The following is a 288,358-nucleotide window of genomic DNA, read 5'->3' as shown; positions in this document are numbered from 1 at the left end:
AAAATTGATTTAAAAGTAGTTTGAGGATAAATGTGATTGAATTATTTCAACAAGTTAATTAAAATTTTCGTTTAGGATTAGGAAGATTGGATGCCTGAAAGAAGTTTTTTTAGATTAGTTTTAGGTTTCTGGAGAGTGGATTCCTGAAAAAAAATATATGTTAGTTTTATGAAAAAGGTGAGAGTGTTACTTCAAAAAATTGATTTAAATGTAGTTTGAGGATTAGATTTTTTTAGTATTTCAAGAAGTTAATTAAAATTTTCTTTTAGGATTAGGGAGAATGGATGCCTTAAACAAGTTTTTTCAAGATTTGTTTTAGGTTTCTGGAGAGTGGATTCGTGAAAACAAAATATGTTCATTTTATGAGAAAGGTGAGTGTGTTACTTCAAAAAATTGATTTAAATGTAGTTTGAGAATAAGGTTGATTGCATTATTTCAACAAGTTAATTAAAATTTTCTTTTAGGATTAGGAAGATTGGATGCCTGAAAGAAGTTTTTTCAAGATTTGTTTTAGGTTTCTGGAGAGTGGATTCCTGAAAAAAAATATATGTTAGTTTTATGAAAAAGGTGAGAGTGTTACTTCAAAAAATTAATTTAAATGTAGTTTGAGGATAAGATTTATTTTAGTATTTCAAGAAGTTAATTAAAATTTTCTTTTAGGATTAGGGAGAATGGATGCCTTAAACACGTTTTTTCAAGATTTGTTTCAAGTTTATGGAGAGTGGATTCCTGAAAAAAAATATGTTTGTTCTATGAAAAAGGTGAGAGTGTTACTTCAAAAAATTGATTTAAAAGTAGTTTGAGGATAAATGTGATTGAATTATTTCAACAAGTTAATTAAAATTTTTGTTTAGGATTAGGAAGATTGGATGCCTGAAAGAAGTTTTTTTAGATTAGTTTTAGGTTTCTGGAGAGTGGATTCCTGAAAAAAATATATGTTAGTTTAATGAAAAAGGTGCGAGTGTTACTTCAAAAAATTGATTTAAATGTAGTTTGAGGATAAGATTTATTTTAGTATTTCAAGAAGTTAATTAAAATGTTCTTTTAGGATTAGGGAGAATGGATGCCTTAAACAAGTTTTTTCAAGATTTGTTTCCGGTTTCTGGAGAGCGGATTCCTGAAAAAAAATATATGTTAGTTTTATGAAAAAGGTGAGAGTGTTACTTCAAAAAATTGATTTAAATGTAGTTTGAGGATAAGATTTATTTTAGTATTTCAAGAAGTTAATTAAAATTTTCTTTTAGGATTAGGGAGAATGGATGCCTTAAACAAGTTTTTTCAAGATTTGTTTCAGGTTTCTGGAGAGTGGATTCCTGAAAAAAAAATATGTTTGTTCTATGAAAAAGGTGAGAGTGTTACTTGAAAAAATTGATTTAAAAGTAGTTTGAGGATAAATGTGATTGAATTATTTCAACAAGTTAATTAAAATTTTCGTTTAGGATTAGGAAGATTGGATGCCTGAAAGAAGTTTTTTAAGATTAGTTTTAGGTTTCTGGAGAGTGGATTCCTGAAAAAAAATATATCTTAGTTTTATGAAAAAGGTGAGAGTGTTACTTCAAAAAATTGATTTAAATGTAGTTTGAGGATAAGATTTATTTTAGTATTTCAAGAAGTTAATTAAAATTTTCTTTTAGGATTAGGGAGAATGGATGCCTTAAACAAGTTTTTTCAAGATTTGTTTCAGGTTTCTGGAGAGCGGATTCCTGAAAAAAAATATATGTTAGTTTTATGAAAAAGGTGAGAGTGTTACTTCAAAAAATTGATTTAAATGTAGTTTGAGGATAAGATTTATTTTAGTATTTCAAGAAGTTAATTAAAATTTTCTTTTAGGATTAGGGAGAATGGATGCCTTAAACAAGTTTTTTCAAGATTTGTTTTAGGTTTCTGGAGAGTGGATTCGTGAAAACAAAATATGTTCATTTTATGAAAAAGGTGAGTGTGTTACTTCAAAAATTGATTTAAATGTAGTTTGAGGATTAGATTTTTTTAGTATTTCAAGAAGTTAATTAAAATTTTCTTTTAGGATTAGGGAGAATGGATGCCTTAAACAAGTTTTTTCAAGATTTGTTTTAGGTTTCTGGAGAGTGGATTCGTGAAAACAAAATATGTTCATTTTATGAGAAAGGTGAGTGTGTTACTTCAAAAATTTGATTTAAATGTAGTTTGAGAATAAGGTTGATTGCATTAGTTCAACAAGTTAATTAAAATTTTCTTTTAGGATTAGGAAGATTGGATGCCTGAAAGAAGTTTTTTCAAGATTTGTTTTAGGTTTCTGGAGAGTGGATTCCTGAAAAAAAATATATGTTAGTTTTATGAAAAAGGTGAGAGTGTTACTTCAAAAAATTGATTTAAATGTAGTTTGAGGATAAGATTTATTTTAGTATTTCAAGAAGTTAATTAAAATTTTCTTTTAGGATTAGGGAGAATGGATGCCTTAAACACGTTTTTTCAAGATTTGTTTCAAGTTTATGGAGAGTGGATTCCTGAAAAAAAAATATGTTTGTTCTATGAAAAAGGTGAGAGTGTTACTTCAAAAAATTGATTTAAAAGTAGTTTGAGGATAAATGTGATTGAATTATTTCAACAAGTTAATTAAAATTTTCGTTTAGGATTAGGAAGATTGGATGCCTGAAAGAAGTTTTTTTAGATTAGTTTTAGGTTTCTGGAGAGTGGATTCCTGAAAAAAAATATATGTTAGTTTAATGAAAAAGGTGCGAGTGTTACTTCAAAAAATTGATTTAAATGTAGTTTGAGGATAAGATTTATTTTAGTATTTCAAGAAGTTAATTAAAATGTTCTTTTAGGATTAGGGAGAATGGATGCCTTAAACAAGTTTTTTCAAGATTTGTTTCAGGTTTCTGGATAGCGGATTCCTGAAAAAAAATATATGTTAGTTTTATGAAAAAGGTGAGAGTGTTACTTCAAAAAATTGATTTAAATGTAGTTTGAGGATAAGATTTATTTTAGTATTTCAAGAAGTTAATTAAAATTTTCTTTTAGGATTAGGGAGAATGGATGCCTTAAACAAGTTTTTTCAAGATTTGTTACAGGTTTCTGGAGAGTGGATTCCTGAAAAAAAAATATGTTTGTTCTATGAAAAAGGTGAGAGTGTTACTTGAAAAAATTGATTTAAAAGTAGTTTGAGGATAAATGTGATTGAATTATTTCATCAAGTTAATTAAAATTTTCGTTTAGGATTAGGAAGATTGGATGCCTGAAAGAAGTTTTTTAAGATTAGTTTTAGGTTTCTGGAGAGTGGATTCCTGAAAAAAAATATATCTTAGTTTTATGAAAAAGGTGAGAGTGTTACTTCAAAAAATTGATTTAAATGTAGTTTGAGGATAAGATTTATTTTAGTATTTCAAGAAGTTAATTAAAATTTTCTTTTAGGATTAGGGAGAATGGATGCCTTAAACACGTTTTTTCAAGATTTGTTTCAAGTTTATGGAGAGTGGATTCCTGAAAAAAAAATATGTTTGTTCTATGAAAAAGGTGAGAGTGTTACTTCAAAAAATTGATTTAAACGTAGTTTGAGGATAAATGTGATTGAATTATTTCAACAAGTTAATTAAAATTTGCGTTTAGGATTAGGAAGATTGGAATGCTTGAAATAAGTTTTTTAAGATTAGTTTTAGGTTTCTGGAGAGTGGATTCCTGAAAAAAAATATATGTTAGTTTTATGAAAAAGGTGAGAGTGTTACTTCAAAAAATTGATTTAAATGTAGTTTGAGGATAAGATTTATTTTAGTATTTCAAGAAGTTAATTAAAATTTTCTTTTAGGATTAGGGAGAATGGATGCCTCAAACAAGTTTTTTCAAGATTTGTTTCAGGTTTCTGGAGAGTGGATTCCTGAAAAAAAAATATGTTTGTTCTATGAAAAAGGTGAGAGTGTTACTTGAAAAAATTGATTTAAAAGTAGTTTGAGGATAAATGTGATTGAATTATTTCAACAAGTTAATTAAAATTTTCGTTTAGGATTAGGAAGATTGGATGCCTGAAAGAAGTTTTTTAAGATTAGTTTTAGGTTTCTGGAGAGTGGATTCCTGAAAAAAAATATATCTTAGTTTTATGAAAAAGGTGAGAGTGTTACTTCAAAAAATTGATTTAAATGTAGTTTGAGGATAAGATTTATTTTAGTATTTCAAGAAGTTAATTAAAATTTTCTTTTAGGATTAGGGAGAATGGATGCCTTAAACACGTTTTTTCAAGATTTGTTTCAAGTTTATGGAGAGTGGATTCCTGAAAAAAAAATATGTTTGTTCTATGAAAAAGGTGAGAGTGTTACTTCAAAAAATTGATTTAAACGTAGTTTGAGGATAAATGTGATTGAATTATTTCAACAAGTTAATTAAAATTTTCGTTTAGGATTAGGAAGATTGGAATGCTTGAAATAAGTTTTTTAAGATTAGTTTTAGGTTTCTGGAGAGTGGATTCCTGAAAAAAAATATATGTTAGTTTTATGAAAAAGGTGAGAGTGTTACTTCAAAAAATTGATTTAAATGTAGTTTGAGGATAAGATTTATTTTAGTATTTCAAGAAGTTAATTAAAATTTTCTTTTAGGATTAGGGAGAATGGATGCCTTAAAAAAGTTCTTTCAAGATTTGTTTCAGGTTTCTGGAGAGTGGATTCCTGAAAAAAAAATATGTTTGTTCTATGAAAAAGGTAAGAGTGTTACTTCAAAAAATTGATTTAAACGTAGTTTGAGGATAAATGTGATTGAATTATTTCAACAAGTTAATTAAAATTTTCGTTTAGGATTAGGAAGATTGGAATGCTTGAAATAAGTTTTTTAAGATTAGTTTTAGGTTTCTGGAGAGTGGATTCCTGAAAAAAAAAATATGTTAGTTTTATGAAAAAGGTGAGAGTGTTAGTTCAAAAAATTGATTTAAATGTAGTTTGAGGATAAGATTTTTTTTAGTATTTCAAGCAGTTAATTAACATTTTATTTTAGGATTAGGGAGAATGGATGCCTTAAACAAGTTTTTTCAAGATTTGTTTCAGGTTTCTGGAGAGTGGATTCCTGAAAAAAAAATATGTTTGTTCTATGAAAAAGGTGAGAGTGTTACTTGAAAAAATTGATCTAAAAGTAGTTTGAGGATAAATGTGATTGAATAATTTCAACAAGTTAATTAAAATTTTCGTTTAGGATTAGGAAGATTGGATGCCTGAAAGAAGTTTTTTAAGATTAGTTTTAGGTTTCTGGAGAGTGGATTCCTGAAAAAAAATATATGTTAGTTTTATGAAAAAGGTGAGAGTGTTACTTCAAAAAATTGATTTAAATGTAGTTTGAGGATAAGATTTATTTTAGTATTTCAAGAAGTTAATTAAAATGTTCTTTTAGGATTAGGGAGAATGGATGCCTTAAACAAGTTTTTTCAAGATTTGTTTCAGGTTTCTGGAGAGCGGATTCCTGAAAAAATATGTTAGTTTTATGAAAAAGGTGAGAGTGTTACTTCAAAAAATTGATTTAAATGTAGTTTGAGGATAAGATTTATTTTAGTATTTCAAGAAGTTAATTAAAATTTTCTTTTAGGATTAGGGAGAATGGATGCCTTAAACAAGTTTTTTCAAGATTTGTTTCAGGTTTCTGGAGAGTGGATTCCTGAAAAAAAAATATGTTTGTTCTATGAAAAAGGTGAGAGTGTTACTTCAAAAAATTGATTTAAACGTAGTTTGAGGATAAATGTGATTGAATTATTTCAACAAGTTAATTAAAATTTTCGTTTAGGATTAGGAAGATTGGAATGCTTGAAATAAGTTTTTTAAGATTAGTTTTAGGTTTCTGGAGAGTGGATTCCTGAAAAAAAATATATGTTAGTTTTATGAAAAAGGTGAGAGTGTTACTTCAAAAAATTGATTTAAATGTAGTTTGAGGATAAGATTTATTTTAGTATTTCAAGAAGTTAATTAAAATGTTCTTTTAGGATTAGGGAGAATGGATGCCTTAAACAAGTTTTTTCAAGATTTGTTTCAGGTTTCTGGAGAGCAAATTCCTGAAAAAAAATATATGTTAGTTTTATGAAAAAGGTGAGAGTGTTACTTCAAAAAATTGATTTAAATGTAGTTTGAGGATAAGATTTATTTTAGTATTTCAAGAAGTTAATTAAAATTTTCTTTTAGGATTAGGGAGAATGGATGCCTTAAACAAGTTTTTTCAAGATTTGTTTCAGGTTTCTGGAGAGTGGATTCCTGAACAAAAAATATGTTTGTTCTATGAAAAAGGTGAGAGTGTTACTTCAAAAAATTGATTTAAACGTAGTTTGAGGATAAATGTGATTGAAATATTTCAACAAGTTAATTAAAATTTTCGTTTAGTATTAGGAAGATTGGAATGCTTGAAATAAGTTTTTTAAGATTAGTTTTAGGTTTGTGGAGAGTGGATTCCTGAAAAAAATATATATGTTAGTTTTATGAAAAAGGTGAGAGTGTTACTTCAAAAAATTGATTTAAATGTAGTTTGAGGATAAGATGTTTGTTTAGTATTTCAAGCAGTTAATTAACATTTTCTTTTAGGATTAGGGAGAATGGATGCCTTAAAAAAGTTTTTTCAAGATTTGTTACAGGTTTCTGGAGAGCGGATTCCTGAAAAAAAATATATGTTAGTTTTATGAAAAAGGTGAGAGTGTTACTTCAAAAAATTGATTTAAATGTAGTTTGAGGATAAGATTTATTTTAGTATTTCAAGAAGTTAATTAAAATTTTCTTTTAGGATTAGGGAGAATGGATGCCTTAAACAAGTTTTTTCAAGATTTGTTTCAGGTTTCTGGAGAGTGGATTCCTGAAAAAAAAATATGTTTGTTCTATGAAAAAGGTGAGAGTGTTACTTGAAAAAATTGATTTAAAAGTAGTTTGAGGATAAATGTGATTGCATTATTTCAACAAGTTAATTAAAATTTTCTTTTAGGATTAGGGAGAATGGATGCCTTACACAAGTTTTTTCAAGATTAGTTTCAGGTTTATGGAGAGTGGATTCCTGAAAAAAAAATAAGTTTGTTCTATGAAAAAGGTGAGAGTGTTACTTCAAAAAATTGATTTAAAAGTAGTTTGAGGATAAATGTGATTGAATTATTTCAACAAGTTAATTAAAATTTTCGTTTAGGATTAGGAAGATTGGATGCCTGAAAGAAGTTTTTTTAGATTAGTTTTAGGTTTCTGGAGAGTGGATTCCTGAAAAAAAATATATGTTAGTTTTATGAAAAAGGTGAGAGTGTTACTTCAAAAAATTGATTTAAATGTAGTTTGAGGATTAGATTTTTTTAGTATTTCAAGAAGTTAATTAAAATTTTCTTTTAGGATTAGGGAGAATGGATGCCTTAAACAAGTTTTTTCAAGATTTGTTTTAGGTTTCTGGAGAGTGGATTCGTGAAAACAAAATATGTTCATTTTATGAGAACGGTGATTGTGTTACTTCCAAAAATTGTTTTAAATGTAGTTTGAGAATAAGGTTGATTGCATTATTTCAACAAGTTAATTAAAATTTTCGTTTAGGATTAGGAAGATTGGAATGCTTGAAATAAGTTTTTTTAGATTAGTTTTAGGTTTCTGGAGAGTGGATTCCTGAAAAAAAATATATGTTAGTTTTATGAAAAAGGTGAGAGTGTTACTTCAAAAAATTGATTTAAATGTAGTTTGAGGATAAGAATTATTTTAGTATTTCAAGAAGTTAATTAAAATGTTCTTTTAGGATTAGGGAGAATGGATGCCTTAAAAAAGTTTTTTCAAGATTTGTTTCAGGTTTCTGGAGAGTGGATTCCTGAAAAAAAAATATGTTTGTTCTATGAAAAAGGTAAGAGTGTTACTTCAAAAAATTGATTTAAACGTAGTTTGAGGATAAATGTGATTGAATTATTTCAACAAGTTAATTAAAATTTTCGTTTAGGATTAGGAAGATTGGATGCCTGAAAGAAGTTTTTAAAGATTAGTTTTAGGTTTCTGGAGAGTGGATTCCTGAAAAAAAATATATGTTAGTTTTATGAAAAAGGTGAGAGTGTTACTTAAAAAAATTGATTTAAATGTAGTTTGAGGATAAGATTTATTTTAGTATTTCAAGAAGTTAATTAAAATTTTCTTTTAGGATTAGGGAGAATGGATGCCTTAAACAAGTTTTTTCAAGATTTGTTTCAGGTTTCTGGAGAGTGGATTCCTGAAAAAAAAATATGTTTGTTCTATGAAAAAGGTGAGAGTGTTACTTGAAAAAATTGATTTAAAAGTAGTTTGAGGATAAATGTGATTGAATTATTTCAACAAGTTAATTAAAATTTTCGTTTAGGATTAGGAAGATTGGATGCCTGAAAGAAGTTTTTTAAGATTAGTTTTAGGTTTCTGGAGAGTGGATTCCTGAAAAAAAATATATGTAATTTTATGAAAAAGGTGAGAGTGTTACTTCAAAAAATTGATTTAAATGTAGTTTGAGGATAAGATTTATTTTAGTATTTCAAGAAGTTAATTAAAATGTTCTTTTAGGATTAGGGAGAATGGATGCCTTAAACAAGTTTTTTCAAGATTTGTTTCAGGTTTCTGGAGAGCGGATTCCTGAAAAAATATGTTAGTTTTATGAAAAAGGTGAGAGTGTTACTTCAAAAAATTGATTTAAATGTAGTTTGAGGATAAGATTTATTTTAGTATTTCAAGAAGTTAATTAAAATTTTCTTTTAGGATTAGGGAGAATGGATGCCTTAAACAAGTTTTTTCAAGATTTGTTTCAGGTTTCTGGAGAGTGGATTCCTGAAAAAAAAATATGTTTGTTCTATGAAAAAGGTGAGAGTGTTACTTCAAAAAATTGATTTAAACGTAGTTTGAGGATAAATGTGATTGAATTATTTCAACAAGTTAATTAAAATTTTCGTTTAGGATTAGGAAGATTGGAATGCTTGAAATAAGTTTTTTAAGATTAGTTTTAGGTTTCTGGAGAGTGGATTCCTGAAAAAAAATATATGTTAGTTTTATGAAAAAGGTGAGAGTGTTACTTCAAAAAATTGATTTAAATGTAGTTTGAGGATAAGATTTATTTTAGTATTTCAAGAAGTTAATTAAAATGTTCTTTTAAGATTAGGGAGAATGGATGCCTTAAACAAGTTTTTTCAAGATTTGTTTCAGGTTTCTGGATAGCGGATTCCTGAAAAAAAATATATGTTAGTTTTATGAAAAAGGTGAGAGTGTTACTTCAAAAAATTGTTTTAAATGTAGTTTGAGGATAAGATTTATTTTAGTATTTCAAGAAGTTAATTAAAATTTTCTTTTAGGATTAGGGAGAATGGATGCCTTAAACAAGTTTTTTCAAGATTTGTTTCAGGTTTCTGGAGAGTGGATTCCTGAAAAAAAAATATGTTTGTTCTATGAAAAAGGTGAGAGTGTTACTTGAAAAAATTGATTTAAAAGTAGTTTGAGGATAAATGTGATTGAATTATTTCAACAAGTTAATTAAAATTTTCGTTTAGGATTAGGAAGATTGGATGCCTGAAAGAAGTTTTTTAAGATTAGTTTTAGGTTTCTGGAGAGTGGATTCCTGAAAAAAAATATATCTTAGTTTTATGAAAAAGGTGAGAGTGTTACTTCAAAAAATTGATTTAAATGTAGTTTGAGGATAAGATTTATTTTAGTATTTCAAGAAGTTAATTAAAATTTTCTTTTAGGATTAGGGAGAATGGATGCCTTAAACAAGTTTTTTCAAGATTTGTTTCAGGTTTCTGGAGAGTGGATTCCTGAACAAAAAATATGTTTGTTCTATGAAAAAGGTGAGAGTGTTACTTCAAAAAATTGATTTAAACGTAGTTTGAGGATAAATGTGATTGAAATATTTCAACAAGTTAATTAAAATTTTCGTTTAGTATTAGGAAGATTGGAATGCTTGAAATAAGTTTTTTAAGATTAGTTTTAGGTTTGTGGAGAGTGGATTCCTGAAAAAAATATATATGTTAGTTTTATGAAAAAGGTGAGAGTGTTACTTCAAAAAATTGATTTAAATGTAGTTTGAGGATAAGATGTTTGTTTAGTATTTCAAGCAGTTAATTAACATTTTCTTTTAGGATTAGGGAGAATGGATGCCTTAAAAAAGTTTTTTCAAGATTTGTTACAGGTTTCTGGAGAGCGGATTCCTGAAAAAAAATATATGTTAGTTTTATGAAAAAGGTGAGAGTGTTACTTCAAAAAATTGATTTAAATGTAGTTTGAGGATAAGATTTATTTTAGTATTTCAAGAAGTTAATTAAAATTTTCTTTTAGGATTAGGGAGAATGGATGCCTTAAACAAGTTTTTTCAAGATTTGTTTCAGGTTTCTGGAGAGTGGATTCCTGAAAAAAAAATATGTTTGTTCTATGAAAAAGGTGAGAGTGTTACTTGAAAAAATTGATTTAAAAGTAGTTTGAGGATAAATGTGATTGCATTATTTCAACAAGTTAATTAAAATTTTCTTTTAGGATTAGGGAGAATGGATGCCTTACACAAGTTTTTTCAAGATTAGTTTCAGGTTTATGGAGAGTGGATTCCTGAAAAAAAAATAAGTTTGTTCTATGAAAAAGGTGAGAGTGTTACTTCAAAAAATTGATTTAAAAGTAGTTTGAGGATAAATGTGATTGAATTATTTCAACAAGTTAATTAAAATTTTCGTTTAGGATTAGGAAGATTGGATGCCTGAAAGAAGTTTTTTTAGATTAGTTTTAGGTTTCTGGAGAGTGGATTCCTGAAAAAAAATATATGTTAGTTTTATGAAAAAGGTGAGAGTGTTACTTCAAAAAATTGATTTAAATGTAGTTTGAGGATTAGATTTTTTTAGTATTTCAAGAAGTTAATTAAAATTTTCTTTTAGGATTAGGGAGAATGGATGCCTTAAACAAGTTTTTTCAAGATTTGTTTTAGGTTTCTGGAGAGTGGATTCGTGAAAACAAAATATGTTCATTTTATGAGAAAGGTGAGTGTGTTACTTCAAAAAATTGATTTAAATGTAGTTTGAGAATAAGGTTGATTGCATTATTTCAACAAGTTAATTAAAATTTTCGTTTAGGATTAGGAAGATTGGAATGCTTGAAATAAGTTTTTTTAGATTAGTTTTAGGTTTCTGGAGAGTGGATTCCTGAAAAAAAATATATGTTAGTTTTATGAAAAAGGTGAGAGTGTTACTTCAAAAAATTGATTTAAATGTAGTTTGAGGATAAGAATTATTTTAGTATTTCAAGAAGTTAATTAAAATGTTCTTTTAGGATTAGGGAGAATGGATGCCTTAAAAAAGTTTTTTCAAGATTTGTTTCAGGTTTCTGGAGAGTGGATTCCTGAAAAAAAAATATGTTTGTTCTATGAAAAAGGTAAGAGTGTTACTTCAAAAAATTGATTTAAACGTAGTTTGAGGATAAATGTGATTGAATTATTTCAACAAGTTAATTAAAATTTTCGTTTAGGATTAGGAAGATTGGATGCCTGAAAGAAGTTTTTAAAGATTAGTTTTAGGTTTCTGGAGAGTGGATTCCTGAAAAAAAATATATGTTAGTTTTATGAAAAAGGTGAGAGTGTTACTTAAAAAAATTGATTTAAATGTAGTTTGAGGATAAGATTTATTTTAGTATTTCAAGAAGTTAATTAAAATTTTCTTTTAGGATTAGGGAGAATGGATGCCTTAAACAAGTTTTTTCAAGATTTGTTTCAGGTTTCTGGAGAGTGGATTCCTGAAAAAAAAATATGTTTGTTCTATGAAAAAGGTGAGAGTGTTACTTGAAAAAATTGATTTAAAAGTAGTTTGAGGATAAATGTGATTGAATTATTTCAACAAGTTAATTAAAATTTTCGTTTAGGATTAGGAAGATTGGATGCCTGAAAGAAGTTTTTTAAGATTAGTTTTAGGTTTCTGGAGAGTGTATTCCTGAAAAAAAATATATGTAATTTTATGAAAAAGGTGAGAGTGTTACTTCAAAAAATTGATTTAAATGTAGTTTGAGGATAAGATTTATTTTAGTATTTCAAGAAGTTAATTAAAATGTTCTTTTAGGATTAGGGAGAATGGATGCCTTAAACAAGTTTTTTCAAGATTTGTTTCAGGTTTCTGGAGAGCGGATTCCTGAAAAAATATGTTAGTTTTATGAAAAAGGTGAGAGTGTTACTTCAAAAAATTGATTTAAATGTAGTTTGAGGATAAGATTTATTTTAGTATTTCAAGAAGTTAATTAAAATTTTCTTTTAGGATTAGGGAGAATGGATGCCTTAAACAAGTTTTTTCAAGATTTGTTTCAGGTTTCTGGAGAGTGGATTCCTGAAAAAAAAATATGTTTGTTCTATGAAAAAGGTGAGAGTGTTACTTCAAAAAATTGATTTAAACGTAGTTTGAGGATAAATGTGATTGAATTATTTCAACAAGTTAATTAAAATTTTCGTTTAGGATTAGGAAGATTGGAATGCTTGAAATAAGTTTTTTAAGATTAGTTTTAGGTTTCTGGAGAGTGGATTCCTGAAAAAAAATATATGTTAGTTTTATGAAAAAGGTGAGAGTGTTACTTCAAAAAATTGATTTAAATGTAGTTTGAGGATAAGATTTATTTTAGTATTTCAAGAAGTTAATTAAAATGTTCTTTTAAGATTAGGGAGAATGGATGCCTTAAACAAGTTTTTTCAAGATTTGTTTCAGGTTTCTGGATAGCGGATTCCTGAAAAAAAATATATGTTAGTTTTATGAAAAAGGTGAGAGTGTTACTTCAAAAAATTGATTTAAATGTAGTTTGAGGATAAGATTTATTTTAGTATTTCAAGAAGTTAATTAAAATTTTCTTTTAGGATTAGGGAGAATGGATGCCTTAAACAAGTTTTTTCAAGATTTGTTTCAGGTTTCTGGAGAGTGGATTCCTGAAAAAAAAATATGTTTGTTCTATGAAAAAGGTGAGAGTGTTACTTGAAAAAATTGATTTAAAAGTAGTTTGAGGATAAATGTGATTGAATTATTTCAACAAGTTAATTAAAATTTTCGTTTAGGATTAGGAAGATTGGATGCCTGAAAGAAGTTTTTTAAGATTAGTTTTAGGTTTCTGGAGAGTGGATTCCTGAAAAAAAATATATCTTAGTTTTATGAAAAAGGTGAGAGTGTTACTTCAAAAAATTGATTTAAATGTAGTTTGAGGATAAGATTTATTTTAGTATTTCAAGAAGTTAATTAAAATTTTCTTTTAGGATTAGGGAGAATGGATGCCTTAAACACGTTTTTTCAAGATTTGTTTCAAGTTTATGGAGAGTGGATTCCTGAAAAAAAAATATGTTTGTTCTATGAAAAAGGTGAGAGTGTTACTTCAAAAAATTGATTTAAAAGTAGTTTGAGGATAAATGTGATTGAATTATTTCAACAAGTTAATTAAAATTTTCGTTTTGGATTAGGAAGATTGGATGCCTGAAAGAAGTTTTTTAAGATTAGTTTTAGGTTTCTGGAGAGTGGATTCCTGAAAAAAAATATATCTTAGTTTTATGAAAAAGGTGAGAGTGTTACTTCAAAAAATTGATTTAAATGTAGTTTGAGGATAAGATTTATTTTAGTATTTCAAGAAGTTAATTAAAATTTTCTTTTAGGATTAGGGAGAATGGATGCCTTAAACAAGTTTTTTCAAGATTTGTTTCAAGTTTATGGAGAGTGGATTCCTGAAAAAAAAATATGTTTGTTCTATGAAAAAGGTGAGAGTGTTACTTCAAAAAAATGATTTAAATGTAGTTTGAGGATAAGACTTTTTTTAGTATTTCAAAAAGTTAATTAAAATGTTCTTTTAGGATTAGGGAGAATGGATGCCTTAAACAAGTTTTTTCAAGATTTGTTTCAGGTTTCTGGAGAGTGGATTCCTGAAAAAAAATATGTTTGTTCTATGAAAAAGGTGAGAGTGTTACTTGAAAAAATTGATTTAAAAGTAGTTTGAGGATAAATGTGATTGCATTATTTCAACAAGTTAATTAAAATTTTCTTTTAGGATTAGGGAGAATGGATGCCTTACACAAGTTTTTTCAAGATTAGTTTCAGGTTTATGGAGAGTGGATTCCTGAAAAAAAAATAAGTTTGTTCTATGAAAAAGGTGAGAGTGTTACTTCAAAAAATTGATTAAAAAGTAGTTTGAGGATAAATGTGATTGAATTATTTCAACAAGTTAATTAAAATTTTCGTTTAGGATTAGGAAGATTGGATGCCTGAAAGAAGTTTTTTTAGATTAGTTTTAGGTTTCTGGAGAGTGGATTCCTGAAAAAAAATATATGTTAGTTTTATGAAAAAGGTGAGAGTGTTACTTCAAAAAATTGATTTAAATGTAGTTTGAGGATTAGATTTTTTTAGTATTTCAAGAAGTTAATTAAAATTTTCTTTTAGGATTAGGGAGAATGGATGCCTTAAACAAGTTTTTTCAAGATTTGTTTTAGGTTTCTGGAGAGTGGATTCGTGAAAACAAAATATGTTCATTTTATGAGAAAGGTGAGTGTGTTACTTCAAAAAATTGATTTAAATGTAGTTTGAGAATAAGGTTGATTGCATTATTTCAACAAGTTAATTAAAATTTTCTTTTAGGATTAGGAAGATTGGATGCCTGAAAGAAGTTTTTTCAAGATTTGTTTTAGGTTTCTGGAGAGTGGATTCCTGAAAAAAAATATATGTTAGTTTTATGAAAAAGGTGAGAGTGTTACTTCAAAAAATTAATTTAAATGTAGTTTGAGGATAAGATTTATTTTAGTATTTCAAGAAGTTAATTAAAATTTTCTTTTAGGATTAGGGAGAATGGATGCCTTAAACACGTTTTTTCAAGATTTGTTTCAAGTTTATGGAGAGTGGATTCCTGAAAAAAAAATATGTTTGTTCTATGAAAAAGGTGAGAGTGTTACTTCAAAAAATTGATTTAAAAGTAGTTTGAGGATAAATGTGATTGAATTATTTCAACAAGTTAATTAAAATTTTTGTTTAGGATTAGGAAGATTGGATGCCTGAAAGAAGTTTTTTTAGATTAGTTTTAGGTTTCTGGAGAGTGGATTCCTGAAAAAAATATATGTTAGTTTAATGAAAAAGGTGCGAGTGTTACTTCAAAAAATTGATTTAAATGTAGTTTGAGGATAAGATTTATTTTAGTATTTCAAGAAGTTAATTAAAATGTTCTTTTAGGATTAGGGAGAATGGATGCCTTAAACAAGTTTTTTCAAGATTTGTTTCAGGTTTCTGGAGAGCGGATTCCTGAAAAAAAATATATGTTAGTTTTATGAAAAAGGTGAGAGTGTTACTTCAAAAAATTGATTTAAATGTAGTTTGAGGATAAGATTTATTTTAGTATTTCAAGAAGTTAATTAAAATTTTCTTTTAGGATTAGGGAGAATGGATGCCTTAAACAAGTTTTTTCAAGATTTGTTTCAGGTTTCTGGAGAGTGGATTCCTGAAAAAAAAATATGTTTGTTCTATGAAAAAGGTGAGAGTGTTACTTGAAAAAATTGATTTAAAAGTAGTTTGAGGATAAATGTGATTGAATTATTTCAACAAGTTAATTAAAATTTTCGTTTAGGATTAGGAAGATTGGATGCCTGAAAGAAGTTTTTTAAGATTAGTTTTAGGTTTCTGGAGAGTGGATTCCTGAAAAAAAATATATCTTAGTTTTATGAAAAAGGTGAGAGTGTTACTTCAAAAAATTGATTTAAATGTAGTTTGAGGATAAGATTTATTTTAGTATTTCAAGAAGTTAATTAAAATTTTCTTTTAGGATTAGGGAGAATGGATGCCTTAAACACGTTTTTTCAAGATTTGTTTCAAGTTTATGGAGAGTGGATTCCTGAAAAAAAAATATGTTTGTTCTCTGAAAAAAATGAGAGTGTTACTTCAAAAAATTGATTTAAACGTAGTTTGAGGATAAATGTGATTGAATTATTTCAACAAGTTAATTAAAATTTTCGTTTAGGATTAGGAAGATTGGAATGCTTGAAATGAGTTTTTTAAGATTAGTTTTAGGTTTCTGGAGAGTGGATTCCTGAAAAAAAATATATGTTAGTTTTATGAAAAAGGTGAGAGTGTTACTTCAAAAAATTGATTTAAATGTAGTTTGAGGATAAGATTTATTTTAGTATTTCAAGAAGTTAATTAAAATTTTCTTTTAGGATTAGGGAGAATGGATGCCTTAAAAAAGTTCTTTCAAGATTTGTTTCAGGTTTCTGGAGAGTGGATTCCTGAAAAAAAAATATGTTTGTTCTATGAAAAAGGTAAGAGTGTTACTTCAAAAAATTGATTTAAACGTAGTTTGAGGATAAATGTGATTGAATTATTTCAACAAGTTAATTAAAATTTTCGTTTAGGATTAGGAAGATTGGAATGCTTTAAATAAGTTTTTTAAGATTAGTTTTAGGTTTCTGGAGAGTGGATTCCTGAAAAAAAATATATGTTAGTTTTATGAAAAAGGTGAGAGTGTTACTTCAAAAAATTGATTTAAATGTAGTTTGAGGATAAGATTTTTTTTAGTATTTCAAGCAGTTAATTAACATTTTATTTTAGGATTAGGGAGAATGGATGCCTTAAACAAGTTTTTTCAAGATTTGTTTCAGGTTTCTGGAGAGTGGATTCCTGAAAAAAAAAATATGTTTGTTCTATGAAAAAGGTGAGAGTGTTACTTGAAAAAATTGATCTAAAAGTAGTTTGAGGATAAATGTGATTGAATAATTTCAACAAGTTAATTAAAATTTTCGTTTAGGATTAGGAAGATTGGATGCCTGAAAGAAGTTTTTTAAGATTAGTTTTAGGTTTCTGGAGAGTGGATTCCTGACAAAAATATATGTTAGTTTTATGAAAAAGGTGAGAGTGTTACTTCAAAAAATTGATTTAAATGTAGTTTGAGGATAAGATTTATTTTAGTATTTCAAGAAGTTAATTAAAATGTTCTTTTAGGATTAGGGAGAATGGATGCCTTAAACAAGTTTTTTCAAGATTTATTTCAGGTTTCTGGAGAGCGGATTCCTGAAAAAAAATATATGTTAGTTTTATGAAAAAGGTGAGAGTGTTACTTCAAAAAATTGATTTAAATGTAGTTTGAGGATAAGATTTATTTTAGTATTTCAAGAAGTTAATTAAAATTTTCTTTTAGGATTAGGGAGAATGGATGCCTTAAACAAGTTTTTTCAAGATTTGTTTCAGGTTTCTGGAGAGTGGATTCCTGAAAAAAAAATATGTTTGTTCTATGAAAAAGGTGAGAGTGTTACTTCAAAAAATTGATTTAAACGTAGTTTGAGGATAAATGTGATTGAATTATTTCAACAAGTTAATTAAAATTTTCGTTTAGGATTAGGAAGATTGGAATGCTTGAAATAGGTTTTTTAAGATTAGTTTTAGGTTTCTGGAGAGTGGATTCCTGAAAAAAAATATATGTTAGTTTTATGAAAAAGGTGAGAGTGTTACTTCAAAAAATTGATTTAAATGTAGTTTGAGGATAAGATTTATTTTAGTATTTCAAGAAGTTAATTAAAATGTTCTTTTAGGATTAGGGAGAATGGATGCCTTAAACAAGTTTTTTCAAGATTTGTTTCAGGTTTCTGGATAGCGGATTCCTGAAAAAAAATATATGTTAGTTTTATGAAAAAGGTGAGAGTGTTACTTCAAAAAATTGATTTAAATGTAGTTTGAGGATAAGATTTATTTTAGTATTTCAAGAAGTTAATTAAAATTTTCTTTTAGGATTAGGGAGAATGGATGCCTTAAACAAGTTTTTTCATGATTTGTTTCAGGTTTCTGGAGAGTGGATTCCTGAAAAAAAAATATGTTTGTTCTATGAAAAAGGTGAGAGTGTTACTTCAAAAAATTGATTTAAACGTAGTTTGAGGATAAATGTGATTGAATTATTTCAACAACTTAATTAAAATTTTCGTTTAGGATTAGGAAGATTGGAATGCTTGAAATAAGTTTTTTAAGATTAGTTTTAGGTTTCTGGAGGGTGGATTCCTGAAAAAAAATATATGTTAGTTTTATGAAAAAGGTGAGAGTGTTACTTCAAAAAATTGATTTAAATGTAGTTTGAGGATAAGATTTTTTTTAGTATTTCAAGCAGTTAATTAACATTTTATTTTAGGATTAGGGAGAATGGATGCCTTAAACAAGTTTTTTCAAGATTTGTTTCAGGTTTCTGGAGAGTGGATTCCTGAAAAAAAAATATGTTTGTTCTATGAAAAAGGTGAGAGTGTTACTTGAAAAAATTGATCTAAAAGTAGTTTGAGGATAAATGTGATTGAATAATTTCAACAAGTTAATTAAAATTTTCGTTTAGGATTAGGAAGATTGGATGCCTGAAAGAAGTTTTTTAAGATTAGTTTTAGGTTTCTGGAGAGTGGATTCCTGAAAAAAAATATATGTTAGTTTTATGAAAAAGGTGAGAGTGTTACTTCAAAAAATTGATTTAAATGTAGTTTGAGGATAAGATTTATTTTAGTATTTCAAGAAGTTAATTAAAATGTTCTTTTAGGATTAGGGAGAATGGATGCCTTAAACAAGTTTTTTCAAGTTTTGTTTCAGGTTTCTGGAGAGCGGATTCCTGAAAAAAAATATATGTTAGTTTTATGAAAAAGGTGAGAGTGTTACTTCAAAAAATTGATTTAAATGTAGTTTGAGGATAAGATTTATTTTAGTATTTCAAGAAGTTAATTAAAATTTTCTTTTAGGATTAGGGAGAATGGATGCCTTAAACAAGTTTTTTCAAGATTTGTTTCAGGTTTCTGGAGAGTGGATTCCTGAAAAAAAAATATGTTTGTTCTATGAAAAAGGTGAGAGTGTTACTTCAAAAAATTGATTTAAATGTAGTTTGAGGATAAATGTGATTGAATTATTTCAACAAGTTAATTAAAATTTTCGTTTAGGATTAGGAAGATTGGAATGCTTGAAATAAGTTTTTTAAGATTAGTTTTAGGTTTCTGGAGAGTGGATTCCTGAAAAAAAATATATGTTAGTTTTATGAAAAAGGTGAGAGTGTTACTTCAAAAAATTGATTTAAATGTAGTTTGAGGATTAGATTTTTTTAGTATTTCAAGAAGTTAATTAAAATTTTTTTTTAGGATTAGGGAGAATGGATGCCTTAAACAAGTTTTTTCAAGATTTGTTTTAGGTTTCTGGAGAGTGGATTCGTGAAAACAAAATATGTTCATTTTATGAAAAAGGTGAGTGTGTTACTTCAAAAAATTGATTTAAATGTAGTTTGAGAATAAGGTTGATTGCATTATTTCAACAAGTTAATTAAAATTTTCTTTTAGGATTAGGAAGATTGGATGCCTGAAAGAAGTTTTTTAAGATTAGTTTTAGGTTTCTGGAGAGTTGATTCCTGAAAAAAAATATATCTTAGTTTTATGAAAAAGGTGAGAGTGTTACTTCAAAAAATTGATTTAAATGTAGTTTGAGGATAAGATTTATTTTAGTATTTCAAGAAGTTAATTAAAATTTTCTTTTAGGATTAGGGAGAATGGATGCCTTAAACACATTTTTTCAAGATTTGTTTCAAGTTTATGGAGAGTGGATTCCTGAAAAAAAATATGTTTGTTCTATGAAAAAGGTGAGAGTGTTACTTCAAAAAATTGATTTAAACGTAGTTTGAGGATAAATGTGATTGAATTATTTCAACAAGTTAATTAAAATTTTTGTTTAGGATTAGGAAGATTGGAATGCTTGAAATAAGTTTTTTAAGATTAGTTTTAGGTTTGTGGAGAGTGGATTCCTGAAAAAAAATATATGTTAGTTTTATGAAAAAGGTGAGAGTGTTACTTCAAAAAATTGATTTAAATGTAGTTTGAGGATAAGATTTTTTTTAGTATTTCAAGCAGTTAATTAACATTTTCTTTTAGGATTAGGGAGAATGGATGCCTTAAACAAGTTTTTTGAAGATTTGTTTCAGGTTTCTGGAGAGTGGATTCCTGAAAAAAAAATATGTTTGTTCTATGAAAAAGGTGAGAGTGTTACTTGAAAAAATTGATTTAAAAGTAGTTTGAGGATAAATGTGATTGAATTATTTCAACAAGTTAATTAAAATTTTCGTTTAGGATTAGGAAGATTGGATGCCTGAAAGAAGTTTTTTAAGATTAGTTTTAGGTTTCTGGAGAGTGGATTCCTGAAAAAAAATATATGTTAGTTTTATGAAAAAGGTGAGAGTGTTACTTCAAAAAATTGATTTAAATGTAGTTTGAGGATAAGATTTTTTTTAGTATTTCAAGCAGTTAATTAACATTTTCTTTTAGGATTAGGGAGAATGGATGCCTTAAACAAGTTTTTTCAAGATTTGTTTCAGGTTTCTGGAGAGTGGATTCCTGAAAAAAAAATATGTTTGTTCTATGAAAAAGGTGAGAGTGTTACTTGAAAAAATTGATTTAAAAGTAGTTTGAGGATAAATGTGATTGAATTATTTCAACAAGTTAATTAAAATTTTCGTTTAGGATTAGGAAGATTGGATGCCTGAAAGAAGTTTTTTAAGATTAGTTTTAGGTTTCTGGAGAGTGGATTCCTGAAAAAAAATATATCTTAGTTTTATGAAAAAGGTGAGAGTGTTACTTCAAAAAATTGATTTAAATGTAGTTTGAGGATAAGATTTATTTTAGTATTTCAAGAAGTTAATTAAAATTTTCTTTTAGTATTAGGGAGAATGGATGCCTTAAACAAGTTTTTTCAAGATTTGTTTCAAGTTTCTGGAGAGTGGATTCCTGAAAAAAAAATATGTTTGTTCTATGAAAAAGGTAAGAGTGTTACTTCAAAAAATTGATTTAAACGTAGTTTGAGGATAAATGTGATTGAATTATTTCAACAAGTTAATTAAAATTTTCGTTTAGGATTAGGAAGATTGGAATGCTTGAAATAAGTTTTTTAAGATTAGTTTTAGGTTTCTGGAGAGTTGATTCCTGAAAAAAAATATATGTTAGTTTTATGAAAAAGGTGAGAGTGTTACTTCAAAAAATTGATTTAAATGTAGTTTGAGGATAAGATTTTTTTTAGTATTTCAAAAAGTTAATTAAAATGTTCTTTTAGGATTAGGGAGAATGGATGCCTTAAACAAGTTTTTTCAAGATTTGTTTCAGGTTTCTGGAGAGAGGATTCCTGAAAAAAAAATATGTTTGTTCTATGAAAAAGGTGAGAGTGTTACTTCAAAAAATTGATTTAAAAGTAGTTTGAGGATAAATGTGATTGAATTATTTCAACAAGTTAATTAAAATTTTCGTTTTGGATTAGGAAGATTGGATGCCTGAAAGAAGTTTTTTAAGATTAGTTTTAGGTTTCTGGAGAGTGGATTCCTGAAAAAAAATATATCTTAGTTTTATGAAAAAGGTGAGAGTGTTACTTCAAAAAATTGATTTAAATGTAGTTTGAGGATAAGATTTATTTTAGTATTTCAAGAAGTTAATTAAAATTTTCTTTTAGGATTAGGGAGAATGGATGCCTTAAACACGTTTTTTCAAGATTTGTTTCAAGTTTATGGAGAGTGGATTCCTGAAAAAAAAATATGTTTGTTCTATGAAAAAGGTGAGAGTGTTACTTCAAAAAATTGATTTAAATGTAGTTTGAGGATAAGACTTTTTTTAGTATTTCAAAAAGTTAATTAAAATGTTCTTTTAGGATTAGGGAGAATGGATGCCTTAAACAAGTTTTTTCAAGATTTGTTTCAGGTTTCTGGAGAGTGGATTCCTGAAAAAAAATATGTTTGTTCTATGAAAAAGGTGAGAGTGTTACTTGAAAAAATTGATTTAAAAGTAGTTTGAGGATAAATGTGATTGCATTATTTCAACAAGTTAATTAAAATTTTCTTTTAGGATTAGGGAGAATGGATGCCTTACACAAGTTTTTTCAAGATTAGTTTCAGGTTTCTGGAGAGTGGATTCCTGAAAAAAAAATATGTTTGTTCTATGAAAAAGGTGAGAGTGTTACTTGAAAAAATTGATCTAAAAGTAGTTTGAGGATAAATGTGATTGAATAATTTCAACAAGTTAATTAAAATTTTCGTTTAGGATTAGGAAGATTGGATGCCTGAAAGAAGTTTTTTAAGATTAGTTTTAGGTTTCTGGAGAGTGGATTCCTGACAAAAATATATGTTAGTTTTATGAAAAAGGTGAGAGTGTTACTTCAAAAAATTGATTTAAATGTAGTTTGAGGATAAGATTTATTTTAGTATTTCAAGAAGTTAATTAAAATGTTCTTTTAGGATTAGGGAGAATGGATGCCTTAAACAAGTTTTTTCAAGATTTGTTTCAGGTTTCTGGAGAGCGGATTCCTGAAAAAAAATATATGTTAGTTTTATGAAAAAGGTGAGAGTGTTACTTCAAAAAATTGATTTAAATGTAGTTTGAGGATAAGATTTATTTTAGTATTTCAAGAAGTTAATTAAAATTTTCTTTTAGGATTAGGGAGAATGGATGCCTTAAACAAGTTTTTTCAAGATTTGTTTCAGGTTTCTGGAGAGTGGATTCCTGAAAAAAAAATATGTTTGTTCTATGAAAAAGGTGAGAGTGTTACTTCAAAAAATTGATTTAAACGTAGTTTGAGGATAAATGTGATTGAATTATTTCAACAAGTTAATTAAAATTTTCGTTTAGGATTAGGAAGATTGGAATGCTTGAAATAAGTTTTTTAAGATTAGTTTTAGGTTTCTGGAGAGTGGATTCCTGAAAAAAAATATATGTTAGTTTTATGAAAAAGGTGAGAGTGTTACTTCAAAAAATTGATTTAAATGTAGTTTGAGGATAAGATTTATTTTAGTATTTCAAGAAGTTAATTAAAATGTTCTTTTAGGATTAGGGAGAATGGATGCCTTAAACAAGTTTTTTCAAGATTTGTTTCAGGTTTCTGGATAGCGGATTCCTGAAAAAAAATATATGTTAGTTTTATGAAAAAGGTGAGAGTGTTACTTCAAAAAATTGATTTAAATGTAGTTTGAGGATAAGATTTATTTTAGTATTTCAAGAAGTTAATTAAAATTTTCTTTTAGGATTAGGGAGAATGGATGCCTTAAACAAGTTTTTTCAAGATTTGTTTCAGGTTTCTGGAGAGTGGATTCCTGAAAAAAAAATATGTTTGTTCTATGAAAAAGGTGAGAGTGTTACTTGAAAAATTGATTTAAAAGTAGTTTGAGGATAAATGTGATTGACTTATTTCAACAAGTTAATTAAAATTTTCGTTTAGGATTAGGAAGATTGGATGCCTGAAAAAAGTTTTTTAAGATTAGTTTTAGGTTTCTGGAGAGTGGATTCCTGAAAAAAAATATATCTTAGTTTTATGAAAAAGGTGAGAGTGTTACTTCAAAAAATTGATTTAAATGTAGTTTGAGGATAAGATTTATTTTAGTATTTCAAGAAGTTAATTAAAATTTTCTTTTAGTATTAGGGAGAATGGATGCCTTAAACAAGTTTTTTCAAGATTTGTTTCAAGTTTCTGGAGAGTGGATTCCTGAAAAAAAAATATGTTTGTTCTATGAAAAAGGTAAGAGTGTTACTTCAAAAAATTGATTTAAACGTAGTTTGAGGATAAATGTGATTGAATTATTTCAACAAGTTAATTAAAATTTTCGTTTAGGATTAGGAAGATTGGAATGCTTGAAATAAGTTTTTTAAGATTAGTTTTAGGTTTCTGGAGAGTTGATTCCTGAAAAAAAATATATGTTAGTTTTATGAAAAAGGTGAGAGTGTTACTTCAAAAAATTGATTTAAATGTAGTTTGAGGATAAGATTTTTTTTAGTATTTCAAAAAGTTAATTAAAATGTTCTTTTAGGATTAGGGAGAATGGATGCCTTAAACAAGTTTTTTCAAGATTTGTTTCAGGTTTCTGGAGAGAGGATTCCTGAAAAAAAAATATGTTTGTTCTATGAAAAAGGTGAGAGTGTTACTTCAAAAAATTGATTTAAAAGTAGTTTGAGGATAAATGTGATTGAATTATTTCAACAAGTTAATTAAAATTTTCGTTTTGGATTAGGAAGATTGGATGCCTGAAAGAAGTTTTTTAAGATTAGTTTTAGGTTTCTGGAGAGTGGATTCCTGAAAAAAAATATATCTTAGTTTTATGAAAAAGGTGAGAGTGTTACTTCAAAAAATTGATTTAAATGTAGTTTGAGGATAAGATTTATTTTAGTATTTCAAGAAGTTAATTAAAATTTTCTTTTAGGATTAGGGAGAATGGATGCCTTAAACACGTTTTTTCAAGATTTGTTTCAAGTTTATGGAGAGTGGATTCCTGAAAAAAAAATATGTTTGTTCTATGAAAAAGGTGAGAGTGTTACTTCAAAAAATTGATTTAAATGTAGTTTGAGGATAAGACTTTTTTTAGTATTTCAAAAAGTTAATTAAAATGTTCTTTTAGGATTAGGGAGAATGGATGCCTTAAACAAGTTTTTTCAAGATTTGTTTCAGGTTTCTGGAGAGTGGATTCCTGAAAAAAAATATGTTTGTTCTATGAAAAAGGTGAGAGTGTTACTTGAAAAAATTGATTTAAAAGTAGTTTGAGGATAAATGTGATTGCATTATTTCAACAAGTTAATTAAAATTTTCTTTTAGGATTAGGGAGAATGGATGCCTTACACAAGTTTTTTCAAGATTAGTTTCAGGTTTCTGGAGAGTGGATTCCTGAAAAAAAAATATGTTTGTTCTATGAAAAAGGTGAGAGTGTTACTTGAAAAAATTGATCTAAAAGTAGTTTGAGGATAAATGTGATTGAATAATTTCAACAAGTTAATTAAAATTTTCGTTTAGGATTAGGAAGATTGGATGCCTGAAAGAAGTTTTTTAAGATTAGTTTTAGGTTTCTGGAGAGTGGATTCCTGACAAAAATATATGTTAGTTTTATGAAAAAGGTGAGAGTGTTACTTCAAAAAATTGATTTAAATGTAGTTTGAGGATAAGATTTATTTTAGTATTTCAAGAAGTTAATTAAAATGTTCTTTTAGGATTAGGGAGAATGGATGCCTTAAACAAGTTTTTTCAAGATTTGTTTCAGGTTTCTGGAGAGCGGATTCCTGAAAAAAAATATATGTTAGTTTTATGAAAAAGGTGAGAGTGTTACTTCAAAAAATTGATTTAAATGTAGTTTGAGGATAAGATTTATTTTAGTATTTCAAGAAGTTAATTAAAATTTTCTTTTAGGATTAGGGAGAATGGATGCCTTAAACAAGTTTTTTCAAGATTTGTTTCAGGTTTCTGGAGAGTGGATTCCTGAAAAAAAAATATGTTTGTTCTATGAAAAAGGTGAGAGTGTTACTTCAAAAAATTGATTTAAACGTAGTTTGAGGATAAATGTGATTGAATTATTTCAACAAGTTAATTAAAATTTTCGTTTAGGATTAGGAAGATTGGAATGCTTGAAATAAGTTTTTTAAGATTAGTTTTAGGTTTCTGGAGAGTGGATTCCTGAAAAAAAATATATGTTAGTTTTATGAAAAAGGTGAGAGTGTTACTTCAAAAAATTGATTTAAATGTAGTTTGAGGATAAGATTTATTTTAGTATTTCAAGAAGTTAATTAAAATGTTCTTTTAGGATTAGGGAGAATGGATGCCTTAAACAAGTTTTTTCAAGATTTGTTTCAGGTTTCTGGATAGCGGATTCCTGAAAAAAAATATATGTTAGTTTTATGAAAAAGGTGAGAGTGTTACTTCAAAAAATTGATTTAAATGTAGTTTGAGGATAAGATTTATTTTAGTATTTCAAGAAGTTAATTAAAATTTTCTTTTAGGATTAGGGAGAATGGATGCCTTAAACAAGTTTTTTCAAGATTTGTTTCAGGTTTCTGGAGAGTGGATTCCTGAAAAAAAAATATGTTTGTTCTATGAAAAAGGTGAGAGTGTTACTTCAAAAAATTGATTTAAACGTAGTTTGAGGATAAATGTGATTGAATTATTTCAACAAGTTAATTAAAATTTTCGTTTAGGATTAGGAAGATTGGAATGCTTGAAATAAGTTTTTTAAGATTAGTTTTAGGTTTCTGGAGAGTGGATTCCTGAAAAAAAATATATGTTAGTTTTATGAAAAAGGTGAGAGTGTTACTTCAAAAAATTGATTTAAATGTAGTTTGAGGATAAGATTTTTTTTAGTATTTCAAGCAGTTAATTAACATTTTATTTTAGGATTAGGGAGAATGGATGCCTTAAACAAGTTTTTTCAAGATTTGTTTCAGGTTTCTGGAGAGTGGATTCCTGAAAAAAAAATATGTTTGTTCTATGAAAAAGGTGAGAGTGTTACTTGAAAAAATTGATCTAAAAGTAGTTTGAGGATAAATGTGATTGAATAATTTCAACAAGTTAATTAAAATTTTCGTTTAGGATTAGGAAGATTGGATGCCTGAAAGAAGTTTTTTAAGATTAGTTTTAGGTTTCTGGAGAGTGGATTCCTGAAAAAAAATATATGTTAGTTTTATGAAAAAGGTGAGAGTGTTACTTCAAAAAATTGATTTAAATGTAGTTTGAGGATAAGATTTATTTTAGTATTTCAAGAAGTTAATTAAAATGTTCTTTTAGGATTAGGGAGAATGGATGCCTTAAACAAGTTTTTTCAAGTTTTGTTTCAGGTTTCTGGAGAGCGGATTCCTGAAAAAAAATATATGTTAGTTTTATGAAAAAGGTGAGAGTGTTACTTCAAAAAATTGATTTAAATGTAGTTTGAGGATAAGATTTATTTTAGTATTTCAAGAAGTTAATTAAAATTTTCTTTTAGGATTAGGGAGAATGGATGCCTTAAACAAGTTTTTTCAAGATTTGTTTCAGGTTTCTGGAGAGTGGATTCCTGAAAAAAAAATATGTTTGTTCTATGAAAAAGGTGAGAGTGTTACTTCAAAAAATTGATTTAAATGTAGTTTGAGGATAAATGTGATTGAATTATTTCAACAAGTTAATTAAAATTTTCGTTTAGGATTAGGAAGATTGGAATGCTTGAAATAAGTTTTTTAAGATTAGTTTTAGGTTTCTGGAGAGTGGATTCCTGAAAAAAAATATATGTTAGTTTTATGAAAAAGGTGAGAGTGTTACTTCAAAAAATTGATTTAAATGTAGTTTGAGGATTAGATTTTTTTAGTATTTCAAGAAGTTAATTAAAATTTTCTTTTAGGATTAGGGAGAATGGATGCCTTAAACAAGTTTTTTCAAGATTTGTTTTAGGTTTCTGGAGAGTGGATTCGTGAAAACAAAATATGTTCATTTTATGAAAAAGGTGAGTGTGTTACTTCAAAAAATTGATTTAAATGTAGTTTGAGAATAAGGTTGATTGCATTATTTCAACAAGTTAATTAAAATTTTCTTTTAGGATTAGGAAGATTGGATGCCTGAAAGAAGTTTTTTAAGATTAGTTTTAGGTTTCTGGAGAGTTGATTCCTGAAAAAAAAAATATTTTAGTTTTATGAAAAAGGTGAGAGTGTTACTTCAAAAAATTGATTTAAATGTAGTTTGAGGATAAGATTTATTTTAGTATTTCAAGAAGTTAATTAAAATTTTCTTTTAGGATTAGGGAGAATGGATGCCTTAAACACATTTTTTCAAGATTTGTTTCAAGTTTATGGAGAGTGGATTCCTGAAAAAAAATATGTTTGTTCTATGAAAAAGGTGAGAGTGTTACTTCAAAAAATTGATTTAAACGTAGTTTGAGGATAAATGTGATTGAATTATTTCAACAAGTTAATTAAAATTTTCGTTTAGGATTAGGAAGATTGGAATGCTTGAAATAAGTTTTTTAAGATTAGTTTTAGGTTTCTGGAGAGTGGATTCCTGAAAAAAAATATATGTTAGTTTTATGAAAAAGGTGAGAGTGTTACTTCAAAAAATTGATTTAAATGTAGTTTGAGGATAAGATTTTTTTTAGTATTTCAAAAAGTTAATTAAAATGTTCTTTTAGGATTAGGGAGAATGGATGCCTTAAACAAGTTTTTTCAAGATTTGTTTCAGGTTTCTGGAGAGAGGATTCCTGAAAAAAAATATATGTTTGTTCTATGAAAAAGGTTAGAGTGTTACTTCAAAAAATTGATTTAAACGTAGTTTGAGGATAAATGTGATTGAAATATTTCAACAAGTTAATTAAAATTTTCGTTTAGTATTAGGAAGATTGGAATGCTTGAAATAAGTTTTTTAAGATTAGTTTTAGGTTTGTGGAGAGTGGATTCCTGAAAAAAAATATATGTTAGTTTTATGAAAAAGGTGAGAGTGTTACTTCAAAAAATTGATTTAAATGTAGTTTGAGGATAAGATTTTTTTTAGTATTTCAAGCAGTTAATTAACATTTTCTTTTAGGATTAGGGAGAATGGATGCCTTAAACAAGTTTTTTGAAGATTTGTTTCAGGTTTCTGGAGAGTGGATTCCTGAAAAAAAAATATGTTTGTTCTATGAAAAAGGTGAGAGTGTTACTTGAAAAAATTGATTTAAAAGTAGTTTGAGGATAAATGTGATTGAATTATTTCAACAAGTTAATTAAAATTTTCGTTTAGGATTAGGAAGATTGGATGCCTGAAAGAAGTTTTTTAAGATTAGTTTTAGGTTTCTGGAGAGTGGATTCCTGAAAAAAAATATATGTTAGTTTTATGAAAAAGGTGAGAGTGTTACTTCAAAAAATTGATTTAAATGTAGTTTGAGGATAAGATTTTTTTTAGTATTTCAAGCAGTTAATTAACATTTTCTTTTAGGATTAGGGAGAATGGATGCCTTAAACAAGTTTTTTCAAGATTTGTTTCAGGTTTCTGGAGAGTGGATTCCTGAAAAAAAAATATGTTTGTTCTATGAAAAAGGTGAGAGTGTTACTTGAAAAAATTGATTTAAAAGTAGTTTGAGGATAAATGTGATTGAATTATTTCAACAAGTTAATTAAAATTTTCGTTTAGGATTAGGAAGATTGGATGCCTGAAAGAAGTTTTTTAAGATTAGTTTTAGGTTTCTGGAGAGTGGATTCCTGAAAAAAAATATATCTTAGTTTTATGAAAAAGGTGAGAGTGTTACTTCAAAAAATTGATTTAAATGTAGTTTGAGGATAAGATTTATTTTAGTATTTCAAGAAGTTAATTAAAATTTTCTTTTAGTATTAGGGAGAATGGATGCCTTAAACAAGTTTTTTCAAGATTTGTTTCAAGTTTCTGGAGAGTGGATTCCTGAAAAAAAAATATGTTTGTTCTATGAAAAAGGTAAGAGTGTTACTTCAAAAAATTGATTTAAACGTAGTTTGAGGATAAATGTGATTGAATTATTTCAACAAGTTAATTAAAATTTTCGTTTAGGATTAGGAAGATTGGAATGCTTGAAATAAGTTTTTTAAGATTAGTTTTAGGTTTCTGGAGAGTTGATTCCTGAAAAAAAATATATGTTAGTTTTATGAAAAAGGTGAGAGTGTTACTTCAAAAAATTGATTTAAATGTAGTTTGAGGATAAGACTTTTTTTAGTATTTCAAAAAGTTAATTAAAATGTTCTTTTAGGATTAGGGAGAATGGATGCCTTAAACAAGTTTTTTCAAGATTTGTTTCAGGTTTCTGGAGAGAGGATTCCTGAAAAAAAAATATGTTTGTTCTATGAAAAAGGTGAGAGTGTTACTTCAAAAAATTGATTTAAACGTAGTTTGAGGATAAATGTGATTGAAATATTTCAACAAGTTAATTAAAATTTTCGTTTAGTATTAGGAAGATTGGAATGCTTGAAATAAGTTTTTTAAGATTAGTTTTAGGTTTCTGGAGAGTGGATTCCTGAAAAAAAAAATATGTTAGTTTTATGAAAAAGGTGAGAGTGTTACTTCAAAAAATTGATTTAAATGTAGTTTGAGGATAAGATTTTTTTTAGTATTTCAAGCAGTTAATTAACATTTTATTTTAGGATTAGGGAGAATGGATGCCTTAAACACGTTTTTTCAAGATTTGTTTCAAGTTTATGGAGAGTGGATTCCTGAAAAAAAAATATGTTTGTTCTATGAAAAAGGTGAGAGTGTTACTTCAAAAAATTGATTTAAAAGTAGTTTGAGGATAAATGTGATTGAATTATTTCAACAAGTTAATTAAAATTTTCGTTTTGGATTAGGAAGATTGGATGCCTGAAAGAAGTTTTTTAAGATTAGTTTTAGGTTTCTGGAGAGTGGATTCCTGAAAAAAAATATATCTTAGTTTTATGAAAAAGGTGAGAGTGTTACTTCAAAAAATTGATTTAAATGTAGTTTGAGGATAAGATTTATTTTAGTATTTCAAGAAGTTAATTAAAATTTTCTTTTAGGATTAGGGAGAATGGATGCCTTAAACACGTTTTTTCAAGATTTGTTTCAAGTTTATGGAGAGTGGATTCCTGAAAAAAAAATATGTTTGTTCTATGAAAAAGGTGAGAGTGTTACTTCAAAAAATTGATTTAAATGTAGTTTGAGGATAAGACTTTTTTTAGTATTTCAAAAAGTTAATTAAAATGTTCTTTTAGGATTAGGGAGAATGGATGCCTTAAACAAGTTTTTTCAAGATTTGTTTCAGGTTTCTGGAGAGTGGATTCCTGAAAAAAAATATGTTTGTTCTATGAAAAAGGTGAGAGTGTTACTTGAAAAAATTGATTTAAAAGTAGTTTGAGGATAAATGTGATTGCATTATTTCAACAAGTTAATTAAAATTTTCTTTTAGGATTAGGGAGAATGGATGCCTTACACAAGTTTTTTCAAGATTAGTTTCAGGTTTATGGAGAGTGGATTCCTGAAAAAAAAATAAGTTTGTTCTATGAAAAAGGTGAGAGTGTTACTTCAAAAAATTGATTTAAAAGTAGTTTGAGGATAAATGTGATTGAATTATTTCAACAAGTTAATTAAAATTTTCGTTTAGGATTAGGAAGATTGGATGCCTGAAAGAAGTGTTTTTAGATTAGTTTTAGGTTTCTGGAGAGTGGATTCCTGAAAAAAAATATATGTTAGTTTAATGAAAAAGGTGCGAGTGTTACTTCAAAAAATTGATTTAAATGTAGTTTGAGGATAAGATTTATTTTAGTATTTCAAGAAGTTAATTAAAATGTTCTTTTAGGATTAGGGAGAATGGATGCCTTAAACAAGTTTTTTCAAGATTTGTTTCAGGTTTCTGGAGAGCGGATTCCTGAAAAAAAATATATGTTAGTTTTATGAAAAAGGTGAGAGTGTTACTTCAAAAAATTGATTTAAATGTAGTTTGAGGATAAGATTTATTTTAGTATTTCAAGAAGTTAATTAAAATTTTCTTTTAGGATTAGGGAGAATGGATGCCTTAAACAAGTTTTTTCAAGATTTGTTTCAGGTTTCTGGAGAGTGGATTCCTGAAAAAAAAATATGTTTGTTCTATGAAAAAGGTGAGAGTGTTACTTGAAAAAATTGATTTAAAAGTAGTTTGAGGATAAATGTGATTGAATTATTTCAACAAGTTAATTAAAATTTTCGTTTAGGATTAGGAAGATTGGATGCCTGAAAGAAGTTTTTTAAGATTAGTTTTAGGTTTCTGGAGAGTGGATTCCTGAAAAAAAATATATCTTAGTTTTATGAAAAAGGTGAGAGTGTTACTTCAAAAAATTGATTTAAATGTAGTTTGAGGATAAGATTTATTTTAGTATTTCAAGAAGTTAATTAAAATTTTCTTTTAGGATTAGGGAGAATGGATGCCTTAAACACGTTTTTTCAAGATTTGTTTCAAGTTTATGGAGTGTGGATTCCTGAAAAAAAAATATGTTTGTTCTCTGAAAAAAATGAGAGTGTTACTTCAAAAAATTGATTTAAACGTAGTTTGAGGATAAATGTGATTGAATTATTTCAACAAGTTAATTAAAATTTTCGTTTAGGATTAGGAAGATTGGAATGCTTGAAATAAGTTTTTTAAGATTAGTTTTAGGTTTCTGGAGAGTGGATTCCTGAAAAAAAATATATGTTAGTTTTATGAAAAAGGTGAGAGTGTTACTTCAAAAAATTGATTTAAATGTAGTTTGAGGATAAGATTTATTTTAGTATTTCAAGAAGTTAATTAAAATTTTCTTTTAGGATTAGGGAGAATGGATGCCTTAAAAAAGTTCTTTCAAGATTTGTTTCAGGTTTCTGGAGAGTGGATTCCTGAAAAAAAAATATGTTTGTTCTATGAAAAAGGTAAGAGTGTTACTTGAAAAAATTGATTTAAAAGTAGTTTGAGGATAAATGTGATTGAATTATTTCAACAAGTTAATTCAAATTTTCGTTTAGGATTAGGAAGATTGGATGCCTGAAAGAAGTTTTTTAAGATTAGTTTTAGGTTTCTGGAGAGTGGATTCCTGAAAAAAAATATATGTAATTTTATGAAAAAGGTGAGAGTGTTACTTCAAAAAATTGATTTAAATGTAGTTTGAGGATAAGATTTATTTTAGTATTTCAAGAAGTTAATTAAAATGTTCTTTTAGGATTAGGGAGAATGGATGCCTTAAACAAGTTTTTTCAAGATTTGTTTCAGGTTTCTGGAGAGCGGATTCCTGAAAAAATATGTTAGTTTTATGAAAAAGGTGAGAGTGTTACTTCAAAAAATTGATTTAAATGTAGTTTGAGGATAAGATTTATTTTAGTATTTCAAGAAGTTAATTAAAATTTTCTTTTAGGATTAGGGAGAATGGATGCCTTAAACAAGTTTTTTCAAGATTTGTTTCAGGTTTCTGGAGAGTGGATTCCTGAAAAAAAAATATGTTTGTTCTATGAAAAAGGTGAGAGTGTTACTTCAAAAAATTGATTTAAACGTAGTTTGAGGATAAATGTGATTGAATTATTTCAACAAGTTAATTAAAATTTTCGTTTAGGATTAGGAAGATTGGAATGCTTGAAATAAGTTTTTTAAGATTAGTTTTAGGTTTCTGGAGAGTGGATTCCTGAAAAAAAATATATGTTAGTTTTATGAAAAAGGTGAGAGTGTTACTTCAAAAAATTGATTTAAATGTAGTTTGAGGATAAGATTTATTTTAGTATTTCAAGAAGTTAATTAAAATGTTCTTTTAAGATTAGGGAGAATGGATGCCTTAAACAAGTTTTTTCAAGATTTGTTTCAGGTTTCTGGATAGCGGATTCCTGAAAAAAAATATATGTTAGTTTTATGAAAAAGGTGAGAGTGTTACTTCAAAAAATTGATTTAAATGTAGTTTGAGGATAAGATTTATTTTAGTATTTCAAGAAGTTAATTAAAATTTTCTTTTAGGATTAGGGAGAATGGATGCCTTAAACAAGTTTTTTCAAGATTTGTTTCAGGTTTCTGGAGAGTGGATTCCTGAAAAAAAAATATGTTTGTTCTATGAAAAAGGTGAGAGTGTTACTTGAAAAAATTGATTTAAAAGTAGTTTGAGGATAAATGTGATTGAATTATTTCAACAAGTTAATTAAAATTTTCGTTTAGGATTAGGAAGATTGGATGCCTGAAAGAAGTTTTTTAAGATTAGTTTTAGGTTTCTGGAGAGTGGATTCCTGAAAAAAAATATATCTTAGTTTTATGAAAAAGGTGAGAGTGTTACTTCAAAAAATTGATTTAAATGTAGTTTGAGGATAAGATTTATTTTAGTATTTCAAGAAGTTAATTAAAATTTTCTTTTAGGATTAGGGAGAATGGATGCCTTAAACAAGTTTTTTCAAGATTTGTTTCAGGTTTCTGGAGAGTGGATTCCTGAACAAAAAATATGTTTGTTCTATGAAAAAGGTGAGAGTGTTACTTCAAAAAATTGATTTAAACGTAGTTTGAGGATAAATGTGATTGAAATATTTCAACAAGTTAATTAAAATTTTCGTTTAGTATTAGGAAGATTGGAATGCTTGAAATAAGTTTTTTAAGATTAGTTTTAGGTTTGTGGAGAGTGGATTCCTGAAAAAAATATATATGTTAGTTTTATGAAAAAGGTGAGAGTGTTACTTCAAAAAATTGATTTAAATGTAGTTTGAGGATAAGATGTTTGTTTAGTATTTCAAGCAGTTAATTAACATTTTCTTTTAGGATTAGGGAGAATGGATGCCTTAAAAAAGTTTTTTCAAGATTTGTTACAGGTTTCTGGAGAGCGGATTCCTGAAAAAAAATATATGTTAGTTTTATGAAAAAGGTGAGAGTGTTACTTCAAAAAATTGATTTAAATGTAGTTTGAGGATAAGATTTATTTTAGTATTTCAAGAAGTTAATTAAAATTTTCTTTTAGGATTAGGGAGAATGGATGCCTTAAACAAGTTTTTTCAAGATTTGTTTCAGGTTTCTGGAGAGTGGATTCCTGAAAAAAAAATATGTTTGTTCTATGAAAAAGGTGAGAGTGTTACTTGAAAAAATTGATTTAAAAGTAGTTTGAGGATAAATGTGATTGCATTATTTCAACAAGTTAATTAAAATTTTCTTTTAGGATTAGGGAGAATGGATGCCTTACACAAGTTTTTTCAAGATTAGTTTCAGGTTTATGGAGAGTGGATTCCTGAAAAAAAAATAAGTTTGTTCTATGAAAAAGGTGAGAGTGTTACTTCAAAAAATTGATTTAAAAGTAGTTTGAGGATAAATGTGATTGAATTATTTCAACAAGTTAATTAAAATTTTCGTTTAGGATTAGGAAGATTGGATGCCTGAAAGAAGTTTTTTTAGATTAGTTTTAGGTTTCTGGAGAGTGGATTCCTGAAAAAAAATATATGTTAGTTTTATGAAAAAGGTGAGAGTGTTACTTCAAAAAATTGATTTAAATGTAGTTTGAGGATTAGATTTTTTTAGTATTTCAAGAAGTTAATTAAAATTTTCTTTTAGGATTAGGGAGAATGGATGCCTTAAACAAGTTTTTTCAAGATTTGTTTTAGGTTTCTGGAGAGTGGATTCGTGAAAACAAAATATGTTCATTTTATGAGAAAGGTGAGTGTGTTACTTCAAAAAATTGATTTAAATGTAGTTTGAGAATAAGGTTGATTGCATTATTTCAACAAGTTAATTAAAATTTTCGTTTAGGATTAGGAAGATTGGAATGCTTGAAATAAGTTTTTTTAGATTAGTTTTAGGTTTCTGGAGAGTGGATTCCTGAAAAAAAATATATGTTAGTTTTATGAAAAAGGTGAGAGTGTTACTTCAAAAAATTGATTTAAATGTAGTTTGAGGATAAGAATTATTTTAGTATTTCAAGAAGTTAATTAAAATGTTCTTTTAGGATTAGGGAGAATGGATGCCTTAAAAAAGTTTTTTCAAGATTTGTTTCAGGTTTCTGGAGAGTGGATTCCTGAAAAAAAAATATGTTTGTTCTATGAAAAAGGTAAGAGTGTTACTTCAAAAAATTGATTTAAACGTAGTTTGAGGATAAATGTGATTGAATTATTTCAACAAGTTAATTAAAATTTTCGTTTAGGATTAGGAAGATTGGATGCCTGAAAGAAGTTTTTAAAGATTAGTTTTAGGTTTCTGGAGAGTGGATTCCTGAAAAAAAATATATGTTAGTTTTATGAAAAAGGTGAGAGTGTTACTTAAAAAAATTGATTTAAATGTAGTTTGAGGATAAGATTTATTTTAGTATTTCAAGAAGTTAATTAAAATTTTCTTTTAGGATTAGGGAGAATGGATGCCTTAAACAAGTTTTTTCAAGATTTGTTTCAGGTTTCTGGAGAGTGGATTCCTGAAAAAAAAATATGTTTGTTCTATGAAAAAGGTGAGAGTGTTACTTGAAAAAATTGATTTAAAAGTAGTTTGAGGATAAATGTGATTGAATTATTTCAACAAGTTAATTAAAATTTTCGTTTAGGATTAGGAAGATTGGATGCCTGAAAGAAGTTTTTTAAGATTAGTTTTAGGTTTCTGGAGAGTGTATTCCTGAAAAAAAATATATGTAATTTTATGAAAAAGGTGAGAGTGTTACTTCAAAAAATTGATTTAAATGTAGTTTGAGGATAAGATTTATTTTAGTATTTCAAGAAGTTAATTAAAATGTTCTTTTAGGATTAGGGAGAATGGATGCCTTAAACAAGTTTTTTCAAGATTTGTTTCAGGTTTCTGGAGAGCGGATTCCTGAAAAAATATGTTAGTTTTATGAAAAAGGTGAGAGTGTTACTTCAAAAAATTGATTTAAATGTAGTTTGAGGATAAGATTTATTTTAGTATTTCAAGAAGTTAATTAAAATTTTCTTTTAGGATTAGGGAGAATGGATGCCTTAAACAAGTTTTTTCAAGATTTGTTTCAGGTTTCTGGAGAGTGGATTCCTGAAAAAAAAATATGTTTGTTCTATGAAAAAGGTGAGAGTGTTACTTCAAAAAATTGATTTAAACGTAGTTTGAGGATAAATGTGATTGAATTATTTCAACAAGTTAATTAAAATTTTCGTTTAGGATTAGGAAGATTGGAATGCTTGAAATAAGTTTTTTAAGATTAGTTTTAGGTTTCTGGAGAGTGGATTCCTGAAAAAAAATATATGTTAGTTTTATGAAAAAGGTGAGAGTGTTACTTCAAAAAATTGATTTAAATGTAGTTTGAGGATAAGATTTATTTTAGTATTTCAAGAAGTTAATTAAAATGTTCTTTTAAGATTAGGGAGAATGGATGCCTTGCACAAGTTTTTTCAAGATTTGTTTCAGGTTTCTGGATAGCGGATTCCTGAAAAAAAATATATGTTAGTTTTATGAAAAAGGTGAGAGTGTTACTTCAAAAAATTGATTTAAATGTAGTTTGAGGATAAGATTTATTTTAGTATTTCAAGAAGTTAATTAAAATTTTCTTTTAGGATTAGGGAGAATGGATGCCTTAAACAAGTTTTTTCAAGATTTGTTTCAGGTTTCTGGAGAGTGGATTCCTGAAAAAAAAATATGTTTGTTCTATGAAAAAGGTGAGAGTGTTACTTGAAAAAATTGATTTAAAAGTAGTTTGAGGATAAATGTGATTGAATTATTTCAACAAGTTAATTAAAATTTTCGTTTAGGATTAGGAAGATTGGATGCCTGAAAGAAGTTTTTTAAGATTAGTTTTAGGTTTCTGGAGAGTGGATTCCTGAAAAAAAATATATCTTAGTTTTATGAAAAAGGTGAGAGTGTTACTTCAAAAAATTGATTTAAATGTAGTTTGAGGATAAGATTTATTTTAGTATTTCAAGAAGTTAATTAAAATTTTCTTTTAGGATTAGGGAGAATGGATGCCTTAAACACGTTTTTTCAAGATTTGTTTCAAGTTTATGGAGAGTGGATTCCTGAAAAAAAAATATGTTTGTTCTATGAAAAAGGTGAGAGTGTTACTTCAAAAAATTGATTTAAAAGTAGTTTGAGGATAAATGTGATTGAATTATTTCAACAAGTTAATTAAAATTTTCGTTTTGGATTAGGAAGATTGGATGCCTGAAAGAAGTTTTTTAAGATTAGTTTTAGGTTTCTGGAGAGTGGATTCCTGAAAAAAAATATATCTTAGTTTTATGAAAAAGGTGAGAGTGTTACTTCAAAAAATTGATTTAAATGTAGTTTGAGGATAAGATTTATTTTAGTATTTCAAGAAGTTAATTTAAATTTTCTTTTAGGATTAGGGAGAATGGATGCCTTAAACAAGTTTTTTCAAGATTTGTTTCAAGTTTATGGAGAGTGGATTCCTGAAAAAAAAATATGTTTGTTCTATGAAAAAGGTGAGAGTGTTACTTCAAAAAAATGATTTAAATGTAGTTTGAGGATAAGACTTTTTTTAGTATTTCAAAAAGTTAATTAAAATGTTCTTTTAGGATTAGGGAGAATGGATGCCTTAAACAAGTTTTTTCAAGATTTGTTTCAGGTTTCTGGAGAGTGGATTCCTGAAAAAAAATATGTTTGTTCTATGAAAAAGGTGAGAGTGTTACTTGAAAAAATTGATTTAAAAGTAGTTTGAGGATAAATGTGATTGCATTATTTCAACAAGTTAATTAAAATTTTCTTTTAGGATTAGGGAGAATGGATGCCTTACACAAGTTTTTTCAAGATTAGTTTCAGGTTTATGGAGAGTGGATTCCTGAAAAAAAAATAAGTTTGTTCTATGAAAAAGGTGAGAGTGTTACTTCAAAAAATTGATTAAAAAGTAGTTTGAGGATAAATGTGATTGAATTATTTCAACAAGTTAATTAAAATTTTCGTTTAGGATTAGGAAGATTGGATGCCTGAAAGAAGTTTTTTTAGATTAGTTTTAGGTTTCTGGAGAGTGGATTCCTGAAAAAAAATATATGTTAGTTTTATGAAAAAGGTGAGAGTGTTACTTCAAAAAATTGATTTAAATGTAGTTTGAGGATTAGATTTTTTTAGTATTTCAAGAAGTTAATTAAAATTTTCTTTTAGGATTAGGGAGAATGGATGCCTTAAACAAGTTTTTTCAAGATTTGTTTTAGGTTTCTGGAGAGTGGATTCGTGAAAACAAAATATGTTCATTTTATGAGAAAGGTGAGTGTGTTACTTCAAAAAATTGATTTAAATGTAGTTTGAGAATAAGGTTGATTGCATTATTTCAACAAGTTAATTAAAATTTTCTTTTAGGATTAGGAAGATTGGATGCCTGAAAGAAGTTTTTTCAAGATTTGTTTTAGGTTTCTGGAGAGTGGATTCCTGAAAAAAAATATATGTTAGTTTTATGAAAAAGGTGAGAGTGTTACTTCAAAAAATTAATTTAAATGTAGTTTGAGGATAAGATTTATTTTAGTATTTCAAGAAGTTAATTAAAATTTTCTTTTAGGATTAGGGAGAATGGATGCCTTAAACACGTTTTTTCAAGATTTGTTTCAAGTTTATGGAGAGTGGATTCCTGAAAAAAAAATATGTTTGTTCTATGAAAAAGGTGAGAGTGTTACTTCAAAAAATTGATTTAAAAGTAGTTTGAGGATAAATGTGATTGAATTATTTCAACAAGTTAATTAAAATTTTTGTTTAGGATTAGGAAGATTGGATGCCTGAAAGAAGTTTTTTTAGATTAGTTTTAGGTTTCTGGAGAGTGGATTCCTGAAAAAAATATATGTTAGTTTAATGAAAAAGGTGCGAGTGTTACTTCAAAAAATTGATTTAAATGTAGTTTGAGGATAAGATTTATTTTAGTATTTCAAGAAGTTAATTAAAATGTTCTTTTAGGATTAGGGAGAATGGATGCCTTAAACAAGTTTTTTCAAGATTTGTTTCAGGTTTCTGGAGAGCGGATTCCTGAAAAAAAATATATGTTAGTTTTATGAAAAAGGTGAGAGTGTTACTTCAAAAAATTGATTTAAATGTAGTTTGAGGATAAGATTTATTTTAGTATTTCAAGAAGTTAATTAAAATTTTCTTTTAGGATTAGGGAGAATGGATGCCTTAAACAAGTTTTTTCAAGATTTGTTTCAGGTTTCTGGAGAGTGGATTCCTGAAAAAAAAATATGTTTGTTCTATGAAAAAGGTGAGAGTGTTACTTGAAAAAATTGATTTAAAAGTAGTTTGAGGATAAATGTGATTGAATTATTTCAACAAGTTAATTAAAATTTTCGTTTAGGATTAGGAAGATTGGATGCCTGAAAGAAGTTTTTTAAGATTAGTTTTAGGTTTCTGGAGAGTGGATTCCTGAAAAAAAATATATCTTAGTTTTATGAAAAAGGTGAGAGTGTTACTTCAAAAAATTGATTTAAATGTAGTTTGAGGATAAGATTTATTTTAGTATTTCAAGAAGTTAATTAAAATTTTCTTTTAGGATTAGGGAGAATGGATGCCTTAAACACGTTTTTTCAAGATTTGTTTCAAGTTTATGGAGAGTGGATTCCTGAAAAAAAAATATGTTTGTTCTCTGAAAAAAATGAGAGTGTTACTTCAAAAAATTGATTTAAACGTAGTTTGAGGATAAATGTGATTGAATTATTTCAACAAGTTAATTAAAATTTTCGTTTAGGATTAGGAAGATTGGAATGCTTGAAATGAGTTTTTTAAGATTAGTTTTAGGTTTCTGGAGAGTGGATTCCTGAAAAAAAATATATGTTAGTTTTATGAAAAAGGTGAGAGTGTTACTTCAAAAAATTGATTTAAATGTAGTTTGAGGATAAGATTTATTTTAGTATTTCAAGAAGTTAATTAAAATTTTCTTTTAGGATTAGGGAGAATGGATGCCTTAAAAAAGTTCTTTCAAGATTTGTTTCAGGTTTCTGGAGAGTGGATTCCTGAAAAAAAAATATGTTTGTTCTATGAAAAAGGTAAGAGTGTTACTTCAAAAAATTGATTTAAACGTAGTTTGAGGATAAATGTGATTGAATTATTTCAACAAGTTAATTAAAATTTTCGTTTAGGATTAGGAAGATTGGAATGCTTTAAATAAGTTTTTTAAGATTAGTTTTAGGTTTCTGGAGAGTGGATTCCTGAAAAAAAATATATGTTAGTTTTATGAAAAAGGTGAGAGTGTTACTTCAAAAAATTGATTTAAATGTAGTTTGAGGATAAGATTTTTTTTAGTATTTCAAGCAGTTAATTAACATTTTATTTTAGGATTAGGGAGAATGGATGCCTTAAACAAGTTTTTTCAAGATTTGTTTCAGGTTTCTGGAGAGTGGATTCCTGAAAAAAAAAATATGTTTGTTCTATGAAAAAGGTGAGAGTGTTACTTGAAAAAATTGATCTAAAAGTAGTTTGAGGATAAATGTGATTGAATAATTTCAACAAGTTAATTAAAATTTTCGTTTAGGATTAGGAAGATTGGATGCCTGAAAGAAGTTTTTTAAGATTAGTTTTAGGTTTCTGGAGAGTGGATTCCTGACAAAAATATATGTTAGTTTTATGAAAAAGGTGAGAGTGTTACTTCAAAAAATTGATTTAAATGTAGTTTGAGGATAAGATTTATTTTAGTATTTCAAGAAGTTAATTAAAATGTTCTTTTAGGATTAGGGAGAATGGATGCCTTAAACAAGTTTTTTCAAGATTTATTTCAGGTTTCTGGAGAGCGGATTCCTGAAAAAAAATATATGTTAGTTTTATGAAAAAGGTGAGAGTGTTACTTCAAAAAATTGATTTAAATGTAGTTTGAGGATAAGATTTATTTTAGTATTTCAAGAAGTTAATTAAAATTTTCTTTTAGGATTAGGGAGAATGGATGCCTTAAACAAGTTTTTTCAAGATTTGTTTCAGGTTTCTGGAGAGTGGATTCCTGAAAAAAAAATATGTTTGTTCTATGAAAAAGGTGAGAGTGTTACTTCAAAAAATTGATTTAAACGTAGTTTGAGGATAAATGTGATTGAATTATTTCAACAAGTTAATTAAAATTTTCGTTTAGGATTAGGAAGATTGGAATGCTTGAAATAGGTTTTTTAAGATTAGTTTTAGGTTTCTGGAGAGTGGATTCCTGAAAAAAAATATATGTTAGTTTTATGAAAAAGGTGAGAGTGTTACTTCAAAAAATTGATTTAAATGTAGTTTGAGGATAAGATTTATTTTAGTATTTCAAGAAGTTAATTAAAATGTTCTTTTAGGATTAGGGAGAATGGATGCCTTAAACAAGTTTTTTCAAGATTTGTTTCAGGTTTCTGGATAGCGGATTCCTGAAAAAAAATATATGTTAGTTTTATGAAAAAGGTGAGAGTGTTACTTCAAAAAATTGATTTAAATGTAGTTTGAGGATAAGATTTATTTTAGTATTTCAAGAAGTTAATTAAAATTTTCTTTTAGGATTAGGGAGAATGGATGCCTTAAACAAGTTTTTTCATGATTTGTTTCAGGTTTCTGGAGAGTGGATTCCTGAAAAAAAAATATGTTTGTTCTATGAAAAAGGTGAGAGTGTTACTTCAAAAAATTGATTTAAACGTAGTTTGAGGATAAATGTGATTGAATTATTTCAACAACTTAATTAAAATTTTCGTTTAGGATTAGGAAGATTGGAATGCTTGAAATAAGTTTTTTAAGATTAGTTTTAGGTTTCTGGAGGGTGGATTCCTGAAAAAAAATATATGTTAGTTTTATGAAAAAGGTGAGAGTGTTACTTCAAAAAATTGATTTAAATGTAGTTTGAGGATAAGATTTTTTTTAGTATTTCAAGCAGTTAATTAACATTTTATTTTAGGATTAGGGAGAATGGATGCCTTAAACAAGTTTTTTCAAGATTTGTTTCAGGTTTCTGGAGAGTGGATTCCTGAAAAAAAAATATGTTTGTTCTATGAAAAAGGTGAGAGTGTTACTTGAAAAAATTGATCTAAAAGTAGTTTGAGGATAAATGTGATTGAATAATTTCAACAAGTTAATTAAAATTTTCGTTTAGGATTAGGAAGATTGGATGCCTGAAAGAAGTTTTTTAAGATTAGTTTTAGGTTTCTGGAGAGTGGATTCCTGAAAAAAAATATATGTTAGTTTTATGAAAAAGGTGAGAGTGTTACTTCAAAAAATTGATTTAAATGTAGTTTGAGGATAAGATTTATTTTAGTATTTCAAGAAGTTAATTAAAATGTTCTTTTAGAATTAGGGAGAATGGATGCCTTAAACAAGTTTTTTCAAGTTTTGTTTCAGGTTTCTGGAGAGCGGATTCCTGAAAAAAAATATATGTTAGTTTTATGAAAAAGGTGAGAGTGTTACTTCAAAAAATTGATTTAAATGTAGTTTGAGGATAAGATTTATTTTAGTATTTCAAGAAGTTAATTAAAATTTTCTTTTAGGATTAGGGAGAATGGATGCCTTAAACAAGTTTTTTCAAGATTTGTTTCAGGTTTCTGGAGAGTGGATTCCTGAAAAAAAAATATGTTTGTTCTATGAAAAAGGTGAGAGTGTTACTTCAAAAAATTGATTTAAATGTAGTTTGAGGATAAATGTGATTGAATTATTTCAACAAGTTAATTAAAATTTTCGTTTAGGATTAGGAAGATTGGAATGCTTGAAATAAGTTTTTTAAGATTAGTTTTAGGTTTCTGGAGAGTGGATTCCTGAAAAAAAATATATGTTAGTTTTATGAAAAAGGTGAGAGTGTTACTTCAAAAAATTGATTTAAATGTAGTTTGAGGATTAGATTTTTTTAGTATTTCAAGAAGTTAATTAAAATTTTTTTTTAGGATTAGGGAGAATGGATGCCTTAAACAAGTTTTTTCAAGATTTGTTTTAGGTTTCTGGAGAGTGGATTCGTGAAAACAAAATATGTTCATTTTATGAAAAAGGTGAGTGTGTTACTTCAAAAAATTGATTTAAATGTAGTTTGAGAATAAGGTTGATTGCATTATTTCAACAAGTTAATTAAAATTTTCTTTTAGGATTAGGAAGATTGGATGCCTGAAAGAAGTTTTTTAAGATTAGTTTTAGGTTTCTGGAGAGTTGATTCCTGAAAAAAAATATATCTTAGTTTTATGAAAAAGGTGAGAGTGTTACTTCAAAAAATTGATTTAAATGTAGTTTGAGGATAAGATTTATTTTAGTATTTCAAGAAGTTAATTAAAATTTTCTTTTAGGATTAGGGAGAATGGATGCCTTAAACACATTTTTTCAAGATTTGTTTCAAGTTTATGGAGAGTGGATTCCTGAAAAAAAATATGTTTGTTCTATGAAAAAGGTGAGAGTGTTACTTCAAAAAATTGATTTAAACGTAGTTTGAGGATAAATGTGATTGAATTATTTCAACAAGTTAATTAAAATTTTTGTTTAGGATTAGGAAGATTGGAATGCTTGAAATAAGTTTTTTAAGATTAGTTTTAGGTTTGTGGAGAGTGGATTCCTGAAAAAAAATATATGTTAGTTTTATGAAAAAGGTGAGAGTGTTACTTCAAAAAATTGATTTAAATGTAGTTTGAGGATAAGATTTTTTTTAGTATTTCAAGCAGTTAATTAACATTTTCTTTTAGGATTAGGGAGAATGGATGCCTTAAACAAGTTTTTTGAAGATTTGTTTCAGGTTTCTGGAGAGTGGATTCCTGAAAAAAAAATATGTTTGTTCTATGAAAAAGGTGAGAGTGTTACTTGAAAAAATTGATTTAAAAGTAGTTTGAGGATAAATGTGATTGAATTATTTCAACAAGTTAATTAAAATTTTCGTTTAGGATTAGGAAGATTGGATGCCTGAAAGAAGTTTTTTAAGATTAGTTTTAGGTTTCTGGAGAGTGGATTCCTGAAAAAAAATATATGTTAGTTTTATGAAAAAGGTGAGAGTGTTACTTCAAAAAATTGATTTAAATGTAGTTTGAGGATAAGATTTTTTTTAGTATTTCAAGCAGTTAATTAACATTTTCTTTTAGGATTAGGGAGAATGGATGCCTTAAACAAGTTTTTTCAAGATTTGTTTCAGGTTTCTGGAGAGTGGATTCCTGAAAAAAAAATATGTTTGTTCTATGAAAAAGGTGAGAGTGTTACTTGAAAAAATTGATTTAAAAGTAGTTTGAGGATAAATGTGATTGAATTATTTCAACAAGTTAATTAAAATTTTCGTTTAGGATTAGGAAGATTGGATGCCTGAAAGAAGTTTTTTAAGATTAGTTTTAGGTTTCTGGAGAGTGGATTCCTGAAAAAAAATATATCTTAGTTTTATGAAAAAGGTGAGAGTGTTACTTCAAAAAATTGATTTAAATGTAGTTTGAGGATAAGATTTATTTTAGTATTTCAAGAAGTTAATTAAAATTTTCTTTTAGTATTAGGGAGAATGGATGCCTTAAACAAGTTTTTTCAAGATTTGTTTCAAGTTTCTGGAGAGTGGATTCCTGAAAAAAAAATATGTTTGTTCTATGAAAAAGGTAAGAGTGTTACTTCAAAAAATTGATTTAAACGTAGTTTGAGGATAAATGTGATTGAATTATTTCAACAAGTTAATTAAAATTTTCGTTTAGGATTAGGAAGATTGGAATGCTTGAAATAAGTTTTTTAAGATTAGTTTTAGGTTTCTGGAGAGTTGATTCCTGAAAAAAAATATATGTTAGTTTTATGAAAAAGGTGAGAGTGTTACTTCAAAAAATTGATTTAAATGTAGTTTGAGGATAAGATTTTTTTTAGTATTTCAAAAAGTTAATTAAAATGTTCTTTTAGGATTAGGGAGAATGGATGCCTTAAACAAGTTTTTTCAAGATTTGTTTCAGGTTTCTGGAGAGAGGATTCCTGAAAAAAAAATATGTTTGTTCTATGAAAAAGGTGAGAGTGTTACTTCAAAAAATTGATTTAAAAGTAGTTTGAGGATAAATGTGATTGAATTATTTCAACAAGTTAATTAAAATTTTCGTTTTGGATTAGGAAGATTGGATGCCTGAAAGAAGTTTTTTAAGATTAGTTTTAGGTTTCTGGAGAGTGGATTCCTGAAAAAAAATATATCTTAGTTTTATGAAAAAGGTGAGAGTGTTACTTCAAAAAATTGATTTAAATGTAGTTTGAGGATAAGATTTATTTTAGTATTTCAAGAAGTTAATTAAAATTTTCTTTTAGGATTAGGGAGAATGGATGCCTTAAACACGTTTTTTCAAGATTTGTTTCAAGTTTATGGAGAGTGGATTCCTGAAAAAAAAATATGTTTGTTCTATGAAAAAGGTGAGAGTGTTACTTCAAAAAATTGATTTAAATGTAGTTTGAGGATAAGACTTTTTTTAGTATTTCAAAAAGTTAATTAAAATGTTCTTTTAGGATTAGGGAGAATGGATGCCTTAAACAAGTTTTTTCAAGATTTGTTTCAGGTTTCTGGAGAGTGGATTCCTGAAAAAAAATATGTTTGTTCTATGAAAAAGGTGAGAGTGTTACTTGAAAAAATTGATTTAAAAGTAGTTTGAGGATAAATGTGATTGCATTATTTCAACAAGTTAATTAAAATTTTCTTTTAGGATTAGGGAGAATGGATGCCTTACACAAGTTTTTTCAAGATTAGTTTCAGGTTTCTGGAGAGTGGATTCCTGAAAAAAAAATATGTTTGTTCTATGAAAAAGGTGAGAGTGTTACTTGAAAAAATTGATCTAAAAGTAGTTTGAGGATAAATGTGATTGAATAATTTCAACAAGTTAATTAAAATTTTCGTTTAGGATTAGGAAGATTGGATGCCTGAAAGAAGTTTTTTAAGATTAGTTTTAGGTTTCTGGAGAGTGGATTCCTGACAAAAATATATGTTAGTTTTATGAAAAAGGTGAGAGTGTTACTTCAAAAAATTGATTTAAATGTAGTTTGAGGATAAGATTTATTTTAGTATTTCAAGAAGTTAATTAAAATGTTCTTTTAGGATTAGGGAGAATGGATGCCTTAAACAAGTTTTTTCAAGATTTGTTTCAGGTTTCTGGAGAGCGGATTCCTGAAAAAAAATATATGTTAGTTTTATGAAAAAGGTGAGAGTGTTACTTCAAAAAATTGATTTAAATGTAGTTTGAGGATAAGATTTATTTTAGTATTTCAAGAAGTTAATTAAAATTTTCTTTTAGGATTAGGGAGAATGGATGCCTTAAACAAGTTTTTTCAAGATTTGTTTCAGGTTTCTGGAGAGTGGATTCCTGAAAAAAAAATATGTTTGTTCTATGAAAAAGGTGAGAGTGTTACTTCAAAAAATTGATTTAAACGTAGTTTGAGGATAAATGTGATTGAATTATTTCAACAAGTTAATTAAAATTTTCGTTTAGGATTAGGAAGATTGGAATGCTTGAAATAAGTTTTTTAAGATTAGTTTTAGGTTTCTGGAGAGTGGATTCCTGAAAAAAAATATATGTTAGTTTTATGAAAAAGGTGAGAGTGTTACTTCAAAAAATTGATTTAAATGTAGTTTGAGGATAAGATTTATTTTAGTATTTCAAGAAGTTAATTAAAATGTTCTTTTAGGATTAGGGAGAATGGATGCCTTAAACAAGTTTTTTCAAGATTTGTTTCAGGTTTCTGGATAGCGGATTCCTGAAAAAAAATATATGTTAGTTTTATGAAAAAGGTGAGAGTGTTACTTCAAAAAATTGATTTAAATGTAGTTTGAGGATAAGATTTATTTTAGTATTTCAAGAAGTTAATTAAAATTTTCTTTTAGGATTAGGGAGAATGGATGCCTTAAACAAGTTTTTTCAAGATTTGTTTCAGGTTTCTGGAGAGTGGATTCCTGAAAAAAAAATATGTTTGTTCTATGAAAAAGGTGAGAGTGTTACTTGAAAAATTGATTTAAAAGTAGTTTGAGGATAAATGTGATTGACTTATTTCAACAAGTTAATTAAAATTTTCGTTTAGGATTAGGAAGATTGGATGCCTGAAAAAAGTTTTTTAAGATTAGTTTTAGGTTTCTGGAGAGTGGATTCCTGAAAAAAAATATATCTTAGTTTTATGAAAAAGGTGAGAGTGTTACTTCAAAAAATTGATTTAAATGTAGTTTGAGGATAAGATTTATTTTAGTATTTCAAGAAGTTAATTAAAATTTTCTTTTAGTATTAGGGAGAATGGATGCCTTAAACAAGTTTTTTCAAGATTTGTTTCAAGTTTCTGGAGAGTGGATTCCTGAAAAAAAAATATGTTTGTTCTATGAAAAAGGTAAGAGTGTTACTTCAAAAAATTGATTTAAACGTAGTTTGAGGATAAATGTGATTGAATTATTTCAACAAGTTAATTAAAATTTTCGTTTAGGATTAGGAAGATTGGAATGCTTGAAATAAGTTTTTTAAGATTAGTTTTAGGTTTCTGGAGAGTTGATTCCTGAAAAAAAATATATGTTAGTTTTATGAAAAAGGTGAGAGTGTTACTTCAAAAAATTGATTTAAATGTAGTTTGAGGATAAGATTTTTTTTAGTATTTCAAAAAGTTAATTAAAATGTTCTTTTAGGATTAGGGAGAATGGATGCCTTAAACAAGTTTTTTCAAGATTTGTTTCAGGTTTCTGGAGAGAGGATTCCTGAAAAAAAAATATGTTTGTTCTATGAAAAAGGTGAGAGTGTTACTTCAAAAAATTGATTTAAAAGTAGTTTGAGGATAAATGTGATTGAATTATTTCAACAAGTTAATTAAAATTTTCGTTTTGGATTAGGAAGATTGGATGCCTGAAAGAAGTTTTTTAAGATTAGTTTTAGGTTTCTGGAGAGTGGATTCCTGAAAAAAAATATATCTTAGTTTTATGAAAAAGGTGAGAGTGTTACTTCAAAAAATTGATTTAAATGTAGTTTGAGGATAAGATTTATTTTAGTATTTCAAGAAGTTAATTAAAATTTTCTTTTAGGATTAGGGAGAATGGATGCCTTAAACACGTTTTTTCAAGATTTGTTTCAAGTTTATGGAGAGTGGATTCCTGAAAAAAAAATATGTTTGTTCTATGAAAAAGGTGAGAGTGTTACTTCAAAAAATTGATTTAAATGTAGTTTGAGGATAAGACTTTTTTTAGTATTTCAAAAAGTTAATTAAAATGTTCTTTTAGGATTAGGGAGAATGGATGCCTTAAACAAGTTTTTTCAAGATTTGTTTCAGGTTTCTGGAGAGTGGATTCCTGAAAAAAAATATGTTTGTTCTATGAAAAAGGTGAGAGTGTTACTTGAAAAAATTGATTTAAAAGTAGTTTGAGGATAAATGTGATTGCATTATTTCAACAAGTTAATTAAAATTTTCTTTTAGGATTAGGGAGAATGGATGCCTTACACAAGTTTTTTCAAGATTAGTTTCAGGTTTCTGGAGAGTGGATTCCTGAAAAAAAAATATGTTTGTTCTATGAAAAAGGTGAGAGTGTTACTTGAAAAAATTGATCTAAAAGTAGTTTGAGGATAAATGTGATTGAATAATTTCAACAAGTTAATTAAAATTTTCGTTTAGGATTAGGAAGATTGGATGCCTGAAAGAAGTTTTTTAAGATTAGTTTTAGGTTTCTGGAGAGTGGATTCCTGACAAAAATATATGTTAGTTTTATGAAAAAGGTGAGAGTGTTACTTCAAAAAATTGATTTAAATGTAGTTTGAGGATAAGATTTATTTTAGTATTTCAAGAAGTTAATTAAAATGTTCTTTTAGGATTAGGGAGAATGGATGCCTTAAACAAGTTTTTTCAAGATTTGTTTCAGGTTTCTGGAGAGCGGATTCCTGAAAAAAAATATATGTTAGTTTTATGAAAAAGGTGAGAGTGTTACTTCAAAAAATTGATTTAAATGTAGTTTGAGGATAAGATTTATTTTAGTATTTCAAGAAGTTAATTAAAATTTTCTTTTAGGATTAGGGAGAATGGATGCCTTAAACAAGTTTTTTCAAGATTTGTTTCAGGTTTCTGGAGAGTGGATTCCTGAAAAAAAAATATGTTTGTTCTATGAAAAAGGTGAGAGTGTTACTTCAAAAAATTGATTTAAACGTAGTTTGAGGATAAATGTGATTGAATTATTTCAACAAGTTAATTAAAATTTTCGTTTAGGATTAGGAAGATTGGAATGCTTGAAATAAGTTTTTTAAGATTAGTTTTAGGTTTCTGGAGAGTGGATTCCTGAAAAAAAATATATGTTAGTTTTATGAAAAAGGTGAGAGTGTTACTTCAAAAAATTGATTTAAATGTAGTTTGAGGATAAGATTTATTTTAGTATTTCAAGAAGTTAATTAAAATGTTCTTTTAGGATTAGGGAGAATGGATGCCTTAAACAAGTTTTTTCAAGATTTGTTTCAGGTTTCTGGATAGCGGATTCCTGAAAAAAAATATATGTTAGTTTTATGAAAAAGGTGAGAGTGTTACTTCAAAAAATTGATTTAAATGTAGTTTGAGGATAAGATTTATTTTAGTATTTCAAGAAGTTAATTAAAATTTTCTTTTAGGATTAGGGAGAATGGATGCCTTAAACAAGTTTTTTCAAGATTTGTTTCAGGTTTCTGGAGAGTGGATTCCTGAAAAAAAAATATGTTTGTTCTATGAAAAAGGTGAGAGTGTTACTTCAAAAAATTGATTTAAACGTAGTTTGAGGATAAATGTGATTGAATTATTTCAACAAGTTAATTAAAATTTTCGTTTAGGATTAGGAAGATTGGAATGCTTGAAATAAGTTTTTTAAGATTAGTTTTAGGTTTCTGGAGAGTGGATTCCTGAAAAAAAATATATGTTAGTTTTATGAAAAAGGTGAGAGTGTTACTTCAAAAAATTGATTTAAATGTAGTTTGAGGATAAGATTTTTTTTAGTATTTCAAGCAGTTAATTAACATTTTATTTTAGGATTAGGGAGAATGGATGCCTTAAACAAGTTTTTTCAAGATTTGTTTCAGGTTTCTGGAGAGTGGATTCCTGAAAAAAAAATATGTTTGTTCTATGAAAAAGGTGAGAGTGTTACTTGAAAAAATTGATCTAAAAGTAGTTTGAGGATAAATGTGATTGAATAATTTCAACAAGTTAATTAAAATTTTCGTTTAGGATTAGGAAGATTGGATGCCTGAAAGAAGTTTTTTAAGATTAGTTTTAGGTTTCTGGAGAGTGGATTCCTGAAAAAAAATATATGTTAGTTTTATGAAAAAGGTGAGAGTGTTACTTCAAAAAATTGATTTAAATGTAGTTTGAGGATAAGATTTATTTTAGTATTTCAAGAAGTTAATTAAAATGTTCTTTTAGGATTAGGGAGAATGGATGCCTTAAACAAGTTTTTTCAAGTTTTGTTTCAGGTTTCTGGAGAGCGGATTCCTGAAAAAAAATATATGTTAGTTTTATGAAAAAGGTGAGAGTGTTACTTCAAAAAATTGATTTAAATGTAGTTTGAGGATAAGATTTATTTTAGTATTTCAAGAAGTTAATTAAAATTTTCTTTTAGGATTAGGGAGAATGGATGCCTTAAACAAGTTTTTTCAAGATTTGTTTCAGGTTTCTGGAGAGTGGATTCCTGAAAAAAAAATATGTTTGTTCTATGAAAAAGGTGAGAGTGTTACTTCAAAAAATTGATTTAAATGTAGTTTGAGGATAAATGTGATTGAATTATTTCAACAAGTTAATTAAAATTTTCGTTTAGGATTAGGAAGATTGGAATGCTTGAAATAAGTTTTTTAAGATTAGTTTTAGGTTTCTGGAGAGTGGATTCCTGAAAAAAAATATATGTTAGTTTTATGAAAAAGGTGAGAGTGTTACTTCAAAAAATTGATTTAAATGTAGTTTGAGGATTAGATTTTTTTAGTATTTCAAGAAGTTAATTAAAATTTTCTTTTAGGATTAGGGAGAATGGATGCCTTAAACAAGTTTTTTCAAGATTTGTTTTAGGTTTCTGGAGAGTGGATTCGTGAAAACAAAATATGTTCATTTTATGAAAAAGGTGAGTGTGTTACTTCAAAAAATTGATTTAAATGTAGTTTGAGAATAAGGTTGATTGCATTATTTCAACAAGTTAATTAAAATTTTCTTTTAGGATTAGGAAGATTGGATGCCTGAAAGAAGTTTTTTAAGATTAGTTTTAGGTTTCTGGAGAGTTGATTCCTGAAAAAAAAAATATTTTAGTTTTATGAAAAAGGTGAGAGTGTTACTTCAAAAAATTGATTTAAATGTAGTTTGAGGATAAGATTTATTTTAGTATTTCAAGAAGTTAATTAAAATTTTCTTTTAGGATTAGGGAGAATGGATGCCTTAAACACATTTTTTCAAGATTTGTTTCAAGTTTATGGAGAGTGGATTCCTGAAAAAAAATATGTTTGTTCTATGAAAAAGGTGAGAGTGTTACTTCAAAAAATTGATTTAAACGTAGTTTGAGGATAAATGTGATTGAATTATTTCAACAAGTTAATTAAAATTTTCGTTTAGGATTAGGAAGATTGGAATGCTTGAAATAAGTTTTTTAAGATTAGTTTTAGGTTTCTGGAGAGTGGATTCCTGAAAAAAAATATATGTTAGTTTTATGAAAAAGGTGAGAGTGTTACTTCAAAAAATTGATTTAAATGTAGTTTGAGGATAAGATTTTTTTTAGTATTTCAAAAAGTTAATTAAAATGTTCTTTTAGGATTAGGGAGAATGGATGCCTTAAACAAGTTTTTTCAAGATTTGTTTCAGGTTTCTGGAGAGAGGATTCCTGAAAAAAAATATATGTTTGTTCTATGAAAAAGGTTAGAGTGTTACTTCAAAAAATTGATTTAAACGTAGTTTGAGGATAAATGTGATTGAAATATTTCAACAAGTTAATTAAAATTTTCGTTTAGTATTAGGAAGATTGGAATGCTTGAAATAAGTTTTTTAAGATTAGTTTTAGGTTTGTGGAGAGTGGATTCCTGAAAAAAAATATATGTTAGTTTTATGAAAAAGGTGAGAGTGTTACTTCAAAAAATTGATTTAAATGTAGTTTGAGGATAAGATTTTTTTTAGTATTTCAAGCAGTTAATTAACATTTTCTTTTAGGATTAGGGAGAATGGATGCCTTAAACAAGTTTTTTGAAGATTTGTTTCAGGTTTCTGGAGAGTGGATTCCTGAAAAAAAAATATGTTTGTTCTATGAAAAAGGTGAGAGTGTTACTTGAAAAAATTGATTTAAAAGTAGTTTGAGGATAAATGTGATTGAATTATTTCAACAAGTTAATTAAAATTTTCGTTTAGGATTAGGAAGATTGGATGCCTGAAAGAAGTTTTTTAAGATTAGTTTTAGGTTTCTGGAGAGTGGATTCCTGAAAAAAAATATATGTTAGTTTTATGAAAAAGGTGAGAGTGTTACTTCAAAAAATTGATTTAAATGTAGTTTGAGGATAAGATTTTTTTTAGTATTTCAAGCAGTTAATTAACATTTTCTTTTAGGATTAGGGAGAATGGATGCCTTAAACAAGTTTTTTCAAGATTTGTTTCAGGTTTCTGGAGAGTGGATTCCTGAAAAAAAAATATGTTTGTTCTATGAAAAAGGTGAGAGTGTTACTTGAAAAAATTGATTTAAAAGTAGTTTGAGGATAAATGTGATTGAATTATTTCAACAAGTTAATTAAAATTTTCGTTTAGGATTAGGAAGATTGGATGCCTGAAAGAAGTTTTTTAAGATTAGTTTTAGGTTTCTGGAGAGTGGATTCCTGAAAAAAAATATATCTTAGTTTTATGAAAAAGGTGAGAGTGTTACTTCAAAAAATTGATTTAAATGTAGTTTGAGGATAAGATTTATTTTAGTATTTCAAGAAGTTAATTAAAATTTTCTTTTAGTATTAGGGAGAATGGATGCCTTAAACAAGTTTTTTCAAGATTTGTTTCAAGTTTCTGGAGAGTGGATTCCTGAAAAAAAAATATGTTTGTTCTATGAAAAAGGTAAGAGTGTTACTTCAAAAAATTGATTTAAACGTAGTTTGAGGATAAATGTGATTGAATTATTTCAACAAGTTAATTAAAATTTTCGTTTAGGATTAGGAAGATTGGAATGCTTGAAATAAGTTTTTTAAGATTAGTTTTAGGTTTCTGGAGAGTTGATTCCTGAAAAAAAATATATGTTAGTTTTATGAAAAAGGTGAGAGTGTTACTTCAAAAAATTGATTTAAATGTAGTTTGAGGATAAGACTTTTTTTAGTATTTCAAAAAGTTAATTAAAATGTTCTTTTAGGATTAGGGAGAATGGATGCCTTAAACAAGTTTTTTCAAGATTTGTTTCAGGTTTCTGGAGAGAGGATTCCTGAAAAAAAAATATGTTTGTTCTATGAAAAAGGTGAGAGTGTTACTTCAAAAAATTGATTTAAAAGTAGTTTGAGGATAAATGTGATTGAATTATTTCAACAAGTTAATTAAAATTTTCGTTTTGGATTAGGAAGATTGGATGCCTGAAAGAAGTTTTTTAAGATTAGTTTTAGGTTTCTGGAGAGTGGATTCCTGAAAAAAAATATATCTTAGTTTTATGAAAAAGGTGAGAGTGTTACTTCAAAAAATTGATTTAAATGTAGTTTGAGGATAAGATTTATTTTAGTATTTCAAGAAGTTAATTAAAATTTTCTTTTAGGATTAGGGAGAATGGATGCCTTAAACACGTTTTTTCAAGATTTGTTTCAAGTTTATGGAGAGTGGATTCCTGAAAAAAAAATATGTTTGTTCTATGAAAAAGGTGAGAGTGTTACTTCAAAAAATTGATTTAAATGTAGTTTGAGGATAAGACTTTTTTTAGTATTTCAAAAAGTTAATTAAAATGTTCTTTTAGGATTAGGGAGAATGGATGCCTTAAACAAGTTTTTTCAAGATTTGTTTCAGGTTTCTGGAGAGTGGATTCCTGAAAAAAAATATGTTTGTTCTATGAAAAAGGTGAGAGTGTTACTTGAAAAAATTGATTTAAAAGTAGTTTGAGGATAAATGTGATTGCATTATTTCAACAAGTTAATTAAAATTTTCTTTTAGGATTAGGGAGAATGGATGCCTTACACAAGTTTTTTCAAGATTAGTTTCAGGTTTCTGGAGAGTGGATTCCTGAAAAAAAAATATGTTTGTTCTATGAAAAAGGTGAGAGTGTTACTTGAAAAAATTGATCTAAAAGTAGTTTGAGGATAAATGTGATTGAATAATTTCAACAAGTTAATTAAAATTTTCGTTTAGGATTAGGAAGATTGGATGCCTGAAAGAAGTTTTTTAAGATTAGTTTTAGGTTTCTGGAGAGTGGATTCCTGACAAAAATATATGTTAGTTTTATGAAAAAGGTGAGAGTGTTACTTCAAAAAATTGATTTAAATGTAGTTTGAGGATAAGATTTATTTTAGTATTTCAAGAAGTTAATTAAAATGTTCTTTTAGGATTAGGGAGAATGGATGCCTTAAACAAGTTTTTTCAAGATTTGTTTCAGGTTTCTGGAGAGCGGATTCCTGAAAAAAAATATATGTTAGTTTTATGAAAAAGGTGAGAGTGTTACTTCAAAAAATTGATTTAAATGTAGTTTGAGGATAAGATTTATTTTAGTATTTCAAGAAGTTAATTAAAATTTTCTTTTAGGATTAGGGAGAATGGATGCCTTAAACAAGTTTTTTCAAGATTTGTTTCAGGTTTCTGGAGAGTGGATTCCTGAAAAAAAAATATGTTTGTTCTATGAAAAAGGTGAGAGTGTTACTTCAAAAAATTGATTTAAACGTAGTTTGAGGATAAATGTGATTGAATTATTTCAACAAGTTAATTAAAATTTTCGTTTAGGATTAGGAAGATTGGAATGCTTGAAATAAGTTTTTTAAGATTAGTTTTAGGTTTCTGGAGAGTGGATTCCTGAAAAAAAATATATGTTAGTTTTATGAAAAAGGTGAGAGTGTTACTTCAAAAAATTGATTTAAATGTAGTTTGAGGATAAGATTTATTTTAGTATTTCAAGAAGTTAATTAAAATGTTCTTTTAGGATTAGGGAGAATGGATGCCTTAAACAAGTTTTTTCAAGATTTGTTTCAGGTTTCTGGATAGCGGATTCCTGAAAAAAAATATATGTTAGTTTTATGAAAAAGGTGAGAGTGTTACTTCAAAAAATTGATTTAAATGTAGTTTGAGGATAAGATTTATTTTAGTATTTCAAGAAGTTAATTAAAATTTTCTTTTAGGATTAGGGAGAATGGATGCCTTAAACAAGTTTTTTCAAGATTTGTTTCAGGTTTCTGGAGAGTGGATTCCTGAAAAAAAAATATGTTTGTTCTATGAAAAAGGTGAGAGTGTTACTTCAAAAAATTGATTTAAACGTAGTTTGAGGATAAATGTGATTGAATTATTTCAACAAGTTAATTAAAATTTTCGTTTAGGATTAGGAAGATTGGAATGCTTGAAATAAGTTTTTTAAGATTAGTTTTAGGTTTCTGGAGAGTGGATTCCTGAAAAAAAATATATGTTAGTTTTATGAAAAAGGTGAGAGTGTTACTTCAAAAAATTGATTTAAATGTAGTTTGAGGATAAGATTTTTTTTAGTATTTCAAGCAGTTAATTAACATTTTATTTTAGGATTAGGGAGAATGGATGCCTTAAACAAGTTTTTTCAAGATTTGTTTCAGGTTTCTGGAGAGTGGATTCCTGAAAAAAAAATATGTTTGTTCTATGAAAAAGGTGAGAGTGTTACTTGAAAAAATTGATCTAAAAGTAGTTTGAGGATAAATGTGATTGAATAATTTCAACAAGTTAATTAAAATTTTCGTTTAGGATTAGGAAGATTGGATGCCTGAAAGAAGTTTTTTAAGATTAGTTTTAGGTTTCTGGAGAGTGGATTCCTGAAAAAAAATATATGTTAGTTTTATGAAAAAGGTGAGAGTGTTACTTCAAAAAATTGATTTAAATGTAGTTTGAGGATAAGATTTATTTTAGTATTTCAAGAAGTTAATTAAAATGTTCTTTTAGGATTAGGGAGAATGGATGCCTTAAACAAGTTTTTTCAAGTTTTGTTTCAGGTTTCTGGAGAGCGGATTCCTGAAAAAAAATATATGTTAGTTTTATGAAAAAGGTGAGAGTGTTACTTCAAAAAATTGATTTAAATGTAGTTTGAGGATAAGATTTATTTTAGTATTTCAAGAAGTTAATTAAAATTTTCTTTTAGGATTAGGGAGAATGGATGCCTTAAACAAGTTTTTTCAAGATTTGTTTCAGGTTTCTGGAGAGTGGATTCCTGAAAAAAAAATATGTTTGTTCTATGAAAAAGGTGAGAGTGTTACTTCAAAAAATTGATTTAAATGTAGTTTGAGGATAAATGTGATTGAATTATTTCAACAAGTTAATTAAAATTTTCGTTTAGGATTAGGAAGATTGGAATGCTTGAAATAAGTTTTTTAAGATTAGTTTTAGGTTTCTGGAGAGTGGATTCCTGAAAAAAAATATATGTTAGTTTTATGAAAAAGGTGAGAGTGTTACTTCAAAAAATTGATTTAAATGTAGTTTGAGGATTAGATTTTTTTAGTATTTCAAGAAGTTAATTAAAATTTTCTTTTAGGATTAGGGAGAATGGATGCCTTAAACAAGTTTTTTCAAGATTTGTTTTAGGTTTCTGGAGAGTGGATTCGTGAAAACAAAATATGTTCATTTTATGAAAAAGGTGAGTGTGTTACTTCAAAAAATTGATTTAAATGTAGTTTGAGAATAAGGTTGATTGCATTATTTCAACAAGTTAATTAAAATTTTCTTTTAGGATTAGGAAGATTGGATGCCTGAAAGAAGTTTTTTAAGATTAGTTTTAGGTTTCTGGAGAGTTGATTCCTGAAAAAAAAAATATTTTAGTTTTATGAAAAAGGTGAGAGTGTTACTTCAAAAAATTGATTTAAATGTAGTTTGAGGATAAGATTTATTTTAGTATTTCAAGAAGTTAATTAAAATTTTCTTTTAGGATTAGGGAGAATGGATGCCTTAAACACATTTTTTCAAGATTTGTTTCAAGTTTATGGAGAGTGGATTCCTGAAAAAAAATATGTTTGTTCTATGAAAAAGGTGAGAGTGTTACTTCAAAAAATTGATTTAAACGTAGTTTGAGGATAAATGTGATTGAATTATTTCAACAAGTTAATTAAAATTTTCGTTTAGGATTAGGAAGATTGGAATGCTTGAAATAAGTTTTTTAAGATTAGTTTTAGGTTTCTGGAGAGTGGATTCCTGAAAAAAAATATATGTTAGTTTTATGAAAAAGGTGAGAGTGTTACTTCAAAAAATTGATTTAAATGTAGTTTGAGGATAAGATTTTTTTTAGTATTTCAAAAAGTTAATTAAAATGTTCTTTTAGGATTAGGGAGAATGGATGCCTTAAACAAGTTTTTTCAAGATTTGTTTCAGGTTTCTGGAGAGAGGATTCCTGAAAAAAAATATATGTTTGTTCTATGAAAAAGGTTAGAGTGTTACTTCAAAAAATTGATTTAAACGTAGTTTGAGGATAAATGTGATTGAAATATTTCAACAAGTTAATTAAAATTTTCGTTTAGTATTAGGAAGATTGGAATGCTTGAAATAAGTTTTTTAAGATTAGTTTTAGGTTTGTGGAGAGTGGATTCCTGAAAAAAAATATATGTTAGTTTTATGAAAAAGGTGAGAGTGTTACTTCAAAAAATTGATTTAAATGTAGTTTGAGGATAAGATTTTTTTTAGTATTTCAAGCAGTTAATTAACATTTTCTTTTAGGATTAGGGAGAATGGATGCCTTAAACAAGTTTTTTGAAGATTTGTTTCAGGTTTCTGGAGAGTGGATTCCTGAAAAAAAAATATGTTTGTTCTATGAAAAAGGTGAGAGTGTTACTTGAAAAAATTGATTTAAAAGTAGTTTGAGGATAAATGTGATTGAATTATTTCAACAAGTTAATTAAAATTTTCGTTTAGGATTAGGAAGATTGGATGCCTGAAAGAAGTTTTTTAAGATTAGTTTTAGGTTTCTGGAGAGTGGATTCCTGAAAAAAAATATATGTTAGTTTTATGAAAAAGGTGAGAGTGTTACTTCAAAAAATTGATTTAAATGTAGTTTGAGGATAAGATTTTTTTTAGTATTTCAAGCAGTTAATTAACATTTTCTTTTAGGATTAGGGAGAATGGATGCCTTAAACAAGTTTTTTCAAGATTTGTTTCAGGTTTCTGGAGAGTGGATTCCTGAAAAAAAAATATGTTTGTTCTATGAAAAAGGTGAGAGTGTTACTTGAAAAAATTGATTTAAAAGTAGTTTGAGGATAAATGTGATTGAATTATTTCAACAAGTTAATTAAAATTTTCGTTTAGGATTAGGAAGATTGGATGCCTGAAAGAAGTTTTTTAAGATTAGTTTTAGGTTTCTGGAGAGTGGATTCCTGAAAAAAAATATATCTTAGTTTTATGAAAAAGGTGAGAGTGTTACTTCAAAAAATTGATTTAAATGTAGTTTGAGGATAAGATTTATTTTAGTATTTCAAGAAGTTAATTAAAATTTTCTTTTAGTATTAGGGAGAATGGATGCCTTAAACAAGTTTTTTCAAGATTTGTTTCAAGTTTCTGGAGAGTGGATTCCTGAAAAAAAAATATGTTTGTTCTATGAAAAAGGTAAGAGTGTTACTTCAAAAAATTGATTTAAACGTAGTTTGAGGATAAATGTGATTGAATTATTTCAACAAGTTAATTAAAATTTTCGTTTAGGATTAGGAAGATTGGAATGCTTGAAATAAGTTTTTTAAGATTAGTTTTAGGTTTCTGGAGAGTTGATTCCTGAAAAAAAATATATGTTAGTTTTATGAAAAAGGTGAGAGTGTTACTTCAAAAAATTGATTTAAATGTAGTTTGAGGATAAGACTTTTTTTAGTATTTCAAAAAGTTAATTAAAATGTTCTTTTAGGATTAGGGAGAATGGATGCCTTAAACAAGTTTTTTCAAGATTTGTTTCAGGTTTCTGGAGAGAGGATTCCTGAAAAAAAAATATGTTTGTTCTATGAAAAAGGTGAGAGTGTTACTTCAAAAAATTGATTTAAACGTAGTTTGAGGATAAATGTGATTGAAATATTTCAACAAGTTAATTAAAATTTTCGTTTAGTATTAGGAAGATTGGAATGCTTGAAATAAGTTTTTTAAGATTAGTTTTAGGTTTCTGGAGAGTGGATTCCTGAAAAAAAAAATATGTTAGTTTTATGAAAAAGGTGAGAGTGTTACTTCAAAAAATTGATTTAAATGTAGTTTGAGGATAAGATTTTTTTTAGTATTTCAAGCAGTTAATTAACATTTTATTTTAGGATTAGGGAGAATGGATGCCTTAAACACGTTTTTTCAAGATTTGTTTCAAGTTTATGGAGAGTGGATTCCTGAAAAAAAAATATGTTTGTTCTATGAAAAAGGTGAGAGTGTTACTTCAAAAAATTGATTTAAAAGTAGTTTGAGGATAAATGTGATTGAATTATTTCAACAAGTTAATTAAAATTTTCGTTTTGGATTAGGAAGATTGGATGCCTGAAAGAAGTTTTTTAAGATTAGTTTTAGGTTTCTGGAGAGTGGATTCCTGAAAAAAAATATATCTTAGTTTTATGAAAAAGGTGAGAGTGTTACTTCAAAAAATTGATTTAAATGTAGTTTGAGGATAAGATTTATTTTAGTATTTCAAGAAGTTAATTAAAATTTTCTTTTAGGATTAGGGAGAATGGATGCCTTAAACACGTTTTTTCAAGATTTGTTTCAAGTTTATGGAGAGTGGATTCCTGAAAAAAAAATATGTTTGTTCTATGAAAAAGGTGAGAGTGTTACTTCAAAAAATTGATTTAAATGTAGTTTGAGGATAAGACTTTTTTTAGTATTTCAAAAAGTTAATTAAAATGTTCTTTTAGGATTAGGGAGAATGGATGCCTTAAACAAGTTTTTTCAAGATTTGTTTCAGGTTTCTGGAGAGTGGATTCCTGAAAAAAAATATGTTTGTTCTATGAAAAAGGTGAGAGTGTTACTTGAAAAAATTGATTTAAAAGTAGTTTGAGGATAAATGTGATTGCATTATTTCAACAAGTTAATTAAAATTTTCTTTTAGGATTAGGGAGAATGGATGCCTTACACAAGTTTTTTCAAGATTAGTTTCAGGTTTATGGAGAGTGGATTCCTGAAAAAAAAATAAGTTTGTTCTATGAAAAAGGTGAGAGTGTTACTTCAAAAAATTGATTTAAAAGTAGTTTGAGGATAAATGTGATTGAATTATTTCAACAAGTTAATTAAAATTTTCGTTTAGGATTAGGAAGATTGGATGCCTGAAAGAAGTGTTTTTAGATTAGTTTTAGGTTTCTGGAGAGTGGATTCCTGAAAAAAAGTATATGTTAGTTTAATGAAAAAGGTGCGAGTGTTACTTCAAAAAATTGATTTAAATGTAGTTTGAGGATAAGATTTATTTTAGTATTTCAAGAAGTTAATTAAAATGTTCTTTTAGGATTAGGGAGAATGGATGCCTTAAACAAGTTTTTTCAAGATTTGTTTCAGGTTTCTGGAGAGCGGATTCCTGAAAAAAAATATATGTTAGTTTTATGAAAAAGGTGAGAGTGTTACTTCAAAAAATTGATTTAAATGTAGTTTGAGGATAAGATTTATTTTAGTATTTCAAGAAGTTAATTAAAATTTTCTTTTAGGATTAGGGAGAATGGATGCCTTAAACAAGTTTTTTCAAGATTTGTTTCAGGTTTCTGGAGAGTGGATTCCTGAAAAAAAAATATGTTTGTTCTATGAAAAAGGTGAGAGTGTTACTTGAAAAAATTGATTTAAAAGTAGTTTGAGGATAAATGTGATTGAATTATTTCAACAAGTTAATTAAAATTTTCGTTTAGGATTAGGAAGATTGGATGCCTGAAAGAAGTTTTTTAAGATTAGTTTTAGGTTTCTGGAGAGTGGATTCCTGAAAAAAAATATATCTTAGTTTTATGAAAAAGGTGAGAGTGTTACTTCAAAAAATTGATTTAAATGTAGTTTGAGGATAAGATTTATTTTAGTATTTCAAGAAGTTAATTAAAATTTTCTTTTAGGATTAGGGAGAATGGATGCCTTAAACACGTTTTTTCAAGATTTGTTTCAAGTTTATGGAGTGTGGATTCCTGAAAAAAAAATATGTTTGTTCTCTGAAAAAAATGAGAGTGTTACTTCAAAAAATTGATTTAAACGTAGTTTGAGGATAAATGTGATTGAATTATTTCAACAAGTTAATTAAAATTTTCGTTTAGGATTAGGAAGATTGGAATGCTTGAAATAAGTTTTTTAAGATTAGTTTTAGGTTTCTGGAGAGTGGATTCCTGAAAAAAAATATATGTTAGTTTTATGAAAAAGGTGAGAGTGTTACTTCAAAAAATTGATTTAAATGTAGTTTGAGGATAAGATTTATTTTAGTATTTCAAGAAGTTAATTAAAATTTTCTTTTAGGATTAGGGAGAATGGATGCCTTAAAAAAGTTCTTTCAAGATTTGTTTCAGGTTTCTGGAGAGTGGATTCCTGAAAAAAAAATATGTTTGTTCTATGAAAAAGGTAAGAGTGTTACTTGAAAAAATTGATTTAAAAGTAGTTTGAGGATAAATGTGATTGAATTATTTCAACAAGTTAATTCAAATTTTCGTTTAGGATTAGGAAGATTGGATGCCTGAAAGAAGTTTTTTAAGATTAGTTTTAGGTTTCTGGAGAGTGGATTCCTGAAAAAAAATATATGTAATTTTATGAAAAAGGTGAGAGTGTTACTTCAAAAAATTGATTTAAATGTAGTTTGAGGATAAGATTTATTTTAGTATTTCAAGAAGTTAATTAAAATGTTCTTTTAGGATTAGGGAGAATGGATGCCTTAAACAAGTTTTTTCAAGATTTGTTTCAGGTTTCTGGAGAGCGGATTCCTGAAAAAATATGTTAGTTTTATGAAAAAGGTGAGAGTGTTACTTCAAAAAATTGATTTAAATGTAGTTTGAGGATAAGATTTATTTTAGTATTTCAAGAAGTTAATTAAAATTTTCTTTTAGGATTAGGGAGAATGGATGCCTTAAACAAGTTTTTTCAAGATTTGTTTCAGGTTTCTGGAGAGTGGATTCCTGAAAAAAAAATATGTTTGTTCTATGAAAAAGGTGAGAGTGTTACTTCAAAAAATTGATTTAAACGTAGTTTGAGGATAAATGTGATTGAATTATTTCAACAAGTTAATTAAAATTTTCGTTTAGGATTAGGAAGATTGGAATGCTTGAAATAAGTTTTTTAAGATTAGTTTTAGGTTTCTGGAGAGTGGATTCCTGAAAAAAAATATATGTTAGTTTTATGAAAAAGGTGAGAGTGTTACTTCAAAAAATTGATTTAAATGTAGTTTGAGGATAAGATTTATTTTAGTATTTCAAGAAGTTAATTAAAATGTTCTTTTAAGATTAGGGAGAATGGATGCCTTAAACAAGTTTTTTCAAGATTTGTTTCAGGTTTCTGGATAGCGGATTCCTGAAAAAAAATATATGTTAGTTTTATGAAAAAGGTGAGAGTGTTACTTCAAAAAATTGATTTAAATGTAGTTTGAGGATAAGATTTATTTTAGTATTTCAAGAAGTTAATTAAAATTTTCTTTTAGGATTAGGGAGAATGGATGCCTTAAACAAGTTTTTTCAAGATTTGTTTCAGGTTTCTGGAGAGTGGATTCCTGAAAAAAAAATATGTTTGTTCTATGAAAAAGGTGAGAGTGTTACTTGAAAAAATTGATTTAAAAGTAGTTTGAGGATAAATGTGATTGAATTATTTCAACAAGTTAATTAAAATTTTCGTTTAGGATTAGGAAGATTGGATGCCTGAAAGAAGTTTTTTAAGATTAGTTTTAGGTTTCTGGAGAGTGGATTCCTGAAAAAAAATATATCTTAGTTTTATGAAAAAGGTGAGAGTGTTACTTCAAAAAATTGATTTAAATGTAGTTTGAGGATAAGATTTATTTTAGTATTTCAAGAAGTTAATTAAAATTTTCTTTTAGGATTAGGGAGAATGGATGCCTTAAACAAGTTTTTTCAAGATTTGTTTCAGGTTTCTGGAGAGTGGATTCCTGAACAAAAAATATGTTTGTTCTATGAAAAAGGTGAGAGTGTTACTTCAAAAAATTGATTTAAACGTAGTTTGAGGATAAATGTGATTGAAATATTTCAACAAGTTAATTAAAATTTTCGTTTAGTATTAGGAAGATTGGAATGCTTGAAATAAGTTTTTTAAGATTAGTTTTAGGTTTGTGGAGAGTGGATTCCTGAAAAAAATATATATGTTAGTTTTATGAAAAAGGTGAGAGTGTTACTTCAAAAAATTGATTTAAATGTAGTTTGAGGATAAGATGTTTGTTTAGTATTTCAAGCAGTTAATTAACATTTTCTTTTAGGATTAGGGAGAATGGATGCCTTAAAAAAGTTTTTTCAAGATTTGTTACAGGTTTCTGGAGAGCGGATTCCTGAAAAAAAATATATGTTAGTTTTATGAAAAAGGTGAGAGTGTTACTTCAAAAAATTGATTTAAATGTAGTTTGAGGATAAGATTTATTTTAGTATTTCAAGAAGTTAATTAAAATTTTCTTTTAGGATTAGGGAGAATGGATGCCTTAAACAAGTTTTTTCAAGATTTGTTTCAGGTTTCTGGAGAGTGGATTCCTGAAAAAAAAATATGTTTGTTCTATGAAAAAGGTGAGAGTGTTACTTGAAAAAATTGATTTAAAAGTAGTTTGAGGATAAATGTGATTGCATTATTTCAACAAGTTAATTAAAATTTTCTTTTAGGATTAGGGAGAATGGATGCCTTACACAAGTTTTTTCAAGATTAGTTTCAGGTTTATGGAGAGTGGATTCCTGAAAAAAAAATAAGTTTGTTCTATGAAAAAGGTGAGAGTGTTACTTCAAAAAATTGATTTAAAAGTAGTTTGAGGATAAATGTGATTGAATTATTTCAACAAGTTAATTAAAATTTTCGTTTAGGATTAGGAAGATTGGATGCCTGAAAGAAGTTTTTTTAGATTAGTTTTAGGTTTCTGGAGAGTGGATTCCTGAAAAAAAATATATGTTAGTTTTATGAAAAAGGTGAGAGTGTTACTTCAAAAAATTGATTTAAATGTAGTTTGAGGATTAGATTTTTTTAGTATTTCAAGAAGTTAATTAAAATTTTCTTTTAGGATTAGGGAGAATGGATGCCTTAAACAAGTTTTTTCAAGATTTGTTTTAGGTTTCTGGAGAGTGGATTCGTGAAAACAAAATATGTTCATTTTATGAGAAAGGTGAGTGTGTTACTTCAAAAAATTGATTTAAATGTAGTTTGAGAATAAGGTTGATTGCATTATTTCAACAAGTTAATTAAAATTTTCGTTTAGGATTAGGAAGATTGGAATGCTTGAAATAAGTTTTTTTAGATTAGTTTTAGGTTTCTGGAGAGTGGATTCCTGAAAAAAAATATATGTTAGTTTTATGAAAAAGGTGAGAGTGTTACTTCAAAAAATTGATTTAAATGTAGTTTGAGGATAAGAATTATTTTAGTATTTCAAGAAGTTAATTAAAATGTTCTTTTAGGATTAGGGAGAATGGATGCCTTAAAAAAGTTTTTTCAAGATTTGTTTCAGGTTTCTGGAGAGTGGATTCCTGAAAAAAAAATATGTTTGTTCTATGAAAAAGGTAAGAGTGTTACTTCAAAAAATTGATTTAAACGTAGTTTGAGGATAAATGTGATTGAATTATTTCAACAAGTTAATTAAAATTTTCGTTTAGGATTAGGAAGATTGGATGCCTGAAAGAAGTTTTTAAAGATTAGTTTTAGGTTTCTGGAGAGTGGATTCCTGAAAAAAAATATATGTTAGTTTTATGAAAAAGGTGAGAGTGTTACTTAAAAAAATTGATTTAAATGTAGTTTGAGGATAAGATTTATTTTAGTATTTCAAGAAGTTAATTAAAATTTTCTTTTAGGATTAGGGAGAATGGATGCCTTAAACAAGTTTTTTCAAGATTTGTTTCAGGTTTCTGGAGAGTGGATTCCTGAAAAAAAAATATGTTTGTTCTATGAAAAAGGTGAGAGTGTTACTTGAAAAAATTGATTTAAAAGTAGTTTGAGGATAAATGTGATTGAATTATTTCAACAAGTTAATTAAAATTTTCGTTTAGGATTAGGAAGATTGGATGCCTGAAAGAAGTTTTTTAAGATTAGTTTTAGGTTTCTGGAGAGTGTATTCCTGAAAAAAAATATATGTAATTTTATGAAAAAGGTGAGAGTGTTACTTCAAAAAATTGATTTAAATGTAGTTTGAGGATAAGATTTATTTTAGTATTTCAAGAAGTTAATTAAAATGTTCTTTTAGGATTAGGGAGAATGGATGCCTTAAACAAGTTTTTTCAAGATTTGTTTCAGGTTTCTGGAGAGCGGATTCCTGAAAAAATATGTTAGTTTTATGAAAAAGGTGAGAGTGTTACTTCAAAAAATTGATTTAAATGTAGTTTGAGGATAAGATTTATTTTAGTATTTCAAGAAGTTAATTAAAATTTTCTTTTAGGATTAGGGAGAATGGATGCCTTAAACAAGTTTTTTCAAGATTTGTTTCAGGTTTCTGGAGAGTGGATTCCTGAAAAAAAAATATGTTTGTTCTATGAAAAAGGTGAGAGTGTTACTTCAAAAAATTGATTTAAACGTAGTTTGAGGATAAATGTGATTGAATTATTTCAACAAGTTAATTAAAATTTTCGTTTAGGATTAGGAAGATTGGAATGCTTGAAATAAGTTTTTTAAGATTAGTTTTAGGTTTCTGGAGAGTGGATTCCTGAAAAAAAATATATGTTAGTTTTATGAAAAAGGTGAGAGTGTTACTTCAAAAAATTGATTTAAATGTAGTTTGAGGATAAGATTTATTTTAGTATTTCAAGAAGTTAATTAAAATGTTCTTTTAAGATTAGGGAGAATGGATGCCTTGCACAAGTTTTTTCAAGATTTGTTTCAGGTTTCTGGATAGCGGATTCCTGAAAAAAAATATATGTTAGTTTTATGAAAAAGGTGAGAGTGTTACTTCAAAAAATTGATTTAAATGTAGTTTGAGGATAAGATTTATTTTAGTATTTCAAGAAGTTAATTAAAATTTTCTTTTAGGATTAGGGAGAATGGATGCCTTAAACAAGTTTTTTCAAGATTTGTTTCAGGTTTCTGGAGAGTGGATTCCTGAAAAAAAAATATGTTTGTTCTATGAAAAAGGTGAGAGTGTTACTTGAAAAAATTGATTTAAAAGTAGTTTGAGGATAAATGTGATTGAATTATTTCAACAAGTTAATTAAAATTTTCGTTTAGGATTAGGAAGATTGGATGCCTGAAAGAAGTTTTTTAAGATTAGTTTTAGGTTTCTGGAGAGTGGATTCCTGAAAAAAAATATATCTTAGTTTTATGAAAAAGGTGAGAGTGTTACTTCAAAAAATTGATTTAAATGTAGTTTGAGGATAAGATTTATTTTAGTATTTCAAGAAGTTAATTAAAATTTTCTTTTAGGATTAGGGAGAATGGATGCCTTAAACACGTTTTTTCAAGATTTGTTTCAAGTTTATGGAGAGTGGATTCCTGAAAAAAAAATATGTTTGTTCTATGAAAAAGGTGAGAGTGTTACTTCAAAAAATTGATTTAAAAGTAGTTTGAGGATAAATGTGATTGAATTATTTCAACAAGTTAATTAAAATTTTCGTTTTGGATTAGGAAGATTGGATGCCTGAAAGAAGTTTTTTAAGATTAGTTTTAGGTTTCTGGAGAGTGGATTCCTGAAAAAAAATATATCTTAGTTTTATGAAAAAGGTGAGAGTGTTACTTCAAAAAATTGATTTAAATGTAGTTTGAGGATAAGATTTATTTTAGTATTTCAAGAAGTTAATTTAAATTTTCTTTTAGGATTAGGGAGAATGGATGCCTTAAACAAGTTTTTTCAAGATTTGTTTCAAGTTTATGGAGAGTGGATTCCTGAAAAAAAAATATGTTTGTTCTATGAAAAAGGTGAGAGTGTTACTTCAAAAAAATGATTTAAATGTAGTTTGAGGATAAGACTTTTTTTAGTATTTCAAAAAGTTAATTAAAATGTTCTTTTAGGATTAGGGAGAATGGATGCCTTAAACAAGTTTTTTCAAGATTTGTTTCAGGTTTCTGGAGAGTGGATTCCTGAAAAAAAATATGTTTGTTCTATGAAAAAGGTGAGAGTGTTACTTGAAAAAATTGATTTAAAAGTAGTTTGAGGATAAATGTGATTGCATTATTTCAACAAGTTAATTAAAATTTTCTTTTAGGATTAGGGAGAATGGATGCCTTACACAAGTTTTTTCAAGATTAGTTTCAGGTTTATGGAGAGTGGATTCCTGAAAAAAAAATAAGTTTGTTCTATGAAAAAGGTGAGAGTGTTACTTCAAAAAATTGATTAAAAAGTAGTTTGAGGATAAATGTGATTGAATTATTTCAACAAGTTAATTAAAATTTTCGTTTAGGATTAGGAAGATTGGATGCCTGAAAGAAGTTTTTTTAGATTAGTTTTAGGTTTCTGGAGAGTGGATTCCTGAAAAAAAATATATGTTAGTTTTATGAAAAAGGTGAGAGTGTTACTTCAAAAAATTGATTTAAATGTAGTTTGAGGATTAGATTTTTTTAGTATTTCAAGAAGTTAATTAAAATTTTCTTTTAGGATTAGGGAGAATGGATGCCTTAAACAAGTTTTTTCAAGATTTGTTTTAGGTTTCTGGAGAGTGGATTCGTGAAAACAAAATATGTTCATTTTATGAGAAAGGTGAGTGTGTTACTTCAAAAAATTGATTTAAATGTAGTTTGAGAATAAGGTTGATTGCATTATTTCAACAAGTTAATTAAAATTTTCTTTTAGGATTAGGAAGATTGGATGCCTGAAAGAAGTTTTTTCAAGATTTGTTTTAGGTTTCTGGAGAGTGGATTCCTGAAAAAAAATATATGTTAGTTTTATGAAAAAGGTGAGAGTGTTACTTCAAAAAATTAATTTAAATGTAGTTTGAGGATAAGATTTATTTTAGTATTTCAAGAAGTTAATTAAAATTTTCTTTTAGGATTAGGGAGAATGGATGCCTTAAACACGTTTTTTCAAGATTTGTTTCAAGTTTATGGAGAGTGGATTCCTGAAAAAAAAATATGTTTGTTCTATGAAAAAGGTGAGAGTGTTACTTCAAAAAATTGATTTAAAAGTAGTTTGAGGATAAATGTGATTGAATTATTTCAACAAGTTAATTAAAATTTTTGTTTAGGATTAGGAAGATTGGATGCCTGAAAGAAGTTTTTTTAGATTAGTTTTAGGTTTCTGGAGAGTGGATTCCTGAAAAAAATATATGTTAGTTTAATGAAAAAGGTGCGAGTGTTACTTCAAAAAATTGATTTAAATGTAGTTTGAGGATAAGATTTATTTTAGTATTTCAAGAAGTTAATTAAAATGTTCTTTTAGGATTAGGGAGAATGGATGCCTTAAACAAGTTTTTTCAAGATTTGTTTCAGGTTTCTGGAGAGCGGATTCCTGAAAAAAAATATATGTTAGTTTTATGAAAAAGGTGAGAGTGTTACTTCAAAAAATTGATTTAAATGTAGTTTGAGGATAAGATTTATTTTAGTATTTCAAGAAGTTAATTAAAATTTTCTTTTAGGATTAGGGAGAATGGATGCCTTAAACAAGTTTTTTCAAGATTTGTTTCAGGTTTCTGGAGAGTGGATTCCTGAAAAAAAAATATGTTTGTTCTATGAAAAAGGTGAGAGTGTTACTTGAAAAAATTGATTTAAAAGTAGTTTGAGGATAAATGTGATTGAATTATTTCAACAAGTTAATTAAAATTTTCGTTTAGGATTAGGAAGATTGGATGCCTGAAAGAAGTTTTTTAAGATTAGTTTTAGGTTTCTGGAGAGTGGATTCCTGAAAAAAAATATATCTTAGTTTTATGAAAAAGGTGAGAGTGTTACTTCAAAAAATTGATTTAAATGTAGTTTGAGGATAAGATTTATTTTAGTATTTCAAGAAGTTAATTAAAATTTTCTTTTAGGATTAGGGAGAATGGATGCCTTAAACACGTTTTTTCAAGATTTGTTTCAAGTTTATGGAGAGTGGATTCCTGAAAAAAAAATATGTTTGTTCTCTGAAAAAAATGAGAGTGTTACTTCAAAAAATTGATTTAAACGTAGTTTGAGGATAAATGTGATTGAATTATTTCAACAAGTTAATTAAAATTTTCGTTTAGGATTAGGAAGATTGGAATGCTTGAAATGAGTTTTTTAAGATTAGTTTTAGGTTTCTGGAGAGTGGATTCCTGAAAAAAAATATATGTTAGTTTTATGAAAAAGGTGAGAGTGTTACTTCAAAAAATTGATTTAAATGTAGTTTGAGGATAAGATTTATTTTAGTATTTCAAGAAGTTAATTAAAATTTTCTTTTAGGATTAGGGAGAATGGATGCCTTAAAAAAGTTCTTTCAAGATTTGTTTCAGGTTTCTGGAGAGTGGATTCCTGAAAAAAAAATATGTTTGTTCTATGAAAAAGGTAAGAGTGTTACTTCAAAAAATTGATTTAAACGTAGTTTGAGGATAAATGTGATTGAATTATTTCAACAAGTTAATTAAAATTTTCGTTTAGGATTAGGAAGATTGGAATGCTTTAAATAAGTTTTTTAAGATTAGTTTTAGGTTTCTGGAGAGTGGATTCCTGAAAAAAAATATATGTTAGTTTTATGAAAAAGGTGAGAGTGTTACTTCAAAAAATTGATTTAAATGTAGTTTGAGGATAAGATTTTTTTTAGTATTTCAAGCAGTTAATTAACATTTTATTTTAGGATTAGGGAGAATGGATGCCTTAAACAAGTTTTTTCAAGATTTGTTTCAGGTTTCTGGAGAGTGGATTCCTGAAAAAAAAAATATGTTTGTTCTATGAAAAAGGTGAGAGTGTTACTTGAAAAAATTGATCTAAAAGTAGTTTGAGGATAAATGTGATTGAATAATTTCAACAAGTTAATTAAAATTTTCGTTTAGGATTAGGAAGATTGGATGCCTGAAAGAAGTTTTTTAAGATTAGTTTTAGGTTTCTGGAGAGTGGATTCCTGACAAAAATATATGTTAGTTTTATGAAAAAGGTGAGAGTGTTACTTCAAAAAATTGATTTAAATGTAGTTTGAGGATAAGATTTATTTTAGTATTTCAAGAAGTTAATTAAAATGTTCTTTTAGGATTAGGGAGAATGGATGCCTTAAACAAGTTTTTTCAAGATTTATTTCAGGTTTCTGGAGAGCGGATTCCTGAAAAAAAATATATGTTAGTTTTATGAAAAAGGTGAGAGTGTTACTTCAAAAAATTGATTTAAATGTAGTTTGAGGATAAGATTTATTTTAGTATTTCAAGAAGTTAATTAAAATTTTCTTTTAGGATTAGGGAGAATGGATGCCTTAAACAAGTTTTTTCAAGATTTGTTTCAGGTTTCTGGAGAGTGGATTCCTGAAAAAAAAATATGTTTGTTCTATGAAAAAGGTGAGAGTGTTACTTCAAAAAATTGATTTAAACGTAGTTTGAGGATAAATGTGATTGAATTATTTCAACAAGTTAATTAAAATTTTCGTTTAGGATTAGGAAGATTGGAATGCTTGAAATAGGTTTTTTAAGATTAGTTTTAGGTTTCTGGAGAGTGGATTCCTGAAAAAAAATATATGTTAGTTTTATGAAAAAGGTGAGAGTGTTACTTCAAAAAATTGATTTAAATGTAGTTTGAGGATAAGATTTATTTTAGTATTTCAAGAAGTTAATTAAAATGTTCTTTTAGGATTAGGGAGAATGGATGCCTTAAACAAGTTTTTTCAAGATTTGTTTCAGGTTTCTGGATAGCGGATTCCTGAAAAAAAATATATGTTAGTTTTATGAAAAAGGTGAGAGTGTTACTTCAAAAAATTGATTTAAATGTAGTTTGAGGATAAGATTTATTTTAGTATTTCAAGAAGTTAATTAAAATTTTCTTTTAGGATTAGGGAGAATGGATGCCTTAAACAAGTTTTTTCATGATTTGTTTCAGGTTTCTGGAGAGTGGATTCCTGAAAAAAAAATATGTTTGTTCTATGAAAAAGGTGAGAGTGTTACTTCAAAAAATTGATTTAAACGTAGTTTGAGGATAAATGTGATTGAATTATTTCAACAACTTAATTAAAATTTTCGTTTAGGATTAGGAAGATTGGAATGCTTGAAATAAGTTTTTTAAGATTAGTTTTAGGTTTCTGGAGGGTGGATTCCTGAAAAAAAATATATGTTAGTTTTATGAAAAAGGTGAGAGTGTTACTTCAAAAAATTGATTTAAATGTAGTTTGAGGATAAGATTTTTTTTAGTATTTCAAGCAGTTAATTAACATTTTATTTTAGGATTAGGGAGAATGGATGCCTTAAACAAGTTTTTTCAAGATTTGTTTCAGGTTTCTGGAGAGTGGATTCCTGAAAAAAAAATATGTTTGTTCTATGAAAAAGGTGAGAGTGTTACTTGAAAAAATTGATCTAAAAGTAGTTTGAGGATAAATGTGATTGAATAATTTCAACAAGTTAATTAAAATTTTCGTTTAGGATTAGGAAGATTGGATGCCTGAAAGAAGTTTTTTAAGATTAGTTTTAGGTTTCTGGAGAGTGGATTCCTGAAAAAAAATATATGTTAGTTTTATGAAAAAGGTGAGAGTGTTACTTCAAAAAATTGATTTAAATGTAGTTTGAGGATAAGATTTATTTTAGTATTTCAAGAAGTTAATTAAAATGTTCTTTTAGAATTAGGGAGAATGGATGCCTTAAACAAGTTTTTTCAAGTTTTGTTTCAGGTTTCTGGAGAGCGGATTCCTGAAAAAAAATATATGTTAGTTTTATGAAAAAGGTGAGAGTGTTACTTCAAAAAATTGATTTAAATGTAGTTTGAGGATAAGATTTATTTTAGTATTTCAAGAAGTTAATTAAAATTTTCTTTTAGGATTAGGGAGAATGGATGCCTTAAACAAGTTTTTTCAAGATTTGTTTCAGGTTTCTGGAGAGTGGATTCCTGAAAAAAAAATATGTTTGTTCTATGAAAAAGGTGAGAGTGTTACTTCAAAAAATTGATTTAAATGTAGTTTGAGGATAAATGTGATTGAATTATTTCAACAAGTTAATTAAAATTTTCGTTTAGGATTAGGAAGATTGGAATGCTTGAAATAAGTTTTTTAAGATTAGTTTTAGGTTTCTGGAGAGTGGATTCCTGAAAAAAAATATATGTTAGTTTTATGAAAAAGGTGAGAGTGTTACTTCAAAAAATTGATTTAAATGTAGTTTGAGGATTAGATTTTTTTAGTATTTCAAGAAGTTAATTAAAATTTTTTTTTAGGATTAGGGAGAATGGATGCCTTAAACAAGTTTTTTCAAGATTTGTTTTAGGTTTCTGGAGAGTGGATTCGTGAAAACAAAATATGTTCATTTTATGAAAAAGGTGAGTGTGTTACTTCAAAAAATTGATTTAAATGTAGTTTGAGAATAAGGTTGATTGCATTATTTCAACAAGTTAATTAAAATTTTCTTTTAGGATTAGGAAGATTGGATGCCTGAAAGAAGTTTTTTAAGATTAGTTTTAGGTTTCTGGAGAGTTGATTCCTGAAAAAAAATATATCTTAGTTTTATGAAAAAGGTGAGAGTGTTACTTCAAAAAATTGATTTAAATGTAGTTTGAGGATAAGATTTATTTTAGTATTTCAAGAAGTTAATTAAAATTTTCTTTTAGGATTAGGGAGAATGGATGCCTTAAACACATTTTTTCAAGATTTGTTTCAAGTTTATGGAGAGTGGATTCCTGAAAAAAAATATGTTTGTTCTATGAAAAAGGTGAGAGTGTTACTTCAAAAAATTGATTTAAACGTAGTTTGAGGATAAATGTGATTGAATTATTTCAACAAGTTAATTAAAATTTTTGTTTAGGATTAGGAAGATTGGAATGCTTGAAATAAGTTTTTTAAGATTAGTTTTAGGTTTGTGGAGAGTGGATTCCTGAAAAAAAATATATGTTAGTTTTATGAAAAAGGTGAGAGTGTTACTTCAAAAAATTGATTTAAATGTAGTTTGAGGATAAGATTTTTTTTAGTATTTCAAGCAGTTAATTAACATTTTCTTTTAGGATTAGGGAGAATGGATGCCTTAAACAAGTTTTTTGAAGATTTGTTTCAGGTTTCTGGAGAGTGGATTCCTGAAAAAAAAATATGTTTGTTCTATGAAAAAGGTGAGAGTGTTACTTGAAAAAATTGATTTAAAAGTAGTTTGAGGATAAATGTGATTGAATTATTTCAACAAGTTAATTAAAATTTTCGTTTAGGATTAGGAAGATTGGATGCCTGAAAGAAGTTTTTTAAGATTAGTTTTAGGTTTCTGGAGAGTGGATTCCTGAAAAAAAATATATGTTAGTTTTATGAAAAAGGTGAGAGTGTTACTTCAAAAAATTGATTTAAATGTAGTTTGAGGATAAGATTTTTTTTAGTATTTCAAGCAGTTAATTAACATTTTCTTTTAGGATTAGGGAGAATGGATGCCTTAAACAAGTTTTTTCAAGATTTGTTTCAGGTTTCTGGAGAGTGGATTCCTGAAAAAAAAATATGTTTGTTCTATGAAAAAGGTGAGAGTGTTACTTGAAAAAATTGATTTAAAAGTAGTTTGAGGATAAATGTGATTGAATTATTTCAACAAGTTAATTAAAATTTTCGTTTAGGATTAGGAAGATTGGATGCCTGAAAGAAGTTTTTTAAGATTAGTTTTAGGTTTCTGGAGAGTGGATTCCTGAAAAAAAATATATCTTAGTTTTATGAAAAAGGTGAGAGTGTTACTTCAAAAAATTGATTTAAATGTAGTTTGAGGATAAGATTTATTTTAGTATTTCAAGAAGTTAATTAAAATTTTCTTTTAGTATTAGGGAGAATGGATGCCTTAAACAAGTTTTTTCAAGATTTGTTTCAAGTTTCTGGAGAGTGGATTCCTGAAAAAAAAATATGTTTGTTCTATGAAAAAGGTAAGAGTGTTACTTCAAAAAATTGATTTAAACGTAGTTTGAGGATAAATGTGATTGAATTATTTCAACAAGTTAATTAAAATTTTCGTTTAGGATTAGGAAGATTGGAATGCTTGAAATAAGTTTTTTAAGATTAGTTTTAGGTTTCTGGAGAGTTGATTCCTGAAAAAAAATATATGTTAGTTTTATGAAAAAGGTGAGAGTGTTACTTCAAAAAATTGATTTAAATGTAGTTTGAGGATAAGATTTTTTTTAGTATTTCAAAAAGTTAATTAAAATGTTCTTTTAGGATTAGGGAGAATGGATGCCTTAAACAAGTTTTTTCAAGATTTGTTTCAGGTTTCTGGAGAGAGGATTCCTGAAAAAAAAATATGTTTGTTCTATGAAAAAGGTGAGAGTGTTACTTCAAAAAATTGATTTAAAAGTAGTTTGAGGATAAATGTGATTGAATTATTTCAACAAGTTAATTAAAATTTTCGTTTTGGATTAGGAAGATTGGATGCCTGAAAGAAGTTTTTTAAGATTAGTTTTAGGTTTCTGGAGAGTGGATTCCTGAAAAAAAATATATCTTAGTTTTATGAAAAAGGTGAGAGTGTTACTTCAAAAAATTGATTTAAATGTAGTTTGAGGATAAGATTTATTTTAGTATTTCAAGAAGTTAATTAAAATTTTCTTTTAGGATTAGGGAGAATGGATGCCTTAAACACGTTTTTTCAAGATTTGTTTCAAGTTTATGGAGAGTGGATTCCTGAAAAAAAAATATGTTTGTTCTATGAAAAAGGTGAGAGTGTTACTTCAAAAAATTGATTTAAATGTAGTTTGAGGATAAGACTTTTTTTAGTATTTCAAAAAGTTAATTAAAATGTTCTTTTAGGATTAGGGAGAATGGATGCCTTAAACAAGTTTTTTCAAGATTTGTTTCAGGTTTCTGGAGAGTGGATTCCTGAAAAAAAATATGTTTGTTCTATGAAAAAGGTGAGAGTGTTACTTGAAAAAATTGATTTAAAAGTAGTTTGAGGATAAATGTGATTGCATTATTTCAACAAGTTAATTAAAATTTTCTTTTAGGATTAGGGAGAATGGATGCCTTACACAAGTTTTTTCAAGATTAGTTTCAGGTTTCTGGAGAGTGGATTCCTGAAAAAAAAATATGTTTGTTCTATGAAAAAGGTGAGAGTGTTACTTGAAAAAATTGATCTAAAAGTAGTTTGAGGATAAATGTGATTGAATAATTTCAACAAGTTAATTAAAATTTTCGTTTAGGATTAGGAAGATTGGATGCCTGAAAGAAGTTTTTTAAGATTAGTTTTAGGTTTCTGGAGAGTGGATTCCTGACAAAAATATATGTTAGTTTTATGAAAAAGGTGAGAGTGTTACTTCAAAAAATTGATTTAAATGTAGTTTGAGGATAAGATTTATTTTAGTATTTCAAGAAGTTAATTAAAATGTTCTTTTAGGATTAGGGAGAATGGATGCCTTAAACAAGTTTTTTCAAGATTTGTTTCAGGTTTCTGGAGAGCGGATTCCTGAAAAAAAATATATGTTAGTTTTATGAAAAAGGTGAGAGTGTTACTTCAAAAAATTGATTTAAATGTAGTTTGAGGATAAGATTTATTTTAGTATTTCAAGAAGTTAATTAAAATTTTCTTTTAGGATTAGGGAGAATGGATGCCTTAAACAAGTTTTTTCAAGATTTGTTTCAGGTTTCTGGAGAGTGGATTCCTGAAAAAAAAATATGTTTGTTCTATGAAAAAGGTGAGAGTGTTACTTCAAAAAATTGATTTAAACGTAGTTTGAGGATAAATGTGATTGAATTATTTCAACAAGTTAATTAAAATTTTCGTTTAGGATTAGGAAGATTGGAATGCTTGAAATAAGTTTTTTAAGATTAGTTTTAGGTTTCTGGAGAGTGGATTCCTGAAAAAAAATATATGTTAGTTTTATGAAAAAGGTGAGAGTGTTACTTCAAAAAATTGATTTAAATGTAGTTTGAGGATAAGATTTATTTTAGTATTTCAAGAAGTTAATTAAAATGTTCTTTTAGGATTAGGGAGAATGGATGCCTTAAACAAGTTTTTTCAAGATTTGTTTCAGGTTTCTGGATAGCGGATTCCTGAAAAAAAATATATGTTAGTTTTATGAAAAAGGTGAGAGTGTTACTTCAAAAAATTGATTTAAATGTAGTTTGAGGATAAGATTTATTTTAGTATTTCAAGAAGTTAATTAAAATTTTCTTTTAGGATTAGGGAGAATGGATGCCTTAAACAAGTTTTTTCAAGATTTGTTTCAGGTTTCTGGAGAGTGGATTCCTGAAAAAAAAATATGTTTGTTCTATGAAAAAGGTGAGAGTGTTACTTGAAAAATTGATTTAAAAGTAGTTTGAGGATAAATGTGATTGACTTATTTCAACAAGTTAATTAAAATTTTCGTTTAGGATTAGGAAGATTGGATGCCTGAAAAAAGTTTTTTAAGATTAGTTTTAGGTTTCTGGAGAGTGGATTCCTGAAAAAAAATATATCTTAGTTTTATGAAAAAGGTGAGAGTGTTACTTCAAAAAATTGATTTAAATGTAGTTTGAGGATAAGATTTATTTTAGTATTTCAAGAAGTTAATTAAAATTTTCTTTTAGTATTAGGGAGAATGGATGCCTTAAACAAGTTTTTTCAAGATTTGTTTCAAGTTTCTGGAGAGTGGATTCCTGAAAAAAAAATATGTTTGTTCTATGAAAAAGGTAAGAGTGTTACTTCAAAAAATTGATTTAAACGTAGTTTGAGGATAAATGTGATTGAATTATTTCAACAAGTTAATTAAAATTTTCGTTTAGGATTAGGAAGATTGGAATGCTTGAAATAAGTTTTTTAAGATTAGTTTTAGGTTTCTGGAGAGTTGATTCCTGAAAAAAAATATATGTTAGTTTTATGAAAAAGGTGAGAGTGTTACTTCAAAAAATTGATTTAAATGTAGTTTGAGGATAAGATTTTTTTTAGTATTTCAAAAAGTTAATTAAAATGTTCTTTTAGGATTAGGGAGAATGGATGCCTTAAACAAGTTTTTTCAAGATTTGTTTCAGGTTTCTGGAGAGAGGATTCCTGAAAAAAAAATATGTTTGTTCTATGAAAAAGGTGAGAGTGTTACTTCAAAAAATTGATTTAAAAGTAGTTTGAGGATAAATGTGATTGAATTATTTCAACAAGTTAATTAAAATTTTCGTTTTGGATTAGGAAGATTGGATGCCTGAAAGAAGTTTTTTAAGATTAGTTTTAGGTTTCTGGAGAGTGGATTCCTGAAAAAAAATATATCTTAGTTTTATGAAAAAGGTGAGAGTGTTACTTCAAAAAATTGATTTAAATGTAGTTTGAGGATAAGATTTATTTTAGTATTTCAAGAAGTTAATTAAAATTTTCTTTTAGGATTAGGGAGAATGGATGCCTTAAACACGTTTTTTCAAGATTTGTTTCAAGTTTATGGAGAGTGGATTCCTGAAAAAAAAATATGTTTGTTCTATGAAAAAGGTGAGAGTGTTACTTCAAAAAATTGATTTAAATGTAGTTTGAGGATAAGACTTTTTTTAGTATTTCAAAAAGTTAATTAAAATGTTCTTTTAGGATTAGGGAGAATGGATGCCTTAAACAAGTTTTTTCAAGATTTGTTTCAGGTTTCTGGAGAGTGGATTCCTGAAAAAAAATATGTTTGTTCTATGAAAAAGGTGAGAGTGTTACTTGAAAAAATTGATTTAAAAGTAGTTTGAGGATAAATGTGATTGCATTATTTCAACAAGTTAATTAAAATTTTCTTTTAGGATTAGGGAGAATGGATGCCTTACACAAGTTTTTTCAAGATTAGTTTCAGGTTTCTGGAGAGTGGATTCCTGAAAAAAAAATATGTTTGTTCTATGAAAAAGGTGAGAGTGTTACTTGAAAAAATTGATCTAAAAGTAGTTTGAGGATAAATGTGATTGAATAATTTCAACAAGTTAATTAAAATTTTCGTTTAGGATTAGGAAGATTGGATGCCTGAAAGAAGTTTTTTAAGATTAGTTTTAGGTTTCTGGAGAGTGGATTCCTGACAAAAATATATGTTAGTTTTATGAAAAAGGTGAGAGTGTTACTTCAAAAAATTGATTTAAATGTAGTTTGAGGATAAGATTTATTTTAGTATTTCAAGAAGTTAATTAAAATGTTCTTTTAGGATTAGGGAGAATGGATGCCTTAAACAAGTTTTTTCAAGATTTGTTTCAGGTTTCTGGAGAGCGGATTCCTGAAAAAAAATATATGTTAGTTTTATGAAAAAGGTGAGAGTGTTACTTCAAAAAATTGATTTAAATGTAGTTTGAGGATAAGATTTATTTTAGTATTTCAAGAAGTTAATTAAAATTTTCTTTTAGGATTAGGGAGAATGGATGCCTTAAACAAGTTTTTTCAAGATTTGTTTCAGGTTTCTGGAGAGTGGATTCCTGAAAAAAAAATATGTTTGTTCTATGAAAAAGGTGAGAGTGTTACTTCAAAAAATTGATTTAAACGTAGTTTGAGGATAAATGTGATTGAATTATTTCAACAAGTTAATTAAAATTTTCGTTTAGGATTAGGAAGATTGGAATGCTTGAAATAAGTTTTTTAAGATTAGTTTTAGGTTTCTGGAGAGTGGATTCCTGAAAAAAAATATATGTTAGTTTTATGAAAAAGGTGAGAGTGTTACTTCAAAAAATTGATTTAAATGTAGTTTGAGGATAAGATTTATTTTAGTATTTCAAGAAGTTAATTAAAATGTTCTTTTAGGATTAGGGAGAATGGATGCCTTAAACAAGTTTTTTCAAGATTTGTTTCAGGTTTCTGGATAGCGGATTCCTGAAAAAAAATATATGTTAGTTTTATGAAAAAGGTGAGAGTGTTACTTCAAAAAATTGATTTAAATGTAGTTTGAGGATAAGATTTATTTTAGTATTTCAAGAAGTTAATTAAAATTTTCTTTTAGGATTAGGGAGAATGGATGCCTTAAACAAGTTTTTTCAAGATTTGTTTCAGGTTTCTGGAGAGTGGATTCCTGAAAAAAAAATATGTTTGTTCTATGAAAAAGGTGAGAGTGTTACTTCAAAAAATTGATTTAAACGTAGTTTGAGGATAAATGTGATTGAATTATTTCAACAAGTTAATTAAAATTTTCGTTTAGGATTAGGAAGATTGGAATGCTTGAAATAAGTTTTTTAAGATTAGTTTTAGGTTTCTGGAGAGTGGATTCCTGAAAAAAAATATATGTTAGTTTTATGAAAAAGGTGAGAGTGTTACTTCAAAAAATTGATTTAAATGTAGTTTGAGGATAAGATTTTTTTTAGTATTTCAAGCAGTTAATTAACATTTTATTTTAGGATTAGGGAGAATGGATGCCTTAAACAAGTTTTTTCAAGATTTGTTTCAGGTTTCTGGAGAGTGGATTCCTGAAAAAAAAATATGTTTGTTCTATGAAAAAGGTGAGAGTGTTACTTGAAAAAATTGATCTAAAAGTAGTTTGAGGATAAATGTGATTGAATAATTTCAACAAGTTAATTAAAATTTTCGTTTAGGATTAGGAAGATTGGATGCCTGAAAGAAGTTTTTTAAGATTAGTTTTAGGTTTCTGGAGAGTGGATTCCTGAAAAAAAATATATGTTAGTTTTATGAAAAAGGTGAGAGTGTTACTTCAAAAAATTGATTTAAATGTAGTTTGAGGATAAGATTTATTTTAGTATTTCAAGAAGTTAATTAAAATGTTCTTTTAGGATTAGGGAGAATGGATGCCTTAAACAAGTTTTTTCAAGTTTTGTTTCAGGTTTCTGGAGAGCGGATTCCTGAAAAAAAATATATGTTAGTTTTATGAAAAAGGTGAGAGTGTTACTTCAAAAAATTGATTTAAATGTAGTTTGAGGATAAGATTTATTTTAGTATTTCAAGAAGTTAATTAAAATTTTCTTTTAGGATTAGGGAGAATGGATGCCTTAAACAAGTTTTTTCAAGATTTGTTTCAGGTTTCTGGAGAGTGGATTCCTGAAAAAAAAATATGTTTGTTCTATGAAAAAGGTGAGAGTGTTACTTCAAAAAATTGATTTAAATGTAGTTTGAGGATAAATGTGATTGAATTATTTCAACAAGTTAATTAAAATTTTCGTTTAGGATTAGGAAGATTGGAATGCTTGAAATAAGTTTTTTAAGATTAGTTTTAGGTTTCTGGAGAGTGGATTCCTGAAAAAAAATATATGTTAGTTTTATGAAAAAGGTGAGAGTGTTACTTCAAAAAATTGATTTAAATGTAGTTTGAGGATTAGATTTTTTTAGTATTTCAAGAAGTTAATTAAAATTTTCTTTTAGGATTAGGGAGAATGGATGCCTTAAACAAGTTTTTTCAAGATTTGTTTTAGGTTTCTGGAGAGTGGATTCGTGAAAACAAAATATGTTCATTTTATGAAAAAGGTGAGTGTGTTACTTCAAAAAATTGATTTAAATGTAGTTTGAGAATAAGGTTGATTGCATTATTTCAACAAGTTAATTAAAATTTTCTTTTAGGATTAGGAAGATTGGATGCCTGAAAGAAGTTTTTTAAGATTAGTTTTAGGTTTCTGGAGAGTTGATTCCTGAAAAAAAAAATATTTTAGTTTTATGAAAAAGGTGAGAGTGTTACTTCAAAAAATTGATTTAAATGTAGTTTGAGGATAAGATTTATTTTAGTATTTCAAGAAGTTAATTAAAATTTTCTTTTAGGATTAGGGAGAATGGATGCCTTAAACACATTTTTTCAAGATTTGTTTCAAGTTTATGGAGAGTGGATTCCTGAAAAAAAATATGTTTGTTCTATGAAAAAGGTGAGAGTGTTACTTCAAAAAATTGATTTAAACGTAGTTTGAGGATAAATGTGATTGAATTATTTCAACAAGTTAATTAAAATTTTCGTTTAGGATTAGGAAGATTGGAATGCTTGAAATAAGTTTTTTAAGATTAGTTTTAGGTTTCTGGAGAGTGGATTCCTGAAAAAAAATATATGTTAGTTTTATGAAAAAGGTGAGAGTGTTACTTCAAAAAATTGATTTAAATGTAGTTTGAGGATAAGATTTTTTTTAGTATTTCAAAAAGTTAATTAAAATGTTCTTTTAGGATTAGGGAGAATGGATGCCTTAAACAAGTTTTTTCAAGATTTGTTTCAGGTTTCTGGAGAGAGGATTCCTGAAAAAAAATATATGTTTGTTCTATGAAAAAGGTTAGAGTGTTACTTCAAAAAATTGATTTAAACGTAGTTTGAGGATAAATGTGATTGAAATATTTCAACAAGTTAATTAAAATTTTCGTTTAGTATTAGGAAGATTGGAATGCTTGAAATAAGTTTTTTAAGATTAGTTTTAGGTTTGTGGAGAGTGGATTCCTGAAAAAAAATATATGTTAGTTTTATGAAAAAGGTGAGAGTGTTACTTCAAAAAATTGATTTAAATGTAGTTTGAGGATAAGATTTTTTTTAGTATTTCAAGCAGTTAATTAACATTTTCTTTTAGGATTAGGGAGAATGGATGCCTTAAACAAGTTTTTTGAAGATTTGTTTCAGGTTTCTGGAGAGTGGATTCCTGAAAAAAAAATATGTTTGTTCTATGAAAAAGGTGAGAGTGTTACTTGAAAAAATTGATTTAAAAGTAGTTTGAGGATAAATGTGATTGAATTATTTCAACAAGTTAATTAAAATTTTCGTTTAGGATTAGGAAGATTGGATGCCTGAAAGAAGTTTTTTAAGATTAGTTTTAGGTTTCTGGAGAGTGGATTCCTGAAAAAAAATATATGTTAGTTTTATGAAAAAGGTGAGAGTGTTACTTCAAAAAATTGATTTAAATGTAGTTTGAGGATAAGATTTTTTTTAGTATTTCAAGCAGTTAATTAACATTTTCTTTTAGGATTAGGGAGAATGGATGCCTTAAACAAGTTTTTTCAAGATTTGTTTCAGGTTTCTGGAGAGTGGATTCCTGAAAAAAAAATATGTTTGTTCTATGAAAAAGGTGAGAGTGTTACTTGAAAAAATTGATTTAAAAGTAGTTTGAGGATAAATGTGATTGAATTATTTCAACAAGTTAATTAAAATTTTCGTTTAGGATTAGGAAGATTGGATGCCTGAAAGAAGTTTTTTAAGATTAGTTTTAGGTTTCTGGAGAGTGGATTCCTGAAAAAAAATATATCTTAGTTTTATGAAAAAGGTGAGAGTGTTACTTCAAAAAATTGATTTAAATGTAGTTTGAGGATAAGATTTATTTTAGTATTTCAAGAAGTTAATTAAAATTTTCTTTTAGTATTAGGGAGAATGGATGCCTTAAACAAGTTTTTTCAAGATTTGTTTCAAGTTTCTGGAGAGTGGATTCCTGAAAAAAAAATATGTTTGTTCTATGAAAAAGGTAAGAGTGTTACTTCAAAAAATTGATTTAAACGTAGTTTGAGGATAAATGTGATTGAATTATTTCAACAAGTTAATTAAAATTTTCGTTTAGGATTAGGAAGATTGGAATGCTTGAAATAAGTTTTTTAAGATTAGTTTTAGGTTTCTGGAGAGTTGATTCCTGAAAAAAAATATATGTTAGTTTTATGAAAAAGGTGAGAGTGTTACTTCAAAAAATTGATTTAAATGTAGTTTGAGGATAAGACTTTTTTTAGTATTTCAAAAAGTTAATTAAAATGTTCTTTTAGGATTAGGGAGAATGGATGCCTTAAACAAGTTTTTTCAAGATTTGTTTCAGGTTTCTGGAGAGAGGATTCCTGAAAAAAAAATATGTTTGTTCTATGAAAAAGGTGAGAGTGTTACTTCAAAAAATTGATTTAAACGTAGTTTGAGGATAAATGTGATTGAAATATTTCAACAAGTTAATTAAAATTTTCGTTTAGTATTAGGAAGATTGGAATGCTTGAAATAAGTTTTTTAAGATTAGTTTTAGGTTTCTGGAGAGTGGATTCCTGAAAAAAAAAATATGTTAGTTTTATGAAAAAGGTGAGAGTGTTACTTCAAAAAATTGATTTAAATGTAGTTTGAGGATAAGATTTTTTTTAGTATTTCAAGCAGTTAATTAACATTTTATTTTAGGATTAGGGAGAATGGATGCCTTAAACACGTTTTTTCAAGATTTGTTTCAAGTTTATGGAGAGTGGATTCCTGAAAAAAAAATATGTTTGTTCTATGAAAAAGGTGAGAGTGTTACTTCAAAAAATTGATTTAAAAGTAGTTTGAGGATAAATGTGATTGAATTATTTCAACAAGTTAATTAAAATTTTCGTTTTGGATTAGGAAGATTGGATGCCTGAAAGAAGTTTTTTAAGATTAGTTTTAGGTTTCTGGAGAGTGGATTCCTGAAAAAAAATATATCTTAGTTTTATGAAAAAGGTGAGAGTGTTACTTCAAAAAATTGATTTAAATGTAGTTTGAGGATAAGATTTATTTTAGTATTTCAAGAAGTTAATTAAAATTTTCTTTTAGGATTAGGGAGAATGGATGCCTTAAACACGTTTTTTCAAGATTTGTTTCAAGTTTATGGAGAGTGGATTCCTGAAAAAAAAATATGTTTGTTCTATGAAAAAGGTGAGAGTGTTACTTCAAAAAATTGATTTAAATGTAGTTTGAGGATAAGACTTTTTTTAGTATTTCAAAAAGTTAATTAAAATGTTCTTTTAGGATTAGGGAGAATGGATGCCTTAAACAAGTTTTTTCAAGATTTGTTTCAGGTTTCTGGAGAGTGGATTCCTGAAAAAAAATATGTTTGTTCTATGAAAAAGGTGAGAGTGTTACTTGAAAAAATTGATTTAAAAGTAGTTTGAGGATAAATGTGATTGCATTATTTCAACAAGTTAATTAAAATTTTCTTTTAGGATTAGGGAGAATGGATGCCTTACACAAGTTTTTTCAAGATTAGTTTCAGGTTTATGGAGAGTGGATTCCTGAAAAAAAAATAAGTTTGTTCTATGAAAAAGGTGAGAGTGTTACTTCAAAAAATTGATTTAAAAGTAGTTTGAGGATAAATGTGATTGAATTATTTCAACAAGTTAATTAAAATTTTCGTTTAGGATTAGGAAGATTGGATGCCTGAAAGAAGTGTTTTTAGATTAGTTTTAGGTTTCTGGAGAGTGGATTCCTGAAAAAAAATATATGTTAGTTTAATGAAAAAGGTGCGAGTGTTACTTCAAAAAATTGATTTAAATGTAGTTTGAGGATAAGATTTATTTTAGTATTTCAAGAAGTTAATTAAAATGTTCTTTTAGGATTAGGGAGAATGGATGCCTTAAACAAGTTTTTTCAAGATTTGTTTCAGGTTTCTGGAGAGCGGATTCCTGAAAAAAAATATATGTTAGTTTTATGAAAAAGGTGAGAGTGTTACTTCAAAAAATTGATTTAAATGTAGTTTGAGGATAAGATTTATTTTAGTATTTCAAGAAGTTAATTAAAATTTTCTTTTAGGATTAGGGAGAATGGATGCCTTAAACAAGTTTTTTCAAGATTTGTTTCAGGTTTCTGGAGAGTGGATTCCTGAAAAAAAAATATGTTTGTTCTATGAAAAAGGTGAGAGTGTTACTTGAAAAAATTGATTTAAAAGTAGTTTGAGGATAAATGTGATTGAATTATTTCAACAAGTTAATTAAAATTTTCGTTTAGGATTAGGAAGATTGGATGCCTGAAAGAAGTTTTTTAAGATTAGTTTTAGGTTTCTGGAGAGTGGATTCCTGAAAAAAAATATATCTTAGTTTTATGAAAAAGGTGAGAGTGTTACTTCAAAAAATTGATTTAAATGTAGTTTGAGGATAAGATTTATTTTAGTATTTCAAGAAGTTAATTAAAATTTTCTTTTAGGATTAGGGAGAATGGATGCCTTAAACACGTTTTTTCAAGATTTGTTTCAAGTTTATGGAGTGTGGATTCCTGAAAAAAAAATATGTTTGTTCTCTGAAAAAAATGAGAGTGTTACTTCAAAAAATTGATTTAAACGTAGTTTGAGGATAAATGTGATTGAATTATTTCAACAAGTTAATTAAAATTTTCGTTTAGGATTAGGAAGATTGGAATGCTTGAAATAAGTTTTTTAAGATTAGTTTTAGGTTTCTGGAGAGTGGATTCCTGAAAAAAAATATATGTTAGTTTTATGAAAAAGGTGAGAGTGTTACTTCAAAAAATTGATTTAAATGTAGTTTGAGGATAAGATTTATTTTAGTATTTCAAGAAGTTAATTAAAATTTTCTTTTAGGATTAGGGAGAATGGATGCCTTAAAAAAGTTCTTTCAAGATTTGTTTCAGGTTTCTGGAGAGTGGATTCCTGAAAAAAAAATATGTTTGTTCTATGAAAAAGGTAAGAGTGTTACTTCAAAAAATTGATTTAAACGTAGTTTGAGGATAAATGTGATTGAATTATTTCAACAAGTTAATTCAAATTTTCGTTTAGGATTAGGAAGATTGGAATGCTTTAAATAAGTTTTTTAAGATTAGTTTTAGGTTTCTGGAGAGTGGATTCCTGAAAAAAAATATATGTTAGTTTTATGAAAAAGGTGAGAGTGTTACTTCAAAAAATTGATTTAAATGTAGTTTGAGGATAAGACTTTTTTTAGTATTTCAAAAAGTTAATTAAAATGTTCTTTTAGGATTAGGGAGAATGGATGCCTTAAACAAGTTTTTTCAAGATTTGTTTCAGGTTTCTGGATAGAGGATTCCTGAAAAAAAAATATGTTTGTTCTATGAAAAAGGTGAGAGTGTTACTTGAAAAAATTGATCTAAAAGTAGTTTGAGGATAAATGTGATTGAATAATTTCAACAAGTTAATTAAAATTTTCGTTTAGGATTAGGAAGATTGGATGCCTGAAAGAAGTTTTTTAAGATTAGTTTTAGGTTTCTGGAGAGTGGATTCCTGACAAAAATATATGTTAGTTTTATGAAAAAGGTGAGAGTGTTACTTCAAAAAATTGATTTAAATGTAGTTTGAGGATAAGATTTATTTTAGTATTTCAAGAAGTTAATTAAAATGTTCTTTTAGGATTAGGGAGAATGGATGCCTTAAACAAGTTTTTTCAAGATTTGTTTCAGGTTTCTGGAGAGCGGATTCCTGAAAAAAAATATATGTTAGTTTTATGAAAAAGGTGAGAGTGTTAGTTCAAAAAATTGATTTAAATGTAGTTTGAGGATAAGATTTATTTTAGTATTTCAAGAAGTTAATTAAAATTTTCTTTTAGGATTAGGGAGAATGGATGCCTTAAACAAGTTTTTTCAAGATTTGTTTCAGGTTTCTGGAGAGTGGATTCCTGAAAAAAAAATATGTTTGTTCTATGAAAAAGGTGAGAGTGTTACTTCAAAAAATTGATTTAAACGTAGTTTGAGGATAAATGTGATTGAATTATTTCAACAAGTTAATTAAAATATTCGTTTAGGATTAGGAAGATTGGAATGCTTGAAATAAGTTTTTTAAGATTAGTTTTAGGTTTCTGGAGAGTGGATTCCTGAAAAAAAATATATGTTAGTTTTATGAAAAAGGTGAGAGTGTTACTTCAAAAAATTGATTTAAATGTAGTTTGAGGATAAGATTTATTTTAGTATTTCAAGAAGTTAATTAAAATGTTCTTTTAGGATTAGGGAGAATGGATGCCTTAAACAAGTTTTTTTCAAAATTTGTTTCAGGTTTCTGGATAGCGGATTCCTGAAAAAAAATATATGTTAGTTTTATGAAAAAGGTGAGAGTGTTACTTCAAAAAATTGATTTAAATGTAGTTTGAGGATAAGATTTATTTTAGTATTTCAAGAAGTTAATTAAAATTTTCTTTTAGGATTAGGGAGAATGGATGCCTTAAACAAGTTTTTTCAAGATTTGTTTCAGGTTTCTGGAGAGTGGATTCCTGAAAAAAAAATATGTTTGTTCTATGAAAAAGGTGAGAGTGTTACTTGAAAAAATTGATTTAAAAGTAGTTTGAGGATAAATGTGATTGAATTATTTCAACAAGTTAATTAAAATTTTCGTTTAGGATTAGGAAGATTGGATGCCTGAAAGAAGTTTTTTAAGATTAGTTTTAGGTTTCTGGAGAGTGGATTCCTGAAAAAAAATATATCTTAGTTTTATGAAAAAGTTGAGAGTGTTACTTCAAAAAATTGATTTAAATGTAGTTTGAGGATAAGATTTATTTTAGTATTTCAAGAAGTTAATTAAAATTTTCTTTTAGGATTAGGGAGAATGGATGCCTTAAACACGTTTTTTCAAGATTTGTTTCAAGTTTATGGAGAGTGGATTCCTGAAAAAAAAATATGTTTGTTCTATGAAAAAGGTGAGAGTGTTACTTCAAAAAATTGATTTAAATGTAGTTTGAGGATAAGACTTTTTTTAGTATTTCAAAAAGTTAATTAAAATGTTCTTTTAGGATTAGGGAGAATGGATGCCTTAAACAAGTTTTTTCAAGATTTGTTTCAGGTTTCTGGAGAGTGGATTCCTGAAAAAAAATATGTTTGTTCTATGAAAAAGGTGAGAGTGTTACTTGAAAAAATTGATTTAAAAGTAGTTTGAGGATAAATGTGATTGCATTATTTCAACAAGTTAATTAAAATTTTCTTTTAGGATTAGGGAGAATGGATGCCTTACACAAGTTTTTTCAAGATTAGTTTCAGGTTTATGGAGAGTGGATTCCTGAAAAAAAAATAAGTTTGTTCTATGAAAAAGGTGAGAGTGTTACTTCAAAAAATTGATTTAAAAGTAGTTTGAGGATAAATGTGATTGAATTATTTCAACAAGTTAATTAAAATTTTCGTTTAGGATTAGGAAGATTGGATGCCTGAAAGAAGTGTTTTTAGATTAGTTTTAGGTTTCTGGAGAGTGGATTCCTGAAAAAAAATATATGTTAGTTTAATGAAAAAGGTGCGAGTGTTACTTCAAAAAATTGATTTAAATGTAGTTTGAGGATAAGATTTATTTTAGTATTTCAAGAAGTTAATTAAAATGTTCTTTTAGGATTAGGGAGAATGGATGCCTTAAACAAGTTTTTTCAAGATTTGTTTCAGGTTTCTGGAGAGCGGATTCCTGAAAAAAAATATATGTTAGTTTTATGAAAAAGGTGAGAGTGTTACTTCAAAAAATTGATTTAAATGTAGTTTGAGGATAAGATTTATTTTAGTATTTCAAGAAGTTAATTAAAATTTTCTTTTAGGATTAGGGAGAATGGATGCCTTAAACAAGTTTTTTCAAGATTTGTTTCAGGTTTCTGGAGAGTGGATTCCTGAAAAAAAAATATGTTTGTTCTATGAAAAAGGTGAGAGTGTTACTTGAAAAAATTGATTTAAAAGTAGTTTGAGGATAAATGTGATTGAATTATTTCAACAAGTTAATTAAAATTTTCGTTTAGGATTAGGAAGATTGGATGCCTGAAAGAAGTTTTTTAAGATTAGTTTTAGGTTTCTGGAGAGTGGATTCCTGAAAAAAAATATATCTTAGTTTTATGAAAAAGGTGAGAGTGTTACTTCAAAAAATTGATTTAAATGTAGTTTGAGGATAAGATTTATTTTAGTATTTCAAGAAGTTAATTAAAATTTTCTTTTAGGATTAGGGAGAATGGATGCCTTAAACACGTTTTTTCAAGATTTGTTTCAAGTTTATGGAGTGTGGATTCCTGAAAAAAAAATATGTTTGTTCTCTGAAAAAAATGAGAGTGTTACTTCAAAAAATTGATTTAAACGTAGTTTGAGGATAAATGTGATTGAATTATTTCAACAAGTTAATTAAAATTTTCGTTTAGGATTAGGAAGATTGGAATGCTTTAAATAAGTTTTTTAAGATTAGTTTTAGGTTTCTGGAGAGTGGATTCCTGAAAAAAAATATATGTTAGTTTTATGAAAAAGGTGAGAGTGTTACTTCAAAAAATTGATTTAAATGTAGTTTGAGGATAAGACTTTTTTTAGTATTTCAAAAAGTTAATTAAAATGTTCTTTTAGGATTAGGGAGAATGGATGCCTTAAACAAGTTTTTTCAAGATTTGTTTCAGGTTTCTGGATAGAGGATTCCTGAAAAAAAAATATGTTTGTTCTATGAAAAAGGTGAGAGTGTTACTTCAAAAAATTGATTTAAACGTAGTTTGAGGATAAATGTAATTGAAATATTTCAACAAGTTAATTAAAATTTTCGTTTAGGATTAGGAAGATTGGATGCCTGAAAGAAGTTTTTTAAGATTAGTTTTAGGTTTCTGGAGAGTGGATTCCTGACAAAAATATATGTTAGTTTTATGAAAAAGGTGAGAGTGTTACTTCAAAAAATTGATTTAAATGTAGTTTGAGGATAAGATTTATTTTAGTATTTCAAGAAGTTAATTAAAATGTTCTTTTAGGATTAGGGAGAATGGATGCCTTAAACAAGTTTTTTCAAGATTTGTTTCAGGTTTCTGGAGAGCGGATTCCTGAAAAAAAATATATGTTAGTTTTATGAAAAAGGTGAGAGTGTTACTTCAAAAAATTGATTTAAATGTAGTTTGAGGATAAGATTTATTTTAGTATTTCAAGAAGTTAATTAAAATTTTCTTTTAGGATTAGGGAGAATGGATGCCTTAAACAAGTTTTTTCAAGATTTGTTTCAGGTTTCTGGAGAGTGGATTCCTGAAAAAAAAATATGTTTGTTCTATGAAAAAGGTGAGAGTGTTACTTCAAAAAATTGATTTAAACGTAGTTTGAGGATAAATGTGATTGAATTATTTCAACAAGTTAATTAAAATTTTCGTTTAGGATTAGGAAGATTGGAATGCTTGAAATAAGTTTTTTAAGATTAGTTTTAGGTTTCTGGAGAGTGGATTCCTGAAAAAAAATATATGTTAGTTTTATGAAAAAGGTGAGAGTGTTACTTCAAAAAATTGATTTAAATGTAGTTTGAGGATAAGATTTATTTTAGTATTTCAAGAAGTTAATTAAAATGTTCTTTTAGGATTAGGGAGAATGGATGCCTTAAACAAGTTTTTTTCAAGATTTGTTTCAGGTTTCTGGATAGCGGATTCCTGAAAAAAAATATATGTTAGTTTTATGAAAAAGGTGAGAGTGTTACTTCAAAAAATTGATTTAAATGTAGTTTGAGGATAAGATTTATTTTAGTATTTCAAGAAGTTAATTAAAATTTTCTTTTAGGATTAGGGAGAATGGATGCCTTAAACAAGTTTTTTCAAGATTTGTTTCAGGTTTCTGGAGAGTGGATTCCTGAAAAAAAAATATGTTTGTTCTATGAAAAAGGTGAGAGTGTTACTTGAAAAAATTGATTTAAAAGTAGTTTGAGGATAAATGTGATTGAATTATTTCAACAAGTTAATTAAAATTTTCGTTTAGGATTAGGAAGATTGGATGCCTGAAAGAAGTTTTTTAAGATTAGTTTTAGGTTTCTGGAGAGTGGATTCCTGAAAAAAAATATATCTTAGTTTTATGAAAAAGTTGAGAGTGTTACTTCAAAAAATTGATTTAAATGTAGTTTGAGGATAAGATTTATTTTAGTATTTCAAGAAGTTAATTAAAATTTTCTTTTAGGATTAGGGAGAATGGATGCCTTAAACACGTTTTTTCAAGATTTGTTTCAAGTTTATGGAGAGTGGATTCCTGAAAAAAAAATATGTTTGTTCTATGAAAAAGGTGAGAGTGTTACTTCAAAAAATTGATTTAAACGTAGTTTGAGGATAAATGTGATTGAATTATTTCAACAAGTTAATTAAAATTTTCATTTAGGATTAGGAAGATTGGAATGCTTGAAATAAGTTTTTTAAGATTAGTTTTAGGTTTCTGGAGAGTGGATTCCTGAAAAAAAATATATGTTAGTTTTATGAAAAAGGTGAGAGTGTTACTTCAAAAAATTGATTTAAATGTAGTTTGAGGATAAGATTTATTTTAGTATTTCAAGAAGTTAATTAAAATTTTCTTTTAGGATTAGGGAGAATGGATGCCTTAAAAAAGTTTTTTCAAGATTTGTTTCAGGTTTCTGGAGAGTGGATTCCTGAAAAAAAAATATGTTTGTTCTATGAAAAAGGTAAGAGTGTTACTTCAAAAAATTGATTTAAACGTAGTTTGAGGATAAATGTGATTGAATTATTTCAACAAGTTAATTAAAATTTTCGTTTAGGATTAGGAAGATTGGAATGCTTGAAATACGTTTTTTAAGATTAGTTTTAGGTTTCTGGAGAGTTGATTCCTGAAAAAAAATATATGTTAGTTTTATGAAAAAGGTGAGAGTGTTACTTCAAAAAATTGATTTAAATGTAGTTTGAGGATAAGACTTTTTTTAGTATTTCAAAAAGTTAATTAAAATGTTCTTTTAGGATTAGGGAGAATGGATGCCTTAAACAAGTTTTTTCAAGATTTGTTTCAGGTTTCTGGAGAGAGGATTCCTGAAAATAAATATGTTTGTTCTATGAAAAAGGTGAGAGTGTTACTTCAAAAAATTGATTTAAACGTAGTTTGAGGATAAATGTGATTGAAATATTTCAACAAGTTAATTAAAATTTTCGTTTAGTATTAGGAAGATTGGAATGCTTGAAATAAGTTTTTTAAGATTAGTTTTAGGTTTCTGGAGAGTGGATTCCTGAAAAAAAATATATGTTAGTTTTATGAAAAAGGTGAGAGTGTTACTTCAAAAAATTGATTTAAATGTAGTTTGAGGATAAGATTTTTTTTAGTATTTCAAGCAGTTAATTAACATTTTATTTTAGGATTAGGGAGAATGGATGCCTTAAACAAGTTTTTTCAAGATTTGTTTCAGGTTTCTGGAGAGTGGATTCCTGAAAAAAAAATATGTTTGTTCTATGAAAAAGGTGAGAGTGTTACTTGAAAAAATTGATCTAAAAGTAGTTTGAGGATAAATGTGATTGAATAATTTCAACAAGTTAATTAAAATTTTCGTTCAGGATTAGGAAGATTGGATGCCTGAAAGAAGTTTTTTAAGATTAGTTTTAGGTTTCTGGAGAGTGGATTCCTGAAAAAAAATATATGTTAGTTTTATGAAAAAGGTGAGAGTGTTACTTCAAAAAATTGATTTAAATGTAGTTTGAGGATAAGATTTATTTTAGTATTTCAAGAAGTTAATTAAAATGTTCTTTTAGGATTAGGGAGAATGGATGCCTTAAACAAGTTTTTTCAAGTTTTGTTTCAGGTTTCTGGAGAGCGGATTCCTGAAAAAAAATATATGTTAGTTTTATGAAAAAGGTGAGAGTGTTACTTCAAAAAATTGATTTAAATGTAGTTTGAGGATAAGATTTATTTTAGTATTTCAAGAAGTTAATTAAAATTTTCTTTTAGGATTAGGGAGAATGGATGCCTTAAACAAGTTTTTTCAAGATTTGTTTCAGGTTTCTGGAGAGTGGATTCCTGAAAAAAAAATATGTTTGTTCTATGAAAAAGGTGAGAGTGTTACTTCAAAAAATTGATTTAAATGTAGTTTGAGGATAAATGTGATTGAATTATTTCAACAAGTTAATTAAAATTTTCGTTTAGGATTAGGAAGATTGGAATGCTTGAAATAAGTTTTTTAAGATTAGTTTTAGGTTTCTGGAGAGTGGATTCCTGAAAAAAAATATATGTTAGTTTTATGAAAAAGGTGAGAGTGTTACTTCAAAAAATTGATTTAAATGTAGTTTGAGGATTAGATTTTTTTAGTATTTCAAGAAGTTAATTAAAATTTTCTTTTAGGATTAGGGAGAATGGATGCCTTAAACAAGTTTTTTCAAGATTTGTTTTAGGTTTCTGGAGAGTGGATTCGTGAAAACAAAATATGTTCATTTTATGAAAAAGGTGAGTGTGTTACTTCAAAAAATTGATTTAAATGTAGTTTGAGAATAAGGTTGATTGCATTATTTCAACAAGTTAATTAAAATTTTCTTTTAGGATTAGGAAGATTGGATGCCTGAAAGAAGTTTTTTAAGATTAGTTTTAGGTTTCTGGAGAGTTGATTCCTGAAAAAAAATATATCTTAGTTTTATGAAAAAGGTGAGAGTGTTACTTCAAAAAATTGATTTAAATGTAGTTTGAGGATAAGATTTATTTTAGTATTTCAAGAAGTTAATTAAAATTTTCTTTTAGGATTAGGGAGAATGGATGCCTTAAACACATTTTTTCAAGATTTGTTTCAAGTTTATGGAGAGTGGATTCCTGAAAAAAAATATGTTTGTTCTATGAAAAAGGTGAGAGTGTTACTTCAAAAAATTGATTTAAACGTAGTTTGAGGATAAATGTGATTGAATTATTTCAACAAGTTAATTAAAATTTTCGTTTAGGATTAGGAAGATTGGAATGCTTGAAATAAGTTTTTTAAGATTAGTTTTAGGTTTCTGGAGAGTGGATTCCTGAAAAAAAATATATGTTAGTTTTATGAAAAAGGTGAGAGTGTTACTTCAAAAAATTGATTTAAATGTAGTTTGAGGATAAGATTTTTTTTAGTATTTCAAAAAGTTAATTAAAATGTTCTTTTAGGATTAGGGAGAATGGATGCCTTAAACAAGTTTTTTCAAGATTTGTTTCAGGTTTCTGGAGAGAGGATTCCTGAAAAAAAATATATGTTTGTTCTATGAAAAAGGTTAGAGTGTTACTTCAAAAAATTGATTTAAACGTAGTTTGAGGATAAATGTGATTGAAATATTTCAACAAGTTAATTAAAATTTTCGTTTAGTATTAGGAAGATTGGAATGCTTGAAATAAGTTTTTTAAGATTAGTTTTAGGTTTGTGGAGAGTGGATTCCTGAAAAAAAATATATGTTAGTTTTATGAAAAAGGTGAGAGTGTTACTTCAAAAAATTGATTTAAATGTAGTTGGAGGATAAGATTTTTTTTAGTATTTCAAGCAGTTAATTAACATTTTTTTTAGGATTAGGGAGAATGGATGCCTTAAACAAGTTTTTTCAAGATTTGTTTCAGGTTTCTGGAGAGTGGATTCCTGAAAAAAAAATATGTTTGTTCTATGAAAAAGGTGAGAGTGTTACTTGAAAAAATTGATTTAAAAGTAGTTTGAGGATAAATGTGATTGAATAATTTCAACAAGTTAATTTACATTTTCGTTTAGGATTAGGAAGATTGGATGCCTGAAAGAAGTTTTTTAAGATTAGTTTTAGGTTTCTGGAGAGTGGATTCCTGAAAAAAACATATGTTAGTTTTATGAAAAAGGTGAGAGTGTTACTTCAAAAAATTGATTTAAATGTAGTTTGAGGATAAGATTTATTTTAGTATTTCAAGAAGTTAATTAAAATGTTCTTTTAGGATTAGGGAGAATGGATGCCTTAAACAAGTTTTTTCAAGATTTGTTTCAGGTTTCTGGAGAGCGGATTCCTGAAAAAAAATATATGTTAGTTTTATGAAAAAGGTGAGAGTGTTACTTCAAAAAATTTATTTAAATGTAGTTTGAGGATAAGATATATTTTAGTATTTCAAGAAGTTAATTAAAATTTTCTTTTAGGATTAGGGAGAATGGATGCCTTAAACAAGTTTTTTCAAGATTTGTTTCAGGTTTCTGGAGAGTGGATTCCTGAAAAAAAATATGTTTATTCTATGAAAAGGTGAGAGTGTTACTTGAAAAAATTGATTTAAAAGTAGTTTGAGGATAAATGTGATTGAATAATTTCAACAAGTTAATTAAAATTTTCGTTTAGGATTAGGAAGATTGGATGCCTGAAAGAAGTTTTTTAAGATTAGTTTTAGGTTTCTGGAGAGTGGATTCCTGAAAAAAAATATATCTTAGTTTTATGAAAAAGGTGAGAGTGTTACTTCAAAAAATTGATTTAAATGTAGTTTGAGGATAAGATTTATTTTAGTATTTCAAGAAGTTAATTAAAATTTTCTTTTAGGATTAGGGAGAATGGATGCCTTAAACAAGTTTTTTCAAGATTTGTTTCAAGTTTATGGAGAGTGGATTCCTGAAAAAAAAATATGTTTGTTCTATGAAAAAGGTGAGAGTGTTACTTCAAAAAATTGATTTAAATGTAGTTTGAGGATAAGATTTTTTTTAGTATTTCAAGCAGTTAATTAACATTTCCTTTTAGGATTAGGGAGAATGGATGCCTTAAACAAGTTTTTTCAAGATTTGTTTCAGGTTTCTAGAGAGTGGATTCCTGAAAAAAAAATACGTTTGTTCTATGAAAAAGGTGAGAGTGTTACTTGAAAAAATTGATTTAAAAGTAGTTTGAGGATAAATGTGATTGAATAATTTCAACAAGTTAATTAAAATTTTCGTTTAGGATTAGGAAGATTGGATGCCTGAAAGAAGTTTTTTAAGATTAGTTTTAGGTTTCTGGAGAGTGGATTCCTGAAAAAAAATATATGTTAGTTTTATGAAAAAGGTGAGAGTGTTACTTCAAAAAATTGATTTAAATGTAGTTTGAGGATAAGATTTATTTTAGTATTTCAAGAAGTTAATTAAAATGTTCTTTTAGGATTAGGGAGAATGGATGCCTTAAACAAGTTTTTTCAAGATTTGTTTCAGGTTTCTGGAGACCGGATTCCTGAAAAAAAAATATGTTTGTTCTATGAAAAAGGTGAGAGTGTTACTTCAAAAAATTGATTTAAACGTAGTTTGAGGATAAATGTGATTGAAATATTTCAACAAGTTAATTAAAATTTTCGTTTAGTATTAGGAAGATTGGAATGCTTGAAATAAGTTTTTTAAGATTAGTTTTAGGTTTGTGGAGAGTGGATTCCTGAAAAAAAATAAATGTTAGTTTTATGAAAAAGGTGAGAGTGTTACTTCAAAAAATTGATTTAAATGTAGTTTGAGGATAAGATTGTTTTTAGTATTTCAAGCAGTTAATTAACATTTTCTTTTAGGATTAGGGAGAATGGATGCCTTAAACAAGTTTTTTCAAGATTTGTTTCAGGTTTCTGGAGAGTGGATTCCTGAAAAAAAAATATGTTTGTTCTATGAAAAAGGTGAGAGTGTTACTTGAAAAAATTGATTTAAAAGTAGTTTGAGGATAAATATGATTGAATAATTTCAACAAGTTAATTAAAATTTTCGTTTAGGATTAGGAAGATTGGATGCCTGAAAGAAGTTTTTTAAGATTAGTTTTAGGTTTCTGGAGAGTGGATTCCTGAAAAAAAATATATGTTAGTTTTATGAAAAAGGTGAGAGTGTTACTTCAAAAAATTGATTTAAATGTAGTTTGAGGATAAGATTTATTTTAGTATTTCAAGAAGTTAATTAAAATGTTCTTTTAGGATTAGGGAGAATGGATGCCTTAAACAAGTTTTTTCAAGATTTGTTTCAGGTTTCTGGAGAGCGGATTCCTGAAAAAAAATATATGTTAGTTTTATGAAAAAGGTGAGAGTGTTACTTCAAAAAATTGATTTAAATGTAGTTTGAGGATAAGATTTATTTTAGTATTTCAAGAAGTTAATTACAATTTTCTTTTAGGATTAGGGAGAATGGATGCCTTAAACAAGTTTTTTCAAGATTTGTTTCAGGTTTCTGGAGAGTGGATTCCTGAAAAAAAAATATGTTTGTTCTATGAAAAAGGTGAGAGTGTTACTTCAAAAAATTGATTTAAACGTAGTTTGAGGATAAATGTGATTGAAATATTTCAACAAGTTAATTAAAATTTTCGTTTAGTATTAGGAAGATTGGAATGCTTGAAATAAGTTTTTTAAGATTAGTTTTAGGTTTGTGGAGAGTGGATTCCTGAAAAAAAAATATATGTTAGTTTTATGAAAAAGGTGAGAGTGTTACTTCAAAAAATTGATTTAAATGTAGTTTGAGGATAAGATGTTTGTTTAGTATTTCAAGCAGTTAATTAACATTTTCTTTTAGGATTAGGGAGAATGGATGCCTTAACCAAGTTTTTTCAAGATTTGTTTCAGGTTTCTGGAGAGCGGATTCCTGAAAAAAAATATATGTTAGTTTTATGAAAAAGGTGAGAGTGTTACTTCAAAAAATTGATTTAAATGTAGTTTGAGGATAAGATTTATTTTAGTATTTCAAGAAGTTAATTAAAATTTTCTTTTAGGATTAGGGAGAATGGATGCCTTAAACAAGTTTTTTCAAGATTTGTTTCAGGTTTCTGGAGAGTGGATTCCTGAAAAAAAAATATGTTTGTTCTATGAAAAAGGTGAGAGTGTTACTTGAAAAAATTGATTTAAAAGTAGTTTGAGGATAAATGTGATTGCATTATTTCAACAAGTTAATTAAAATTTTCTTTTAGGATTAGGGAGAATGGATGCCTTACACAAGTTTTTTCAAGATTAGTTTCAGGTTTCTGGAGAGTGGATTCCTGAAAAAAAAATATGTTTGTTCTATGAAAAAGGTGAGAGTGTTACTTGAAAAAATTGATTTAAAAGTAGTTTGAGGATAAATGTGATTGAATAATTTCAACAAGTTAATTAAAATTTTCGTTTAGGATTAGGAAGATTGGATGCCTGAAAGAAGTTTTTTAAGATTAGTTTTAGGTTTCTGGAGAGTGGATTCCTGAAAAAAAATATATGTTAGTTTTATGAAAAAGGTGAGAGTGTTACTTCAAAAAATTGATTTAAATGTAGTTTGAGGATAAGATTTATTTTAGTATTTCAAGAAGTTAATTAAAATGTTCTTTTAGGATTAGGGAGAATGGATGCCTTAAACAAGTTTTTTCAAGATTTGTTTCAGGTTTCTGGAGAGCGGATTCCTGAAAAAAAAATATGTTTGTTCTATGAAAAAGGTGAGAGTGTTACTTGAAAAAATTGATTTAAAAGTAGTTTGAGGATAAATGTGATTGAATTATTTCAACAAGTTAATTAAAATTTTCGTTTAGGATTAGGAAGATTGGATGCCTGAAAGAAGTTTTTTAAGATTAGTTTTAGGTTTCTGGAGAGTGGATTCCTGAAAAAAAATATATGTTAGTTTCATGAAAAAGGGGAGAGTGTTACTTCAAAAAATTGATTTAAATGTAGTTTGAGGATAAGATTATTTTTAGTATTTCAAGCAGTTAATTAACATTTTCTTTTAGGATTAGGGAGAATGGATGCCTTAAACAAGTTTTTTCAAGATTTGTTTCAGGTTTCTGGAGAGTGGATTCCTGAAAAAAAAATATGTTTGTTCTATGAAAAAGGTGAGAGTGTTACTTGAAAAAATTGATTTAAAAGTAGTTTGAGGATAAATGTGATTGAATTATTTCAACAAGTTAATTAAAATTTTCGTTTAGGATTAGGAAGATTGGATGCCTGAAAGAAGTTTTTTAAGATTAGTTTTAGGTTTCTGGAGAGTGGATTCCTGAAAAAAAATATATCTTAGTTTTATGAAAAAGGTGAGAGTGTTACTTCAAAAAATTGATTTAAATGTAGTTTGAGGATAAGATTTATTTTAGTATTTCAAGAAGTTAATTAAAATTTTCTTTTAGTATTAGGGAGAATGGATGCCTTAAACAAGTTTTTTCAAGATTTGTTTCAAGTTTCTGGAGAGTGGATTCCTGAAAAAAAAATATGTTTGTTCTATGAAAAAGGTAAGAGTGTTACTTCAAAAAATTGATTTAAACGTAGTTTGAGAATAAATGTGATTGAATTATTTCAACAAGTTAATTAAAATTTTCGTTTAGGATTAGGAAGATTGGAATGCTTGAAATAAGTTTTTTAAGATTAGTTTTAGGTTTCTGGAGAGTTGATTCCTGAAAAAAAATATATGTTAGTTTTATGAAAAAGGTGAGAGTGTTACTTCAAAAAATTGATTTAAATGTAGTTTGAGGATAAGATTTTTTTTAGTATTTCAAAAAGTTAATTAAAATGTTCTTTTAGGATTAGGGAGAATGGATGCCTTAAACAAGTTTTTTCAAGATTTGTTTCAGGTTTCTGGAGAGAGGATTCCTGAAAAAAAAATATGTTTGTTCTATGAAAAAGGTGAGAGTGTTACTTCAAAAAATTGATTTAAAAGTAGTTTGAGGATAAATGTGATTGAATTATTTCAACAAGTTAATTAAAATTTTCGTTTTGGATTAGGAAGATTGGATGCCTGAAAGAAGTTTTTTAAGATTAGTTTTAGGTTTCTGGAGAGTGGATTCCTGAAAAAAAATATATCTTAGTTTTATGAAAAAGGTGAGAGTGTTACTTCAAAAAATTGATTTAAATGTAGTTTGAGGATAAGATTTATTTTAGTATTTCAAGAAGTTAATTAAAATTTTCTTTTAGGATTAGGGAGAATGGATGCCTTAAACACGTTTTTTCAAGATTTGTTTCAAGTTTATGGAGAGTGGATTCCTGAAAAAAAAATATGTTTGTTCTATGAAAAAGGTGAGAGTGTTACTTCAAAAAATTGATTTAAATGTAGTTTGAGGATAAGACTTTTTTTAGTATTTCAAAAAGTTAATTAAAATGTTCTTTTAGGATTAGGGAGAATGGATGCCTTAAACAAGTTTTTTCAAGATTTGTTTCAGGTTTCTGGAGAGTGGATTCCTGAAAAAAAATATGTTTGTTCTATGAAAAAGGTGAGAGTGTTACTTGAAAAAATTGATTTAAAAGTAGTTTGAGGATAAATGTGATTGCATTATTTCAACAAGTTAATTAAAATTTTCTTTTAGGATTAGGGAGAATGGATGCCTTACACAAGTTTTTTCAAGATTAGTTTCAGGTTTCTGGAGAGTGGATTCCTGAAAAAAAAATATGTTTGTTCTATGAAAAAGGTGAGAGTGTTACTTGAAAAAATTGATCTAAAAGTAGTTTGAGGATAAATGTGATTGAATAATTTCAACAAGTTAATTAAAATTTTCGTTTAGGATTAGGAAGATTGGATGCCTGAAAGAAGTTTTTTAAGATTAGTTTTAGGTTTCTGGAGAGTGGATTCCTGACAAAAATATATGTTAGTTTTATGAAAAAGGTGAGAGTGTTACTTCAAAAAATTGATTTAAATGTAGTTTGAGGATAAGATTTATTTTAGTATTTCAAGAAGTTAATTAAAATGTTCTTTTAGGATTAGGGAGAATGGATGCCTTAAACAAGTTTTTTCAAGATTTGTTTCAGGTTTCTGGAGAGCGGATTCCTGAAAAAAAATATATGTTAGTTTTATGAAAAAGGTGAGAGTGTTACTTCAAAAAATTGATTTAAATGTAGTTTGAGGATAAGATTTATTTTAGTATTTCAAGAAGTTAATTAAAATTTTCTTTTAGGATTAGGGAGAATGGATGCCTTAAACAAGTTTTTTCAAGATTTGTTTCAGGTTTCTGGAGAGTGGATTCCTGAAAAAAAAATATGTTTGTTCTATGAAAAAGGTGAGAGTGTTACTTCAAAAAATTGATTTAAACGTAGTTTGAGGATAAATGTGATTGAATTATTTCAACAAGTTAATTAAAATTTTCGTTTAGGATTAGGAAGATTGGAATGCTTGAAATAAGTTTTTTAAGATTAGTTTTAGGTTTCTGGAGAGTGGATTCCTGAAAAAAAATATATGTTAGTTTTATGAAAAAGGTGAGAGTGTTACTTCAAAAAATTGATTTAAATGTAGTTTGAGGATAAGATTTATTTTAGTATTTCAAGAAGTTAATTAAAATGTTCTTTTAGGATTAGGGAGAATGGATGCCTTAAACAAGTTTTTTCAAGATTTGTTTCAGGTTTCTGGATAGCGGATTCCTGAAAAAAAATATATGTTAGTTTTATGAAAAAGGTGAGAGTGTTACTTCAAAAAATTGATTTAAATGTAGTTTGAGGATAAGATTTATTTTAGTATTTCAAGAAGTTAATTAAAATTTTCTTTTAGGATTAGGGAGAATGGATGCCTTAAACAAGTTTTTTCAAGATTTGTTTCAGGTTTCTGGAGAGTGGATTCCTGAAAAAAAAATATGTTTGTTCTATGAAAAAGGTGAGAGTGTTACTTCAAAAAATTGATTTAAATGTAGTTTGAGGATAAGATTTTTTTTAGTATTTCAAGCAGTTAATTAACATTTTATTTTAGGATTAGGGAGAATGGATGCCTTAAACAAGTTTTTTCAAGATTTGTTTCAGGTTTCTGGAGAGTGGATTCCTGAAAAAAAAATATGTTTGTTCTATGAAAAAGGTGAGAGTGTTACTTGAAAAAATTGATCTAAAAGTAGTTTGAGGATAAATGTGATTGAATAATTTCAACAAGTTAATTAAAATTTTCGTTTAGGATTAGGAAGATTGGATGCCTGAAAGAAGTTTTTTAAGATTAGTTTTAGGTTTCTGGAGAGTGGATTCCTGAAAAAAAATATATGTTAGTTTTATGAAAAAGGTGAGAGTGTTACTTCAAAAAATTGATTTAAATGTAGTTTGAGGATAAGATTTATTTTAGTATTTCAAGAAGTTAATTAAAATGTTCTTTTAGGATTAGGGAGAATGGATGCCTTAAACAAGTTTTTTCAAGTTTTGTTTCAGGTTTCTGGAGAGCGGATTCCTGAAAAAAAATATATGTTAGTTTTATGAAAAAGGTGAGAGTGTTACTTCAAAAAATTGATTTAAATGTAGTTTGAGGATAAGATTTATTTTAGTATTTCAAGAAGTTAATTAAAATTTTCTTTTAGGATTAGGGAGAATGGATGCCTTAAACAAGTTTTTTCAAGATTTGTTTCAGGTTTCTGGAGAGTGGATTCCTGAAAAAAAAATATGTTTGTTCTATGAAAAAGGTGAGAGTGTTACTTCAAAAAATTGATTTAAATGTAGTTTGAGGATAAATGTGATTGAATTATTTCAACAAGTTAATTAAAATTTTCGTTTAGGATTAGGAAGATTGGAATGCTTGAAATAAGTTTTTTAAGATTAGTTTTAGGTTTCTGGAGAGTGGATTCCTGAAAAAAAATATATGTTAGTTTTATGAAAAAGGTGAGAGTGTTACTTCAAAAAATTGATTTAAATGTAGTTTGAGGATTAGATTTTTTTAGTATTTCAAGAAGTTAATTAAAATTTTCTTTTAGGATTAGGGAGAATGGATGCCTTAAACAAGTTTTTTCAAGATTTGTTTTAGGTTTCTGGAGAGTGGATTCGTGAAAACAAAATATGTTCATTTTATGAAAAAGGTGAGTGTGTTACTTCAAAAAATTGATTTAAATGTAGTTTGAGAATAAGGTTGATTGCATTATTTCAACAAGTTAATTAAAATTTTCTTTTAGGATTAGGAAGATTGGATGCCTGAAAGAAGTTTTTTAAGATTAGTTTTAGGTTTCTGGAGAGTTGATTCCTGAAAAAAAAAATATTTTAGTTTTATGAAAAAGGTGAGAGTGTTACTTCAAAAAATTGATTTAAATGTAGTTTGAGGATAAGATTTATTTTAGTATTTCAAGAAGTTAATTAAAATTTTCTTTTAGGATTAGGGAGAATGGATGCCTTAAACACATTTTTTCAAGATTTGTTTCAAGTTTATGGAGAGTGGATTCCTGAAAAAAAATATGTTTGTTCTATGAAAAAGGTGAGAGTGTTACTTCAAAAAAATGATTTAAACGTAGTTTGAGGATAAATGTGATTGAATTATTTCAACAAGTTAATTAAAATTTTCGTTTAGGATTAGGAAGATTGGAATGCTTGAAATAAGTTTTTTAAGATTAGTTTTAGGTTTCTGGAGAGTGGATTCCTGAAAAAAAATATATGTTAGTTTTATGAAAAAGGTGAGAGTGTTACTTCAAAAAATTGATTTAAATGTAGTTTGAGGATAAGATTTTTTTTAGTATTTCAAAAAGTTAATTAAAATGTTCTTTTAGGATTAGGGAGAATGGATGCCTTAAACAAGTTTTTTCAAGATTTGTTTCAGGTTTCTGGAGAGAGGATTCCTGAAAAAAAATATATGTTTGTTCTATGAAAAAGGTTAGAGTGTTACTTCAAAAAATTGATTTAAACGTAGTTTGAGGATAAATGTGATTGAAATATTTCAACAAGTTAATTAAAATTTTCGTTTAGTATTAGGAAGATTGGAATGCTTGAAATAAGTTTTTTAAGATTAGTTTTAGGTTTGTGGAGAGTGGATTCCTGAAAAAAAATATATGTTAGTTTTATGAAAAAGGTGAGAGTGTTACTTCAAAAAATTGATTTAAATGTAGTTTGAGGATAAGATTTTTTTTAGTATTTCAAGCAGTTAATTAACATTTTCTTTTAGGATTAGGGAGAATGGATGCCTTAAACAAGTTTTTTGAAGATTTGTTTCAGGTTTCTGGAGAGTGGATTCCTGAAAAAAAAATATGTTTGTTCTATGAAAAAGGTGAGAGTGTTACTTGAAAAAATTGATTTAAAAGTAGTTTGAGGATAAATGTGATTGAATTATTTCAACAAGTTAATTAAAATTTTCGTTTAGGATTAGGAAGATTGGATGCCTGAAAGAAGTTTTTTAAGATTAGTTTTAGGTTTCTGGAGAGTGGATTCCTGAAAAAAAATATATGTTAGTTTTATGAAAAAGGTGAGAGTGTTACTTCAAAAAATTGATTTAAATGTAGTTTGAGGATAAGATTTTTTTTAGTATTTCAAGCAGTTAATTAACATTTTCTTTTAGGATTAGGGAGAATGGATGCCTTAAACAAGTTTTTTCAAGATTTGTTTCAGGTTTCTGGAGAGTGGATTCCTGAAAAAAAAATATGTTTGTTCTATGAAAAAGGTGAGAGTGTTACTTGAAAAAATTGATTTAAAAGTAGTTTGAGGATAAATGTGATTGAATTATTTCAACAAGTTAATTAAAATTTTCGTTTAGGATTAGGAAGATTGGATGCCTGAAAGAAGTTTTTTAAGATTAGTTTTAGGTTTCTGGAGAGTGGATTCCTGAAAAAAAATATATCTTAGTTTTATGAAAAAGGTGAGAGTGTTACTTCAAAAAATTGATTTAAATGTAGTTTGAGGATAAGATTTATTTTAGTATTTCAAGAAGTTAATTAAAATTTTCTTTTAGTATTAGGGAGAATGGATGCCTTAAACAAGTTTTTTCAAGATTTGTTTCAAGTTTCTGGAGAGTGGATTCCTGAAAAAAAATATGTTTGTTCTATGAAAAAGGTAAGAGTGTTACTTCAAAAAATTGATTTAAACGTAGTTTGAGGATAAATGTGATTGAATTATTTCAACAAGTTAATTAAAATTTTCGTTTAGGATTAGGAAGATTGGAATGCTTGAAATAAGTTTTTTAAGATTAGTTTTAGGTTTCTGCAGAGTTGATTCCTGAAAAAAAATATATGTTAGTTTTATGAAAAAGGTGAGAGTGTTACTTCAAAAAATTGATTTAAATGTAGTTTGAGGATAAGACTTTTTTTAGTATTTCAAAAAGTTAATTAAAATGTTCTTTTAGGATTAGGGAGAATGGATGCCTTAAACAAGTTTTTTCAAGATTTGTTTCAGGTTTCTGGAGAGAGGATTCCTGAAAAAAAAATATGTTTGTTCTATGAAAAAGGTGAGAGTGTTACTTCAAAAAATTGATTTAAACGTAGTTTGAGGATAAATGTGATTGAAATATTTCAACAAGTTAATTAAAATTTTCGTTTAGTATTAGGAAGATTGGAATGCTTGAAATAAGTTTTTTAAGATTAGTTTTAGGTTTCTGGAGAGTGGATTCCTGAAAAAAAAAATATGTTAGTTTTATGAAAAAGGTGAGAGTGTTACTTCAAAAAATTGATTTAAATGTAGTTTGAGGATAAGATTTTTTTTAGTATTTCAAGCAGTTAATTAACATTTTATTTTAGGATTAGGGAGAATGGATGCCTTAAACACGTTTTTTCAAGATTTGTTTCAAGTTTATGGAGAGTGGATTCCTGAAAAAAAAATATGTTTGTTCTATGAAAAAGGTGAGAGTGTTACTTCAAAAAATTGATTTAAAAGTAGTTTGAGGATAAATGTGATTGAATTATTTCAACAAGTTAATTAAAATTTTCGTTTAGGATTAGGAAGATTGGATGCCTGAAAGAAGTGTTTTTAGATTAGTTTTAGGTTTCTGGAGAGTGGATTCCTGAAAAAAAATATATGTTAGTTTAATGAAAAAGGTGCGAGTGTTACTTCAAAAAATTGATTTAAATGTAGTTTGAGGATAAGATTTATTTTAGTATTTCAAGAAGTTAATTAAAATGTTCTTTTAGGATTAGGGAGAATGGATGCCTTAAACAAGTTTTTTCAAGATTTGTTTCAGGTTTCTGGAGAGCGGATTCCTGAAAAAAAATATATGTTAGTTTTATGAAAAAGGTGAGAGTGTTACTTCAAAAAATTGATTTAAATGTAGTTTGAGGATAAGATTTATTTTAGTATTTCAAGAAGTTAATTAAAATTTTCTTTTAGGATTAGGGAGAATGGATGCCTTAAACAAGTTTTTTCAAGATTTGTTTCAGGTTTCTGGAGAGTGGATTCCTGAAAAAAAAATATGTTTGTTCTATGAAAAAGGTGAGAGTGTTACTTGAAAAAATTGATTTAAAAGTAGTTTGAGGATAAATGTGATTGAATTATTTCAACAAGTTAATTAAAATTTTCGTTTAGGATTAGGAAGATTGGATGCCTGAAAGAAGTTTTTTAAGATTAGTTTTAGGTTTCTGGAGAGTGGATTCCTGAAAAAAAATATATCTTAGTTTTATGAAAAAGGTGAGAGTGTTACTTCAAAAAATTGATTTAAATGTAGTTTGAGGATAAGATTTATTTTAGTATTTCAAGAAGTTAATTAAAATTTTCTTTTAGGATTAGGGAGAATGGATGCCTTAAACACGTTTTTTCAAGATTTGTTTCAAGTTTATGGAGTGTGGATTCCTGAAAAAAAAATATGTTTGTTCTCTGAAAAAAATGAGAGTGTTACTTCAAAAAATTGATTTAAACGTAGTTTGAGGATAAATGTGATTGAATTATTTCAACAAGTTAATTAAAATTTTCGTTTAGGATTAGGAAGATTGGAATGCTTGAAATAAGTTTTTTAAGATTAGTTTTAGGTTTCTGGAGAGTGGATTCCTGAAAAAAAATATATGTTAGTTTTATGAAAAAGGTGAGAGTGTTACTTCAAAAAATTGATTTAAATGTAGTTTGAGGATAAGATTTATTTTAGTATTTCAAGAAGTTAATTAAAATTTTCTTTTAGGATTAGGGAGAATGGATGCCTTAAAAAAGTTCTTTCAAGATTTGTTTCAGGTTTCTGGAGAGTGGATTCCTGAAAAAAAAATATGTTTGTTCTATGAAAAAGGTAAGAGTGTTACTTCAAAAAATTGATTTAAACGTAGTTTGAGGATAAATGTGATTGAATTATTTCAACAAGTTAATTAAAATTTTCGTTTAGGATTAGGAAGATTGGAATGCTTTAAATAAGTTTTTTAAGATTAGTTTTAGGTTTCTGGAGAGTGGATTCCTGAAAAAAAATATATGTTAGTTTTATGAAAAAGGTGAGAGTGTTACTTCAAAAAATTGATTTAAATGTAGTTTGAGGATAAGACTTTTTTTAGTATTTCAAAAAGTTAATTAAAATGTTCTTTTAGGATTAGGGAGAATGGATGCCTTAAACAAGTTTTTTCAAGATTTGTTTCAGGTTTCTGGATAGAGGATTCCTGAAAAAAAAATATGTTTGTTCTATGAAAAAGGTGAGAGTGTTACTTCAAAAAATTGATTTAAACGTAGTTTGAGGATAAATGTAATTGAAATATTTCAACAAGTTAATTAAAATTTTCGTTTAGGATTAGGAAGATTGGATGCCTGAAAGAAGTTTTTTAAGATTAGTTTTAGGTTTCTGGAGAGTGGATTCCTGACAAAAATATATGTTAGTTTTATGAAAAAGGTGAGAGTGTTACTTCAAAAAATTGATTTAAATGTAGTTTGAGGATAAGATTTATTTTAGTATTTCAAGAAGTTAATTAAAATGTTCTTTTAGGATTAGGGAGAATGGATGCCTTAAACAAGTTTTTTCAAGATTTGTTTCAGGTTTCTGGAGAGCGGATTCCTGAAAAAAAATATATGTTAGTTTTATGAAAAAGGTGAGAGTGTTACTTCAAAAAATTGATTTAAATGTAGTTTGAGGATAAGATTTATTTTAGTATTTCAAGAAGTTAATTAAAATTTTCTTTTAGGATTAGGGAGAATGGATGCCTTAAACAAGTTTTTTCAAGATTTGTTTCAGGTTTCTGGAGAGTGGATTCCTGAAAAAAAAATATGTTTGTTCTATGAAAAAGGTGAGAGTGTTACTTCAAAAAATTGATTTAAACGTAGTTTGAGGATAAATGTGATTGAATTATTTCAACAAGTTAATTAAAATTTTCGTTTAGGATTAGGAAGATTGGAATGCTTGAAATAAGTTTTTTAAGATTAGTTTTAGGTTTCTGGAGAGTGGATTCCTGAAAAAAAATATATGTTAGTTTTATGAAAAAGGTGAGAGTGTTACTTCAAAAAATTGATTTAAATGTAGTTTGAGGATAAGATTTATTTTAGTATTTCAAGAAGTTAATTAAAATGTTCTTTTAGGATTAGGGAGAATGGATGCCTTAAACAAGTTTTTTTCAAGATTTGTTTCAGGTTTCTGGATAGCGGATTCCTGAAAAAAAATATATGTTAGTTTTATGAAAAAGGTGAGAGTGTTACTTCAAAAAATTGATTTAAATGTAGTTTGAGGATAAGATTTATTTTAGTATTTCAAGAAGTTAATTAAAATTTTCTTTTAGGATTAGGGAGAATGGATGCCTTAAACAAGTTTTTTCAAGATTTGTTTCAGGTTTCTGGAGAGTGGATTCCTGAAAAAAAAATATGTTTGTTCTATGAAAAAGGTGAGAGTGTTACTTGAAAAAATTGATTTAAAAGTAGTTTGAGGATAAATGTGATTGAATTATTTCAACAAGTTAATTAAAATTTTCGTTTAGGATTAGGAAGATTGGATGCCTGAAAGAAGTTTTTTAAGATTAGTTTTAGGTTTCTGGAGAGTGGATTCCTGAAAAAAAATATATCTTAGTTTTATGAAAAAGTTGAGAGTGTTACTTCAAAAAATTGATTTAAATGTAGTTTGAGGATAAGATTTATTTTAGTATTTCAAGAAGTTAATTAAAATTTTCTTTTAGGATTAGGGAGAATGGATGCCTTAAACACGTTTTTTCAAGATTTGTTTCAAGTTTATGGAGAGTGGATTCCTGAAAAAAAAATATGTTTGTTCTATGAAAAAGGTGAGAGTGTTACTTCAAAAAATTGATTTAAACGTAGTTTGAGGATAAATGTGATTGAATTATTTCAACAAGTTAATTAAAATTTTCATTTAGGATTAGGAAGATTGGAATGCTTGAAATAAGTTTTTTAAGATTAGTTTTAGGTTTCTGGAGAGTGGATTCCTGAAAAAAAATATATGTTAGTTTTATGAAAAAGGTGAGAGTGTTACTTCAAAAAATTGATTTAAATGTAGTTTGAGGATAAGATTTATTTTAGTATTTCAAGAAGTTAATTAAAATTTTCTTTTAGGATTAGGGAGAATGGATGCCTTAAAAAAGTTTTTTCAAGATTTGTTTCAGGTTTCTGGAGAGTGGATTCCTGAAAAAAAAATATGTTTGTTCTATGAAAAAGGTAAGAGTGTTACTTCAAAAAATTGATTTAAACGTAGTTTGAGGATAAATGTGATTGAATTATTTCAACAAGTTAATTAAAATTTTCGTTTAGGATTAGGAAGATTGGAATGCTTGAAATACGTTTTTTAAGATTAGTTTTAGGTTTCTGGAGAGTTGATTCCTGAAAAAAAATATATGTTAGTTTTATGAAAAAGGTGAGAGTGTTACTTCAAAAAATTGATTTAAATGTAGTTTGAGGATAAGACTTTTTTTAGTATTTCAAAAAGTTAATTAAAATGTTCTTTTAGGATTAGGGAGAATGGATGCCTTAAACAAGTTTTTTCAAGATTTGTTTCAGGTTTCTGGAGAGAGGATTCCTGAAAATAAATATGTTTGTTCTATGAAAAAGGTGAGAGTGTTACTTCAAAAAATTGATTTAAACGTAGTTTGAGGATAAATGTGATTGAAATATTTCAACAAGTTAATTAAAATTTTCGTTTAGTATTAGGAAGATTGGAATGCTTGAAATAAGTTTTTTAAGATTAGTTTTAGGTTTCTGGAGAGTGGATTCCTGAAAAAAAATATATGTTAGTTTTATGAAAAAGGTGAGAGTGTTACTTCAAAAAATTGATTTAAATGTAGTTTGAGGATAAGATTTTTTTTAGTATTTCAAGCAGTTAATTAACATTTTATTTTAGGATTAGGGAGAATGGATGCCTTAAACAAGTTTTTTCAAGATTTGTTTCAGGTTTCTGGAGAGTGGATTCCTGAAAAAAAAATATGTTTGTTCTATGAAAAAGGTGAGAGTGTTACTTGAAAAAATTGATCTAAAAGTAGTTTGAGGATAAATGTGATTGAATAATTTCAACAAGTTAATTAAAATTTTCGTTCAGGATTAGGAAGATTGGATGCCTGAAAGAAGTTTTTTAAGATTAGTTTTAGGTTTCTGGAGAGTGGATTCCTGAAAAAAAATATATGTTAGTTTTATGAAAAAGGTGAGAGTGTTACTTCAAAAAATTGATTTAAATGTAGTTTGAGGATAAGATTTATTTTAGTATTTCAAGAAGTTAATTAAAATGTTCTTTTAGGATTAGGGAGAATGGATGCCTTAAACAAGTTTTTTCAAGTTTTGTTTCAGGTTTCTGGAGAGCGGATTCCTGAAAAAAAATATATGTTAGTTTTATGAAAAAGGTGAGAGTGTTACTTCAAAAAATTGATTTAAATGTAGTTTGAGGATAAGATTTATTTTAGTATTTCAAGAAGTTAATTAAAATTTTCTTTTAGGATTAGGGAGAATGGATGCCTTAAACAAGTTTTTTCAAGATTTGTTTCAGGTTTCTGGAGAGTGGATTCCTGAAAAAAAAATATGTTTGTTCTATGAAAAAGGTGAGAGTGTTACTTCAAAAAATTGATTTAAATGTAGTTTGAGGATAAATGTGATTGAATTATTTCAACAAGTTAATTAAAATTTTCGTTTAGGATTAGGAAGATTGGAATGCTTGAAATAAGTTTTTTAAGATTAGTTTTAGGTTTCTGGAGAGTGGATTCCTGAAAAAAAATATATGTTAGTTTTATGAAAAAGGTGAGAGTGTTACTTCAAAAAATTGATTTAAATGTAGTTTGAGGATTAGATTTTTTTAGTATTTCAAGAAGTTAATTAAAATTTTCTTTTAGGATTAGGGAGAATGGATGCCTTAAACAAGTTTTTTCAAGATTTGTTTTAGGTTTCTGGAGAGTGGATTCGTGAAAACAAAATATGTTCATTTTATGAAAAAGGTGAGTGTGTTACTTCAAAAAATTGATTTAAATGTAGTTTGAGAATAAGGTTGATTGCATTATTTCAACAAGTTAATTAAAATTTTCTTTTAGGATTAGGAAGATTGGATGCCTGAAAGAAGTTTTTTAAGATTAGTTTTAGGTTTCTGGAGAGTTGATTCCTGAAAAAAAATATATCTTAGTTTTATGAAAAAGGTGAGAGTGTTACTTCAAAAAATTGATTTAAATGTAGTTTGAGGATAAGATTTATTTTAGTATTTCAAGAAGTTAATTAAAATTTTCTTTTAGGATTAGGGAGAATGGATGCCTTAAACACATTTTTTCAAGATTTGTTTCAAGTTTATGGAGAGTGGATTCCTGAAAAAAAATATGTTTGTTCTATGAAAAAGGTGAGAGTGTTACTTCAAAAAATTGATTTAAACGTAGTTTGAGGATAAATGTGATTGAATTATTTCAACAAGTTAATTAAAATTTTCGTTTAGGATTAGGAAGATTGGAATGCTTGAAATAAGTTTTTTAAGATTAGTTTTAGGTTTCTGGAGAGTGGATTCCTGAAAAAAAATATATGTTAGTTTTATGAAAAAGGTGAGAGTGTTACTTCAAAAAATTGATTTAAATGTAGTTTGAGGATAAGATTTTTTTTAGTATTTCAAAAAGTTAATTAAAATGTTCTTTTAGGATTAAGGAGAATGGATGCCTTAAACAAGTTTTTTCAAGATTTGTTTCAGGTTTCTGGAGAGAGGATTCCTGAAAAAAAATATATGTTTGTTCTATGAAAAAGGTTAGAGTGTTACTTCAAAAAATTGATTTAAACGTAGTTTGAGGATAAATGTGATTGAAATATTTCAACAAGTTAATTAAAATTTTCGTTTAGTATTAGGAAGATTGGAATGCTTGAAATAAGTTTTTTAAGATTAGTTTTAGGTTTGTGGAGAGTGGATTCCTGAAAAAAAATATATGTTAGTTTTATGAAAAAGGTGAGAGTGTTACTTCAAAAAATTGATTTAAATGTAGTTGGAGGATAAGATTTTTTTTAGTATTTCAAGCAGTTAATTAACATTTTTTTTAGGATTAGGGAGAATGGATGCCTTAAACAAGTTTTTTCAAGATTTGTTTCAGGTTTCTGGAGAGTGGATTCCTGAAAAAAAAATATGTTTGTTCTATGAAAAAGGTGAGAGTGTTACTTGAAAAAATTGATTTAAAAGTAGTTTGAGGATAAATGTGATTGAATAATTTCAACAAGTTAATTTACATTTTCGTTTAGGATTAGGAAGATTGGATGCCTGAAAGAAGTTTTTTAAGATTAGTTTTAGGTTTCTGGAGAGTGGATTCCTGAAAAAAACATATGTTAGTTTTATGAAAAAGGTGAGAGTGTTACTTCAAAAAATTGATTTAAATGTAGTTTGAGGATAAGATTTATTTTAGTATTTCAAGAAGTTAATTAAAATGTTCTTTTAGGATTAGGGAGAATGGATGCCTTAAACAAGTTTTTTCAAGATTTGTTTCAGGTTTCTGGAGAGCGGATTCCTGAAAAAAAATATATGTTAGTTTTATGAAAAAGGTGAGAGTGTTACTTCAAAAAATTTATTTAAATGTAGTTTGAGGATAAGATATATTTTAGTATTTCAAGAAGTTAATTAAAATTTTCTTTTAGGATTAGGGAGAATGGATGCCTTAAACAAGTTTTTTCAAGATTTGTTTCAGGTTTCTGGAGAGTGGATTCCTGAAAAAAAATATGTTTATTCTATGAAAAGGTGAGAGTGTTACTTGAAAAAATTGATTTAAAAGTAGTTTGAGGATAAATGTGATTGAATAATTTCAACAAGTTAATTAAAATTTTCGTTTAGGATTAGGAAGATTGGATGCCTGAAAGAAGTTTTTTAAGATTAGTTTTAGGTTTCTGGAGAGTGGATTCCTGAAAAAAAATATATCTTAGTTTTATGAAAAAGGTGAGAGTGTTACTTCAAAAAATTGATTTAAATGTAGTTTGAGGATAAGATTTATTTTAGTATTTCAAGAAGTTAATTAAAATTTTCTTTTAGGATTAGGGAGAATGGATGCCTTAAACAAGTTTTTTCAAGATTTGTTTCAAGTTTATGGAGAGTGGATTCCTGAAAAAAAAATATGTTTGTTCTATGAAAAAGGTGAGAGTGTTACTTCAAAAAATTGATTTAAATGTAGTTTGAGGATAAGATTTTTTTTAGTATTTCAAGCAGTTAATTAACATTTCCTTTTAGGATTAGGGAGAATGGATGCCTTAAACAAGTTTTTTCAAGATTTGTTTCAGGTTTCTAGAGAGTGGATTCCTGAAAAAAAAATACGTTTGTTCTATGAAAAAGGTGAGAGTGTTACTTGAAAAAATTGATTTAAAAGTAGTTTGAGGATAAATGTGATTGAATAATTTCAACAAGTTAATTAAAATTTTCGTTTAGGATTAGGAAGATTGGATGCCTGAAAGAAGTTTTTTAAGATTAGTTTTAGGTTTCTGGAGAGTGGATTCCTGAAAAAAAATATATGTTAGTTTTATGAAAAAGGTGAGAGTGTTACTTCAAAAAATTGATTTAAATGTAGTTTGAGGATAAGATTTATTTTAGTATTTCAAGAAGTTAATTAAAATGTTCTTTTAGGATTAGGGAGAATGGATGCCTTAAACAAGTTTTTTCAAGATTTGTTTCAGGTTTCTGGAGACCGGATTCCTGAAAAAAAAATATGTTTGTTCTATGAAAAAGGTGAGAGTGTTACTTCAAAAAATTGATTTAAACGTAGTTTGAGGATAAATGTGATTGAAATATTTCAACAAGTTAATTAAAATTTTCGTTTAGTATTAGGAAGATTGGAATGCTTGAAATAAGTTTTTTAAGATTAGTTTTAGGTTTGTGGAGAGTGGATTCCTGAAAAAAAATAAATGTTAGTTTTATGAAAAAGGTGAGAGTGTTACTTCAAAAAATTGATTTAAATGTAGTTTGAGGATAAGATTGTTTTTAGTATTTCAAGCAGTTAATTAACATTTTCTTTTAGGATTAGGGAGAATGGATGCCTTAAACAAGTTTTTTCAAGATTTGTTTCAGGTTTCTGGAGAGTGGATTCCTGAAAAAAAAATATGTTTGTTCTATGAAAAAGGTGAGAGTGTTACTTGAAAAAATTGATTTAAAAGTAGTTTGAGGATAAATATGATTGAATAATTTCAACAAGTTAATTAAAATTTTCGTTTAGGATTAGGAAGATTGGATGCCTGAAAGAAGTTTTTTAAGATTAGTTTTAGGTTTCTGGAGAGTGGATTCCTGAAAAAAAATATATGTTAGTTTTATGAAAAAGGTGAGAGTGTTACTTCAAAAAATTGATTTAAATGTAGTTTGAGGATAAGATTTATTTTAGTATTTCAAGAAGTTAATTAAAATGTTCTTTTAGGATTAGGGAGAATGGATGCCTTAAACAAGTTTTTTCAAGATTTGTTTCAGGTTTCTGGAGAGCGGATTCCTGAAAAAAAATATATGTTAGTTTTATGAAAAAGGTGAGAGTGTTACTTCAAAAAATTGATTTAAATGTAGTTTGAGGATAAGATTTATTTTAGTATTTCAAGAAGTTAATTACAATTTTCTTTTAGGATTAGGGAGAATGGATGCCTTAAACAAGTTTTTTCAAGATTTGTTTCAGGTTTCTGGAGAGTGGATTCCTGAAAAAAAAATATGTTTGTTCTATGAAAAAGGTGAGAGTGTTACTTCAAAAAATTGATTTAAACGTAGTTTGAGGATAAATGTGATTGAAATATTTCAACAAGTTAATTAAAATTTTCGTTTAGTATTAGGAAGATTGGAATGCTTGAAATAAGTTTTTTAAGATTAGTTTTAGGTTTGTGGAGAGTGGATTCCTGAAAAAAAAATATATGTTAGTTTTATGAAAAAGGTGAGAGTGTTACTTCAAAAAATTGATTTAAATGTAGTTTGAGGATAAGATGTTTGTTTAGTATTTCAAGCAGTTAATTAACATTTTCTTTTAGGATTAGGGAGAATGGATGCCTTAACCAAGTTTTTTCAAGATTTGTTTCAGGTTTCTGGAGAGCGGATTCCTGAAAAAAAATATATGTTAGTTTTATGAAAAAGGTGAGAGTGTTACTTCAAAAAATTGATTTAAATGTAGTTTGAGGATAAGATTTATTTTAGTATTTCAAGAAGTTAATTAAAATTTTCTTTTAGGATTAGGGAGAATGGATGCCTTAAACAAGTTTTTTCAAGATTTGTTTCAGGTTTCTGGAGAGTGGATTCCTGAAAAAAAAATATGTTTGTTCTATGAAAAAGGTGAGAGTGTTACTTGAAAAAATTGATTTAAAAGTAGTTTGAGGATAAATGTGATTGCATTATTTCAACAAGTTAATTAAAATTTTCTTTTAGGATTAGGGAGAATGGATGCCTTACACAAGTTTTTTCAAGATTAGTTTCAGGTTTCTGGAGAGTGGATTCCTGAAAAAAAAATATGTTTGTTCTATGAAAAAGGTGAGAGTGTTACTTGAAAAAATTGATTTAAAAGTAGTTTGAGGATAAATGTGATTGAATAATTTCAACAAGTTAATTAAAATTTTCGTTTAGGATTAGGAAGATTGGATGCCTGAAAGAAGTTTTTTAAGATTAGTTTTAGGTTTCTGGAGAGTGGATTCCTGAAAAAAAATATATGTTAGTTTTATGAAAAAGGTGAGAGTGTTACTTCAAAAAATTGATTTAAATGTAGTTTGAGGATAAGATTTATTTTAGTATTTCAAGAAGTTAATTAAAATGTTCTTTTAGGATTAGGGAGAATGGATGCCTTAAACAAGTTTTTTCAAGATTTGTTTCAGGTTTCTGGAGAGCGGATTCCTGAAAAAAAAATATGTTTGTTCTATGAAAAAGGTGAGAGTGTTACTTGAAAAAATTGATTTAAAAGTAGTTTGAGGATAAATGTGATTGAATTATTTCAACAAGTTAATTAAAATTTTCGTTTAGGATTAGGAAGATTGGATGCCTGAAAGAAGTTTTTTAAGATTAGTTTTAGGTTTCTGGAGAGTGGATTCCTGAAAAAAAATATATGTTAGTTTCATGAAAAAGGGGAGAGTGTTACTTCAAAAAATTGATTTAAATGTAGTTTGAGGATAAGATTATTTTTAGTATTTCAAGCAGTTAATTAACATTTTCTTTTAGGATTAGGGAGAATGGATGCCTTAAACAAGTTTTTTCAAGATTTGTTTCAGGTTTCTGGAGAGTGGATTCCTGAAAAAAAAATATGTTTGTTCTATGAAAAAGGTGAGAGTGTTACTTGAAAAAATTGATTTAAAAGTAGTTTGAGGATAAATGTGATTGAATTATTTCAACAAGTTAATTAAAATTTTCGTTTAGGATTAGGAAGATTGGATGCCTGAAAGAAGTTTTTTAAGATTAGTTTTAGGTTTCTGGAGAGTGGATTCCTGAAAAAAAATATATCTTAGTTTTATGAAAAAGGTGAGAGTGTTACTTCAAAAAATTGATTTAAATGTAGTTTGAGGATAAGATTTATTTTAGTATTTCAAGAAGTTAATTAAAATTTTCTTTTAGTATTAGGGAGAATGGATGCCTTAAACAAGTTTTTTCAAGATTTGTTTCAAGTTTCTGGAGAGTGGATTCCTGAAAAAAAAATATGTTTGTTCTATGAAAAAGGTAAGAGTGTTACTTCAAAAAATTGATTTAAACGTAGTTTGAGAATAAATGTGATTGAATTATTTCAACAAGTTAATTAAAATTTTCGTTTAGGATTAGGAAGATTGGAATGCTTGAAATAAGTTTTTTAAGATTAGTTTTAGGTTTCTGGAGAGTTGATTCCTGAAAAAAAATATATGTTAGTTTTATGAAAAAGGTGAGAGTGTTACTTCAAAAAATTGATTTAAATGTAGTTTGAGGATAAGATTTTTTTTAGTATTTCAAAAAGTTAATTAAAATGTTCTTTTAGGATTAGGGAGAATGGATGCCTTAAACAAGTTTTTTCAAGATTTGTTTCAGGTTTCTGGAGAGAGGATTCCTGAAAAAAAAATATGTTTGTTCTATGAAAAAGGTGAGAGTGTTACTTCAAAAAATTGATTTAAAAGTAGTTTGAGGATAAATGTGATTGAATTATTTCAACAAGTTAATTAAAATTTTCGTTTAGTATTAGGAAGATTGGAATGCTTGAAATAAGTTTTTTAAGATTAGTTTTAGGTTTGTGGAGAGTGGATTCCTGAAAAAAAATATATGTTAGTTTTATGAAAAAGGTGAGAGTGTTACTTCAAAAAATTGATTTAAATGTAGTTTGAGGATAAGATTTTTTTTAGTATTTCAAGCAGTTAATTAACATTTTCTTTTAGGATTAGGGAGAATGGATGCCTTAAACAAGTTTTTTGAAGATTTGTTTCAGGTTTCTGGAGAGTGGATTCCTGAAAAAAAAATATGTTTGTTCTATGAAAAAGGTGAGAGTGTTACTTGAAAAAATTGATTTAAAAGTAGTTTGAGGATAAATGTGATTGAATTATTTCAACAAGTTAATTAAAATTTTCGTTTAGGATTAGGAAGATTGGATGCCTGAAAGAAGTTTTTTAAGATTAGTTTTAGGTTTCTGGAGAGTGGATTCCTGAAAAAAAATATATGTTAGTTTTATGAAAAAGGTGAGAGTGTTACTTCAAAAAATTGATTTAAATGTAGTTTGAGGATAAGATTTTTTTTAGTATTTCAAGCAGTTAATTAACATTTTCTTTTAGGATTAGGGAGAATGGATGCCTTAAACACGTTTTTTCAAGATTTGTTTCAAGTTTATGGAGAGTGGATTCCTGAAAAAAAAATATGTTTGTTCTATGAAAAAGGTGAGAGTGTTACTTCAAAAAATTGATTTAAATGTAGTTTGAGGATAAGACTTTTTTTAGTATTTCAAAAAGTTAATTAAAATGTTCTTTTAGGATTAGGGAGAATGGATGCCTTAAACAAGTTTTTTCAAGATTTGTTTCAGGTTTCTGGAGAGTGGATTCCTGAAAAAAAATATGTTTGTTCTATGAAAAAGGTGAGAGTGTTACTTGAAAAAATTGATTTAAAAGTAGTTTGAGGATAAATGTGATTGCATTATTTCAACAAGTTAATTAAAATTTTCTTTTAGGATTAGGGAGAATGGATGCCTTACACAAGTTTTTTCAAGATTAGTTTCAGGTTTCTGGAGAGTGGATTCCTGAAAAAAAAATATGTTTGTTCTATGAAAAAGGTGAGAGTGTTACTTGAAAAAATTGATCTAAAAGTAGTTTGAGGATAAATGTGATTGAATAATTTCAACAAGTTAATTAAAATTTTCGTTTAGGATTAGGAAGATTGGATGCCTGAAAGAAGTTTTTTAAGATTAGTTTTAGGTTTCTGGAGAGTGGATTCCTGACAAAAATATATGTTAGTTTTATGAAAAAGGTGAGAGTGTTACTTCAAAAAATTGATTTAAATGTAGTTTGAGGATAAGATTTATTTTAGTATTTCAAGAAGTTAATTAAAATGTTCTTTTAGGATTAGGGAGAATGGATGCCTTAAACAAGTTTTTTCAAGATTTGTTTCAGGTTTCTGGAGAGCGGATTCCTGAAAAAAAATATATGTTAGTTTTATGAAAAAGGTGAGAGTGTTACTTCAAAAAATTGATTTAAATGTAGTTTGAGGATAAGATTTATTTTAGTATTTCAAGAAGTTAATTAAAATTTTCTTTTAGGATTAGGGAGAATGGATGCCTTAAACAAGTTTTTTCAAGATTTGTTTCAGGTTTCTGGAGAGTGGATTCCTGAAAAAAAAATATGTTTGTTCTATGAAAAAGGTGAGAGTGTTACTTCAAAAAATTGATTTAAACGTAGTTTGAGGATAAATGTGATTGAATTATTTCAACAAGTTAATTAAAATTTTCGTTTAGGATTAGGAAGATTGGAATGCTTGAAATAAGTTTTTTAAGATTAGTTTTAGGTTTCTGGAGAGTGGATTCCTGAAAAAAAATATATGTTAGTTTTATGAAAAAGGTGAGAGTGTTACTTCAAAAAATTGATTTAAATGTAGTTTGAGGATAAGATTTATTTTAGTATTTCAAGAAGTTAATTAAAATGTTCTTTTAGGATTAGGGAGAATGGATGCCTTAAACAAGTTTTTTCAAGATTTGTTTCAGGTTTCTGGATAGCGGATTCCTGAAAAAAAATATATGTTAGTTTTATGAAAAAGGTGAGAGTGTTACTTCAAAAAATTGATTTAAATGTAGTTTGAGGATAAGATTTATTTTAGTATTTCAAGAAGTTAATTAAAATTTTCTTTTAGGATTAGGGAGAATGGATGCCTTAAACAAGTTTTTTCAAGATTTGTTTCAGGTTTCTGGAGAGTGGATTCCTGAAAAAAAAATATGTTTGTTCTATGAAAAAGGTGAGAGTGTTACTTCAAAAAATTGATTTAAATGTAGTTTGAGGATAAGATTTTTTTTAGTATTTCAAGCAGTTAATTAACATTTTATTTTAGGATTAGGGAGAATGGATGCCTTAAACAAGTTTTTTCAAGATTTGTTTCAGGTTTCTGGAGAGTGGATTCCTGAAAAAAAAATATGTTTGTTCTATGAAAAAGGTGAGAGTGTTACTTGAAAAAATTGATCTAAAAGTAGTTTGAGGATAAATGTGATTGAATAATTTCAACAAGTTAATTAAAATTTTCGTTTAGGATTAGGAAGATTGGATGCCTGAAAGAAGTTTTTTAAGATTAGTTTTAGGTTTCTGGAGAGTGGATTCCTGAAAAAAAATATATGTTAGTTTTATGAAAAAGGTGAGAGTGTTACTTCAAAAAATTGATTTAAATGTAGTTTGAGGATAAGATTTATTTTAGTATTTCAAGAAGTTAATTAAAATGTTCTTTTAGGATTAGGGAGAATGGATGCCTTAAACAAGTTTTTTCAAGTTTTGTTTCAGGTTTCTGGAGAGCGGATTCCTGAAAAAAAATATATGTTAGTTTTATGAAAAAGGTGAGAGTGTTACTTCAAAAAATTGATTTAAATGTAGTTTGAGGATAAGATTTATTTTAGTATTTCAAGAAGTTAATTAAAATTTTCTTTTAGGATTAGGGAGAATGGATGCCTTAAACAAGTTTTTTCAAGATTTGTTTCAGGTTTCTGGAGAGTGGATTCCTGAAAAAAAAATATGTTTGTTCTATGAAAAAGGTGAGAGTGTTACTTCAAAAAATTGATTTAAATGTAGTTTGAGGATAAATGTGATTGAATTATTTCAACAAGTTAATTAAAATTTTCGTTTAGGATTAGGAAGATTGGAATGCTTGAAATAAGTTTTTTAAGATTAGTTTTAGGTTTCTGGAGAGTGGATTCCTGAAAAAAAATATATGTTAGTTTTATGAAAAAGGTGAGAGTGTTACTTCAAAAAATTGATTTAAATGTAGTTTGAGGATTAGATTTTTTTAGTATTTCAAGAAGTTAATTAAAATTTTCTTTTAGGATTAGGGAGAATGGATGCCTTAAACAAGTTTTTTCAAGATTTGTTTTAGGTTTCTGGAGAGTGGATTCGTGAAAACAAAATATGTTCATTTTATGAAAAAGGTGAGTGTGTTACTTCAAAAAATTGATTTAAATGTAGTTTGAGAATAAGGTTGATTGCATTATTTCAACAAGTTAATTAAAATTTTCTTTTAGGATTAGGAAGATTGGATGCCTGAAAGAAGTTTTTTAAGATTAGTTTTAGGTTTCTGGAGAGTTGATTCCTGAAAAAAAAAATATTTTAGTTTTATGAAAAAGGTGAGAGTGTTACTTCAAAAAATTGATTTAAATGTAGTTTGAGGATAAGATTTATTTTAGTATTTCAAGAAGTTAATTAAAATTTTCTTTTAGGATTAGGGAGAATGGATGCCTTAAACACATTTTTTCAAGATTTGTTTCAAGTTTATGGAGAGTGGATTCCTGAAAAAAAATATGTTTGTTCTATGAAAAAGGTGAGAGTGTTACTTCAAAAAAATGATTTAAACGTAGTTTGAGGATAAATGTGATTGAATTATTTCAACAAGTTAATTAAAATTTTCGTTTAGGATTAGGAAGATTGGAATGCTTGAAATAAGTTTTTTAAGATTAGTTTTAGGTTTCTGGAGAGTGGATTCCTGAAAAAAAATATATGTTAGTTTTATGAAAAAGGTGAGAGTGTTACTTCAAAAAATTGATTTAAATGTAGTTTGAGGATAAGATTTTTTTTAGTATTTCAAAAAGTTAATTAAAATGTTCTTTTAGGATTAGGGAGAATGGATGCCTTAAACAAGTTTTTTCAAGATTTGTTTCAGGTTTCTGGAGAGAGGATTCCTGAAAAAAAATATATGTTTGTTCTATGAAAAAGGTTAGAGTGTTACTTCAAAAAATTGATTTAAACGTAGTTTGAGGATAAATGTGATTGAAATATTTCAACAAGTTAATTAAAATTTTCGTTTAGTATTAGGAAGATTGGAATGCTTGAAATAAGTTTTTTAAGATTAGTTTTAGGTTTGTGGAGAGTGGATTCCTGAAAAAAAATATATGTTAGTTTTATGAAAAAGGTGAGAGTGTTACTTCAAAAAATTGATTTAAATGTAGTTTGAGGATAAGATTTTTTTTAGTATTTCAAGCAGTTAATTAACATTTTCTTTTAGGATTAGGGAGAATGGATGCCTTAAACAAGTTTTTTGAAGATTTGTTTCAGGTTTCTGGAGAGTGGATTCCTGAAAAAAAAATATGTTTGTTCTATGAAAAAGGTGAGAGTGTTACTTGAAAAAATTGATTTAAAAGTAGTTTGAGGATAAATGTGATTGAATTATTTCAACAAGTTAATTAAAATTTTCGTTTAGGATTAGGAAGATTGGATGCCTGAAAGAAGTTTTTTAAGATTAGTTTTAGGTTTCTGGAGAGTGGATTCCTGAAAAAAAATATATGTTAGTTTTATGAAAAAGGTGAGAGTGTTACTTCAAAAAATTGATTTAAATGTAGTTTGAGGATAAGATTTTTTTTAGTATTTCAAGCAGTTAATTAACATTTTCTTTTAGGATTAGGGAGAATGGATGCCTTAAACAAGTTTTTTCAAGATTTGTTTCAGGTTTCTGGAGAGTGGATTCCTGAAAAAAAAATATGTTTGTTCTATGAAAAAGGTGAGAGTGTTACTTGAAAAAATTGATTTAAAAGTAGTTTGAGGATAAATGTGATTGAATTATTTCAACAAGTTAATTAAAATTTTCGTTTAGGATTAGGAAGATTGGATGCCTGAAAGAAGTTTTTTAAGATTAGTTTTAGGTTTCTGGAGAGTGGATTCCTGAAAAAAAATATATCTTAGTTTTATGAAAAAGGTGAGAGTGTTACTTCAAAAAATTGATTTAAATGTAGTTTGAGGATAAGATTTATTTTAGTATTTCAAGAAGTTAATTAAAATTTTCTTTTAGTATTAGGGAGAATGGATGCCTTAAACAAGTTTTTTCAAGATTTGTTTCAAGTTTCTGGAGAGTGGATTCCTGAAAAAAAATATGTTTGTTCTATGAAAAAGGTAAGAGTGTTACTTCAAAAAATTGATTTAAACGTAGTTTGAGGATAAATGTGATTGAATTATTTCAACAAGTTAATTAAAATTTTCGTTTAGGATTAGGAAGATTGGAATGCTTGAAATAAGTTTTTTAAGATTAGTTTTAGGTTTCTGCAGAGTTGATTCCTGAAAAAAAATATATGTTAGTTTTATGAAAAAGGTGAGAGTGTTACTTCAAAAAATTGATTTAAATGTAGTTTGAGGATAAGACTTTTTTTAGTATTTCAAAAAGTTAATTAAAATGTTCTTTTAGGATTAGGGAGAATGGATGCCTTAAACAAGTTTTTTCAAGATTTGTTTCAGGTTTCTGGAGAGAGGATTCCTGAAAAAAAAATATGTTTGTTCTATGAAAAAGGTGAGAGTGTTACTTCAAAAAATTGATTTAAACGTAGTTTGAGGATAAATGTGATTGAAATATTTCAACAAGTTAATTAAAATTTTCGTTTAGTATTAGGAAGATTGGAATGCTTGAAATAAGTTTTTTAAGATTAGTTTTAGGTTTCTGGAGAGTGGATTCCTGAAAAAAAAAATATGTTAGTTTTATGAAAAAGGTGAGAGTGTTACTTCAAAAAATTGATTTAAATGTAGTTTGAGGATAAGATTTTTTTTAGTATTTCAAGCAGTTAATTAACATTTTATTTTAGGATTAGGGAGAATGGATGCCTTAAACACGTTTTTTCAAGATTTGTTTCAAGTTTATGGAGAGTGGATTCCTGAAAAAAAAATATGTTTGTTCTATGAAAAAGGTGAGAGTGTTACTTCAAAAAATTGATTTAAAAGTAGTTTGAGGATAAATGTGATTGAATTATTTCAACAAGTTAATTAAAATTTTCGTTTTGGATTAGGAAGATTGGATGCCTGAAAGAAGTTTTTTAAGATTAGTTTTAGGTTTCTGGAGAGTGGATTCCTGAAAAAAAATATATCTTAGTTTTATGAAAAAGGTGAGAGTGTTACTTCAAAAAATTGATTTAAATGTAGTTTGAGGATAAGATTTATTTTAGTATTTCAAGAAGTTAATTAAAATTTTCTTTTAGGATTAGGGAGAATGGATGCCTTAAACACGTTTTTTCAAGATTTGTTTCAAGTTTATGGAGAGTGGATTCCTGAAAAAAAAATATGTTTGTTCTATGAAAAAGGTGAGAGTGTTACTTCAAAAAATTGATTTAAATGTAGTTTGAGGATAAGACTTTTTTTAGTATTTCAAAAAGTTAATTAAAATGTTCTTTTAGGATTAGGGAGAATGGATGCCTTAAACAAGTTTTTTCAAGATTTGTTTCAGGTTTCTGGAGAGTGGATTCCTGAAAAAAAATATGTTTGTTCTATGAAAAAGGTGAGAGTGTTACTTGAAAAAATTGATTTAAAAGTAGTTTGAGGATAAATGTGATTGCATTATTTCAACAAGTTAATTAAAATTTTCTTTTAGGATTAGGGAGAATGGATGCCTTACACAAGTTTTTTCAAGATTAGTTTCAGGTTTATGGAGAGTGGATTCCTGAAAAAAAAATAAGTTTGTTCTATGAAAAAGGTGAGAGTGTTACTTCAAAAAATTGATTTAAAAGTAGTTTGAGGATAAATGTGATTGAATTATTTCAACAAGTTAATTAAAATTTTCGTTTAGGATTAGGAAGATTGGATGCCTGAAAGAAGTGTTTTTAGATTAGTTTTAGGTTTCTGGAGAGTGGATTCCTGAAAAAAAATATATGTTAGTTTAATGAAAAAGGTGCGAGTGTTACTTCAAAAAATTGATTTAAATGTAGTTTGAGGATAAGATTTATTTTAGTATTTCAAGAAGTTAATTAAAATGTTCTTTTAGGATTAGGGAGAATGGATGCCTTAAACAAGTTTTTTCAAGATTTGTTTCAGGTTTCTGGAGAGCGGATTCCTGAAAAAAAATATATGTTAGTTTTATGAAAAAGGTGAGAGTGTTACTTCAAAAAATTGATTTAAATGTAGTTTGAGGATAAGATTTATTTTAGTATTTCAAGAAGTTAATTAAAATTTTCTTTTAGGATTAGGGAGAATGGATGCCTTAAACAAGTTTTTTCAAGATTTGTTTCAGGTTTCTGGAGAGTGGATTCCTGAAAAAAAAATATGTTTGTTCTATGAAAAAGGTGAGAGTGTTACTTGAAAAAATTGATTTAAAAGTAGTTTGAGGATAAATGTGATTGAATTATTTCAACAAGTTAATTAAAATTTTCGTTTAGGATTAGGAAGATTGGATGCCTGAAAGAAGTTTTTTAAGATTAGTTTTAGGTTTCTGGAGAGTGGATTCCTGAAAAAAAATATATCTTAGTTTTATGAAAAAGGTGAGAGTGTTACTTCAAAAAATTGATTTAAATGTAGTTTGAGGATAAGATTTATTTTAGTATTTCAAGAAGTTAATTAAAATTTTCTTTTAGGATTAGGGAGAATGGATGCCTTAAACACGTTTTTTCAAGATTTGTTTCAAGTTTATGGAGTGTGGATTCCTGAAAAAAAAATATGTTTGTTCTCTGAAAAAAATGAGAGTGTTACTTCAAAAAATTGATTTAAACGTAGTTTGAGGATAAATGTGATTGAATTATTTCAACAAGTTAATTAAAATTTTCGTTTAGGATTAGGAAGATTGGAATGCTTGAAATAAGTTTTTTAAGATTAGTTTTAGGTTTCTGGAGAGTGGATTCCTGAAAAAAAATATATGTTAGTTTTATGAAAAAGGTGAGAGTGTTACTTCAAAAAATTGATTTAAATGTAGTTTGAGGATAAGATTTATTTTAGTATTTCAAGAAGTTAATTAAAATTTTCTTTTAGGATTAGGGAGAATGGATGCCTTAAAAAAGTTCTTTCAAGATTTGTTTCAGGTTTCTGGAGAGTGGATTCCTGAAAAAAAAATATGTGTGTTCTATGAAAAAGGTAAGAGTGTTACTTCAAAAAATTGATTTAAACGTAGTTTGAGGATAAATGTGATTGAATTATTTCAACAAGTTAATTAAAATTTTCGTTTAGGATTAGGAAGATTGGAATGCTTGAAATAAGTTTTTTAAGATTAGTTTTAGGTTTCTGGAGAGTGGATTCCTGAAAAAAAATATATGTTAGTTTTATGAAAAAGGTGAGAGTGTTACTTCAAAAAATTGATTTAAATGTAGTTTGAGGATAAGATTTATTTTAGTATTTCAAGAAGTTAATTAAAATGTTCTTTTAGGATTAGGGAGAATGGATGCCTTAAACAAGTTTTTTTCAAGATTTGTTTCAGGTTTCTGGATAGCGGATTCCTGAAAAAAAATATATGTTAGTTTTATGAAAAAGGTGAGAGTGTTACTTCAAAAAATTGATTTAAATGTAGTTTGAGGATAAGATTTATTTTAGTATTTCAAGAAGTTAATTAAAATTTTCTTTTAGGATTAGGGAGAATGGATGCCTTAAACAAGTTTTTTCAAGATTTGTTTCAGGTTTCTGGAGAGTGGATTCCTGAAAAAAAAATATGTTTGTTCTATGAAAAAGGTGAGAGTGTTACTTGAAAAAATTGATTTAAAAGTAGTTTGAGGATAAATGTGATTGAATTATTTCAACAAGTTAATTAAAATTTTCGTTTAGGATTAGGAAGATTGGATGCCTGAAAGAAGTTTTTTAAGATTAGTTTTAGGTTTCTGGAGAGTGGATTCCTGAAAAAAAATATATCTTAGTTTTATGAAAAAGTTGAGAGTGTTACTTCAAAAAATTGATTTAAATGTAGTTTGAGGATAAGATTTATTTTAGTATTTCAAGAAGTTAATTAAAATTTTCTTTTAGGATTAGGGAGAATGGATGCCTTAAACACGTTTTTTCAAGATTTGTTTCAAGTTTATGGAGAGTGGATTCCTGAAAAAAAAATATGTTTGTTCTATGAAAAAGGTGAGAGTGTTACTTCAAAAAATTGATTTAAACGTAGTTTGAGGATAAATGTGATTGAATTATTTCAACAAGTTAATTAAAATTTTCGTTTAGGATTAGGAAGATTGGAATGCTTGAAATAAGTTTTTTAAGATTAGTTTTAGGTTTCTGGAGAGTGGATTCCTGAAAAAAAATATATGTTAGTTTTATGAAAAAGGTGAGAGTGTTACTTCAAAAAATTGATTTAAATGTAGTTTGAGGATAAGATTTATTTTAGTATTTCAAGAAGTTAATTAAAATTTTCTTTTAGGATTAGGGAGAATGGATGCCTTAAAAAAGTTTTTTCAAGATTTGTTTCAGGTTTCTGGAGAGTGGATTCCTGAAAAAAAAATATGTTTGTTCTATGAAAAAGGTAAGAGTTTTACTTCAAAAAATTGATTTAAACGTAGTTTGAGGATAAATGTGATTGAATTATTTCAACAAGTTAATTAAAATTTTCGTTTAGGATTAGGAAGATTGGAATGCTTGAAATACGTTTTTTAAGATTAGTTTTAGGTTTCTGGAGAGTTGATTCCTGAAAAAAAATATATGTTAGTTTTATGAAAAAGGTGAGAGTGTTACTTCAAAAAATTGATTTAAATGTAGTTTGAGGATAAGACTTTTTTTAGTATTTCAAAAAGTTAATTAAAATGTTCTTTTAGGATTAGGGAGAATGGATGCCTTAAACAAGTTTTTTCAAGATTTGTTTCAGGTTTCTGGAGAGAGGATTCCTGAAAATAAATATGTTTGTTCTATGAAAAAGGTGAGAGTGTTACTTCAAAAAATTGATTTAAACGTAGTTTGAGGATAAATGTGATTGAAATATTTCAACAAGTTAATTAAAATTTTCGTTTAGTATTAATAGATTGGAATGCTTGAAATAAGTTTTTAAAGATTAGTTTTAGGTTTCTGGATAGTGGATTCCTGAAAAAAAAATATATGTTAGTTTTATGAAAAAGGTGAGAGTGTTACTTCAAAAAATTGATTTAAATGTAGTTTGAGGATAAGATTTATTTTAGTATTTCAAGAAGTTAATTAAAATTTTCTTTTAGGATTAGGGAGAATGGATGCCTTAAACAAGTTTTTTCAAGATTTGTTTCAGGTTTCTGGAGAGTGGATTCCTGAAAAAAAAATATGTTTGTTCTATGAAAAAGGTGAGAGTGTTACTTGAAAAAATTGATTTAAAAGTAGTTTGAGGATAAATGTGATTGAATTATTTCAACAAGTTAATTAAAATTTTCGTTTAGGATTAGGAAGATTGGATGCCTGAAAGAAGTTTTTTAAGATTAGTTTTAGGTTTCTGGAGAGTGGATTCCTGAAAAAAAATATATCTTAGTTTTATGAAAAAGTTGAGAGTGTTACTTCAAAAAATTGATTTAAATGTAGTTTGAGGATAAGATTTATTTTAGTATTTCAAGAAGTTAATTAAAATTTTCTTTTAGGATTAGGGAGAATGGATGCCTTAAACACGTTTTTTCAAGATTTGTTTCAAGTTTATGGAGAGTGGATTCCTGAAAAAAAAATATGTTTGTTCTATGAAAAAGGTAAGAGTGTTACTTCAAAAAATTGATTTAAACGTAGTTTGAGGATAAATGTGATTGAATTATTTCAACAAGTTAATTAAAATTTTCGTTTAGGATTAGGAAGATTGGAATGCTTGAAATACGTTTTTTAAGATTAGTTTTAGGTTTCTGGAGAGTTGATTCCTGAAAAAAAATATATGTTAGTTTTATGAAAAAGGTGAGAGTGTTACTTCAAAAAATTGATTTAAATGTAGTTTGAGGATAAGACTTTTTTTAGTATTTCAAAAAGTTAATTAAAATGTTCTTTTAGGATTAGGGAGAATGGATGCCTTAAACACGTTTTTTCAAGATTTGTTTCAAGTTTATGGAGAGTGGATTCCTGAAAAAAAAATATGTTTGTTCTATGAAAAAGGTGAGAGTGTTACTTCAAAAAATTGATTTAAACGTAGTTTGAGGATAAATGTGATTGAATTATTTCAACAAGTTAATTAAAATTTTCGTTTAGGATTAGGAAGATTGGAATGCTTGAAATAAGTTTTTTAAGATTAGTTTTAGGTTTCTGGAGAGTGGATTCCTGAAAAAAAATATATGTTAGTTTTATGAAAAAGGTGAGAGTGTTACTTCAAAAAATTGATTTAAATGTAGTTTGAGGATAAGATTTATTTTAGTATTTCAAGAAGTTAATTAAAATTTTCTTTTAGGATTAGGGAGAATGGATGCCTTAAAAAAGTTTTTTCAAGATTTGTTTCAGGTTTCTGGAGAGTGGATTCCTGAAAAAAAAATATGTTTGTTCTATGAAAAAGGTAAGAGTTTTACTTCAAAAAATTGATTTAAACGTAGTTTGAGGATAAATGTGATTGAATTATTTCAACAAGTTAATTAAAATTTTCGTTTAGGATTAGGAAGATTGGAATGCTTGAAATACGTTTTTTAAGATTAGTTTTAGGTTTCTGGAGAGTTGATTCCTGAAAAAAAATATATGTTAGTTTTATGAAAAAGGTGAGAGTGTTACTTCAAAAAATTGATTTAAATGTAGTTTGAGGATAAGACTTTTTTTAGTATTTCAAAAAGTTAATTAAAATGTTCTTTTAGGATTAGGGAGAATGGATGCCTTAAACAAGTTTTTTCAAGATTTGTTTCAGGTTTCTGGAGAGAGGATTCCTGAAAATAAATATGTTTGTTCTATGAAAAAGGTGAGAGTGTTACTTCAAAAAATTGATTTAAACGTAGTTTGAGGATAAATGTGATTGAAATATTTCAACAAGTTAATTAAAATTTTCGTTTAGTATTAATAGATTGGAATGCTTGAAATAAGTTTTTAAAGATTAGTTTTAGGTTTCTGGATAGTGGATTCCTGAAAAAAAATATATGTTAGTTTTATGAAAAAGGTGAGAGTGTTACTTCAAAAAATTGATTTAAATGTAGTTTGAGGATAAGATTTATTTTAGTATTTCAAGAAGTTAATTAAAATTTTCTTTTAGGATTAGGGAGAATGGATGCCTTAAACAAGTTTTTTCAAGATTTGTTTCAGGTTTCTGGAGAGTGGATTCCTGAAAAAAAAATATGTTTGTTCTATGAAAAAGGTGAGAGTGTTACTTGAAAAAATTGATTTAAAAGTAGTTTGAGGATAAATGTGATTGAATTATTTCAACAAGTTAATTAAAATTTTCGTTTAGGATTAGGAAGATTGGATGCCTGAAAGAAGTTTTTTAAGATTAGTTTTAGGTTTCTGGAGAGTGGATTCCTGAAAAAAAATATATCTTAGTTTTATGAAAAAGTTGAGAGTGTTACTTCAAAAAATTGATTTAAATGTAGTTTGAGGATAAGATTTATTTTAGTATTTCAAGAAGTTAATTAAAATTTTCTTTTAGGATTAGGGAGAATGGATGCCTTAAACACGTTTTTTCAAGATTTGTTTCAAGTTTATGGAGAGTGGATTCCTGAAAAAAAAATATGTTTGTTCTATGAAAAAGGTAAGAGTGTTACTTCAAAAAATTGATTTAAACGTAGTTTGAGGATAAATGTGATTGAATTATTTCAACAAGTTAATTAAAATTTTCGTTTAGGATTAGGAAGATTGGAATGCTTGAAATACGTTTTTTAAGATTTGTTTCAGGTTTCTGGAGAGTGGATTCCTGAAAAAAAAATATGTTTGTTCTATGAAAAAGGTGAGAGTGTTACTTGAAAAAATTGATCTAAAAGTAGTTTGAGGATAAATGTGATTGAATAATTTCAACAAGTTAATTAAAATTTTCGTTTAGGATTAGGAAGATTGGATGCCTGAAAGAAGTTTTTTAAGATTAGTTTTAGGTTTCTGGAGAGTGGATTCCTGAAAAAAAATATATGTTAGTTTTATGAAAAAGGTGAGAGTGTTACTTCAAAAAATTGATTTAAATGTAGTTTGAGGATAAGATTTATTTTAGTATTTCAAGAAGTTAATTAAAATGTTCTTTTAGGATTAGGGAGAATGGATGCCTTAAACAAGTTTTTTCAAGTTTTGTTTCAGGTTTCTGGAGAGCGGATTCCTGAAAAAAAATATATGTTAGTTTTATGAAAAAGGTGAGAGTGTTACTTCAAAAAATTGATTTAAATGTAGTTTGAGGATAAGATTTATTTTAGTATTTCAAGAAGTTAATTAAAATTTTCTTTTAGGATTAGGGAGAATGGATGCCTTAAACACGTTTTTTCAAGATTTGTTTCAAGTTTATGGAGAGTGGATTCCTGAAAAAAAAATATGTTTGTTCTATGAAAAAGGTGAGAGTGTTACTTCAAAAAATTGATTTAAACGTAGTTTGAGGATAAATGTGATTGAATTATTTCAACAAGTTAATTAAAATTTTCGTTTAGGATTAGGAAGATTGGAATGCTTGAAATAAGTTTTTTAAGATTAGTTTTAGGTTTCTGGAGAGTGGATTCCTGAAAAAAAATATATGTTAGTTTTATGAAAAAGGTGAGAGTGTTACTTCAAAAAATTGATTTAAATGTAGTTTGAGGATAAGATTTATTTTAGTATTTCAAGAAGTTAATTAAAATTTTCTTTTAGGATTAGGGAGAATGGATGCCTTAAAAAAGTTTTTTCTAGATTTGTTTCAGGTTTCTGGAGAGTGGATTCCTGAAAAAAAAATATGTTTGTTCTATGAAAAAGGTAAGAGTTTTACTTCAAAAAATTGATTTAAACGTAGTTTGAGGATAAATGTGATTGAAATATTTCAACAAGTTAATTAAAATTTTCGTTTAGTATTAATAGATTGGAATGCTTGAAATAAGTTTTTAAAGATTAGTTTTAGGTTTCTGGATAGTGGATTCCTGAAAAAAAATATATGTTAGTTTTATGAAAAAGGTGAGAGTGTTACTTCAAAAAATTGATTTAAATGTAGTTTGAGGATAAGATTTATTTTAGTATTTCAAGAAGTTAATTAAAATTTTCTTTTAGGATTAGGGAGAATGGATGCCTTAAACAAGTTTTTTCAAGATTTGTTTCAGGTTTCTGGAGAGTGGATTCCTGAAAAAAAAATATGTTTGTTCTATGAAAAAGGTGAGAGTGTTACTTGAAAAAATTGATTTAAAAGTAGTTTGAGGATAAATGTGATTGAATTATTTCAACAAGTTAATTAAAATTTTCGTTTAGGATTAGGAAGATTGGATGCCTGAAAGAAGTTTTTTAAGATTAGTTTTAGGTTTCTGGAGAGTGGATTCCTGAAAAAAAATATATGTTAGTTTTATGAAAAAGGTGAGAGTGTTACTTCAAAAAATTGATTTAAATGTAGTTTGAGGATAAGATTTATTTTAGTATTTCAAGAAGTTAATTAAAATGTTCTTTTAGGATTAGGGAGAATGGATGCCTTAAACAAGTTTTTTCAAGTTTTGTTTCAGGTTTCTGGAGAGCGGATTCCTGAAAAAAAATATATGTTAGTTTTATGAAAAAGGTGAGAGTGTTACTTCAAAAAATTGATTTAAATGTAGTTTGAGGATAAGATTTATTTTAGTATTTCAAGAAGTTAATTAAAATTTTCTTTTAGGATTAGGGAGAATGGATGCCTTAAACACGTTTTTTCAAGATTTGTTTCAAGTTTATGGAGAGTGGATTCCTGAAAAAAAAATATGTTTGTTCTATGAAAAAGGTGAGAGTGTTACTTCAAAAAATTGATTTAAACGTAGTTTGAGGATAAATGTGATTGAATTATTTCAACAAGTTAATTAAAATTTTCGTTTAGGATTAGGAAGATTGGAATGCTTGAAATAAGTTTTTTAAGATTAGTTTTAGGTTTCTGGAGAGTGGATTCCTGAAAAAAAATATATGTTAGTTTTATGAAAAAGGTGAGAGTGTTACTTCAAAAAATTGATTTAAATGTAGTTTGAGGATAAGACTTTTTTTAGTATTTCAAAAAGTTAATTAAAATGTTCTTTTAGGATTAGGGAGAATGGATGCCTTAAACAAGTTTTTTCAAGATTTGTTTCAGGTTTCTGGAGAGAGGATTCCTGAAAATAAATATGTTTGTTCTATGAAAAAGGTGAGAGTGTTACTTCAAAAAATTGATTTAAACGTAGTTTGAGGATAAATGTGATTGAAATATTTCAACAAGTTAATTAAAATTTTCGTTTAGTATTAATAGATTGGAATGCTTGAAATAAGTTTTTAAAGATTAGTTTTAGGTTTCTGGAGAGTGGATTCCTGAAAAAAAATATATGTTAGTTTTATGAAAAAGGTGAGAGTGTTACTTCAAAAAATTGATTTAAATGTAGTTTGAGGATAAGATTTATTTTAGTATTTCAAGAAGTTAATTAAAATTTTCTTTTAGGATTAGGGAGAATGGATGCCTTAAACAAGTTTTTTCAAGATTTGTTTCAGGTTTCTGGAGAGTGGATTCCTGAAAAAAAAATATGTTTGTTCTATGAAAAAGGTGAGAGTGTTACTTGAAAAAATTGATTTAAAAGTAGTTTGAGGATAAATGTGATTGAATTATTTCAACAAGTTAATTAAAATTTTCGTTTAGGATTAGGAAGATTGGATGCCTGAAAGAAGTTTTTTAAGATTAGTTTTAGGTTTCTGGAGAGTGGATTCCTGAAAAAAAATATATCTTAGTTTTATGAAAAAGTTGAGAGTGTTACTTCAAAAAATTGATTTAAATGTAGTTTGAGGATAAGATTTATTTTAGTATTTCAAGAAGTTAATTAAAATTTTCTTTTAGGATTAGGGAGAATGGATGCCTTAAACACGTTTTTTCAAGATTTGTTTCAAGTTTATGGAGAGTGGATTCCTGAAAAAAAAATATGTTTGTTCTATGAAAAAGGTAAGAGTGTTACTTCAAAAAATTGATTTAAACGTAGTTTGAGGATAAATGTGATTGAATTATTTCAACAAGTTAATTAAAATTTTCGTTTAGGATTAGGAAGATTGGAATGCTTGAAATACGTTTTTTAAGATTAGTTTTAGGTTTCTGGAGAGTTGATTCCTGAAAAAAAATATATGTTAGTTTTATGAAAAAGGTGAGAGTGTTACTTCAAAAAATTGATTTAAATGTAGTTTGAGGATAAGACTTTTTTTAGTATTTCAAAAAGTTAATTAAAATGTTCTTTTAGGATTAGGGAGAATGGATGCCTTAAACAAGTTTTTTCAAGATTTGTTTCAGGTTTCTGGAGAGAGGATTCCTGAAAATAAATATGTTTGTTCTATGAAAAAGGTGAGAGTGTTACTTCAAAAAATTGATTTAAACGTAGTTTGAGGATAAATGTGATTGAAATATTTCAACAAGTTAATTAAAATTTTCGTTTAGTATTAGGAAGATTGGAATGCTTGAAATAAGTTTTTTAAGATTAGTTTTAGGTTTCTGGAGAGTGGATTCCTGAAAAAAAATATATGTTAGTTTTATGAAAAAGGTGAGAGTGTTACTTCAAAAAATTGATTTAAATGTAGTTTGAGGATAAGATTTTTTTTAGTATTTCAAGCAGTTAATTAACATTTTATTTTAGGATTAGGGAGAATGGATGCCTTAAACAAGTTTTTTCAAGATTTGTTTCAGGTTTCTGGAGAGTGGATTCCTGAAAAAAAAATATGTTTGTTCTATGAAAAAGGTGAGAGTGTTACTTGAAAAAATTGATCTAAAAGTAGTTTGAGGATAAATGTGATTGAATAATTTCAACAAGTTAATTAAAATTTTCGTTTAGGATTAGGAAGATTGGATGCCTGAAAGAAGTTTTTTAAGATTAGTTTTAGGTTTCTGGAGAGTGGATTCCTGAAAAAAAATATATGTTAGTTTTATGAAAAAGGTGAGAGTGTTACTTCAAAAAATTGATTTAAATGTAGTTTGAGGATAAGATTTATTTTAGTATTTCAAGAAGTTAATTAAAATGTTCTTTTAGGATTAGGGAGAATGGATGCCTTAAACAAGTTTTTTCAAGTTTTGTTTCAGGTTTCTGGAGAGCGGATTCCTGAAAAAAAATATATGTTAGTTTTATGAAAAAGGTGAGAGTGTTACTTCAAAAAATTGATTTAAATGTAGTTTGAGGATAAGATTTATTTTAGTATTTCAAGAAGTTAATTAAAATTTTCTTTTAGGATTAGGGAGAATGGATGCCTTAAACAAGTTTTTTCAAGATTTGTTTCAGGTTTCTGGAGAGTGGATTCCTGAAAAAAAAATATGTTTGTTCTATGAAAAAGGTGAGAGTGTTACTTCAAAAAATTGATTTAAATGTAGTTTGAGGATAAATGTGATTGAATTATTTCAACAAGTTAATTAAAATTTTCGTTTAGGATTAGGAAGATTGGAATGCTTGAAATAAGTTTTTTAAGATTAGTTTTAGGTTTCTGGAGAGTGGATTCCTGAAAAAAAATATATGTTAGTTTTATGAAAAAGGTGAGAGTGTTACTTCAAAAAATTGATTTAAATGTAGTTTGAGGATTAGAATTTTTTAGTATTTCAAGAAGTTAATTAAAATTTTCTTTTAGGATTAGGGAGAATGGATGCCTTAAACAAGTTTTTTCAAGATTTGTTTTAGGTTTCTGGAGAGTGGATTCGTGAAAACAAAATATGTTCATTTTATGAAAAAGGTGAGTGTGTTACTTCAAAAAATTGATTTAAATGTAGTTTGAGACTAAGGTTGATTGCATTATTTCAACAAGTTAATTAAAATTTTCTTTTAGGATTAGGAAGATTGGATGCCTGAAAGAAGTTTTTTAAGATTAGTTTTAGGTTTCTGGAGAGTTGATTCCTGAAAAAAAATATATCTTAGTTTTATGAAAAAGGTGAGAGTGTTACTTCAAAAAATTGATTTAAATGTAGTTTGAGGATAAGATTTATTTTAGTATTTCAAGAAGTTAATTAAAATTTTCTTTTAGGATTAGGGAGAATGGATGCCTTAAACACATTTTTTCAAGATTTGTTTCAAGTTTATGGAGAGTGGATTCCTGAAAAAAAATATGTTTGTTCTATGAAAAAGGTGAGAGTGTTACTTCAAAAAATTGATTTAAACGTAGTTTGAGGATAAATGTGATTGAATTATTTCAACAAGTTAATTAAAATTTTCGTTTAGGATTAGGAAGATTGGAATGCTTGAAATAAGTTTTTTAAGATTAGTTTTAGGTTTCTGGAGAGTGGATTCCTGAAAAAAAATATATGTTAGTTTTATGAAAAAGGTGAGAGTGTTACTTCAAAAAATTGATTTAAATGTAGTTTGAGGATAAGATTTTTTTTAGTATTTCAAAAAGTTAATTAAAATGTTCTTTTAGGATTAGGGAGAATGGATGCCTTAAACAAGTTTTTTCAAGATTTGTTTCAGGTTTCTGGAGAGAGGATTCCTGAAAAAAAATATATGTTTGTTCTATGAAAAAGGTTAGAGTGTTACTTCAAAAAATTGATTTAAACGTAGTTTGAGGATAAATGTGATTGAAATATTTCAACAAGTTAATTAAAATTTTCGTTTAGTATTAGGAAGATTGGAATGCTTGAAATAAGTTTTTTAAGATTAGTTTTAGGTTTGTGGAGAGTGGATTCCTGAAAAAAAATATATGTTAGTTTTATGAAAAAGGTGAGAGTGTTACTTCAAAAAATTGATTTAAATGTAGTTGGAGGATAAGATTTTTTTTAGTATTTCAAGCAGTTAATTAACATTTTCTTTTAGGATTAGGGAGAATGGATGCCTTAAACAAGTTTTTTCAAGATTTGTTTCAGGTTTCTGGAGAGTGGATTCCTGAAAAAAAAATATGTTTGTTCTATGAAAAAGGTGAGAGTGTTACTTGAAAAAATTGATTTAAAAGTAGTTTGAGGATAAATGTGATTGAATAATTTCAACAAGTTAATTTACATTTTCGTTTAGGATTAGGAAGATTGGATGCCTGAAAGAAGTTTTTTAAGATTAGTTTTAGGTTTCTGGAGAGTGGATTCCTGAAAAAAACATATGTTAGTTTTATGAAAAAGGTGAGAGTGTTACTTCAAAAAATTGATTTAAATGTAGTTTGAGGATAAGATTTATTTTAGTATTTCAAGAAGTTAATTAAAATGTTCTTTTAGGATTAGGGAGAATGGATGCCTTAAACAAGTTTTTTCAAGATTTGTTTCAGGTTTCTGGAGAGCGGATTCCTGAAAAAAAATATATGTTAGTTTTATGAAAAAGGTGAGAGTGTTACTTCAAAAAATGTATTTAAATGTAGTTTGAGGATAAGATATATTTTAGTATTTCAAGAAGTTAATTAAAATTTTCTTTTAGGATTAGGGAGAATGGATGCCTTAAACAAGTTTTTTCAAGATTTGTTTCAGGTTTCTGGAGAGTGGATTCCTGAAAAAAAATATGTTTATTCTATGAAAAGGTGAGAGTGTTACTTGAAAAAATTGATTTAAAAGTAGTTTGAGGATAAATGTGATTGAATAATTTCAACAAGTTAATTAAAATTTTCGTTTAGGATTAGGAAGATTGGATGCCTGAAAGAAGTTTTTTAAGATTAGTTTTAGGTTTCTGGAGAGTGGATTCCTGAAAAAAAATATATCTTAGTTTTATGAAAAAGGTGAGAGTGTTACTTCAAAAAATTGATTTAAATGTAGTTTGAGGATAAGATTTATTTTAGTATTTCAAGAAGTTAATTAAAATTTTCTTTTAGGATTAGGGAGAATGGATGCCTTAAACAAGTTTTTTCAAGATTTGTTTCAAGTTTATGGAGAGTGGATTCCTGAAAAAAAAATATGTTTGTTCTATGAAAAAGGTGAGAGTGTTACTTCAAAAAATTGATTTAAATGTAGTTTGAGGATAAGATTTTTTTTAGTATTTCAAGCAGTTAATTAACATTTCCTTTTAGGATTAGGGAGAATGGATGCCTTAAACAAGTTTTTTCAAGATTTGTTTCAGGTTTCTAGAGAGTGGATTCCTGAAAAAAAAATACGTTTGTTCTATGAAAAAGGTGAGAGTGTTACTTGAAAAAATTGATTTAAAAGTAGTTTGAGGATAAATGTGATTGAATAATTTCAACAAGTTAATTAAAATTTTCGTTTAGGATTAGGAAGATTGGATGCCTGAAAGAAGTTTTTTAAGATTAGTTTTAGGTTTCTGGAGAGTGGATTCCTGAAAAAAAATATATGTTAGTTTTATGAAAAAGGTGAGAGTGTTACTTCAAAAAATTGATTTAAATGTAGTTTGAGGATAAGATTTATTTTAGTATTTCAAGAAGTTAATTAAAATGTTCTTTTAGGATTAGGGAGAATGGATGCCTTAAACAAGTTTTTTCAAGATTTGTTTCAGGTTTCTGGAGACCGGATTCCTGAAAAAAAAATATGTTTGTTCTATGAAAAAGGTGAGAGTGTTACTTCAAAAAATTGATTTAAACGTAGTTTGAGGATAAATGTGATTGAAATATTTCAACAAGTTAATTAAAATTTTCGTTTAGTATTAGGAAGATTGGAATGCTTGAAATAAGTTTTTTAAGATTAGTTTTAGGTTTGTGGAGAGTGGATTCCTGAAAAAAAATAAATGTTAGTTTTATGAAAAAGGTGAGAGTGTTACTTCAAAAAATTGATTTAAATGTAGTTTGAGGATAAGATTGTTTTTAGTATTTCAAGCAGTTAATTAACATTTTCTTTTAGGATTAGGGAGAATGGATGCCTTAAACAAGTTTTTTCAAGATTTGTTTCAGGTTTCTGGAGAGTGGATTCCTGAAAAAAAAATATGTTTGTTCTATGAAAAAGGTGAGAGTGTTACTTGAAAAAATTGATTTAAAAGTAGTTTGAGGATAAATATGATTGAATAATTTCAACAAGTTAATTAAAATTTTCGTTTAGGATTAGGAAGATTGGATGCCTGAAAGAAGTTTTTTAAGATTAGTTTTAGGTTTCTGGAGAGTGGATTCCTGAAAAAAAATATATGTTAGTTTTATGAAAAAGGTGAGAGTGTTACTTCAAAAAATTGATTTAAATGTAGTTTGAGGATAAGATTTATTTTAGTATTTCAAGAAGTTAATTAAAATGTTCTTTTAGGATTAGGGAGAATGGATGCCTTAAACAAGTTTTTTCAAGATTTGTTTCAGGTTTCTGGAGAGCGGATTCCTGAAAAAAAATATATGTTAGTTTTATGAAAAAGGTGAGAGTGTTACTTCAAAAAATTGATTTAAATGTAGTTTGAGGATAAGATTTATTTTAGTATTTCAAGAAGTTAATTACAATTTTCTTTTAGGATTAGGGAGAATGGATGCCTTAAACAAGTTTTTTCAAGATTTGTTTCAGGTTTCTGGAGAGTGGATTCCTGAAAAAAAAATATGTTTGTTCTATGAAAAAGGTGAGAGTGTTACTTCAAAAAATTGATTTAAACGTAGTTTGAGGATAAATGTGATTGAAATATTTCAACAAGTTAATTAAAATTTTCGTTTAGTATTAGGAAGATTGGAATGCTTGAAATAAGTTTTTTAAGATTAGTTTTAGGTTTGTGGAGAGTGGATTCCTGAAAAAAAAATATATGTTAGTTTTATGAAAAAGGTGAGAGTGTTACTTCAAAAAATTGATTTAAATGTAGTTTGAGGATAAGATGTTTGTTTAGTATTTCAAGCAGTTAATTAACATTTTCTTTTAGGATTAGGGAGAATGGATGCCTTAACCAAGTTTTTTCAAGATTTGTTTCAGGTTTCTGGAGAGCGGATTCCTGAAAAAAAATATATGTTAGTTTTATGAAAAAGGTGAGAGTGTTACTTCAAAAAATTGATTTAAATGTAGTTTGAGGATAAGATTTATTTTAGTATTTCAAGAAGTTAATTAAAATTTTCTTTTAGGATTAGGGAGAATGGATGCCTTAAACAAGTTTTTTCAAGATTTGTTTCAGGTTTCTGGAGAGTGGATTCCTGAAAAAAAAATATGTTTGTTCTATGAAAAAGGTGAGAGTGTTACTTGAAAAAATTGATTTAAAAGTAGTTTGAGGATAAATGTGATTGCATTATTTCAACAAGTTAATTAAAATTTTCTTTTAGGATTAGGGAGAATGGATGCCTTACACAAGTTTTTTCAAGATTAGTTTCAGGTTTCTGGAGAGTGGATTCCTGAAAAAAAAATATGTTTGTTCTATGAAAAAGGTGAGAGTGTTACTTGAAAAAATTGATTTAAAAGTAGTTTGAGGATAAATGTGATTGAATAATTTCAACAAGTTAATTAAAATTTTCGTTTAGGATTAGGAAGATTGGATGCCTGAAAGAAGTTTTTTAAGATTAGTTTTAGGTTTCTGGAGAGTGGATTCCTGAAAAAAAATATATGTTAGTTTTATGAAAAAGGTGAGAGTGTTACTTCAAAAAATTGATTTAAATGTAGTTTGAGGATAAGATATATTTTAGTATTTCAAGAAGTTAATTAAAATTTTCTTTTAGGATTAGGGAGAATGGATGCCTTAAACAAGTTTTTTCAAGATTTGTTTCAGGTTTCTGGAGAGTGGATTCCTGAAAAAAAAATATGTTTGTTCTATGAAAAAGGTGAGAGTGTTACTTGAAAAAATTGATTTAAAAGTAGTTTGAGGATAAATGTGATTGAATAATTTCAACAAGTTAATTAAAATTTTCGTTTAGGATTAGGAAGATTGGATGCCTGAAAGATGTTTTTTAAGATTAGTTTTAGGTTTCTGGAGAGTGGATTCCTGAAAAAAAATATATCTTAGTTTTATGAAAAAGGTGAGAGTGTTACTTCAAAAAATTGATTTAAATGTAGTTTGAGGATAAGATTTATTTTAGTATTTCAAGAAGTTAATTAAAATTTTCTTTTAGGATTAGGGAGAATGGATGCCTTAAACAAGTTTTTTCAAGATTTGTTTCAAGTTTATGGAGAGTGGATTCCTGAAAAAAAAATATGTTTGTTCTATGAAAAAGGTGAGAGTGTTACTTCAAAAATTTGATTTAAACGTAGTTTGAGGATAAATGTGATTGAAATATTTCAACAAGTTAATTAAAATTTTCGTTTAGTATTAGGAAGATTGGAATGCTTGAAATAAGTTTTTTAAGATTAGTTTTAGGTTTGTGGAGAGTGGATTCCTGAAAAAATATATATGTTAGTTTTATGAAAAAGGTGAGAGTGTTACTTCAAAAAATTGATTTAAATGTAGTTTGAGGATAAGATTTTTTTTAGTATTTCAAGCAGTTAATTAACATTTCCTTTTAGGATTAGGGAGAATGGATGCCTTAAACAAGTTTTTTCAAGATTTGTTTCAGGTTTCTGGAGAGTGGATTCCTGAAAAAAAAATACGTTTGTTCTATGAAAAAGGTGAGAGTGTTACTTGAAAAAATTGATTTAAAAGTAGTTTGAGGATAAATGTGATTGAATAATTTCAACAAGTTAATTAAAATTTTCGTTTAGGATTAGGAAGATTGGATGCCTGAAAGAAGTTTTTTAAGATTAGTTTTAGGTTTCTGGAGAGTGGATTCCTGAAAAAAAATATATGTTAGTTTTATGAAAAAGGTGAGAGTGTTACTTCAAAAAATTGATTTAAATGTAGTTTGAGGATAAGATTTATTTTAGTATTTCAAGAAGTTAATTAAAATGTTCTTTTAGGATTAGGGAGAATGGATGCCTTAAACAAGTTTTTTCAAGATTTGTTTCAGGTTTCTGGAGAGTGGATTCCTGAAAAAAAATATATGTTAGTTTTATGAAAAAGGTGAGAGTGTTACTTCAAAAAATTGATTTAAATGTAGTTTGAGGATAAGACTTATTTTAGTATTTCAAGAAGTTAATTACAATTTTCTTTTAGGATTAGGGAGAATGGATGCCTTAAACAAGTTTTTTCAAGATTTGTTTCAGGTTTCTGGAGAGTGGATTCCTGAAAAAAAAATATGTTTGTTCTATGAAAAAGGTGAGAGTGTTACTTCAAAAAATTGATTTAAACGTAGTTTGAGGATAAATGTGATTGAAATATTTCAACAAGTTAATTAAAATTTTCGTTTAGTATTAGGAAGATTGGAATGCTTGAAATACGTTTTTTAAGATTAGTTTTAGGTTTGTGGAGAGTGGATTCCTGAAAAAAAATAAATGTTAGTTTTATGAAAAAGGTGAGAGTGTTACTTCAAAAAATTGATTTAAATGTAGTTTGAGGATAAGATTGTTTTTAGTATTTCAAGCAGTTAATTAACATTTTCTTTTAGGATTAGGGAGAATGGATGCCTTAAACAAGTTTTTTCAAGATTTGTTTCAGGTTTCTGGAGAGTGGATTCCTGAAAAAAAAATATGTTTGTTCTATGAAAAAGGTGAGAGTGTTACTTGAAAAAATTGATTTAAAAGTAGTTTGAGGATAAATATGATTGAATAATTTCAACAAGTTAATTAAAATTTTCGTTTAGGATTAGGAAGATTGGATGCCTGAAAGAAGTTTTTTAAGATTAGTTTTAGGTTTCTGGAGAGTGGATTCCTGAAAAAAAATATATGTTAGTTTTATGAAAAAGGTGAGAGTGTTACTTCAAAAAATTGATTTAAATGTAGTTTGAGGATAAGATTTATTTTAGTATTTCAAGAAGTTAATTAAAATGTTCTTTTAGGATTAGGGAGAATGGATGCCTTAAACAAGTTTTTTCAAGATTTGTTTCAGGTTTCTGGAGAGCGGATTCCTGAAAAAAAATATATGTTAGTTTTATGAAAAAGGTGAGAGTGTTACTTCAAAAAATTGATTTAAATGTAGTTTGAGGATAAGATTTATTTTAGTATTTCAAGAAGTTAATTACAATTTTCTTTTAGGATTAGGGAGAATGGATGCCTTAAACAAGTTTTTTCAAGATTTGTTTCAGGTTTCTGGAGAGTGGATTCCTGAAAAAAAAATATGTTTGTTCTATGAAAAAGGTGAGAGTGTTACTTCAAAAAATTGATTTAAACGTAGTTTGAGGATAAATGTGATTGAAATATTTCAACAAGTTAATTAAAATTTTCGTTTAGTATTAGGAAGATTGGAATGCTTGAAATAAGTTTTTTAAGATTAGTTTTAGGTTTGTGGAGAGTGGATTCCTGAAAAAAAAATATATGTTAGTTTTATGAAAAAGGTGAGAGTGTTACTTCAAAAAATTGATTTAAATGTAGTTTGAGGATAAGATGTTTGTTTAGTATTTCAAGCAGTTAATTAACATTTTCTTTTAGGATTAGGGAGAATGGATGCCTTAACCAAGTTTTTTCAAGATTTGTTTCAGGTTTCTGGAGAGCGGATTCCTGAAAAAAAATATATGTTAGTTTTATGAAAAAGGTGAGAGTGTTACTTCAAAAAATTGATTTAAATGTAGTTTGAGGATAAGATTTATTTTAGTATTTCAAGAAGTTAATTAAAATTTTCTTTTAGGATTAGGGAGAATGGATGCCTTAAACAAGTTTTTTCAAGATTTGTTTCAGGTTTCTGGAGAGTGGATTCCTGAAAAAAAAATATGTTTGTTCTATGAAAAATGTGAGAGTGTTACTTGAAAAAATTGATTTAAAAGTAGTTTGAGGATAAATGTGATTGCATTATTTCAACAAGTTAATTAAAATTTTCTTTTAGGATTAGGGAGAATGGATGCCTTACACAAGTTTTTTCAAGATTAGTTTCAGGTTTCTGGAGAGTGGATTCCTGAAAAAAAAATATGTTTGTTCTATGAAAAAGGTGAGAGTGTTACTTGAAAAAATTGATTTAAAAGTAGTTTGAGGATAAATGTGATTGAATAATTTCAACAAGTTAATTAAAATTTTCGTTTAGGATTAGGAAGATTGGATGCCTGAAAGAAGTTTTTTAAGATTAGTTTTAGGTTTCTGGAGAGTGGATTCCTGAAAAAAAATATATGTTAGTTTTATGAAAAAGGTGAGAGTGTTACTTCAAAAAATTGATTTAAATGTAGTTTGAGGATAAGATTTATTTTAGTATTTCAAGAAGTTAATTAAAATGTTCTTTTAGGATTAGGGAGAATGGATGCCTTAAACAAGTTTTTTCAAGATTTGTTTCAGGTTTCTGGAGAGCGGATTCCTGAAAAAAAATATATGTTAGTTTTATGAAAAAGGTGAGAGTGTTACTTCAAAAAATTGATTTAAATGTAGTTTGAGGATAAGATATATTTTAGTATTTCAAGAAGTTAATTAAAATTTTCTTTTAGGATTAGGGAGAATGGATGCCTTAAACAAGTTTTTTCAAGATTTGTTTCAGGTTTCTGGAGAGTGGATTCCTGAAAAAAAAATATGTTTGTTCTATGAAAAAGGTGAGAGTGTTACTTGAAAAAATTGATTTAAAAGTAGTTTGAGGATAAATGTGATTGAATAATTTCAACAAGTTAATTAAAATTTTCGTTTAGGATTAGGAAGATTGGATGCCTGAAAGATGTTTTTTAAGATTAGTTTTAGGTTTCTGGAGAGTGGATTCCTGAAAAAAAATATATCTTAGTTTTATGAAAAAGGTGAGAGTGTTACTTCAAAAAATTGATTTAAATGTAGTTTGAGGATAAGATTTATTTTAGTATTTCAAGAAGTTAATTAAAATTTTCTTTTAGGATTAGGGAGAATGGATGCCTTAAACAAGTTTTTTCAAGATTTGTTTCAAGTTTATGGAGAGTGGATTCCTGAAAAAAAAATATGTTTGTTCTATGAAAAAGGTGAGAGTGTTACTTCAAAAATTTGATTTAAACGTAGTTTGAGGATAAATGTGATTGAAATATTTCAACAAGTTAATTAAAATTTTCGTTTAGTATTAGGAAGATTGGAATGCTTGAAATAAGTTTTTTAAGATTAGTTTTAGGTTTGTGGAGAGTGGATTCCTGAAAAAATATATATGTTAGTTTTATGAAAAAGGTGAGAGTGTTACTTCAAAAAATTGATTTAAATGTAGTTTGAGGATAAGATTTTTTTTAGTATTTCAAGCAGTTAATTAACATTTCCTTTTAGGATTAGGGAGAATGGATGCCTTAAACAAGTTTTTTCAAGATTTGTTTCAGGTTTCTGGAGAGTGGATTCCTGAAAAAAAAATACGTTTGTTCTATGAAAAAGGTGAGAGTGTTACTTGAAAAAATTGATTTAAAAGTAGTTTGAGGATAAATGTGATTGAATAATTTCAACAAGTTAATTAAAATTTTCGTTTAGGATTAGGAAGATTGGATGCCTGAAAGAAGTTTTTTAAGATTAGTTTTAGGTTTCTGGAGAGTGGATTCCTGAAAAAAAATATATGTTAGTTTTATGAAAAAGGTGAGAGTGTTACTTCAAAAAATTGATTTAAATGTAGTTTGAGGATAAGATTTATTTTAGTATTTCAAGAAGTTAATTAAAATGTTCTTTTAGGATTAGGGAGAATGGATGCCTTAAACAAGTTTTTTCAAGATTTGTTTCAGGTTTCTGGAGAGCGGATTCCTGAAAAAAAATATATGTTAGTTTTATGAAAAAGGTGAGAGTGTTACTTCAAAAAATTGATTTAAATGTAGTTTGAGGATAAGACTTATTTTAGTATTTCAAGAAGTTAATTACAATTTTCTTTTAGGATTAGGGAGAATGGATGCCTTAAACAAGTTTTTTCAAGATTTGTTTCAGGTTTCTGGAGAGTGGATTCCTGAAAAAAAAATATGTTTGTTCTATGAAAAAGGTGAGAGTGTTACTTAAAAAAATTGATTTAAACGTAGTTTGAGGATAAATGTGATTGAAATATTTCAACAAGTTAATTAAAATTTTCGTTTAGTATTAGGAAGATTGGAATGCTTGAAATACGTTTTTTAAGATTAGTTTTAGGTTTGTGGAGAGTGGATTCCTGAAAAAAAAATATATGTTAGTTTTATGAAAAAGGTGAGAGTGTTACTTCAAAAAATTGATTTAAATGTAGTTTGAGGATAAGATGTTTGTTTAGTATTTCAAGCAGTTAATTAACATTTTCTTTTAGGATTAGGGAGAATGGATGCCTTAACCAAGTTTTTTCAAGATTTGTTTCAGGTTTCTGGAGAGCGGATTCCTGAAAAAAAATATATGTTAGTTTTATGAAAAAGGTGAGAGTGTTACTTCAAAAAATTGATTTAAATGTAGTTTGAGGATAAGATTTATTTTAGTATTTCAAGAAGTTAATTAAAATTTTCTTTTAGGATTAGGGAGAATGGATGCCTTAAACAAGTTTTTTCAAGATTTGTTTCAGGTTTCTGGAGAGTGGATTCCTAAAAAAAAATATGTTTGTTCTATGAAAAAGGTGAGAGTGTTACTTGAAAAAATTGATTTAAAAGTAGTTTGAGGATAAATGTGATTGCATTATTTCAACAAGTTAATTAAAATTTTCTTTTAGGATTAGGGAGAATGGATGCCTTACACAAGTTTTTTCAAGATTAGTTTCAGGTTTATGGAGAGTGGATTCCTGAAAAAAAAATAAGTTTGTTCTATGAAAAAGGTGAGAGTGTTACTTCAAAAAATTGATTTAAAAGTAGTTTGAGGATAAATGTGATTGAACTATTTCAACAAGTTAATTAAAATTTTCGTTTAGGATTAGGAAGATTGGATGCCTGAAAGAAGTTTTTTTAGATTAGTTTTAGGTTTCTGGAGAGTGGATTCCTGAAAAAAAATATATGTTAGTTTTATGAAAAAGGTGAGAGAGTTACTTCAAAAAATTGATTTAAATGTAGTTTGAGGATTAGATTTTTTTAGTATTTCAAGAAGTTAATTAAAATTTTCTTTTAGGATTAGGGAGAATGGATGCCTTAAACAAGTTTTTTCAAGATTTGTTTTAGGTTTCTGGAGAGTGGATTCGTGAAAACAAAATATGTTCATTTTATGAGAAAGGTGAGTGTGTTACTTCAAAAAATTGATTTAAATGTAGTTTGAGAATAAGGTTGATTGCATTATTTCAACAAGTTAATTAAAATTTTCTTTTAGGATTAGGAAGATTGGATGCCTGAAAGAAGTTTTTTCAAGATTTGTTTTAGGTTTCTGGAGAGTGGATTCCTGAAAAAAAATATATGTTAGTTTTATGAAAAAGGTGAGAGTGTTACTTCAAAAAATTGATTTAAATGTAGTTTGAGGATAAGATTTATTTTAGTATTTCAAGAAGTTAATTAAAATTTTCTTTTAGGATTAGGGAGAATGGATGCCTTAAACACGTTTTTTCAAGATTTGTTTCAAGTTTATGGAGAGTGGATTCCTGAAAAAAAAAAATGTTTGTTCTATGAAAAAGGTGAGAGTGTTACTTCAAAAAATTGATTTAAAAGTAGTTTGAGGATAAATGTGATTGAATTATTTCAACAAGTTAATTAAAATTTTTGTTTAGGATTAGGAAGATTGGATGCCTGAAAGAAGTTTTTTTAGATTAGTTTTAGGTTTCTGGAGAGTGGATTCCTGAAAAAAATATATGTTAGTTTAATGAAAAAGGTGCGAGTGTTACTTCAAAAAATTGATTTAAATGTAGTTTGAGGATAAGATTTATTTTAGTATTTCAAGAAGTTAATTAAAATGTTCTTTTAGGATTAGGGAGAATGGATGCCTTAAACAAGTTTTTTCAAGATTTGTTTCAGGTTTCTGGAGAGCGGATTCCTGAAAAAAAATATATGTTAGTTTTATGAAAAAGGTGAGAGTGTTACTTCAAAAAATTGATTTAAATGTAGTTTGAGGATAAGATTTATTTTAGTATTTCAAGAAGTTAATTAAAATTTTCTTTTAGGATTAGGGAGAATGGATGCCTTAAACAAGTTTTTTCAAGATTTGTTTCAGGTTTCTGGAGAGTGGATTCCTGAAAAAAAAATATGTTTGTTCTATGAAAAAGGTGAGAGAGTTACTTGAAAAAATTGATTTAAAAGTAGTTTGAGGATAAATGTGATTGAATTATTTCAACAAGTTAATTAAAATTTTCGTTTAGGATTAGGAAGATTGGATGCCTGAAATAAGTTTTTTAAGATTAGTTTTAGGTTTCTGGAGAGTGGATTCCTGAAAAAAAATATATCTTAGTTTTATGAAAAAGGTGAGAGTGTTACTTCAAAAAATTGATTTAAATGTAGTTTGAGGATAAGATTTATTTTAGTATTTCAAGAAGTTAATTAAAATTTTCTTTTAGGATTAGGGAGAATGGATGCCTTAAAAAAGTTCTTTCAAGATTTGTTTCAGGTTTCTGGAGAGTGGATTCCTGAAAAAAAAATATGTTTGTTCTATGAAAAAGGTAAGAGTGTTACTTCAAAAAATTGATTTAAACGTAGTTTGAGGATAAATGTGATTGAATTAATTCAACAAGTTAATTAAAATTTTCGTTTAGGATTAGGAAGATTGGAATGCTTGAAATAAGTTTTTTAAGATTAGTTTTAGGTTTCTGGAGAGTGGATTCCTGAAAAAAAATATATGTTAGTTTTATGAAAAAGGTGAGAGTGTTACTTCAAAAAATTGATTTAAATGTAGTTTGAGGATAAGACTTATTTTAGTATTTCAAAAAGTTAATTAAAATGTTCTTTTAGGATTAGGGAGAATGGATGCCTTAAACAAGTTTTTTCAAGATTTGTTTCAGGTTTCTGGATAGAGGATTCCTGAAAAAAAAATATGTTTGTTCTATGAAAAAGGTGAGAGTGTTACTTCAAAAAATTGATTTAAACGTAGTTTGAGGATAAATGTGATTGAAATATTTCAACAAGTTATTTAAAATTTTCGTTTAGTATTAGGAAGATTGGAATGCTTGAAATAAGTTTTTTAAGATTAGTTTTAGGTTTCTGGAGAGTGGATTCCTGAAAAAAAATATATGTTAGTTTTATGAAAAAGGTGAGAGTGTTACTTCAAAAAATTGATTTAAATGTAGTTTGAGGATAAGATTTTTTTTAGTATTTCAAGCAGTTAATTAACATTTTATTTTAGGATTAGGGAGAATGGATGCCTTAAACAAGTTTTTTCAAGATTTGTTTCAGGTTTCTGGAGAGTGGATTCCTGAAAAAAAAATATGTTTAATCTATGAAAAAGGTGAGAGTGTTACTTGAAAAAATTGATCTAAAAGTAGTTTGAGGATAAATGTGATTGAATAATTTCAACAAGTTAATTAAAATTTTCGTTTAGGATTAGGAAGATTGGATGCCTGAAAGAAGTTTTTTAAGATTAGTTTTAGGTTTCTGGAGAGTGGATTCCTGAAAAAAAATATATGTTAGTTTTATGAAAAAGGTGAGAGTGTTACTTCAAAAAATTGATTTAAATGTAGTTTGAGGATAAGATTTATTTTAGTATTTCAAGAAGTTAATTAAAATGTTCTTTTAGGATTAGGGAGAATGGATGCCTTAAACAAGTTTTTTCAAGATTTGTTTCAGGTTTCTGGAGAGCGGATTCCTGAAAAAAAATATATGTTAGTTTTATGAAAAAGGTGAGAGTGTTACTTCAAAAAATTGATTTAAATGTAGTTTGAGGATAAGATTTATTTTAGTATTTCAAGAAGTTAATTAAAATTTTCTTTTAGGATTAGGGAGAATGGATGCCTTAAACAAGTTTTTTCAAGATTTGTTTCAGGTTTCTGGAGAGTGGATTCCTGAAAAAAAAATATGTTTGTTCTATGAAAAAGGTGAGAGTGTTACTTCAAAAAATTGATTTAAACGTAGTTTGAGGATAAATGTGATTGAATTATTTCAACAAGTTAATTAAAATTTTCGTTTAGGATTAGGAAGATTGGAATGCTTGAAATAAGTTTTTTAAGATTAGTTTTAGGTTTCTGGAGAGTGGATTCCTGAAAAAAAATATATGTTAGTTTTATGAAAAAGGTGAGAGTGTTACTTCAAAAAATTGATTGTAATGTAGTTTGAGGATTAGATTTTTTTAGTATTTCAAGAAGTTAATTAAAATTTTCTTTTAGGATTAGGGAGAATGGATGCCTTAAACAAGTTTTTTCAAGATTTGTTTTAGGTTTCTGGAGAGTGGATTCGTGAAAACAAAATATGTTCATTTTATGAGAAAGGTGAGTGTGTTACTTCAAAAATTTGATTTAAATGTAGTTTGAGAATAAGGTTGATTGCATTATTTCAACAAGTTAATTAAAATTTTCTTTTAGGATTAGGAAGATTGGATGCCTGAAAGAAGTTTTTTCAAGATTTGTTTTAGGTTTCTGGAGAGTGGATTCCTGAAAAAAAATATATGTTAGTTTTATGAAAAAGGTGAGAGTGTTACTTCAAAAAATTGATTTAAATGTAGTTTGAGGATAAGATTTATTTTAGTATTTCAAGAAGTTAATTAAAATGTTCTTTTAGGATTAGGGAGAATGGATGCCTTAAACAAGTTTTTTCAAGATTTGTTTCAGGTTTCTGGAGAGCGGATTCCTGAAAAAAAATATATGTTAGTTTTATGAAAAAGGTGAGAGTGTTACTTCAAAAAATTGATTTAAATGTAGTTTGAGGATAAGATTTATTTTAGTATTTCAAGAAGTTAATTAAAATTTTCTTTTAGGATTAGGGAGAATGGATGCCTTAAACAAGTTTTTTCAAGATTTGTTTCAGGTTTCTGGAGAGTGGATTCCTGAAAAAAAAATATGTTTGTTCTATGAAAAAGGTGAGAGAGTTACTTGAAAAAATTGATTTAAAAGTAGTTTGAGGATAAATGTGATTGAATTATTTCAACAAGTTAATTAAAATTTTCGTTTAGGATTAGGAAGATTGGATGCCTGAAATAAGTTTTTTAAGATTAGTTTTAGGTTTCTGGAGAGTGGATTCCTGAAAAAAAATATATCTTAGTTTTATGAAAAAGGTGAGAGTGTTACTTCAAAAAATTGATTTAAATGTAGTTTGAGGATAAGATTTATTTTAGTATTTCAAGAAGTTAATTAAAATTTTCTTTTAGGATTAGGGAGAATGGATGCCTTAAAAAAGTTCTTTCAAGATTTGTTTCAGGTTTCTGGAGAGTGGATTCCTGAAAAAAAAATATGTTTGTTCTATGAAAAAGGTAAGAGTGTTACTTCAAAAAATTGATTTAAACGTAGTTTGAGGATAAATGTGATTGAATTAATTCAACAAGTTAATTAAAATTTTCGTTTAGGATTAGGAAGATTGGAATGCTTGAAATAAGTTTTTTAAGATTAGTTTTAGGTTTCTGGAGAGTGGATTCCTGAAAAAAAATATATGTTAGTTTTATGAAAAAGGTGAGAGTGTTACTTCAAAAAATTGATTTAAATGTAGTTTGAGGATAAGACTTTTTTTAGTATTTCAAAAAGTTAATTAAAATGTTCTTTTAGGATTAGGGAGAATGGATGCCTTAAACAAGTTTTTTCAAGATTTGTTTCAGGTTTCTGGATAGAGGATTCCTGAAAAAAAAATATGTTTGTTCTATGAAAAAGGTGAGAGTGTTACTTCAAAAAATTGATTTAAACGTAGTTTGAGGATAAATGTGATTGAAATATTTCAACAAGTTATTTAAAATTTTCGTTTAGTATTAGGAAGATTGGAATGCTTGAAATAAGTTTTTTAAGATTAGTTTTAGGTTTCTGGAGAGTGGATTCCTGAAAAAAAATATATGTTAGTTTTATGAAAAAGGTGAGAGTGTTACTTCAAAAAATTGATTTAAATGTAGTTTGAGGATAAGATTTTTTTTAGTATTTCAAGCAGTTAATTAACATTTTATTTTAGGATTAGGGAGAATGGATGCCTTAAACAAGTTTTTTCAAGATTTGTTTCAGGTTTCTGGAGAGTGGATTCCTGAAAAAAAAATATGTTTAATCTATGAAAAAGGTGAGAGTGTTACTTGAAAAAATTGATCTAAAAGTAGTTTGAGGATAAATGTGATTGAATAATTTCAACAAGTTAATTAAAATTTTCGTTTAGGATTAGGAAGATTGGATGCCTGAAAGAAGTTTTTTAAGATTAGTTTTAGGTTTCTGGAGAGTGGATTCCTGAAAAAAAATATATGTTAGTTTTATGAAAAAGGTGAGAGTGTTACTTCAAAAAATTGATTTAAATGTAGTTTGAGGATAAGATTTATTTTAGTATTTCAAGAAGTTAATTAAAATGTTCTTTTAGGATTAGGGAGAATGGATGCCTTAAACAAGTTTTTTCAAGATTTGTTTCAGGTTTCTGGAGAGCGGATTCCTGAAAAAAAATATATGTTAGTTTTATGAAAAAGGTGAGAGTGTTACTTCAAAAAATTGATTTAAATGTAGTTTGAGGATAAGATTTATTTTAGTATTTCAAGAAGTTAATTAAAATTTTCTTTTAGGATTAGGGAGAATGGATGCCTTAAACAAGTTTTTTCAAGATTTGTTTCAGGTTTCTGGAGAGTGGATTCCTGAAAAAAAAATATGTTTGTTCTATGAAAAAGGTGAGAGTGTTACTTCAAAAAATTGATTTAAACGTAGTTTGAGGATAAATGTGATTGAATTATTTCAACAAGTTAATTAAAATTTTCGTTTAGGATTAGGAAGATTGGAATGCTTGAAATAAGTTTTTTAAGATTAGTTTTAGGTTTCTGGAGAGTGGATTCCTGAAAAAAAATATATGTTAGTTTTATGAAAAAGGTGAGAGTGTTACTTCAAAAAATTGATTGTAATGTAGTTTGAGGATTAGATTTTTTTAGTATTTCAAGAAGTTAATTAAAATTTTCTTTTAGGATTAGGGAGAATGGATGCCTTAAACAAGTTTTTTCAAGATTTGTTTTAGGTTTCTGGAGAGTGGATTCGTGAAAACAAAATATGTTCATTTTATGAGAAAGGTGAGTGTGTTACTTCAAAAATTTGATTTAAATGTAGTTTGAGAATAAGGTTGATTGCATTATTTCAACAAGTTAATTAAAATTTTCTTTTAGGATTAGGAAGATTGGATGCCTGAAAGAAGTTTTTTCAAGATTTGTTTTAGGTTTCTGGAGAGTGGATTCCTGAAAAAAAATATATGTTAGTTTTATGAAAAAGGTGAGAGTGTTACTTCAAAAAATTGATTTAAATGTAGTTTGAGGATAAGATTTATTTTAGTATTTCAAGAAGTTAATTAAAATTTTCTTTTAGGATTAGGGAGAATGGATGCCTTAAACACGTTTTTTCAAGATTTGTTTCAAGTTTATGGAGAGTGGATTCCTGAAAAAAAAATATGTTTGTTCTATGAAAAAGGTGAGAGTGTTACTTCAAAAAATTGATTTAAAAGTAGTTTGAGGATAAATGTGATTGAATTATTTCAACAAGTTAATTAAATTTTCGTTTAGGATTAGGAAGATTGGATGCCTGAAAGAAGTTTTTTTAGATTAGTTTTAGGTTTCTGGAGAGTGGATTCCTGAAAAAAAATATATGTTAGTTTTATGAAAAAGGTGAGAGTGTTACTTCAAAAAATTGATTTAAATGTAGTTTGAGGATAAGATTTTTTTTAGTATTTCAAAAAGTTAATTAAAATGTTCTTTTAGGATTAGGGAGAATGGATGCCTTAAACAAGTTTTTTCAAGATTTGTTTCAGGTTTCTGGAGAGAGGATTCCTGAAAAAAAATATATGTTTGTTCTATGAAAAAGGTTAGAGTGTTACTTCAAAAAATTGATTTAAACGTAGTTTGAGGATAAATGTGATTGAAATATTTCAACAAGTTAATTAAAATTTTCGTTTAGTATTAGGAAGATTGGAATGCTTGAAATAAGTTTTTTAAGATTAGTTTTAGGTTTGTGGAGAGTGGATTCCTGAAAAAAAATATATGTTAGTTTTATGAAAAAGGTGAGAGTGTTACTTCAAAAAATTGATTTAAATGTAGTTTGAGGATAAGATTTTTTTAGTATTTCAAGCAGTTAATTAACATTTTCTTTTAGGATTAGGGAGAATGGATGCCTTAAACAAGTTTTTTCAAGATTTGTTTCAGGTTTCTGGAGAGTGGATTCCTGAAAAAAAAATATGTTTGTTCTATGAAAAAGGTGAGAGTGTTACTTGAAAAAATTGATTTAAAAGTAGTTTGAGGATAAATGTGATTGAATAATTTCAACAAGTTAATTAAAATTCTCGTTTAGGATTAGGAAGATTGGATGCCTGAAAGAAGTTTTTTAAGATTAGTTTTAGGTTTCTGGAGAGTGGATTCCTGAAAAAAAATATATGTTAGTTTTATGAAAAAGGTGAGAGTGTTACTTCAAAAAATTGATTTAAATGTAGTTTGAGGATAAGATTTATTTTAGTATTTCAAGAAGTTAATTAAAATGTTCTTTTAGGATTAGGGAGAATGGATGCCTTAAACAAGTTTTTTCAAGATTTGTTTCAGGTTTCTGGAGAGTGGATTCCTGAAAAAAAAATATGTTTGTTCTATGAAAAAGGTGAGAGTGTTACTTGAAAAAATTGATTTAAAAGTAGTTTGAGGATAAATGTGATTGAATAATTTCAACAAGTTAATTAAAATTTTCGTTTAGGATTAGGAAGATTGGATGCCTTTAAGAAGTTTTTTAAGATTAGTTTTAGGTTTCTGGAGAGTGGATTCCTGAAAAAAAATATATCTTAGTTTTATGAAAAAGGTGAGAGTGTTACTTCAAAAAATTGATTTAAATGTAGTTTGAGGATAAGATTTATTTTAGTATTTCAAGAAGTTAATTAAAATTTTCTTTTAGGATTAGGGAGAATGGATGCCTTAAACAAGTTTTTTCAAGATTTGTTTCAAGTTTATGGAGAGTGGATTCCTGAAAAAAAAATATGTTTGTTCTATGAAAAAGGTGAGAGTGTTACTTCAAAAAATTGATTTAAACGTAGTTTGAGGATAAATGTGATTGAAATATTTCAACAAGTTAATTAAAATTTTCGTTTAGTATTAGGAAGATTGGAATGCTTGAAATAAGTTTTTTAAGATTAGTTTTAGGTTTGTGGAGAGTGGATTCCTGAAAAAATATATATGTTAGTTTTATGAAAAAGGTGAGAGTGTTACTTCAAAAAATTGATTTAAATGTAGTTTGAGGATAAGATTTTTTTTAGTATTTCAAGCAGTTAATTAACATTTCCTTTTAGGATTAGGGAGAATGGATGCCTTAAACAAGTTTTTTCAAGATTTGTTTCAGGTTTCTGGAGAGTGCATTCCTGAAAAAAAAATACGTTTGTTCTATGAAAAAGGTGAGAGTGTTACTTGAAAAAATTGATTTAAAAGTAGTTTGAGGATAAATGTGATTAAATAATTTCAACAAGTTAATTAAAATTTTCGTTTAGGATTAGGAAGATTGGATGCCTGAAAGAAGTTTTTTAAGATTAGTTTTAGGTTTCTGGAGAGTGGATTCCTGAAAAAAAATATATGTTAGTTTTATGAAAAAGGTGAGAGTGTTACTTCAAAAAATTGATTTAAATGTAGTTTGAGGATAAGATTTATTTTAGTATTTCAAGAAGTTAATTAAAATGTTCTTTTAGGATTAGGGAGAATGGATGCCTTAAACAAGTTTTTTCAAGATTTGTTTCAGGTTTCTGGAGACCGGATTCCTGAAAAAAAAATATGTTTGTTCTATGAAAAAGGTGAGAGTGTTACTTCAAAAAATTGATTTAAACGTAGTTTGAGGATAAATGTGATTGAAATATTTCAACAAGTTAATTAAAATTTTCGTTTAGTATTAGGAAGATTGGAATGCTTGAAATACGTTTTTTAAGATTAGTTTTAGGTTTGTGGAGAGTGGATTCCTGAAAAAAAATATATGTTAGTTTTATGAAAAAGGTGAGAGTGTTACTTCAAAAAATTGATTTAAATGTAGTTTGAGGATAAGATTGTTTTTAGTATTTCAAGCAGTTAATTAACATTTTCTTTTAGGATTAGGGAGAATGGATGCCTTAAACAAGTTTTTTCAAGATTTGTTTCAGGTTTCTGGAGAGTGGATTCCTGAAAAAAAAATATGTTTGTTCTATGAAAAAGGTGAGAGTGTTACTTGAAAAAATTGATTTAAAAGTAGTTTGAGGATAAATGTGATTGAATAATTTCAACAAGTTAATTAAAATTTTCGTTTAGGATTAGGAAGATTGGATGCCTGAAAGAAGTTTTTTAAGATTAGTTTTAGGTTTCTGGAGAGTGGATTCCTGAAAAAAAATATATGTTAGTTTTATGAAAAAGGTGAGAGTGTTACTTCAAAAAATTGATTTAAATGTAGTTTGAGGATAAGATTTATTTTAGTATTTCAAGAAGTTAATTAAAATGTTCTTTTAGGATTAGGGAGAATGGATGCCTTAAACAAGTTTTTTCAAGATTTGTTTCAGGTTTCTGGAGAGCGGATTCCTGAAAAAAAATATATGTTAGTTTTATGAAAAAGGTGAGAGTGTTACTTCAAAAAATTGATTTAAATGTAGTTTGAGGATAAGATTTATTTTAGTATTTCAAGAAGTTAATTACAATTTTCTTTTAGGATTAGGGAGAATGGATGCCTTAAACAAGTTTTTTCAAGATTTGTTTCAGGTTTCTGGAGAGTGGATTCCTGAAAAAAAAATAAGTTTGTTCTATGAAAAAGGTGAGAGTGTTACTTCAAAAAATTGATTTAAACGTAGTTTGAGGATAAATGTGATTGAAATATTTCAACAAGTTAATTAAAATTTTCGTTTAGTATTAGGAAGATTGGAATGCTTGAAATAAGTTTTTTAAGATTAGTTTTAGGTTTGTGGAGAGTGGATTCCTGAAAAAAAAATATATGTTAGTTTTATGAAAAAGGTGAGAGTGTTACTTCAAAAAATTGATTTAAATGTAGTTTGAGGATAAGATGTTTGTTTAGTATTTCAAGCAGTTAATTAACATTTTCTTTTAGGATTAGGGAGAATGGATGCCTTAACCAAGTTTTTTCAAGATTTGTTTCAGGTTTCTGGAGAGCGGATTCCTGAAAAAAAATATATGTTAGTTTTATGAAAAAGGTGAGAGTGTTACTTCAAAAAATTGATTTAAATGTAGTTTGAGGATAAGATTTATTTTAGTATTTCAAGAAGTTAATTAAAATTTTCTTTTAGGATTAGGGAGAATGGATGCCTTAAACAAGTTTTTTCAAGATTTGTTTCAGGTTTCTGGAGAGTGGATTCCTGAAAAAAAAATATGTTTGTTCTATGAAAAAGGTGAGAGTGTTACTTGAAAAAATTGATTTAAAAGTAGTTTGAGGATAAATGTGATTGCATTATTTCAACAAGTTAATTAAAATTTTCTTTTAGGATTAGGGAGAATGGATGCCTTACACAAGTTTTTTCAAGATTAGTTTCAGGTTTATGGAGAGTGGATTCCTGAAAAAAAAATAAGTTTGTTCTATGAAAAAGGTGAGAGTGTTACTTCAAAAAATTGATTTAAAAGTAGTTTGAGGATAAATGTGATTGAACTATTTCAACAAGTTAATTAAAATTTTCGTTTAGGATTAGGAAGATTGGATGCCTGAAAGAAGTTTTTTTAGATTAGTTTTAGGTTTCTGGAGAGTGGATTCCTGAAAAAAAATATATGTTAGTTTTATGAAAAAGGTGAGAGTGTTACTTCAAAAAATTGATTTAAATGTAGTTTGAGGATTAGATTTTTTTAGTATTTCAAGAAGTTAATTAAAATTTTCTTTTAGGATTAGGGAGAATGGATGCCTTAAACAAGTTTTTTCAAGATTTGTTTTAGGTTTCTGGAGAGTGGATTCGTGAAAACAAAATATGTTCATTTTATGAGAAAGGTGAGTGTGTTACTTCAAAAAATTGATTTAAATGTAGTTTGAGAATAAGGTTGATTGCATTATTTCAACAAGTTAATTAAAATTTTCTTTTAGGATTAGGAAGATTGGATGCCTGAAAGAAGTTTTTTCAAGATTTGTTTTAGGTTTCTGGAGAGTGGATTCCTGAAAAAAAATATATGTTAGTTTTATGAAAAAGGTGAGAGTGTTACTTCAAAAAATTGATTTAAATGTAGTTTGAGGATAAGATTTATTTTAGTATTTCAAGAAGTTAATTAAAATTTTCTTTTAGGATTAGGGAGAATGGATGCCTTAAACACGTTTTTTCAAGATTTGTTTCAAGTTTATGGAGAGTGGATTCCTGAAAAAAAAATATGTTTGTTCTATGAAAAAGGTGAGAGTGTTACTTCAAAAAATTGATTTAAAAGTAGTTTGAGGATAAATGTGATTGAATTATTTCAACAAGTTAATTAAAATTTTTGTTTAGGATTAGGAAGATTGGATGCCTGAAAGAAGTTTTTTTAGATTAGTTTTAGGTTTCTGGAGAGTGGATTCCTGAAAAAAATATATGTTAGTTTAATGAAAAAGGTGCGAGTGTTACTTCAAAAAATTGATTTAAATGTAGTTTGAGGATAAGATTTATTTTAGTATTTCAAGAAGTTAATTAAAATGTTCTTTTAGGATTAGGGAGAATGGATGCCTTAAACAAGTTTTTTCAAGATTTGTTTCAGGTTTCTGGAGAGCGGATTCCTGAAAAAAAATATATGTTAGTTTTATGAAAAAGGTGAGAGTGTTACTTCAAAAAATTGATTTAAATGTAGTTTGAGGATAAGATTTATTTTAGTATTTCAAGAAGTTAATTAAAATTTTCTTTTAGGATTAGGGAGAATGGATGCCTTAAACAAGTTTTTTCAAGATTTGTTTCAGGTTTCTGGAGAGTGGATTCCTGAAAAAAAAATATGTTTGTTCTATGAAAAAGGTGAGAGTGTTACTTGAAAAAATTGATTTAAAAGTAGTTTGAGGATAAATGTGATTGAATTATTTCAACAAGTTAATTAAAATTTTCGTTTAGGATTAGGAAGATTGGATGCCTGAAATAAGTTTTTTAAGATTAGTTTTAGGTTTCTGGAGAGTGGATTCCTGAAAAAAAATATATCTTAGTTTTATGAAAAAGGTGAGAGTGTTACTTCAAAAAATTGATTTAAATGTAGTTTGAGGATAAGATTTATTTTAGTATTTCAAGAAGTTAATTAAAATTTTCTTTTAGGATTAGGGAGAATGGATGCCTTAAAAAAGTTCTTTCAAGATTTGTTTCAGGTTTCTGGAGAGTGGATTCCTGAAAAAAAAATATGTTTGTTCTATGAAAAAGGTAAGAGTGTTACTTCAAAAAATTGATTTAAACGTAGTTTGAGGATAAATGTGATTGAATTAATTCAACAAGTTAATTAAAATTTTCGTTTAGGATTAGGAAGATTGGAATGCTTGAAATAAGTTTTTTAAGATTAGTTTTAGGTTTCTGGAGAGTGGATTCCTGAAAAAAAATATATGTTAGTTTTATGAAAAAGGTGAGAGTGTTACTTCAAAAAATTGATTTAAATGTAGTTTGAGGATAAGACTTTTTTTAGTATTTCAAAAAGTTAATTAAAATGTTCTTTTAGGATTAGGGAGAATGGATGCCTTAAACAAGTTTTTTCAAGATTTGTTTCAGGTTTCTGGATAGAGGATTCCTGAAAAAAAAATATGTTTGTTCTATGAAAAAGGTGAGAGTGTTACTTCAAAAAATTGATTTAAACGTAGTTTGAGGATAAATGTGATTGAAATATTTCAACAAGTTATTTAAAATTTTCGTTTAGTATTAGGAAGATTGGAATGCTTGAAATAAGTTTTTTAAGATTAGTTTTAGGTTTCTGGAGAGTGGATTCCTGAAAAAAAATATATGTTAGTTTTATGAAAAAGGTGAGAGTGTTACTTCAAAAAATTGATTTAAATGTAGTTTGAGGATAAGATTTTTTTTAGTATTTCAAGCAGTTAATTAACATTTTATTTTAGGATTAGGGAGAATGGATGCCTTAAACAAGTTTTTTCAAGATTTGTTTCAGGTTTCTGGAGAGTGGATTCCTGAAAAAAAAATATGTTTAATCTATGAAAAAGGTGAGAGTGTTACTTGAAAAAATTGATCTAAAAGTAGTTTGAGGATAAATGTGATTGAATAATTTCAACAAGTTAATTAAAATTTTCGTTTAGGATTAGGAAGATTGGATGCCTGAAAGAAGTTTTTTAAGATTAGTTTTAGGTTTCTGGAGAGTGGATTCCTGAAAAAAAATATATGTTAGTTTTATGAAAAAGGTGAGAGTGTTACTTCAAAAAATTGATTTAAATGTAGTTTGAGGATAAGATTTATTTTAGTATTTCAAGAAGTTAATTAAAATGTTCTTTTAGGATTAGGGAGAATGGATGCCTTAAACAAGTTTTTTCAAGATTTGTTTCAGGTTTCTGGAGAGCGGATTCCTGAAAAAAAATATATGTTAGTTTTATGAAAAAGGTGAGAGTGTTACTTCAAAAAATTGATTTAAATGTAGTTTGAGGATAAGATTTATTTTAGTATTTCAAGAAGTTAATTAAAATTTTCTTTTAGGATTAGGGAGAATGGATGCCTTAAACAAGTTTTTTCAAGATTTGTTTCAGGTTTCTGGAGAGTGGATTCCTGAAAAAAAAATATGTTTGTTCTATGAAAAAGGTGAGAGTGTTACTTCAAAAAATTGATTTAAATGTAGTTTGAGGATAAATGTGATTGAATTATTTCAACAAGTTAATTAAAATTTTCGTTTAGGATTAGGAAGATTGGAATGCTTGAAATAAGTTTTTTAAGATTAGTTTTAGGTTTCTGGAGAGTGGATTCCTGAAAAAAAATATATGTTAGTTTTATGAAAAAGGTGAGAGTGTTACTTCAAAAAATTGATTGTAATGTAGTTTGAGGATTAGATTTTTTTAGTATTTCAAGAAGTTAATGAAAATTTTCTTTTAGGATTAGGGAGAATGGATGCCTTAAACAAGTTTTTTCAAGATTTGTTTTAGGTTTCTGGAGAGTGGATTCGTGAAAACAAAATATGTTCATTTTATGAGAAAGGTGAGTGTGTTACTTCAAAAATTTGATTTAAATGTAGTTTGAGAATAAGGTTGATTGCATTATTTCAACAAGTTAATTAAAATTTTCTTTTAGGATTAGGAAGATTGGATGCCTGAAAGAAGTTTTTTCAAGATTTGTTTTAGGTTTCTGGAGAGTGGATTCCTGAAAAAAAATATATGTTAGTTTTATGAAAAAGGTGAGAGTGTTACTTCAAAAAATTGATTTAAATGTAGTTTGAGGATAAGATTTATTTTAGTATTTCAAGAAGTTAATTAAAATTTTCTTTTAGGATTAGGGAGAATGGATGCCTTAAACACGTTTTTTCAAGATTTGTTTCAAGTTTATGGAGAGTGGATTCCTGAAAAAAAAATATGTTTGTTCTATGAAAAAGGTGAGAGTGTTACTTCAAAAAATTGATTTAAAAGTAGTTTGAGGATAAATGTGATTGAATTATTTCAACAAGTTAATTAAATTTTCGTTTAGGATTAGGAAGATTGGATGCCTGAAAGAAGTTTTTTTAGATTAGTTTTAGGTTTCTGGAGAGTGGATTCCTGAAAAAAAATATATGTTAGTTTAATGAAAAAGGTGCGAGTGTTACTTCAAAAAATTGATTTAAATGTAGTTTGAGGATAAGATTTATTTTAGTATTTCAAGAAGTTAATTAAAATGTTATTTTAGGATTAGGGAGAATGGATGCCTTAAACAAGTTTTTTCAAGATTTGTTTCAGGTTTCTGGAGAGCGGATTCCTGAAAAAAAATATATGTTAGTTTTATGAAAAAGGTGAGAGTGTTACTTCAAAAAATTGATTTAAATGTAGTTTGAGGATTAGATTTTTTTAGTATTTCAAGAAGTTAATTAAAATTTTCTTTTAGGATTAGGGAGAATGGATGCCTTAAACAAGTTTTTTCAAGATTTGTTTTAGGTTTCTGGAGAGTGGATTCGTGAAAACAAAATATGTTCATTTTATGAAAAAGGTGAGTGTGTTACTTCAAAAAATTGATTTAAATGTAGTTTGAGAATAAGGTTGATTGCATTATTTCAACAAGTTAATTAAAATTTTCTTTTAGGATTAGGAAGATTGGATGCCTGAAAGAAGTTTTTTAAGATTAGTTTTAGGTTTCTGGAGAGTGGATTCCTGAAAAAAAAAATATCTTAGTTTTATGAAAAAGGTGAGAGTGTTACTTCAAAAAATTGATTTAAATGTAGTTTGAGGATAAGATTTATTTTAGTATTTCAAGAAGTTAATTAAAATTTTCTTTTAGGATTAGGGAGAATGGATGCCTTAAACACATTTTTTCAAGATTTGTTTCAAGTTTATGGAGAGTGGATTCCTGAAAAAAAAATATGTTTGTTCTATGAAAAAGGTGAGAGTGTTACTTGAAAAAATTGATCTAAAAGTAGTTTGAGGATAAATGTGATTGAATAATTTCAACAAGTTAATTAAAATTTTCGTTTAGGATTAGGAAGATTGGATGCCTGAAAGAAGTTTTTTAAGATTAGTTTTAGGTTTCTGGAGAGTGGATTCCTGAAAAAAAATATATGTTAGTTTTATGAAAAAGGTGAGAGTGTTACTTCAAAAAATTGATTTAAATGTAGTTTGAGGATAAGATTTATTTTAGTATTTCAAGAAGTTAATTAAAATGTTCTTTTAGGATTAGGGAGAATGGATGCCTTAAACAAGTTTTTTCAAGATTTGTTTCAGGTTTCTGGAGACCGGATTCCTGAAAAAAAAATATGTTTGTTCTATGAAAAAGGTGAGAGTGTTACTTCAAAAAATTGATTTAAACGTAGTTTGAGGATAAATGTGATTGAAATATTTCAACAAGTTAATTAAAATTTTCGTTTAGTATTAGGAAGATTGGAATGCTTGAAATAAGTTTTTTAAGATTAGTTTTAGGTTTGTGGAGAGTGGATTCCTGAAAAAAAATATATGTTAGTTTTATGAAAAAGGTGAGAGTGTTACTTCAAAAAATTGATTTAAATGTAGTTTGAGGATAAGATTGTTTTTAGTATTTCAAGCAGTTAATTAACATTTTCTTTTAGGATTAGGGAGAATGGATGCCTTAAACAAGTTTTTTCAAGATTTGTTTCAGGTTTCTGGAGAGTGGATTCCTGAAAAAAAAATATGTTTGTTCTATGAAAAAGGTGAGAGTGTTACTTGAAAAAATTGATTTAAAAGTAGTTTGAGGATAAATGTGATTGAATAATTTCAACAAGTTAATTAAAATTTTCGTTTAGGATTAGGAAGATTGGATGCCTGAAAGAAGTTTTTTAAGATTAGTTTTAGGTTTCTGGAGAGTGGATTCCTGAAAAAAAATATATGTTAGTTTTATGAAAAAGGTGAGAGTGTTACTTCAAAAAATTGATTTAAATGTAGTTTGAGGATAAGATTTATTTTAGTATTTCAAGAAGTTAATTAAAATGTTCTTTTAGGATTAGGGAGAATGGATGCCTTAAACAAGTTTTTTCAAGATTTGTTTCAGGTTTCTGGAGAGCGGATTCCTGAAAAAAAATATATGTTAGTTTTATGAAAAAGGTGAGAGTGTTACTTCAAAAAATTGATTTAAATGTAGTTTGAGGATAAGATTTATTTTAGTATTTCAAGAAGTTAATTACAATTTTCTTTTAGGATTAGGGAGAATGGATGCCTTAAACAAGTTTTTTCAAGATTTGTTTCAGGTTTCTGGAGAGTGGATTCCTGAAAAAAAAATAAGTTTGTTCTATGAAAAAGGTGAGAGTGTTACTTCAAAAAATTGATTTAAACGTAGTTTGAGGATAAATGTGATTGAAATATTTCAACAAGTTAATTAAAATTTTCGTTTAGTATTAGGAAGATTGGAATGCTTGAAATAAGTTTTTTAAGATTAGTTTTAGGTTTGTGGAGAGTGGATTCCTGAAAAAAAAATATATGTTAGTTTTATGAAAAAGGTGAGAGTGTTACTTCAAAAAATTGATTTAAATGTAGTTTGAGGATAAGATGTTTGTTTAGTATTTCAAGCAGTTAATTAACATTTTCTTTTAGGATTAGGGAGAATGGATGCCTTAACCAAGTTTTTTCAAGATTTGTTTCAGGTTTCTGGAGAGCGGATTCCTGAAAAAAAATATATGTTAGTTTTATGAAAAAGGTGAGAGTGTTACTTCAAAAAATTGATTTAAATGTAGTTTGAGGATAAGATTTATTTTAGTATTTCAAGAAGTTAATTAAAATTTTCTTTTAGGATTAGGGAGAATGGATGCCTTAAACAAGTTTTTTCAAGATTTGTTTCAGGTTTCTGGAGAGTGGATTCCTGAAAAAAAAATATGTTTGTTCTATGAAAAAGGTGAGAGTGTTACTTGAAAAAATTGATTTAAAAGTAGTTTGAGGATAAATGTGATTGCATTATTTCAACAAGTTAATTAAAATTTTCTTTTAGGATTAGGGAGAATGGATGCCTTACACAAGTTTTTTCAAGATTAGTTTCAGGTTTATGGAGAGTGGATTCCTGAAAAAAAAATAAGTTTGTTCTATGAAAAAGGTGAGAGTGTTACTTCAAAAAATTGATTTAAAAGTAGTTTGAGGATAAATGTGATTGAACTATTTCAACAAGTTAATTAAAATTTTCGTTTAGGATTAGGAAGATTGGATGCCTGAAAGAAGTTTTTTTAGATTAGTTTTAGGTTTCTGGAGAGTGGATTCCTGAAAAAAAATATATGTTAGTTTTATGAAAAAGGTGAGAGTGTTACTTCAAAAAATTGATTTAAATGTAGTTTGAGGATTAGATTTTTTTTAGTATTTCAAGAAGTTAATTAAAATTTTCTTTTAGGATTAGGGAGAATGGATGCCTTAAACAAGTTTTTTCAAGATTTGTTTTAGGTTTCTGGAGAGTGGATTCGTGAAAACAAAATATGTTCATTTTATGAGAAAGGTGAGTGTGTTACTTCAAAAAATTGATTTAAATGTAGTTTGAGAATAAGGTTGATTGCATTATTTCAACAAGTTAATTAAAATTTTCTTTTAGGATTAGGAAGATTGGATGCCTGAAAGAAGTTTTTTCAAGATTTGTTTTAGGTTTCTGGAGAGTGGATTCCTGAAAAAAAATATATGTTAGTTTTATGAAAAAGGTGAGAGTGTTACTTCAAAAAATTGATTTAAATGTAGTTTGAGGATAAGATTTATTTTAGTATTTCAAGAAGTTAATTAAAATTTTCTTTTAGGATTAGGGAGAATGGATGCCTTAAACACGTTTTTTCAAGATTTGTTTCAAGTTTATGGAGAGTGGATTCCTGAAAAAAAAATATGTTTGTTCTATGAAAAAGGTGAGAGTGTTACTTCAAAAAATTGATTTAAAAGTAGTTTGAGGATAAATGTGATTGAATTATTTCAACAAGTTAATTAAAATTTTTGTTTAGGATTAGGAAGATTGGATGCCTGAAAGAAGTTTTTTTAGATTAGTTTTAGGTTTCTGGAGAGTGGATTCCTGAAAAAAATATATGTTAGTTTAATGAAAAAGGTGCGAGTGTTACTTCAAAAAATTGATTTAAATGTAGTTTGAGGATAAGATTTATTTTAGTATTTCAAGAAGTTAATTAAAATGTTCTTTTAGGATTAGGGAGAATGGATGCCTTAAACAAGTTTTTTCAAGATTTGTTTCAGGTTTCTGGAGAGCGGATTCCTGAAAAAAAATATATGTTAGTTTTATGAAAAAGGTGAGAGTGTTACTTCAAAAAATTGATTTAAATGTAGTTTGAGGATAAGATTTATTTTAGTATTTCAAGAAGTTAATTAAAATTTTCTTTTAGGATTAGGGAGAATGGATGCCTTAAACAAGTTTTTTCAAGATTTGTTTCAGGTTTCTGGAGAGTGGATTTCTGAAAAAAAAATATGTTTGTTCTATGAAAAAGGTGAGAGTGTTACTTGAAAAAATTGATTTAAAAGTAGTTTGAGGATAAATGTGATTGAATTATTTCAACAAGTTAATTAAAATTTTCGTTTAGGATTAGGAAGATTGGATGCCTGAAATAAGTTTTTTAAGATTAGTTTTAGGTTTCTGGAGAGTGGATTCCTGAAAAAAAATATATCTTAGTTTTATGAAAAAGGTGAGAGTGTTACTTCAAAAAATTGATTTAAATGTAGTTTGAGGATAAGATTTATTTTAGTATTTCAAGAAGTTAATTAAAATTTTCTTTTAGGATTAGGGAGAATGGATGCCTTAAAAAAGTTCTTTCAAGATTTGTTTCAGGTTTCTGGAGAGTGGATTCCTGAAAAAAAAATATGTTTGTTCTATGAAAAAGGTAAGAGTGTTACTTCAAAAAATTGATTTAAACGTAGTTTGAGGATAAATGTGATTGAATTAATTCAACAAGTTAATTAAAATTTTCGTTTAGGATTAGGAAGATTGGAATGCTTGAAATAAGTTTTTTAAGATTAGTTTTAGGTTTCTGGAGAGTGGATTCCTGAAAAAAAATATATGTTAGTTTTATGAAAAAGGTGAGAGTGTTACTTCAAAAAAATGATTTAAATGTAGTTTGAGGATAAGACTTTTTTTAGTATTTCAAAAAGTTAATTAAAATGTTCTTTTAGGATTAGGGAGAATGGATGCCTTAAACAAGTTTTTTCAAGATTTGTTTCAGGTTTCTGGATAGAGGATTCCTGAAAAAAAAATATGTTTGTTCTATGAAAAAGGTGAGAGTGTTACTTCAAAAAATTGATTTAAACGTAGTTTGAGGATAAATGTGATTGAAATATTTCAACAAGTTATTTAAAATTTTCGTTTAGTATTAGGAAGATTGGAATGCTTGAAATAAGTTTTTTAAGATTAGTTTTAGGTTTCTGGAGAGTGGATTCCTGAAAAAAAATATATGTTAGTTTTATGAAAAAGGTGAGAGTGTTACTTCAAAAAATTGATTTAAATGTAGTTTGAGGATAAGATTTTTTTTAGTATTTCAAGCAGTTAATTAACATTTTATTTTAGGATTAGGGAGAATGGATGCCTTAAACAAGTTTTTTCAAGATTTGTTTCAGGTTTCTGGAGAGTGGATTCCTGAAAAAAAAATATGTTTAATCTATGAAAAAGGTGAGAGTGTTACTTGAAAAAATTGATCTAAAAGTAGTTTGAGGATAAATGTGATTGAATAATTTCAACAAGTTAATTAAAATTTTCGTTTAGGATTAGGAAGATTGGATGCCTGAAAGAAGTTTTTTAAGATTAGTTTTAGGTTTCTGGAGAGTGGATTCCTGAAAAAAAATATATGTTAGTTTTATGAAAAAGGTGAGAGTGTTACTTCAAAAAATTGATTTAAATGTAGTTTGAGGATAAGATTTATTTTAGTATTTCAAGAAGTTAATTAAAATGTTCTTTTAGGATTAGGGAGAATGGATGCCTTAAACAAGTTTTTTCAAGATTTGTTTCAGGTTTCTGGAGAGCGGATTCCTGAAAAAAAATATATGTTAGTTTTATGAAAAAGGTGAGAGTGTTACTTCAAAAAATTGATTTAAATGTAGTTTGAGGATAAGATTTATTTTAGTATTTCAAGAAGTTAATTAAAATTTTCTTTTAGGATTAGGGAGAATGGATGCCTTAAACAAGTTTTTTCAAGATTTGTTTCAGGTTTCTGGAGAGTGGATTCCTGAAAAAAAAATATGTTTGTTCTATGAAAAAGGTGAGAGTGTTACTTCAAAAAATTGATTTAAACGTAGTTTGAGGATAAATGTGATTGAATTATTTCAACAAGTTAATTAAAATTTTCGTTTAGGATTAGGAAGATTGGAATGCTTGAAATAAGTTTTTTAAGATTAGTTTTAGGTTTCTGGAGAGTGGATTCCTGAAAAAAAATATATGTTAGTTTTATGAAAAAGGTGAGAGTGTTACTTCAAAAAATTGATTGTAATGTAGTTTGAGGATTAGATTTTTTTAGTATTTCAAGAAGTTAATTAAAATTTTCTTTTAGGATTAGGGAGAATGGATGCCTTAAACAAGTTTTTTCAAGATTTGTTTTAGGTTTCTGGAGAGTGGATTCGTGAAAACAAAATATGTTCATTTTATGAGAAAGGTGAGTGTGTTACTTCAAAAATTTGATTTAAATGTAGTTTGAGAATAAGGTTGATTGCATTATTTCAACAAGTTAATTAAAATTTTCTTTTAGGATTAGGAAGATTGGATGCCTGAAAGAAGTTTTTTCAAGATTTGTTTTAGGTTTCTGGAGAGTGGATTCCTGAAAAAAAATATATGTTAGTTTTATGAAAAAGGTGAGAGTGTTACTTCAAAAAATTGATTTAAATGTAGTTTGAGGATAAGATTTATTTTAGTATTTCAAGAAGTTAATTAAAATTTTCTTTTAGGATTAGGGAGAATGGATGCCTTAAACACGTTTTTTCAAGATTTGTTTCAAGTTTATGGAGAGTGGATTCCTGAAAAAAAAATATGTTTGTTCTATGAAAAAGGTGAGAGTGTTACTTCAAAAAATTGATTTAAAAGTAGTTTGAGGATAAATGTGATTGAATTATTTCAACAAGTTAATTAAATTTTCGTTTAGGATTAGGAAGATTGGATGCCTGAAAGAAGTTTTTTTAGATTAGTTTTAGGTTTCTGGAGAGTGGATTCCTGAAAAAAAATATATGTTAGTTTAATGAAAAAGGTGCGAGTGTTACTTCAAAAAATTGATTTAAATGTAGTTTGAGGATAAGATTTATTTTAGTATTTCAAGAAGTTAATTAAAATGTTATTTTAGGATTAGGGAGAATGGATGCCTTAAACAAGTTTTTTCAAGATTTGTTTCAGGTTTCTGGAGAGCGGATTCCTGAAAAAAAATATATGTTAGTTTTATGAAAAAGGTGAGAGTGTTACTTCAAAAAATTGATTTAAATGTAGTTTGAGGATTAGATTTTTTTAGTATTTCAAGAAGTTAATTAAAATTTTCTTTTAGGATTAGGGAGAATGGATGCCTTAAACAAGTTTTTTCAAGATTTGTTTTAGGTTTCTGGAGAGTGGATTCGTGAAAACAAAATATGTTCATTTTATGAAAAAGGTGAGTGTTTTACTTCAAAAATTGATTTAAATGTAGTTTGAGGATAAATGTGATTGAATTATTTCAACAAGTTAATTAAAATTTTCGTTTAGGATGAGGAAGATTGGAATGCTTGAAATAAGTTTTTTAAGATTAGTTTTAGGTTTCTGGAGAGTGGATTCCTGAAAAAAAATATATGTTAGTTTTATGAAAAAGGTGAGAGTGTTACTTCAAAAAATTGATTTAAATGTAGTTTGAGGATAAGATTTTTTTTAGTATTTCAAAAAGTTAATTAAAATGTTCTTTTAGGATTAGGGAGAATGGATGCCTTAAACAAGTTTTTTCAAGATTTGTTTCAGGTTTCTGGAGAGAGGATTCCTGAAAAAAAATATATGTTTGTTCTATGAAAAAGGTTAGAGTGTTACTTCAAAAAATTGATTTAAACGTAGTTTGAGGATAAATGTGATTGAAATATTTCAACAAGTTAATTAAAATTTTCGTTTAGTATTAGGAAGATTGGAATGCTTGAAATAAGTTTTTTAAGATTAGTTTTAGGTTTGTGGAGAGTGGATTCCTGAAAAAAAATATATGTTAGTTTTATGAAAAAGGTGAGAGAGTTACTTCAAAAAATTGATTTAAATGTAGTTTGAGGATAAGATTTTTTTAGTATTTCAAGCAGTTAATTAACATTTTCTTTTAGGATTAGGGAGAATGGATGCCTTAAACAAGTTTTTTCAAGATTTGTTTCAGGTTTCTGGAGAGTGGATTCCTGAAAAAAAAATATGTTTGTTCTATGAAAAAGGTGAGAGTGTTACTTGAAAAAATTGATTTAAAAGTAGTTTGAGGATAAATGTGATTGAATAATTTCAACAAGTTAATTAAAATTCTCGTTTAGGATTAGGAAGATTGGATGCCTGAAAGAAGTTTTTTAAGATTAGTTTTAGGTTTCTGGAGAGTGGATTCCTGAAAAAAAATATATGTTAGTTTTATGAAAAAGGTGAGAGTGTTACTTCAAAAAATTGATTTAAATGTAGTTTGAGGATAAGATTTATTTTAGTATTTCAAGAAGTTAATTAAAATGTTCTTTTAGGATTAGGGAGAATGGATGCCTTAAACAAGTTTTTTCAAGATTTGTTTCAGGTTTCTGGAGAGCGGATTCCTGAAAAAAAATATATGTTAGTTTTATGAAAAAGGTGAGAGTGTTACTTCAAAAAATTGATTTAAATGTAGTTTGAGGATAAGATTTATTTTAGTATTTCAAGAAGTTAATTAAAATTTTCTTTTAGGATTAGGGAGAATGGATGCCTTAAACAAGTTTTTTCAAGATTTGTTTCAGGTTTCTGGAGAGTGGATTCCTGAAAAAAAAATATGTTTGTTCTATGAAAAAGGTGAGAGTGTTACTTGAAAAAATTGATTTAAAAGTAGTTTGAGGATAAATGTGATTGAATAATTTCAACAAGTTAATTAAAATTTTCGTTTAGGATTAGGAAGATTGGATGCCTGAAAGAAGTTTTTTAAGATTAGTTTTAGGTTTCTGGAGAGTGGATTCCTGAAAAAAAATATATCTTAGTTTTATGAAAAAGGTGAGAGTGTTACTTCAAAAAATTGATTTAAATGTAGTTTGAGGATAAGATTTATTTTAGTATTTCAAGAAGTTAATTAAAATTTTCTTTTAGGATTAGGGAGAATGGATGCCTTAAACAAGATTTTTCCAGATTTGTTTCAAGTTTATGGAGAGTGGATTCCTGAAAAAAAAATATGTTTGTTCTATGAAAAAGGTGAGAGTGTTACTTCAAAAAATTGATTTAAACGTAGTTTGAGGATAAATGTGATTGAAATATTTCAACAAGTTAATTAAAATTTTCGTTTAGTATTAGGAAGATTGGAATGCTTGAAATAAGTTTTTTAAGATTAGTTTTAGGTTTGTGGAGAGTGGATTCCTGAAAAAATATATATGTTAGTTTTATGAAAAAGGTGAGAGTGTTACTTCAAAAAATTGATTTAAATGTAGTTTGAGGATAAGATTTTTTTTAGTATTTCAAGCAGTTAATTAACATTTCCTTTTAGGATTAGGGAGAATGGATGCCTTAAACAAGTTTTTTCAAGATTTGTTTCAGGTTTCTGGAGAGTGCATTCCTGAAAAAAAAATACGTTTGTTCTATGAAAAAGGTGAGAGTGTTACTTGAAAAAATTGATTTAAAAGTAGTTTGAGGATAAATGTGATTGAATAATTTCAACAAGTTAATTAAAATTTTCGTTTAGGATTAGGAAGATTGGATGCCTGAAAGAAGTTTTTTAAGATTAGTTTTAGGTTTCTGGAGAGTGGATTCCTGAAAAAAAATATATGTTAGTTTTATGAAAAAGGTGAGAGTGTTACTTCAAAAAATTGATTTAAATGTAGTTTGAGGATAAGATTTATTTTAGTATTTCAAGAAGTTAATTAAAATGTTCTTTTAGGATTAGGGAGAATGGATGCCTTAAACAAGTTTTTTCAAGATTTGTTTCAGGTTTCTGGAGACCGGATTCCTGAAAAAAAAATATGTTTGTTCTATGAAAAAGGTGAGAGTGTTACTTCAAAAAATTGATTTAAACGTAGTTTGAGGATAAATGTGATTGAAATATTTCAACAAGTTAATTAAAATTTTCGTTTAGTATTAGGAAGATTGGAATGCTTGAAATAAGTTTTTTAAGATTAGTTTTAGGTTTGTGGAGAGTGGATTCCTGAAAAAAAATATATGTTAGTTTTATGAAAAAGGTGAGAGTGTTACTTCAAAAAATTGATTTAAATGTAGTTTGAGGATAAGATTGTTTTTAGTATTTCAAGCAGTTAATTAACATTTTCTTTTAGGATTAGGGAGAATGGATGCCTTAAACAAGTTTTTTCAAGATTTGTTTCAGGTTTCTGGAGAGTGGATTCCTGAAAAAAAAATATGTTTGTTCTATGAAAAAGGTGAGAGTGTTACTTGAAAAAATTGATTTAAAAGTAGTTTGAGGATAAATGTGATTGAATAATTTCAACAAGTTAATTAAAATTTTCGTTTAGGATTAGGAAGATTGGATGCCTGAAAGAAGTTTTTTAAGATTAGTTTTAGGTTTCTGGAGAGTGGATTCCTGAAAAAAAATATATGTTAGTTTTATGAAAAAGGTGAGAGTGTTACTTCAAAAAATTGATTTAAATGTAGTTTGAGGATAAGATTTATTTTAGTATTTCAAGAAGTTAATTAAAATGTTCTTTTAGGATTAGGGAGAATGGATGCCTTAAACAAGTTTTTTCAAGATTTGTTTCAGGTTTCTGGAGAGCGGATTCCTGAAAAAAAATATATGTTAGTTTTATGAAAAAGGTGAGAGTGTTACTTCAAAAAATTGATTTAAATGTAGTTTGAGGATAAGATTTATTTTAGTATTTCAAGAAGTTAATTACAATTTTCTTTTAGGATTAGGGAGAATGGATGCCTTAAACAAGTTTTTTCAAGATTTGTTTCAGGTTTCTGGAGAGTGGATTCCTGAAAAAAAAATATGTTTGTTCTATGAAAAAGGTGAGAGTGTTACTTCAAAAAATTGATTTAAACGTAGTTTGAGGATAAATGTGATTGAAATATTTCAACAAGTTAATTAAAATTTTCGTTTAGTATTAGGAAGATTGGAATGCTTGAAATAAGTTTTTTAAGATTAGTTTTAGGTTTGTGGAGAGTGGATTCCTGAAAAAAAAATATATGTTAGTTTTATGAAAAAGGTGAGAGTGTTACTTCAAAAAATTGATTTAAATGTAGTTTGAGGATAAGATGTTTGTTTAGTATTTCAAGCAGTTAATTAACATTTTCTTTTAGGATTAGGGAGAATGGATGCCTTAACCAAGTTTTTTCAAGATTTGTTTCAGGTTTCTGGAGAGCGGATTCCTGAAAAAAAATATATATGTTAGTTTTATGAAAAAGGTGAGAGTGTTACTTCAAAAAATTGATTTAAATGTAGTTTGAGGATAAGATTTATTTTAGTATTTCAAGAAGTTAATTAAAATTTTCTTTTAGGATTAGGGAGAATGGATGCCTTAAACAAGTTTTTTCAAGATTTGTTTCAGGTTTCTGGAGAGTGGATTCCTGAAAAAAAAATATGTTTGTTCTATGAAAAAGGTGAGAGTGTTACTTGAAAAAATTGATTTAAAAGTAGTTTGAGGATAAATGTGATTGCATTATTTCAACAAGTTAATTAAAATTTTCTTTTAGGATTAGGGAGAATGGATGCCTTACACAAGTTTTTTCAAGATTAGTTTCAGGTTTATGGAGAGTGGATTCCTGAAAAAAAAATAAGTTTGTTCTATGAAAAAGGTGAGAGTGTTACTTCAAAAAATTGATTTAAAAGTAGTTTGAGGATAAATGTGATTGAACTATTTCAACAAGTTAATTAAAATTTTCGTTTAGGATTAGGAAGATTGGATGCCTGAAAGAAGTTTTTTTAGATTAGTTTTAGGTTTCTGGAGAGTGGATTCCTGAAAAAAAATATATGTTAGTTTTATGAAAAAGGTGAGAGTGTTACTTCAAAAAATTGATTTAAATGTAGTTTGAGGATTAGATTTTTTTAGTATTTCAAGAAGTTAATTAAAATTTTCTTTTAGGATTAGGGAGAATGGATGCCTTAAACAAGTTTTTTCAAGATTTGTTTTAGGTTTCTGGAGAGTGGATTCGTGAAAACAAAATATGTTCATTTTATGAGAAAGGTGAGTGTGTTACTTCAAAAAATTGATTTAAATGTAGTTTGAGAATAAGGTTGATTGCATTATTTCAACAAGTTAATTAAAATTTTCTTTTAGGATTAGGAAGATTGGATGCCTGAAAGAAGTTTTTTCAAGATTTGTTTTAGGTTTCTGGAGAGTGGATTCCTGAAAAAAAATATATGTTAGTTTTATGAAAAAGGTGAGAGTGTTACTTCAAAAAATTGATTTAAATGTAGTTTGAGGATAAGATTTATTTTAGTATTTCAAGAAGTTAATTAAAATGTTCTTTTAGGATTAGGGAGAATGGATGCCTTAAACAAGTTTTTTCAAGATTTGTTTCAGGTTTCTGGAGAGCGGATTCCTGAAAAAAAATATATGTTAGTTTTATGAAAAAGGTGAGAGTGTTACTTCAAAAAATTGATTTAAATGTAGTTTGAGGATAAGATTTATTTTAGTATTTCAAGAAGTTAATTAAAATTTTCTTTTAGGATTAGGGAGAATGGATGCCTTAAACAAGTTTTTTCAAGATTTGTTTCAGGTTTCTGGAGAGTGGATTCCTGAAAAAAAAATATGTTTGTTCTATGAAAAAGGTGAGAGTGTTACTTGAAAAAATTGATTTAAAAGTAGTTTGAGGATAAATGTGATTGAATTATTTCAACAAGTTAATTAAAATTTTCGTTTAGGATTAGGAAGATTGGATGCCTGAAATAAGTTTTTTAAGATTAGTTTTAGGTTTCTGGAGAGTGGATTCCTGAAAAAAAATATATCTTAGTTTTATGAAAAAGGTGAGAGTGTTACTTCAAAAAATTGATTTAAATGTAGTTTGAGGATAAGATTTATTTTAGTATTTCAAGAAGTTAATTAAAATTTTCTTTTAGGATTAGGGAGAATGGATGCCTTAAAAAAGTTCTTTCAAGATTTGTTTCAGGTTTCTGGAGAGTGGATTCCTGAAAAAAAAATATGTTTGTTCTATGAAAAAGGTAAGAGTGTTACTTCAAAAAATTGATTTAAACGTAGTTTGAGGATAAATGTGATTGAATTAATTCAACAAGTTAATTAAAATTTTCGTTTAGGATTAGGAAGATTGGAATGCTTGAAATAAGTTTTTTAAGATTAGTTTTAGGTTTCTGGAGAGTGGATTCCTGAAAAAAAATATATGTTAGTTTTATGAAAAAGGTGAGAGTGTTACTTCAAAAAATTGATTTAAATGTAGTTTGAGGATAAGTTTTATTTTAGTATTTCAAGAAGTTAATTAAAATTTTCTTTTAGGATTAGGGAGAATGGATGCCTTAAACAAGTTTTTTCAAGATTTGTTTCAGGTTTCTGGAGAGTGGATTCCTGAAAAAAAAATATGTTTGGTCTATGAAAAAGGTGAGAGTGTTACTTCAAAAAATTGATTTAAACGTAGTTTGAGGATAAATGTGATTGAAATATTTCAACAAGTTAATTAAAATTTTCGTTTAGTATTAGGAAGATTGGAATGCTTGAAATAAGTTTTTTAAGATTAGTTTTAGGTTTGTGGAGAGTGGATTCCTGAAAAAAAAATATATGTTAGTTTTATGAAAAAGGTGAGAGTGTTACTTCAAAAAATTGATTTAAATGTAGTTTGAGGATAAGATGTTTGTTTAGTATTTCAAGCAGTTAATTAACATTTTCTTTTAGGATTAGGGAGAATGGATGCCTTAAACAAGTTTTTTCAAGATTTGTTTCAGGTTTCTGGAGAGCGGATTCCTGAAAAAAAATATATGTTAGTTTTATGAAAAAGGTGAGAGTGTTACTTCAAAAAATTGATTTAAATGTAGTTTGAGGATAAGATTTATTTTAGTATTTCAAGAAGTTAATTAAAATTTTCTTTTAGGATTAGGGAGAATGGATGCCTTAAACAAGTTTTTTCAAGATTTGTTTCAGGTTTCTGGAGAGTGGATTCCTGAAAAAAAATATGTTTGTTCTATGAAAAAGGTGAGAGTGTTACTTGAAAAAATTGATTTAAAAGTAGTTTGAGGATAAATGTGATTGCATTATTTCAACAAGTTAATTAAAATTTTCTTTTAGGATTAGGGAGAATGGATGCCTTACACAAGTTTTTTCAAGATTAGTTTCAGGTTTATGGAGAGTGGATTCCTGAAAAAAAAATAAGTTTGTTCTATGAAAAAGGTGAGAGTGTTACTTCAAAAAATTGATTTAAAAGTAGTTTGAGGATAAATGTGATTGAATTATTTCAACAAGTTAATTAAAATTTTCGTTTAGGATTAGGAAGATTGGATGCCTGAAAGAAGTTTTTTTAGATTAGTTTTAGGTTTCTGGAGAGTGGATTCCTGAAAAAAAATATATGTTAGTTTTATGAAAAAGGTGAGAGTGTTACTTCAAAAAATTGATTTAAATGTAGTTTGAGGATTAGATTTTTTTAGTATTTCAAGAAGTTAATTAAAATTTTCTTTTAGGATTAGGGAGAATGGATGCCTTAAACAAGTTTTTTCAAGATTTGTTTTAGGTTTCTGGAGAGTGGATTCGTGAAAACAAAATATGTTCATTTTATGAGAAAGGTGAGTGTGTTACTTCAAAAAATTGATTTAAATGTAGTTTGAGAATAAGGTTGATTGCATTATTTCAACAAGTTAATTAAAATTTTCTTTTGGATTTGGAAGATTGGATGCCTGAAAGAAGTTTTTTCAAGATTTGTTTTAGGTTTCTGGAGAGTGGATTCCTGAAAAAAAATATATGTTAGTTTTATGAAAAAGGTGAGAGTGTTACTTCAAAAAATTGATTTAAATGTAGTTTGAGGATAAGATTTATTTTAGTATTTCAAGAAGTTAATTAAAATTTTCTTTTAGGATTAGGGAGAATGGATGCCTTAAACACATTTTTTCAAGATTTGTTTCAAGTTTATGGAGAGTGGATTCCTGAAAAAAAAATATGTTTGTTCTATGAAAAAGGTGAGAGTGTTACTTCAAAAAATTGATTTAAAAGTAGTTTGAGGATAAATGTGATTGAATTATTTCAACAAGTTAATTAAAATTTTTGTTTAGGATTAGGAAGATTGGATGCCTGAAAGAAGTTTTTTTAGATTAGTTTTAGGTTTCTGGAGAGTGGATTCCTGAAAAAAATATATGTTAGTTTAATGAAAAAGGTGCGAGTGTTACTTCAAAAAATTGATTTAAATGTAGTTTGAGGATAAGATTTATTTTAGTATTTCAAGAAGTTAATTAAAATGTCCTTTTAGGATTAGGGAGAATGGATGCCTTAAACAAGTTTTTTCAAGATTTGTTTCAGGTTTCTGGAGAGCGGATTCCTGAAAAAAAATATATGTTAGTTTTATGAAAAAGGTGAGAGTGTTACTTCAAAAAATTGATTTAAATGTAGTTTGAGGATAAGATTTATTTTAGTATTTCAAGAAGTTAATTAAAATTTTCTTTTAGGATTAGGGAGAATGGATGCCTTAAACAAGTTTTTTCAAGATTTGTTTCAGGTTTCTGGAGAGTGGATTCCTGAAAAAAAAATATGTTTGTTCTATGAAAAAGGTGAGAGTGTTACTTGAAAAAATTGATTTAAAAGTAGTTTGAGGATAAATGTGATTGAATTATTTCAACAAGTTAATTAAAATTTTCGTTTAGGATTAGGAAGATTGGATGCCTGAAAGAAGTTTTTTAAGATTAGTTTTAGGTTTCTGGAGAGTGGATTCCTGAAAAAAACATATATCTTAGTTTTATGAAAAAGGTGAGAGTGTTACTTCAAAAAATTGATTTAAATGTAGTTTGAGGATAAGATTTATTTTAGTATTTCAAGAAGTTAATTAAAATGTTCTTTTAGGATTAGGGAGAATGGATGCCTTAAACAAGTTTTTTCAAGATTTGTTTCAGGTTACTGGAGAGCGGATTCCTGAAAAAAAATATATGTTAGTTTTATGAAAAAGGTGAGAGTGTTACTTCAAAAAATTGATTTAAATGTAGTTTGAGGATAAGATTTATTTTAGTATTTCAAGAAGTTAATTAAAATTTTCTTTTAGGATTAGGGAGAATGGATGCCTTAAACAAGTTTTTGCAAGATTTGTTTCAGGTTTCTGGAGAGTGGATTCCTGAAAAAAAAATATGTTTGTTCTATGAAAAAGGTGAGAGTGTTACTTGAAAAAATTGATTTAAAAGTAGTTTGAGGATAAATGTGATTGAATTATTTCAACAAGTTAATTAAAATTTTCGTTTAGGATTAGGAAGATTGGATGCCTGAAAGAAGTTTTTTAAGATTAGTTTTAGGTTTCTGGAGAGTGGATTCCTGAAAAAAAATATATCTTAGTTTTATGAAAAAGGTGAGAGTGTTACTTCAAAAAATTGATTTAAATGTAGTTTGAGGATTAGATTTTTTTAGTATTTCAAGAAGTTAATTAAAATTTTCTTTTAGGATTAGGGAGAATGGATGCCTTAAACAAGTTTTTTCAAGATTTGTTTTAGGTTTCTGGAGAGTGGATTCGTGAAAACAAAATATGTTCATTTTATGAGAAAGGTGAGTGTGTTACTTCAAAAAATTGATTTAAATGTAGTTTGAGAATAAGGTTGATTGCATTATTTCAACAAGTTAATTAAAATTTTCTTTTGGATTAGGAAGATTGGATGCCTGAAAGAAGTTTTTTCAAGATTTGTTTTAGGTTTCTGGAGAGTGGATTCCTGAAAAAAAAAATATGTTAGTTTTATGAAAAAGGTGAGAGTGTTACTTCAAAAAATTGATTTAAATGTAGTTTGAGGATAAGATTTATTTTAGTATTTCAAGAAGTTAACTAAAATTTTCTTTTAGGATTAGGGAGAATGGATGCCTTAAACACATTTTTTCAAGATTTGTTTCAAGTTTATGGAGAGTGGATTCCTGAAAAAAAAATATGTTTGTTCTATGAAAAAGGTGAGAGTGTTACTTCAAAAAATTGATTTAAAAGTAGTTTGAGGATAAATGTGATTGAATTATTTCAACAAGTTAATTAAAATTTTTGTTTAGGATTAGGAAGATTGGATGCCTGAAAGAAGTTTTTTTAGATTAGTTTTAGGTTTCTGGAGAGTGGATTCCTGAAAAAAATATATGTTAGTTTAATGAAAAAGGTGCGAGTGTTACTTCAAAAAATTGATTTAAATGTAGTTTGAGGATAAGATTTATTTTAGTATTTCAAGAAGTTAATTAAAATGTCCTTTTAGGATTAGGGAGAATGGATGCCTTAAACAAGTTTTTTCAAGATTTGTTTCAGGTTTCTGGAGAGCGGATTCCTGAAAAAAAATATATGTTAGTTTTATGAAAAAGGTGAGAGTGTTACTTCAAAAAATTGATTTAAATGTAGTTTGAGGATAAGATTTATTTTAGTATTTCAAGAAGTTAATTAAAATTTTCTTTTAGGATTAGGGAGAATGGATGCCTTAAACAAGTTTTTTCAAGATTTGTTTCAGGTTTCTGGAGAGTGGATTCCTGAAAAAAAAATATGTTTGTTCTATGAAAAAGGTGAGAGTGTTACTTGAAAAAATTGATTTAAAAGTAGTTTGAGGATAAATGTGATTGAATTATTTCAACAAGTTAATTAAAATTTTCGTTTAGGATTAGGAAGATTGGATGCCTGAAAGAAGTTTTTTAAGATTAGTTTTAGGTTTCTGGAGAGTGGATTCCTGAAAAAAACATATATCTTAGTTTTATGAAAAAGGTGAGAGTGTTACTTCAAAAAATTGATTTAAATGTAGTTTGAGGATAAGATTTATTTTAGTATTTCAAGAAGTTAATTAAAATGTTCTTTTAGGATTAGGGAGAATGGATGCCTTAAACAAGTTTTTTCAAGATTTGTTTCAGGTTACTGGAGAGCGGATTCCTGAAAAAAAATATATGTTAGTTTTATGAAAAAGGTGAGAGTGTTACTTCAAAAAATTGATTTAAATGTAGTTTGAGGATAAGATTTATTTTAGTATTTCAAGAAGTTAATTAAAATTTTCTTTTAGGATTAGGGAGAATGGATGCCTTAAACAAGTTTTTGCAAGATTTGTTTCAGGTTTCTGGAGAGTGGATTCCTGAAAAAAAAATATGTTTGTTCTATGAAAAAGGTGAGAGTGTTACTTGAAAAAATTGATTTAAAAGTAGTTTGAGGATAAATGTGATTGAATTATTTCAACAAGTTAATTAAAATTTTCGTTTAGGATTAGGAAGATTGGATGCCTGAAAGAAGTTTTTTAAGATTAGTTTTAGGTTTCTGGAGAGTGGATTCCTGAAAAAAAATATATCTTAGTTTTATGAAAAAGGTGAGAGTGTTACTTCAAAAAATTGATTTAAATGTAGTTTGAGGATAAGATTTATTTTAGTATTTCAAGAAGTTAATTAAAATTTTCTTTTAGGATTAGGGAGAATGGATGCCTTAAACACGTTTTTTCAAGATTTGTTTCAAGTTTATGGAGAGTGGATTCCTGAAAAAAAAATATGTTTGTTCTATGAAAAAGGTGAGAGTGTTACTTCAAAAAATTGATTTAAACGTAGTTTGAGGATAAATGTGATTGAATTATTTCAACAAGTTAATTAAAATTTTCTTTTAGGATTAGGAAGATTGGAATGCTTGAAATAAGTTTTTTAAGATTAGTTTTAGGTTTCTGGAGAGTGGATTCCTGAAAAAAAATATATGTTAGTTTTATGAAAAAGGTGAGAGTGTTACTTCAAAAAATTGATTTAAATGTAGTTTGAGGATAAGATTTATTTTAGTATTTCAAGAAGTTAATTAAAATTTTCTTTTAGGATTAGGGAGAATGGATGCCTTAAAAAAGTTCTTTCAAGATTTGTTTCAGGTTTCTGGAGAGTGGATTCCTGAAAAAAAAATATGTTTGTTCTATGAAAAAGGTAAGAGTGTTACTTCAAAAAATTGATTTAAACGTAGTTTGAGGATAAATGTGATTGAATTATTTCAACAAGTTAATTAAAATTTTCGTTTAGGATTAGGAAGATTGGAATGCTTGAAATAAGTTTTTTAAGATTAGTTTTAGGTTTCTGGAGAGTGGATTCCTGAAAAAAAATATATGTTAGTTTTATGAAAAAGGTGAGAGTGTTACTTCAAAAAATTGATTTAAATGTAGTTTGAGGATAAGACTTTTTTTAGTATTTCAAAAAGTTAATTAAAATGTTCTTTTAGGATTAGGGAGAATGGATGCCTTAAACAAGTTTTTTCAAGATTTGTTTCAGGTTTCTGGATAGAGGATTCCTGAAAAAAAAATATGTTTGTTCTATGAAAAAGGTGAGAGTGTTACTTCAAAAAATTGATTTAAACGTAGTTTGAGGATAAATGTGATTGAAATATTTCAACAAGTTAATTAAAATTTTCGTTTAGTATTAGGAAGATTGGAATGCTTGAAATAAGTTTTTTAAGATTAGTTTTAGGTTTCTGGAGAGTGGATTCCTGAAAAAAAATATATGTTAGTTTTATGAAAAAGGTGAGAGTGATACTTCAAAAAATTGATTTAAATGTAGTTTGAGGATAAGAGTTTTTTTAGTATTTCAAGCAGTTAATTAACATTTTATTTTAGGATTAGGGAGAATGGATGCCTTAAACAAGTTTTTTCAAGATTTGTTTCAGGTTTCTGGAGAGTGGATTCCTGAAAAAAAAATATGTTTGTTCTATGAAAAAGGTGAGAGTGTTACTTGAAAAAATGGATCTAAAAGTAGTTTGAGGATAAATGTGATTGAATAATTTCAACAAGTTAATTAAAATTTTCGTTTAGGATTAGGAAGATTGGATGCCTGAAAGAAGTTTTTTAAGATTAGTTTTAGGTTTCTGGAGAGTGGATTCCTGAAAAAAAATATATGTTAGTTTTATGAAAAAGGTGAGAGTGTTACTTCAAAAAATTGATTTAAATGTAGTTTGAGGATAAGATTTATTTTAGTATTTCAAGAAGTTAATTAAAATGTTCTTTTAGGATTAGGGAGAATGGATGCCTTAAACAAGTTTTTTCAAGATTTGTTTCAGGTTTCTGGAGAGCGGATTCCTGAAAAAAAATATATGTTAGTTTTATGAAAAAGGTGAGAGTGTTACTTCAAAAAATTGATTTAAATGTAGTTTGAGGATAAGATTTATTTTAGTATTTCAAGAAGTTAATTAAAATTTTCTTTTAGGATTAGGGAGAATGGATGCCTTAAACAAGTTTTTTCAAGATTTGTTTCAGGTTTCTGGAGAGTGGATTCCTGAAAAAAAAATATGTTTGTTTTATGAAAAAGGTGAGAGTGTTACTTCAAAAAATTGATTTAAACGTAGTTTGAGGATAAATGTGATTGAATTATTTCAACAAGTTAATTAAAATTTTTGTTTAGGATTAGGAAGATTGGAATGCTTGAAATAAGTTTTTTAAGATTAGTTTTAGGTTTCTGGAGAGTGGATTCCTGAAAAAAAATATATGTTAGTTTTATGAAAAAGGTGAGAGTGTTACTTCAAAAAATTGATTTAAATGTAGTTTGAGGATTAGAATTTTTTAGTATTTCAAGAAGTTAATTAAAATTTTCTTTTAGGATTAGGGAGAATGGATGCCTTAAACAAGTTTTTTCAAGATTTGTTTTAGGTTTCTGGAGAGTGGATTTGTGAAAACAAAATATGTTCATTTTATGAGAAAGGTGAGTGTGTTACTTCAAAAATTTGATTTAAATGTAGTTTGAGAATAAGGTTGATTGCATTATTTCAACAAGTTAATTAAAATTTTCTTTTAGGATTAGGAAGATTGGATGCCTGAAAGAAGTTTTTTCAAGATTTGTTTTAGGTTTCTGGAGAGTTGATTCCTGAAAAAAAATATATGTTAGTTTTATGAAAAAGGTGAGAGTGTTACTTCAAAAAATTGATTTAAATGTAGTTTGAGGATAAGATTTATTTTAGTATTTCAAGAAGTTAATTAAAATTTTCTTTTAGGATTAGGGAGAATGGATGCCTTAAACACGTTTTTTAAAGATTTGTTTCAAGTTTATGGAGAGTGGATTCCTGAAAAAAAAATATGTTTGTTCTATGAAAAAGGTGAGAGTGTTACTTAAAAAAATTGATTTAAAAGTAGTTTGAGGATAAATGTGATTGAATTATTTCAACAAGTTAATTAAAATTTTCGTTTAGGATTAGGAAGATTGGATGCCTGAAAGAAGTTTTTTTAGATTAGTTTTAGGTTTCTGGAGAGTGGATTCCTGAAAAAAAATATATGTTAGTTTAATGAAAAAGGTGCGAGTGTTACTTCAAAAAATTGATTTAAATGTAGTTTGAGGATAAGATTTATTTTAGTATTTCAAGAAGTTAATTAAAATGTTCTTTTAGGATTAGGGAGAATAGATGCCTTAAACAAGTTTTTTCAAGATTTGTTTCAGGTTTCTGGAGAGCGGATTCCTGAAAAAAAATATATGTTAGTTTTATGAAAAAGGTGAGAGTGTTACTTCAAAAAATTGATTTAAATGTAGTTTGAGGATAAGATTTATTTTAGTATTTCAAGAAGTTAATTAAAATGTCCTTTTAGGATTAGGGAGAATGGATGCCTTAAACAAGTTTTTTCAAGATTTGTTTCAGGTTTCTGGAGAGCGGATTCCTGAAAAAAAATATATGTTAGTTTTATGAAAAAGGTGAGAGTGTTACTTCAAAAAATTGATTTAAATGTAGTTTGAGGATAAGATTTATTTTAGTATTTCAAGAAGTTAATTAAAATTTTCTTTTAGGATTAGGGAGAATGGATGCCTTAAACAAGTTTTTTCAAGATTTGTTTCAGGTTTCTGGAGAGTGGATTCCTGAAAAAAAAATATGTTTGTTCTATGAAAAAGGTGAGAGTGTTACTTGAAAAAATTGATTTAAAAGTAGTTTGAGGATAAATGTGATTGAATTATTTCAACAAGTTAATTAAAATTTTCGTTTAGGATTAGGAAGATTGGATGCCTGAAAGAAGTTTTTTAAGATTAGTTTTAGGTTTCTGGAGAGTGGATTCCTGAAAAAAACATATATCTTAGTTTTATGAAAAAGGTGAGAGTGTTACTTCAAAAAATTGATTTAAATGTAGTTTGAGGATAAGATTTATTTTAGTATTTCAAGAAGTTAATTAAAATGTTCTTTTAGGATTAGGGAGAATGGATGCCTTAAACAAGTTTTTTCAAGATTTGTTTCAGGTTACTGGAGAGCGGATTCCTGAAAAAAAATATATGTTAGTTTTATGAAAAAGGTGAGAGTGTTACTTCAAAAAATTGATTTAAATGTAGTTTGAGGATAAGATTTATTTTAGTATTTCAAGAAGTTAATTAAAATTTTCTTTTAGGATTAGGGAGAATGGATGCCTTAAACAAGTTTTTGCAAGATTTGTTTCAGGTTTCTGGAGAGTGGATTCCTGAAAAAAAAATATGTTTGTTCTATGAAAAAGGTGAGAGTGTTACTTGAAAAAATTGATTTAAAAGTAGTTTGAGGATAAATGTGATTGAATTATTTCAACAAGTTAATTAAAATTTTCGTTTAGGATTAGGAAGATTGGATGCCTGAAAGAAGTTTTTTAAGATTAGTTTTAGGTTTCTGGAGAGTGGATTCCTGAAAAAAAATATATCTTAGTTTTATGAAAAAGGTGAGAGTGTTACTTTAAAAAATTGATTTAAATGTAGTTTGAGGATAAGATTTATTTTAGTATTTCAAGAAGTTAATTAAAATTTTCTTTTAGGATTAGGGAGAATGGATGCCTTAAACACGTTTTTTCAAGATTTGTTTCAAGTTTATGGAGAGTGGATTCCTGAAAAAAAAATATGTTTGTTCTATGAAAAAGGTGAGAGTGTTACTTCAAAAAATTGATTTAAACGTAGTTTGAGGATAAATGTGATTGAATTATTTCAACAAGTTAATTAAAATTTTCGTTTAGGATTAGGAAGATTGGAATGCTTGAAATAAGTTTTTTAAGATTAGTTTTAGGTTTCTGGAGAGTGGATTCCTGAAAAAAAATATATGTTAGTTTTATGAAAAAGGTGAGAGTGTTACTTCAAAAAATTGATTTAAATGTAGTTTGAGGATAAGATTTATTTTAGTATTTCAAGAAGTTAATTAAAATTTTCTTTTAGGATTAGGGAGAATGGATGCCTTAAAAAAGTTCTTTCAAGATTTGTTTCAGGTTTCTGGAGAGTGGATTCCTGAAAAAAAAATATGTTTGTTCTATGAAAAAGGTAAGAGTGTTACTTCAAAAAATTGATTTAAACGTAGTTTGAGGATAAATGTGATTGAATTATTTCAACAAGTTAATTAAAATTTTCGTTTAGGATTAGGAAGATTGGAATGCTTGAAATAAGTTTTTTAAGATTAGTTTTAGGTTTCTGGAGAGTGGATTCCTGAAAAAAAATATATGTTAGTTTTATGAAAAAGGTGAGAGTGTTACTTCAAAAAATTGATTTAAATGTAGTTTGAGGATAAGACTTTTTTTAGTATTTCAAAAAGTTAATTAAAATGTTCTTTTAGGATTTGGGAGAATGAATGCCTTAAACAAGTTTTTTCAAGATTTGTTTCAGGTTTCTGGATAGAGGATTCCTGAAAAAAAAATATGTTTGTTCTATGAAAAAGGTGAGAGTGTTACTTCAAAAAATTGATTTAAACGTAGTTTGAGGATAAATGTGATTGAAATATTTCAACAAGTTAATTAAAATTTTCGTTTAGTATTAGGAAGATTGGAATGCTTGAAATAAGTTTTTTAAGATTAGTTTTAGGTTTCTGGAGAGTGGATTCCTGAAAAAAAATATATGTTAGTTTTATGAAAAAGGTGAGAGTGATACTTCAAAAAATTGATTTAAATGTAGTTTGAGGATAAGAGTTTTTTTAGTATTTCAAGCAGTTAATTAACATTTTATTTTAGGATTAGGGAGAATGGATGCCTTAAACAAGTTTTTTCAAGATTTGTTTCAGGTTTCTGGAGAGTGGATTCCTGAAAAAAAAATATGTTTGTTCTATGAAAAAGGTGAGAGTGTTACTTGAAAAAATGGATCTAAAAGTAGTTTGAGGATAAATGTGATTGAATAATTTCAACAAGTTAATTAAAATTTTCGTTTAGGATTAGGAAGATTGGATGCCTGAAAGAAGTTTTTTAAGATTAGTTTTAGGTTTCTGGAGAGTGGATTCCTGAAAAAAAATATATGTTAGTTTTATGAAAAAGGTGAGAGTGTTACTTCAAAAAATTGATTTAAATGTAGTTTGAGGATAAGATTTATTTTAGTATTTCAAGAAGTTAATTAAAATGTTCTTTTAGGATTAGGGAGAATGGATGCCTTAAACAAGTTTTTTCAAGATTTGTTTTAGGTTTCTGGAGAGTGGATTTGTGAAAACAAAATATGTTCATTTTATGAGAAAGGTGAGTGTGTTACTTCAAAAATTTGATTTAAATGTAGTTTGAGAATAAGGTTGATTGCATTATTTCAACAAGTTAATTAAAATTTTCTTTTAGGATTAGGAAGATTGGATGCCTGAAAGAAGTTTTTTCAAGATTTGTTTTAGGTTTCTGGAGAGTTGATTCCTGAAAAAAAATATATGTTAGTTTTATGAAAAAGGTGAGAGTGTTACTTCAAAAAATTGATTTAAATGTAGTTTGAGGATAAGATTTATTTTAGTATTTCAAGAAGTTAACTAAAATTTTCTTTTAGGATTAGGGAGAATGGATGCCTTAAACACGTTTTTTAAAGATTTGTTTCAAGTTTATGGAGAGTGGATTCCTGAAAAAAAAATATGTTTGTTCTATGAAAAAGGTGAGAGTGTTACTTCAAAAAATTGATTTAAAAGTAGTTTGAGGATAAATGTGATTGAATTATTTCAACAAGTTAATTAAAATTTTCGTTTAGGATTAGGAAGATTGGATGCCTGAAAGAAGTTTTTTTAGATTAGTTTTAGGTTTCTGGAGAGTGGATTCCTGAAAAAAAATATATGTTAGTTTAATGAAAAAGGTGCGAGTGTTACTTCAAAAAATTGATTTAAATGTAGTTTGAGGATAAGATTTATTTTAGTATTTCAAGAAGTTAATTAAAATGTTCTTTTAGGATTAGGGAGAATAGATGCCTTAAACAAGTTTTTTCAAGATTTGTTTCAGGTTTCTGGAGAGCGGATTCCTGAAAAAAAATATATGTTAGTTTTATGAAAAAGGTGAGAGTGTTACTTCAAAAAATTGATTTAAATGTAGTTTGAGGATAAGATTTATTTTAGTATTTCAAGAAGTTAATTAAAATGTCCTTTTAGGATTAGGGAGAATGGATGCCTTAAACAAGTTTTTTCAAGATTTGTTTCAGGTTTCTGGAGAGCGGATTCCTGAAAAAAAATATATGTTAGTTTTATGAAAAAGGTGAGAGTGTTACTTCAAAAAATTGATTTAAATGTAGTTTGAGGATAAGATTTATTTTAGTATTTCAAGAAGTTAATTAAAATTTTCTTTTAGGATTAGGGAGAATGGATGCCTTAAACAAGTTTTTTCAAGATTTGTTTCAGGTTTCTGGAGAGTGGATTCCTGAAAAAAAAATATGTTTGTTCTATGAAAAAGGTGAGAGTGTTACTTGAAAAAATTGATTTAAAAGTAGTTTGAGGATAAATGTGATTGAATTATTTCAACAAGTTAATTAAAATTTTCGTTTAGGATTAGGAAGATTGGATGCCTGAAAGAAGTTTTTTAAGATTAGTTTTAGGTTTCTGGAGAGTGGATTCCTGAAAAAAACATATATCTTAGTTTTATGAAAAAGGTGAGAGTGTTACTTCAAAAAATTGATTTAAATGTAGTTTGAGGATAAGATTTATTTTAGTATTTCAAGAAGTTAATTAAAATGTTCTTTTAGGATTAGGGAGAATGGATGCCTTAAACAAGTTTTTTCAAGATTTGTTTCAGGTTACTGGAGAGCGGATTCCTGAAAAAAAATATATGTTAGTTTTATGAAAAAGGTGAGAGTGTTACTTCAAAAAATTGATTTAAATGTAGTTTGAGGATAAGATTTATTTTAGTATTTCAAGAAGTTAATTAAAATTTTCTTTTAGGATTAGGGAGAATGGATGCCTTAAACAAGTTTTTGCAAGATTTGTTTCAGGTTTCTGGAGAGTGGATTCCTGAAAAAAAAATATGTTTGTTCTATGAAAAAGGTGAGAGTGTTACTTGAAAAAATTGATTTAAAAGTAGTTTGAGGATAAATGTGATTGAATTATTTCAACAAGTTAATTAAAATTTTCGTTTAGGATTAGGAAGATTGGATGCCTGAAAGAAGTTTTTTAAGATTAGTTTTAGGTTTCTGGAGAGTGGATTCCTGAAAAAAAATATATCTTAGTTTTATGAAAAAGGTGAGAGTGTTACTTTAAAAAATTGATTTAAATGTAGTTTGAGGATAAGATTTATTTTAGTATTTCAAGAAGTTAATTAAAATTTTCTTTTAGGATTAGGGAGAATGGATGCCTTAAACACGTTTTTTCAAGATTTGTTTCAAGTTTATGGAGAGTGGATTCCTGAAAAAAAAATATGTTTGTTCTATGAAAAAGGTGAGAGTGTTACTTCAAAAAATTGATTTAAACGTAGTTTGAGGATAAATGTGATTGAATTATTTCAACAAGTTAATTAAAATTTTCGTTTAGGATTAGGAAGATTGGAATGCTTGAAATAAGTTTTTTAAGATTAGTTTTAGGTTTCTGGAGAGTGGATTCCTGAAAAAAAATATATGTTAGTTTTATGAAAAAGGTGAGAGTGTTACTTCAAAAAATTGATTTAAATGTAGTTTGAGGATAAGACTTTTTTTAGTATTTCAAAAAGTTAATTAAAATGTTCTTTTAGGATTAGGGAGAATGGATGCCTTAAACAAGTTTTTTCAAGATTTGTTTCAGGTTTCTGGATAGAGGATTCCTGAAAAAAAAATATGTTTGTTCTATGAAAAAGGTGAGAGTGTTACTTCAAAAAATTGATTTAAACGTAGTTTGAGGATAAATGTGATTGAAATATTTCAACAAGTTAATTAAAATTTTCGTTTAGTATTAGGAAGATTGGAATGCTTGAAATAAGTTTTTTAAGATTAGTTTTAGGTTTCTGGAGAGTGGATTCCTGAAAAAAAATATATGTTAGTTTTATGAAAAAGGTGAGAGTGATACTTCAAAAAATTGATTTAAATGTAGTTTGAGGATAAGAGTTTTTTTAGTATTTCAAGCAGTTAATTAACATTTTATTTTAGGATTAGGGAGAATGGATGCCTTAAACAAGTTTTTTCAAGATTTGTTTCAGGTTTCTGGAGAGTGGATTCCTGAAAAAAAAATATGTTTGTTCTATGAAAAAGGTGAGAGTGTTACTTGAAAAAATGGATCTAAAAGTAGTTTGAGGATAAATGTGATTGAATAATTTCAACAAGTTAATTAAAATTTTCGTTTAGGATTAGGAAGATTGGATGCCTGAAAGAAGTTTTTTAAGATTAGTTTTAGGTTTCTGGAGAGTGGATTCCTGAAAAAAAATATATGTTAGTTTTATGAAAAAGGTGAGAGTGTTACTTCAAAAAATTGATTTAAATGTAGTTTGAGGATAAGATTTATTTTAGTATTTCAAGAAGTTAATTAAAATGTTCTTTTAGGATTAGGGAGAATGGATGCCTTAAACAAGTTTTTTCAAGATTTGTTTCAGGTTTCTGGAGAGCGGATTCCTGAAAAAAAATATATGTTAGTTTTATGAAAAAGGTGAGAGTGTTACTTCAAAAAATTGATTTAAATGTAGTTTGAGGATAAGATTTATTTTAGTATTTCAAGAAGTTAATTAAAATTTTCTTTTAGGATTAGGGAGAATGGATGCCTTAAACAAATTTTTTAAAGATTTGTTTCAGGTTTCTGGAGAGTGGATTCCTGAAAAAAAAATATGTTTGTTCTATGAAAAAGGTGAGAGTGTTACTTCAAAAAATTGATTTAAACGTAGTTTGAGGATAAATGTGATTGAATTATTTCAACAAGTTAATTAAAATTTTCGTTTAGGATTAGGAAGATTGGAATGCTTGAAATAAGTTTTTTAAGATTAGTTTTAGGTTTCTGGAGAGTGGATTCCTGAAAAAAAATATATGTTAGTTTTATGAAAAAGGTGAGAGTGTTACTTCAAAAAATTGATTTAAATGTAGTTTGAGGATTAGAATTTTTTAGTATTTCAAGAAGTTAATTAAAATTTTCTTTTAGGATTAGGGAGAATGGATGCCTTAAACAAGTTTTTTCAAGATTTGTTTTAGGTTTCTGGAGAGTGGATTTGTGAAAACAAAATATGTTCATTTTATGAGAAAGGTGAGTGTGTTACTTCAAAAATGTGATTTAAATGTAGTTTGAGAATAAGGTTGATTGCATTATTTCAACAAGTTAATTAAAATTTTCTTTTAGGATTAGGAAGATTGGATGCCTGAAAGAAGTTTTTTCAAGATTTGTTTTAGGTTTCTGGAGAGTTGATTCCTGAAAAAAAATATATGTTAGTTTTATGAAAAAGGTGAGAGTGTTACTTCAAAAAATTGATTTAAATGTAGTTTGGGGATAAGATTTATTTTAGTATTTCAAGAAGTTAATTAAAATTTTCTTTTAGGATTAGGGAGAATGGATGCCTTAAACACGTTTTTTAAAGATTTGTTTCAAGTTTATGGAGAGTGGATTCCTGAAAAAAAAATATGTTTGTTCTATGAAAAAGGTGAGAGTGTTACTTCAAAAAATTGATTTAAAAGTAGTTTGAGGATAAATGTGATTGAATTATTTCAACAAGTTAATTAAAATTTTCGTTTAGGATTAGGAAGATTGGATGCCTGAAAGAAGTTTTTTTAGATTAGTTTTAGGTTTCTGGAGAGTGGATTCCTGAAAAAAATATATGTTAGTTTAATGAAAAAGGTGCGAGTGTTACTTCAAAAAATTGATTTAAATGTAGTTTGAGGATAAGATTTATTTTAGTATTTCAAGAAGTTAATTAAAATGTTCTTTTAGGATTAGGGAGAATAGATGCCTTAAACAAGTTTTTTCAAGATTTGTTTCAGGTTTCTGGAGAGCGGATTCCTGAAAAAAATATATGTTAGTTTTATGAAAAAGGTGAGAGTGTTACTTCAAAAAATTGATTTAAATGTAGTTTGAGGATAAGATTTATTTTAGTATTTCAAGAAGTTAATTAAAATTTTCTTTTAGGATTAGGGAGAATGGATGCCTTAAACAAGTTTTTTCAAGATTTGTTTCAGGTTTCTGGAGAGTGGATTCCTGAAAAAAAAATATGTTTGTTCTATGACAAAGGTGAGAGTGTTACTTGAAAAAATTGATTTAAAAGTAGTTTGAGGATAAATGTGATTGAATTATTTCAACAAGTTAATTAAAATTTTCGTTTAGGATTAGGAAGATTGGATGCCTGAAAGAAGTTTTTTAAGATTAGTTTTAGGTTTCTGGAGAGTGGATTCCTGAAAAAAAATATATCTTAGTTTTATGAAAAAGGTGAGAGTGTTACTTCAAAAAATTGATTTAAATGTAGTTTGAGGATAAGATTTATTTTAGTATTTCAAGAAGTTAATTAAAATTTTCTTTTAGGATTAGGGAGAATGGATGCCTTAAACACGTTTTTTCAAGATTTGTTTCAAGTTTATGGAGAGTGGATTCCTGAAAAAAAAATATGTTTGTTCTATGAAAAAGGTGAGAGTGTTACTTCAAAAAATTGATTTAAACGTAGTTTGAGGATAAATGTGATTGAATTATTTCAACAAGTTAATTAAAATTTTCGTTTAGGATTAGGAAGATTGGAATGCTTGAAATAAGTTTTTTAAGATTAGTTTTAGGTTTCTGGAGAGTGGATTCCTGAAAAAAAATATATGTTAGTTTTATGAAAAAGGTGAGAGTGTTACTTCAAAAAATTGATTTAAATGTAGTTTGAGGATAAGATTTATTTTAGTATTTCAAGAAGTTAATTAAAATTTTCTTTTAGGATTAGGGAGAATGGATGCCTTAAAAAAGTTTTTTCAAGATTTGTTTCAGGTTTCTGGAGAGTGGATTCCTGAAAAAAAAATATGTTTGTTCTATGAAAAAGGTAAGAGTGTTACTTCAAAAAATTGATTTAAACGTAGTTTGAGGATAAATGTGATTGAATTATTTCAACAAGTTAATTAAAATTTTTGTTTAGGATTAGGAAGATTGGAATGCTTGAAATAAGTTTTTTAAGATTAGTTTTAGGTTTCTGGAGAGTGGATTCCTGAAAAAAAATATATGTTAGTTTTATGAAAAAGGTGAGAGTGTTACTTCAAAAAATTGATTTAAATGTAGTTTGAGGATAAGATTTATTTTAGTATTTCAAGAAGTTAATTAAAATTTTCTTTTAGGATTAGGGAGAATGGATGCCTTAAAAAAGTTTTTTCAAGATTTGTTTCAGGTTTCTGGAGAGTGGATTCCTGAAAAAAAAATATGTTAGTTCTATGAAAAAGGTAAGAGTGTTACTTCAAAAAATTGATTTAAACGTAGTTTGAGGATAAATGTGATTGAATTATTTCAACAAGTTAATTAAAATTTTGGTTTAGGATTAGGAAGATTGGAATGCTTGAAATAAGTTTTTTAAGATTAGTTTTAGGTTTCTGGAGAGTGGATTCCTGAAAAAAAATATATGTTAGTTTTATGAAAAAGGTGAGAGTGTTACTTCAAAAAATTGATTTAAATGTAGTTTGAGGATAAGACTTTTTTTAGTATTTCAAAAAGTTAATTAAAATTTTCTTTTAGGATTAGGGAGAATGGATGCCTTAAAAAAGTTTTTTCAAGATTTGTTTCAGGTTTCTGGAGAGTGGATTCCTGAAAAAAAAATATGTTTGTTCTATGAAAAAGGTAAGAGTGTTACTTCAAAAAATTGATTTAAACGTAGTTTGAGGATAAATGTGATTGAATTATTTCAACAAGTTAATTAAAATTTTTGTTTAGGATTAGGAAGATTGGATGCCTGAAAGAAGTTTTTTTAGATTAGTTTTAGGTTTCTGGAGAGTGGATTCCTGAAAAAAATATATGTTAGTTTAATGAAAAAGGTGCGAGTGTTACTTCAAAAAATTGATTTAAATGTAGTTTGAGGATAAGATTTATTTTAGTATTTCAAGAAGTTAATTAAAATTTTCTTTTAGGATTAGGGAGAATGGATGCCTTAAACAAGTTTTTTCAAGATTTGTTTCAGGTTTCTGGAGAGTGGATTCCTGAAAAAAAAATATGTTTGTTCTATGAAAAAGGTGAGAGTGTTACTTGAAAAAATTGATTTAAAAGTAGTTTGAGGATAAATGTGATTGAATTATTTCAACAAGTTAATTAAAATTTTCGTTTAGGATTAGGAAGATTGGATGCCTGAAAGAAGTTTTTTAAGATTAGTTTTAGGTTTCTGGAGAGTGGATTCCTGAAAAAAACATATATCTTAGTTTTATGAAAAAGGTGAGAGTGTTACTTCAAAAAATTGATTTAAATGTAGTTTGAGGATAAGATTTATTTTAGTATTTCAAGAAGTTAATTAAAATGTTCTTTTAGGATTAGGGAGAATGGATGCCTTAAACAAGTTTTTTCAAGATTTGTTTCAGGTTACTGGAGAGCGGATTCCTGAAAAAAAATATATGTTAGTTTTATGAAAAAGGTGAGAGTGTTACTTTAAAAAATTGATTTAAATGTAGTTTGAGGATAAGATTTATTTTAGTATTTCAAGAAGTTAATTAAAATTTTCTTTTAGGATTAGGGAGAATGGATGCCTTAAACAAGTTTTTGCAAGATTTGTTTCAGGTTTCTAGAGAGTGGATTCCTGAAAAAAAAATATGTTTGTTCTATGAAAAAGGTGAGAGTGTTACTTGAAAAAATTGATTTAAAAGTAGTTTGAGGATAAATGTGATTGAATTATTTCAACAAGTTAATTAAAATTTTCGTTTAGGATTAGGAAGATTGGATGCCTGAAAGAAGTTTTTTAAGATTAGTTTTAGGTTTCTGGAGAGTGGATTCCTGAAAAAAAATATATCTTAGTTTTATGAAAAAGGTGAGAGTGTTACTTCAAAAAATTGATTTAAATGTAGTGTGAGGATAAGATTTATTTTAGTATTTCAAGAAGTTAATTAAAATTTTCTTTTAGGATTAGGGAGAATGGATGCCTTAAACACGTTTTTTCAAGATTTGTTTCAAGTTTATGGAGAGTGGATTCCTGAAAAAAAAATATGTTTGTTCTATGAAAAAGGTGAGAGTGTTACTTCAAAAAATTGATTTAAACGTAGTTTGAGGATAAATGTGATTGAATTATTTCAACAAGTTAATTAAAATTTTCGTTTAGGATTAGGAAGATTGGAATGCTTGAAATAAGTTTTTTAAGATTAGTTTTAGGTTTCTGGAGAGTGGATTCCTGAAAAAAAATATATGTTAGTTTTATGAAAAAGGTGAGAGTGTTACTTCAAAAAATTGATTTAAATGTAGTTTGAGGATAAGATTTATTTTAGTATTTCAAGAAGTTAATTAAAATTTTCTTTTAGGATTAGGGAGAATGGATGCCTTAAAAAAGTTCTTTCAAGATTTGTTTCAGGTTTCTGGAGAGTGGATTCCTGAAAAAAAAATATGTTTGTTCTATGAAAAAGGTAAGAGTGTTACTTCAAAAAATTGATTTAAACGTAGTTTGAGGATAAATGTGATTGAATTATTTCAACAAGTTAATTAAAATTTTCGTTTAGGATTAGGAAGATTGGAATGCTTGAAATAAGTTTTTTAAGATTAGTTTTAGGTTTCTGGAGAGTGGATTCCTGAAAAAAAATATATGTTAGTTTTATGAAAAAGGTGAGAATGTTACTTCAAAAAATTGATTTAAATGTAGTTTGAGGATAAGACTTTTTTTAGTATTTCAAAAAGTTAATTAAAATGTTCTTTTAGGATTAGGGAGAATGGATGCCTTAAACAAGTTTTTTCAAGATTTGTTTCAGGTTTCTGGATAGAGGATTCCTGAAAAAAAAATATGTTTGTTCTATGAAAAAGGTGAGAGTGTTACTTCAAAAAATTGATTTAAACGTAGTTTGAGGATAAATGTGATTGAAATATTTCAACAAGTTAATTAAAATTTTCGTTTAGTATTAGGAAGATTGGAATGCTTGAAATAAGTTTTTTAAGATTAGTTTTAGGTTTCTGGAGAGTGGATTCCTGAAAAAAAATATATGTTAGTTTTATGAAAAAGGTGAGAGTGATACTTCAAAAAATTGATTTAAATGTAGTTTGGGGATAAGAGTTTTTTTAGTATTTCAAGCAGTTAATTAACATTTTATTTTAGGATTAGGGAGAATGGATGCCTTAAACAAGTTTTTTCAAGATTTGTTTCAGGTTTCTGGAGAGTGGATTCCTGAAAAAAAAATATGTTTGTTCTATGAAAAAGGTGAGAGTGTTACTTGAAAAAATGGATCTAAAAGTAGTTTGAGGATAAATGTGATTGAATAATTTCAACAAGTTAATTAAAATTTTCGTTTAGGATTAGGAAGATTGGATGCCTGAAAGAAGTTTTTTAAGATTAGTTTTAGGTTTCTGGAGAGTGGATTCCTGAAAAAAAATATATGTTAGTTTTATGAAAAAGGTGAGAGTGTTACTTCAAAAAATTGATTTAAATGTAGTTTGAGGATAAGATTTATTTTAGTATTTCAAGAAGTTAATTAAAATGTTCTTTTAGGATTAGGGAGAATGGATGCCTTAAACAAGTTTTTTCAAGATTTGTTTCAGGTTTCTGGAGAGCGGATTCCTGAAAAAAAATATATGTTAGTTTTATGAAAAAGGTGAGAGTGTTACTTCAAAAAATTGATTTAAATGTAGTTTGAGGATAAGATTTATTTTAGTATTTCAAGAAGTTAATTAAAATTTTCTTTTAGGATTAGGGAGAATGGATGCCTTAAACAAGTTTTTTCAAGATTTGTTTCAGGTTTCTGGAGAGTGGATTCCTGAAAAAAAAATATGTTTGTTCTATGAAAAAGGTGAGAGTGTTACTTCAAAAAATTGATTTAAACGTAGTTTGAGGATAAATGTGATTGAATTATTTCAACAAGTTAATTAAAATTTTCGTTTAGGATTAGGAAGATTGGAATGCTTGAAATAAGTTTTTTAAGATTAGTTTTAGGTTTCTGGAGAGTGGATTCCTGAAAAAAAATATATGTTAGTTTTATGAAAAAGGTGAGAGTGTTACTTCAAAAAATTGATTTAAATGTAGTTTGAGGATTAGAATTTTTTAGTATTTCAAGAAGTTAATTAAAATTTTCTTTTAGGATTAGGGAGAATGGATGCCTTAAACAAGTTTTTTCAAGATTTGTTTTAGGTTTCTGGAGAGTGGATTTGTGAAAACAAAATATGTTCATTTTATGAGAAAGGTGAGTGTGTTACTTCAAAAATTTGATTTAAATGTAGTTTGAGAATAAGGTTGATTGCATTATTTCAACAAGTTAATTAAAATTTTCTTTTAGGATTAGGAAGATTGGATGCCTGAAAGAAGTTTTTTCAAGATTTGTTTTAGGTTTCTGGAGAGTTGATTCCTGAAAAAAAATATATGTTAGTTTTATGAAAAAGGTGAGAGTGTTACTTCAAAAAATTGATTTAAATGTAGTTTGAGGATAAGATTTATTTTAGTATTTCAAGAAGTTAATTAAAATTTTCTTTTAGGATTAGGGAGAATGGATGCCTTAAACACGTTTTTTAAAGATTTGTTTCAAGTTTATGGAGAGTGGATTCCTGAAAAAAAAATATGTTTGTTCTATGAAAAAGGTGAGAGTGTTACTTCAAAAAATTGATTTAAAAGTAGTTTGAGGATAAATGTGATTGAATTATTTCAACAAGTTAATTAAAATTTTCGTTTAGGATTAGGAAGATTGGATGCCTGAAAGAAGTTTTTTTAGATTAGTTTTAGGTTTCTGGAGAGTGGATTCCTGAAAAAAAATATATGTTAGTTTAATGAAAAAGGTGCGAGTGTTACTTCAAAAAATTGATTTAAATGTAGTTTGAGGATAAGATTTATTTTAGTATTTCAAGAAGTTAATTAAAATGTTCTTTTAGGATTAGGGAGAATAGATGCCTTAAACAAGTTTTTTCAAGATTTGTTTCAGGTTTCTGGAGAGCGGATTCCTGAAAAAAAATATATGTTAGTTTTATGAAAAAGGTGAGAGTGTTACTTCAAAAAATTGATTTAAATGTAGTTTGAGGATAAGATTTATTTTAGTATTTCAAGAAGTTAATTAAAATGTCCTTTTAGGATTAGGGAGAATGGATGCCTTAAACAAGTTTTTTCAAGATTTGTTTCAGGTTTCTGGAGAGCGGATTCCTGAAAAAAAATATATGTTAGTTTTATGAAAAAGGTGAGAGTGTTACTTCAAAAAATTGATTTAAATGTAGTTTGAGGATAAGATTTATTTTAGTATTTCAAGAAGTTAATTAAAATTTTCTTTTAGGATTAGGGAGAATGGATGCCTTAAACAAGTTTTTTCAAGATTTGTTTCAGGTTTCTGGAGAGTGGATTCCTGAAAAAAAAATATGTTTGTTCTATGAAAAAGGTGAGAGTGTTACTTGAAAAAATTGATTTAAAAGTAGTTTGAGGATAAATGTGATTGAATTATTTCAACAAGTTAATTAAAATTTTCGTTTAGGATTAGGAAGATTGGATGCCTGAAAGAAGTTTTTTAAGATTAGTTTTAGGTTTCTGGAGAGTGGATTCCTGAAAAAAACATATATCTTAGTTTTATGAAAAAGGTGAGAGTGTTACTTCAAAAAATTGATTTAAATGTAGTTTGAGGATAAGATTTATTTTAGTATTTCAAGAAGTTAATTAAAATGTTCTTTTAGGATTAGGGAGAATGGATGCCTTAAACAAGTTTTTTCAAGATTTGTTTCAGGTTACTGGAGAGCGGATTCCTGAAAAAAAATATATGTTAGTTTTATGAAAAAGGTGAGAGTGTTACTTCAAAAATTGATTTAAATGTAGTTTGAGGATAAGATTTATTTTAGTATTTCAAGAAGTTAATTAAAATTTTCTTTTAGGATTAGGGAGAATGGATGCCTTAAACAAGTTTTTGCAAGATTTGTTTCAGGTTTCTGGAGAGTGGATTCCTGAAAAAAAAATATGTTTGTTCTATGAAAAAGGTGAGAGTGTTACTTGAAAAAATTGATTTAAAAGTAGTTTGAGGATAAATGTGATTGAATTATTTCAACAAGTTAATTAAAATTTTCGTTTAGGATTAGGAAGATTGGATGCCTGAAAGAAGTTTTTTAAGATTAGTTTTAGGTTTCTGGAGAGTGGATTCCTGAAAAAAAATATATCTTAGTTTTATGAAAAAGGTGAGAGTGTTACTTCAAAAAATTGATTTAAATGTAGTTTGAGGATAAGATTTATTTTAGTATTTCAAGAAGTTAATTAAAATTTTCTTTTAGGATTAGGGAGAATGGATGCCTTAAACACGTTTTTTCAAGATTTGTTTCAAGTTTATGGAGAGTGGATTCCTGAAAAAAAAATATGTTTGTTCTATGAAAAAGGTGAGAGTGTTACTTCAAAAAATTGATTTAAACGTAGTTTGAGGATAAATGTGATTGAATTATTTCAACAAGTTAATTAAAATTTTCGTTTAGGATTAGGAAGATTGGAATGCTTGAAATAAGTTTTTTAAGATTAGTTTTAGGTTTCTGGAGAGTGGATTCCTGAAAAAAAATATATGTTAGTTTTATGAAAAAGGTGAGAGTGTTACTTCAAAAAATTGATTTAAATGTAGTTTGAGGATAAGATTTATTTTAGTATTTCAAGAAGTTAATTAAAATTTTCTTTTAGGATTAGGGAGAATGGATGCCTTAAAAAAGTTCTTTCAAGATTTGTTTCAGGTTTCTGGAGAGTGGATTCCTGAAAAAAAAATATGTTTGTTCTATGAAAAAGGTAAGAGTGTTACTTCAAAAAATTGATTTAAACGTAGTTTGAGGATAAATGTGATTGAATTATTTCAACAAGTTAATTAAAATTTTCGTTTAGGATTAGGAAGATTGGAATGCTTGAAATAAGTTTTTTAAGATTAGTTTTAGGTTTCTGGAGAGTGGATTCCTGAAAAAAAATATATGTTAGTTTTATGAAAAAGGTGAGAGTGTTACTTCAAAAAATTGATTTAAATGTAGTTTGAGGATAAGACTTTTTTTAGTATTTCAAAAAGTTAATTAAAATGTTCTTTTAGGATTAGGGAGAATGGATGCCTTAAACAAGTTTTTTCAAGATTTGTTTCAGGTTTCTGGATAGAGGATTCCTGAAAAAAAAATATGTTTGTTCTATGAAAAAGGTGAGAGTGTTACTTCAAAAAATTGATTTAAACGTAGTTTGAGGATAAATGTGATTGAAATATTTCAACAAGTTAATTAAAATTTTCGTTTAGTATTAGGAAGATTGGAATGCTTGAAATAAGTTTTTTAAGATTAGTTTTAGGTTTCTGGAGAGTGGATTCCTGAAAAAAAATATATGTTAGTTTTATGAAAAAGGTGAGAGTGATACTTCAAAAAATTGATTTAAATGTAGTTTGAGGATAAGAGTTTTTTTAGTATTTCAAGCAGTTAATTAACATTTTATTTTAGGATTAGGGAGAATGGATGCCTTAAACAAGTTTTTTCAAGATTTGTTTCAGGTTTCTGGAGAGTGGATTCCTGAAAAAAAAATATGTTTGTTCTATGAAAAAGGTGAGAGTGTTACTTGAAAAAATGGATCTAAAAGTAGTTTGAGGATAAATGTGATTGAATAATTTCAACAAGTTAATTAAAATTTTCGTTTAGGATTAGGAAGATTGGATGCCTGAAAGAAGTTTTTTAAGATTAGTTTTAGGTTTCTGGAGAGTGGATTCCTGAAAAAAAATATATGTTAGTTTTATGAAAAAGGTGAGAGTGTTACTTCAAAAAATTGATTTAAATGTAGTTTGAGGATAAGATTTATTTTAGTATTTCAAGAAGTTAATTAAAATGTTCTTTTAGGATTAGGGAGAATGGATGCCTTAAACAAGTTTTTTCAAGATTTGTTTCAGGTTTCTGGAGAGCGGATTCCTGAAAAAAAATATATGTTAGTTTTATGAAAAAGGTGAGAGTGTTACTTCAAAAAATTGATTTAAATGTAGTTTGAGGATAAGATTTATTTTAGTATTTCAAGAAGTTAATTAAAATTTTCTTTTAGGATTAGGGAGAATGGATGCCTTAAACAAGTTTTTTCAAGATTTGTTTCAGGTTTCTGGAGAGTGGATTCCTGAAAAAAAAATATGTTTGTTCTATGAAAAAGGTGAGAGTGTTACTTCAAAAAATTGATTTAAACGTAGTTTGAGGATAAATGTGATTGAATTATTTCAACAAGTTAATTAAAATTTTCGTTTAGGATTAGGAAGATTGGAATGCTTGAAATAAGTTTTTTAAGATTAGTTTTAGGTTTCTGGAGAGTGGATTCCTGAAAAAAAATATATGTTAGTTTTATGAAAAAGGTGAGAGTGTTACTTCAAAAAATTGATTTAAATGTAGTTTGAGGATTAGAATTTTTTAGTATTTCAAGAAGTTAATTAAAATTTTCTTTTAGGATTAGGGAGAATGGATGCCTTAAACAAGTTTTTTCAAGATTTGTTTTAGGTTTCTGGAGAGTGGATTTGTGAAAACAAAATATGTTCATTTTATGAGAAAGGTGAGTGTGTTACTTCAAAAATTTGATTTAAATGTAGTTTGAGAATAAGGTTGATTGCATTATTTCAACAAGTTAATTAAAATTTTCTTTTAGGATTAGGAAGATTGGATGCCTGAAAGAAGTTTTTTCAAGATTTGTTTTAGGTTTCTGGAGAGTTGATTCCTGAAAAAAAATATATGTTAGTTTTATGAAAAAGGTGAGAGTGTTACTTCAAAAAATTGATTTAAATGTAGTTTGAGGATAAGACTTTTTTTAGTATTTCAAAAAGTTAATTAAAATGTTCTTTTAGGATTAGGGAGAATGGATGCCTTAAACAAGTTTTTTCAAGATTTGTTTCAGGTTTCTGGATAGAGGATTCCTGAAAAAAAAATATGTTTGTTCTATGAAAAAGGTGAGAGTGTTACTTCAAAAAATTGATTTAAACGTAGTTTGAGGATAAATGTGATTGAAATATTTCAACAAGTTAATTAAAATTTTCGTTTAGTATTAGGAAGATTGGAATGCTTGAAATAAGTTTTTTAAGATTAGTTTTAGGTTTCTGGAGAGTGGATTCCTGAAAAAAAATATATGTTAGTTTTATGAAAAAGGTGAGAGTGATACTTCAAAAAATTGATTTAAATGTAGTTTGAGGATAAGAGTTTTTTTAGTATTTCAAGCAGTTAATTAACATTTTATTTTAGGATTAGGGAGAATGGATGCCTTAAACAAGTTTTTTCAAGATTTGTTTCAGGTTTCTGGAGAGTGGATTCCTGAAAAAAAAATATGTTTGTTCTATGAAAAAGGTGAGAGTGTTACTTGAAAAAATGGATCTAAAAGTAGTTTGAGGATAAATGTGATTGAATAATTTCAACAAGTTAATTAAAATTTTCGTTTAGGATTAGGAAGATTGGATGCCTGAAAGAAGTTTTTTAAGATTAGTTTTAGGTTTCTGGAGAGTGGATTCCTGAAAAAAAATATATGTTAGTTTTATGAAAAAGGTGAGAGTGTTACTTCAAAAAATTGATTTAAATGTAGTTTGAGGATAAGATTTATTTTAGTATTTCAAGAAGTTAATTAAAATGTTCTTTTAGGATTAGGGAGAATGGATGCCTTAAACAAGTTTTTTCAAGATTTGTTTCAGGTTTCTGGAGAGCGGATTCCTGAAAAAAAATATATGTTAGTTTTATGAAAAAGGTGAGAGTGTTACTTCAAAAAATTGATTTAAATGTAGTTTGAGGATAAGATTTATTTTAGTATTTCAAGAAGTTAATTAAAATTTTCTTTTAGGATTAGGGAGAATGGATGCCTTAAACAAATTTTTTAAAGATTTGTTTCAGGTTTCTGGAGAGTGGATTCCTGAAAAAAAAATATGTTTGTTCTATGAAAAAGGTGAGAGTGTTACTTCAAAAAATTGATTTAAACGTAGTTTGAGGATAAATGTGATTGAATTATTTCAACAAGTTAATTAAAATTTTCGTTTAGGATTAGGAAGATTGGAATGCTTGAAATAAGTTTTTTAAGATTAGTTTTAGGTTTCTGGAGAGTGGATTCCTGAAAAAAAATATATGTTAGTTTTATGAAAAAGGTGAGAGTGTTACTTCAAAAAATTGATTTAAATGTAGTTTGAGGATTAGAATTTTTTAGTATTTCAAGAAGTTAATTAAAATTTTCTTTTAGGATTAGGGAGAATGGATGCCTTAAACAAGTTTTTTCAAGATTTGTTTTAGGTTTCTGGAGAGTGGATTTGTGAAAACAAAATATGTTCATTTTATGAGAAAGGTGAGTGTGTTACTTCAAAAATTTGATTTAAATGTAGTTTGAGAATAAGGTTGATTGCATTATTTCAACAAGTTAATTAAAATTTTCTTTTAGGATTAGGAAGATTGGATGCCTGAAAGAAGTTTTTTCAAGATTTGTTTTAGGTTTCTGGAGAGTTGATTCCTGAAAAAAAATATATGTTAGTTTTATGAAAAAGGTGAGAGTGTTACTTCAAAAAATTGATTTAAATGTAGTTTGGGGATAAGATTTATTTTAGTATTTCAAGAAGTTAATTAAAATTTTCTTTTAGGATTAGGGAGAATGGATGCCTTAAACACGTTTTTTAAAGATTTGTTTCAAGTTTATGGAGAGTGGATTCCTGAAAAAAAAATATGTTTGTTCTATGAAAAAGGTGAGAGTGTTACTTCAAAAAATTGATTTAAAAGTAGTTTGAGGATAAATGTGATTGAATTATTTCAACAAGTTAATTAAAATTTTCGTTTAGGATTAGGAAGATTGGATGCCTGAAAGAAGTTTTTTTAGATTAGTTTTAGGTTTCTGGAGAGTGGATTCCTGAAAAAAATATATGTTAGTTTAATGAAAAAGGTGCGAGTGTTACTTCAAAAAATTGATTTAAATGTAGTTTGAGGATAAGATTTATTTTAGTATTTCAAGAAGTTAATTAAAATGTTCTTTTAGGATTAGGGAGAATAGATGCCTTAAACAAGTTTTTTCAAGATTTGTTTCAGGTTTCTGGAGAGCGGATTCCTGAAAAAAATATATGTTAGTTTTATGAAAAAGGTGAGAGTGTTACTTCAAAAAATTGATTTAAATGTAGTTTGAGGATAAGATTTATTTTAGTATTTCAAGAAGTTAATTAAAATTTTCTTTTAGGATTAGGGAGAATGGATGCCTTAAACAAGTTTTTTCAAGATTTGTTTCAGGTTTCTGGAGAGTGGATTCCTGAAAAAAAAATATGTTTGTTCTATGACAAAGGTGAGAGTGTTACTTGAAAAAATTGATTTAAAAGTAGTTTGAGGATAAATGTGATTGAATTATTTCAACAAGTTAATTAAAATTTTCGTTTAGGATTAGGAAGATTGGATGCCTGAAAGAAGTTTTTTAAGATTAGTTTTAGGTTTCTGGAGAGTGGATTCCTGAAAAAAAATATATCTTAGTTTTATGAAAAAGGTGAGAGTGTTACTTCAAAAAATTGATTTAAATGTAGTTTGAGGATAAGATTTATTTTAGTATTTCAAGAAGTTAATTAAAATTTTCTTTTAGGATTAGGGAGAATGGATGCCTTAAACACGTTTTTTCAAGATTTGTTTCAAGTTTATGGAGAGTGGATTCCTGAAAAAAAAATATGTTTGTTCTATGAAAAAGGTGAGAGTGTTACTTCAAAAAATTGATTTAAACGTAGTTTGAGGATAAATGTGATTGAATTATTTCAACAAGTTAATTAAAATTTTCGTTTAGGATTAGGAAGATTGGAATGCTTGAAATAAGTTTTTTAAGATTAGTTTTAGGTTTCTGGAGAGTGGATTCCTGAAAAAAAATATATGTTAGTTTTATGAAAAAGGTGAGAGTGTTACTTCAAAAAATTGATTTAAATGTAGTTTGAGGATAAGATTTATTTTAGTATTTCAAGAAGTTAATTAAAATTTTCTTTTAGGATTAGGGAGAATGGATGCCTTAAAAAAGTTTTTTCAAGATTTGTTTCAGGTTTCTGGAGAGTGGATTCCTGAAAAAAAAATATGTTTGTTCTATGAAAAAGGTAAGAGTGTTACTTCAAAAAATTGATTTAAACGTAGTTTGAGGATAAATGTGATTGAATTATTTCAACAAGTTAATTAAAATTTTTGTTTAGGATTAGGAAGATTGGAATGCTTGAAATAAGTTTTTTAAGATTAGTTTTAGGTTTCTGGAGAGTGGATTCCTGAAAAAAAATATATGTTAGTTTTATGAAAAAGGTGAGAGTGTTACTTCAAAAAATTGATTTAAATGTAGTTTGAGGATAAGATTTATTTTAGTATTTCAAGAAGTTAATTAAAATTTTCTTTTAGGATTAGGGAGAATGGATGCCTTAAAAAAGTTTTTTCAAGATTTGTTTCAGGTTTCTGGAGAGTGGATTCCTGAAAAAAAAATATGTTAGTTCTATGAAAAAGGTAAGAGTGTTACTTCAAAAAATTGATTTAAACGTAGTTTGAGGATAAATGTGATTGAATTATTTCAACAAGTTAATTAAAATTTTGGTTTAGGATTAGGAAGATTGGAATGCTTGAAATAAGTTTTTTAAGATTAGTTTTAGGTTTCTGGAGAGTGGATTCCTGAAAAAAAATATATGTTAGTTTTATGAAAAAGGTGAGAGTGTTACTTCAAAAAATTGATTTAAATGTAGTTTGAGGATAAGACTTTTTTTAGTATTTCAAAAAGTTAATTAAAATTTTCTTTTAGGATTAGGGAGAATGGATGCCTTAAAAAAGTTTTTTCAAGATTTGTTTCAGGTTTCTGGAGAGTGGATTCCTGAAAAAAAAATATGTTTGTTCTATGAAAAAGGTAAGAGTGTTACTTCAAAAAATTGATTTAAACGTAGTTTGAGGATAAATGTGATTGAATTATTTCAACAAGTTAATTAAAATTTTTGTTTAGGATTAGGAAGATTGGATGCCTGAAAGAAGTTTTTTTAGATTAGTTTTAGGTTTCTGGAGAGTGGATTCCTGAAAAAAATATATGTTAGTTTAATGAAAAAGGTGCGAGTGTTACTTCAAAAAATTGATTTAAATGTAGTTTGAGGATAAGATTTATTTTAGTATTTCAAGAAGTTAATTAAAATTTTCTTTTAGGATTAGGGAGAATGGATGCCTTAAACAAGTTTTTTCAAGATTTGTTTCAGGTTTCTGGAGAGTGGATTCCTGAAAAAAAAATATGTTTGTTCTATGAAAAAGGTGAGAGTGTTACTTGAAAAAATTGATTTAAAAGTAGTTTGAGGATAAATGTGATTGAATTATTTCAACAAGTTAATTAAAATTTTCGTTTAGGATTAGGAAGATTGGATGCCTGAAAGAAGTTTTTTAAGATTAGTTTTAGGTTTCTGGAGAGTGGATTCCTGAAAAAAACATATATCTTAGTTTTATGAAAAAGGTGAGAGTGTTACTTCAAAAAATTGATTTAAATGTAGTTTGAGGATAAGATTTATTTTAGTATTTCAAGAAGTTAATTAAAATGTTCTTTTAGGATTAGGGAGAATGGATGCCTTAAACAAGTTTTTTCAAGATTTGTTTCAGGTTACTGGAGAGCGGATTCCTGAAAAAAAATATATGTTAGTTTTATGAAAAAGGTGAGAGTGTTACTTTAAAAAATTGATTTAAATGTAGTTTGAGGATAAGATTTATTTTAGTATTTCAAGAAGTTAATTAAAATTTTCTTTTAGGATTAGGGAGAATGGATGCCTTAAACAAGTTTTTGCAAGATTTGTTTCAGGTTTCTAGAGAGTGGATTCCTGAAAAAAAAATATGTTTGTTCTATGAAAAAGGTGAGAGTGTTACTTGAAAAAATTGATTTAAAAGTAGTTTGAGGATAAATGTGATTGAATTATTTCAACAAGTTAATTAAAATTTTCGTTTAGGATTAGGAAGATTGGATGCCTGAAAGAAGTTTTTTAAGATTAGTTTTAGGTTTCTGGAGAGTGGATTCCTGAAAAAAAATATATCTTAGTTTTATGAAAAAGGTGAGAGTGTTACTTCAAAAAATTGATTTAAATGTAGTGTGAGGATAAGATTTATTTTAGTATTTCAAGAAGTTAATTAAAATTTTCTTTTAGGATTAGGGAGAATGGATGCCTTAAACACGTTTTTTCAAGATTTGTTTCAAGTTTATGGAGAGTGGATTCCTGAAAAAAAAATATGTTTGTTCTATGAAAAAGGTGAGAGTGTTACTTCAAAAAATTGATTTAAACGTAGTTTGAGGATAAATGTGATTGAATTATTTCAACAAGTTAATTAAAATTTTCGTTTAGGATTAGGAAGATTGGAATGCTTGAAATAAGTTTTTTAAGATTAGTTTTAGGTTTCTGGAGAGTGGATTCCTGAAAAAAAATATATGTTAGTTTTATGAAAAAGGTGAGAGTGTTACTTCAAAAAATTGATTTAAATGTAGTTTGAGGATAAGATTTATTTTAGTATTTCAAGAAGTTAATTAAAATTTTCTTTTAGGATTAGGGAGAATGGATGCCTTAAAAAAGTTCTTTCAAGATTTGTTTCAGGTTTCTGGAGAGTGGATTCCTGAAAAAAAAATATGTTTGTTCTATGAAAAAGGTAAGAGTGTTACTTCAAAAAATTGATTTAAACGTAGTTTGAGGATAAATGTGATTGAATTATTTCAACAAGTTAATTAAAATTTTCGTTTAGGATTAGGAAGATTGGAATGCTTGAAATAAGTTTTTTAAGATTAGTTTTAGGTTTCTGGAGAGTGGATTCCTGAAAAAAAATATATGTTAGTTTTATGAAAAAGGTGAGAATGTTACTTCAAAAAATTGATTTAAATGTAGTTTGAGGATAAGACTTTTTTTAGTATTTCAAAAAGTTAATTAAAATGTTCTTTTAGGATTAGGGAGAATGGATGCCTTAAACAAGTTTTTTCAAGATTTGTTTCAGGTTTCTGGATAGAGGATTCCTGAAAAAAAAATATGTTTGTTCTATGAAAAAGGTGAGAGTGTTACTTCAAAAAATTGATTTAAACGTAGTTTGAGGATAAATGTGATTGAAATATTTCAACAAGTTAATTAAAATTTTCGTTTAGTATTAGGAAGATTGGAATGCTTGAAATAAGTTTTTTAAGATTAGTTTTAGGTTTCTGGAGAGTGGATTCCTGAAAAAAAATATATGTTAGTTTTATGAAAAAGGTGAGAGTGATACTTCAAAAAATTGATTTAAATGTAGTTTGGGGATAAGAGTTTTTTTAGTATTTCAAGCAGTTAATTAACATTTTATTTTAGGATTAGGGAGAATGGATGCCTTAAACAAGTTTTTTCAAGATTTGTTTCAGGTTTCTGGAGAGTGGATTCCTGAAAAAAAAATATGTTTGTTCTATGAAAAAGGTGAGAGTGTTACTTGAAAAAATGGATCTAAAAGTAGTTTGAGGATAAATGTGATTGAATAATTTCAACAAGTTAATTAAAATTTTCGTTTAGGATTAGGAAGATTGGATGCCTGAAAGAAGTTTTTTAAGATTAGTTTTAGGTTTCTGGAGAGTGGATTCCTGAAAAAAAATATATGTTAGTTTTATGAAAAAGGTGAGAGTGTTACTTCAAAAAATTGATTTAAATGTAGTTTGAGGATAAGATTTATTTTAGTATTTCAAGAAGTTAATTAAAATGTTCTTTTAGGATTAGGGAGAATGGATGCCTTAAACAAGTTTTTTCAAGATTTGTTTCAGGTTTCTGGAGAGCGGATTCCTGAAAAAAAATATATGTTAGTTTTATGAAAAAGGTGAGAGTGTTACTTCAAAAAATTGATTTAAATGTAGTTTGAGGATAAGATTTATTTTAGTATTTCAAGAAGTTAATTAAAATTTTCTTTTAGGATTAGGGAGAATGGATGCCTTAAACAAGTTTTTTCAAGATTTGTTTCAGGTTTCTGGAGAGTGGATTCCTGAAAAAAAAATATGTTTGTTCTATGAAAAAGGTGAGAGTGTTACTTCAAAAAATTGATTTAAACGTAGTTTGAGGATAAATGTGATTGAATTATTTCAACAAGTTAATTAAAATTTTCGTTTAGGATTAGGAAGATTGGAATGCTTGAAATAAGTTTTTTAAGATTAGTTTTAGGTTTCTGGAGAGTGGATTCCTGAAAAAAAATATATGTTAGTTTTATGAAAAAGGTGAGAGTGTTACTTCAAAAAATTGATTTAAATGTAGTTTGAGGATAAGATTTATTTTAGTATTTCAAGAAGTTAATTAAAATTTTCTTTTAGGATTAGGGAGAATGGATGCCTTAAAAAAGTTTTTTCAAGATTTGTTTCAGGTTTCTGGAGAGTGGATTCCTGAAAAAAAAAATATGTTTGTTCTATGAAAAAGGTAAGAGTGTTACTTCAAAAAATTGATTTAAACGTAGTTTGAGGATAAATGTGATTGAATTATTTAAACAAGTTAATTAAAATTTTCGTTTAGGATTAGGAAGATTGGAATGCTTGAAATAAGTTTTTTAAGATTAGTTTTAGGTTTCTGGAGAGTGGATTCCTGAAAAAAAATATATGTTAGTTTTATGAAAAAGGTGAGAGTGTTACTTCAAAAAATTGATTTAAATGTAGTTTGAGGATAAATGTGATTGAAATATTTCAACAAATTAATTAAAATTTTCGTTTAGTATTAGGAAGATTGGAATGCTTGAAATAAGTTTTTTAAGATTAGTTTTAGGTTTGTGGAGAGTGGATTCCTGAAAAAAAATATATGTTAGTTTTATGAAAAAGGTGAGAGTGTTACTTCAAAAAATTGATTTAAATGTAGTTTGAGGATAAGATTTTTTTTAGTATTTCAAGCAGTTAATTAACATTTTCTTTTAGGATTAGGGAGAATGGATGCCTTAAACAAGTTTTTTCAAGATTTGTTTCAGGTTTCTGGAGAGTGGATTCCTGAAAAAAAACATATGTTTGTTCTATGAAAAAGGTGAGAGTGTTACTTGAAAAAATTGATTTAAAAGTAGTTTGAGGATAAATGTGATTGAATAATTTCAACAAGTTAATTAAAATTTTCGTTTAGGATTAGGAAGATTGGATGCCTGAAAGAAGTTTTTTAAGATTAGTTTTAGGTTTCTGGAGAGTGGATTCCTGAAAAAAAATATATGTTAGTTTTATGAAAAAGGTGAGAGTGTTACTTCAAAAAATTGATTTAAATGTAGTTTGAGGATAAGATTTATTTTAGTATTTCAAGAAGTTAATTAAAATGTTCTTTTAGGATTAGGGAGAATGGATGCCTTAAACAAGTTTTTTCAAGATTTGTTTCAGGTTTCTGGAGAGCGGATTCCTGAAAAAAAATATATGTTAGTTTTATGAAAAAGGTGAGAGTGTTACTTCAAAAAATTGATTTAAATGTAGTTTGAGGATAAGATTTATTTTAGTATTTCAAGAAGTTAATTAAAATTTTCTTTTAGGACTAGGGAGAATGGATGCCTTAAACAAGTTTTTTCAAGATTTGTTTCAGGTTTCTGGAGAGTGGATTCCTGAAAAAAAAATATGTTTGTTCTATGAAAAAGGTGAGAGTGTTACTTGAAAAAATTGATTTAAAAGTAGTTTGAGGATAAATGTGATTGAATAATTTCAACAAGTTAATTAAAATTTTCGTTTAGGATTAGGAAGATTGGATGCCTGAAAGAAGTTTTTTTAGATTAGTTTTAGGTTTCTGGAGAGTGGATTCCTGAAAAAAAATATATGTTAGTTTAATGAAAAAGGTGAGAGTGTTACTTCAAAAAATTGATTTAAATGTAGTTTGAGGATAAGATTTATTTTAGTATTTCAAGAAGTTAATTAAAATGTTCTTTTAGGATTAGGGAGAATGGATGCCTTAAACAAGTTTTTTCAAGATTTGTTTCAGGTTTCTGGAGAGCGGATTCCTGAAAAAAAATATATGTTAGTTTTATGAAAAAGGTGAGAGTGTTACTTCAAAAAATTGATTTAAATGTAGTTTGAGGATAAGATTTATTTTAGTATTTCAAGAAGTTAATTAAAATTTTCTTTTAGGATTAGGGAGAATGGATGCCTTAAACAAGTTTTTTCAAGATTTGTTTCAGGTTTCTGGAGAGTGGATTCCTGAAAAAAAAATATGTTTGTTCTATGAAAAAGGTGAGAGTGTTACTTCAAAAAATTGATTTAAACGTAGTTTGAGGATAAATGTGATTGAATTATTTCAACAAGTTAATTAAAATTTTCGTTTAGGATTAGGAAGATTGGAATGCTTGAAATAAGTTTTTTAAGATTAGTTTTAGGTTTCTGGAGAGTGGATTCCTGAAAAAAAATATATGTTAGTTTTATGAAAAAGGTGAGAGTGTTACTTCAAAAAATTGATTTAAATGTAGTTTGAGGATTAGAATTTTTTAGTATTTCAAGAAGTTAATTAAAATTTTCTTTTAGGATTAGGGAGAATGGATGCCTTAAACAAGTTTTTTCAAGATTTGTTTTAGGTTTCTGGAGAGTGGATTTGTGAAAACAAAATATGTTCATTTTATGAGAAAGGTGAGTGTGTTACTTCAAAAATTTGATTTAAATGTAGTTTGAGAATAAGGTTGATTGCATTATTTCAACAAGTTAATTAAAATTTTCTTTTAGGATTAGGAAGATTGGATGCCTGAAAGAAGTTTTTTCAAGATTTGTTTTAGGTTTCTGGAGAGTTGATTCCTGAAAAAAAATATATGTTAGTTTTATGAAAAAGGTGAGAGTGTTACTTCAAAAAATTGATTTAAATGTAGTTTGAGGATAAGATTTATTTTAGTATTTCAAGAAGTTAATTAAAATTTTCTTTTAGGATTAGGGAGAATGGATGCCTTAAACACGTTTTTTAAAGATTTGTTTCAAGTTTATGGAGAGTGGATTCCTGAAAAAAAAATATGTTTGTTCTATGAAAAAGGTGAGAGTGTTACTTCAAAAAATTGATTTAAAAGTAGTTTGAGGATAAATGTGATTGAATTATTTCAACAAGTTAATTAAAATTTTCGTTTAGGATTAGGAAGATTGGATGCCTGAAAGAAGTTTTTTTAGATTAGTTTTAGGTTTCTGGAGAGTGGATTCCTGAAAAAAAATATATGTTAGTTTAATGAAAAAGGTGCGAGTGTTACTTCAAAAAATTGATTTAAATGTAGTTTGAGGATAAGATTTATTTTAGTATTTCAAGAAGTTAATTAAAATGTTCTTTTAGGATTAGGGAGAATAGATGCCTTAAACAAGTTTTTTCAAGATTTGTTTCAGGTTTCTGGAGAGCGGATTCCTGAAAAAAAATATATGTTAGTTTTATGAAAAAGGTGAGAGTGTTACTTCAAAAAATTGATTTAAATGTAGTTTGAGGATAAGATTTATTTTAGTATTTCAAGAAGTTAATTAAAATGTCCTTTTAGGATTAGGGAGAATGGATGCCTTAAACAAGTTTTTTCAAGATTTGTTTCAGGTTTCTGGAGAGCGGATTCCTGAAAAAAAATATATGTTAGTTTTATGAAAAAGGTGAGAGTGTTACTTCAAAAAATTGATTTAAATGTAGTTTGAGGATAAGATTTATTTTAGTATTTCAAGAAGTTAATTAAAATTTTCTTTTAGGATTAGGGAGAATGGATGCCTTAAACAAGTTTTTTCAAGATTTGTTTCAGGTTTCTGGAGAGTGGATTCCTGAAAAAAAAATATGTTTGTTCTATGAAAAAGGTGAGAGTGTTACTTGAAAAAATTGATTTAAAAGTAGTTTGAGGATAAATGTGATTGAATTATTTCAACAAGTTAATTAAAATTTTCGTTTAGGATTAGGAAGATTGGATGCCTGAAAGAAGTTTTTTAAGATTAGTTTTAGGTTTCTGGAGAGTGGATTCCTGAAAAAAACATATATCTTAGTTTTATGAAAAAGGTGAGAGTGTTACTTCAAAAAATTGATTTAAATGTAGTTTGAGGATAAGATTTATTTTAGTATTTCAAGAAGTTAATTAAAATGTTCTTTTAGGATTAGGGAGAATGGATGCCTTAAACAAGTTTTTTCAAGATTTGTTTCAGGTTACTGGAGAGCGGATTCCTGAAAAAAAATATATGTTAGTTTTATGAAAAAGGTGAGAGTGTTACTTCAAAAATTGATTTAAATGTAGTTTGAGGATAAGATTTATTTTAGTATTTCAAGAAGTTAATTAAAATTTTCTTTTAGGATTAGGGAGAATGGATGCCTTAAACAAGTTTTTGCAAGATTTGTTTCAGGTTTCTGGAGAGTGGATTCCTGAAAAAAAAATATGTTTGTTCTATGAAAAAGGTGAGAGTGTTACTTGAAAAAATTGATTTAAAAGTAGTTTGAGGATAAATGTGATTGAATTATTTCAACAAGTTAATTAAAATTTTCGTTTAGGATTAGGAAGATTGGATGCCTGAAAGAAGTTTTTTAAGATTAGTTTTAGGTTTCTGGAGAGTGGATTCCTGAAAAAAAATATATCTTAGTTTTATGAAAAAGGTGAGAGTGTTACTTCAAAAAATTGATTTAAATGTAGTTTGAGGATAAGATTTATTTTAGTATTTCAAGAAGTTAATTAAAATTTTCTTTTAGGATTAGGGAGAATGGATGCCTTAAACACGTTTTTTCAAGATTTGTTTCAAGTTTATGGAGAGTGGATTCCTGAAAAAAAAATATGTTTGTTCTATGAAAAAGGTGAGAGTGTTACTTCAAAAAATTGATTTAAACGTAGTTTGAGGATAAATGTGATTGAATTATTTCAACAAGTTAATTAAAATTTTCGTTTAGGATTAGGAAGATTGGAATGCTTGAAATAAGTTTTTTAAGATTAGTTTTAGGTTTCTGGAGAGTGGATTCCTGAAAAAAAATATATGTTAGTTTTATGAAAAAGGTGAGAGTGTTACTTCAAAAAATTGATTTAAATGTAGTTTGAGGATAAGATTTATTTTAGTATTTCAAGAAGTTAATTAAAATTTTCTTTTAGGATTAGGGAGAATGGATGCCTTAAAAAAGTTCTTTCAAGATTTGTTTCAGGTTTCTGGAGAGTGGATTCCTGAAAAAAAAATATGTTTGTTCTATGAAAAAGGTAAGAGTGTTACTTCAAAAAATTGATTTAAACGTAGTTTGAGGATAAATGTGATTGAATTATTTCAACAAGTTAATTAAAATTTTCGTTTAGGATTAGGAAGATTGGAATGCTTGAAATAAGTTTTTTAAGATTAGTTTTAGGTTTCTGGAGAGTGGATTCCTGAAAAAAAATATATGTTAGTTTTATGAAAAAGGTGAGAGTGTTACTTCAAAAAATTGATTTAAATGTAGTTTGAGGATAAGACTTTTTTTAGTATTTCAAAAAGTTAATTAAAATGTTCTTTTAGGATTAGGGAGAATGGATGCCTTAAACAAGTTTTTTCAAGATTTGTTTCAGGTTTCTGGATAGAGGATTCCTGAAAAAAAAATATGTTTGTTCTATGAAAAAGGTGAGAGTGTTACTTCAAAAAATTGATTTAAACGTAGTTTGAGGATAAATGTGATTGAAATATTTCAACAAGTTAATTAAAATTTTCGTTTAGTATTAGGAAGATTGGAATGCTTGAAATAAGTTTTTTAAGATTAGTTTTAGGTTTCTGGAGAGTGGATTCCTGAAAAAAAATATATGTTAGTTTTATGAAAAAGGTGAGAGTGATACTTCAAAAAATTGATTTAAATGTAGTTTGAGGATAAGAGTTTTTTTAGTATTTCAAGCAGTTAATTAACATTTTATTTTAGGATTAGGGAGAATGGATGCCTTAAACAAGTTTTTTCAAGATTTGTTTCAGGTTTCTGGAGAGTGGATTCCTGAAAAAAAAATATGTTTGTTCTATGAAAAAGGTGAGAGTGTTACTTGAAAAAATGGATCTAAAAGTAGTTTGAGGATAAATGTGATTGAATAATTTCAACAAGTTAATTAAAATTTTCGTTTAGGATTAGGAAGATTGGATGCCTGAAAGAAGTTTTTTAAGATTAGTTTTAGGTTTCTGGAGAGTGGATTCCTGAAAAAAAATATATGTTAGTTTTATGAAAAAGGTGAGAGTGTTACTTCAAAAAATTGATTTAAATGTAGTTTGAGGATAAGATTTATTTTAGTATTTCAAGAAGTTAATTAAAATGTTCTTTTAGGATTAGGGAGAATGGATGCCTTAAACAAGTTTTTTCAAGATTTGTTTCAGGTTTCTGGAGAGCGGATTCCTGAAAAAAAATATATGTTAGTTTTATGAAAAAGGTGAGAGTGTTACTTCAAAAAATTGATTTAAATGTAGTTTGAGGATAAGATATATTTTAGTATTTCAAGAAGTTAATTAAAATTTTCTTTTAGGATTAGGGAGAATGGATGCCTTAAACAAGTTTTTTCAAGATTTGTTTCAGGTTTCTGGAGAGTGGATTCCTGAAAAAAAAATATGTTTGTTCTATGAAAAAGGTGAGAGTGTTACTTCAAAAAATTGATTTAAACGTAGTTTGAGGATAAATGTGATTGAATTATTTCAACAAGTTAATTAAAATTTTCGTTTAGGATTAGGAAGATTGGAATGCTTGAAATAAGTTTTTTAAGATTAGTTTTAGGTTTCTGGAGAGTGGATTCCTGAAAAAAAATATATGTTAGTTTTATGAAAAAGGTGAGAGTGTTACTTCAAAAAATTGATTTAAATGTAGTTTGAGGATTAGAATTTTTTAGTATTTCAAGAAGTTAATTAAAATTTTCTTTTAGGATTAGGGAGAATGGATGCCTTAAACAAGTTTTTTCAAGATTTGTTTTAGGTTTCTGGAGAGTGGATTTGTGAAAACAAAATATGTTCATTTTATGAGAAAGGTGAGTGTGTTACTTCAAAAATTTGATTTAAATGTAGTTTGAGAATAAGGTTGATTGCATTATTTCAACAAGTTAATTAAAATTTTCTTTTAGGATTAGGAAGATTGGATGCCTGAAAGAAGTTTTTTCAAGATTTGTTTTAGGTTTCTGGAGAGTTGATTCCTGAAAAAAAATATATGTTAGTTTTATGAAAAAGGTGAGAGTGTTACTTCAAAAAATTGATTTAAATGTAGTTTGAGGATAAGACTTTTTTTAGTATTTCAAAAAGTTAATTAAAATGTTCTTTTAGGATTAGGGAGAATGGATGCCTTAAACAAGTTTTTTCAAGATTTGTTTCAGGTTTCTGGATAGAGGATTCCTGAAAAAAAAATATGTTTGTTCTATGAAAAAGGTGAGAGTGTTACTTCAAAAAATTGATTTAAACGTAGTTTGAGGATAAATGTGATTGAAATATTTCAACAAGTTAATTAAAATTTTCGTTTAGTATTAGGAAGATTGGAATGCTTGAAATAAGTTTTTTAAGATTAGTTTTAGGTTTCTGGAGAGTGGATTCCTGAAAAAAAATATATGTTAGTTTTATGAAAAAGGTGAGAGTGATACTTCAAAAAATTGATTTAAATGTAGTTTGAGGATAAGAGTTTTTTTAGTATTTCAAGCAGTTAATTAACATTTTATTTTAGGATTAGGGAGAATGGATGCCTTAAACAAGTTTTTTCAAGATTTGTTTCAGGTTTCTGGAGAGTGGATTCCTGAAAAAAAAATATGTTTGTTCTATGAAAAAGGTGAGAGTGTTACTTCAAAAAATTGATTTAAACGTAGTTTGAGGATAAATGTGATTGAATTATTTCAACAAGTTAATTAAAATTTTCGTTTAGGATTAGGAAGATTGGAATGCTTGAAATAAGTTTTTTAAGATTAGTTTTAGGTTTCTGGAGAGTGGATTCCTGAAAAAAAATATATGTTAGTTTTATGAAAAAGGTGAGAGTGTTACTTCAAAAAATTGATTTAAATGTAGTTTGAGGATTAGAATTTTTTAGTATTTCAAGAAGTTAATTAAAATTTTCTTTTAGGATTAGGGAGAATGGATGCCTTAAACAAGTTTTTTCAAGATTTGTTTTAGGTTTCTGGAGAGTGGATTTGTGAAAACAAAATATGTTCATTTTATGAGAAAGGTGAGTGTGTTACTTCAAAAATTTGATTTAAATGTAGTTTGAGAATAAGGTTGATTGCATTATTTCAACAAGTTAATTAAAATTTTCTTTTAGGATTAGGAAGATTGGATGCCTGAAAGAAGTTTTTTCAAGATTTGTTTTAGGTTTCTGGAGAGTTGATTCCTGAAAAAAAATATATGTTAGTTTTATGAAAAAGGTGAGAGTGTTACTTCAAAAAATTGATTTAAATGTAGTTTGAGGATAAGATTTATTTTAGTATTTCAAGAAGTTAATTAAAATTTTCTTTTAGGATTAGGGAGAATGGATGCCTTAAACACGTTTTTTAAAGATTTGTTTCAAGTTTATGGAGAGTGGATTCCTGAAAAAAAAATATGTTTGTTCCATGAAAAAGGTGAGAGTGTTACTTCAAAAAATTGATTTAAAAGTAGTTTGAGGATAAATGTGATTGAATTATTTCAACAAGTTAATTAAAATTTTCGTTTAGGATTAGGAAGATTGGATGCCTGAAAGAAGTTTTTTTAGATTAGTTTTAGGTTTCTGGAGAGTGGATTCCTGAAAAAAAATATATGTTAGTTTAATGAAAAAGGTGCGAGTGTTACTTCAAAAAATTGATTTAAATGTAGTTTGAGGATAAGATTTATTTTAGTATTTCAAGAAGTTAATTAAAATGTTCTTTTAGGATTAGGGAGAATAGATGCCTTAAACAAGTTTTTTCAAGATTTGTTTCAGGTTTCTGGAGAGCGGATTCCTGAAAAAAAATATATGTTAGTTTTATGAAAAAGGTGAGAGTGTTACTTCAAAAAATTGATTTAAATGTAGTTTGAGGATAAGATTTATTTTAGTATTTCAAGAAGTTAATTAAAATTTTCTTTTAGGATTAGGGAGAATGGATGCCTTAAACAAGTTTTTTCAAGATTTGTTTCAGGTTTCTGGAGAGTGGATTCCTGAAAAAAAAATATGTTTGTTCTATGACAAAGGTGAGAGTGTTACTTGAAAAAATTGATTTAAAAGTAGTTTGAGGATAAATGTGATTGAATTATTTCAACAAGTTAATTAAAATTTTCGTTTAGGATTAGGAAGATTGGATGCCTGAAAGAAGTTTTTTAAGATTAGTTTTAGGTTTCTGGAGAGTGGATTCCTGAAAAAAAATATATCTTAGTTTTATGAAAAAGGTGAGAGTGTTACTTCAAAAAATTGATTTAAATGTAGTTTGAGGATAAGATTTATTTTAGTATTTCAAGAAGTTAATTAAAATTTTCTTTTAGGATTAGGGAGAATGGATGCCTTAAACACGTTTTTTCAAGATTTGTTTCAAGTTTATGGAGAGTGGATTCCTGAAAAAAAAATATGTTTGTTCTATGAAAAAGGTGAGAGTGTTACTTCAAAAAATTGATTTAAACGTAGTTTGAGGATAAATGTGATTGAATTATTTCAACAAGTTAATTAAAATTTTCGTTTAGGATTAGGAAGATTGGAATGCTTGAAATAAGTTTTTTAAGATTAGTTTTAGGTTTCTGGAGAGTGGATTCCTGAAAAAAAATATATGTTAGTTTTATGAAAAAGGTGAGAGTGTTACTTCAAAAAATTGATTTAAATGTAGTTTGAGGATAAGATTTATTTTAGTATTTCAAGAAGTTAATTACAATTTTCTTTTAGGATTAGGGAGAATGGATGCCTTAAAAAAGTTTTTTCAAGATTTGTTTCAGGTTTCTGGAGAGTGGATTCCTGAAAAAAAAATATGTTTGTTCTATGAAAAAGGTAAGAGTGTTACTTCAAAAAATTGATTTAAACGTAGTTTGAGGATAAATGTGATTGAATTATTTCAACAAGTTAATTAAAATTTTTGTTTAGGATTAGGAAGATTGGAATGCTTGAAATAAGTTTTTTAAGATTAGTTTTAGGTTTCTGGAGAGTGGATTCCTGAAAAAAAATATATGTTAGTTTTATGAAAAAGGTGAGAGTGTTACTTCAAAAAATTGATTTAAATGTAGTTTGAGGATAAGACTTTTTTTAGTATTTCAAAAAGTTAATTAAAATTTTCTTTTAGGATTAGGGAGAATGGATGCCTTAAAAAAGTTTTTTCAAGATTTGTTTCAGGTTTCTGGAGAGTGGATTCCTGAAAAAAAAATATGTTTGTTCTATGAAAAAGGTAAGAGTGTTACTTCAAAAAATTGATTTAAACGTAGTTTGAGGATAAATGTGATTGAATTATTTCAACAAGTTAATTAAAATTTACGTTTAGGATTAGGAAGATTGGAATGCTTGAAATAAGTTTTTTAAGATTAGTTTTAGGTTTCTGGAGAGTGGATTCCTGAAAAAAAATATATGTTAGTTTTATGAAAAAGGTGAGAGTGTTACTTCAAAAAATTGATTTAAGTGTAGTTTGAGGATATGATTTTTTTTAGTATTTCAAGCAGTTAATTAACATTTTATTTTAGGATTAGGGAGAATGGATGCCTTAAACAAGTTTTTTCAAGATTTGTTTCAGGTTTCTGGAGAGTGGATTCCTGAAAAAAAAATATGTTTGTTCTATGAAAAAGGTGAGAGTGTTACTTGAAAAAATTGATCTAAAAGTAGTTTGAGGATAAATGTGATTGAATAATTTCAACAAGTTAATTAAAATTTTCGTTTAGGATTAGGAAGATTGGATGCCTGAAAGAAGTTTTTTAAGATTAGTTTTAGGTTTCTGGAGAGTGGATTCCTGAAAAAAAATATATGTTAGTTTTATGAAAAAGGTGAGAGTGTTACTTCAAAAAATTTATTTAAATGTAGTTTGAGGATAAGATTTATTTTAGTATTTCAAGAAGTTAATTAAAATGTTCTTTTAGGATTAGGGAGAATGGATGCCTTAAACAAGTTTTTTCAAGATTTGTTTCAGGTTTCTGGAGAGCGGATTCCTGAAAAAAAATATATGTTAGTTTTATGAAAAAGGTGAGAGTGTTACTTCAAAAAATTGATTTAAATGTAGTTTGAGGATAAGATTTATTTTAGTATTTCAAGAAGTTAATTAAAATTTTCTTTTAGGATTAGGGAGAATGGATGCCTTAAACAAGTTTTTTCAAGATTTGTTTCACGTTTCTGGAGAGTGGATTCCTGAAAAAAAAATATGTTTGTTCTATGAAAAAGGTGAGAGTGTTACTTCAAAAAATTGATTTAAATGTAGTTTGAGGATAAATGTGATTGAATTATTTCAAAAAGTTAATTAAAATTTTCGTTTAGGATTAGGAAGATTGGAATGCTTGAAATAAGTTTTTTAAGATTAGTTTTAGGTTTCTGGAGAGTGGATTCCTGAAAAAAAATATATGTTAGTTTTATGAAAAAGGTGAGAGTGTTACTTCAAAAAATTGATTTAAATGTAGTTTGAGGATTAGATTTTTTTAGTATTTCAAGAAGTTAATTAAAATTTTCTTTTAGGATTAGGGAGAATGGATGCCTTAAACAAGTTTTTTCAAGATTTGTTTTAGGTTTCTGGAGAGTGGATTCGTGAAAACAAAATATGTTCATTTTATCAAAAAGGTGAGTGTGTTACTTCAAAAAATTGATTTAAACGTAGTTTGAGGATAAATGTGATTGAAATATTTCAACAAGTTAATTAAAATTTTCGTTTAGTATTAGGAAGATTGGAATGCTTGAAATAAGTTTTTTAAGATTGGTTTTAGGTTTGTGGAGAGTGGATTCCTGAAAAAAAATATATGTTAGTTTTATGAAAAAGGTGAGAGTGTTACTTCAAAAAATTGATTTAAATGTAGTTTGAGGATAAGATTGTTTTTAGTATTTCAAGCAGTTAATTAACATTTTCTTTTAGGATTAGGGAGAATGGATGCCTTAAACAAGTTTTTTCAAGATTTGTTTCAGGTTTCTGGAGAGTGGATTCCTGAAAAAAAAATATGTTTGTTCTATGAAAAAGGTGAGAGTGTTACTTGAAAAAATTGATTTAAAAGTAGTTTGAGGATAAATGTGATTGAATAATTTCAACAAGTTAATTAAAATTTTCGTTTAGGATTAGGAAGATTGGATGCCTGAAAGAAGTTTTTTAAGATTAGTTTTAGGTTTCTGGAGAGTGGATTCCTGAAAAAAAATATATGTTAGTTTTATGAAAAAGGTGAGAGTGTTACTTCAAAAAATTGATTTAAATGTAGTTTGAGGATAAGATTTATTTTAGTATTTCAAGAAGTTAATTAAAATGTTCTTTTAGGATTAGGGAGAATGGATGCCTTAAACAAGTTTTTTCAAGATTTGTTTCAGGTTTCTGGAGAGTGGATTCCTGAAAAAAAAATATGTTTGTTCTATGAAAAAGGTGAGAGTGTTACTTCAAAAAATTGATTTAAACGTAGTTTGAGGATAAATGTGATTGAAATATTTCAACAAGTTAATTAAAATTTTCGTTTAGTATTAGGAAGATTGGAATGCTTGAAATAAGTTTTTTAAGATTAGTTTTAGGTTTGTGGAGAGTGGATTCCTGAAAAAAAAATATATGTTAGTTTTATGAAAAAGGTGAGTGTTACTTCAAAAAATTGATTTAAATGTAGTTTGAGGATAAGATGTTTGTTTAGTATTTCAAGCAGTTAATTAACATTTTCTTTTAGGATTAGGGAGAATGGATGCCTTAAACAAGTTTTTTCAAGATTTGTTTCAGGTTTCTGGAGAGCGGATTCCTGAAAAAAAATATATGTTAGTTTTATGAAAAAGGTGAGAGTGTTACTTCAAAAAATTGATTTAAATGTAGTTTGAGGATAAGATTTATTTTAGTATTTCAAGAAGTTAATTAAAATTTTCTTTTAGGATTAGGGAGAATGGATGCCTTAAACAAGTTTTTTCAAGATTTGTTTCAGGTTTCTGGAGAGTGGATTCCTGAAAAAAAAATATGTTTGTTCTATGAAAAAGGTGAGAGTGTTACTTGAAAAAATTGATTTAAAAGTAGTTTGAGGATAAATGTGATTGAATTATTTCAACAAGTTAATTAAAATTTTCGTTTAGGATTAGGAAGATTGGATGCCTGAAAGAAGTTTTTTTAGATTAGTTTTAGGTTTCTGGAGAGTGGATTCCTGAAAAAAAATATATGTTAGTTTTATGAAAAAGGTGAGAGTGTTACTTCAAAAAATTGATTTAAATGTAGTTTGAGGATTAGATTTTTTTAGTATTTCAAGAAGTTAATTAAAATTTTCTTTTAGGATTAGGGAGAATGGATGCCTTAAACAAGTTTTTTCAAGATTTGTTTTAGGTTTCTGGAGAGTGGATTCGTGAAAACAAAATATGTTCATTTTATGAGAAAGGTGAGTGTGTTACTTCAAAAAATTGATTTAAATGTAGTTTGAGAATAAGGTTGATTGCATTATTTCAACAAGTTAATTAAAATTTTCTTTTAGGATTAGGAAGATTGGATGCCTGAAAGAAGTTTTTTCAAGATTTGTTTTAGGTTTCTGGAGAGTGGATTCCTGAAAAAAAATATATGTTAGTTTTATGAAAAAGGTGAGAGTGTTACTTCAAAAAATTGATTTAAATGTAGTTTGAGGATAAGATTTATTTTAGTATTTCAAGAAGTTAATTAAAATTTTCTTTTAGGATTAGGGAGAATGGATGCCTTAAACACGTTTTTTCAAGATTTGTTTCAAGTTTATGGAGAGTGGATTCCTGAAAAAAATATATGTTTGTTCTATGAAAAAGGTGAGAGTGTTACTTAAAAAAATTGATTTAAAAGTAGTTTGAGGATAAATGTGATTGAATTATTTCAACAAGTTAATTAAAATTTTTGTTTAGGATTAGGAAGATTGGATGCCTGAAAGAAGTTTTTTTAGATTAGTTTTAGGTTTCTGGAGAGTGGATTCCTGAAAAAAATATATGTTAGTTTAATGAAAAAGGTGCGAGTGTTACTTCAAAAAATTGATTTAAATGTAGTTTGAGGATAAGATTTATTTTAGTATTTCAAGAAGTTAATTAAAATGTTCTTTTAGGATTAGGGAGAATGGATGCCTTAAACAATTTTTTTCAAGATTTGTTTCAGGTTTCTGGAGAGCGGATTCCTGAAAAAAAATATATGTTAGTTTTATGAAAAAGGTGAGTGTTACTTCAAAAAATTGATTTAAATGTAGTTTGAGGATAAGATTTATTTTAGTATTTCAAGAAGTTAATTAAAATTTTCTTTTAGGATTAGGGAGAATGGATGCCTTAAACAAGTTTTTTCAAGATTTGTTTCAGGTTTCTGGAGAGTGGATTCCTGAAAAAAAAATATGTTTGTTCTATGAAAAAGGTGAGAGTGTTACTTCAAAAAATTGATTTAAAAGTAGTTTGAGGATAAATGTGATTGAATTATTTCAACAAGTTAATTAAAATTTTCGTTTAGGATTAGGAAGATTGGATGCCTGAAAGAAGTTTTTTAAGATTAGTTTTAGGTTTCTGGAGAGTGGATTCCTGAAAAAAAATATATCTTAGTTTTATGAAAAAGGTGAGAGTGTTACTTCAAAAAATTGATTTAAATGTAGTTTGAGGATAAGATTTATTTTAGTATTTCAAGAAGTTAATTAAAATTTTCTTTTAGGATTAGGGAGAATGGATGCCTTAAACACGTTTTTTCAAGATTTGTTTCAAGTTTATGGAGAGTGGATTCCTGAAAAAAAAATATGTTTGTTCTATGAAAAAGGTGAGAGTGTTACTTCAAAAAATTGATTTAAACGTAGTTTGAGGATAAATGTGATTGAATTATTTCAACAAGTTAATTAAAATTTTCGTTTAGGATTAGGAAGATTGGAATGCTTGAAATAAGTTTTTTAAGATTAGTTTTAGGTTTCTGGAGAGTGGATTCCTGAAAAAAAATATATGTTAGTTTTATGAAAAAGGTGAGAGTGTTACTTCAAAAAATTGATTTAAATGTAGTTTGAGGATAAGATTTATTTTAGTATTTCAAGAAGTTAATTAACATTTTCTTTTAGGATTAGGGAGAATGGATGCCTTAAAAAAGTTTTTTCAAGATTTGTTTCAGGTTTCTGGAGAGTGGATTCCTGAAAAAAAAATATGTTTGTTCTATGAAAAAGGTAAGAGTGTTACTTCAAAAAATTGATTTAAACGTAGTTTGAGGATAAATGTGATTGAATTATTTCAACAAGTTAATTAAAATTTTCGTTTAGGATTAGGAAGATTGGAATGCTTGAAATAAGTTTTTTAAGATTAGTTTTAGGTTTCTGGAGAGTGGATTCCTGAAAAAAAATATATGTTAGTTTTATGAAAAAGGTGAGAGTGTTACTTCAAAAAATTGATTTAAATGTAGTTTGAGGATAAGACTTTTTTTAGTATTTCAAAAAGTTAATTAAAATGTTCTTTTAGGATTAGGGAGAATGGATGCCTTAAACAAGTTTTTTCAAGATTTGTTTCAGGTTTCTGGAGAGAGGATTCCTGAAAAAAAAATATGTTTGTTCTATGAAAAAGGTGAGAGTGTTACTTCAAAAAATTGATTTAAACGTAGTTTGAGGATAAATGTGATTGAAATATTTCAACAAGTTAATTAAAATTTTCGTTTAGTATTAGGAAGATTGGAATGCTTGAAATAAGTTTTTTAAGATTAGTTTTAGGTTTCTGGAGAGTGGATTCCTGAAAAAAAATATATGTTAGTTTTATGAAAAAGGTGAGAGTGTTACTTCAAAAAATTGATTTAAATGTAGTTTGAGGATAAGATTTTTTTTAGTATTTCAAGCAGTTAATTAACATTTTATTTTAGGATTAGGGAGAATGGATGCCTTAAACAAGTTTTTTCAAGATTTGTTTCAGGTTTCTGGAGAGTGGATTCCTGAAAAAAAAATATGTTTGTTCTATGAAAAAGGTGAGAGTGTTACTTGAAAAAATTGATCTAAAAGTAGTTTGAGGATAAATGTGATTGAATAATTTCAACAAGTTAATTAAAATTTTCGTTTAGGATTAGGAAGATTGGATGCCTGAAAGAAGTTTTTTAAGATTAGTTTTAGGTTTCTGGAGAGTGGATTCCTGAAAAAAAATATATGTTAGTTTTATGAAAAAGGTGAGAGTGTTACTTCAAAAAATTGATTTAAATGTAGTTTGAGGATAAGATTTATTTTAGTATTTCAAGAAGTTAATTAAAATGTTCTTTTAGGATTAGGGAGAATGGATGCCTTAAACAAGTTTTTTCAAGATTTGTTTCAGGTTTCTGGAGAGTGGATTCCTGAAAAAAAAATATGTTTGTTCTATGAAAAAGGTGAGAGTGTTACTTCAAAAAATTGATTTAAATGTAGTTTGAGGATAAATGTGATTGAATTATTTCAACAAGTTAATTAAAATTTTCGTTTAGGATTAGGAAGATTGGATGCCTGAAAGAAGTTTTTTAAGATTAGTTTTAGGTTTCTGGAGAGTGGATTCCTGAAAAAAAATATATCTTAGTTTTATGAAAAAGGTGAGAGTGTTACTTCAAAAAATTGATTAAATGTAGTATGAGGATAAGATTTATTTTAGTATTTCAAGAAGTTAATTAAAATTTTCTTTTAGGATTAGGGAGAATGGATGCCTTAAACACGTTTTTTCAAGATTTGTTTCAAGTTTATGGAGAGTGGATTCCTGAAAAAAAAATATGTTTGTTCTATGAAAAAGGTGAGAGTGTTACTTCAAAAAATTGATTTAAACGTAGTTTGAGGATAAATGTGATTGAATTATTTCAACAAGTTAATTAAAATTTTCGTTTAGGATTAGGAAGATTGGAATGCTTGAAATAAGTTTTTTAAGATTAGTTTTAGGTTTCTGGAGAGTGGATTCCTGAAAAAAAATATATGTTAGTTTTATGAAAAAGGTGAGAGTGTTACTTCAAAAAATTGATTTAAATGTAGTTTGAGGATAAGATTTATTTTAGTATTTCAAGAAGTTAATTAAAATTTTCTTTTAGGATTAGGGAGAATGGATGCCTTAAAAAAGTTCTTTCAAGATTTGTTTCAGGTTTCTGGAGAGTGGATTCCTGAAAAAAAAATATGTTTGTTCTATGAAAAAGGTAAGAGTGTTACTTCAAAAAATTGATTTAAACGTAGTTTGAGGATAAATGTGATTGAATTATTTCAACAAGTTAATTAAAATTTTCGTTTAGGATTAGGAAGATTGGAATGCTTGAAATAAGTTTTTTAAGATTAGTTTTAGGTTTCTGGAGAGTGGATTCCTGAAAAAAAATATATGTTAGTTTTATGAAAAAGGTGAGAGTGTTACTTCAAAAAATTGATTTAAATGTAGTTTGAGGATAAGACTTTTTTTAGTATTTCAAAAAGTTAATTAAAATGTTCTTTTAGGATTAGGGAGAATGGATGCCTTAAACAAGTTTTTTCAAGATTTGTTTCAGGTTTCTGGATAGAGGATTCCTGAAAAAAAAATATGTTTGTTCTATGAAAAAGGTGAGAGTGTTACTTCAAAAAATTGATTTAAACGTAGTTTGAGGATAAATGTGATTGAAATATTTCAACAAGTTAATTAAAATTTTCGTTTAGTATTAGGAAGATTGGAATGCTTGAAATAAGTTTTTTAAGATTAGTTTTAGGTTTCTGGAGAGTGGATTCCTGAAAAAAAATATATGTTAGTTTTATGAAAAAGGTGAGAGTGATACTTCAAAAAATTGATTTAAATGTAGTTTGAGGATAAGAGTTTTTTTAGTATTTCAAGCAGTTAATTAACATTTTATTTTAGGATTAGGGAGAATGGATGCCTTAAACAAGTTTTTTCAAGATTTGTTTCAGGTTTCTGGAGAGTGGATTCCTGAAAAAAAAATATGTTTGTTCTATGAAAAAGGTGAGAGTGTTACTTGAAAAAATGGATCTAAAAGTAGTTTGAGGATAAATGTGATTGAATAATTTCAACAAGTTAATTAAAATTTTCGTTTAGGATTAGGAAGATTGGATGCCTGAAAGAAGTTTTTTAAGATTAGTTTTAGGTTTCTGGAGAGTGGATTCCTGAAAAAAAATATATGTTAGTTTTATGAAAAAGGTGAGAGTGTTACTTCAAAAAATTGATTTAAATGTAGTTTGAGGATAAGATTTATTTTAGTATTTCAAGAAGTTAATTAAAATGTTCTTTTAGGATTAGGGAGAATGGATGCCTTAAACAAGTTTTTTCAAGATTTGTTTCAGGTTTCTGGAGAGCGGATTCCTGAAAAAAAATATATGTTAGTTTTATGAAAAAGGTGAGAGTGTTACTTCAAAAAATTGATTTAAATGTAGTTTGAGGATAAGATTTATTTTAGTATTTCAAGAAGTTAATTAAAATTTTCTTTTAGGATTAGGGAGAATGGATGCCTTAAACAAGTTTTTTCAAGATTTGTTTCAGGTTTCTGGAGAGTGGATTCCTGAAAAAAAAATATGTTTGTTCTATGACAAAGGTGAGAGTGTTACTTGAAAAAATTGATTTAAAAGTAGTTTGAGGATAAATGTGATTGAATTATTTCAACAAGTTAATTAAAATTTTCGTTTAGGATTAGGAAGATTGGATGCCTGAAAGAAGTTTTTTAAGATTAGTTTTAGGTTTCTGGAGAGTGGATTCCTGAAAAAAAATATATCTTAGTTTTATGAAAAAGGTGAGAGTGTTACTTCAAAAAATTGATTTAAATGTAGTTTGAGGATAAGATTTATTTTAGTATTTCAAGAAGTTAATTAAAATTTTCTTTTAGGATTAGGGAGAATGGATGCCTTAAACACGTTTTTTCAAGATTTGTTTCAAGTTTATGGAGAGTGGATTCCTGAAAAAAAAATATGTTTGTTCTATGAAAAAGGTGAGAGTGTTACTTCAAAAAATTGATTTAAACGTAGTTTGAGGATAAATGTGATTGAATTATTTCAACAAGTTAATTAAAATTTTCGTTTAGGATTAGGAAGATTGGAATGCTTGAAATAAGTTTTTTAAGATTAGTTTTAGGTTTCTGGAGAGTGGATTCCTGAAAAAAAATATATGTTAGTTTTATGAAAAAGGTGAGAGTGTTACTTCAAAAAATTGATTTAAATGTAGTTTGAGGATAAGATTTATTTTAGTATTTCAAGAAGTTAATTAAAATTTTCTTTTAGGATTAGGGAGAATGGATGCCTTAAAAAAGTTTTTTCAAGATTTGTTTCAGGTTTCTGGAGAGTGGATTCCTGAAAAAAAAATATGTTTGTTCTATGAAAAAGGTAAGAGTGTTACTTCAAAAAATTGATTTAAACGTAGTTTGAGGATAAATGTGATTGAATTATTTCAACAAGTTAATTAAAATTTTTGTTTAGGATTAGGAAGATTGGAATGCTTGAAATAAGTTTTTTAAGATTAGTTTTAGGTTTCTGGAGAGTGGATTCCTGAAAAAAAATATATGTTAGTTTTATGAAAAAGGTGAGAGTGTTACTTCAAAAAATTGATTTAAATGTAGTTTGAGGATAAGATTTATTTTAGTATTTCAAGAAGTTAATTAAAATTTTCTTTTAGGATTAGGGAGAATGGATGCCTTAAAAAAGTTTTTTCAAGATTTGTTTCAGGTTTCTGGAGAGTGGATTCCTGAAAAAAAAATATGTTAGTTCTATGAAAAAGGTAAGAGTGTTACTTCAAAAAATTGATTTAAACGTAGTTTGAGGATAAATGTGATTGAATTATTTCAACAAGTTAATTAAAATTTTGGTTTAGGATTAGGAAGATTGGAATGCTTGAAATAAGTTTTTTAAGATTAGTTTTAGGTTTCTGGAGAGTGGATTCCTGAAAAAAAATATATGTTAGTTTTATGAAAAAGGTGAGAGTGTTACTTCAAAAAATTGATTTAAATGTAGTTTGAGGATAAGACTTTTTTTAGTATTTCAAAAAGTTAATTAAAATTTTCTTTTAGGATTAGGGAGAATGGATGCCTTAAAAAAGTTTTTTCAAGATTTGTTTCAGGTTTCTGGAGAGTGGATTCCTGAAAAAAAAATATGTTTGTTCTATGAAAAAGGTAAGAGTGTTACTTCAAAAAATTGATTTAAACGTAGTTTGAGGATAAATGTGATTGAATTATTTCAACAAGTTAATTAAAATTTTTGTTTAGGATTAGGAAGATTGGATGCCTGAAAGAAGTTTTTTTAGATTAGTTTTAGGTTTCTGGAGAGTGGATTCCTGAAAAAAATATATGTTAGTTTAATGAAAAAGGTGCGAGTGTTACTTCAAAAAATTGATTTAAATGTAGTTTGAGGATAAGATTTATTTTAGTATTTCAAGAAGTTAATTAAAATGTCCTTTTAGGATTAGGGAGAATGGATGCCTTAAACAAGTTTTTTCAAGATTTGTTTCAGGTTTCTGGAGAGCGGATTCCTGAAAAAAAATATATGTTAGTTTTATGAAAAAGGTGAGAGTGTTACTTCAAAAAATTGATTTAAATGTAGTTTGAGGATAAGATTTATTTTAGTATTTCAAGAAGTTAATTAAAATTTTCTTTTAGGATTAGGGAGAATGGATGCCTTAAACAAGTTTTTTCAAGATTTGTTTCAGGTTTCTGGAGAGTGGATTCCTGAAAAAAAAATATGTTTGTTCTATGAAAAAGGTGAGAGTGTTACTTGAAAAAATTGATTTAAAAGTAGTTTGAGGATAAATGTGATTGAATTATTTCAACAAGTTAATTAAAATTTTCGTTTAGGATTAGGAAGATTGGATGCCTGAAAGAAGTTTTTTAAGATTAGTTTTAGGTTTCTGGAGAGTGGATTCCTGAAAAAAACATATATCTTAGTTTTATGAAAAAGGTGAGAGTGTTACTTCAAAAAATTGATTTAAATGTAGTTTGAGGATAAGATTTATTTTAGTATTTCAAGAAGTTAATTAAAATGTTCTTTTAGGATTAGGGAGAATGGATGCCTTAAACAAGTTTTTTCAAGATTTGTTTCAGGTTACTGGAGAGCGGATTCCTGAAAAAAAATATATGTTAGTTTTATGAAAAAGGTGAGAGTGTTACTTTAAAAAATTGATTTAAATGTAGTTTGAGGATAAGATTTATTTTAGTATTTCAAGAAGTTAATTAAAATTTTCTTTTAGGATTAGGGAGAATGGATGCCTTAAACAAGTTTTTGCAAGATTTGTTTCAGGTTTCTAGAGAGTGGATTCCTGAAAAAAAAATATGTTTGTTCTATGAAAAAGGTGAGAGTGTTACTTGAAAAAATTGATTTAAAAGTAGTTTGAGGATAAATGTGATTGAATTATTTCAACAAGTTAATTAAAATTTTCGTTTAGGATTAGGAAGATTGGATGCCTGAAAGAAGTTTTTTAAGATTAGTTTTAGGTTTCTGGAGAGTGGATTCCTGAAAAAAAATATATCTTAGTTTTATGAAAAAGGTGAGAGTGTTACTTCAAAAAATTGATTTAAATGTAGTGTGAGGATAAGATTTATTTTAGTATTTCAAGAAGTTAATTAAAATTTTCTTTTAGGATTAGGGAGAATGGATGCCTTAAACACGTTTTTTCAAGATTTGTTTCAAGTTTATGGAGAGTGGATTCCTGAAAAAAAAATATGTTTGTTCTATGAAAAAGGTGAGAGTGTTACTTCAAAAAATTGATTTAAACGTAGTTTGAGGATAAATGTGATTGAATTATTTCAACAAGTTAATTAAAATTTTCGTTTAGGATTAGGAAGATTGGAATGCTTGAAATAAGTTTTTTAAGATTAGTTTTAGGTTTCTGGAGAGTGGATTCCTGAAAAAAAATATATGTTAGTTTTATGAAAAAGGTGAGAGTGTTACTTCAAAAAATTGATTTAAATGTAGTTTGAGGATAAGATTTATTTTAGTATTTCAAGAAGTTAATTAAAATTTTCTTTTAGGATTAGGGAGAATGGATGCCTTAAAAAAGTTCTTTCAAGATTTGTTTCAGGTTTCTGGAGAGTGGATTCCTGAAAAAAAAATATGTTTGTTCTATGAAAAAGGTAAGAGTGTTACTTCAAAAAATTGATTTAAACGTAGTTTGAGGATAAATGTGATTGAATTATTTCAACAAGTTAATTAAAATTTTCGTTTAGGATTAGGAAGATTGGAATGCTTGAAATAAGTTTTTTAAGATTAGTTTTAGGTTTCTGGAGAGTGGATTCCTGAAAAAAAATATATGTTAGTTTTATGAAAAAGGTGAGAATGTTACTTCAAAAAATTGATTTAAATGTAGTTTGAGGATAAGACTTTTTTTAGTATTTCAAAAAGTTAATTAAAATGTTCTTTTAGGATTAGGGAGAATGGATGCCTTAAACAAGTTTTTTCAAGATTTGTTTCAGGTTTCTGGATAGAGGATTCCTGAAAAAAAAATATGTTTGTTCTATGAAAAAGGTGAGAGTGTTACTTCAAAAAATTGATTTAAACGTAGTTTGAGGATAAATGTGATTGAAATATTTCAACAAGTTAATTAAAATTTTCGTTTAGTATTAGGAAGATTGGAATGCTTGAAATAAGTTTTTTAAGATTAGTTTTAGGTTTCTGGAGAGTGGATTCCTGAAAAAAAATATATGTTAGTTTTATGAAAAAGGTGAGAGTGATACTTCAAAAAATTGATTTAAATGTAGTTTGGGGATAAGAGTTTTTTTAGTATTTCAAGCAGTTAATTAACATTTTATTTTAGGATTAGGGAGAATGGATGCCTTAAACAAGTTTTTTCAAGATTTGTTTCAGGTTTCTGGAGAGTGGATTCCTGAAAAAAAAATATGTTTGTTCTATGAAAAAGGTGAGAGTGTTACTTGAAAAAATGGATCTAAAAGTAGTTTGAGGATAAATGTGATTGAATAATTTCAACAAGTTAATTAAAATTTTCGTTTAGGATTAGGAAGATTGGATGCCTGAAAGAAGTTTTTTAAGATTAGTTTTAGGTTTCTGGAGAGTGGATTCCTGAAAAAAAATATATGTTAGTTTTATGAAAAAGGTGAGAGTGTTACTTCAAAAAATTGATTTAAATGTAGTTTGAGGATAAGATTTATTTTAGTATTTCAAGAAGTTAATTAAAATGTTCTTTTAGGATTAGGGAGAATGGATGCCTTAAACAAGTTTTTTCAAGATTTGTTTCAGGTTTCTGGAGAGCGGATTCCTGAAAAAAAATATATGTTAGTTTTATGAAAAAGGTGAGAGTGTTACTTCAAAAAATTGATTTAAATGTAGTTTGAGGATAAGATTTATTTTAGTATTTCAAGAAGTTAATTAAAATTTTCTTTTAGGATTAGGGAGAATGGATGCCTTAAACAAGTTTTTTCAAGATTTGTTTCAGGTTTCTGGAGAGTGGATTCCTGAAAAAAAAATATGTTTGTTCTATGAAAAAGGTGAGAGTGTTACTTCAAAAAATTGATTTAAACGTAGTTTGAGGATAAATGTGATTGAATTATTTCAACAAGTTAATTAAAATTTTCGTTTAGGATTAGGAAGATTGGAATGCTTGAAATAAGTTTTTTAAGATTAGTTTTAGGTTTCTGGAGAGTGGATTCCTGAAAAAAAATATATGTTAGTTTTATGAAAAAGGTGAGAGTGTTACTTCAAAAAATTGATTTAAATGTAGTTTGAGGATTAGAATTTTTTAGTATTTCAAGAAGTTAATTAAAATTTTCTTTTAGGATTAGGGAGAATGGATGCCTTAAACAAGTTTTTTCAAGATTTGTTTTAGGTTTCTGGAGAGTGGATTTGTGAAAACAAAATATGTTCATTTTATGAGAAAGGTGAGTGTGTTACTTCAAAAATTTGATTTAAATGTAGTTTGAGAATAAGGTTGATTGCATTATTTCAACAAGTTAATTAAAATTTTCTTTTAGGATTAGGAAGATTGGATGCCTGAAAGAAGTTTTTTCAAGATTTGTTTTAGGTTTCTGGAGAGTTGATTCCTGAAAAAAAATATATGTTAGTTTTATGAAAAAGGTGAGAGTGTTACTTCAAAAAATTGATTTAAATGTAGTTTGAGGATAAGATTTATTTTAGTATTTCAAGAAGTTAATTAAAATTTTCTTTTAGGATTAGGGAGAATGGATGCCTTAAACACGTTTTTTAAAGATTTGTTTCAAGTTTATGGAGAGTGGATTCCTGAAAAAAAAATATGTTTGTTCTATGAAAAAGGTGAGAGTGTTACTTCAAAAAATTGATTTAAAAGTAGTTTGAGGATAAATGTGATTGAATTATTTCAACAAGTTAATTAAAATTTTCGTTTAGGATTAGGAAGATTGGATGCCTGAAAGAAGTTTTTTTAGATTAGTTTTAGGTTTCTGGAGAGTGGATTCCTGAAAAAAAATATATGTTAGTTTAATGAAAAAGGTGCGAGTGTTACTTCAAAAAATTGATTTAAATGTAGTTTGAGGATAAGATTTATTTTAGTATTTCAAGAAGTTAATTAAAATGTTCTTTTAGGATTAGGGAGAATAGATGCCTTAAACAAGTTTTTTCAAGATTTGTTTCAGGTTTCTGGAGAGCGGATTCCTGAAAAAAAATATATGTTAGTTTTATGAAAAAGGTGAGAGTGTTACTTCAAAAAATTGATTTAAATGTAGTTTGAGGATAAGATTTATTTTAGTATTTCAAGAAGTTAATTAAAATGTCCTTTTAGGATTAGGGAGAATGGATGCCTTAAACAAGTTTTTTCAAGATTTGTTTCAGGTTTCTGGAGAGCGGATTCCTGAAAAAAAATATATGTTAGTTTTATGAAAAAGGTGAGAGTGTTACTTCAAAAAATTGATTTAAATGTAGTTTGAGGATAAGATTTATTTTAGTATTTCAAGAAGTTAATTAAAATTTTCTTTTAGGATTAGGGAGAATGGATGCCTTAAACAAGTTTTTTCAAGATTTGTTTCAGGTTTCTGGAGAGTGGATTCCTGAAAAAAAAATATGTTTGTTCTATGAAAAAGGTGAGAGTGTTACTTGAAAAAATTGATTTAAAAGTAGTTTGAGGATAAATGTGATTGAATTATTTCAACAAGTTAATTAAAATTTTCGTTTAGGATTAGGAAGATTGGATGCCTGAAAGAAGTTTTTTAAGATTAGTTTTAGGTTTCTGGAGAGTGGATTCCTGAAAAAAACATATATCTTAGTTTTATGAAAAAGGTGAGAGTGTTACTTCAAAAAATTGATTTAAATGTAGTTTGAGGATAAGATTTATTTTAGTATTTCAAGAAGTTAATTAAAATGTTCTTTTAGGATTAGGGAGAATGGATGCCTTAAACAAGTTTTTTCAAGATTTGTTTCAGGTTACTGGAGAGCGGATTCCTGAAAAAAAATATATGTTAGTTTTATGAAAAAGGTGAGAGTGTTACTTCAAAAATTGATTTAAATGTAGTTTGAGGATAAGATTTATTTTAGTATTTCAAGAAGTTAATTAAAATTTTCTTTTAGGATTAGGGAGAATGGATGCCTTAAACAAGTTTTTGCAAGATTTGTTTCAGGTTTCTGGAGAGTGGATTCCTGAAAAAAAAATATGTTTGTTCTATGAAAAAGGTGAGAGTGTTACTTGAAAAAATTGATTTAAAAGTAGTTTGAGGATAAATGTGATTGAATTATTTCAACAAGTTAATTAAAATTTTCGTTTAGGATTAGGAAGATTGGATGCCTGAAAGAAGTTTTTTAAGATTAGTTTTAGGTTTCTGGAGAGTGGATTCCTGAAAAAAAATATATCTTAGTTTTATGAAAAAGGTGAGAGTGTTACTTCAAAAAATTGATTTAAATGTAGTTTGAGGATAAGATTTATTTTAGTATTTCAAGAAGTTAATTAAAATTTTCTTTTAGGATTAGGGAGAATGGATGCCTTAAACACGTTTTTTCAAGATTTGTTTCAAGTTTATGGAGAGTGGATTCCTGAAAAAAAAATATGTTTGTTCTATGAAAAAGGTGAGAGTGTTACTTCAAAAAATTGATTTAAACGTAGTTTGAGGATAAATGTGATTGAATTATTTCAACAAGTTAATTAAAATTTTCGTTTAGGATTAGGAAGATTGGAATGCTTGAAATAAGTTTTTTAAGATTAGTTTTAGGTTTCTGGAGAGTGGATTCCTGAAAAAAAATATATGTTAGTTTTATGAAAAAGGTGAGAGTGTTACTTCAAAAAATTGATTTAAATGTAGTTTGAGGATAAGATTTATTTTAGTATTTCAAGAAGTTAATTAAAATTTTCTTTTAGGATTAGGGAGAATGGATGCCTTAAAAAAGTTCTTTCAAGATTTGTTTCAGGTTTCTGGAGAGTGGATTCCTGAAAAAAAAATATGTTTGTTCTATGAAAAAGGTAAGAGTGTTACTTCAAAAAATTGATTTAAACGTAGTTTGAGGATAAATGTGATTAAATTATTTCAACAAGTTAATTAAAATTTTCGTTTAGGATTAGGAAGATTGGAATGCTTGAAATAAGTTTTTTAAGATTAGTTTTAGGTTTCTGGAGAGTGGATTCCTGAAAAAAAATATATGTTAGTTTTATGAAAAAGGTGAGAGTGTTACTTCAAAAAATTGATTTAAATGTAGTTTGAGGATAAGACTTTTTTTAGTATTTCAAAAAGTTAATTAAAATGTTCTTTTAGGATTAGGGAGAATGGATGCCTTAAACAAGTTTTTTCAAGATTTGTTTCAGGTTTCTGGATAGAGGATTCCTGAAAAAAAAATATGTTTGTTCTATGAAAAAGGTGAGAGTGTTACTTCAAAAAATTGATTTAAACGTAGTTTGAGGATAAATGTGATTGAAATATTTCAACAAGTTAATTAAAATTTTCGTTTAGTATTAGGAAGATTGGAATGCTTGAAATAAGTTTTTTAAGATTAGTTTTAGGTTTCTGGAGAGTGGATTCCTGAAAAAAAATATATGTTAGTTTTATGAAAAAGGTGAGAGTGATACTTCAAAAAATTGATTTAAATGTAGTTTGAGGATAAGAGTTTTTTTAGTATTTCAAGCAGTTAATTAACATTTTATTTTAGGATTAGGGAGAATGGATGCCTTAAACAAGTTTTTTCAAGATTTGTTTCAGGTTTCTGGAGAGTGGATTCCTGAAAAAAAAATATGTTTGTTCTATGAAAAAGGTGAGAGTGTTACTTGAAAAAATGGATCTAAAAGTAGTTTGAGGATAAATGTGATTGAATAATTTCAACAAGTTAATTAAAATTTTCGTTTAGGATTAGGAAGATTGGATGCCTGAAAGAAGTTTTTTAAGATTAGTTTTAGGTTTCTGGAGAGTGGATTCCTGAAAAAAAATATATGTTAGTTTTATGAAAAAGGTGAGAGTGTTACTTCAAAAAATTGATTTAAATGTAGTTTGAGGATAAGATTTATTTTAGTATTTCAAGAAGTTAATTAAAATGTTCTTTTAGGATTAGGGAGAATGGATGCCTTAAACAAGTTTTTTCAAGATTTGTTTCAGGTTTCTGGAGAGCGGATTCCTGAAAAAAAATATATGTTAGTTTTATGAAAAAGGTGAGAGTGTTACTTCAAAAAATTGATTTAAATGTAGTTTGAGGATAAGATTTATTTTAGTATTTCAAGAAGTTAATTAAAATTTTCTTTTAGGATTAGGGAGAATGGATGCCTTAAACAAGTTTTTTCAAGATTTGTTTCAGGTTTCTGGAGAGTGGATTCCTGAAAAAAAAATATGTTTGTTCTATGAAAAAGGTGAGAGTGTTACTTCAAAAAATTGATTTAAACGTAGTTTGAGGATAAATGTGATTGAATTATTTCAACAAGTTAATTAAAATTTTCGTTTAGGATTAGGAAGATTGGAATGCTTGAAATAAGTTTTTTAAGATTAGTTTTAGGTTTCTGGAGAGTGGATTCCTGAAAAAAAATATATGTTAGTTTTATGAAAAAGGTGAGAGTGTTACTTCAAAAAATTGATTTAAATGTAGTTTGAGGATTAGAATTTTTTAGTATTTCAAGAAGTTAATTAAAATTTTCTTTTAGGATTAGGGAGAATGGATGCCTTAAACAAGTTTTTTCAAGATTTGTTTTAGGTTTCTGGAGAGTGGATTTGTGAAAACAAAATATGTTCATTTTATGAGAAAGGTGAGTGTGTTACTTCAAAAATTTGATTTAAATGTAGTTTGAGAATAAGGTTGATTGCATTATTTCAACAAGTTAATTAAAATTTTCTTTTAGGATTAGGAAGATTGGATGCCTGAAAGAAGTTTTTTCAAGATTTGTTTTAGGTTTCTGGAGAGTTGATTCCTGAAAAAAAATATATGTTAGTTTTATGAAAAAGGTGAGAGTGTTACTTCAAAAAATTGATTTAAATGTAGTTTGAGGATAAGACTTTTTTTAGTATTTCAAAAAGTTAATTAAAATGTTCTTTTAGGATTAGGGAGAATGGATGCCTTAAACAAGTTTTTTCAAGATTTGTTTCAGGTTTCTGGATAGAGGATTCCTGAAAAAAAAATATGTTTGTTCTATGAAAAAGGTGAGAGTGTTACTTCAAAAAATTGATTTAAACGTAGTTTGAGGATAAATGTGATTGAAATATTTCAACAAGTTAATTAAAATTTTCGTTTAGTATTAGGAAGATTGGAATGCTTGAAATAAGTTTTTTAAGATTAGTTTTAGGTTTCTGGAGAGTGGATTCCTGAAAAAAAATATATGTTAGTTTTATGAAAAAGGTGAGAGTGATACTTCAAAAAATTGATTTAAATGTAGTTTGAGGATAAGAGTTTTTTTAGTATTTCAAGCAGTTAATTAACATTTTATTTTAGGATTAGGGAGAATGGATGCCTTAAACAAGTTTTTTCAAGATTTGTTTCAGGTTTCTGGAGAGTGGATTCCTGAAAAAAAAATATGTTTGTTCTATGAAAAAGGTGAGAGTGTTACTTGAAAAAATGGATCTAAAAGTAGTTTGAGGATAAATGTGATTGAATAATTTCAACAAGTTAATTAAAATTTTCGTTTAGGATTAGGAAGATTGGATGCCTGAAAGAAGTTTTTTAAGATTAGTTTTAGGTTTCTGGAGAGTGGATTCCTGAAAAAAAATATATGTTAGTTTTATGAAAAAGGTGAGAGTGTTACTTCAAAAAATTAATTTAAATGTAGTTTGAGAATAAGATTTATTTTAGTATTTCAAGAAGTTAATTAAAATGTTCTTTTAGGATTAGGGAGAATGGATGCCTTAAACAAGTTTTTTCAAGATTTGTTTCAGGTTTCTGGAGAGCGGATTCCTGAAAAAAAATATATGTTAGTTTTATGAAAAAGGTGAGAGTGTTACTTCAAAAAATTGATTTAAATGTAGTTTGAGGATAAGATTTATTTTAGTATTTCAAGAAGTTAATTAAAATTTTCTTTTAGGATTAGGGAGAATGGATGCCTTAAACAAGTTTTTTCAAGATTTGTTTCAGGTTTCTGGAGAGTGGATTCCTGAAAAAAAAATATGTTTGTTCTATGAAAAAGGTGAGAGTGTTACTTCAAAAAATTGATTTAAACGTAGTTTGAGGATAAATGTGATTGAATTATTTCAACAAGTTAATTAAAATTTTCGTTTAGGATTAGGAAGATTGGAATGCTTGAAATAAGTTTTTTAAGATTAGTTTTAGGTTTCTGGAGAGTGGATTCCTGAAAAAAAATATATGTTAGTTTTATGAAAAAGGTGAGAGTGTTACTTCAAAAAATTGATTTAAATGTAGTTTGAGGATTAGAATTTTTTAGTATTTCAAGAAGTTAATTAAAATTTTCTTTTAGGATTAGGGAGAATGGATGCCTTAAACAAGTTTTTTCAAGATTTGTTTTAGGTTTCTGGAGAGTGGATTTGTGAAAACAAAATATGTTCATTTTATGAGAAAGGTGAGTGTGTTACTTCAAAAATTTGATTTAAATGTAGTTTGAGAATAAGGTTGATTGCATTATTTCAACAAGTTAATTAAAATTTTCTTTTAGGATTAGGAAGATTGGATGCCTGAAAGAAGTTTTTTCAAGATTTGTTTTAGGTTTCTGGAGAGTTGATTCCTGAAAAAAAATATATGTTAGTTTTATGAAAAAGGTGAGAGTGTTACTTCAAAAAATTGATTTAAATGTAGTTTGAGGATAAGATTTATTTTAGTATTTCAAGAAGTTAATTAAAATTTTCTTTTAGGATTAGGGAGAATGGATGCCTTAAACACGTTTTTTAAAGATTTGTTTCAAGTTTATGGAGAGTGGATTCCTGAAAAAAAAATATGTTTGTTCCATGAAAAAGGTGAGAGTGTTACTTCAAAAAATTGATTTAAAAGTAGTTTGAGGATAAATGTGATTGAATTATTTCAACAAGTTAATTAAAATTTTCGTTTAGGATTAGGAAGATTGGATGCCTGAAAGAAGTTTTTTTAGATTAGTTTTAGGTTTCTGGAGAGTGGATTCCTGAAAAAAAATATATGTTAGTTTAATGAAAAAGGTGCGAGTGTTACTTCAAAAAATTGATTTAAATGTAGTTTGAGGATAAGATTTATTTTAGTATTTCAAGAAGTTAATTAAAATGTTCTTTTAGGATTAGGGAGAATAGATGCCTTAAACAAGTTTTTTCAAGATTTGTTTCAGGTTTCTGGAGAGCGGATTCCTGAAAAAAAATATATGTTAGTTTTATGAAAAAGGTGAGAGTGTTACTTCAAAAAATTGATTTAAATGTAGTTTGAGGATAAGATTTATTTTAGTATTTCAAGAAGTTAATTAAAATTTTCTTTTAGGATTAGGGAGAATGGATGCCTTAAACAAGTTTTTTCAAGATTTGTTTCAGGTTTCTGGAGAGTGGATTCCTGAAAAAAAAATATGTTTGTTCTATGACAAAGGTGAGAGTGTTACTTGAAAAAATTGATTTAAAAGTAGTTTGAGGATAAATGTGATTGAATTATTTCAACAAGTTAATTAAAATTTTCGTTTAGGATTAGGAAGATTGGATGCCTGAAAGAAGTTTTTTAAGATTAGTTTTAGGTTTCTGGAGAGTGGATTCCTGAAAAAAAATATATCTTAGTTTTATGAAAAAGGTGAGAGTGTTACTTCAAAAAATTGATTTAAATGTAGTTTGAGGATAAGATTTATTTTAGTATTTCAAGAAGTTAATTAAAATTTTCTTTTAGGATTAGGGAGAATGGATGCCTTAAACACATTTTTTCAAGATTTGTTTCAAGTTTATGGAGAGTGGATTCCTGAAAAAAAAATATGTTTGTTCTATGAAAAAGGTGAGAGTGTTACTTCAAAAAATTGATTTAAACGTAGTTTGAGGATAAATGTGATTGAATTATTTCAACAAGTTAATTAAAATTTTCGTTTAGGATTAGGAAGATTGGAATGCTTGAAATAAGTTTTTTAAGATTAGTTTTAGGTTTCTGGAGAGTGGATTCCTGAAAAAAAATATATGTTAGTTTTATGAAAAAGGTGAGAGTGTTACTTCAAAAAATTGATTTAAATGTAGTTTGAGGATAAGATTTATTTTAGTATTTCAAGAAGTTAATTAAAATTTTCTTTTAGGATTAGGGAGAATGGATGCCTTAAAAAAGTTTTTTCAAGATTTGTTTCAGGTTTCTGGAGAGTGGATTCCTGAAAAAAAAATATGTTTGTTCTATGAAAAAGGTAAGAGTGTTACTTCAAAAAATTGATTTAAACGTAGTTTGAGGATAAATGTGATTGAATTATTTCAACAAGTTAATTAAAATTTTTGTTTAGGATTAGGAAGATTGGAATGCTTGAAATAAGTTTTTTAAGATTAGTTTTAGGTTTCTGGAGAGTGGATTCCTGAAAAAAAATATATGTTAGTTTTATGAAAAAGGTGAGAGTGTTACTTCAAAAAATTGATTTAAATGTAGTTTGAGGATAAGACTTTTTTTAGTATTTCAAAAAGTTAATTAAAATTTTCTTTTAGGATTAGGGAGAATGGATGCCTTAAAAAAGTTTTTTCAAGATTTGTTTCAGGTTTCTGGAGAGTGGATTCCTGAAAAAAAAATATGTTTGTTCTATGAAAAAGGTAAGAGTGTTACTTCAAAAAATTGATTTAAACGTAGTTTGAGGATAAATGTGATTGAATTATTTCAACAAGTTAATTAAAATTTACGTTTAGGATTAGGAAGATTGGAATGCTTGAAATAAGTTTTTTAAGATTAGTTTTAGGTTTCTGGAGAGTGGATTCCTGAAAAAAAATATATGTTAGTTTTATGAAAAAGGTGAGAGTGTTACTTCAAAAAATTGATTTAAATGTAGTTTGAGGATATGATTTTTTTTAGTATTTCAAGCAGTTAATTAACATTTTATTTTAGGATTAGGGAGAATGGATGCCTTAAACAAGTTTTTTCAAGATTTGTTTCAGGTTTCTGGAGAGTGGATTCCTGAAAAAAAAATATGTTTGTTCTATGAAAAAGGTGAGAGTGTTACTTGAAAAAATTGATCTAAAAGTAGTTTGAGGATAAATGTGATTGAATAATTTCAACAAGTTAATTAAAATTTTCGTTTAGGATTAGGAAGATTGGATGCCTGAAAGAAGTTTTTTAAGATTAGTTTTAGGTTTCTGGAGAGTGGATTCCTGAAAAAAAATATATGTTAGTTTTATGAAAAAGGTGAGAGTGTTACTTCAAAAAATTGATTTAAATGTAGTTTGAGGATAAGATTTATTTTAGTATTTCAAGAAGTTAATTAAAATGTTCTTTTAGGATTAGGGAGAATGGATGCCTTAAACAAGTTTTTTCAAGATTTGTTTCAGGTTTCTGGAGAGCGGATTCCTGAAAAAAAATATATGTTAGTTTTATGAAAAAGGTGAGAGTGTTACTTCAAAAAATTGATTTAAATGTAGTTTGAGGATAAGATTTATTTTAGTATTTCAAGAAGTTAATTAAAATTTTCTTTTAGGATTAGGGAGAATGGATGCCTTAAACAAGTTTTTTCAAGATTTGTTTCACGTTTCTGGAGAGTGGATTCCTGAAAAAAAAATATGTTTGTTCTATGAAAAAGGTGAGAGTGTTACTTCAAAAAATTGATTTAAATGTAGTTTGAGGATAAATGTGATTGAATTATTTCAAAAAGTTAATTAAAATTTTCGTTTAGGATTAGGAAGATTGGAATGCTTGAAATAAGTTTTTTAAGATTAGTTTTAGGTTTCTGGAGAGTGGATTCCTGAAAAAAAATATATGTTAGTTTTATGAAAAAGGTGAGAGTGTTACTTCAAAAAATTGATTTAAATGTAGTTTGAGGATTAGATTTTTTTAGTATTTCAAGAAGTTAATTAAAATTTTCTTTTAGGATTAGGGAGAATGGATGCCTTAAACAAGTTTTTTCAAGATTTGTTTTAGGTTTCTGGAGAGTGGATTCGTGAAAACAAAATATGTTCATTTTATCAAAAAGGTGAGTGTGTTACTTCAAAAAATTGATTTAAACGTAGTTTGAGGATAAATGTGATTGAAATATTTCAACAAGTTAATTAAAATTTTCGTTTAGTATTAGGAAGATTGGAATGCTTGAAATAAGTTTTTTAAGATTGGTTTTAGGTTTGTGGAGAGTGGATTCCTGAAAAAAAATATATGTTAGTTTTATGAAAAAGGTGAGAGTGTTACTTCAAAAAATTGATTTAAATGTAGTTTGAGGATAAGATTGTTTTTAGTATTTCAAGCAGTTAATTAACATTTTCTTTTAGGATTAGGGGGAATGGATGCCTTAAACAAGTTTTTTCAAGATTTGTTTCAGGTTTCTGGAGAGTGGATTCCTGAAAAAAAAATATGTTTGTTCTATGAAAAAGGTGAGAGTGTTACTTGAAAAAATTGATTTAAAAGTAGTTTGAGGATAAATGTGATTGAATAATTTCAACAAGTTAATTAAAATTTTCGTTTAGGATTAGGAAGATTGGATGCCTGAAAGAAGTTTTTTAAGATTAGTTTTAGGTTTCTGGAGAGTGGATTCCTGAAAAAAAATATATGTTAGTTTTATGAAAAAGGTGAGAGTGTTACTTCAAAAAATTGATTTAAATGTAGTTTGAGGATAAGATTTATTTTAGTATTTCAAGAAGTTAATTAAAATGTTCTTTTAGGATTAGGGAGAATGGATGCCTTAAACAAGTTTTTTCAAGATTTGTTTCAGGTTTCTGGAGAGTGGATTCCTGAAAAAAAAATATGTTTGTTCTATGAAAAAGGTGAGAGTGTTACTTCAAAAAATTGATTTAAACGTAGTTTGAGGATAAATGTGATTGAAATATTTCAACAAGTTAATTAAAATTTTCGTTTAGTATTAGGAAGATTGGAATGCTTGAAATAAGTTTTTTAAGATTAGTTTTAGGTTTGTGGAGAGTGGATTCCTGAAAAAAAAATATATGTTAGTTTTATGAAAAAGGTGAGTGTTACTTCAAAAAATTGATTTAAATGTAGTTTGAGGATAAGATGTTTGTTTAGTATTTCAAGCAGTTAATTAACATTTTCTTTTAGGATTAGGGAGAATGGATGCCTTAAACAAGTTTTTTCAAGATTTGTTTCAGGTTTCTGGAGAGCGGATTCCTGAAAAAAAATATATGTTAGTTTTATGAAAAAGGTGAGAGTGTTACTTCAAAAAATTGATTTAAATGTAGTTTGAGGATAAGATTTATTTTAGTATTTCAAGAAGTTAATTAAAATTTTCTTTTAGGATTAGGGAGAATGGATGCCTTAAACAAGTTTTTTCAAGATTTGTTTCAGGTTTCTGGAGAGTGGATTCCTGAAAAAAAAATATGTTTGTTCTATGAAAAAGGTGAGAGTGTTACTTGAAAAAATTGATTTAAAAGTAGTTTGAGGATAAATGTGATTGAATTATTTCAACAAGTTAATTAAAATTTTCGTTTAGGATTAGGAAGATTGGATGCCTGAAAGAAGTTTTTTTAGATTAGTTTTAGGTTTCTGGAGAGTGGATTCCTGAAAAAAAATATATGTTAGTTTTATGAAAAAGGTGAGAGTGTTACTTCAAAAAATTGATTTAAATGTAGTTTGAGGATTAGATTTTTTTAGTATTTCAAGAAGTTAATTAAAATTTTCTTTTAGGATTAGGGAGAATGGATGCCTTAAACAAGTTTTTTCAAGATTTGTTTTAGGTTTCTGGAGAGTGGATTCGTGAAAACAAAATATGTTCATTTTATGAGAAAGGTGAGTGTGTTACTTCAAAAAATTGATTTAAATGTAGTTTGAGAATAAGGTTGATTGCATTATTTCAACAAGTTAATTAAAATTTTCTTTTAGGATTAGGAAGATTGGATGCCTGAAAGAAGTTTTTTCAAGATTTGTTTTAGGTTTCTGGAGAGTGGATTCCTGAAAAAAAATATATGTTAGTTTTATGAAAAAGGTGAGAGTGTTACTTCAAAAAATTGATTTAAATGTAGTTTGAGGATAAGATTTATTTTAGTATTTCAAGAAGTTAATTAAAATTTTCTTTTAGGATTAGGGAGAATGGATGCCTTAAACACGTTTTTTCAAGATTTGTTTCAAGTTTATGGAGAGTGGATTCCTGAAAAAAATATATGTTTGTTCTATGAAAAAGGTGAGAGTGTTACTTAAAAAAATTGATTTAAAAGTAGTTTGAGGATAAATGTGATTGAATTATTTCAACAAGTTAATTAAAATTTTTGTTTAGGATTAGGAAGATTGGATGCCTGAAAGAAGTTTTTTTAGATTAGTTTTAGGTTTCTGGAGAGTGGATTCCTGAAAAAAATATATGTTAGTTTAATGAAAAAGGTGCGAGTGTTACTTCAAAAAATTGATTTAAATGTAGTTTGAGGATAAGATTTATTTTAGTATTTCAAGAAGTTAATTAAAATGTTCTTTTAGGATTAGGGAGAATGGATGCCTTAAACAATTTTTTTCAAGATTTGTTTCAGGTTTCTGGAGAGCGGATTCCTGAAAAAAAATATATGTTAGTTTTATGAAAAAGGTGAGTGTTACTTCAAAAAATTGATTTAAATGTAGTTTGAGGATAAGATTTATTTTAGTATTTCAAGAAGTTAATTAAAATTTTCTTTTAGGATTAGGGAGAATGGATGCCTTAAACAAGTTTTTTCAAGATTTGTTTCAGGTTTCTGGAGAGTGGATTCCTGAAAAAAAAATATGTTTGTTCTATGAAAAAGGTGAGAGTGTTACTTCAAAAAATTGATTTAAAAGTAGTTTGAGGATAAATGTGATTGAATTATTTCAACAAGTTAATTAAAATTTTCGTTTAGGATTAGGAAGATTGGATGCCTGAAAGAAGTTTTTTAAGATTAGTTTTAGGTTTCTGGAGAGTGGATTCCTGAAAAAAAATATATCTTAGTTTTATGAAAAAGGTGAGAGTGTTACTTCAAAAAATTGATTTAAATGTAGTTTGAGGATAAGATTTATTTTAGTATTTCAAGAAGTTAATTAAAATTTTCTTTTAGGATTAGGGAGAATGGATGCCTTAAACACGTTTTTTCAAGATTTGTTTCAAGTTTATGGAGAGTGGATTCCTGAAAAAAAAATATGTTTGTTCTATGAAAAAGGTGAGAGTGTTACTTCAAAAAATTGATTTAAACGTAGTTTGAGGATAAATGTGATTGAATTATTTCAACAAGTTAATTAAAATTTTCGTTTAGGATTAGGAAGATTGGAATGCTTGAAATAAGTTTTTTAAGATTAGTTTTAGGTTTCTGGAGAGTGGATTCCTGAAAAAAAATATATGTTAGTTTTATGAAAAAGGTGAGAGTGTTACTTCAAAAAATTGATTTAAATGTAGTTTGAGGATAAGATTTATTTTAGTATTTCAAGAAGTTAATTAACATTTTCTTTTAGGATTAGGGAGAATGGATGCCTTAAAAAAGTTTTTTCAAGATTTGTTTCAGGTTTCTGGAGAGTGGATTCCTGAAAAAAAAATATGTTTGTTCTATGAAAAAGGTAAGAGTGTTACTTCAAAAAATTGATTTAAACGTAGTTTGAGGATAAATGTGATTGAATTATTTCAACAAGTTAATTAAAATTTTCGTTTAGGATTAGGAAGATTGGAATGCTTGAAATAAGTTTTTTAAGATTAGTTTTAGGTTTCTGGAGAGTGGATTCCTGAAAAAAAATATATGTTAGTTTTATGAAAAAGGTGAGAGTGTTACTTCAAAAAATTGATTTAAATGTAGTTTGAGGATAAGACTTTTTTTAGTATTTCAAAAAGTTAATTAAAATGTTCTTTTAGGATTAGGGAGAATGGATGCCTTAAACAAGTTTTTTCAAGATTTGTTTCAGGTTTCTGGAGAGAGGATTCCTGAAAAAAAAATATGTTTGTTCTATGAAAAAGGTGAGAGTGTTACTTCAAAAAATTGATTTAAACGTAGTTTGAGGATAAATGTGATTGAAATATTTCAACAAGTTAATTAAAATTTTCGTTTAGTATTAGGAAGATTGGAATGCTTGAAATAAGTTTTTTAAGATTAGTTTTAGGTTTCTGGAGAGTGGATTCCTGAAAAAAAATATATGTTAGTTTTATGAAAAAGGTGAGAGTGTTACTTCAAAAAATTGATTTAAATGTAGTTTGAGGATAAGATTTTTTTTAGTATTTCAAGCAGTTAATTAACATTTTATTTTAGGATTAGGGAGAATGGATGCCTTAAACAAGTTTTTTCAAGATTTGTTTCAGGTTTCTGGAGAGTGGATTCCTGAAAAAAAAATATGTTTGTTCTATGAAAAAGGTGAGAGTGTTACTTGAAAAAATTGATCTAAAAGTAGTTTGAGGATAAATGTGATTGAATAATTTCAACAAGTTAATTAAAATTTTCGTTTAGGATTAGGAAGATTGGATGCCTGAAAGAAGTTTTTTAAGATTAGTTTTAGGTTTCTGGAGAGTGGATTCCTGAAAAAAAATATATGTTAGTTTTATGAAAAAGGTGAGAGTGTTACTTCAAAAAATTGATTTAAATGTAGTTTGAGGATAAGATTTATTTTAGTATTTCAAGAAGTTAATTAAAATGTTCTTTTAGGATTAGGGAGAATGGATGCCTTAAACAAGTTTTTTCAAGATTTGTTTCAGGTTTCTGGAGAGTGGATTCCTGAAAAAAAAATATGTTTGTTCTATGAAAAAGGTGAGAGTGTTACTTCAAAAAATTGATTTAAATGTAGTTTGAGGATAAATGTGATTGAATTATTTCAACAAGTTAATTAAAATTTTCGTTTAGGATTAGGAAGATTGGATGCCTGAAAGAAGTTTTTTAAGATTAGTTTTAGGTTTCTGGAGAGTGGATTCCTGAAAAAAAATATATCTTAGTTTTATGAAAAAGGTGAGAGTGTTACTTCAAAAAATTGATTTAAATGTAGTATGAGGATAAGATTTATTTTAGTATTTCAAGAAGTTAATTAAAATTTTCTTTTAGGATTAGGGAGAATGGATGCCTTAAACACGTTTTTTCAAGATTTGTTTCAAGTTTATGGAGAGTGGATTCCTGAAAAAAAAATATGTTTGTTCTATGAAAAAGGTGAGAGTGTTACTTCAAAAAATTGATTTAAACGTAGTTTGAGGATAAATGTGATTGAATTATTTCAACAAGTTAATTAAAATTTTCGTTTAGGATTAGGAAGATTGGAATGCTTGAAATAAGTTTTTTAAGATTAGTTTTAGGTTTCTGGAGAGTGGATTCCTGAAAAAAAATATATGTTAGTTTTATGAAAAAGGTGAGAGTGTTACTTCAAAAAATTGATTTAAATGTAGTTTGAGGATTAGATTTTTTTAGTATTTCAAGAAGTTAATTAAAATTTTCTTTTAGGATTAGGGAGAATGGATGCCTTAAACAAGTTTTTTCAAGATTTGTTTTAGGTTTCTGGAGAGTGGATTCGTGAAAACAAAATATGTTCATTTTATCAAAAAGGTGAGTGTGTTACTTCAAAAAATTGATTTAAACGTAGTTTGAGGATAAATGTGATTGAAATATTTCAACAAGTTAATTAAAATTTTCGTTTAGTATTAGGAAGATTGGAATGCTTGAAATAAGTTTTTTAAGATTGGTTTTAGGTTTGTGGAGAGTGGATTCCTGAAAAAAAATATATGTTAGTTTTATGAAAAAGGTGAGAGTGTTACTTCAAAAAATTGATTTAAATGTAGTTTGAGGATAAGATTGTTTTTAGTATTTCAAGCAGTTAATTAACATTTTCTTTTAGGATTAGGGAGAATGGATGCCTTAAACAAGTTTTTTCAAGATTTGTTTCAGGTTTCTGGAGAGTGGATTCCTGAAAAAAAAATATGTTTGTTCTATGAAAAAGGTGAGAGTGTTACTTGAAAAAATTGATTTAAAAGTAGTTTGAGGATAAATGTGATTGAATAATTTCAACAAGTTAATTAAAATTTTCGTTTAGGATTAGGAAGATTGGATGCCTGAAAGAAGTTTTTTAAGATTAGTTTTAGGTTTCTGGAGAGTGGATTCCTGAAAAAAAATATATGTTAGTTTTATGAAAAAGGTGAGAGTGTTACTTCAAAAAATTGATTTAAATGTAGTTTGAGGATAAGATTTATTTTAGTATTTCAAGAAGTTAATTAAAATGTTCTTTTAGGATTAGGGAGAATGGATGCCTTAAACAAGTTTTTTCAAGATTTGTTTCAGGTTTCTGGAGAGTGGATTCCTGAAAAAAAAATATGTTTGTTCTATGAAAAAGGTGAGAGTGTTACTTCAAAAAATTGATTTAAACGTAGTTTGAGGATAAATGTGATTGAAATATTTCAACAAGTTAATTAAAATTTTCGTTTAGTATTAGGAAGATTGGAATGCTTGAAATAAGTTTTTTAAGATTAGTTTTAGGTTTGTGGAGAGTGGATTCCTGAAAAAAAAATATATGTTAGTTTTATGAAAAAGGTGAGTGTTACTTCAAAAAATTGATTTAAATGTAGTTTGAGGATAAGATGTTTGTTTAGTATTTCAAGCAGTTAATTAACATTTTCTTTTAGGATTAGGGAGAATGGATGCCTTAAACAAGTTTTTTCAAGATTTGTTTCAGGTTTCTGGAGAGCGGATTCCTGAAAAAAAATATATGTTAGTTTTATGAAAAAGGTGAGAGTGTTACTTCAAAAAATTGATTTAAATGTAGTTTGAGGATAAGATTTATTTTAGTATTTCAAGAAGTTAATTAAAATTTTCTTTTAGGATTAGGGAGAATGGATGCCTTAAACAAGTTTTTTCAAGATTTGTTTCAGGTTTCTGGAGAGTGGATTCCTGAAAAAAAAATATGTTTGTTCTATGAAAAAGGTGAGAGTGTTACTTGAAAAAATTGATTTAAAAGTAGTTTGAGGATAAATGTGATTGAATTATTTCAACAAGTTAATTAAAATTTTCGTTTAGGATTAGGAAGATTGGATGCCTGAAAGAAGTTTTTTTAGATTAGTTTTAGGTTTCTGGAGAGTGGATTCCTGAAAAAAAATATATGTTAGTTTTATGAAAAAGGTGAGAGTGTTACTTCAAAAAATTGATTTAAATGTAGTTTGAGGATTAGATTTTTTTAGTATTTCAAGAAGTTAATTAAAATTTTCTTTTAGGATTAGGGAGAATGGATGCCTTAAACAAGTTTTTTCAAGATTTGTTTTAGGTTTCTGGAGAGTGGATTCGTGAAAACAAAATATGTTCATTTTATGAGAAAGGTGAGTGTGTTACTTCAAAAAATTGATTTAAATGTAGTTTGAGAATAAGGTTGATTGCATTATTTCAACAAGTTAATTAAAATTTTCTTTTAGGATTAGGAAGATTGGATGCCTGAAAGAAGTTTTTTCAAGATTTGTTTTAGGTTTCTGGAGAGTGGATTCCTGAAAAAAAATATATGTTAGTTTTATGAAAAAGGTGAGAGTGTTACTTCAAAAAATTGATTTAAATGTAGTTTGAGGATAAGATTTATTTTAGTATTTCAAGAAGTTAATTAAAATTTTCTTTTAGGATTAGGGAGAATGGATGCCTTAAACACGTTTTTTCAAGATTTGTTTCAAGTTTATGGAGAGTGGATTCCTGAAAAAAATATATGTTTGTTCTATGAAAAAGGTGAGAGTGTTACTTAAAAAAATTGATTTAAAAGTAGTTTGAGGATAAATGTGATTGAATTATTTCAACAAGTTAATTAAAATTTTTGTTTAGGATTAGGAAGATTGGATGCCTGAAAGAAGTTTTTTTAGATTAGTTTTAGGTTTCTGGAGAGTGGATTCCTGAAAAAAATATATGTTAGTTTAATGAAAAAGGTGCGAGTGTTACTTCAAAAAATTGATTTAAATGTAGTTTGAGGATAAGATTTATTTTAGTATTTCAAGAAGTTAATTAAAATGTTCTTTTAGGATTAGGGAGAATGGATGCCTTAAACAATTTTTTTCAAGATTTGTTTCAGGTTTCTGGAGAGCGGATTCCTGAAAAAAAATATATGTTAGTTTTATGAAAAAGGTGAGTGTTACTTCAAAAAATTGATTTAAATGTAGTTTGAGGATAAGATTTATTTTAGTATTTCAAGAAGTTAATTAAAATTTTCTTTTAGGATTAGGGAGAATGGATGCCTTAAACAAGTTTTTTCAAGATTTGTTTCAGGTTTCTGGAGAGTGGATTCCTGAAAAAAAAATATGTTTGTTCTATGAAAAAGGTGAGAGTGTTACTTCAAAAAATTGATTTAAAAGTAGTTTGAGGATAAATGTGATTGAATTATTTCAACAAGTTAATTAAAATTTTCGTTTAGGATTAGGAAGATTGGATGCCTGAAAGAAGTTTTTTAAGATTAGTTTTAGGTTTCTGGAGAGTGGATTCCTGAAAAAAAATATATCTTAGTTTTATGAAAAAGGTGAGAGTGTTACTTCAAAAAATTGATTTAAATGTAGTTTGAGGATAAGATTTATTTTAGTATTTCAAGAAGTTAATTAAAATTTTCTTTTAGGATTAGGGAGAATGGATGCCTTAAACACGTTTTTTCAAGATTTGTTTCAAGTTTATGGAGAGTGGATTCCTGAAAAAAAAATATGTTTGTTCTATGAAAAAGGTGAGAGTGTTACTTCAAAAAATTGATTTAAACGTAGTTTGAGGATAAATGTGATTGAATTATTTCAACAAGTTAATTAAAATTTTCGTTTAGGATTAGGAAGATTGGAATGCTTGAAATAAGTTTTTTAAGATTAGTTTTAGGTTTCTGGAGAGTGGATTCCTGAAAAAAAATATATGTTAGTTTTATGAAAAAGGTGAGAGTGTTACTTCAAAAAATTGATTTAAATGTAGTTTGAGGATAAGATTTATTTTAGTATTTCAAGAAGTTAATTAACATTTTCTTTTAGGATTAGGGAGAATGGATGCCTTAAAAAAGTTTTTTCAAGATTTGTTTCAGGTTTCTGGAGAGTGGATTCCTGAAAAAAAAATATGTTTGTTCTATGAAAAAGGTAAGAGTGTTACTTCAAAAAATTGATTTAAACGTAGTTTGAGGATAAATGTGATTGAATTATTTCAACAAGTTAATTAAAATTTTCGTTTAGGATTAGGAAGATTGGAATGCTTGAAATAAGTTTTTTAAGATTAGTTTTAGGTTTCTGGAGAGTGGATTCCTGAAAAAAAATATATGTTAGTTTTATGAAAAAGGTGAGAGTGTTACTTCAAAAAATTGATTTAAATGTAGTTTGAGGATAAGACTTTTTTTAGTATTTCAAAAAGTTAATTAAAATGTTCTTTTAGGATTAGGGAGAATGGATGCCTTAAACAAGTTTTTTCAAGATTTGTTTCAGGTTTCTGGAGAGAGGATTCCTGAAAAAAAAATATGTTTGTTCTATGAAAAAGGTGAGAGTGTTACTTCAAAAAATTGATTTAAACGTAGTTTGAGGATAAATGTGATTGAAATATTTCAACAAGTTAATTAAAATTTTCGTTTAGTATTAGGAAGATTGGAATGCTTGAAATAAGTTTTTTAAGATTAGTTTTAGGTTTCTGGAGAGTGGATTCCTGAAAAAAAATATATGTTAGTTTTATGAAAAAGGTGAGAGTGTTACTTCAAAAAATTGATTTAAATGTAGTTTGAGGATAAGATTTTTTTTAGTATTTCAAGCAGTTAATTAACATTTTATTTTAGGATTAGGGAGAATGGATGCCTTAAACAAGTTTTTTCAAGATTTGTTTCAGGTTTCTGGAGAGTGGATTCCTGAAAAAAAAATATGTTTGTTCTATGAAAAAGGTGAGAGTGTTACTTGAAAAAATTGATCTAAAAGTAGTTTGAGGATAAATGTGATTGAATAATTTCAACAAGTTAATTAAAATTTTCGTTTAGGATTAGGAAGATTGGATGCCTGAAAGAAGTTTTTTAAGATTAGTTTTAGGTTTCTGGAGAGTGGATTCCTGAAAAAAAATATATGTTAGTTTTATGAAAAAGGTGAGAGTGTTACTTCAAAAAATTGATTTAAATGTAGTTTGAGGATAAGATTTATTTTAGTATTTCAAGAAGTTAATTAAAATGTTCTTTTAGGATTAGGGAGAATGGATGCCTTAAACAAGTTTTTTCAAGATTTGTTTCAGGTTTCTGGAGAGTGGATTCCTGAAAAAAAAATATGTTTGTTCTATGAAAAAGGTGAGAGTGTTACTTCAAAAAATTGATTTAAATGTAGTTTGAGGATAAATGTGATTGAATTATTTCAACAAGTTAATTAAAATTTTCGTTTAGGATTAGGAAGATTGGATGCCTGAAAGAAGTTTTTTAAGATTAGTTTTAGGTTTCTGGAGAGTGGATTCCTGAAAAAAAATATATCTTAGTTTTATGAAAAAGGTGAGAGTGTTACTTCAAAAAATTGATTTAAATGTAGTATGAGGATAAGATTTATTTTAGTATTTCAAGAAGTTAATTAAAATTTTCTTTTAGGATTAGGGAGAATGGATGCCTTAAACACGTTTTTTCAAGATTTGTTTCAAGTTTATGGAGAGTGGATTCCTGAAAAAAAAATATGTTTGTTCTATGAAAAAGGTGAGAGTGTTACTTCAAAAAATTGATTTAAACGTAGTTTGAGGATAAATGTGATTGAATTATTTCAACAAGTTAATTAAAATTTTCGTTTAGGATTAGGAAGATTGGAATGCTTGAAATAAGTTTTTTAAGATTAGTTTTAGGTTTCTGGAGAGTGGATTCCTGAAAAAAAATATATGTTAGTTTTATGAAAAAGGTGAGAGTGTTACTTCAAAAAATTGATTTAAATGTAGTTTGAGGATAAGATTTATTTTAGTATTTCAAGAAGTTAATTAAAATTTTCTTTTAGGATTAGGGAGAATGGATGCCTTAAAAAAGTTCTTTCAAGATTTGTTTCAGGTTTCTGGAGAGTGGATTCCTGAAAAAAAAATATGTTTGTTCTATGAAAAAGGTAAGAGTGTTACTTCAAAAAATTGATTTAAACGTAGTTTGAGGATAAATGTGATTGAATTATTTCAACAAGTTAATTAAAATTTTCGTTTAGGATTAGGAAGATTGGAATGCTTGAAATAAGTTTTTTAAGATTAGTTTTAGGTTTCTGGAGAGTGGATTCCTGAAAAAAAATATATGTTAGTTTTATGAAAAAGGTGAGAGTGTTACTTCAAAAAATTGATTTAAATGTAGTTTGAGGATAAGACTTTTTTTAGTATTTCAAAAAGTTAATTAAAATGTTCTTTTAGGATTAGGGAGAATGGATGCCTTAAACAAGTTTTTTCAAGATTTGTTTCAGGTTTCTGGATAGAGGATTCCTGAAAAAAAAATATGTTTGTTCTATGAAAAAGGTGAGAGTGTTACTTCAAAAAATTGATTTAAACGTAGTTTGAGGATAAATGTGATTGAAATATTTCAACAAGTTAATTAAAATTTTCGTTTAGTATTAGGAAGATTGGAATGCTTGAAATAAGTTTTTTAAGATTAGTTTTAGGTTTCTGGAGAGTGGATTCCTGAAAAAAAATATATGTTAGTTTTATGAAAAAGGTGAGAGTGATACTTCAAAAAATTGATTTAAATGTAGTTTGAGGATAAGAGTTTTTTTAGTATTTCAAGCAGTTAATTAACATTTTATTTTAGGATTAGGGAGAATGGATGCCTTAAACAAGTTTTTTCAAGATTTGTTTCAGGTTTCTGGAGAGTGGATTCCTGAAAAAAAAATATGTTTGTTCTATGAAAAAGGTGAGAGTGTTACTTGAAAAAATGGATCTAAAAGTAGTTTGAGGATAAATGTGATTGAATAATTTCAACAAGTTAATTAAAATTTTCGTTTAGGATTAGGAAGATTGGATGCCTGAAAGAAGTTTTTTAAGATTAGTTTTAGGTTTCTGGAGAGTGGATTCCTGAAAAAAAATATATGTTAGTTTTATGAAAAAGGTGAGAGTGTTACTTCAAAAAATTGATTTAAATGTAGTTTGAGGATAAGATTTATTTTAGTATTTCAAGAAGTTAATTAAAATGTTCTTTTAGGATTAGGGAGAATGGATGCCTTAAACAAGTTTTTTCAAGATTTGTTTCAGGTTTCTGGAGAGCGGATTCCTGAAAAAAAATATATGTTAGTTTTATGAAAAAGGTGAGAGTGTTACTTCAAAAAATTGATTTAAATGTAGTTTGAGGATAAGATTTATTTTAGTATTTCAAGAAGTTAATTAAAATTTTCTTTTAGGATTAGGGAGAATGGATGCCTTAAACAAGTTTTTTCAAGATTTGTTTCAGGTTTCTGGAGAGTGGATTCCTGAAAAAAAAATATGTTTGTTCTATGAAAAAGGTGAGAGTGTTACTTCAAAAAATTGATTTAAACGTAGTTTGAGGATAAATGTGATTGAATTATTTCAACAAGTTAATTAAAATTTTCGTTTAGGATTAGGAAGATTGGAATGCTTGAAATAAGTTTTTTAAGATTAGTTTTAGGTTTCTGGAGAGTGGATTCCTGAAAAAAAATATATGTTAGTTTTATGAAAAAGGTGAGAGTGTTACTTCAAAAAATTGATTTAAATGTAGTTTGAGGATTAGAATTTTTTAGTATTTCAAGAAGTTAATTAAAATTTTCTTTTAGGATTAGGGAGAATGGATGCCTTAAACAAGTTTTTTCAAGATTTGTTTTAGGTTTCTGGAGAGTGGATTTGTGAAAACAAAATATGTTCATTTTATGAGAAAGGTGAGTGTGTTACTTCAAAAATTTGATTTAAATGTAGTTTGAGAATAAGGTTGATTGCATTATTTCAACAAGTTAATTAAAATTTTCTTTTAGGATTAGGAAGATTGGATGCCTGAAAGAAGTTTTTTCAAGATTTGTTTTAGGTTTCTGGAGAGTTGATTCCTGAAAAAAAATATATGTTAGTTTTATGAAAAAGGTGAGAGTGTTACTTCAAAAAATTGATTTAAATGTAGTTTGAGGATAAGATTTATTTTAGTATTTCAAGAAGTTAATTAAAATTTTCTTTTAGGATTAGGGAGAATGGATGCCTTAAACACGTTTTTTAAAGATTTGTTTCAAGTTTATGGAGAGTGGATTCCTGAAAAAAAAATATGTTTGTTCTATGAAAAAGGTGAGAGTGTTACTTCAAAAAATTTATTTAAAAGTAGTTTGAGGATAAATGTGATTGAATTATTTCAACAAGTTAATTAAAATTTTCGTTTAGGATTAGGAAGATTGGATGCCTGAAAGAAGTTTTTTTAGATTAGTTTTAGGTTTCTGGAGAGTGGATTCCTGAAAAAAAATATATGTTAGTTTAATGAAAAAGGTGCGAGTGTTACTTCAAAAAATTGATTTAAATGTAGTTTGAGGATAAGATTTATTTTAGTATTTCAAGAAGTTAATTAAAATGTTCTTTTAGGATTAGGGAGAATAGATGCCTTAAACAAGTTTTTTCAAGATTTGTTTCAGGTTTCTGGAGAGCGGATTCCTGAAAAAAAATATGTTAGTTTTATGAAAAAGGTGAGAGTGTTACTTCAAAAAATTGATTTAAATGTAGTTTGAGGATAAGATTTATTTTAGTATTTCAAGAAGTTAATTAAAATTTTCTTTTAGGATTAGGGAGAATGGATGCCTTAAACAAGTTTTTTCAAGATTTGTTTCAGGTTTCTGGAGAGTGGATTCCTGAAAAAAAAATATGTTTGTTCTATGACAAAGGTGAGAGTGTTACTTGAAAAAATTGATTTAAAAGTAGTTTGAGGATAAATGTGATTGAATTATTTCAACAAGTTAATTAAAATTTTCGTTTAGGATTAGGAAGATTGGATGCCTGAAAGAAGTTTTTTAAGATTAGTTTTAGGTTTCTGGAGAGTGGATTCCTGAAAAAAAATATATCTTAGTTTTATGAAAAAGGTGAGAGTGTTACTTCAAAAAATTGATTTAAATGTAGTTTGAGGATAAGATTTATTTTAGTATTTCAAGAAGTTAATTAAAATTTTCTTTTAGGATTAGGGAGAATGGATGCCTTAAACACGTTTTTTCAAGATTTGTTTCAAGTTTATGGAGAGTGGATTCCTGAAAAAAAAATATGTTTGTTCTATGAAAAAGGTGAGAGTGTTACTTCAAAAAATTGATTTAAACGTAGTTTGAGGATAAATGTGATTGAATTATTTCAACAAGTTAATTAAAATTTTCGTTTAGGATTAGGAAGATTGGAATGCTTGAAATAAGTTTTTTAAGATTAGTTTTAGGTTTCTGGAGAGTGGATTCCTGAAAAAAAATATATGTTAGTTTTATGAAAAAGGTGAGAGTGTTACTTCAAAAAATTGATTTAAATGTAGTTTGAGGATAAGATTTATTTTAGTATTTCAAGAAGTTAATTAAAATTTTCTTTTAGGATTAGGGAGAATGGATGCCTTAAAAAAGTTTTTTCAAGATTTGTTTCAGGTTTCTGGAGAGTGGATTCCTGAAAAAAAAATATGTTTGTTCTATGAAAAAGGTAAGAGTGTTACTTCAAAAAATTGATTTAAACGTAGTTTGAGGATAAATGTGATTGAATTATTTCAACAAGTTAATTAAAATTTTTGTTTAGGATTAGGAAGATTGGAATGCTTGAAATAAGTTTTTTAAGATTAGTTTTAGGTTTCTGGAGAGTGGATTCCTGAAAAAAAATATATGTTAGTTTTATGAAAAAGGTGAGAGTGTTACTTCAAAAAATTGATTTAAATGTAGTTTGAGGATAAGACTTTTTTTAGTATTTCAAAAAGTTAATTAAAATTTTCTTTTAGGATTAGGGAGAATGGATGCCTTAAAAAAGTTTTTTCAAGATTTGTTTCAGGTTTCTGGAGAGCGGATTCCTGAAAAAAAAATATGTTTGTTCTATGAAAAAGGTAAGAGTGTTACTTCAAAAAATTGATTTAAACGTAGTTTGAGGATAAATGTGATTGAATTATTTCAACAAGTTAATTAAAATTTACGTTTAGGATTAGGAAGATTGGAATGCTTGAAATAAGTTTTTTAAGATTAGTTTTAGGTTTCTGGAGAGTGGATTCCTGAAAAAAAATATATGTTAGTTTTATGAAAAAGGTGAGAGTGTTACTTCAAAAAATTGATTTAAATGTAGTTTGAGGATATGATTTTTTTTAGTATTTCAAGCAGTTAATTAACATTTTATTTTAGGATTAGGGAGAATGGATGCCTTAAACAAGTTTTTTCAAGATTTGTTTCAGGTTTCTGGAGAGTGGATTCCTAAAAAAAAAATATGTTTGTTCTATGAAAAAGGTGAGAGTGTTACTTGAAAAAATTGATCTAAAAGTAGTTTGAGGATAAATGTGATTGAATAATTTCAACAAGTTAATTAAAATTTTCGTTTAGGATTAGGAAGATTGGATGCCTGAAAGAAGTTTTTTAAGATTAGTTTTAGGTTTCTGGAGAGTGGATTCCTGAAAAAAATATATGTTAGTTTTATGAAAAAGGTGAGAGTGTTACTTCAAAAAATTGATTTAAATGTAGTTTGAGGATAAGATTTATTTTAGTATTTCAAGAAGTTAATTAAAATGTTCTTTTAGGATTAGGGAGAATGGATGCCTTAAACAAGTTTTTTCAAGATTTGTTTCACGTTTCTGGAGAGTGGATTCCTGAAAAAAAAATATGTTTGTTCTATGAAAAAGGTGAGAGTGTTACTTCAAAAAATTGATTTAAATGTAGTTTGAGGATAAATGTGATTGAATTATTTCAAAAAGTTAATTAAAATTTTCGTTTAGGATTAGGAAGATTGGAATGCTTGAAATAAGTTTTTTAAGATTAGTTTTAGGTTTCTGGAGAGTGGATTCCTGAAAAAAAATATATGTTAGTTTTATGAAAAAGGTGAGAGTGTTACTTCAAAAAATTGATTTAAATGTAGTTTGAGGATTAGATTTTTTTAGTATTTCAAGAAGTTAATTAAAATTTTCTTTTAGGATTAGGGAGAATGGATGCCTTAAACAAGTTTTTTCAAGATTTGTTTTAGGTTTCTGGAGAGTGGATTCGTGAAAACAAAATATGTTCATTTTATGAGAAAGGTGAGTGTGTTACTTCAAAAAATTGATTTAAATGTAGTTTGAGAATAAGGTTGATTGCATTATTTCAACAAGTTAATTAAAATTTTCTTTTAGGATTAGGAAGATTGGATGCCTGAAAGAAGTTTTTTCAAGATTTGTTTTAGGTTTCTGGAGAGTGGATTCCTGAAAAAAAATATATGTTAGTTTTATGAAAAAGGTGAGAGTGTTACTTCAAAAAATTGATTTAAATGTAGTTTGAGGATAAGATTTATTTTAGTATTTCAAGAAGTTAATTAAAATTTTCTTTTAGGATTAGGGAGAATGGATGCCTTAAACACGTTTTTTCAAGATTTGTTTCAAGTTTATGGAGAGTGGATTCCTGAAAAAAATATATGTTTGTTCTATGAAAAAGGTGAGAGTGTTACTTAAAAAAATTGATTTAAAAGTAGTTTGAGGATAAATGTGATTGAATTATTTCAACAAGTTAATTAAAATTTTTGTTTAGGATTAGGAAGATTGGATGCCTGAAAGAAGTTTTTTTAGATTAGTTTTAGGTTTCTGGAGAGTGGATTCCTGAAAAAAATATATGTTAGTTTAATGAAAAAGGTGCGAGTGTTACTTCAAAAAATTGATTTAAATGTAGTTTGAGGATAAGATTTATTTTAGTATTTCAAGAAGTTAATTAAAATGTTCTTTTAGGATTAGGGAGAATGGATGCCTTAAACAAGTTTTTTCAAGATTTGTTTCAGGTTTCTGGAGAGCGGATTCCTGAAAAAAAATATATGTTAGTTTTATGAAAAAGGTGAGAGTGTTACTTCAAAAAATTGATTTAAATGTAGTTTGAGGATAAGATTTATTTTAGTATTTCAAGAAGTTAATTAAAATTTTCTTTTAGGATTAGGGAGAATGGATGCCTTAAACAAGTTTTTTCAAGATTTGTTTCAGGTTTCTGGAGAGTGGATTCCTGAAAAAAAAATATGTTTGTTCTATGAAAAAGGTGAGAGTGTTACTTGAAAAAATTGATTTAAAAGTAGTTTGAGGATAAATGTGATTGAATTATTTCAACAAGTTAATTAAAATTTTCGTTTAGGATTAGGAAGATTGGATGCCTGAAAGAAGTTTTTTAAGATTAGTTTTAGGTTTCTGGAGAGTGGATTCCTGAAAAAAAATATATCTTAGTTTTATGAAAAAGGTGAGAGTGTTACTTCAAAAAATTGATTTAAATGTAGTTTGAGGATAAGATTTATTTTAGTATTTCAAGAAGTTAATTAAAATTTTCTTTTAGGATTAGGGAGAATGGATGCCTTAAACATGTTTTTTCAAGATTTGTTTCAAGTTTATGGAGAGTGGATTCCTGAAAAAAAAATATGTTTGTTCTATGAAAAAGGTGAGAGTGTTACTTCAAAAAATTGATTTAAACGTAGTTTGAGGATAAATGTGATTGAATTATTTCAACAAGTTAATTAAAATTTTCGTTTAGGATTAGGAAGATTGGAATGCTTGAAATAAGTTTTTTAAGATTAGTTTTAGGTTTCTGGAGAGTGGATTCCTGAAAAAAAAAATATGTTAGTTTTATGAAAAAGGTGAGAGTGTTACTTCAAAAAATTGATTTAAATGTAGTTTGAGGATAAGATTTATTTTAGTATTTCAAGAAGTTAATTAAAATTTTCTTTTAGGATTAGGGAGAATGGATGCCTTAAAAAAGTTTTTTCAAGATTTGTTTCAGGTTTCTGGAGAGTGGATTCCTGAAAAAAAAATATGTTTGTTCTATGAAAAAGGTAAGAGTGTTACTTCAAAAAATTGATTTAAACGTAGTTTGAGGATAAATGTGATTGAATTATTTCAACAAGTTAATTAAAATTTTCGTTTAGGATTAGGAAGATTGGATGCCTGAAAGAAGTTTTTTTAGATTAGTTTTAGGTTTCTGGAGAGTGGATTCCTGAAAAAAATATATGTTAGTTTAATGAAAAAGGTGCGAGTGTTACTTCAAAAAATTGATTTAAATGTAGTTTGAGGATAAGATTTATTTTAGTATTTCAAGAAGTTAATTAAAATGTTCTTTTAGGATTAGGGAGAATGGATGCCTTAAACAAGTTTTTTCAAGATTTGTTTCAGGTTTCTGGAGAGCGGATTCCTGAAAAAAAATATATGTTAGTTTTATGAAAAAGGTGAGAGTGTTACTTCAAAAAATTGATTTAAATGTAGTTTGAGGATAAGATTTATTTTAGTATTTCAAGAAGTTAATTAAAATTTTCTTTTAGGATTAGTGAGAATGGATGCCTTAAACAAGTTTTTTCAAGATTTGTTTCAGGTTTCTGGAGAGTGGATTCCTGAAAAAAAAATATGTTTGTTCTATGAAAAAGGTGAGAGTGTTACTTGAAAAAATTGATTTAAAAGTAGTTTGAGGATAAATGTGATTGAATTATTTCAACAAGTTAATTAAAATTTTTGTTTAGGATTAGGAAGATTGGATGCCTGAAAGAAGTTTTTTAAGATTAGTTTTAGGTTTCTGGAGAGTGGATTCCTGAAAAAAAATATATCTTAGTTTTATGAAAAAGGTGAGAGTGTTACTTCAAAAAATTGATTTAAATGTAGTTTGAGGATAAGATTTATTTTAGTATTTCAAGAAGTTAATTAAAATTTTCTTTTAGGATTAGGGAGAATGGATGCCTTAAAAAAGTTTTTTCAAGATTTGTTTCAGGTTTCTGGAGAGTGGATTCCTGAAAAAAAAATATGTTTGTTCTATGAAAAAGGTAAGAGTGTTACTTCAAAAAATTGATTTAAACGTAGTTTGAGGATAAATGTGATTGAATTATTTCAACAAGTTAATTAAAATTTTCGTTTAGGATTAGGAAGATTGGATGCCTGAAAGAAGTTTTTTTAGATTAGTTTTAGGTTTCTGGAGAGTGGATTCCTGAAAAAAATATATGTTAGTTTAATGAAAAAGGTGCGAGTGTTACTTCAAAAAATTGATTTAAATGTAGTTTGAGGATAAGATTTATTTTAGTATTTCAAGAAGTTAATTAAAATGTTCTTTTAGGATTAGGGAGAATGGATGCCTTAAACAAGTTTTTTCAAGATTTGTTTCAGGTTTCTGGAGAGCGGATTCCTGAAAAAAAATATATGTTAGTTTTATGAAAAAGGTGAGAGTGTTACTTCAAAAAATTGATTTAAATGTAGTTTGAGGATAAGATTTATTTTAGTATTTCAAGAAGTTAATTAAAATTTTCTTTTAGGATTAGGGAGAATGGATGCCTTAAACAAGTTTTTTCAAGATTTGTTTCAGGTTTCTGGAGAGTGGATTCCTGAAAAAAAAATATGTTTGTTCTATGAAAAAGGTGAGAGTGTTACTTGAAAAAATTGATTTAAAAGTAGTTTGAGGATAAATGTGATTGAATTATTTCAACAAGTTAATTAAAATTTTTGTTTAGGATTAGGAAGATTGGATGCCTGAAAGAAGTTTTTTAAGATTAGTTTTAGGTTTCTGGAGAGTGGATTCCTGAAAAAAAATATATCTTAGTTTTATGAAAAAGGTGAGAGTGTTACTTCAAAAAATTGATTTAAATGTAGTTTGAGGATAAGATTTATTTTAGTATTTCAAGAAGTTAATTAAAATTTTCTTTTAGGATTAGGGAGAATGGATGCCTTAAACATGTTTTTTCAAGATTTGTTTCAAGTTTATGGAGAGTGGATTCCTGAAAAAAAAATATGTTTGTTCTATGAAAAAGGTGAGAGTGTTACTTCAAAAAATTGATTTAAACGTAGTTTGAGGATAAATGTGATTGAATTATTTCAACAAGTTAATTAAAATTTTCGTTTAGGATTAGGAAGATTGGAATGCTTGAAATAAGTTTTTTAAGATTAGTTTTAGGTTTCTGGAGAGTGGATTCCTGAAAAAAAATATATGTTAGTTTTATGAAAAAGGTGAGAGTGTTACTTCAAAAAATTGATTTAAATGTAGTTTGAGGATAAGATTTATTTTAGTATTTCAAGAAGTTAATTAAAATTTTCTTTTAGGATTAGGGAGAATGGATGCCTTAAAAAAGTTTTTTCAAGATTTGTTTCAGGTTTCTGGAGAGTGGATTCCTGAAAAAAAAATATGTTTGTTCTATGAAAAAGGTAAGAGTGTTACTTCAAAAAATTGATTTAAACGTAGTTTGAGGATAAATGTGATTGAATTATTTCAACAAGTTAATTAAAATTTTCGTTTAGGATTAGGAAGATTGGAATGCTTGAAATAAGTTTTTTAAGATTAGTTTTAGGTTTCTGGAGAGTGGATTCCTGAAAAAAAATATATGTTAGTTTTATGAAAAAGGTGAGAGTGTTACTTCAAAAAATTGATTTAAATGTAGTTTGAGGATAAGACTTTTTTTAGTATTTCAAAAAGTTAATTAAAATGTTCTTTTAGGATTAGGGAGAATGGATGCCTTAAACAAGTTTTTTCAAGATTTGTTTCAGGTTTCTGGAGAGAGGATTCCTGAAAAAAAAATATGTTTGTTCTATGAAAAAGGTGAGAGTGTTACTTCAAAAAATTGATTTAAACGTAGTTTGAGGATAAATGTGATTGAAATATTTCAACAAGTTAATTAAAATTTTCGTTTAGTATTAGGAAGATTGGAATGCTTGAAATAAGTTTTTTAAGATTAGTTTTAGGTTTCTGGAGAGTGGATTCCTGAAAAAAAATATATGTTAGTTTTATGAAAAAGGTGAGAGTGTTACTTCAAAAAATTGATTTAAATGTAGTTTGAGGATAAGATTTTTTTTAGTATTTCAAGCAGTTAATTAACATTTTATTTTAGGATTAGGGAGAATGGATGCCTTAAACAAGTTTTTTCAAGATTTGTTTCAGGTTTCTGGAGAGTGGATTCCTTAAAAAAAAATATGTTTGTTCTATGAAAAAGGTGAGAGTGTTACTTGAAAAAATTGATCTAAAAGTAGTTTGAGGATAAATGTGATTGAATAATTTCAACAAGTTAATTAAAATTTTCATTTAGGATTAGGAAGATTGGATGCCTGAAAGAAGTTTTTTAAGATTAGTTTTAGGTTTCTGGAGAGTGGATTCCTGAAAAAAAATATATGTTAGTTTTATGAAAAAGGTGAGAGTGTTACTTCAAAAAATTGATTTAAATGTAGTTTGAGGATAAGATTTATTTTAGTATTTCAAGAAGTTAATTAAAATGTTCTTTTAGGATTAGGGAGAATGGATGCCTTAAACAAGTTTTTTCAAGATTTGTTTCAGGTTTCTGGAGAGTGGATTCCTGAAAAAAAAATATGTTTGTTCTATGAAAAAGGTGAGAGTGTTACTTCAAAAAATTGATTTAAATGTAGTTTGAGGATAAATGTGATTGAATTATTTCAACAAGTTAATTAAAATTTTCGTTTAGGATTAGGAAGATTGGATGCCTGAAAGAAGTTTTTTAAGATTAGTTTTAGGTTTCTGGAGAGTGGATTCCTGAAAAAAAATATATCTTAGTTTTATGAAAAAGGTGAGAGTGTTACTTCAAAAAATTGATTTAAATGTAGTTTGAGGATAAGATTTATTTTAGTATTTCAAGAAGTTAATTAAAATTTTCTTTTAGGATTAGGGAGAATGGATGCCTTAAACACGTTTTTTCAAGATTTGTTTCAAGTTTATGGAGAGTGGATTCCTGAAAAAAAAATATGTTTGTTCTATGAAAAAGGTGAGAGTGTTACTTCAAAAAATTGATTTAAACGTAGTTTGAGGATAAATGTGATTGAATTATTTCAACAAGTTAATTAAAATTTTCGTTTAGGATTAGGAAGATTGGAATGCTTGAAATAAGTTTTTTAAGATTAGTTTTAGGTTTCTGGAGAGTGGATTCCTGAAAAAAAATATATGTTAGTTTTATGAAAAAGGTGAGAGTGTTACTTCAAAAAATTGATTTAAATGTAGTTTGAGGATAAGATTTATTTTAGTATTTCAAGAAGTTAATTAAAATTTTCTTTTAGGATTAGGGAGAATGGATGCCTTAAAAAAGTTCTTTCAAGATTTGTTTCAGGTTTCTGGAGAGTGGATTCCTGAAAAAAAAATATGTTTGTTCTATGAAAAAGGTAAGAGTGTTACTTCAAAAAATTGATTTAAACGTAGTTTGAGTATAAATGTGATTGAATTATTTCAACAAGTTAATTAAAATTTTCGTTTAGGATTAGGAAGATTGGAATGCTTGAAATAAGTTTTTTAAGATTAGTTTTAGGTTTCTGGAGAGTGGATTCCTGAAAAAAAATATATGTTAGTTTTATGAAAAAGGTGAGAGTGTTACTTCAAAAAATTGATTTAAATGTAGTTTGAGGATAAGACTTTTTTTAGTATTTCAAAAAGTTAATTAAAATGTTCTTTTAGGATTAGGGAGAATGGATGCCTTAAACAAGTTTTTTCAAGATTTGTTTCAGGTTTCTGGATAGAGGATTCCTGAAAAAAATATATGTTTGTTCTATGAAAAAGGTGGGAGTGTTACTTCAAAAAATTGATTTAAACGTAGTTTGAGGATAAATGTGATTGAAATATTTCAACAAGTTAATTAAAATTTTCGTTTAGTATTAGGAAGATTGGAATGCTTGAAATAAGTTTTTTAAGATTAGTTTTAGGTTTCTGGAGAGTGGATTCCTGAAAAAAAATATATGTTAGTTTTATGAAAAAGGTGAGAGTGATACTTCAAAAAATTGATTTAAATGTAGTTTGAGGATAAGAGTTTTTTTAGTATTTCAAGCAGTTAATTAACATTTTATTTTAGGATTAGGGAGAATGGATGCCTTAAACAAGTTTTTTCAAGATTTGTTTCAGGTTTCTGGAGAGTGGATTCCTGAAAAAAAATATGTTTGTTCTATGAAAAAGGTGAGAGTGTTACTTGAAAAAATGGATCTAAAAGTAGTTTGAGGATAAATGTGATTGAATAATTTCAACAAGTTAATTAAAATTTTCATTTAGGATTAGGAAGATTGGATGCCTGAAAGAAGTTTTTTAAGATTAGTTTTAGGTTTCTGGAGAGTGGATTCCTGAAAAAAAATATGTTAGTTTTATGAAAAAGGTGAGAGTGTTACTTCAAAAAATTGATTTAAATGTAGTTTGAGGATAAGATTTATTTTAGTATTTCAAGAAGTTAATTAAAATGTTCTTTTAGGATTAGGGAGAATGGATGCCTTAAACAAGTTTTTTCAAGATTTGTTTCAGGTTTCTGGAGAGCGGATTCCTGAAAAAAAATATATGTTAGTTTTATGAAAAAGGTGAGAGTGTTACTTCAAAAAATTGATTTAAATGTAGTTTGAGGATAAGATTTATTTTAGTATTTCAAGAAGTTAATTAAAATTTTCTTTTAGGATTAGGGAGAATGGATGCCTTAAACAAGTTTTTTCAAGATTTGTTTCAGGTTTCTGGAGAGTGGATTCCTGAAAAAAAAATATGTTTGTTCTATGAAAAAGGTGAGAGTGTTACTTCAAAAAATTGATTTAAACGTAGTTTGAGGATAAATGTGATTGAATTATTTCAACAAGTTAATTAAAATTTTCGTTTAGGATTAGGAAGATTGGAATGCTTGAAATAAGTTTTTTAAGATTAGTTTTAGGTTTCTGGAGAGTGGATTCCTGAAAAAAAATATATGTTAGTTTTATGAAAAAGGTGAGAGTGTTACTTCAAAAAATTGATTTAAATGTAGTTTGAGGATTAGAATTTTTTAGTATTTCAAGAAGTTAATTAAAATTTTCCTTTTAGGATTAGGGAGAATGGATGCCTTAAAAAAGTTTTTTCAAGATTTGTTTTAGGTTTCTGGAGAGTGGATTTGTGAAAACAAAATATGTTCATTTTATGAGAAAGGTGAGTGTGTTACTTCAAAAATTTGATTTAAATGTAGTTTGAGAATAAGGTTGATTGCATTATTTCAACAAGTTAATTAAAATTTTCTTTTAGGATTAGGAAGATTGGATGCCTGAAAGAAGTTTTTTCAAGATTTGTTTTAGGTTTCTGGAGAGTTGATTCCTGAAAAAAAATATATGTTAGTTTTATGAAAAAGGTGAGAGTGTTACTTCAAAAAATTGATTTAAATGTAGTTTGAGGATAAGATTTATTTTAGTATTTCAAGAAGTTAATTAAAATTTTCTTTTAGGATTAGGGAGAATGGATGCCTTAAACACGTTTTTTAAAGATTTGTTTCAAGTTTATGGAGAGTGGATTCCTGAAAAAAAAATATGTTTGTTCTATGAAAAAGGTGAGAGTGTTACTTCAAAAAATTGATTTAAAAGTAGTTTGAGGATAAATGTGATTGAATTATTTCAACAAGTTAATTAAAATTTTCGTTTAGGATTAGGAAGATTGGATGCCTGAAAGAAGTTTTTTTAGATTAGTTTTAGGTTTCTGGAGAGTGGATTCCTGAAAAAAAATATATGTTAGTTTAATGAAAAAGGTGCGAGTGTTACTTCAAAAAATTGATTTAAATGTAGTTTGAGGATAAGATTTATTTTAGTATTTCAAGAAGTTAATTAAAATGTTCTTTTAGGATTAGGGAGAATAGATGCCTTAAACAAGTTTTTTCAAGATTTGTTTCAGGTTTCTGGAGAGCGGATTCCTGAAAAAAAATATATGTTAGTTTTATGAAAAAGGTGAGAGTGTTACTTCAAAAAATTGATTTAAATGTAGTTTGAGGATAAGATTTATTTTAGTATTTCAAGAAGTTAATTAAAATTTTCTTTTAGGATTAGGGAGAATGGATGCCTTAAACAAGTTTTTTCAAGATTTGTTTCAGGTTTCTGGAGAGTGGATTCCTGAAAAAAAAATATGTTTGTTCTATGACAAAGGTGAGAGTGTTACTTGAAAAAATTGATTTAAAAGTAGTTTGAGGATAAATGTGATTGAATTATTTCAACAAGTTAATTAAAATTTTCGTTTAGGATTAGGAAGATTGGATGCCTGAAAGAAGTTTTTTAAGATTAGTTTTAGGTTTCTGGAGAGTGGATTCCTGAAAAAAAATATATCTTAGTTTTATGAAAAAGGTGAGAGTGTTACTTCAAAAAATTGATTTAAATGTAGTTTGAGGATAAGATTTATTTTAGTATTTCAAGAAGTTAATTAAAATTTTCTTTTAGGATTAGGGAGAATGGATGCCTTAAACACGTTTTTTCAAGATTTGTTTCAAGTTTATGGAGAGTGGATTCCTGAAAAAAAAATATGTTTGTTCTATGAAAAAGGTGAGAGTGTTACTTCAAAAAATTGATTTAAACGTAGTTTGAGGATAAATGTGATTGAATTATTTCAACAAGTTAATTAAAATTTTCGTTTAGGATTAGGAAGATTGGAATGCTTGAAATAAGTTTTTTAAGATTAGTTTTAGGTTTCTGGAGAGTGGATTCCTGAAAAAAAATATATGTTAGTTTTATGAAAAAGGTGAGAGTGTTACTTCAAAAAATTGATTTAAATGTAGTTTGAGGATAAGATTTATTTTAGTATTTCAAGAAGTTAATTAAAATTTTCTTTTAGGATTAGGGAGAATGGATGCCTTAAAAAAGTTTTTTCAAGATTTGTTTCAGGTTTCTGGAGAGTGGATTCCTGAAAAAAAAATATGTTTGTTCTATGAAAAAGGTAAGAATGTTACTTCAAAAAATTGATTTAAACGTAGTTTGAGGATAAATGTGATTGAATTATTTCAACAAGTTAATTAAAATTTTTGTTTAGGATTAGGAAGATTGGAATGCTTGAAATAAGTTTTTTAAGATTAGTTTTAGGTTTCTGGAGAGTGGATTCCTGAAAAAAAATATATGTTAGTTTTATGAAAAAGGTGAGAGTGTTACTTCAAAAAATTGATTTAAATGTAGTTTGAGGATAAGACTTTTTTTAGTATTTCAAAAAGTTAATTAAAATTTTCTTTTAGGATTAGGGAGAATGGATGCCTTAAAAAAGTTTTTTCAAGATTTGTTTCAGGTTTCTGGAGAGTGGATTCCTGAAAAAAAAATATGTTTGTTCTATGAAAAAGGTAAGAGTGTTACTTCAAAAAATTGATTTAAACGTAGTTTGAGGATAAATGTGATTGAATTATTTCAACAAGTTAATTAAAATTTACGTTTAGGATTAGGAAGATTGGAATGCTTGAAATAAGTTTTTTAAGATTAGTTTTAGGTTTCTGGAGAGTGGATTCCTGAAAAAAAATATATGTTAGTTTTATGAAAAAGGTGAGAGTGTTACTTCAAAAAATTGATTTAAATGTAGTTTGAGGATATGATTTTTTTTAGTATTTCAAGCAGTTAATTAACATTTTATTTTAGGATTAGGGAGAATGGATGCCTTAAACAAGTTTTTTCAAGATTTGTTTCAGGTTTCTGGAGAGTGGATTCCTGAAAAAAAAATATGTTTGTTCTATGAAAAAGGTGAGAGTGTTACTTGAAAAAATTGATCTAAAAGTAGTTTGAGGATAAATGTGATTGAATAATTTCAACAAGTTAATTAAAATTTTCGTTTAGGATTAGGAAGATTGGATGCCTGAAAGAAGTTTTTTAAGATTAGTTTTAGGTTTCTGGAGAGTGGATTCCTGAAAAAAAATATATGTTAGTTTTATGAAAAAGGTGAGAGTGTTACTTCAAAAAATTGATTTAAATGTAGTTTGAGGATAAGATTTATTTTAGTATTTCAAGAAGTTAATTAAAATGTTCTTTTAGGATTAGGGAGAATGGATGCCTTAAACAAGTTTTTTCAAGATTTGTTTCAGGTTTCTGGAGAGCGGATTCCTGAAAAAAAATATATGTTAGTTTTATGAAAAAGGTGAGAGTGTTACTTCAAAAAATTGATTTAAATGTAGTTTGAGGATAAGATTTATTTTAGTATTTCAAGAAGTTAATTAAAATTTTCTTTTAGGATTAGGGAGAATGGATGCCTTAAACAAGTTTTTTCAAGATTTGTTTCACGTTTCTGGAGAGTGGATTCCTGAAAAAAAAATATGTTTGTTCTATGAAAAAGGTGAGAGTGTTACTTCAAAAAATTGATTTAAATGTAGTTTGAGGATAAATGTGATTGAATTATTTCAAAAAGTTAATTAAAATTTTCGTTTAGGATTAGGAAGATTGGAATGCTTGAAATAAGTTTTTTAAGATTAGTTTTAGGTTTCTGGAGAGTGGATTCCTGAAAAAAAATATATGTTAGTTTTATGAAAAAGGTGAGAGTGTTACTTCAAAAAATTGATTTAAATGTAGTTTGAGGATTAGATTTTTTTAGTATTTCAAGAAGTTAATAAAAATTTTCTTTTAGGATTAGGGAGAATGGATGCCTTAAACAAGTTTTTTCAAGATTTGTTTTAGGTTTCTGGAGAGTGGATTCGTGAAAACAAAATATGTTCATTTTATCAAAAAGGTGAGTGTGTTACTTCAAAAAATTGATTTAAACGTAGTTTGAGGATAAATGTGATTGAAATATTTCAACAAGTTAATTAAAATTTTCGTTTAGTATTAGGAAGATTGGAATGCTTGAAATAAGTTTTTTAAGATTAGTTTTAGGTTTGTGGAGAGTGGATTCCTGAAAAAAAATATATGTTAGTTTTATGAAAAAGGTGAGAGTGTTACTTCAAAAAATTGATTTAAATGTAGTTTGAGGATAAGATTGTTTTTAGTATTTCAAGCAGTTAATTAACATTTTCTTTTAGGATTAGGGAGAATGGATGCCTTAAACAAGTTTTTTCAAGATTTGTTTCAGGTTTCTGGAGAGTGGATTCCTGAAAAAAAAATATGTTTGTTCTATGAAAAAGGTGAGAGTGTTACTTGAAAAAATTGATTTAAAAGTAGTTTGAGGATAAATGTGATTGAATAATTTCAACAAGTTAATTAAAATTTTCGTTTAGGATTAGGAAGATTGGATGCCTGAAAGAAGTTTTTTAAGATTAGTTTTAGGTTTCTGGAGAGTGGATTCCTGAAAAAAAATATATGTTAGTTTTATGAAAAAGGTGAGAGTGTTACTTCAAAAAATTGATTTAAATGTAGTTTGAGGATAAGATTTATTTTAGTATTTCAAGAAGTTAATTAAAATGTTCTTTTAGGATTAGGGAGAATGGATGCCTTAAACAAGTTTTTTCAAGATTTGTTTCAGGTTTCTGGAGAGTGGATTCCTGAAAAAAAAATATGTTTGTTCTATGAAAAAGGTGAGAGTGTTACTTCAAAAAATTGATTTAAACGTAGTTTGAGGATAAATGTGATTGAAATATTTCAACAAGTTAATTAAAATTTTCGTTTAGTATTAGGAAGATTGGAATGCTTGAAATAAGTTTTTTAAGATTAATTTTAGGTTTGTGGAGAGTGGATTCCTGAAAAAAAAATATATGTTAGTTTTATGAAAAAGGTGAGTGTTACTTCAAAAAATTGATTTAAATGTAGTTTGAGGATAAGATGTTTGTTTAGTATTTCAAGCAGTTAATTAACATTTTCTTTTAGGATTAGGGAGAATGGATGCCTTAAACAAGTTTTTTCAAGATTTGTTTCAGGTTTCTGGAGAGCGGATTCCTGAAAAAAAATATATGTTAGTTTTATGAAAAAGGTGAGAGTGTTACTTCAAAAAATTGATTTAAATGTAGTTTGAGGATAAGATTTATTTTAGTATTTCAAGAAGTTAATTAAAATTTTCTTTTAGGATTAGGGAGAATGGATGCCTTAAACAAGTTTTTTCAAGATTTGTTTCAGGTTTCTGGAGAGTGGATTCCTGAAAAAAAAATATGTTTGTTCTATGAAAAAGGTGAGAGTGTTACTTGAAAAAATTGATTTAAAAGTAGTTTGAGGATAAATGTGATTGAATTATTTCAACAAGTTAATTAAAATTTTCGTTTAGGATTAGGAAGATTGGATGCCTGAAAGAAGTTTTTTTAGATTAGTTTTAGGTTTCTGGAGAGTGGATTCCTGAAAAAAAATATATGTTAGTTTTATGAAAAAGGTGAGAGTGTTACTTCAAAAAATTGATTTAAATGTAGTTTGAGGATTAGATTTTTTTAGTATTTCAAGAAGTTAATTAAAATTTTCTTTTAGGATTAGGGAGAATGGATGTCTTAAACAAGTTTTTTCAAGATTTGTTTTAGGTTTCTGGAGAGTGGATTCGTGAAAACAAAATATGTTCATTTTATGAGAAAGGTGAGTGTGTTACTTCAAAAAATTGATTTAAATGTAGTTTGAGAATAAGGTTGATTGCATTATTTCAACAAGTTAATTAAAATTTTCTTTTAGGATTAGGAAGATTGGATGCCTGAAAGAAGTTTTTTCAAGATTTGTTTTAGGTTTCTGGAGAGTGGATTCCTGAAAAAAAAATATATGTTAGTTTTATGAAAAAGGTGAGAGTGTTACTTCAAAAAATTGATTTAAATGTAGTTTGAGGATAAGATTTATTTTAGTATTTCAAGAAGTTAATTAAAATTTTCTTTTAGGATTAGGGAGAATGGATGCCTTAAACACGTTTTTTCAAGATTTGTTTCAAGTTTATGGAGAGTGGATTCCTGAAAAAAATATATGTTTGTTCTATGAAAAAGGTGAGAGTGTTACTTAAAAAAATTGATTTAAAAGTAGTTTGAGGATAAATGTGATTGAATTATTTCAACAAGTTAATTAAAATTTTTGTTTAGGATTAGGAAGATTGGATGCCTGAAAGAAGTTTTTTTAGATTAGTTTTAGGTTTCTGGAGAGTGGATTCCTGAAAAAAATATATGTTAGTTTAATGAAAAAGGTGCGAGTGTTACTTCAAAAAATTGATTTAAATGTAGTTTGAGGATAAGATTTATTTTAGTATTTCAAGAAGTTAATTAAAATGTTCTTTTAGGATTAGGGAGAATGGATGCCTTAAACAAGTTTTTTCAAGATTTGTTTCAGGTTTCTGGAGAGCGGATTCCTGAAAAAAAATATATGTTAGTTTTATGAAAAAGGTGAGAGTGTTACTTCAAAAAATTGATTTAAATGTAGTTTGAGGATAAGATTTATTTTAGTATTTCAAGAAGTTAATTAAAATTTTCTTTTAGGATTAGGGAGAATGGATGCCTTAAACAAGTTTTTTCAAGATTTGTTTCAGGTTTCTGGAGAGTGGATTCCTGAAAAAAAAATATGTTTGTTCTATGAAAAAGGTGAGAGTGTTACTTGAAAAAATTGATTTAAAAGTAGTTTGAGGATAAATGTGATTGAATTATTTTAACAAGTTAATTAAAATTTTCGTTTAGGATTAGGAAGATTGGATGCCTGAAAGAAGTTTTTTAAGATTAGTTTTAGGTTTCTGGAGAGTGGATTCCTGAAAAAAAATATATCTTAGTTTTATGAAAAAGGTGAGAGTGTTACTTCAAAAAATTGATTTAAATGTAGTTTGAGGATAAGATTTATTTTAGTATTTCAAGAAGTTAATTAAAATTTTCTTTTAGGATTAGGGAGAATGGATGCCTTAAACACGTTTTTTCAAGATTTGTTTCAAGTTTATGGAGAGTGGATTCCTGAAAAAAAAATATGTTTGTTCTATGAAAAAGGTGAGAGTGTTACTTCAAAAAATTGATTTAAACGTAGTTTGAGGATAAATGTGATTGAATTATTTCAACAAGTTAATTAAAATTTTCGTTTAGGATTAGGAAGATTGGAATGCTTGAAATAAGTTTTTTAAGATTAGTTTTAGGTTTCTGGAGAGTGGATTCCTGAAAAAAAATATATGTTAGTTTTATGAAAAAGGTGAGAGTGTTACTTCAAAAAATTGATTTAAATGTAGTTTGAGGATAAGATTTATTTTAGTATTTCAAGAAGTTAATTAAAATTTTCTTTTAGGATTAGGGAGAATGGATGCCTTAAAAAAGTTTTTTCAAGATTTGTTTCAGGTTTCTGGAGAGTGGATTCCTGAAAAAAAAATATGTTTGTTCTATGAAAAAGGTAAGAGTGTTACTTCAAAAAATTGATTTAAACGTAGTTTGAGGATAAATGTGATTGAATTATTTCAACAAGTTAATTAAAATTTTCGTTTAGGATTAGGAAGATTGGAATGCTTGAAATAAGTTTTTTAAGATTAGTTTTAGGTTTCTGGAGAGTGGATTCCTGAAAAAAAATATATGTTAGTTTTATGAAAAAGGTGAGAGTGTTACTTCAAAAAATTGATTTAAATGTAGTTTGAGGATAAGACTTTTTTTAGTATTTCAAAAAGTTAATTAAAATGTTCTTTTAGGATTAGGGAGAATGGATGCCTTAAACAAGTTTTTTCAAGATTTGTTTCAGGTTTCTGGAGAGAGGATTCCTGAAAAAAAAATATGTTTGTTCTATGAAAAAGGTGAGAGTGTTACTTCAAAAAATTGATTTAAACGTAGTTTGAGGATAAATGTGATTGAAATATTTCAACAAGTTAATTAAAATTTTCGTTTAGTATTAGGAAGATTGGAATGCTTGAAATAAGTTTTTTAAGATTAGTTTTAGGTTTCTGGAGAGTGGATTCCTGAAAAAAAATATATGTTAGTTTTATGAAAAAGGTGAGAGTGTTACTTCAAAAAATTGATTTAAATGTAGTTTGAGGATAAATGTGATTAATTTATTTCAACAAGTTAATTAAAATTTTCGTTTAGGATTAGGAAGATTGGAATGCTTGAAATACGTTTTTTAAGATTAGTTTTAGGTTTCTGGAGAGTGGATTCCTGAAAAAAAATATATGTTAGTTTTATGAAAAAGGTGAGAGTGGTACTTCAAAAAATTGATTTAAATGTAGTTTGAGGATTAGATTTTTTTAGTATTTCAAGAAGTTAATTAAAATTTTCTTTTAGGATTAGGGAGAATGGATGCCTTAAACAAGTTTTTTCAAGATTTGTTTTAGGTTTCTGGAGAGTGGATTCGTGAAAACAAAATATGTTCATTTTATGAAAAAGGTGAGTGTGTTACTTCAAAAAATTGATTTAAATGTAGTTTGAGAATAAGGTTGATTGCATTATTTCAACAAGTTAATTAAAATTTTCTTTTAGGATTAGGAAGATTGGATGCCTGAAAGAAGTTTTTTAAGATTAGTTTTAGGTTTCTGGAGAGTGGATTCCTGAAAAAAAATATATCTTAGTTTTATGAAAAAGGTGAGAGTGTTACTTCAAAAAATTGATTTAAATGTAGTTTGAGGATAAGATTTTTTTTAGTATTTCAAAAAGTTAATTAAAATGTTCTTTTAGGATTAGGGAGAATGGATGCCTTAAACAAGTTTTTTCAAGATTTGTTTCAGGTTTCTGGAGAGAGGATTCCTGAAAAAAAATATATGTTTGTTCTATGAAAAAGGTGAGAGTGTTACTTCAAAAAATTGATTTAAACGTAGTTTGAGGATAAATGTGATTGAAATATTTCAACAAGTTAATTAAAATTTTCGTTTAGTATTAGGAAGATTGGAATGCTTAAAATAAGTTTTTTAAGATTAGTTTTAGGTTTGTGGAGAGTGGATTCCTGAAAAAAAATATATGTTAGTTTTATGAAAAAGGTGAGAGTGTTACTTCAAAAAATTGATTTAAATGTAGTTTGAGGATAAGATTTTTTTTAGTATTTCAAGCAGTTAATTAACATTTTCTTTTAGGATTAGGGAGAATGGATGCCTTAAACAAGTTTTTTCAAGATTTGTTTCAGGTTTCTGGAGAGTGGATTCCTGAAAAAAAAATATGTTTGTTCTATGAAAAAGGTGAGAGTGTTACTTGAAAAAATTGATTTAAAAGTAGTTTGAGGATAAATGTGATTGAATAATTTCAACAAGTTAATTAAAATTTTCGTTTAGGATTAGGAAGATTGGATGCCTGAAAGAAGTTTTTTAAGATTAGTTTTAGGTTTCTGGAGAGTGGATTGCTGAAAAAAAATATATGTTAGTTTTATGAAAAAGGTGAGAGTGTTACTTCAAAAAATTGATTTAAATGTAGTTTGAGGATAAGATTTATTTTAGTATTTCAAGAAGTTAATTAAAATGTTCTTTTAGGATTAGGGAGAATGGATGGCTTAAACAAGTTTTTTCAAGATTTGTTTCAGGTTTCTGGAGAGCGGATTCCTGAAAAAAAATATATGTTAGTTTTATGAAAAAGGTGAGAGTGTTACTTCAAAAAATTGATTTAAATGTAGTTTGAGGATAAGATTTATTTTAGTATTTCAAGAAGTTAATTAAAATTTTCTTTTAGGATTAGGGAGAATGGATGCCTTAAACAAGTTTTTTCAAGATTTGTTTCAGGTTTCTGGAGAGTGGATTCCTGAAAAAAAAATATGTTTGTTCTATGAAAAAGGTGAGAGTGTTACTTGAAAAAATTGATTTAAAAGTAGTTTGAGGATAAATGTGATTGAATAATTTCAACAAGTTAATTAAAATTTTCGTTTAGGATTAGGAAGATTGGATGCCTGAAAGAAGTTTTTTAAGATTAGTTTTAGGTTTCTGGAGAGTGGATTCCTGAAAAAAAATATATCTTAGTTTTCTGAAAAAGGTGAGAGTGTTACTTCAAAAAATTGATTTAAATGTAGTTTGAGGATAAGATTTATTTATTATTTCAAGAAGTTAATTAAAATTTTCTTTTAGGATTAGGGAGAATGGATGCCTTAAACAAGTTTTTTCAAGATTTGTTTCAAGTTTATGGAGAGTGGATTCCTGAAAAAAAAATATGTTTGTTCTATGAAAAAGGTGAGAGTGTTACTTCAAAAAATTGATTTAAACGTAGTTTGAGGATAAATGTGATTGAAATATTTCAACAAGTTAATTAAAATTTTCGTTTAGTATTAGGAAGATTGGAATGCTTGAAATAAGTTTTTTAAGATTAGTTTTAGGTTTGTGGAGAGTGGATTCCTGAAAAAAAATATATGTTAGTTTTATGAAAAAGGTGAGAGTGTTACTTCAAAAAATTGATTTAAATGTAGTTTGAGGATAAGATTTTTTTTAGTATTTCAAGCAGTTAATTAACATTTTCTTTTAGGATTAGGGAGAATGGATGCCTTAAACAAGTTTTTTCAAGATTTGTTTCAGGTTTCTGGAGAGTGGATTCCTGAAAAAAAAATATGTTTGTTCTATGAAAAAGGTGAGAGTGTTACTTGAAAAAATTGATTTAAAAGTAGTTTGAGGATAAATGTGATTGAATAATTTCAACAAGTTAATTAAAATTTTCGTTTAGGATTAGGAAGATTGGATGCCTGAAAGAAGTTTTTTAAGATTAGTTTTAGGTTTCTGGAGAGTGGATTCCTGAAAAAAAATATATGTTAGTTTTATGAAAAAGGTGAGAGTGTTACTTCAAAAAATTGATTTAAATGTAGTTTGAGGATAAGATTTATTTTAGTATTTCAAGAAGTTAATTAAAATGTTCTTTTAGGATTAGGGAGAATGGATGCCTTAAACAAGTTTTTTCAAGATTTGTTTCAGGTTTCTGGAGAGCGGATTCCTGAAAAAAAATATATTTTAGTTTTATGAAAAAGGTGAGAGTGTTACTTCAAAAAATTGATTTAAATGTAGTTTGAGGATAAGTTTTATTTTAGTATTTCAAGAAGTTAATTAAAATTTTCTTTTAGGATTAGGGAGAATGGATGCCTTAAACAAGTTTTTTCAAGATTTGTTTCAGGTTTCTGGAGAGTGGATTCCTGAAAAAAAAATATGTTAGTTTTATGAAAAAGGTGAGAGTGTTACTTCAAAAAATTGATTTAAACGTAGTTTGAGGATAAATGTGATTGAAATATTTCAACAAGTTAATTAAAATTTTCGTTTAGTATTAGGAAGATTGGAATGCTTGAAATAAGTTTTTTAAGATTAGTTTTAGGTTTGTGGAGAGTGGATTCCTGAAAAAAAATATATGTTAGTTTTATGAAAAAGGTGAGAGTGTTACTTCAAAAAATTGATTTAAATGTAGTTTGAGGATAAGATGTTTTTTTAGTATTTCAAGCAGTTAATTAACATTTTCTTTTAGGATTAGGGAGAATGGATGCCTTAAACAAGCTTTTTCAAGATTTGTTTCAGGTTTCTGGAGAGTGGATTCCTGAAAAAAAAATATGTTTGTTCTATGAAAAAGGTGAGAGTGTTACTTCAAAAAATTGATTTAAACGTAGTTTGAGGATAAATATGATTGAATTATTTCAACAAGTTAATTAAAATTTTCGTTTAGGATTAGGAAGATTGGAATGCTTGAAATAAGTTTTTTAAGATTAGTTTTAGGTTTCTGGAGAGTGGATTCCTGAAAAAAAATATATGTTAGTTTTATGAAAAAGGTGAGAGTGTTACTTCAAAAAATTTATTTAAATGTAGTTTGAGGATAAGATTGTTTTTAGTATTTCAAGCAGTTAATTAACATTTTCTTTTAGGATTAGGGAGAATGGATGCCTTAAACAAGTTTTTTCAAGATTTGTTTCAGGTTTCTGGAGAGCGAATTCCTGAAAAAAAATATATTTTAGTTTTATGAAAAAGGTGAGAGTGTTACTTCAAAAAATTGATTTAAATGTAGTTTGAGGATAAGTTTTATTTTAGTATTTCAAGAAGTTAATTAAAATTTTCTTTTAGGATTAGGGAGAATGGATGCCTTAAACAAGTTTTTTCAAGATTTGTTTCAGGTTTCTGGAGAGTGGATTCCTGAAAAAAAAATATGTTTGTTCTATGAAAAAGGTGAGAGTGTTACTTCAAAAAATTGATTTAAACGTAGTTTGAGGATAAATGTGATTGAAATATTTCAACAAGTTAATTAAAATTTTCGTTTAGTATTAGGAAGATTGGAATGCTTGAAATAAGTTTTTTAAGATTAGTTTTAGGTTTGTGGAGAGTGGATTCCTGAAAAAAAAATATATGTTAGTTTTATGAAAAAGGTGAGAGTGTTACTTCAAAAAATTGATTTAAATGTAGTTTGAGGATAAGATGTTTGTTTAGTATTTCAAGCAGTTAATTAACATTTTCTTTTAGGATTAGGGAGAATGGATGCCTTAAACAAGTTTTTTCAAGATTTGTTTCAGGTTTCTGGAGAGCGGATTCCTGAAAAAAAATATATGTTAGTTTTATGAAAAAGGTGAGAGTGTTACTTCAAAAAATTGATTTAAACGTAGTTTGAGGATAAATGTGATTGAATTATTTCAACAAGTTAATTAAAATTTTCGTTTAGGATTAGGAAGATTGGAATGCTTGAAATAAGTTTTTTAAGATTAGTTTTAGGTTTCTGGAGAGTGGATTCCTGAAAAAAAATATATGTTAGTTTTATGAAAAAGGTGAGAGTGTTACTTCAAAAAATTGATTTAAATGTAGTTTGAGGATTAGATTTTTTTAGTATTTCAAGAAGTTAATTAAAATTTTCTTTTAGGATTAGGGAGAATGGATGCCTTAAACAAGTTTTTTCAAGATTTGTTTTAGGTTTCTGGAGAGTGGATTCGTGAAAACAAAATATATTCATTTTATGAGAAAGGTGAGTGTGTTACTTCAAAAATTTGATTTAAATGTAGTTTGAGAATAAGGTTGATTGCATTATTTCAACAAGTTAATTAAAATTTTCTTTTAGGATTAGGAAGATTGGATGCCTGAAAGAAGTTTTTTCAAGATTTGTTTTAGGTTTCTGGAGAGTGGATTCCTGAAAAAAAATATATGTTAGTTTTATGAAAAAGGTGAGAGTGTTACTTCAAAAAATTGATTTAAATGTAGTTTGAGGATAAGATTTATTTTAGTATTTCAAGAAGTTAATTAAAATTTTCTTTTAGGATTAGGGAGAATGGATGCCTTAAACAAGTTTTTTCAAGATTTGTTTCAGGTTTCTGGAGAGTGGATTCCTGAAAAAAAAATATGTTTGTTCTATGAAAAAGGTGAGAGTGTTACTTGAAAAAATTGATTTAAAAGTAGTTTGAGGATAAATGTGATTGAATTATTTCAACAAGTTAATTAAAATTTTCGTTTAGGATTAGGAAGATTGGATGCCTGAAAGAAGTTTTTTAAGATTAGTTTTAGGTTTCTGGAGAGTGGATTCCTGAAAAAAAATATATCTTAGTTTTATGAAAAAGGTGAGAGTGTTACTTCAAAAAATTGATTTAAATGTAGTTTGAGGATAAGATTTATTTTAGTATTTCAAGAAGTTAATTAAAATGTTCTTTTAGGATTAGGGAGAGTGGATGCCTTAAACACGTTTTTTCAAGATTTGTTTCAAGTTTATGGAGAGTGGATTCCTGAAAAAAAAATATGTTTGTTCTATGAAAAAGGTGAGAGTGTTACTTCAAAAAATTGATTTAAACGTAGTTTGAGGATAAATGTGATTGAATTATTTCAACAAGTTAATTAAAATTTTCGTTCAGGATTAGGAAGATTGGAATGCTTGAAATAAGTTTTTTAAGATTAGTTTTAGGTTTCTCGAGAGTGGATTCCTGAAAAAAAATATATGTTAGTTTTACGAAAAAGGTGAGAGTGTTACTTCAAAAAATTGATTTAAATGTAATTTGAGGATAAGATTTATTTTAGTATTTCAAGAAGTTAATTAAAATTTTCTTTTAGGATTAGGGAGAATGGATGCCTTAAAAAAGTTTTTTCAAGATTTGTTTCAGGTTTCTGGAGAGTGGATTCCTGAAAAAAAATATGTTTGTTCTATGAAAAAGGTAAGAGTGTTACTTCAAAAAATTGATTTAAACGTAGTTTGAGGATAAATGTGATTGAATTATTTCAACAAGTTAATTAAAATTTTCGTTTAGGATTAGGAAGATTGGAATGCTTGAAATAAGTTTTTTAAGATTAGTTTTAGGTTTCTGGAGAGTGGATTCCTGAAAAAAAATATATGTTAGTTTTATGAAAAAGGTGAGAGTGTTACTTCAAAAAATTGATTTAAATGTAGTTTGAGGATAAGACTTTTTTAGTATTTCAAAAAGTTAATTAAAATGTTCTTTTAGGATTAGGGAGAATGGATGCCTTAAACAAGTTTTTTCAAGATTTGTTTCAGGTTTCTGGAGAGAGGATTCCTGAAAAAAAAATATGTTTGTTCTATGAAAAAGGTGAGAGTGTTACTTCAAAAAATTGATTTAAACGTAGTTTGAGGATAAATGTGATTGAAATATTTCAACAAGTTAATTAAAATTTTCGTTTAGTATTAGGAAGATTGGAATGCTTGAAATAAGTTTTTTAAGATTAGTTTTAGGTTTCTGGAGAGTGGATTCCTGAAAAAAAATAAATGTTAGTTTTATGAAAAAGTTGATAGTGTTACTTCAAAAAATTGATTTAAATGTAGTTTGAGGATAAGATTTTTTTTAGTATTTCAAGCAGTTAATTAATATTTTATTTTGGGATTAGGGAGAATGGATGCCTTAAACAAGTTTTTTCAAGATTTGTTTCAGGTTTCTGGAGAGTGGATTCCTGAAAAAAAAATATGTTTGTTCTATGAAAAAGGTGAGAGTGTTACTTAAAAAATTGATCTAAAAGTAGTTTGAGGATAAATGTGATTGAATAATTTCAACAAGTTAATTAAAATTTTCGTTTAGGATTAGGAAGATTGGATGCCTGAAAGAAGTTTTTTAAGATTAGTTTTAGGTTTCTGGAGAGTGGATTCCTGAAAAAAAATATATGTTAGTTTTATGAAAAAGGTGAGAGTGTTACTTCAAAAAATTGATTTAAATGTAGTTTGAGGATAAGATTTATTTTAGTATTTCAAGAAGTTAATTAAAATGTTCTTTTAGGATTAGGGAGAATGGATGCCTTAAACAAGTTTTTTCAAGATTTGTTTCAGGTTTCTGGAGAGCGGATTCCTGAAAAAAAATATATGTTAGTTTTATGAAAAAGGTGAGAGTGTTACTTCAAAAAATTGATTTAAATGTAGTTTGAGGATAAGATTTATTTTAGTATTTCAAGAAGTTAATTAAAATTTTCTTTTAGGATTAGGGAGAATGGATGCCTTAAACAAGTTTTTTCAAGATTTGTTTCAGGTTTCTGGAGAGTGGATTCCTGAAAAAAAAAAATGTTTGTTCTATGAAAAAGGTGAGAGTGTTACTTCAAAAAATTGATTTAAATGTAGTTTGAGGATAAATGTGATTGAATTATTTCAACAAGTTAATTAAAATTTTCGTTTAGGATTAGGAAGATTGGAATGCTTGAAATACGTTTTTTAAGATTAGTTTTAGGTTTCTGGAGAGTGGATTCCTGAAAAAAAATATATGTTAGTTTTATGAAAAAGGTGAGAGTGGTACTTCAAAAAATTGATTTAAATGTAGTTTGAGGATTAGATTTTTTTAGTATTTCAAGAAGTTAATTAAAATTTTCTTTTAGGATTAGGGAGAATGGATGCCTTAAACAAGTTTTTTCAAGATTTGTTTTAGGTTTCTGGAGAGTGGATTCGTGAAAACAAAATATGTTCATTTTATGAAAAAGGTGAGTGTGTTACTTCAAAAAATTGATTTAAATGTAGTTTGAGAATAAGGTTGATTGCATTATTTCAACAAGTTAATTAAAATTTTCTTTTAGGATTAGGAAGATTGGATGCCTGAAAGAAGTTTTTTAAGATTAGTTTTAGGTTTCTGGAGAGTGGATTCCTGAAAAAAAATATATCTTAGTTTTATGAAAAAGGTGAGAGTGTTACTTCAAAAAATTGATTTAAATGTAGTTTGAGGATAAGATTTATTTTAGTATTTCAAGAAGTTAATTAAAATTTTCTTTTAGGATTAGGGAGAATGGATGCCTTAAACACATTTTTTCAAGATTTGTTTCAAGTTTATGGAGAGTGGATTCCTGAAAAAAAAATATGTTTGTTCTATGAAAAAGGTGAGAGTGTTACTTCAAAAAATTGATTTAAACGTAGTTTGAGGATAAATGTGATTGAAATATTTCAACAAGTTAATTAAAATTTTCGTTTAGTATTAGGAAGATTGGAATGCTTGAAATAAGTTTTTTAAGATTAGTTTTAGGTTTGTGGAGAGTGGATTCCTGAAAAAAAATATATGTTAGTTTTATGAAAAAGGTGAGAGTGTTACTTCAAAAAATTGATTTAAATGTAGTTTGAGGATAAGATTTTTTTTTAGTATTTCAAGCAGTTAATTAACATTTTCTTTTAGGATTAGGGAGAATGGATGCCTTAAACAAGTTTTTTCAAGATTTGTTTCAGATTTCTGGAGAGTGGATTCCTGAAAAAAAAATATGTTTGTTCTATGAAAAAGGTGAGAGTGTTACTTGAAAAAATTGATTTAAAAGTAGTTTGAGGATAAATGTGATTGAATAATTTCAACAAGTTAATTAAAATTTTCGTTTAGGATTAGGAAGATTGGATGCCTGAAAGAAGTTTTTTAAGATTAGTTTTAGGTTTCTGGAGAGTGGATTCCTGAAAAAATATATATGTTAGTTTTATGAAAAAGGTGAGTGTTACTTCAAAAAATTGATTTAAATGTAGTTTGAGGATAAGATTTATTTTAGTATTTCAAGAAGTTAATTAAAATGTTGTTTTAGGATTAGGGAGAATGGATGCCTTAAACAAGTTTTTTCAAGATTTGTTTCAGGTTTCTGGAGAGCGGATTCCTGAAAAAAAATATATGTTAGTTTTATGAAAAAGGTGAGAGTGTTACTTCAAAAAATTGATTTAAATGTAGTTTGAGGATAAGATTTATTTTAGTATTTCAAGAAGTTAATTAAAATTTTCTTTTAGGATTAGGGAGAATGGATGCCTTAAACAAGTTTTTTCAAGATTTGTTTCAGGTTTCTGGAGAGTGGATTCCTGAAAAAAAAATATGTTTGTTCTATGAAAAAGGTGAGAGTGTTACTTGAAAAAATTGATTTAAAAGTAGTTTGAGGATAAATGTGATTGAATAATTTCAACAAGTTAATTAAAATTTTCGTTTAGGATTAGGAAGATTGGATGCCTGAAAGAAGTTTTTTAAGATTAGTTTTAGGTTTCTGGAGAGTGGATTCCTGAAAAAAAATATATCTTAGTTTTATGAAAAAGGTGAGAGTGTTACTTCAAAAAATTGATTTAAATGTAGTTTGAGGATAAGATTTATTTTAGTATTTCAAGAAGTTAATTAAAATTTTCTTTTAGGATTAGGGAGAATGGATGCCTTAAACAAGTTTTTTCAAGATTTGTTTCAAGTTTATGGAGAGTGGATTCCTGAAAAAAAAATATGTTTGTTCTATGAAAAAGGTGAGAGTGTTACTTCAAAAAATTGATTTAAACGTAGTTTGAGGATAAATGTGATTGAAATATTTCAACAAGTTAATTAAAATTTTCGTTTAGTATTAGGAAGATTGGAATGCTTGAAATAAGTTTTTTAAGATTAGTTTTAGGTTTGTGGAGAGTGGATTCCTGAAAAAATATATATGTTAGTTTTATGAAAAAGGTGAGAGTGTTACTTCAAAAAATTGATTTAAATGTAGTTTGAGGATAAGATTTTTTTTAGTATTTCAAGCAGTTAATTAACATTTTCTTTTAGGATTAGGGAGAATGGATGCCTTAAACAAGTTTTTTCAAGATTTGTTTCAGGTTTCTGGAGAGTGGATTCCTGAAAAAAAAATACGTTTGTTCTATGAAAAAGGTGAGAGTGTTACTTGAAAAAATTGATTTAAAAAAGTAGTTTGAGGATAAATGTGATTGAATAATTTCAACAAGTTAATTAAAATTTTCGTTTAGGATTAGGAAGATTGGATGCCTGAAAGAAGTTTTTTAAGATTAGTTTTAGGTTTCTGGAGAGTGGATTCCTGAAAAAATATATATGTTAGTTTTATGAAAAAGGTGAGAGTGTTACTTCAAAAAATTGATTTAAATGTAGTTTGAGGATAAGATTTATTTAAGTATTTCAAGAAGTTAATTAAAATGTTCTTTTAGGATTAGGGAGAATGGATGCCTTAAACAAGTTTTTTCAAGATTTGTTTCAGGTTTCTGGAGACCGGATTCCTGAAAAAAAAATATGTTTGTTCTATGAAAAAGGTGAGAGTGTTACTTCAAAAAATTGATTTAAACGTAGTTTGAGGATAAATGTGATTGAAATATTTCAACAAGTTAATTAAAATTTTCGTTTAGTATTAGGAAGATTGGAATGCTTGAAATAAGTTTTTTAAGATTAGTTTTAGGTTTGTGGAGAGTGGATTCCTGAAAAAAAATATATGTTAGTTTTATGAAAAAGGTGAGAGTGGTACTTCAAAAAATTGATTTAAATGTAGTTTGAGGATTAGATTTTTTTAGTATTTCAAGAAGTTAATTAAAATTTTCTTTTAGGATTAGGGAGAATGGATGCCTTAAACAAGTTTTTTCAAGATTTGTTTTAGGTTTCTGGAGAGTGGATTCGTGAAAACAAAATATGTTCATTTTATGAAAAAGGTGAGTGTGTTACTTCAAAAAATTGATTTAAATATAGTTTGAGAATAAGGTTGATTGCATTATTTCAACAAGTTAATTAAAATTTTCTTTTAGGATTAGGAAGATTGGATGCCTGAAAGAAGTTTTTTAAGATTAGTTTTAGGTTTCTGGAGAGTGGATTCCTGAAAAAAAATATATCTTAGTTTTATGAAAAAGGTGAGAGTGTTACTTCAAAAAATTGATTTAAATGTAGTTTGAGGATAAGATTTATTTTAGTATTTCAAGAAGTTAATTAAAATTTTCTTTTAGGATTAGGGAGAATGGATGCCTTAAACACATTTTTTCAAGATTTGTTTCAAGTTTATGGAGAGTGGATTCCTGAAAAAAAAATATGTTTGTTCTATGAAAAAGGTGAGAGTGTTACTTCAAAAAATTGATTTAAACGTAGTTTGAGGATAAATGTGATTGAAATATTTCAACAAGTTAATTAAAATTTTCGTTTAGTATTAGGAAGATTGGAATGCTTGAAATAAGTTTTTTAAGATTAGTTTTAGGTTTGTGGAGAGTGGATTCCTGAAAAAAAATATATGTTAGTTTTATGAAAAAGGTGAGAGTGTTACTTCAAAAAATTGATTTAAATGTAGTTTGAGGATAAGATTTTTTTTTAGTATTTCAAGCAGTTAATTAACATTTTCTTTTAGGATTAGGGAGAATGGATGCCTTAAACAAGTTTTTTCAAGATTTGTTTCAGATTTCTGGAGAGTGGATTCCTGAAAAAAAAATATGTTTGTTCTATGAAAAAGGTGAGAGTGTTACTTGAAAAAATTGATTTAAAAGTAGTTTGAGGATAAATGTGATTGAATAATTTCAACAAGTTAATTAAAATTTTCGTTTAGTATTAGGAAGATTGGAATGCTTGAAATAAGTTTTTTAAGATTAGTTTTAGGTTTGTGGAGAGTGGATTCCTGAAAAAAAATATATGTTAGTTTTATGAAAAAGGTGAGAGTGTTACTTCAAAAAATTGATTTAAATGTAGTTTGAGGATAAGATGTTTTTTTAGTATTTCAAGCAGTTAATTAACATTTTCTTTTAGGATTAGGGAGAATGGATGCCTTAAACAAGTTTTTTCAAGATTTGTTTCAGGTTTCTGGAGAGTGGATTCCTGAAAAAAAAATATGTTTGTTCTATGAAAAAGGTGAGAGTGTTACTTCAAAAAATTGATTTAAACGTAGTTTGAGGATAAATATGATTGAATTATTTCAACAAGTTAATTAAAATTTTCGTTTAGGATTAGGAAGATTGGAATGCTTGAAATAAGTTTTTTAAGATTAGTTTTAGGTTTCTGGAGAGTGGATTCCTGAAAAAAAATATATGTTAGTTTTATGAAAAAGGTGAGAGTGTTACTTCAAAAAATTTATTTAAATGTAGTTTGAGGATAAGATTGTTTTTAGTATTTCAAGCAGTTAATTAACATTTTCTTTTAGGATTAGGGAGAATGGATGCCTTAAACAAGTTTTTTCAAGATTTGTTTCAGGTTTCTGGAGAGCGAATTCCTGAAAAAAAATATATTTTAGTTTTATGAAAAAGGTGAGAGTGTTACTTCAAAAAATTGATTTAAATGTAGTTTGAGGATAAGTTTTATTTTAGTATTTCAAGAAGTTAATTAAAATTTTCTTTTAGGATTAGGGAGAATGGATGCCTTAAACAAGTTTTTTCAAGATTTGTTTCAGGTTTCTGGAGAGTGGATTCCTGAAAAAAAAATATGTTTGTTCTATGAAAAAGGTGAGAGTGTTACTTCAAAAAATTGATTTAAACGTAGTTTGAGGATAAATGTGATTGAAATATTTCAACAAGTTAATTAAAATTTTCGTTTAGTATTAGGAAGATTGGAATGCTTGAAATAAGTTTTTTAAGATTAGTTTTAGGTTTGTGGAGAGTGGATTCCTGAAAAAAAAATATATGTTAGTTTTATGAAAAAGGTGAGAGTGTTACTTCAAAAAATTGATTTAAATGTAGTTTGAGGATAAGATGTTTGTTTAGTATTTCAAGCAGTTAATTAACATTTTCTTTTAGGATTAGGGAGAATGGATGCCTTAAACAAGTTTTTTCAAGATTTGTTTCAGGTTTCTGGAGAGCGGATTCCTGAAAAAAAATATATGTTAGTTTTATGAAAAAGGTGAGAGTGTTACTTCAAAAAATTGATTTAAACGTAGTTTGAGGATAAATGTGATTGAATTATTTCAACAAGTTAATTAAAATTTTCGTTTAGGATTAGGAAGATTGGAATGCTTGAAATAAGTTTTTTAAGATTAGTTTTAGGTTTCTGGAGAGTGGATTCCTGAAAAAAAATATATGTTAGTTTTATGAAAAAGGTGAGAGTGTTACTTCAAAAAATTGATTTAAATGTAGTTTGAGGATTAGATTTTTTTAGTATTTCAAGAAGTTAATTAAAATTTTCTTTTAGGATTAGGGAGAATGGATGCCTTAAACAAGTTTTTTCAAGATTTGTTTTAGGTTTCTGGAGAGTGGATTCGTGAAAACAAAATATATTCATTTTATGAGAAAGGTGAGTGTGTTACTTCAAAAATTTGATTTAAATGTAGTTTGAGAATAAGGTTGATTGCATTATTTCAACAAGTTAATTAAAATTTTCTTTTAGGATTAGGAAGATTGGATGCCTGAAAGAAGTTTTTTCAAGATTTGTTTTAGGTTTCTGGAGAGTGGATTCCTGAAAAAAAATATATGTTAGTTTTATGAAAAAGGTGAGAGTGTTACTTCAAAAAATTGATTTAAATGTAGTTTGAGGATAAGATTTATTTTAGTATTTCAAGAAGTTAATTAAAATTTTCTTTTAGGATTAGGGAGAATGGATGCCTTAAACAAGTTTTTTCAAGATTTGTTTCAGGTTTCTGGAGAGTGGATTCCTGAAAAAAAAATATGTTTGTTCTATGAAAAAGGTGAGAGTGTTACTTGAAAAAATTGATTTAAAAGTAGTTTGAGGATAAATGTGATTGAATTATTTCAACAAGTTAATTAAAATTTTCGTTTAGGATTAGGAAGATTGGATGCCTGAAAGAAGTTTTTTAAGATTAGTTTTAGGTTTCTGGAGAGTGGATTCCTGAAAAAAAATATATCTTAGTTTTATGAAAAAGGTGAGAGTGTTACTTCAAAAAATTGATTTAAATGTAGTTTGAGGATAAGATTTATTTTAGTATTTCAAGAAGTTAATTAAAATGTTCTTTTAGGATTAGGGAGAGTGGATGCCTTAAACACGTTTTTTCAAGATTTGTTTCAAGTTTATGGAGAGTGGATTCCTGAAAAAAAAATATGTTTGTTCTATGAAAAAGGTGAGAGTGTTACTTCAAAAAATTGATTTAAACGTAGTTTGAGGATAAATGTGATTGAATTATTTCAACAAGTTAATTAAAATTTTCGTTCAGGATTAGGAAGATTGGAATGCTTGAAATAAGTTTTTTAAGATTAGTTTTAGGTTTCTCGAGAGTGGATTCCTGAAAAAAAATATATGTTAGTTTTACGAAAAAGGTGAGAGTGTTACTTCAAAAAATTGATTTAAATGTAATTTGAGGATAAGATTTATTTTAGTATTTCAAGAAGTTAATTAAAATTTTCTTTTAGGATTAGGGAGAATGGATGCCTTAAAAAAGTTTTTTCAAGATTTGTTTCAGGTTTCTGGAGAGTGGATTCCTGAAAAAAAATATGTTTGTTCTATGAAAAAGGTAAGAGTGTTACTTCAAAAAATTGATTTAAACGTAGTTTGAGGATAAATGTGATTGAATTATTTCAACAAGTTAATTAAAATTTTCGTTTAGGATTAGGAAGATTGGAATGCTTGAAATAAGTTTTTTAAGATTAGTTTTAGGTTTCTGGAGAGTGGATTCCTGAAAAAAAATATATGTTAGTTTTATGAAAAAGGTGAGAGTGTTACTTCAAAAAATTGATTTAAATGTAGTTTGAGGATAAGACTTTTTTAGTATTTCAAAAAGTTAATTAAAATGTTCTTTTAGGATTAGGGAGAATGGATGCCTTAAACAAGTTTTTTCAAGATTTGTTTCAGGTTTCTGGAGAGAGGATTCCTGAAAAAAAAATATGTTTGTTCTATGAAAAAGGTGAGAGTGTTACTTCAAAAAATTGATTTAAACGTAGTTTGAGGATAAATGTGATTGAAATATTTCAACAAGTTAATTAAAATTTTCGTTTAGTATTAGGAAGATTGGAATGCTTGAAATAAGTTTTTTAAGATTAGTTTTAGGTTTCTGGAGAGTGGATTCCTGAAAAAAAATAAATGTTAGTTTTATGAAAAAGTTGATAGTGTTACTTCAAAAAATTGATTTAAATGTAGTTTGAGGATAAGATTTTTTTTAGTATTTCAAGCAGTTAATTAATATTTTATTTTGGGATTAGGGAGAATGGATGCCTTAAACAAGTTTTTTCAAGATTTGTTTCAGGTTTCTGGAGAGTGGATTCCTGAAAAAAAAATATGTTTGTTCTATGAAAAAGGTGAGAGTGTTACTTAAAAAATTGATCTAAAAGTAGTTTGAGGATAAATGTGATTGAATAATTTCAACAAGTTAATTAAAATTTTCGTTTAGGATTAGGAAGATTGGATGCCTGAAAGAAGTTTTTTAAGATTAGTTTTAGGTTTCTGGAGAGTGGATTCCTGAAAAAAAATATATGTTAGTTTTATGAAAAAGGTGAGAGTGTTACTTCAAAAAATTGATTTAAATGTAGTTTGAGGATAAGATTTATTTTAGTATTTCAAGAAGTTAATTAAAATGTTCTTTTAGGATTAGGGAGAATGGATGCCTTAAACAAGTTTTTTCAAGATTTGTTTCAGGTTTCTGGAGAGCGGATTCCTGAAAAAAAATATATGTTAGTTTTATGAAAAAGGTGAGAGTGTTACTTCAAAAAATTGATTTAAATGTAGTTTGAGGATAAGATTTATTTTAGTATTTCAAGAAGTTAATTAAAATTTTCTTTTAGGATTAGGGAGAATGGATGCCTTAAACAAGTTTTTTCAAGATTTGTTTCAGGTTTCTGGAGAGTGGATTCCTGAAAAAAAAAAATGTTTGTTCTATGAAAAAGGTGAGAGTGTTACTTCAAAAAATTGATTTAAATGTAGTTTGAGGATAAATGTGATTGAATTATTTCAACAAGTTAATTAAAATTTTCGTTTAGGATTAGGAAGATTGGAATGCTTGAAATACGTTTTTTAAGATTAGTTTTAGGTTTCTGGAGAGTGGATTCCTGAAAAAAAATATATGTTAGTTTTATGAAAAAGGTGAGAGTGGTACTTCAAAAAATTGATTTAAATGTAGTTTGAGGATTAGATTTTTTTAGTATTTCAAGAAGTTAATTAAAATTTTCTTTTAGGATTAGGGAGAATGGATGCCTTAAACAAGTTTTTTCAAGATTTGTTTTAGGTTTCTGGAGAGTGGATTCGTGAAAACAAAATATGTTCATTTTATGAAAAAGGTGAGTGTGTTACTTCAAAAAATTGATTTAAATGTAGTTTGAGAATAAGGTTGATTGCATTATTTCAACAAGTTAATTAAAATTTTCTTTTAGGATTAGGAAGATTGGATGCCTGAAAGAAGTTTTTTAAGATTAGTTTTAGGTTTCTGGAGAGTGGATTCCTGAAAAAAAATATATCTTAGTTTTATGAAAAAGGTGAGAGTGTTACTTCAAAAAATTGATTTAAATGTAGTTTGAGGATAAGATTTATTTTAGTATTTCAAGAAGTTAATTAAAATTTTCTTTTAGGATTAGGGAGAATGGATGCCTTAAACACATTTTTTCAAGATTTGTTTCAAGTTTATGGAGAGTGGATTCCTGAAAAAAAAATATGTTTGTTCTATGAAAAAGGTGAGAGTGTTACTTCAAAAAATTGATTTAAACGTAGTTTGAGGATAAATGTGATTGAAATATTTCAACAAGTTAATTAAAATTTTCGTTTAGTATTAGGAAGATTGGAATGCTTGAAATAAGTTTTTTAAGATTAGTTTTAGGTTTGTGGAGAGTGGATTCCTGAAAAAAAATATATGTTAGTTTTATGAAAAAGGTGAGAGTGTTACTTCAAAAAATTGATTTAAATGTAGTTTGAGGATAAGATTTTTTTTTAGTATTTCAAGCAGTTAATTAACATTTTCTTTTAGGATTAGGGAGAATGGATGCCTTAAACAAGTTTTTTCAAGATTTGTTTCAGATTTCTGGAGAGTGGATTCCTGAAAAAAAAATATGTTTGTTCTATGAAAAAGGTGAGAGTGTTACTTGAAAAAATTGATTTAAAAGTAGTTTGAGGATAAATGTGATTGAATAATTTCAACAAGTTAATTAAAATTTTCGTTTAGGATTAGGAAGATTGGATGCCTGAAAGAAGTTTTTTAAGATTAGTTTTAGGTTTCTGGAGAGTGGATTCCTGAAAAAATATATATGTTAGTTTTATGAAAAAGGTGAGTGTTACTTCAAAAAATTGATTTAAATGTAGTTTGAGGATAAGATTTATTTTAGTATTTCAAGAAGTTAATTAAAATGTTGTTTTAGGATTAGGGAGAATGGATGCCTTAAACAAGTTTTTTCAAGATTTGTTTCAGGTTTCTGGAGAGCGGATTCCTGAAAAAAAATATATGTTAGTTTTATGAAAAAGGTGAGAGTGTTACTTCAAAAAATTGATTTAAATGTAGTTTGAGGATAAGATTTATTTTAGTATTTCAAGAAGTTAATTAAAATTTTCTTTTAGGATTAGGGAGAATGGATGCCTTAAACAAGTTTTTTCAAGATTTGTTTCAGGTTTCTGGAGAGTGGATTCCTGAAAAAAAAATATGTTTGTTCTATGAAAAAGGTGAGAGTGTTACTTGAAAAAATTGATTTAAAAGTAGTTTGAGGATAAATGTGATTGAATAATTTCAACAAGTTAATTAAAATTTTCGTTTAGGATTAGGAAGATTGGATGCCTGAAAGAAGTTTTTTAAGATTAGTTTTAGGTTTCTGGAGAGTGGATTCCTGAAAAAAAATATATCTTAGTTTTATGAAAAAGGTGAGAGTGTTACTTCAAAAAATTGATTTAAATGTAGTTTGAGGATAAGATTTATTTTAGTATTTCAAGAAGTTAATTAAAATTTTCTTTTAGGATTAGGGAGAATGGATGCCTTAAACAAGTTTTTTCAAGATTTGTTTCAAGTTTATGGAGAGTGGATTCCTGAAAAAAAAATATGTTTGTTCTATGAAAAAGGTGAGAGTGT

This window comes from Triturus cristatus, chromosome 3_1, assembly GCF_964204655.1.
Source record: "Triturus cristatus chromosome 3_1, aTriCri1.1, whole genome shotgun sequence".
Lineage (NCBI taxonomy): Eukaryota > Metazoa > Chordata > Amphibia > Caudata > Salamandridae > Triturus > Triturus cristatus.
Note: the sequence above shows the minus strand (reverse complement) of the source record.